This window comes from Neovison vison, chromosome 4 (assembly GCF_020171115.1).
Source record: "Neovison vison isolate M4711 chromosome 4, ASM_NN_V1, whole genome shotgun sequence".
Classification (NCBI taxonomy): domain Eukaryota; kingdom Metazoa; phylum Chordata; class Mammalia; order Carnivora; family Mustelidae; genus Neogale; species Neogale vison.
Window position 1 is genome coordinate 53468227 of NC_058094.1, and position 278726 is coordinate 53746952.

The 278726-nt window shown below is 41.6% G+C and overlaps 1 protein-coding gene across 1 annotated transcript; it reads left to right on the forward strand.

Annotated features, from left to right (window-relative positions):
- Positions 1-60180: 60180 nt before the first annotated feature.
- PAG1 (phosphoprotein membrane anchor with glycosphingolipid microdomains 1) lies at positions 60181-193789 on the forward strand. Its single transcript, XM_044245396.1, has 9 exons — positions 60181-60354; positions 106380-106449; positions 140424-140516; positions 173681-173887; positions 175400-175451; positions 178619-178715; positions 180365-180966; positions 185344-185403; positions 189928-193789. Exons 4-9 carry the CDS (start codon positions 173763-173765, stop codon positions 190294-190296), a joined length of 1305 nt encoding a protein of 434 aa, XP_044101331.1. The 5' UTR covers positions 60181-60354; positions 106380-106449; positions 140424-140516; positions 173681-173762; the 3' UTR covers positions 190297-193789.
- Positions 193790-278726: the final 84937 nt, after the last annotated feature.

Here is a 278726-nt window from a genome sequence, read left to right on the forward strand (position 1 = left end):
TAAAATCTCTTAAATGCTAGCCCTAAGGGCCAAGCCCATATAATGGTCTTTCTCTAATAGCACCAAAAAGAACATCTACCAAAGCCCAGAGGGCACTTCATAAAAGTAATTGATGATTTCTCCAACTCCAAAATACTGACAACAATATCATGGAACTTCTTCATGCTTTTGAGTCTCTTCTCCCTTCATAGATGGCTTGCCTCTGGATGTCAAAAACCAGGTTTGATAATTCATTCAATAAATGTTTATACAAAATTAGTTCATGAATGCCTCACTGAAAGACATGAAGCAAAAATCAGGAAGCATACAAAGTTCTGATTTGTAAGCAACCAAAATCAACCCGGGCCAATTTTAAGAGACCAAGAAAAAATATTGAAAAGCCTTACATGGAAGACTGGAGAACCAGGCTCAGAAACTAGGCAGCAATAGAAGAAACATAAAACTGTTTGGACAAAAACACTGATTCCCTACATCTGATGACTGGATACTGGAATGACCACCATTGCTCCCTCAGCCCCAGAATCTGGAGGCCACTCCTGGCACTGTTGCCCTGGAGACTGGATGTTGCTGCCACTTTTTGTTTTGGATTCAAAGTCTGCACTAGGCATGTCTGATTGGGCTGGCTGGGATGATGGTCATGCACCCCAGCAGCCAGCAGCTGGGAAAATAGTGATCATTCTTTCTAGTTTCCGTAGGAGGAGGTAAAACAAACCAAGCATAGGAAAGAGATTCAGAAGCCAGACAACAAAAATAACTTTATTTTTGGATATACATCTACTTTGATGCATTATGACCATTTTGCACTTCAGATAAATCACCCTAGCAGGGATATTGAGAGTAGATTACAGAGGCAAAATTGGACTTTGAGTTTGAAGGCACATATACAACTTGAAGCTAAAGTGATAAGGAAAGAAACAACGGATTTGAGAGAAAGTGATGTGATAAACTTGACAGAACCTAGAGAGCGATTGAACTTGATAAACAAAGAAGGGTTGTCAATAACTGCTCTTAGATTTCTGACCTGGGGGACCACGTGAATTCAAACAGAAAATTTAAGAGTATCAGAAAATTTAAGGAAGATGACAAATATCAGTTAGGGGAATGTTAGGTACCAGGTGTATGTAATAGTTTAAATATGGTTATAAATTCTTTGCAGGTCTCTTTAACAAGACATGGAGTCCATTTTCCCACTTTTGAAATATAGCTGGTCATATGATTTGCTTTGACCTAGAGAATGTGCCAGAAGTAACACATGACTGGCAACTCTTAGCCACAGTCGTCTTGTAGTTTCTATTCTCTTCTTTTTGGAGTGTTGTAATCACCTTGTGAAGAAGAAACTAGCTTCTGAGGACTAGAGAGAATGTGGAGCAAGAGAGTTCCAGTCATTCCAGCATTTTGAGCTGATTTCCCAAATACATGATGATGGGACCCTTGAGGACCAACCAATCCCCAACCAACTCATCAGTTGACTGCAGCCACCTACAAGACCCCAGGCCAGACCAACAGAAGAACTACCTGTCTAACAAAATTACCAGAATCATGAGTGAAGAAATTACTGGTTTTTTAAAGATACTATGTTTTAGGATAATTTACTATACGGCCTCGGAGGACTGATCTATTGCTAATAGAATATCTGAGGGGAAACATCCATTTGGGAGTTGGATATGAGTCTACAAGCCCATGGGAGAAGGAATATAACCATTATGATGATCAATACCAAGGACCACACGAGATCATCCCACGTGAGGTCATATTGTTTCAGTCATGGACAAAGGTGTTAAAAGTTTTAATTTAAACCAATGTTTAATACATGATTAGAGAAAAGAAATCAGTGAAAAAAATAGTAAAGAAGCATCCAGTAATGATTCAAGCAGATCCATTAGATTAAGCAACTAGGAAGTAAGTCATGGGTAACTTTGGTGGAAATAATTTGTGTTTTATGGCATGTTGGTGTAAAAGCCTATTGGTGATGGAAAGTACAGAAAAAAAGATAGTAAGTGAAGATACCTCTTTGAAAAGAAAAAGTAAAGCAAAAGAGATGGCAAGTGGAGATATCTCTGTGCAAATATATTCATGTGACTAAAAGCAAAAGATAAGGTAAAGTTAGAGTGGGTTTTTTTCCCCCCGAAAGATGGAAAAGATATCTGTATGTTTATAAAATGGCATGAAACTTAAAACATATATTTAAACAACTCAAAGATTTTAGTGATGATGGAAGTTTCTTGAGGAAAACATAGAATAGGGAACAGACCTAATGGTAAAGAGAGCAGGCTTTTTCAGGAAAACTTTTACATCTCTGATCCTGGAATTAAGAATAAAAAGATAACTATCAGAATGACTAATTCCTGGGAATGGGACCAAGGATAGGAGAGATAGGGAGATAGGGTGCAGGGGAGACACAATCTATACTGAATTCATTGCCAGGTAGAAGCAGGAAACATAAGTAATTTCTGCCTAAGATTCTCCATTTTCTTTATAAAGTTAGAGATCATGTACCTTCCAAAAGTGGGCATATATGAAGAGCTAGGAGACTCAAGGAGAGTGGTAAAGATGGGAGAGAACATCTGTGGTTGTTTACTTATGGCCACACAAATTTGTAGTTCCTAACAAGACCTGGAATCTGTTTCCCCAACCCTTGAAATCCAGTTGGTCTTATGACTTGCTTGGAGCAATAAGATGCAGCTGAAGTAAATGTGACTAGCAAGTCTAAGAGATCTGAGTTCAAATACTGGCTCTGCCACTTCTTAGCTGTGTGACCCATGGGAAGTGTATTTGCTCATTCATTCATTCTTTCATTGAGCAACTATTTGTTGAATAACACTCTCACATGGGGCAGGTATGATGCAAAATATTATACCCAGCTGTGAAAGACAAAAAGTAGCAATATAGCCACTTCCCACTATGGTTTGAATGTTTATGCCCCACCCCCCAATTTATATGTTGAAATCCTAATGCCCAATGTGATAGTATTAGGGGTAGGGCTCTGTGGGGAATGTTTAGGTCATGAAGATAGAACCCTCATGAGTGGAATTAGTACTGTTATGAAAGAAATTCCACAGAGCTCCCCAAACCCTTCTGCCATGTGAGGCGACATGTCTATAATCCAGAAGAGATCCTTCATCAGAATTTGTCCCTGTTGGCACACTTTTTTGGACTTGCAACCTCCAGAACTATGAGATAAATTTCTACTGTGTATGAGTTACCCAGTCTGTGGTATTTTGTTATAGCAGCCCAAGCAGACAGAGATACCACCTTTATGGAATTTATAGTCCTTGGAATATATTCTATGACTTAGTGTCTGTCTGAAAATGTGTCTTAAAACTGTGTGGCAATTATACCAACACTAGCTACCCCTTGGTGAGTGTAAACTATGTGTGTGACACCATTCTTATTCCTTAATCATATTATCTCATTTTACCCTCCCAATAGCACTAAGGGGTAGGTACTCTTATTTCCCCTGTTTTATAGATGAGAAAACTGAGATCAAGAGGTTGAAAAAAGTATCTAAGGTCATAGAGATGGTAAGTTAGGGAGCCAGATATCAAATACAAGCAAAATGACACCAAACTTCCTAAACAGAAGTTTGAAATAACTAATGAATTAATGTTAGTGATTGTTATCACCATAACTACTACTTGACTGAGACTAGGAACCATTTATCTGTGCGGGTAACATATCTCACTGGTTGTGTGATATTTGTTTTCTATCAGTACTCAATATTGGAGAAGAGAAGATGGACATTTAGACTGATTTGAGATTGGGCTTTTCTTGAGCAAGTATAGTAGATATAGTAGGTATAGTAGATGGTGACAGAAATCACATACTACCAAGAAATTGTTAATATGAACTTCATATGTGGACCTAGGCTGGGTACAGAAGGAAAGTGAGCTAAGAGCATGGTGATAAATCGGGAGAAAATTAAGAGTTATCAGCTAGGTGCAAGAACACTTGTAGTTGGAATATGAAGTGAAAGAGCTGGACAGACCAAAGGTTGGGATATGTGAGCAGATCACCCGAGTTAACGTGCCCTGAGTCGATCATATGGTCTCTGCACATAGTATTCATGTGGGCATAAAAGAGTGTCATCATGGAATCTTGCAAAGGAAACTCCTTTGATGCTTGAACAGAGACTATTTTCATTCAGGTAGAATCAAACATTTGTTGATGGCATTAATGAGGAAATTCACCATCACTTCTAGAGAAATGTAGGGTTTCCTTGTGAAACATAGTGACATTAAGTCAGCATTTACCTCTTCTCCTTTTGAAAATTATCCAAAAGGCAATAAGAAATACAGGAGAAGGAAAGCAAAGCACCACAAATTCTATTTCTGTGACACTTTTAGTAAAATTAGGAGAGGAGCTAAAACGTCAGGCTCCGTAGAAGTGGGAAGACTGCCCAAAGCAGGAGACTCTGGAGGAAGCAGCAGATTTAGAATACGAGGCAGAAGGAGCACGGTAGCAGCAGATCTCTCAAAGAGCCAGCAAAATAAGTGTCCTGAAGGTGGGGAGTTACTAGATGAAATACTGAATGTAAACCTTTTGCTGTAATGAGAATAGGTACAACCAAATGGCAGCATGAGCTTCCTGGACCTCCCTTAGAGCCAAGAGGCAGAGAACTTGAGATTAAATGGGGAATCATACATGCTAGCCACATTTGCAAGAAGTATTCCATATCTTTGTCAGCAGAAGGAAAGAAAGATCTTTCATGGAAAAGAAGAAATGAATGAATGAATGAGGAAGGGAGGAAGGGAAAGAGAAAGAGAAAAAGAAAAAGAAAAATGCCATAGTTGCTTATCTCCACAAGCTGGGGAGAAATAAGTCCTCATTGTATTAGATCACAAGAAAAATTCAAGGTAGCTGGATACACAAACTTGACTCATCCATATTATGAGACTCCCACAAATAACTTACCTGAGAAAATTTGCATACTTTATTGAACAGGAATTAAAATGGCACTAAAACAGGAACCATAACAAAGTCTTTTTTTTAGGAGTGTTTTTTTAAATTATTTTCTAATTTTTTTATTAACACATAATTTATTATCTGTCTCAGGTACACAGATCTGCGAATTATCAGTCTTACACAATTCACAGCACTCACCACAGCACATACCCTCCCCAATGTACTCACCCATCCACCTCATCCCTACCCCCTCCCCAGCAGCTCTCTGTTTCCTAAGATTAAGAGTCTCTTATGTTTGATCTCCCTCCCAGGTCCCATCTTGTTTCATTTTTCCCTCCCTTTCCCCATGAACCCCTGCCCTGCCTCTCAAATTCCTCATATCAGAGAGATCATATGATTATTATCTTTCTCTGATTGAGTTATTTTGCTTAGCATAATATCCTCTAGTTCCATCCACGTCATTGCAAATGGCAAGATTTCAGGGTTTTGTGGTTTTTGGTTTTTTTTTTTTTGATGCCTCATAGTATTCCATAGTATTCCATTGATGCCTCATAGTATTCCATTGATGCCTCCATAGTATTCCATATATATATATATATCACATCTTCTTTATCCAATCATCTGTTGATGGACATCTAGGTTCTTTCCATAGTTTGGCTATTGTGGACATTGCTACTATAAACATTCAGGTGCATGTGCCTCTTTAGATCATTATGTTTGTACCTATAGGGTAAATACCCAGTAGTGTGATTGCTGGGTCATAAGGTAGCTTTATTTTCAACTTTTCGAGGAACCTCTATACTGTTTTCCAGAGTGAGCTGCACCAGCTTGCATTCCCACCAACATCACCAAAGGCAAGGGAAGCAAGGGCAAAAATGAACTATTGGGACTTCATCAAGATCAAAAGTTTTTGCACAGCAAAGGAAATAGTCAACAAAACCAAAAGACAAGCAACAGAATGGGAAAAGATATTTGCAAATAACATATCAGACAAAGGGCTAGTATCCAAAATCTATAAAGAACTTATCAAACTCAACACCCAAAGAATAAATAATCCAATCAGGAAATGGGCAGAAGACATGAACAGACATTTCTGCAAAGAAGACATCCAAATGGCCAATAGACACATGAAAAAGTGCTCCACATCTCTCAGTATTAGGGAAATACAAATCAAAACCACAGTGAGATACTACCTCACACCAGTCAGAATGGCTAAAATTAACAAGTCAGGAAATGTCTTGGATGTGAAGAAAGGGGAACCCTCCTACATTGTTAAGATTATTATATATATTTATTTTTATTTTTATTATATTTACATTATATTATATTTATTTATTTACTTATTTATATAAATTTATTTTTGTGAGAGAGAGAAAGAGAGAATGCGAGAATGCATGAATAGGTGGAGGGGCAGAGGGAGAAGCAGGCTTGATTGCAGAACCCCAGGATCATGACCTGAGGTGAAGGCAGATACTTCACAGGCTAAGCCACCCAAGCACCCACCAAAATTATTCTGAGGAGAAAAAAATATAAGAAGCAGGAAAACAGATGAAAGATGAAAATCTCACCAGAAAGAAGTTGCTGTAGAACAGGAAAAAAAAAAAAAAAAAGACCAAATATTTTGCAACGAATTAAAAAGGAGGAAAGAAGGGGGGTGCAAGATGGAGGAGTGGGAGACTTAAATATCATCAGGTCCCAGGAATTCAACTAGATAGTTATCAAAACATTCTGAACACCTACAAACTCAACAGGTGATAAAAAAGAAGAAGAGCAGCAATTCTAGGAACAGAAAAGTGACCACTTTATAGAAGGTAGGATGCGCAGAGAAATGAATCTGAAGCGACAGGAAGATAAACTGCAGGGGGAAGGGCCGGCTCCTGGCAAGGGGTAGAGCAGCAGAGCACAAAATCAGAGATTTTAGAAGTCTGCTCCACTGAGGGACATTGCTCCAGAGGCTAATGTGGGGGGTGGAGCCCTCAGGGAGACCATGTGGTCTCAGGACCTGCGGTGTCACAGATAAACAGAAGGTGTCTGAGTGTGGCAGAGCTGCCAGGTATCGAAGTGGGGAAGCCAACTACAGAGATGGAACCGAGGAGTGAGCTCTCAGCTCAGGGTTTCCTTAAACTGTGATCTGAGGCACAGTTGGGCCACTGCTCTTCCAGCAGGGACCCTGCAGGTGGCAAAACCAGGGAGACCCCCTCCTTCCTCCTCCAACAGGAATCTGCTGGGGTGGAGACTCCAAACGGGGCTGTGCACCAAAGATAGAAACACTCAGTCACAGGCCAAGTGAGCTTGGAGGAGCCGGAGACCAGAGAGATGGGAGTCATTGACTGTTTTTCTCTGAGGGCGCACTGAGGAGTGGGGCCATAAGCTCTGGGCTCCTACCGGGATGGAGATTAGGAGACTGCCATTTTCATTCCTGTCCTCCAGAGCTCTACGGAAAGCATTCAGGGAACAAAAGCTCCCGAGAGCAAACCCAAGCAGATTACTTAGGCTGGCCCCCAGCATGAGCGGCACAATTACACCTTGAGCGGAAATTTGAGAATCACTGCAATAGGCCCCTCCTCCAGAAGATCAGCAAAAACATCCAGTCAAGACCAAGAAGTTCACCGACCAATGAGAACTGCAAAACTTCAGAGCTACAGGAATAAAGCACATAGAATTCATTGCTTTTCCCCCATGATTCTTTAGTCTTTCAAAGTTAAATTTTTAAAATTTTACTTTTTCTTATTCTTTATTTTTACTTTTTACTTTTTCCTACTTTAACTTTTTAAACCACTTTATCTTATCAGTACCTTTTTAAAAAAATCATTTTTAATTTTCATTGTTATGAATAACATATTTTTTCCTTTCATTGTATTTAAGCTTATTTTTTGTATACATATATGGTTTTTTTTCTTTAAAATTTTTGGACACAGTTTCTTCTACAAGGTCAAAATATACCCTAAATTTACCACATGGCTTTGGCTAATTTCCAGCCTGATCACATTCTTTCCTCCTTTTTTTTCGTTTTTCAACCAACTTCTTATCAATTCCTTTTATAGAATCTTTTTAAATTTTCATCTTTACATTTATATTACCCCCCCTTCATCATGTTTACCCTTATTTTTGTATATATATGTTTTTCTTTCTTTGAAATTTTGGGAGGTAGTTTCTCCTAGCAGACCAAAATACACCCAAAGTCAAGTGTGTGGCTCTGCTCTATTCAGCAAATAACATGTTTTTTTCTTTTTTTTTCCCTCCCTTTTTCTCTCCCCAGTTTCGGGTCTCTTCTGATTTGGGTACTGTATATTTTTCTGGGGCCGTTGCTATCCTTTTAGTATTTTGTTCTCTCACTTATCTATTCTTATCTGCATAAAATGATAAGGTGGAAAAACTCACCACAAAAAGGAACAAGAGGCAGTACCAATGACTAGGGACCTAATCAATATGGACATTAGTAATATGTCAGAATTAGAGTTCGGAACAATGATTATCAAGGTGCTAGCTGGACTTGAAAAAAGCATGGAAGAAACTAGAGAATCCCTTTCTGAGAAATAAAAGAACTAAAATCTACCCAAGTTGAAATTTTAAAAAAGCAATTAATGAGGTGCAATAAAAAATGGAGGCTCTTACTCCTAGGATAAATGAGGCAGAAGATAGAATTAGTGATACAGAAGACCAAATGATGGAGAATGGAGAATAAAGAGGCTGAGAAAAAAGGAGACAAACAACTACTGGACCACAAGAGGAGAATTAAAAAAAATAAGTGATACCATAAGACGAAACAGTATTAGAATAATTGGGATTCCAGAAGAAGAAAGGGGTGGGGGGCAGAAGGTATATTGCAGCATATTACAGCAGAGAATGTCCCTAATTGGGTGAAGGGAACAAGCATCCCAATCCAGGAGGCCCAGAGAACCCCCTAAATCAATAAATCAATAAAAAGTCCACACCCCTATAGTAAAACTTACAAGTTTCAGTGACAAAGAGAATATCCTGAAAGCAGCTTGGGACAAGAGATCTGTAACCTACTACGGTAGAAATATTAGATTGGCAGCAGACCTATCTACAGAGACCTGGCAGGCCAGAAAGGACTGGCATGATATATTCAGAGCACTAAATGAGAAAAATATGCAGCCAAGAATACTATATACAGCTAAGATGTCACTGAAAATAGAAGGAGATATAAAAAGCTTCCAGGATAAACAAAAACTAAAACAATTTGCAAACACCAAACCAGCACTACAGGAAATACTAAAAGGGGTCCTCTCTCTAAGCAAAGAGAGAGCCTAAAATAACAGACTGGAAAGAAACAGAGATAATATACAGTAACAGTCACCATATAGGCAATACAATGGCACCAAATTCATATCTTTCAATAATTATCCTAGATTTAAATGGGCTAAATGCTCCAATCAAAAGACACAAGCTATCAGAATGGATTAAAAAAAACAAGACCCATCAATATGCTGTCTGCAAGAAACTCCTTTTAGGGGCGCCTGGGTGACTCAGTAGGTTAAAGACTCTGCCTTTGGCTCAGGTCATGATCTCAGGGTCCTGGGATTGAGCCCCACATTGGGTTCTCTGCTCAGTGGGAAGCCTGCTTCCTCCTCTCTCTCTCTCTCTCTGCCTGCCTCTCTGCTTACTTGTGATCTCTCTCTGTCAAATAAATAAATAAAATCTTTTAAAAAAAAAGAAACTCCTTTTAGACCCAAAGACACCTCCAGAGTTAAAGTGAGGGGGTAAAACCAATTTATCATGCTAATGGACATCAAAAGAAAGCTGAGGTGGCAAAACCTCATGCCAGATAAATTAGATTTTAAGCCAAAGACCATAATAAGAGATGAGGAAGGACCCTATATCATACTTAAAGTGTCTACCCAACAAGAAGATGAAACAATTTTAAATACCTATGCCCCTAACATGGGAGCAGCCAATTATATAAATCAGTTAATAGCAAAAGCGAAGAAACACATCAACAATAATACAATAATAGTAGGGGACTTTAACACCCCCCTCACTGAAATGGGAAGATCATCTAAGCAAAAGATCAATAAGGAATAAAGGCTTTAAAGGACACACTGGACCAGATGGACATCACAGATATATTCAGAACAGTCCATCCCAAAGCAACAGAATACACATTCTTCTCTAGTGCACATGGAACATTCTCCAGAATAGATCACATTCTGGTCACAAATCAGGTCTCAACAACTACCAAAAGATTGGAATCGTTCCCTGCATATTTCCAGAATGCAGTGCTTTGAAACTAGAACTCAACCACAAGAGGAAAGGTAGAAAGAACTCCAATACATGGAGGCTAAAGAGTATCCTACTAAAGAATGAATGGGTCCACCAGGAAATTAAGAATTTTAAAAATCCATGGAAACATATGAAAATGAAAACACAACTGTTCAAAATCTTTGGGACACAACAAAGATGGTCCTGAGAGGAAAGTATATAGCAATACAAGCCTTTCTCAAGAAACAAGAAAGGTCAAGTACACAATCTAAGCCTACATCTAAAGGAGCTGGAGAAAGGACAGCAAAGAAAGCCTAAACCTAGCAGAAGAGAAATAATAAAGATCAGAGCAGAAATCAATGAAATAGAAACCAAAAAAACAGTAGAACAAATCAACAAATATAGGAGCTGGCTCTTTGAAAGAATTAATAAAATTGATAAACTCCTTGCCAGACGTATCAAAAAGAAAAGAGAAAGGACCCAAATTAATAAAATCATGAATGAAAGAGGAAAGATCACAACCAACACCAAAGAGACACAAACAATCATAAGATCATATTATGAGCAACTCTACGTCAGCAAATACGACAATCTGGAAGAAATGGATGCATTCCTAGAGACATATGAACTACAAAGACTGAACCAGGAAGAAATAGAAACCCTGAGCAGACCCATAACCAGTAAGGAGATTGAAGCAGTCATCAAAAATCTCGCAACAAACACGAGCCCAGGGCCAGTCAGCTTCCCAGGGGCATTCTACCAAACATTTAAAGAAGAATTAATACCTATTCTCCTGAAACTGTTCCAAAAAAAAAATAGAAATGGAAGGAAAATTCCAGACTCATTTTATGAGGCCATAATTACTATGAGGCCATTATTACCTTGATCCCAAAACCAGACAAAGACCCCATCAAAAAGGAGAATCAGAGACCAATATCCATGATGAACACAGGTGTAAAAATTTTAACCAAAATACTAGCCAATAGAATCCAACAGTACATTAAAAGGATTATTCACCACGACCAAATGGGATTTATTCCTGGACTGCAATTTAGTTCAACATCTGCAAATCAATCAATGTGATACAACACATTAATAAAAGAAAGAACAAGAACCATATGATAGCCAACAGATGCTGAAAAAGCATTTGACAAAGTATAGCATCTTTTCTTGATCAAGGTGTAGGTGTAGAAGATGTAGGAATAGAGGTATATACCTCAGTATCATCGAAGCCATCTATGAAAAACCCACTGCAAATATCATTCTCAATGAGGAGAGATTTCCCGCAAGATCAGGAACACAGTTGGCCTGTCCATTATCACCATTGCTATTCAACATAGTACTAGAAGCCCTGGTCTCAGCAGTCAGACAACAGGAAGAAATAAAAGGCATCCGAATCGACAAAGAAGAAGTCAAACTCTCATTCTTTGCAGATGATCTGATATGTTAACTGGAAAACCCAAAATATTCCACTCCAAAACTGCTAAAACTCATACAGGAGTTCAGTAAAGTGTCAAGACATAAAATCAATGCACAGAAACCAGTTGCATTTTTATACACCAACAGCAAGACAGAGGAAAGAGAAATTAAGGAGTCAATTTCATTTACAATTGCACCCAACGCCATAAGATACCTAGGAATAAACTGAGCCAAAAGGCAAAGAATCGGTACTCAGAAAACTATAAAGTACTCATGAAAGCAATTGAGGAAGGCACAAAGAAATGGAAAACTGTTCCATGCTCTTGGATTGGAAGAACAAATACGATGAAAACGTCTTTGCTACCTAAAGCAATCTACACATGTAATGCAATCTGTATCAAAACGCCATCAATGTTTTTTCAAAAAAATGGAACAAATAATCCTAAAATTTGTATGGAACCAGAAAAAACCCCAAATAGCCAGAGGAATGTTGACAAAGAAAACCAAAGTCGGTGTCATCACAATTCCAGACTTCAAGCTTTATTACAAAGTGGTAATCATCAAGACCATAAGGTACTGGCACAAAAACAGACACATAGATCAGTGGAACAGAATATAGAGCCCAGAAATGGACCCTCAACTCTATGGTCAACTAACATTTGACAAAGCAGGAAAGAATGTCCAGTGGAAAAAGACACTTTCTTCAACAAATGGTATTGGGAAAATTGGACAGCCACATGCAGAAGAATGAAACTGGGCCATTTCCTTATACCACACATAAAAATAGACTCAAAATGGATGAAATACCTCAATGTGAGACAGGAATCTATCCAAGTCCTTGAGGAGAACACAGGTAGTAACCTCTTCGATCTCAGCCAAAGCAGCTTCTTCCTAGAGTCATCGTCAAAGGCAAAGGAAACAAAGGCAAAAATGAACTATTGGGACTTTTCAAGATAAAAAGCTTTTGCACGGCAAAGGAAATAGTCAACAAAACCAAGGCAGTTGACAAAATGGGAGAAGATTTTTGTAAATGCCATATCAGATAAAGGGCTAGTATCCAAAATCTATAAAGCACTTACCAAACTCAACACCCAAAGAACAAATAATCCAATCAAGAAATGGGCAGAAGATATGAACAGACATTTCTTCCAAGAAGAAGGCATCCAAATGTGCTAACTGATTTTCAGGTATAAAGACAATAGACAAATTCTCTTTAGAATCTTCAAGAATTCAGGGAATATTGTTCCCAGAAATACTTCCTAAGGAATCCACTTGAGGAAAAACTTCGGCCAACTACTGACAGTGGGCATTGCATCTAAATAACTTTAAGACCAAGACTAAAATAATTACAGGCAATAGAGTGATGAATGGGAAATATTATAACCTCTGAAAAGTTATAAAAGATATGAGAAAAGAGTATAGGCAGGTAGAGGGAAGAAGAGGTTAGAGAAGAAGTGCCTTAACCTATATTCCCTAGAAAACAACTATAACAAAGTCTTTCATTCAAGTATGTTATTGAAGAGTGTGTCTAGAGGATGAGTGAGGGGTGGAGAAGGGAAGCAGGAGGGAGGGTTCATATGAAGATGTGCTATCAAGTTACACTTTGCTTAAGACCTCACCAATGGACCCAATATCATTCACTGAAAAATCTACCTTCATCCTCCTACTGATTTGGGATTCCACCTTTCTCAATATGCTAAATTCTCCTTTTATTTTTTTTTCTATTCAATTCCATTGATCTGTCATTCTATTCACGTACCCCACTGTTTTTATTATTAAAGATTTAAAATGTGTTCAAATATGAGAAAAAGCTAGTCTTCCTCACGATTGCTCCAGATTTTTCTTGACTATTCTTGTTTTTCATTTTTCTGTTTGACCTTACCACCTTGTCTGATTCCAAAATAATTCCAAAATGCTGCTGCTGTTACTATAGAATCACATCTTTATAATGTAGATTTTTTTCCTATTAAAGGAGTGCAATATCTTTCTATATATTCATCTTCTTTGCGTGTTTCAGTAGCATGTAAAAATGTTCTTTATGTAGGTCCTTATATAGATCTCACACTTATTCCTAAATATTTCATCTTAAATAAAGTGTTTTCCTCCTTTTTATCAAATATATGAAATTGACTGTGGCAGACTGTTTACTTAGAGCCTTATGAAGTTGTCTTACTTTGGTTGGTTTCTTTGAGTTTTTGTCATGGCATCTGACCCGTGCCTATAATGAATCTTAACTTCGATGGATTTAATGTGCCTTGAAGTCAGAAGTAAATCCTTTGCATTCAATAAGTGTTACTTGAACCCAGATCATATCTTCTATATGGAAAATTCCTAATTAAGGAATATGATGTAATGTTATGATTGCTTTGGATGTGTTTACTTTTCTTCAATATTGAAAACAATATTTAGCTGTTATTTTTTATTATCATCAAATTATCCATGGGTACCCTGGGAGCATATTTGCTATAATTTAGTAAATACATAAATATTTACTAAAGATATATTTTATAATATTGAAAGAAAAAAGATGTGGCTTTTATCTTTAAAAAGTTTGAATTATTCTGGGATATGTGTTCTCTCCTACCGTGAAACATCCAACTGATTTCCCACACATGCCTCAAGCTATAACAAATCCTTCCTGAACCACAGAGATCTGAAGCACGAGCTATTGGGAGCCAGGGATATAAATATCGAAGAAAAGCTAGAAGGATCAAGCAACTATCATTGATCAGAGCTAAAGCTGATCGGTGAACTGATGCTAGTACGCATATAAATCACAATAGTCAGAAACCTAGCAAATAGACAATAATCCATGGAGGAGGGGTTGAATGTAATAGAGGATAAGAAAAATCAATGACAAAAAGACCAGGCAGAAACATCAGATAAAAAGCATTAAAGATGAGAAACAAATTATCCAACATAAAAGGAAGGAACCATCAGTAAATGTGATGGGCTATAATGCAGCTATTAAAATGGTAACTGTGATAATCAGGTAGAAACATTAAAATATATTTACAAAATGATTCTCAGTGAATATACCTTCAATATTATTATTTCTAAGAAAAAATCAGGCACCTGGGTGGCTCAGTGGGTTAAAGCCTCTGCCTTTGGCTCAGGTCATGATCCGGGGGTCCTGGGATCGAGCCCCGCATTGGGAATCTCTGCTCAGCAGGGAGCCTGCTTCCCCTCTCTCTCTGCCTGCTTCTCTGCCTACTTGTGATCTCTGTCTGTCAAATAAATAAATAAAATCTTAAAAAAAAAAAAAGAAAAGAAAGAAAGAAAGAACATAAAAAATCAGCTCCACATGGACAAAATTTGTGAGAAGATATGAAGAAATAAATACTAAAGAGTTGAGATTACGTTAAGATTACAAAAAGATTAAGAAAATAAACTTCTTAAACTTTACAGTAATTTTTAAATCCTATTTTTAAGATATGAATTTAACAAAATAGGTGAAGTGGTGGCAGCTAGAAGACTTTTTAACTAAGGCATGTGTTTGTTTCAGTCAAGACACCTTAGATGCCTCCTGTTATTATCACTAATAAGAGCTAATATTTCCTTATCATCTCCTATATGCTAAATCCTTAGAGCAAAAGGCAGTCCTTAACCATGGTTAGGATCAGTTTGGCATAGATAATTCCTTGCACTCCAGTAAGAAATGGATAAAATGAGAGTATATACTGCATATGGGGAGAGCGAGAAGGAATCACAGAGACACAGAGAGGAAGACAGGAAGAGACAGAGAAAGAGAGACACCAAAATAAATAAAGGCATTGTATGCCATTCTTTCTAGGAGGATGTGACAGAAATACAGGGTATCACATTTTCCCTCAAGGCACTGCAAAGCTCGATTAGTGAGGAGGGAAGGGAATGGGCCTAATTGGCAGTAAAATACTCTTTTTCTGTTGCTTGAACTGCAGTAAGAGATTTTTAAAAATAAATAAATAAATAAACACAGAAAAGAAACTGCCTCAGTGTTTCTTTTCTTTTTTTTTTTTTAAGATTTTTATTTATTTATTTGACAGGGAGATATCCAAGTAGGCAGAGAGGCAGGCAGAGAGAGAGGGGAAGCAGGCTCCCTGCTGAGCAGAGAGCCCAATGTGGGGCTCAATCCCAGGACCCCCGGATCATGACCTGAGCCGAAGGCAGAGGCTTAACCCACTAAGCCACCCAGGTGCCCCTGCCTCAGTGTTTCTTAACAGCAAAGTTGGGATTCGTGGCAGAATAGTTCTTCAGTTATATAGAACTGCCCCATGCATTGCAAGATGGTTTAAATCCCTGGCCCCTGTCTTCTAAATGCCAGTTTTACCCAACTGTTGTGTCAAAAAAATTTACTTTAATTTAGTTTAAAATGTCCCCACACATTTTTTTTTTTACAAAGTGAGATTCATTAGACCAAATGTTTTCAATTTCCAGTGTTCCAAAGAGTCTTAGTTGCTTTGATTTGTGTTATACAACTTATTAATATTGAAAACTTCAGTAAGAAATAATACCATGAATTTCCAAAACCCTTCGGCATCTTTGACTCCTCTTTCTCTCACCTCCCACATGAGCACATTGTGCCTGCTCTCCCTTTAAAACTATATTCACTTCTATCCTCCACTACCACACTATGTCATACAAGCTCCCCACCATCTCTCACCGAGTTACTGCAGTAACCTCCTGTTAGGCACCGAGTGTTTGTTTCCCCCCCAACATTCATATTTTGAATCCTTAACCCCGTTGTGATGGTATGTTGTGATGGTACGTCTTTGGGAAGGGGGTGATTAGGATTGAGTAAGGTCATGATGGTAGAGCCCTAGGATGAGTCATGCCCTTGTAGGAAGTCGCAAGGAAGAGCCTACACTCCCTTTGTCAGTGTGCGCACACTGAGGAAAGGCCATGTGAGCACTCAGCAAGATGGCGGTCATCTACAAGCCAAGAGAAGAGGCCTCAGAATAAAAATCTTGCCAGCACTCTGATTTTGGATTTCCAGTCTCCAGAACTGTGAGAAATACATTTCTGTTGTTGAAGCCACCCAGCCCGTGGTATATTGTTACAGCAACATAGTAGGCTGAGATACATCCCAACTAACCTCCTTGGTGCCCTGTTTGCCCTTTCAGTCCATTCTCAGCACAGCAATGACAGTGAGTCCAATAAAAGTGTAAATCCATTATATCATTTCCTCTTCAGCACACTCTAAGGACTTCTTTTGTCATTAAAGTTAAAAACAAGGTCCTCACTTGGCCCTTCATGTCTTGGGCCCTGCAAATACTTTGGGCAGGCTTTTTAATACCCTTTCCCGACTTCTCTCCTACCACACTGGCTGGCCCTCCTCCAATATGCCAGGTTTGTTCATGCCTCAGGGCCTTTGCTGTTCCATTTACAGAGGGACATTCTCACTCACTCCCTCACTCAAGAAGGCCTTGACTCAAATGTTCTTGGCCACCTTTGCTCAAGTGTCAATATCCTTTCCTTCCATACATCTACTTCCTATCTCCTTCCTTTACTTTTTGCCTTGTTGCTTATTGCTTCTTTTTTTTTTTTTGCTGTATTATGCATTTTACTTATTTATGTTGTTTCCTATGTGTCCTCCTCCAGCATATAAGCTCCATAACTCAAGGGTTTCTTTTTCCTGTTTTTCAGTACTATTTACCCAGTATCTAGAACAGTGCTTCTCAACTTTTTTCCCCACTGTTGTTCCCCTAAACAGAATTTTTCAAATATTTGTCTTTATAGCTCAACTGCATTATTGAGTACTTAGAACATTAAGTATGTACCTGATAAAGACTGTTTGAATAAATAGAGGTTCTCTCTATTCAAGATGAGTTTATCAAGAATCTAGAACTTGAACAGAGACTGAAAGTACACATTGAATTTCACTGGGGAAATAATTCTCAGTTGGGAGAATATTAGGAAAAAAGATTATCTGGGTAACACAGAGAAACCCTGCTGAATATATTAAAAAGTTTGATTATGAAAAACCTTAAAAACAAATCTTGGGAGTTTGAACTAAAAGTTGAAAACAAAAAGGAATCATTACAGGAATTTACAGAATCGAAGTAACATGTTAAAAACTGTTTTGTAGGAAACCTGGCCTGGCAGCAATATGAAAGATGAATCAGAAAGAGGAGAGAATGAATGTATATAGATTCACTAGGACAATGCCAGTAATTGGATGTGCATGGAACAGATGACAATTATAATAGGGAAGAATGGACAGAGGTGAGGATACGTCTAAAGAGAACACAGAAGAACTATTTTCTCATTAAAAGCCTCTGGCTTCAAATAACAGAAACTGACTTATACAATCAGGAAAGGTATTGTCTCCCATTGCTGGATATCCAAAGGTAGTACACCCCTTGGGACAGACAGACTTAATCCAGTTTTCCGAGCTCCATTTTCTTGAGATTTATTTGACTTAGCACTCCTCAGTTTGTTGGCTTCATCCCCAACGGGGTATTAATATAATGACCTTCCTCCCAGATGTCCCAGCCACATGAGAATACATCCTGAGGAAAAGCAAGGGAAAAAGAATTGCTTCTAAAAGCTCAGGAAAAAGAATTGCTTCTAAAAGCTCTCTCAGAAGATAAAGGAAGAATTTTCCCAGAACCCCCAATAACTCTTTCCTTGAATCTCAGGGAACTGAACTGGTTTGCATGACAATTGCTGAACCAACTGGACAAGAGAAGGAGTTTCTCATTAGACTATTCTGGAACATTCCTGGATTTGGGAGAGGATTTAACCTCTTCTGAGCCATATGGGCTACCTAGGTGAAGATGAGCTGACAGATTAATCCAATGGACAGTGAGAAATGACCCTGGGACCTAGAGGGAAATATCAGAGCTGGAAACAACTATTTAGAAATCAGCCATCTAGAAGTGAATGAGCTCACCCAGAGAGTGAGTGTAGAAAAAAGGCAGACAGTAAATCTTATGTTCAGCTTGGAGGAAGGAGTGAGAAAAGAATCTAGTGGATTGAAAAAAGAGAGAGAGAGAGCTGTCAGAGAGATCCAAGGACTAGTAAACATAGTATAATAATAGCAGTTGAAAAAAAATTCAGGAAGAAGGTGTCAAACGGTACAAGAGCTCATGGACAAAGAGCTAACAAAAGTTAGGGCCTAGAAAGGAAGGAGAAGTTTGCAACAAAGTTATTAAAAGATTAATGAAAGATTTCCAAACAGTAGCAAAGGCCCACTGCAAATTCTCTGCATAAACCTGCAAACGATCAAGTCAACTGGCTTCCTCCCTCAAGGTAATATGACCTGTGCACAGACAACAATAACAACAAGATTGATTCTGTCACTGAGGACGTGTTACTGGGTTTGGGAAAAGATAAAGTACGGAGAAAATTTAGAGTCCTAGTTATGCAATATTCAGTCGCTGACTATGAAATTTAAAGTGAAGAGGGACTTGTAAGCCAAAGGCTGCTAACGGACCAATCTCCCTTGCTTCTCCGGGGACGGCCAGCTTTTGGCTCTGTTTTGAGTGATCTGCGATATAACATAGCAGACTCACTAGCTTTGTGTCTTAGTCTGAGCTCCCTTGAAAGCAGAGTTTAAAATAAGGACTGGGGGTATAGGTAGTTTATTGGAGGGTGAGGGCACATCTAGGAAGGAGAGCATGGGAAGTGAGAAAGGTAGGTGATAAAACCCATCACGTGTATGCTCTTGATTTCAGCCAGCTACGGCAAACAGTTCAGCGTCATTATCAGCGTTCCACTTCAGGCTCAGGTGGCGGTGTCTGTGTCCCCATGCCCCAGAGTTTTCTCCGCAGTTCAGCAACAGACACAGCCTGGAATTGTCAGCGGGGCTGACAACCCTGGAGCAACCCTCCACCAGCAGGAGATGGCACTAGGTCGGCAAGGGCCTGCTATACAAGGGGTTACCACTGCAGACAAGTTAAGACTGAGTCCATCTGGGGACATGCAGAGGAACTGTAGAAAAGGCCCCCAGAATTGTCCCGGCCGTGAACAGGGAGGTTGCACACTGATGGAGAGTTGTCACCAGCTGTCAATGCCTGAATAAGCCCCAGCAGCGCCTACACAGGTGTTTCAGAGAAAGCCCCGAGGCAGAAAAGCAACGAGCCACTACTTCACACAGTGGAGAGGTGCTGGCAGTCAAAGCGCAGTGTCCATCCCAGCTGTCCCGCACAGCTGCTTGGAAACCAGCCATTCGCATGGCTGTGACCTGGGCATCGCACGTCATCACACAGCTGCTAGCCCAGGGGTTCTCAGCCACAGCACTGTTGACATTTTGGACCAGACAATTGCTTGTCATGGCGGCTGCCGTGTGCTCTGTAGAATGTTCTCTACTATCCCTGGCTTTTTCTCGTGAAATGTGAGTTGCACCCCTGTCCAGTTGTGACAATAAAAAACACCTGCAGACATTGCCAAATATCCTCAGGAAGGCAAGCAACACCATCTTCAGTTGAGAACCAGTGTGCAACACTGCAAACTTGGGCAAGTTACTTCACTTTTCTAAATCTCAGTTTCTTATCTGTAAGTGGAGGATAATACAACCCTGGCCTCATGGGCTTTGGGGAGGAGGAAATGAGATGGGGAACCATGGCACGGAACAGAGTACCTGGCGTATCGTTTATGCTGAATAATAATAATAATGTAGAAAACCTCTGCACTGCAGAGTGGTATCTTTTTAAGGCTAGAATTCAAAGTTTATTTTCCCCTTCTTTGATGAAAAATAATAATATTAAGGTACTTATTCCAATATCTGTTTCAGCAAATGAATCAGAGGCTGAGTCTCGATGTGAATAAATCAGAGAAAAGGTCAGCATCAAACACTTTTGATCTTCTTCCATTACCAAACACCAATTAATGCTCTGAAGTTAAACATGACCATGTGTCATTTTGTTGTAGCTAAATGATCACGGGGTGTGAAGGAAATAAAAGAACTCAGCTTAGAAAGTGAAGAGAAAATGAGAATATTGTATTCAAGAATAATCCCGCAGAGTTTACACTTCATTATTCTACCAAATGCAGATTTAAAATGTACATTTACTAAAACAAATTTTTTCAACACAGTTTGCAATCTCAGACTTCAAGGCATGAATATTTTAGGTTTATTAGCATAAACTGAATACCAGCATGCAAACACTGAAATGAATTTAAGGAAATTGTTAATGATTCATTACACAGAGTTATTAGATTTTTGTGTGATCAGAGCAAACGCATCAGCAAAAACAATTATGCACAGATACAATGAAAGACCACTCTCAGGGAAGAAGTCATTAGTGTAATAAAAAGGACGTTTTGCAGGGGTTCCTCCTGTACTTTCTTTGACTCGATCACAAACAGCTGTTGCCATCTGCCAGGGAGAGCCCTTGGCAGAGATACTTAACAAGCCTCTGCCAAGCCCTCATGTGTTGAGAATGTCTACCCCCAGAACTCGCAGAGACTGAATATTGAGAAGTAGCAAACGAATCTCCAGGGAGACTGGTTTATCTCATTCTTAAGGGATTGTAGGAGAAAAATAAAACAAGATAAGCATGAAAATTATCTTCATGGGAAATTGCTTTTGTGCCTTCTGCTTCTGTCTCTTTGAAACTTGCAGAGGGTGTGTGCTTTCCTTCACAGTGGACTCATTGTTCAAACTTATTACATTGTATCATACCTGCTTTTTAATGTGTCTTTGAAGGGTTTCAAGGGCTTGTAGCAAGACATCATCATTTTTGTATCCTTAGGACCTGGCACAGAACACTCATAAATGATGAATGAGTGAATGAATGAATAAAAATGTCAGTTGGTCCAGCTCACTGTGACTGGTGTAACAAACCCTAAGATAGTTAAGAATTTAAAATTCACAGGGATGTCTTCATGAGAACTGTACCTCGGAACCACTGAACCTTTCTATCATGGCTTAGCCTTCCTAGAATAGATACGGTCTGAGGCAGCAGGAAATGAGGCAATCATGTGTAGACACTGAATGCTCGAGCCATGTGACATAGACCAGATCTACACCACCACCGCTACCACCCCCACCCAAAGAAGTTAGGCAATCTTCCAGATCAATGAAACAGAAAAAGATGTTTGCCAGGAATTTCCAGATAACTCAGGCAAAGTGTGTTCCTTTTTCTGCTTGAATTAGTAGTATAATTGCCTCAGTCCTCCGTTTGTCTATTCATGTTCAGACATAGCTTCAGATAAAATAATTTGAAGAAGAGAGTCCTAGGGGGATAAAAGAGGAGCCCAGAGACAAAGGAGGAACCTGCAAAATTAGCTCAACTGTGTCACAGAACAGCTTGAATGCATCCAGGTGGCAGTCTGGAAATTATGAATCGAAACTGGATCTACACAAATGATTAGGAAATGCTTATTTGAATTTTACAAGTAAGAATGATAGCTATTTTCACAATATGAAGCATTTGACTTTGCCTTCATGTATCCGTATTTCAAAAGCATCTCTCTCGATGATGACTACAAAGAGGCTTTCCTCTAAGAATTCAGTCTGGAAAGCTTAAAAGAAATAGTGGTGAAGATGAAATGTTTTTTAAAACTGAATGTAAGTAAGAATATGGTCTCCCAAGAAATGATTTTGAATAATAAAAAAATCAAATTAAGTATAGTAAAGTTTCACGATGACGTTATCTCTAAAGTCGTGACTCTGAGATCATGTTAGAGATGGAAGGGTGTATGGAACAAGTGCCTTCTGGGGCTCCTGTTACCAGTCTGTGTTGTATTTTATCCAAGACAATTCAACTGCTAACGAACTCCAGATTATGACTGATCACAGCAGAGTTCTAAAATCTGATAGAAAAATAAACAAGCACCACATAAACTAAAATAAAATAATCTGTGAAAAACCTTTGTAAACTGCAAAGCAACATGCAAATCTGAGCACAGAAGGCTCATTGGAGTTTTTTTTTTCTTTTAATAAAACAACATGACTAATTTTGAGAACAAAACCTCATTAAATCTTTTAACCTGATTTTCTTTTTTAATTATTGGAAGTGCATCTATTTTCTAGGACTAGATTTTTTTTTTTTTTTCCTGAAACTAGATTTCTCCCTGCTGGGATTGGATTTCCCAGAGACTACTGAGATGCATCAGCTCTGGAACTGAGTCAAAGGAAGATGGGATTAGTCTACCTGCAATAAAGGAATCTACTGTAGAGAACACAGAACGGGGGGGGGGGAGGTGAAATGAAAACAAATCAATATCACTGGGGACTTTTGAGTACTAGTAGTTAAAACTGTAGTTAAGGTCCCCCTTGCTTCCTTGGAATCTATTCTGGGAACTTGAAAAGAATGCACTGATTTCCTTTGAGTCATACTTGGGATAGAAAATGAAATTATTTTGTTGTAGTAAGCTAAGTGACCTGCAAAACATTTTTTCCCCATAGACTTACTCTTTATTCCCCAGACCTAATAGTTTTAAAATGATATGTAAAGCTGATACAAATTTTTAAAAAATACCTAAATTCTTGTGCATTTTAAAAATAGTCTCCAGGAGTCACAAGACTGTAGTAAATGACATTATAAACCAAATTTTCCCCAAAATATTTTTTGCTTTAATGGTCTTATTTGTTCTTTAGGAACTGCATTTTTTTTCTTTCAGAGTTTACTGCTCTGAGAGGAAAAAGTATGCTTTTAAATGTCTCATCAGTTTAAATAATTTTAATATTAAATTCTTTTGGAAAGTTTGCCTACAAATATTTTGTGTCTCCCATCAGTTTAAAAAAAAAGTGAGCATGTCCCCAGTTAATCTATATTAAAATATTTATTTAAAAAATAGATAATTTAAAGATGTTCTAATGAAAGTATTTGATCTTATGAAGAGTTAATTAACTCTGTATTGAGGATATTTTTTATAATTATCTTCGATGGACTTAAGAATAACACATCCCATTCAGCCATTGCTTTATTATTTGTTACTGTTTTCATTATGTCCTCGGGCTTTCGTCACTTCATAAATTGCTTTTAGATGCCTACGTTGCTACCCTGAGTCCCATCTGGGAGATTCTATACTTTGAACACATTATGATGCAGTTTGCAGCAATTTTGTCTCAGTAGAGATCAGTTTTTCCTACTACTATCTAGTCAAATTCAATTTGAATGAAATTTAGTGGGTTAATCAAATTCTCCTGATAAAAACTTTGTAGATTTTTTTTTTATAAAATGAGAGGTCTATTTTTATACACTTAAATTTCTTTATTCAGAAATTTGGGTCACAATATTGCTTTAGTAAGGTATACTTGGGAATATCTGTTTTCGTTCTTACCAGTTTCACTTTCTTTTAGATTTTTTTAAAGAAACAAAAAGATCAAAGGACTCACCAGGTTATTGATACTGGTGCTCTAGCTCCCAAAATACTCTTTAAGATGGGGATTAAGAATGACCAGAATTGGAAACCTCCTATCTTTTTGTTGTTGTTGTTGTTGTCGTTTAAAATACTTTAAACTATGCTTAATAAAATAAATTCACTGAAAAATGTTTAAATAAATAGATGTTATCTTGTTACCACAATAAGAAATGGTATGGGGAAAATTATATTTCAAAATGATTCTGAGTAATCTCAGACACACACACACACACACACAAAACACAACACACACACACACCCCTATATACACACACACATCACCCATGACTTTTTCCCCAAAGCCTAAGAGCCTGTAGTAGTTTGATGGTCCTACAGTTCAGAGTAATCTTGGGAAGTACAGAAGATTGAAATGAGATCTTCCAGTCTTATATGATTTAACCCAAAACGTGGTCCAACAATGTACTCTCTACTCCTGCAATGGAAATTTATATGAATATATTTAAAAATCAAATGAAAACTTTTAGAAACAGGGAGTCATTACAATGTGATTCACACATGAGATTTGCTTTGCTTTCTGTGTATAGCACAAAGCAGGGGGTGTATTCTATTTTTGACCATACTTCTGATTCAGTTTATTTGGTCATACTTCAGGACAATTCAATTAATATTTTTCAACGCTTAGCCCCTTTTATTCAACGGATTCTCTTCCCTCTCGAGTTTTAGCCACAGCCAAATGAGGATGAGGCCTTCCTTAGCTGCTCTCTCATAACGAGAGGAAGAAAGTACATTCTATCAAATGGTCAAGTGTGTCTATTCTTAGGTTTTATTCTAATTTAATAACATTAAAAATTAATCTTCTTCACTCTTAAGGAAAGTGAAAATTTTAGAGGAGGGATTGGCGAAAAGATTTATGTGGGTCCTTAATTGTTTGTTTATTGATGTCCATGGCCACTCCTAGGGCTCTAAATCAGAGTGGATAGGGCCTGGTGCTTTGTGACAGTGACCCAGCATTTGGAAATCTGGAATGGGTCACTTCAGAGCATAGGTGTTACCCAACTGCTTATGGTAAGCAACATGCCAGGGGGGGAAGGGAAACCATCTTTCTAAGGGTGGATGGTCTGTTTCATCAGACCCTTGCTACAGCTGATTTTCCTATTATTACACCAACTTCGTTTCTACAGGACAAAGCATCTCCCTCCCTTGTTGCTCAGTCATCTCTGCCGATTTAAGAAGAGATGATCAAGAGGGCGATCTCCGTTCCTGGGTTTCAGCTGATTCTTACCTTCCTGCTCACTTCCTGTTCGAAGACTGCCGGCTGCGGGCACCTCACTGCTGACCCGCAGGCGACCTCAGCCAACTGTCCCTGGCAAGGCCGAATGCACTTGGAGGTGCCGGTCCGAGGCCGCTGGGGTCTTGACCTTCCCCTACCGAGCTTCAAAAACACCTTCCTCTACACAGTGTTCGCAAAACTCAGACACGCAAGGATCCGCGGCACCGCGTTTTCCCTCCGAAAGTCTTTACAGAATTTGAGTACATTTCGCAGAGGGAAGTAAAGAAAGCTAGTTTGGAGCCACCAACTGGAGATCAGAAACCAAAAGCAGGTCTACACTGGGAAGATGTTAGCCACTGACAACAGCCGAACTCTGAACTCTCAACTGTTCTTGAGTAAATGGTGAAGAAAAAGGTCGTATAGTCATTTCTGACCATAAAGTAGGTGTTCATTTTATTGGCCGCCAGATACTTATATAATTCTTTCTCCTTCTTTCTTCCTCCACACTTCTGTTCAAGAGTCAAGGCACCAGAGAAAAGGAGACGGAGTGGGGAAGGGCAGAGGCCAGCGCTTTGGGTGAAAATGCTAGAGTTTCACATTGTCTGCCCCCGTCAGCTTCCTGTGCTTCTGTTGTCATCCCCTACAAACTTCCCTATTTTTACTGTCAGGCTGAATGAACTGGAACATTCTGTGGACGATCTTTGCCTACTTCACAGGCTCTCTCTTAATAGACAACGACTGCATCACCATTAAAAAAAAAAAAATGGCGGTAAAATGATCAGGCTTTTTACTATTCTCCTTCATTTAAACTATATATACTTTCCTTAATTTAAATTTCATCAGCGTAAGGGACTTCGTAACACCTCTTCCAGTTTCCTCCCCAGATTTCATCTGATTTTGTAGTAGTTGTTGTTTATCAAAACAGAGAAAGATCATCCTCCATGTTCATTATAAAAAATGGTGTCCTATTTATAGCCGAAAATTGTTGCCCTGTAGAAAAATGGGGAGAGGCTATCATCTTGTGCCAAGGCTTCGTGACCAGGCAGGAGATGATGTTGTGCCCAGTGATTCCAAGGACTACATGATGGGGTACATCTCTCCGTCTAATTATCCTGACTCATTAGCTGTTAATTCAGTCAGGAATTTTTGACAGAAGACCAACACATCAGAGATAAAACGGAATTCATTAATTCTGGTCCTTTAAGCCTAAAATATTAACATAGCAACCAATCTGATGGAGGGGGACCATACTTGGGGGAGGGGCTAGTATCACAGCTGCACAATTGCGTGTTGTAATCACGGCTGTTATCTTGTGTGCTTTATATTCAGTAGTTCTCTGATAGTCTCTGTGCTGAGCACTGCATATTGATTTGGAGAAAAGTAAATGAGTTTCTGAATACATGAGGCCTTTCTGGTATACTTAGAACAATTCACTTCCCTTTTTTTCTCCTCTGATTTATTTTCTCCCTGCCAAGGTCACGTGACTCGCTTATTTTTAACTTCTTTATTACATAATTTAACAGGCCGCCTATTTGATGGGCCTAACATGCAAAAAAATTAAGTTAAATTAGCAATAAATTTCTTCTTCATAGTAGCCTGATTCAAAACTCACATTCAAATATTCTGACGTGGTATATGGGATATTTATGTAAATCATCCTTCTCAGATATCTAAAAGGTACAGGGGAGCAGTGATTATGTTAGAAAAGCAGGACTTTGATTCAAACATGAAGCCTTTCAGTTGTTGGAAACCTCATTGTTCTCTGAGAAGAAGAGTTCAGGTTGTAGATAGCCCCAGAGACTCTGATGGTTACTGCTGCCTGCCATTCATGTCTCTGGGAGGGCTCTGTCCCCCTGAGGCTGGGTGGTGGGAAGTGTAGGCTTTCATGAGGGCAACTGGGCTGCTCACCCTTCATGAAGAGCCCTGGAGAGCAAGAGCACCTGTCTTCGGGACAGTCTTAGAGTCCCCTCCCTCCATCAGTGGGCTCCATTTGAGCCCCCGTCTCCAATCTGGGAGGACACAGTGAGCTGGTGAACATCATCCAGCTTAAAAAGAGCACCCTAAGGGCTAAATTCTCTCCTCCGATGTGATAGGTAACTGCCATTTATTGAGTTCCAACTTCTCCAGGCATGATTCTGGATACTAATCTTTCAACAAACCTACAAGATCATTTCATTACTATTCCCATGTTAGCCATCAGAAGACTGAGGCTTAGGAAGGTAAAGTCCCTGGCCCCGTCTTACATGTCTAGAAAAAAGTAACACGGACTTTATCTCATGTTCTAATTCAGGCATGCTCACCATCACTCTCCACTCCTCCCCAGGCTCCCTCCCAATCTGCCGTCATAACACTGAGCAGGCAGTTGATACCCCATCAGATGACCACAGAATCTGGCATCGGAAGACCTGTGATCCTAGGATGTTCTGCCTCTTTTTAGTACACGACCCGAGTGTCAGGCTGTTCCTTCGTCCCTGATTGATAAAATGGGGAAATTAGACTTACCGCAAAGGATAGAATCAAATCCATTTTCTAAGTGGAGTACTTGGTATATAATAGGTGCTCAGTTAAGGCTTGTTGAGTCTGACTCTCGTGTGACTTAATTCTGTCAGGAAAATATATGAGTCTATTTTATATAGCTTCTCATTAAGCAGCAGCTTGATAACATCTTAGTTCATCTTTAACTGCGACTTAATAAAGTCTTAGTATGTGTTAGAGAACATAATTTTCTACTTCACTCTTATCTCGCACATAGACACCAAAGCATCTGCTTCCACATTTAGACCTCACATTCTCAGCCAGAAGTGCATACATATGTTAGGAAGATGAAACACAGCCCCCACAGTGGGAACTCAGGGACATGTTGTCAGTGAGCCTCCCCGTAATTACATTTACCCATACTTATTTCCTGCTCCAGCCTCTTTGGTCACACAGGGTTCTTGTTCTTGGTTGCGTGGAGCTCCTTCCAGCGTCAAGCCCACAGCACTTCACTGTGCCCACTTCGAGAAGGAGATGGTGTTGCTGGCAGTGTAGCTGGAATGGGAAGATACATTGCACAGGGCGACAGAAAGAGAGACAATGGTCAAGGAGAGAGAGGAGGTACAGTGCACCGGGACAACCTTGGCTTTCCTGAGGTGAGGGTCTTTCTCTGAACACAATGGAGTGGGGTGCACCCACATGCCATGAGAACATGCCTAACCTTTGTGGCACTGGAAACAGCCCCACAGAACTGCACATCTCAGGACCTTTGCACATGCGTTTTTGAAATGTTCTCACTCCAGGCTAGGCAGCTGGTGTCTTCTCCTCCAAAGCCTCTCTGACTTTTCTATTTAAAGCAGTCATTACCGGGGATCCTGGGTGGCTCAGTCATTAAACATCTGCCTTCAGCTCAGGCCATGGACCCAGGGTCCTGGGATCAAGCCCTGCATCCAGCCCCACATCCAGCCCTGCATCGAGCCCTGCATTGGGCTCCCTGCTAAGCGGAAAGCCTGCTTCTCCCTTTCCCACTCCCCTGCTTATGTTTGCTCACTCACTGTGTCTCTCTCTGTCAAATAAATAATAAAATCTTTAAAACAAAAATAAAATAAAGCAGTTGTTACCACTTTCATGACATGGTGTCAACTTCATGACACCTTATCATGATCTGAAATTAAATTGTTTATTGAACTACTTGTTTTCTGATTTGTCATCCCCTTCTAGAGGGCAAGCTTCTTATTGCTATCTCCCCAATGCCCAGATTGGCTCAGTGTATAGTAATGAAATGAGTGACTATTATCAGTGACAGTTTATCCCCTTTTAGGCTCTTCATTTCCTCCTTATTCTAGGAGATCTCTGCTTCGATATCCCATTTTTATTCAAAACCGACTGTCAAAATTTGAGCTACAAACCCTCCTTTTGCTTCCTAAAAGAACCAAGATATAGCCTATCTCACAGCTTTTGCGTGGTGTTTCCTCTGTCTAGAACATTAGTCACCTCAATTCCCTCCTTCTCCCGCCACATTCTTTGCCATTAGGTTGGCTAGCTGCTCCTCATCCGAATGCGATGTCATTCCCCGGAAAGGATTCTCCTCATAACCCCAGTCAATCAATCCCTCATTATTTTCTACCAGAACAATATAGATTTTCTTTTCTTTTTTCATATAACAATTACAGATGCACAGCATAATGATTCAATATTTGCACATATTGTGAAATGAAAATGATGGTAAGTCTAGTTAACATTCATCACCCCATATTAGTTACAGATTTTTTTGTAACAAAAGACACCAACTTCCAGTTATAAAAGCAAGAAGTCCTTTTGATGTCATGTATAGTATGATGACTATAGTTAATACCACTGTATATTTATAATTGCATTGTATATTCATAAGTTGCAAAGAGAGTAGATCTTAGAAGTTTTCATCACAAGGAAAAAATTGGATTTCTTTTGCTTGTTTTTGTTTTTAATTCAATTACTAATTTGTTTCTTATCTATTCTAAGTCTCATTAAGGCATAGACTGTAACTATTTTATTTTCTAGTGCATGCTTAGGACATAACAAAATGCCTAAAACAGGGTGGGTACCAAGTGAATTGTTGAAGGAATGAATGAGTGATTTTAAGTCAGTCACTCACATTTGGATTAGGAGACAAATCTTCCATATAGATTTATTAATTGCTATAGCTCCTTACCTCTTTTAAGTTCTCTGTAAACTCTCCCTCTGCTAAAGGACAAGATAAAATTCTACTTTGTCCATGAGGCTCCTCTGAACAGTCCAACCGCGGTCACCTTTCCTTTTCCCAGTCTAATTCATTTAGCTCACCACCTGCTGCCAAGGGCTGTGAGAGATACAAAGACGCATCAGGTATGGCTCCTGACCTTAAAGGGGTTTGAATATTTATCACATGCTTTTGGATTTGACTGTAATTCATAAACGTCAAATGACTAAATGAATGGGTTTAATTATAGCTTTGTTGACCTCTCAACTCATTTTTCATATTTAACACAACACATAACTTCTTCCCATAATCTTCCTGGGAAGACCCAAGAAAGATCATCTTTCCAGAAGAGAGAGCAATCTATTCTCGGGGCAGAGCTGATACTGAGAAATGAAGTAGCTTCCCAGAATCTCCTGAGTCTGGTTTGCACTGCACTTACTTATTATATTTAAATTAACTTCCAGAAAACTGCACTTCTTGGCTTTAAATGCAAACAGAAAAACCTTTCCAAAGTCAAAGGTAAAAGTTTTTCATTAACTATTAGATGAAATGACATCCTTCCACTTTCTTTTTCTCTCCCAGGTTTCTCGTGGTCGTAAAAGGCAGCCCTGTATTTGTGTCCCCACTAATTTGACACCAAGTTTGAAATCAAATTCAGATTTTTTTTTTCCTTGCTTCATCCATTCCATCCAATCCTTTAAAAAAAGTTTATGTCTGAAGTATAAAAACAAGAAGCTAATGTGTGGAAATGCAGTCAGTCTGTTGGTTTTCTGTCTCTACGATACTCCGTCAGGTTCCAGGGATTTTTCTCTGCACTGATAAATGGAGCAGCTGTTTTGGAAGTGTCTTGACACAACTGGTGGGCTCCCAATTTCCTGTCACATCGCTCACCTTCATTCTTTCCAGAATCTTTCTATCACCCCCAAGCGCAAGGCTACTACCTTCTTGTTCTAGTTTCTCCTCCTCCTTTCTGCTCTGCCCATCTCAGCCTCATAATCAAATGCCAATCTCCTTTAGCTGTGTGACCTCCAGATCAGTCCTATTTCCTAGTTCACTGACTCAGCCTTCCAAAGAACAGACATCAGGAAGCTCACCATCCATCCTTATCTCCTATAATGTTCTGGTTATACCTTCTACTTAACTAAAACCAATCTGTTTGTCACCTTCTGCTGTCCACTCACTCACTCCATTGTTCAGTCTCCTCCTTAAACCCTTCAACCAGTTCCAACCCACCCCCTACTCCATCGTATAGCCCAGCGTCAACCACTTCTTGCCAACATCACTGCTACAACTTCGCCCTGGCTGCCATCACATCTTTCCTAGCCTTTGCAACAGACTCCTGGACCAGGCCTCCCTGAGCCTCCTGCACAGTGACCACAAACAACTTCTGCAGATGTTCTTTCGAAAACCCAAGTCACATCATGTCACTCCCCTGCTTAAAATGTTCAGGTGCCTTTTCATCTGAGACCATGACAAAACGCCAGCTTCCTACCTTGGCCTGCAGGGTCCTGAGTGAGCTGATACCTCCCACCCCTTCACCTCTTGCTCTGTCCATCCATTCTGGGCACACTGGTCTGTCTAGCTCTTGAGAAACGCCCAGCTCATTCCCTTCTCAGGGCCTGGGACCTGCTCTTCCCTGGCCTTTGCGGTTCTCTTTGCCTGCATCTTCTCCACTTGGCTTCCTGCTTCTCAGGATCTCACGATTGCCTCAGATGTCACCTCCGAAGGGCCTTCTCTGGCCTCTCTAGCAAGCACTTCCCTCCTCACTCTGTAGGATGGATCCAGAAATCTTGTACTTGGTATTTCTAATCTTCCTCCTTGGCACCCAGCCACACGCATCAGGGGTAAGTCCAACTTTTCTGCAGAAATACAGTGATGCATTGGAGGTCCCTCTCTTCAGGACATTACACTGCTTTCTTAGATCAGCAAAAGCAACACATCTTCCTTCTTCAGTGCTTCTAGTGGTTTTGTTTTGTTTTGTTTTTTCAATATGAGAAACAATAAAAGTCTTTAAGCCCTTCCTTATTTTTAAAGAATTGGTTACTGGGTGCCATTTTTGATATGGCTAAGGAAACTATAGATAAGGAAAATAACGAAATCTGACTCTATATTAATAAAAGGGATATTGAAAAGAAAATTAAGTTTTTCTCAAAGAACCTGAATGGTGGGAAAGTACATTGAGAAAGCACATACTTTAGGACCAGCCAAGCAGTTCATGTCTTCTAAAGATACCTTAAGTACCCCCACGGACTAGAGAAGAAACAAAGGGCCAATTTCTCTGGTAAAAGAATATAATGACTATTGTTATAGGATAGAGAGAGGAAGAGATGATTTTGTTGCATATTATACCGGATTTCAAAATACATGTGGTTTCCTGCTAGAAACTTAATTCCTAGTCTCATCTCAGAACAGCTTGGGCTGGGCTGTCATAGATTTCCTGTGCCCCTCTCTGATAGTATGTGTATAAAAATAGAAAACAAGAAGAAAACACTTCTCAGCCAAAAATATATCATATTGTGTTTCAAGTGTGAGGTAAGAGAAAAAAAGACTATACCCTTAGTTAAATCTCTATTACACATTCAGTTTTTATGCCCTTCAGAGTATCTCCATACCAGCTCTTGGTGCAGAATGCCAGAGATCTGCTGGACCAAACACCTATTTGGCAAGTATGATCCCGGCATCTGGGGAAGATCTGTCTTGCAAAAGCTGTAGGAAAAAATCCAATGCAATTCTGCAAGCTATATGGAAAGTAGTATGAAACCATTTTTGTCTGAGGCAATATAAGGACTACCATATCCTCAGGCCTGGAAATGGGGGTTTTTCTTGCCAGTCTGCCGCTAGTGTGGGAACCACTAATGGATCCAATGAATCATGCTTCGCTGTCTCATAAATGGGATCCTTTGGAATGCTCAGCAAATAGAGCTTCTATTATTCATCCATCTTTGACCAGCTACTGTACACAGTCCACATCTTGTTTGCTATGCCTATGAAAAGAAGTTCTTAATGATAAACCCTATTGTCAAGAATTTCCCATTTATTTAGAATTCTAATTATGATAGGTATTTGGAGAAAAAAAAAATTTCTCAGATGTGCTCAATTATTCCTGCTGTCCCGTAGGTTAGAGAAGGATGCATGTGGAATGAAATTGCATCAGATCAGATTGGAATGTTTTGACAGCAAGATATAGCAAAAGGTTACAGTGGTATTATAAAGCGGGAGAACATAACAAGTGATTTACGATGGTGGCAGAGGCACAACCTTGAATTACAATGAATAGAGTGAGCTGCCTATTAAAAATGGATAGCTGTTAATAAAACTACATTTGATTAGAGGAAGTTTTGAGGGATCGTGTCTAATGGATCATGGTTCTAATACAGCCAAGTGGGATTTTTTTATTTCAATTCATAATGCCCACTCTTTAGTGGGCCCTCCGGGCATATGTATAGCTGCCCAACAGAATACAAATAGGTCAAATTTTCAAGAGAGCCCGTGTCCATTTTCATCAGGAAAATCCTGATTTAACAGATGGGTTTTGCGTAATGGCCCAAAGGACAATAGGTTTAGGTTTTTTCTAAATCAAAAGAAAGCAAAATTCCGAGAGTCCTATATTTCTTCATAAAACTCTCCTGCTCTCATGCTTAACTAAAGGACAACTCAGATAATTCCATCTTGACTTTGGAATAAGACCTCCTTCTTTGAGCCTGAAAGACAATTGAATGGAAATCCAAGGAAATGGCAAAGATGTGTTATTTTCACTATTGTAAAAGTAAGTGTTTTTATAAGAAGGATAAAAAACTGTGTGGGTGGATTTGAAATGGCTTAGATCAGACTTGAGAGGATGTCATTGATAAAACAAAGGAAAATAAAGACAGTTATCATGCTATCGAGTACCAATTTCAAAGTGTTTTCATGTCTTCTTTTCCAATACTCAAAATATCCTTTCAAAAGGAAAGAGAATTTTATCCCCGTTTTACAAATTAGAAATTAGATATTGGTGTGAAAAAGCCAGCATAATAAGAGAGTAAAATGATCAAAGATCAGAAACAGTACTTTGAAACATTCTTTCATTACCTTCTGTCAAACCTTTCTGGGATAGCTATTTAAAATAGTCCTGTCTCAATGTCCACTTACCACTGTCCCAACCCCAATCAATATTCATTCTTTCTTGATACTGTCCATCCCTACTTGCCAGACTATATATTATGCCCATATGTAAAATTACAGATATACAGAACAGTTTGGTAGTTAAGAGAAAATATATCTACATTAATATATTTTAAAGAAACCTATTTATGTTATGGCCATTAAATATGTGAAAAATGTTCCTCTTGAATAAAAAATTTAAAAAAGCAGGGCACCTCGGTGGCTGAGATGGTTAAGCATCTGCCTTTGGTTCAGGTTATGATCCCAGGGTCCTGGGATCGAGTCTGCATCAGGCTCCCTGTGGGGAACCTGCTTCCCCTTCTGTCTCTCTCTCTCTCTCTCTCTGTTTCTCATGAAAAAATACATAAACTCTTGAAAACAAATTTTTTTTAAAAAGCTAAGACAAGTTATTTCTCCACTATTGGAATCATAAAAATTTTTAAAATTAATAACAACTAGTTTTCACAAAGATATAAGAAGAGGGGAGATCTTACATGGTACATGGGTAAAAATATAAATTGGTGCCACTTCTTATTGGCAGTACCAATGAAAAAATACACATAGACACACATATCGTATCTATACACATATATACACATATATGTACACGTACATATATACATACACACACATGTATATAGGAACCATATAAACTAAAACATTAACAGAACTGACTTTTGGGAATAGTGATGATCTGAAGAAATACATTCCATTATTTTTACATGGTAAAATTATCATGAATTTTAATTTCTTTGTATGTGCTTCTCTATTTTTCAAATTGAGTATATATCCCAAACCACATTACGTCTTTGGGAACTATATAGATCATGAGTGTTGGAGTCAGGCAGGGCATAGCCTGGGTCCTGGCTCCATCATTCAAGCATCTTGGATTTCCTAAATCTTTATTTTTTTGGCTATAACATAAGAATAAGCTTAGTTCTTATATCATGAAATAGAAAAGATTCGTAAGATAACGTAGAATGATTCATGAAAATGCATATTGTAGTAAAAAGAAAGCTCAGTTATTATTACTATTATTATTTTGGATTCAAAGTTCAAGTTTATCTGCCCTATCAGACAAAGTTTAATCCCAGTCCGTTCTTAAACCAGGGGGGATCCTTGCCCCCTTTGTTCTCTCGTAAGTTTGCATTTGCATTAGATTCCATTTACTTCTCCACCTGAAAAACTATGTTTTCTTTGGATTTACCTCTTCACTGAAAGACTTGTCTCTGGGTCCCTATTTTCCAACGTTTTTTGTTGTTGTTGTTGTTTTTGTTTGTTTGTTTTGTTTTCCAGATAGAGCTGACCCACCATCCTCTGTTCATCAACTACAGCTCATTTCACTGGAATTCTACCCGAGTCAGTCAAAGCACTCTGCTCCTTGTTATCTCTGACTGACCTTTGCTTCCTAACTGAAAGTGGAGTTTTGCTGTTGATTGTAGAAGGACCCAGGAGCCCCGGGATCTCTGAGAACTTTGTTTCCCCTCTGATATCTATAAATGAGAAAAGGACCACCTTATAAAATATGGCACAGGAAGCATCAATGCGACCACAAAAATATTAATGCTCAGGAATCATGATTGAGCTGATTATAGAGGACGAAGACAGTGATGGTCCTATTTTGGAAAATATTTTCATACTTCGAGTACGTTCCTTAAAAATCTTTAATGGAACAGTTTCATTCTTTCTTTCTTTCTTCTTTCCTTCCTTTCTTCTTTCTTTCTTTTTTTTTTTTTTTTTTTTTTGGAACAGTTTCACCGTTACTTAGAACACAAAACTAGTCTCCCAGTCTCTGCAATCAGCCCTTGCCCCATGAGGTGCTCACAGAAATTGCCGTTCTTCCTGACTTGGCGTGTAGACTCCCAGTGCTAATGAGAGAAGGAGTCAAGTGAGAATGTGAGGAACACGTGCTCTTTGAAATCAGCAGACTCTTAATTCTTTTTTCTTCTGAGTAACAATATACTATATGATCATTCATCTAAGATTCCTCTCAAAAATACATGGTTTTGTTAATCTTCTTAACGTTAATGACTGGGAGATAAACAGACAAAAAATGGGTTTGCCTCCTGACTGCAACAACAACAAAAATATTCTCCAGGTATAATGAAAGAGTCCATCTTACTGCAATAAAAAGCAAGGAAACCAGGGCAGGGAGACTTGATGCTTTCAGTAGTTTATGTCCCTTAAGACCTTTCGCGGTAATAATCATTTCACCTTTTATTTCGGGGACGCCTGATGGCTTGCAAAGTACTTTCACATATATTATTTCATTCAAGAAAAAGAAATGCGTATTCTATATGGGCCATTCCTGAGAGAAAATAAAATGCCAAGTAAACAGGAACTATTCCTAGATTGAATAATTAGGGAGCGGCTCTATCAAAATAGTAAACAACTTCATGAGAAACAGAGGAGCCAGAAAATAAAATAAAATCACCTTCACTAGTATAAATATGAAGTATATGAGACTTACTAAATCTTTTTCATTATGGTCATGATTCAGGGACTGTAATTTGTTCCATATTTGTTGCAATTGGAAATAAGATGATAAATAGACATTTTAACTCTCGTGTACCCTGTGGAATTCCAATGCTTTGCCACCTGAGGCAAAAATGCATATATACTATTTGACCGTGGGATGACTTTCCTTTGCCTTGTGTTTCCCTCCAAACCCCACTGCCTGATGTGATATCTGCCCCCATCTTTGCCTCTGTGTTGTACCTTCTGCTCCAGCCACGCTGGAGTCCTCCCTTCTACAAACATATGCACATCCTTTAAGTCTCTTCTCTCCACCCCATTCTTCATAGCTAAAATCATCTTTCTTCCTCCAAGAGCTACTCTGAGTACTTCTTCCTCCCAGGTACTCTGAGCTATAATCTCCTTTCTTTGTCTTTCAATAGTTCATACTTTTAATCCATTCATGAAACAACCACTTAATGAAAATTGACTACACACGAAGCATCACGGTAGGGCAATGAAGATAAAGAAATGAGAACGAAAAAAAACCAAACAAACCTCAAATTTCTGCATTCATTCCCTGGGGGAAGGACAGACAATAAACACAAACAAAATAGAAGATTACTTTGGAGGCTGCTAAGTGTTAGGAAGACCTATAAAAGGGTGATATCAGAAAGTGCTTGAAGAGGGAGATAGATAGCTTAGATTGGGGGGTGGAGAGGGCTTCATTGAGATGACATCTGAGCTGAGATCTACACGAAGAAAAGGAGCCAGTCCTACAAAGATGGAGTGCAAAATGTCCCAGGCAGAATGAGTAACAGCTGCAAACATTTTAAGGATGCACCAAGCAGGGGTGCCTGGGTGGCTCAGTGGGTTAAGGCCTCTGCCTTCGGCTCAGGTCATGATCCCAGGGTCCTGGGATCGAGCCCGGCATCAGGCTCTCTGCTCAACAGGGAGCCTGCTTCCTCCTCTCTTTCTTCCTGCCTACTTGTGATCTCTCTCTCTCTCTCTCTGTCAAATAAATAAGTGAAATCTTAAAAAAAAAAAAAAATCAAAAAGGATGCACCAATCGTGACAGTTTCCAGGAACAGAGAGAAGGGTGATATGGGATGGAGGTAGTGAGCAAGGGGAAGCTGGGTCTAGTTTGTTCGAGAGCAGGTGCTAGATCAGTAAGGACCTCAGCTTTGACTTTGAGTGTATCCAGGAGCCATGGCAAGGTTTTAGGCAGGAGAAGATAGCATATGGCATATAGTTTTTGGAAGATCTCTTTGCCTCCTGTGCAGAGAATGGGCCATGAGAGAGACCCAGGTCAGAGCAAGGGAAACCAGTCAGGAGGCTGTTGTTGGTCAGATGGCACAGGGAGGTTTCGACGGAGATGGTCTAGTGAAGATGGTGAAAGGCTGACAGATTTGGGATCTATTTTATAGGTTAAGCCCTCAGGACTTAGGGGCAAATTGAAGATAGAAGAGTAAGAAAACTCAAATGTGAATTCTCTCACGTCATAATTAAGCTATTTAATATGTGTTTGTATATGTGCTCCCAACAAGAGTACAATGACTTAGCATCCAGAAATTAATTATATCCTCCTTTTTTTCTGGTCTGAATCACAGAAATGAAGATGGCCTTTTGCAAAAATGAGCACATAACAGACTTATTAACTTGAATGCAGTTAATATTTTTATTTGTATTGGGGTCAGAAATAGTCCAATCCAACTGACCGTTGCAAAGCCAAGTGTCTCCCCTCCATTTCTTTGCTGCCTGCCGCCATCTGTCCTTTCCCCTCCTGCTGCTGTTGTAGTCTCTGTAATTCTCTCTGTGTGATTTCCTGGCAACCACTCTCTGCTGATTAGATCTCTCCTTCTGTAGGACAGCCTGCCTCTTCGCTTACCACACACCCCTCTTAGCATGGCTCACTGTGGTCGTTTATTCTGCACAAAATCTCTACCAGGTGCTCTCCTGGGTGATAGGGTCCCAAACATAAACACGAGAAGGCATGAGAAACCTCACTGTCTGGTCTTCACATAAGAAGTAGGCAGGAGAATCTTAGACCACTTGGATAACCGTTAAGTAAGAAAGGGAAGAGTTAGACAGGAAAACACAGATTTGCTTCTCTTCTTTAAGGCTGAGTCCTCTAAGGGCTGCATAAAAAGGGAGTTCCATCTGCTTCCTTGCTCTTTAGTTCTCAACTTTTCTAGACCCTATGTGCTTCAGGTTCCTGGAAAGGGGATCTTTTATCTCTCCATGAGAAGCAAAGAGAATTTAGCAAGCGTGCATTGCTTAGGTAATGCCCCCTTTCTTCCCCAGCCTCTCTTCTCACAAACATATGTCTTTTCCTGCATGTGGATTAATTTCTTTTCAATCAACACTTGTCAAATAGCCCCTCCTATGCATAAGACCCAGGAATGATCCTAGAGATATAGTCCCTGTCCACTAGCTCTTTGAAGAAAAGACATAAGACAAAGTAAAATGAAATCCATGCCAAATATACATCTGCACCATATGATGTTTGAGCACAAAAGAAAGGGGATGCATCCTGAAGAGATGGCTCGAGTAAGATGCCTCCGAGGAGAAGGAGCTTCTGGGGACATGGAAATGCGGTGGTATTTTGAAAGGCTGAGAAAGAGAGTGTGGAGGTACAGGAACAGCAAGAGCTCAGAGGCGTCACACTGCATTGGAGCTCTGGGGAATGGTGTTAAGTTGTTTGGCGGGAGAACAAGAATTGGGAAGAGATACATTTAAAGTAAAATGGATGGTGTAAATGAATCCAATGTCAAGGTTGCAGAAACCACCAGTGCATATCGGACATTGTTCTGTAGCCAACAGGAAACTGGCGCAGACTTTCCGATAGGGGAGCAACATGAGCTGATCCAGAATGAAAAAGATGATGCCGGCCTGATGGCGACAGGAATGCCCTACTCAGATTTCCCTTCAAGACAATCTCCTGGGGAGTTGAGATAACTGATAGTCTCCAGGAGTCACTCCTTTGGGCTCACCCCACTGGTGAATTCCCCAGTGTCACTCTTCCTGACCAGCAGGCAACCTCTTCGATGTGATCTTCACCTTGAGTATTTCCCATTAGTGTGGCTGAGATTGTCTCATCCCTGTTTGGGTTCTGGGTGCTCAACCTTTCCTCCTCTCTCCTGTCATAGGTGTCAGGTCCATAGGTCAGTCTGTAGCCTCCCCTTGTCTCCTCCTGTGCCCCATCTCTCTGTGCTTCTCACAGACAATGCCCCAGACAAGCGTTTTGCATATTTGTCATCCATCTCCTAGAAAACTTGGACTGACACAGTAGTGGTGCGAGAAGGATGAGCAGCCCCGACCCACATAAGGGGTATTCTCCAGAGTCCCACAGAGAGTCAGCACCAGCAGGGCAAAAGGGAGAATTATATGAGAAGGTAAAAAGAAGGGGACACTTTCTATGACAAAAAGCCATCTCCAATATCCTTCTGCTTATTACTCTGAAATCTTCCAATCATCAATACATTTTTCACATATGGGGGAGATGGATAAATATTGATCCTTTTGTCACTTCTGAGTCTTCACCTGTTGTTTTTGTGGGTTTTTCCCCCCCTTTTGGGTCCCTTAGTTCTGTTTATAGTAACTTGGAATGGAGTTGCCCTAGTAACTCAGGTCAAATAGGTGTTTGTTGTTGAGAGTTTGAAACATTTATGTCTTTTATTGAATATCAGTAACATGAAATAATACTTCATATGATCAAAATTTCCTAATTAAAGAATACTACAACCATTTATTTGTATGTCATGGGCATAACTCTGAAGACTGTCTAGGGAGAATACAGTTAGACTGTGATCTTTCTACTTCACATAAGAAATTATAGTTTTATAATAATGTTTTGTTTAAAAAGGCAATAACTTATTTAAAAAAATTATTCTCCTCTCTTATCCCAAAACACTTTTCGTGTTTAATAAGAGAACAGTAATTATAATACATAGTCCAATTCACTAATTTTTAAATGCTCTTTTAAAGTTTTTAACAGGTTACTTTTAATATTTAACTTATGTAAGATTCATGATGTATTTCCTATTCTCATTGTCTGTGTTCCCATTTTTTTCCTGTATTAAATATAAGCATATCAATAATCATAGTGAAAGAATATGAATTTATAGATAACCTAATGCTTAGTAATGGTTCTCAGCTACTATGGTTTGATGAGAAGAAAAACTGTTTTATATTTTGAGAAAACTATGTGGAACCATAAAAACAATGGCACATTTGAGCTATTTGACCACCTAATTAAAGATGTTTCGAAATTCAAAATAACTTGATAGTAATTATACATCTGTGTGTAAATATGGAATTTTTTAACCCAAAAGGGGTGTTTGTTTATGTCTTATGACTCTTCCTAAACTGTGCCATGTAAACTGGTTTCATAACTTGTTTTCATCTCCACATCCTGTGAAGTGTTTTGTTTACGATATTCTGTTTGAAGTCAGGAAAGCTTTGCCGATGAAAGAGATAGCACAATCTTGTCCTTTCATATTGTAAACTAAATAAAGGGAGTTGTTCATTTGATCAGTAGCTATCACTCTGAAATAATTTTCCACCAAGTTCAGAAGCTCTGAATTCTTTGGGAAAGAATAGTCACTACTAGAAACTTTTATGATCCATATGGAAAACGGAATGGTTGGTTGTCTTTGGCATACCATGAAGTTCACATTCCAGCAGAGGGCACAGGGCTTTCAAAATCAAACCCCACAAGGATAGCTTCATTATCTCCTGACATCTATTTCCTTCTTCTTCTGGGCCTGACATTTTGCTTGGGAATCTGTGGGCCCACTTCCCAGCAGTGTCGTAGTTGGCCTAAGCAAATTACGACATTCTATTCTCTACCCTTTCAGCTTCCCTTGTGGTGAGTGGTAGCCAGGAAAACAGCAACAGAAATCTGGGATGGGGGCGTGTTTTTGAAGAAGGTTTTGCTTTCTTTAGGCAGGGGACAGCTGTGCTGATGCCACCCTTTCCTTTCTCCTCCTAGCCTGAATGTAGATGTGAGATCAGAAACTGAGGCAGCCATTTTGGCACCATGGGACAAAGGCTGAGAGAACTAGTCACTGGCCCCAACCCCATTTAGTCACTGAACCCATTCCTTGGCCTCCTACATTTAGACTTTGAGAAAAAAATAAACCTATAATTGTTGAAGCCATGGCTGTTCCCTTCTTATCCCTTATAATAAATCCTCACTGAAACAGACTGAGATCACTTGCTTTTCTAGCCTCATTACCTCAAAACCCTTATTCCTCGAGGTACAAAATCTACTTTATTGTACAAACCCAAGGGCTATTTTGTGATGGGCACAAAAATACTTCCCCTCCAAAATCCTGCTCACCAAAATGACTCAGCCCAAACTGTCCCCAGCTCATCACCTCCCAAGTTCCTCTCATGCTTTTTTAATGCTTTCCACCAGCCATATGCATACTACCTAGACTAAGGGACGCCTGAGGAAAAGACTCAATTCCCATTCTTTGAATTGCCCCAGTACCATGACACTATTTCCAGAACCTAACATATAGTATCAGAAACACTGGGATGTGTTTTCTTCATTAAATCGGCATTTCCTAGACTTCTTGAAGAGATAAGCTTTGTCTTACCCCAGATTTTCCTTGAGAGGGTTTCCTTTGGTTCTACATGAACTTATACTCTCCTTCCGCCAGGCTAGGTGAAAGACGTGTACTGCAACAACTTTTTTGAAGGGTGCTTATTATGACAATTAAATTTTTAAATATATGTAATTTTTGATTCAGCAATTCCAATTCTAAAAAGTTATCCCAGGGATACATCGTACAAGTGGCCAAAGATACCTGCACCTAGATAGTGGTGCAAACATTGCTTATAACAGCAAAAAATGAAAACAGGCCACTAAATGGAAACAGATTATATAAATTATGGTACAGCTAGCTATTTAAAAAGATACTATGCCACTCTTAAAAAGAATCAGAAAAATCCACATATGGTGACAAATAAGGATTGCCAAGATACATCACTAAGAAAAATAATCCAGTTGTAGAACATATTTTTATTCCTTTTCTATTAAAAATATTTATATACATTCAAAAAACTCAAGATGAATAAACTAACTTATAAACAGTGGTTAGTTCTGAGGTTGGGGACTTTTATTCTCTTAGACTTGAATATGGGTATTAATGGATTTCTATAGTTCATACATATATGGGATTTTCAACCAGAAACAAATCACTAAAGAAACAGATCTTCTCTGGTGTATGTTTTCAATAATGGTAGGAGGCCAGGAGCATCTGCAGGCGTGCTGTCTCCAGGCGAAAATGAAGAAATGCAGGAACAGTTTGAAATGCAGGATAAAGAGAGGCTGGAAATTGGGCAGGAAGATGGAGGTTCAGGAAAGAAGAAGCATATGGAAACAGTCTCAAAATGGAACAAGTTGCATTGTGAGGTAGTGAGTTTCCCATTCATCCAATTGTGCAGGCCAGAAATCTGGGAGTGTGCCTTTACACCTTTCCGTCCCTCAGTCCCCAAGATTCTTCTAACACATACACTTTTTTTGCCAGCTTTACCAGCACTGATCTTGTCCAGAGAACAAAACTCTCCTGCCTGAACTATTAGAATAACTTTCTAATTGGTATCCCTATATCATGTGCAGTAGGCAGAGTTTTGGCTCCATGACTTTGCCCTTGATGTCACACCTATGAACAACTCGTGTTACATGTTACATGGTAAAGGAGCCTTTGCAAATGTAATAAAGATTATTCATAAGTTTGACTTTAAAATAGAGAGATTATCCTGGATAATCAAGGTGAGCCCAATGTCATCTCATGAATCCTTAGAAGCAGAGCTGTCTGTCGGCAGACGGTAGAAGAGGAAATAAGAGAGAGGCAGCAGAAGGTGAAGCTGGAGAGATTGGAAACATGAGAGCCTTACTGGCTTGAAGATGGGAGGGGCTACATCAAAAGCCAGAGAAGGAAATGAATTCTGTCAATAGCCTATGAGCTTGAGATGAGAACCTCAGCCCCAGCCCACATGTCATTTTCTACCTGCTGAGATCGTAAACAGAACACCCAGCTAAGCCATGCTGTGCCCAGATCTCTGACCCATGGAAACTGTGATATTGTTTTAAATTGTTTAATTTGTGTAATTTGTTTTGGCAGCAATAGAAAACTAATAACTTAACCCTGGCCCATCTCTGGTCTACTCTTACAAACAGTGTGAGAGATTTCCCCCCCCCCACAACACAGATCTTATCAAGACACACCTATTTACAACCCTAGTCAGTTTTCTATTCCTCTTTGGAAACATCGCAAACTCCTTAACATAGCAGTCAAGTCTTTCATGGTTTTCAGGTTCTCTGAGCCTCACCAACCTTGTCTTCTCAGCTTGCCTTTAATTCTGCATTCAGCAACTCTGGCTTCCTTTTGTTTATTCATACTACCATGCTCCCTGTTGCCTCAGACCTTTTGTGCAAGCCTTTCCTTCTGTCTGGAACATTCTTCTCTCCCATCTTCCTCTTCTAAGTACCACTAGACATCTTTCCTGACCTTACTGACTAAAGCAAACATAGAAACGATAGGTTCCTTTGGATTCACATATTTATCTCTTTTTTTAAAAAAAATATTTTTGTTTATTTACTTGAGAGAGAGAGAGAGAGATCATGAGCAGCGGGGGAGGGATGGAGGGAGAAGCAGACTCCCCGCTGAGCAGGGATTCCCAGGACCCTGGGATCATGATCTGAGCGGATGGCAAATGCTGAACCAACCCAGCCACCCAGACACTTGGAATCACATAGTTCTCCCTGCCACCAATTGTCATGGTTACAGCGGCTTCTGTGACCACTTGGTAATTATCTGCCCATATTCCATGCTGTCACCTCTGTAAGGATAGGGAATGTGAACACCTTTCCTTGCTATTGTTTCCATAGCTCTCAATAGCGTGTCTGAAACATGGTTAGTCCTCAAGTAGTCTTTCCTGGCTGAGGAACTGAATTCATGAGTCATACCGAAACAGTGAATTGGTGGTCCAGGAAAGAGTACATGGGAAAACACCGCCACCAATGAAAAGTTGAGTTAAGGGACCACACAGTACCCTATCAGTTCTAAAATTGCATGATGTTAAGAATTCTGTGCCCATGTAAAGTGTGATAACTATCTTTTAATTTTACATTACCTAGGGAACCTTGGCTTTTTTTGTGAAGATAGCTGCCAAAACATCACTTTATCACCAGTATGTGTCCTGTCTCCCCAAATAAACTTAATAAATATTTAATGGGTAATGACCAAGTGGAAGACACTGTATTCTGTGTCCCCAGGGATATGAATAAGGCTTTGATTATTAACATATCAAATTTATGTATTAAATTTCACACTTTTTAAATACATTTTTGCATATATTATCTCCTTTAATCTTCACAATAACTTTGCAAAGCACTTGCATATTTTTTACAGCTTTTTTCAATTCAGCACAGATCAAATCAGAGAGTCATTGCTCTGACATTAACTGACATGTTCAAGTTCAAAAATACTTGGCAATGACAGAATTCCACCCCAGGTCTTCCTGCTCCACCTGCAGGTTTTAACAGCCTCTATTTTCCAGTGACAAACTAAGCCTCCACTTTCCTGTGCATTTCCCTTCTCTCCAATGTCACTCCGTGGTGCCAGCCCCAGTACCTCCAAAGTGGTCTGGTAACCACCAACCACACAGGGTGTTATTTCTATACACGTCTGCCTTTATATTTCCCAAAGATGACGAGATGACCCATGGTGGGTTATCAATAGTGTTTGTCAAATGGATTGTCTCCTATACCCTCACACATTCATGCAAAAAAGCAATTATTCAAGCTTTAAGCTCCTCAGGTTTGAGAATATACATTTCTACATAAGAAACACCTAAGACACCTGGCTGGCTCTGTCCAGGAGCGCCTCACTCTTGGTTTTGGCTCAGGTCAGGACCTCATGGGTCATGGGTCGGGCTCTGCACTCAGTCGGGAATCTGTTGAAGGTTCTCTCCCTCTGCTCCTACCCCCACTCATGTGCACATGTGTACTCCCTCTCTCTCTAAAATAAATAGATTTTTTTTAAGTATCCTATTTATTTATTTGCTCCTTTTGGATGGCTTTCGAGGGTGCCTCTTTTTAAATAGTTAACAGCTAGAGGGGAAAGTGTTGTGTAATTTCTGAGAAGCATGCTTTTTTTCCTATGAGTGTACATCATGATAACTCAGATTAGAGGAGCTTGCGTCTTACCCAGAATGACTGGAACACCATTAGCTCGTAGAGATGAGCTCAAAGATAAGCTTCTGCATATCAATGATTCTGCTGAATACACTGGAAAATCCAAAACAAATTCCAAAAATGATTTTAAATAATCATTTTTAGAATAACGACATACTCTCCCTTATAATTACTTTAAAAGGAATTGTTCTCATTTGGATTCTTCTGGTATGTTCTATTTTCAGAGAGAAACTTAAGAGTAGAATTAGCAAGTCAGAGGGCAAAACCATCTTCCTTATAAGTTTTCTTTCTTTATGATTGTTACATTAATGCATGCTTCTGTAGAAAATACAGAAAGTACATAAGAGTGTCCAGAGGTTGGGACGCCTGGGTGGCTCAGTTGGTTAAGCAGCTGCCTTTGGCTCAGGTCATGATCCCAGCGTCCTGGGATCGAGTCCCACATCGGGCTCCTTGCTCGGCAGGTAGCCTGCTTCTCTCTCTGCCTGCCTCTCTGCCTGCCTGTGCTCACTCTCTCTCCCTCTCTCTCTGACAAATAAATAAACAAAATCTTTAAAAAAAAAAAAGAGTGTCCAGAGGGAGAGGAAAAAATTAACTTGTAATCATTATATACCTTGAGGCAAATATTGTCAACATTTTGACATTTTCATTCTCTAGCATACTCCTATTTGTTTTTCTTAGTTGAACTGTATTCTATTTTTTCTACTTAGCATTACTTTATTTTACCAATAAAGCATTTATTCCAATCCTCTAATTAAAGATACTACTTCCCTGTGTTACAGTTCAAACATTTTCCCAATTAATGTAATCACTGTTAAAAATTTCCTTACTTGTTCCTTTGCTAAACTAGCATATAATATACATATAAATATCATTGCTGCTATTGTTGTTTTACAAAAATGAAATCATACACATACCTCTTATCTTAACAATGAATCATTATGGTGTCTTAATCTCTTCATAGAGATTTATCTCATTCTATCAAACAAGTACATAATAGTCCATAGAACGGAAATACAATTATTTATGAAGCCATCTTCTATTGATAAACACTCAGGATATTTTCCTTATTTTTTCCTGTTATAAGAAACAAAGCAATAAAAATCATGATACATATATTGAAAATATGGCATTTTAATTAAAAAATATTTCTTTGTTCACAATTACAAATTTAACTAAGAAATACAATTAGGTTCTTTCCATTATTTCCCATGAGGGCACGGCTCATATTTGTCAGGTTCATTTGCCCAAACAGAACATAGAACATGGATAGCATATAGAAAATTTGAGTCAAATTAATATTTGTTGAATTGAATCGAACAGCTAACATTATTGTGAGAGCCCTGAATTTAAAAATGGGCCATATGTAATTTCTGCACTATGATGTTTAGGTAGGACACCTGAGTCAGGACTTAATCAGGACATTCACAAATCTATACTCATCTCCTTCCACTTCCTTTTTTCATTTATAAATTGGTTAAATGGCATGCTTATAGTGTTTCATTGATGTATCCCATTTTAATAAGCATTTTTTAAAGATTTTATTTATTTATTTGGCAGACAAAGATCACAAGTAGGCAGAGAGGCAAAGAGAGGAGGAAGCAGGCTTCCGGCCGAGCACAGAGCCCGATGCGGGACTTGATCCCAGGACCCTGGGATCGTGACCTGAGCTGAAGGCAGAGGCTTTAACCCACTGAACCAGCTAGGCACCCCATAAGCATTTTATTCTTATCAAGTGTCTGATAATAACATGTTCCTTTAGCATAAAATAATATATTAATATTATATGTTTGTATCTATGAGAGTATTCATTGACATATTTTTATAGCACATTTCACATGCAAAGGATGAAATGATTATTAAATAAAGTTCTTCCACTCATTGACTTAAGTTTAAAGTAGTTAAATTCTATGCAGAAATTATTCCATTCGTCCACAATCACCCTGAAAACTGCATGCACCATCAAGGGGTGACAGAAGAATGCCAAGGACTCGGTGTAAGCCACCTACTTGAGCAGGAAAACCTGAAGTCACCTGGGGTAGGGCAACAATTTCTTGAATGTCAGAGATCAAGAGTACTTGATAATTAACGCCACTGTTTCCCTCTCTTGAATTCCAAATAAATTAAGACATAGAGTAGTTACAGTAGATGGAGGCCACAATATAGCATTTATTACCAATAAAGATGTGACTTACACATTCATGGGCACAGCAGGGATCTCAGCGTGCCAGACCCCCCATTCTGCTGGACTTTGGGAACAGATCAATCTCTGGAACACAAAAAGAAGAGAAGGAGCAGAGCAAAGAATTCCCTTCCTTCTGGCAACTCATACCTAAAAGAGAAGAGGAGGGAGAGGGCTATGCACACGGTTTCTTCTCTCAACCTCACCAATTCAGATAAGTCACTCTCCCTCCCTGGCTGGGGAACTAGTAACAGGGAGAAAGGAGTCCAGATAGCTTAGGCTAATGGAATCCCTATAACATAGGAGAAGATAACAGGATAGGAAAGAACAGCTTCCCCCTCACTGTTCACTATTGAAAGCCAATTTTTTTTAACAAAATATGTCTTTTTCTTTATTATGTTCAGTTGGCCAGCATATAGTACATCATTAGTTTTTGGTGTAGTTTTCAATGATTAATTAGTTGTGTGTAATACCTAGGACCCATCACAACACATGCCCTCCTTAATACCAATCACCTGGTTACCCTATCCCCCCCACCCCTCCCTTCTGTAACCCTCAGTTTGTTTCACGGAGTCCAGAGTCTCTCATGCTTTGTCTCCCTCTCTGATTTCTTCCCATTCAGTGTTTCCTCCCAATTTTTTTTGATTGTACACACACTGCTGCCTTTCACAGGATTTTGCCTTTCACTCTGGCTACCTCCATGAAAAGTAACCACACCCACACCCACTTCCCCACCCTCACCCCCGACAGGTGAGCATGAACACAACTGCCAAAGCATATAGTGAGCATGTTTCTGGAGATCACAAGATAGAAGAGACTCTATTTGTAAAATTGTCTTGGTATCTAGACTTTAAATTCTTAACCAGTTTATCATGAATTTTGGCATAAAGCTTCCTTTTAATTTATTTTGAATACAGAGCATGGAAATCAAGCGAGTGCATGATTCCATCCATATTTTTAAATTTCCACGACATATATTTTTCCTGCTGACATCTCTATGTTCTTTCTCTTTAATAACATATTTATTCAAGGCATTTGTGGAATACTTTTAATAACATTTATGAGTACCAGCAATGATCCAATTCGTTCAAGAAAAGTATTATCAAACCCACTTTCTAAATGAGAACATTAAGGTCTAGATAGATAACTTTGTTAAAATTAAGCACAGATAGAAAAGAAAGATTGTGGGGCGCCTGGGTGGCTCAGTCAGTTAAGTGTCTGCCTTCAGCTCAGGTCATGATCCCAGGGTCCTGGGATGGGTCTTGCTTTGGGGTGGGGGGGGTGGTCCCTGCACAGTGGGGAGCCAGCTTCTCCCTCTGCCCTACTCCCCTGCTTGTGCTTTCTCACTCTCTCCCAAGTAAATAAATAAATAAATAAATAAAATCTTTTGGGGGGGGAGAAGGAAAGAAAAATTGTATTTGAGTCCAAGTCTTCCCAACTCACACAGTCTTTCTTTAGTTGCAATCACAGCTTCAATTTATTTGTTTTTTTCTATCATTTTTATTTCTACTAATTTTTTTTCATCCTAGCAAAGACCACAATGTTCTCATTTAGTAAAATATTTAGTAAATATTTCAGTTTAAGTAAGTAGCCTACTGTGAAATCCTAGATATGGAAGATATGTAAAAATATTCCAGTTTGAATCAGTCATTTTATAATTTAGGACAATAAGGCCCAGAGAAGATCTTTAAGCACCCTTGGCCAGTAGTGTCAAAATCCAAACAAGAATGTAACTCCTCATATACGGTCTTTCAGCTCTTCCTGCTACCGTTTCCCCTTCACAATGGGAACTGTGCAAGTGATAAGTAGCTTGTCGTGAATTGTGAGTGGCTTAGCAATAGGGGGAGGCAGCTGCTGGTCTCTTGGGACACAAGACCTGAGGGAACAAAGGTCACGTCTGTGCCACAAAGTTGGAAAGCCTTACAGGAAGGAAAACAACAATAATAAAACATCACTGGTATTGATCCGAGAAACGGCTAAATGCATGGATTCGGAGTTACATGGCCTGAGTTCAAAGGTGCAGAGGCCATCTGCTACTTACCAGCTTTATGCTCTTGGACAAACTATTTAGCCTGAATGTGCCTCAGTTTGCTCATCTGTCAAATGGGACTGTGGTATCTCATGCTGTGAAATTTAAAGGACTTACGTGTACATAATGTGCAGACTTCCCCAGGCACAGAGTAAGCACTATCCACTGAACACTTTCTAGGTTGGAGAGACTATGCCAATGGTTTAAAAACCATTCGTTTTGTTTGGTATCTTGTTAGTAAGTATTAAATAAGAAAAGCTGTTGCTACATTTCATAAAGGAGAGAATAAGTGATTCGACTAGGATTCTGTACCTGTCAGTGAAGGCCTCTAAACCTGGGTTACCTGCCCCCAGAGCCCACGCTGCTAACCACTGTGCTGCAGGCCAAATGTTGTTACCAGCTCTGTCTTACATAAAAGAACAACTGCTCTGGGCTCCCTGCTGTAGCAGATACAAACCTCTAACCAAAGCCACTTTTTCCTCCCACCAATTTGTTTGTGGTCCCAGGAAGGTGGGCCTATAGTAGACCTTATCATCCCTATTTCAGAAGAGTCTAGACTAGTAGAGACATTGCTCTGAAAATCTGAACATTTGAAATTATCCCAAGAGGTGGATCTTAAAAGAAAACTGACCTGCCCCCCCCCTGAAATTAAATACTGTTGAAATAACTAAAACAAGCCAACTCTGAGGCCTCTTTTGGACAAATCCTATCACTCAGGTGTCTCCCATTCAAGAGCTATGCATAAAAAGGCTTGTATGGAACAGAAGTCCAAGGTCAGAAGCATGTCACCATTTATGCAGGAGTATTCTAGAAGGGAGGGACCCTGAACTTTTCCTTTAACTACAAAATGACCCCCGGAATGATCCACTTTGTCTCTGAGAAAGGGTCACAAGTAGAGTCTTACGACTCCAGAAAACAATTATTTCTGTCAATGTTTGCCATTCAGATAAAGCTCCTAGGGAAGTGGTTGGAATCATAGCCTATCAACACATGTTTATTATTGAGCTTGTTGTATACTTAGCAGTGGGTTAAATAAACTTTGAAGTTTCCTACCACACGTTCGAAGAGAACGTAAAGCTCTTCATGGACATGATTGCATGTTGTCAAATCGAATGACAGTAATGGCAGTTCCCTGACTCCAGTTGCCATCATTTTTAGAGATTCTGTTAGTAATAAAGTAAAACTTTGTTGTGTTCGAAAAGCAAGTCATTACTTCTGAAGAGTAACAATAGATCAGATAAAATAAAATGAGATTTTTCTCTCTGTTCTCCAGTGTGAAATAAATTGTTGGCTGGTAGTCCCCATAGCCATTAAAAACTCTGCCTGCTAAAGTTACTGTTTCCATTCTGATTTATAACATGAAGACTCAAAAAAAGTGAGCTCAGCTATGACACGATAGAGCTAATTAAATTTTAACCTGCTAGATAAGCAATGCAATTATTTTTATACCTTTGAGATTTCTTTATTTAAGAAAGCACTGTATTTAATGGTTTCTGTTTTTGTCAATACTTGAGGTATATTTCTCATCATCTTTAATCATGTACATGTTAAATTGAGTTGGATTCCTAAACTTTTCTATCATTATAAGTGATTCATTGACTTGACTTGGGAAGAAGACATTGGATTTAATTACTAGCATAAACATAAGGCCAAAAAACCCTTCTAAAAATGAAAGACAAGCACACCATGCATAATAAAACCCGATTCTGAATTTTGATGGCTACTTCACTATCATTATCCATGTAGTGGTTGGAAGTAAAAATGACCAGTAGCTCTTACTACTTAAGGAGGGTGTGATAAGCTAAGTAATAGGCTTGGAAATTTAGGGGAGTTGGACTTTGAATTTCAATTCTGGTTCTGGCTTACTCTGAGATCCTAAGAAAGATGCTTTTCTATGGCTTAGCATTTCCTGTTCATGAAATAAGAAGAGAAAGAAGAGTATTAAAGCAATGTCCACAGGGAGAAGACTGTTAAATAAGCATGTAATGCAAGGCGAGTATTGTAATTAGTAAGGACCTATTTGTACATCATCATATAAACTGTAAAGCAGGTCATTGGTACTTAGGAATTTGAAGACAAAGCAGTAGGCATGGTTTGAGATATATAGATGTTGAAAATGTGAACTCAATTTTCCAGAAGCCTTCAGTCCAGCTGAAGGGATGGAGTGTACATACTCAAATTTGTTGATTACTTCCCTAACCATCAATCAACATTGCAGCTTGACTGATAAAGACATAAACACTTGATATAATTGCTCTCTTTTTCTTCTTGAGCTGGTGGTATCATTTCTGCCATATGATAATCAAAACTATAAATAAGGCAATGCAAAAACATGGTGTGTTTTTAAATGCACTATGAATATTGTGTTCTGACACCAAATGGGTGCCCCACAGTTCAATTAAATTCTGACACTATTTAACTGGAGTTAGCATCAGATCCCACAAATAAAAGGGGGGGGTTCCCGATGAGATTGCCCTTACATCACATGCTAGCTGCAAGTGGGGTTCCCGGGCTTCCTGTACTTGTCTGAGTTAGCTACAAATTCACAGATTCACACAACTTTCCTTCAGATTTGATAACTCAGTAGAACGACTCCCAGAACTCAGAATGTACTGTATTTAACGGTTACTGTTTTGTAATAAGGGATACAAATGAGGAGCCAGATGAGGCAGTACACAGCACAAGGTCTGGAAGCGTGCTGAGTGTAGGAGCTTCTGTCCCTGTGGAGTCAGGGTGCATGACTTTCCCAGCGCATCAACATGTTCACCAACCTGAGAGCTCCCCAAGCCTTGGTGTACTGAGTTTTTCATCAGGGTTTCACTCCATAGGGGTGATGTTCTAAATCATTGGGCATGCAATTAAATTCAATCCCCAGCTTCCCTGTCCCCCTGCCGAGGGTTAGGAGGTGAGGCTGAAGGTTCCAACCTTCTAAGTATTTGGTTGATTTTGCTCCACATTTCATCAGCAAAAACTCAGGTATGGTCCATGGGGGCTCATTATGTATATCATAACACACTCCTCTCACTCAGAAAATTCCAAGGGTTTTTTGGAAGGTCTGGGCCAGGAACCAGGAACAATTTTGGAGGAGTGCAATGTGGATTGATATAGTAGGTGTTTCAGAGGCTCCCAAGAGGAGAGACCCCTCAAGCAGAGCAGCTGAAATGACCAAGGTCAACTTCACGAATGTGGTGAAACATGAATTAGGTATTAGAGCATGGCTAGTATTTGGACAGAGATGCAGCTTAGAACTTCAGTTAAAAAACAACAAACACAAAAGCAAGAAAGACACAGGATAGTGAAGCAGTGAAGAGCAAACTAGTTAGACCAAAATAGAAGATTTAAGGTGGTGTATAGTAAAAGATAAAGTAGGTTGTAATCACTTCTGTAAACCCAATGCTCTTTTTTTTTTTTTTTTTAATTTGAGAGAGATAGAACAGGAGCAGGAGGTTGATTCTCTTGAGAGACTCTCAAGCAGACTACACGCTGAGATAGAGCCTGACCTGGGGCTTGATCTCACAACCCTGAGATCACAACCTGAGCTGAAACCAAGAGTTGGATGCTTAACCAACTACACTACCCAGGTGCCCTTACCCAAGGATCTTTTATTTTTTTTATTTTTAAAATATTTTATTTATTTATTTATCAGTGAGAGAGAGCACACGAGCAGGGGGAGCAAAGGCAGAGGGAGAAGCAAGTTCCCCGCTTAACAGGGAACCTGATGTGGGACTTAATCCTGAACCCTGGGATCATGGGTTCTTTGCCCTGAGGTAAAGGCAGACACTTAACTGACTGTCACCCAGGTGTCCCCCCCAAAGATCTTTTAATCAAGAAGTTCCGTCATGTATTTTCACAAAAAAAACTCTAATTATTCATATGGACAAAGCAAAACACTATCAGACTGGCTATACTTGGTTTTAAAATTTAATAGTCTAATATTTTCTAAAAACAAAAAGCAAAACAAAGAAACAGAAAAAAATAAAAAACAAACGACAAAACCCAGACAACAGCTATAGTTGGTTGGGTAGTGAACACTCCTCAAATAAGTGATTTGGACCAAGTATGTCAAAGGAATATAAATAATATTTTAAATTGCTCTTACTGGCTCTATAAACCAAAATAATGTCTCTTGGGTTCAGCTGTCCTTTTGTATATATAAACAAAACAGACTTTACACTTTGTTTCTTTTTTGGCCAAGAGAAATTAAGCTCCCATGGCTTCAGACAGCTGTCATGCATTTTCCTGACTGCCGCCACAGGAGCATTGGGCGCTGCGGGTCATTACCAACACCAACATCTGGCTCTGCTTGCTTGCTTTCAAACAGAGCTTTATTTTTTTTCTACGTTTCCAGAAACAGGAAATACCATGTGCACGTCAGTGGAATTTGGGATTAAATATTTCTAAAACCAACTGTTGTTTTTATAAGACATCTTGGAGTGATGGTTTACTTTATGGCTTTTTCCCCTGCAATTCTTCTCTCTATAGGAATTGCTGTGAAATCTCCAAGGTCCCTTGCCTTCCCTTCAGGCTACACAATTGTATTTTTATTCATTTCCCCAAAGAATGCATTTGAGACTCCACGGAGGGTCTGACCACCAACCACACAAGTAACATCTCAAATTCCAGCAGTTTTTGTTGCCTGTTCAGAACAGTAGTAGGTTTGACCACTGCCAAGTGTATAGAAACTTTAGGGAGCCCTCACTCTCCCTAGCATTCATTAGTATCGACCATCACTTCTCTCTAGAAGGGGTTCTTTCTTTGGGAGTAGGGAAGGGAAGAGAGTTTAGCAGAAACGGGATACTCTTTCTACATGGGGAAGTAGGAATAGGTAAATAGCTGAACAGAGATTAATAATAGCCATTATTATTATCCTAATTTTCAAGATAAGGAACCTTATCTAGACCAAGGAAGAAACCCATGTAAACAGTGCACATTCGTGCATTTCTAAATTGGCTACTGACTCAAGAAGAAAGCCACAGTATGCTGAATTTCCTCTCCCTGTCATCTTTTATCCTCTGTAGCAAGAGATGGTCTCTACTCCAGGGTCTGAGAGCAGGAAAGTCTATTTGCTGAAAAAATGTTGAGAGGGTGGGAGTGGAAAAGGAAAATCTACAAGAGGGCAAGAAATGAGAGACATGCTTTGGCCACTAAATACCTTTTACAACTTTCTGACTTTGAAGACTGTGCAACCAGCTTCTCTTAGAACTTAAACTCTAACTAATTTTATACATCTTCCTTTCCCAGTCTTGAAAGATCTGTTATTTGTGGACTGACAAATGGTTTATCACTAATGAAACACGGTATCCTCTGATGACTACTTAAAATGTAGGTGTGTAAGAATTACATTCTATGGAGATAGTAAAGGCAGAAAAATTAAAAAGTGAACCTAAGAAATGTCTGGCAATGTAGTGAGTATCCACTTAGTTTTATAGGCATAAATCGGGAGTGAAGATGGTGGGATAGAAATGTAAGGAATGTGTAGGGTCAGGATGCCAGAAGGTGATGGGAATATCCATTCTTTAATTGTAATGTGGAGACATTTCCTTAAGGCACCCTCTGTTTTCACTTCTGTTAAGTACTCTCTCTCTTCCCGCCATCATTTGTTTCTCCCAGTAGAGAGATGTACACGTCAAGTCCTAAGCCCTGCATTTTCCCTACAATACAGTGTGAGGCCACAGAGTAACATTAGCAGGCTTTGTCTTGATCTCCCCTGAAAGCCTTTTCTTCAGGATTCCCCTGTTCTCAGAAGAGCCCTGGAGTCACTCTTAAGTCTTCTGTCAGAAAAGGAAAGCACTCTATTAAAATCTAGTTAATCACTGCTTACATTAAAATGATAAATGGACATTAGGAGACAGCGAGTGGCAGATTTTAACTCTAGGAGAGAAAACAAAGCGGATACTAACAGCTAGCTTTTATTAAGAACCTACTATGTGCTTGAAGCTATCTGCACTCCATGTTAGGTAATTACAGATGGCAGCCATGTGATTTCAGCAGACAGAAGGAAATGAGAGCAGCTGGAGCTAGATGGTTCTGTGTAGTTGGTTCCAAGAGCGCATGTGGCTTCTCCACCAGCCACTTTCTTCTGTCCGTGGGCAATATGGGAGCAATTAGAGGGCATAGATATCATTCTTAGACATTAAAATTATACAGTACTTCTTTAAAGCAACTACCTATTTTTATCTATTTATAAGGGGTTTGTAATCTATTTATTAATCTCCTATCATTCTTTCCTATAGGGTAGGTCAAACATGGGACCCCTAAGATCTTTAAGTGGAAACAAAAGCACAAAGCTCCAGGTACAGTTTCGATGCTCTTTCTCTTTTTGGTCACAAGTACATACTTCTGCCAACTTGATCTCAGAGACTGCTGATGCCCAGTCTCCCCCAGCCTCTGCTCTTCAGCCACCAAAGTCCATAGCCGGTCTTCCTCTTCAGTCCCCAAATTCTCTCTACCCCAGTGCCAAACCCTACTCTTACCATGAGGCCAGAATCCGCACCCAGTGCTAATTTCCTTTCTAGGTTGGGGTTTGTTACATTAGCAGAATGTAACAAACCCCAACCTAGACGACAACAACAGAACTGTTCTAAGTTCTTTTTTTTTTTTTTTTTTAAGATTGTATTTATTTATTTATTTATTTGTCAGAAGGAGAGAAAGCACACAAGCAGGCAGAGAGGCAGGCAGAGGTGGAGAGAGAGGCAGGCTCCCCGCCGAGCAAGGAGCCCGATGCGGGACTCAATCCCAGGACCCCAGGATCATGACCTGAGCCGAAGGCAACGGCTTAACCCACTGAGCCACCCAGGCGTCTCGACTGTTCTAAGTTCGAACAATCAAGCTAGAAGTAAAAATTCAGGCACTTGGTAAATTCCCTAGGTTAGAGCAAGAGGAATTCTGCTTTCCAATAGTTTTTCAAAGTTTCCCAAGGGAAAAAGAAAGAATGCTAATCTCCTTATCCCCCCTACCTGCAACCCTCCACCAGGGATTCAGCTATGGTTTCCAGTGAAGTTACTAGCAGCTGCAAGCGTTCAAACAGAGCAAACTGTAATAAGCCATGTCCAAAAATCAAGCACAACTTGTATTAATCTTTATGGTAACCTTAGTTTTTGTCTAGTGAAATCTAATTCTATGTTCCCACTTCTGTCTCAGCTTTGCCAGCCACCTTGGACTTCAGGTCCAAGTTATGGACTACAAGTATGAAGTCGGCAGAGGTTGGAAGATTTTTCATGTCAGAGAAGCTCTTTGAGTAAAATGATTGAAGAAATGTAATTAACGAATTTGGGGGCCTAGACTTCTCAGTTCGGCTTTAGCCAAAAGAGTTTAATAAAAATCTATTTTAGGTACAGTTTCTCTAATGAGTTACTAGCATCTATGTAATTGAAGTCCTCACTGTTGGGACTTTTAGAGGCACTGAATGAAGAAATTCTCACCCAAAGAGCAAGCTTTGCTGACCCATAAAGAATTCAGACCTCAGAGAGGAAACAAAACAAAACAAAACCAATTAAGCTGCTATTCCTGCCAGATAACACTACCAACTAATGAGAAGCAAATTCTTAATCAGATATGGTTAATGCTAAGACGGTCAATATTAAACCAATATTACACAGTTCATGTGTTTAGTGCCAATAATTGTGGCTCAAAATACAATGGCATACTAATTAACTTTTTATATAATTAAATTCTGGATTTCTTAATGTCAATACACAAATGAATTCATATACTATACAGATAAATATTTTTACTGGAGTTTCTTACACCTAAGGAAACGGGATGACAATTCTGGGATCTTCTAAAGGTCCTAATATGACTAGTGTACTACCTCTGTTTTTTTTTTAATTTATTTAAAATATTTTCTTATTAAAAACTGAACTAACAAAAACTCTACAACCAGCTCCTTCATTTACAGAGAATTCTCTTTTAATCAGCCATTCATTTATTTTTTTTATTTCATAATCACACAGAAGAATAGCTGTAAGGAAAAGTTACATCAAAAGCAAAGATAAAGGTAGGTAGGATTCCAAGGCAAACATGTGCATTGAAAGATTGCGTATAAGTATCACATACTTCAGCCCAAAACTTTTACACTGACTGAGAATATAGTCTATAGAATTTTTCACAAACATAAGAATTGTTCCTCATATTTCTGGTTCTGTATCAAGGAGTGACTTTGAAATACATTTGGTTCTAATTTAATGATGGTAAATCTTGATATGAAAAATTTGGAAATGAAAAATAATCTTCAGTATGTCATTTGGTAAAAGGAGAGCAGAAAAGGACAGAGACTACATTGCCTGGATTTTGTCAAAATCACTTGACTTCTTTGGGCCTGGATAAAATGAAGATGGTAATTACACTTGCCACCAGAAAATATGAGCATTGCTCTTTGAACTTGTTGGTGAAGCCTGCATTATGTAACTGTGATGTCCCAGGACTGGGATGTTCTCTGAACAGAACATTTTGCATTCCATTTGTAGAGCTGCAAAAGTGGAGTGAGATTATAGAACGCAATTCCTCTCACAAAAACGAAATGCTTTCTAACTCAAAATTTAGGCTCAGCCTTTAAAGGATGTGAACAATAAACACAGAAACCATTTTCCTTGTGAGATCTGAACCACTGTTCTCCTTTGAATTATAGAAACCATGTCCCATTGATATCTCTACTTTAGTTCAAGTTCCACTGCTTGTGCAAGTCAACTAATGTCCAGAGCATCCTTTTTTATCTATAAAATGGGCCCATTATCTTTTTTATCCAACTTCCCAGACCATTTTGAGATTTCATTGAGGTAATATTTGTGACACACCATATATTCATAAGCTCTTGAACACCCGAGTTTCAATCTGTGCAATGAGACCAGAGGCCAAAGCTCATTCCTGGATCTTCTCCAAGATCCATTCCAGCCTCTAGGGTGAAGCTAAGGTTTGTTCCCTCCTACATACCCTTTCCTCTGCAGTGCACTATGGGACAGACCATCTAACATCCTTATTCCACCCCTCCCCTCCTAATAACCCTTCTCCCTCACCCAACTTTAAGCCACTTTAATATGTGTAAAGAATACAGGATGCGTTGTGTGCATGTGTATTTCATATGTTTTATATAGATTTCCTACTAAGTAAAGCGATGAGTAATCATTGCAGAAAATTTGGACTAGTTAGATAAAATACCATTAGGCTTGGACTCCGACTCTTGGCCCTTCTCACTGCGAAAGTGTATGCCCGACTCCAGGTTGGGGGCCTAATTCCTTTAGTTTGGGTCAAACAACACCCATTATCAGCCTTATGGGGATTGCTTTTTACAAATGGAATTAGCAGCGCTTCCGAGGCTGAACCACATGGGTAGGGCCTGGGAATGTGCTCTGCAATTAAAACAAAAACAACAAAACACTTCTCAGGAGATTCTCACACTCAGCATTTCAGAAGCTCTGCTCCAGATTCTTCTTTACTACACTTGGAGTAGTAAGGATAAGATGGTCTGGTCTCACGTAGCACCCGCATCATCTGGGATCTCGTTAGAAATGACGAATCTTCCCTTGGCGCCTAGGCCTATTGAATCAGAAACCTGCATTTTAACAAAATCCTCAGAAGATTCTGACACACACATTAGGGTTTGAAAACCTCTGCGGTGCGTCGGTATCATCTGGAAAGCTTTACAACCAACTGATACCTGCGCCTCGCCCAGGGATTGTCCTGTACGGAGTCCTGATTCCGGAGGTGCGGTCAGGGCAAAGGGCTCTTAAAAGCTTCCCAAGTTATTTTAATGTACAGCCAGGTAGAGGACCATTGTCCCCTAAATCGCAGTCCTCTACGCTTAAGCTATAACCTGAGTTATACTGGCTTTCCTGGGCTTGCCCAGCGCCCTAAAGACCGCTTAGAGTAAACAGTGGTTTTTAAGGGACAATGGGCTCTGGAGACAAGTTCAAATACGCAGCTTTTAGGTCCAGAAAACCCGAGGCGGGAGACTTCCTGCACCTTCCCGCGAGGGAGCAGGGCGCCGCGCCCGAGTGCGCCCCGGGGGCCCCCCACCCCGGCCCCGCCCAGCTCCCCTCCCTCCCCCGTGACGTGCCGCAGCGGGCCGGGATCATGCGCATTCGCGCCCCGCGCCCCGCACGGCTGCTCCGCCTCGGCGCTTGTCATTCTCCGCGGCGCGGCGGCGAGTGCGGACTGCGGTGCCCGCCCGCTAGCTCCCCCGCCGGCGCGCCGGCGATGTGACCGACCGCCTGGGAGCGGGCTGGAGGCTCTGCGGGTAACAGCGCTTCGGCTTGTCCCTTGCGGCGTTCCTCGCTGAGTCGCCATTCCCTCGGAGCCGCAGACACGCACCGGGGGCTAGGAGCGCCGCACTCCGGGGTCGGTGGCGTCTGCAGCTCTCGGTCCGCGCGGCCGGGTGCAGCCTCGGTCGCCGCTGCGGCCGCCGCCGGCGGGCCGTGCGCCCTGGCGAGTGCCGGGCTCTGGGCACGGCGGAGTGAGGCGGCTGGTGCGGAGCGACAGCGCCTAGCCTGGCACCCGCCGTCGCCCCGACAGTGCGGGGCCAGCGAGGTTGAGCGCCGCGGAGCGAGATCCCCTCGGAAGGCTCCCTGTCTCCTGCGTCCCGGTGAGTTGACTGTAGTTTCTGAAGTTGGAGGGGGCCATGGAAAGGGGAGGTGCGTTTTTAGTATCTTCGTGGGGGAAGCTGGAGCGGCCCCTCTTGTTAGGAGCGGGGCTCCGTCTCGAGGAGTTCAGGGTGCGAAGAAGCAGACCCGGCACGCGGGGAGAGGCAATCCAGGGCGGGCTGGCAGCAGCCTCTGACGAACGTGCCAGTTGGAAACGTGCTGTGAGAGGACAGGTGCTGCGAGGGCATTTCGCCTGCTGCTGATTGCAAGTTGCGAGCTCCTTGACGGTGTGTGTTTGGCAGTGGAGGGTGCGTGCAGGGTGTTGTTACCTCTATCCTAAGTCCTGCGGGGAGTGACTCCTGTAATATAACTGGATGCGATAGGTCTTTGGAGGTGGGAGCTAAGTCATTCCCTCCCAGCCCTTCCAGCTTCCCGCGCATCCCACTTGACTCTTCCCCTAGGCAGAAGTTGCCAGCGTTTCCTTAATTGGAGTCCAGTCCTTTGGGGAGAAAACAACTTGTAAGTCAATACAGCGTTTTGTGCCATAAGGCAAATAAAATGAGAAATGCGTTCATTGTATGTGATTTCATACATTTCAAGAATGTGGGCAAGTCTCAAAGAAATAGGATTCTGATGATGGCACTTGGGTTTCACCCTGCCTGTCCTGCACCTCTTATATAAGCCTCCCGGCGGGATAACTGTGTCTCTGCAGTGGCTGCAGCTGTGGCTCTCCGTTCCATTTGTTTAAGGTCCAGCTTGAACAGTATTTAATGAAAATGCTGACATGATATAGCGTTCTGTAGTGTGAAACAGAGTGCACTCTTCAAATTGGAGTGTCTTCTCCTAATAGGTAGCATGCGAGGAAAAACCCAGTGTATTTTTCAAGGCAGCTCCAGGAATTAGACACATAAATCATGTTTTAAAATAGCATGCATTGTGCAGAGAGCTTGCAGAGGGCCCTTTTTGAACACATCCCCTTTGTTGTAGAAAAAGTGGAAATTGTTCATCCCAGACATTTGTTGAGTCTGAAAGTTAAGTGTGCTGATGGGCTTAATTATCTTAATAAATAAAGGGTACGATTTATAGGTAGCTATCCTGTTCTACTTTGAAGGATAGAATTCTACAACCTTTCTTTTTCATCCATCCCCTAGAGATTCCTTTTAAGTAGAGCAATAGATTATCATCATTGATGTTTAATATTTGAGTCAGTTAAATTTGTAAAAGGAATACTTTGAATTACATATAGTACCGCTATTACTGTTAAGACCGAACATTAGAAGCAAGGAGAATTTTCAGATTATTTGATATCAAAGTCATTAGTTTAACAAAACAGCATTAAGACTTTATATATAAATATATGTATATATAATACATATACATATATAAACACACTTATACATATATATATATTTAAATTTGGACTTGTAATAAATGTTTCAACCAAAACTCAGGGGTGTGTTATAATGTAAGATTTATCTAGGCAGTCTTTAGAAAGAGAAGTGCTTTTATTTATGGTATTCTAGCACATGAAACAAGATGAGCTAGTTATAGGCACCACATTTAAAAACATACCATAGGTTTTTAAAGAATCCTAGGAAAATATAAAAATAGTTATTTCAGAAGTTGAAAAGTTAGGCAACACATTGTGTTTTGTGAGAGCATCCGTTGCTTATGTCTAGAAGAGAACATATCCCAGCATGGACTCTGAAACAGACTCACCCCTATCAGCACTGTTGCACTGTGGTAAAGAGGGTAGACTAGGCAGCTGAGCTCTTGGCTCTCCTACCACTTGAATCTGGGCAAGTTACCTAAACTCTGTGTCTCAGTACCTTCACCTGTAAACTGGGGATAACAGCAGTACCTACTTTAGGGGATTATGATGAGGATTAAATGAGTTCATAGATGTAAAGCCATTGAGCCAGTGTCTGGCATTATTTTTTTTTAAAGATTTCATTTATTTATTCAAGAGAGATCACAAGCAGGCAGAGAGGCAGGGAGGGAGGTGGGGGAAGGAAAGCAGGCTCCCCACCAAGCAGAGAAGAGAGCCCAATGCGGGGCTTGATCCCAGAACTCTGGGATCATGACCTGAGCCAAAGGCAGAGGCTTTAACGCACTGAGCCACCCAGGCACCCCACCAGTGTCTGGCATTATTAAGCTGATAAAATTATCATTGCTGGGCACCTGGGTGGCTCAGTTGGTTGGGCGACTGCCTTCAGCTTGGGTCATGATCCCAGAGTCCCAGGATCCAGTCCCACATCTAGCTCCCAGCTCTGCTGGGAGTCTCCTCCCTCTGATCTTCTTCCCTCTCACGCTCTCTCTTACTCGCTCTTCCTTTCAAATAATAGATAAAATCTTTTTTAAAAAATTATCATTGCTATGATAGGAAACACATCTTTGGATACCAGGGACTGAATAGCTGCTGATGGAGGTTAATGGAAGCAGGTCACAGGTATAACAGGAGAGAGGATATAAACATTTATTGAACACTTTCTAGTGATGCAGCTGGTGTTTAATTTACTGTCTCCCTCCTCACTGAGGTGGGTGCTTTCGTCTCCACTTGGGAGATGAGGAAACTGAAGCTCAGTGAGATCAAACCAGCGTTGGGATTTTAACTTATGTCTGTTTATTTCAAATCCTGTTCTTTTTGACCTTGCCGCCTTAACTTCCTTTTGATCTTGCTTTTTCCATCTATTCTCCTTTAATCCTCATAATAATAAAATAGGTGCATTATTATCTTCAATTTACGCATGAGGAAATTCAAGTTAAGCATTAAAGTATGCAAAGTGTTTAACAGCACTCACAACATAGTTCTCCAAGATTGGGAGTTATTATTATTACCATAATTATTATTAAATAACTTGCTTAGCATAGCACATGGTAGATGTGCCAGCAGGTGAAGTGTGTTTTCTCCTTCGCTTTCAGGTGGATTCCATTGCTTCTTACTTCCCCATTCATATAGTCAGAGAATTATTGGGGAAAAAATGGTATGTGACAGTTCACACTGGAGGACGGTGCTCTCTGGTTTGTTTCTGCCTGCAGATGTGGCTGCAATGATCCACACAGCCTGGCAAAGCAGCCCAGGCAGCTGTCATCCATCCACAAAGAGCATCATACCTCAGCATGAATTCAGTCCTTGCTAGAGAACAGCCGTGGGGCAGAGAGAGCAAGAGAGAGCCCTTATACTTTCCTGCACATTTTACCGTATATTCAGAAATGGAAATCATTTATACTTTACATTAACTAAGCATGCTTCTTCTAGGCCTTAATGCCAGTGTCAAGCGAAGCAGTTCCCGGGGTCCTTTGTGAGCAGTACTTTGTTAAAAGTCTGGTCCATAGCCTGCTGAACTTCTCACCTGACTTCAGAGGTTGAGAATGATTGAGAGGCCGTGTGTGTGTTTGTGTGTGTGTGTGTGTGTGTGTGTGTGTAGCTTTCTTAGGTTATCATCCAGATACTACATAGTGTTCTGACTCTGGAAAATATTTATTCTGATTTCTAGATGTTAAAATCTAATTGTTCTATAAGGCACATAAGCAATAGACAGCTTGACTGTAGACTGGTGTATCTTCCTAGTGAACGTATTCTACCTATTCTACCGCCGATAGTACTTGGAGACACATGTTCTAAGTTGGCTTTCTTTTTTTTGAAATCAAGACTCTCTGTACAGCATGGTGACTATAGTTAATAATACCATATTGCATATTTGATAGTTGCTAAGAGAGTAAATTTCGGAAGTTCTCATTACAAGTTGTAACTGTGTGGTAGCAGATGCTATCTAGTCTTACTGAGATTATTTTGCAATATGTACATATATACCAGATCATTAAGTTGTATACCTGCAACTGGTAGAGTTTTCTATGTCCGTTACTTGTCAGTTTAAAAAAAACTTTCTGGGAATGAGCTTTCAGGAGAGTGCCTCATTTTGCCTGGGGACACAATTCCACAGATACCATGCACCAAAAAGAGAACCCTTGCGATCAACAGCCCCTTCACATCTTTGAAATAGCCTCTACTTCAATTTTAACCCTCTTTGTCAGAGTACAGATATTCCCTTCTACTCAATCAATATTTACATTTCAAATGCTCCTTCGTTCTGGGTTATTGTATAATTGAAGTCTTCCTTGGTCACTTCCGTGACTTAAGCTGGGTCCATAATTTAGTTTTAACTACTTCTTTAGAATTTACATAGCTCTGTTTTATTTCTCATCTGTGTGAACTATTTAACGGCTTATCTGTGGTCACCTCTGTTTTCCCAAATAACTTCTCGGACATCGGCTTTTTCCTGCTGTCAGAAAATATATGTACAGGAAACAGGTAATTTTAATATGGATAAAGTGAATGAAGATCATTTACTCTCCTTAGTCATATCTACTCTTTTGAATTATGTTTACTTCTGGCTTGGGGAGTTGGGAGCTGATTCTGTTTCTAGACCTCTTGCTTCATACATCCGTGAGAGATGTGTTGGGAAGTTACACATGCTTCTGGTTATACGAGCAGGCAGTTCGTATTCATCGTGACAGAGACAGTCCCTCAAGGCTGGGGCATGGCTGAATTTGAGGACAAGGGGCAGAGGTAGGGGGAGACAGCTCTGAGAATTTTTTATCTGCCACCTTTCTAGTCCTTATTGGTCGTGCCTTCTAGATAAGAACTGGGGAGAATAGTTAACACACAGCACTTACCATGTGCTAGCTGCCATGCTAAGAAGTTTACCTACAGTATTTAATCCTCATGGCAAACTTATGTGGTAGTTACTTTATTATTCTGTTTTTCAAAAGTGGAAACTGAGGCCTAGAAAGGTCAGGACACCTGACTAGGGTCACTTTATTAAGTTTTGGAGCCAAGAATGGAATCCACAGCTATCTGACAAGGCCTGGGTTCCATGCAGTACATTCTGCATCTAATTTTGGAGCCTTCATGATCATTCGGCTATGCTGCCTAGGTGTCCTATATTGTGCTTCTCAAAATAATCCTGTACTATCTGTCTTGGTTCCCACAATAACACCGGAAGAGAGCTAAAGAGATGTGAGGGAAGCCCATTGCCCACCTTCTCACCCATAGCCAGCATCTGGCATTGACTACATAGTGTCATCTCCATGTCTTTGTGGAGAAAGAACTAAAGCCTAGTTCCTACATCAAACTCAGAAAAGAAAAACCACATGTTAGCCTTGTGCAATAGGAAGTGGAAAGCCTTCGACTGATAATGGGACCCAATGGAGAGGTCTGTTAACTTTGTGTTTGGGTCACATACTTTGTGTCCCTCTCATTAAAGAAAGGGGAAGTATAGACCCCTGAGATTTCCTCTGGAGATTAAAAAGTAAATGTTTATTAAAAAGTATTAGGGGGCACCTGGGTGGCTCAGTGGGTTAAGCCTCTGCTTTCGGCTCAGGTCATGATTCCAGGATCCTGGGATGGAGCCCCACATGGGGCTCTCTGCTCAGCAGGGAGCCTGCTTCCTCCTCTCCCTCTGCCTGCTTCTCTGCCTGCCTCTCTGCCTACTTGTGATCTCTCTCTGTCAAATAAATTAAAAAAAAAAAAGTATCAGTAATGTAGATTACTACAACAGTGTCATATGCTATTCCCAATGAGACTATGGTTTGTAAATTCAGTGAATACATAAGTCCAACAAGTATGGGTCAAGTGTGTTGTCTCAGAATAGTAACATTGCATCACATCTTCTATGCCTGTATTGTAGTCTAATTCCAGTACAAATACACAGTACAAAGACAGAATTTATGGCCAACTTGTAATATTTTTAAAACCCTTCCTCAGAGCCTCCCTTCCCCCATGTTTCTCTTGATTTCACATTGGAGCCAGCATTTCTTCAATAAGTTCTTCATATTCCTTGGGTTTTGAGTTATTATTTTATGTTGTTATAACATTTTGGCATATTGTGTTGATGTTTCATCTACTCCCCCTCCTTAATTTTATACAACTGTACAATTTTCAAACCTGTGAGTGACTCAAAACTTAGGAAAAATTCAATTTTCTAAATAGAGACACTATTGCAAAGGAGAGGGAAATTTGGCTTGACTGGAGAGTCTTTACTTAAAATACAGAGCACTAGAAACCTTATGAACCTTATGGAGTAGGCAAGTTAAAAAAATGTTTTTGCAGTTGATCAGCAACAGCTTTATATCTTCTCTATGATTTCATAGGACCCAATATCTACACACCATATCCTGTATTCATTTGCAAGTAATCAGCTTCAGTTAATTTTGTAAAAGTACCAAAAGGTGTGAGACATTCTAGTCTTCACAGGGCTCCTAGTGTTGCATATGTAAGCTTTTCTGTGGATACTCTCTCTTTGATGAAGCGTAATCAGGCAAGTCTTTGGGCATCTGGTCTCACTGCATTTGTGACAGGATCATTACTGTTGCTTCTGCTCAGTCTGGCCCTTCACCTCCCTGACTGTACCCATTCCTCTCTCATTCCCATTATGGTTGAACACTCTGAAGCTATTGGGAAACTTTCATGTTGAGGCAGCTCATGTTATAAGTTAGAGACAATATATCAACCTTTTGTCTGTACTATCATTTGCAAATATCTTCTCCCATTCCGTGGGTTGCCTCTTTGTTTTTTTGACCGTTTCCTTTGCTGTGCAGAAGCTTTTGATTTTGATGAAGTCCCAGAAGTTTATTTTCGCTTTTGTTTCCTTTGCCTTTGGAGACGTATCTTGAAAGAAGTTGCTGTGGCTGATATCAAAGAGATTACTGCCTATGTTCTCCTCTAAGATTCTGATAGATTCCTGTCTCACGTTGAGGTCTTTTATCCATTTTGAGTTGATCTTTGTGTACGGTGTAAGAGAATGGTCGAGTTTCATTCTTCTACACAAACTCAATCCACACGAAACAGACAAACACATCAAAAAATGGGCAGAAGATATGAACAGACACTTCTCCAATCAAGACATACAAATGGCTATCAGACACATGAAAAAATGCTCATCATCATTAGCCCTCAGGGAGATTCAAATTAAAACCACATTGAGATATCACCTTACACCAGTTAGAATGGCCAAAATTAACAAAACAGGAAACAACATGTGTTGGAGAGGATGTGGAGAAAGGGGAACCCTCTTACACTGTTGGTGGGAATGCAAGTTGGTGCAGCCTCTTTGGAGAACAGTGTGGAGATTCCTCAAGAAATTAAAAATAGAGCTTCCCTACGACCCTGCAATTGCACTCCTGGGTATTTACCCCAAAGATACAGATGTCGTGAAAAGAAGGGCCATCTGTACCCCAATGTTTATAGCAGCAATGGCCACAGTCGCCAAACTATGGAAAGAACCAAGATGCCCTTCAACAGATGAATGGATAAGGAAGATGTGGTCCATATACACTATGGAGTATTATGCCTCCATCAGAAAGGACGAATACCCAACTTTTGTAGCAACATGGACGGGACTGGAAGAGATTATGCTGAATGAAATAAGTCAAGCAGAGAGAGTCAATTATCATATGGTTTCACTTATTTGTGGAGCATAACCAATAGCATGGAGGACAAGGGGCGTTAGAGAGGAGTAGGGAATTTGGGTAAATTGGAAGGGGAGGTGAACTATGAGAGACTATGGACTCTGAAAAACAGTCTGAGGGGTTTGAAGTGGCGGGGGCGGGTGGGAGGTTGGGGTACCAGGTGGTGGGTATTATAGAGGGCACGGCTTGCATGGAGCACTGGGTGTGGTGAAAAAATAATGAATACTGTTTTTCTGAAAATAAATAAATTGAAAAAAAATAAGTTAGAGACAATAAAACAACATAACACAGTGATTTTATTTATTTATTTGTTTGTTTGTTTTATTTTTTTTTAAAGATTTTTATTTATTTATTTGACAGACAGAGATCACAAGTAGGCAGACAGGCAGGCACAGAGAGAGAGAGAGAGAGAGAGAGAGAGAGAAGCAGACTTCCTATTGAGCAGAGAGCCTGATGTGGGGCTCGATCCTAGGACCCTGGGATCATGACCTGAGCTGAAGGCGGAGGCTTAACCCACTGAGCCACCCAGGCGCCCCTGATTTTTTTTTTTTTTTTTTTAATTAGAAAAAGCCAAGCTGTAACACAGTTGTGTACAAGAATACTGCAACCTCTGCACTCAGCACTGGGGAGTTGCAACCACTGTGGCCTTACTCTTTTCCCCCTGACACCTTCTAAGGAGAGCTGTGAACCTGTAATTCACATGCAATCAATCACTAACAGCTTGGCCCTGTTTGAGTCAGATTGAGTTGGAATGATATTTACTCATTTATGCATTTAGCAGATATGTATTGATAGGATACCAGGCGTGTTGTTGGATGTTGAAACCTCAAACAGAGGAATCCTTGCGCTGCCTTCCAGAATCTCAGCAGAACGAAGGGAAAAAGATGCAGTTGTAAGCAGTGCACAAAAGATGCTGGGCTCTGTCGGGGTACCTGCTCCAAGGGGATGACTTTCCCTTCGGAAGTGTAGGGCTGAACCTGAGTCTGGCCGGTGAGTCAGAGGAGGCCAGGCAGCTGAGGATGGGAGTGGGCTGACAGAAATCATTCTGAGCAGAGGGCCCAGAGAGAACAGTGCAGTGCAAGTACTGAACAGGGCAGGTGGCATGTCTGTAAGACAGCTGGTTGTCCCCATAGGCTGGTGCACATCAAGGGCTGTGGACGAGGTCAGAGATGGACAGTGGAGGCTGGGGCCACTTTAGGAAGTGTCTTGTGGACCATGCTTGGTCCAGATGAATTTGCGTACTTTTGGGGGTTCTTTTAGAATGAGTACTCTGGGTGTTTTGTAGAGAATGGGGGTGTGGGGTGGGGGCAGACACAGAAGCCCTATGAACAACAACAAACTGTTGAATGAATCCTAGTGCAGGTTTAAGGTCTGAACTTGGACAGGTAAGAGTGGGGAAAGGAGGAGGAGGGGAGAAGCAGGGAGGGGATGGTGACTTTAAGGATGACTTCCAGATCTCTGGCTTGGGTGCCTGAATGGAAAGAGGTGGCATTGGTCCTGATCGTGAATACAGAGGGTTGTGCAGTCTGCAAGGCAAGCTGACAAGTTTGTTGGCAAAGTTATGTGACATGAGGCACCAGAGGCTCCTCCAGGGCTTGAGAGTCAATGGTCTGTTGTACCAGCTGTGGTTCTAGAATTCAGGGCAGAGGCTGAGCTGAAAATAAAAGCTTACAAGCCTTCTGTGTGTTTCACGTTGTTGTGGAGGTGGTGATCTGCCTGGGAGAACACGTGGAGTGGGAAAACAAAAAAAAAAGATTATGGTCAAGACTGCAGGTGGAAGCAAAGGAGATGGGCTAGTGAGATTCAGTGAGGGAAGTTTTTGACAAGTGCCTGGATGGCAGAAACCAGAGGCAAAGCAAAATGAGGGGCTTGATGGTAACAAAAGGAATGAAATAGAAGAAAGCAGCAAGCAGAGGGATGGGTCTGCCTGTTAACTTGCTTGTGTCTACACACATGACAGTGGCTGTTCCTCAGGCAGCTTTCTGTTCTGTCAATAAACATGAATTCCTGCATCTGGGAGGTGGGTGCAGTGGATAAGGGTAAAGAAAAAAGAAATAAAATCATGAAAAAACATGATCCTGGGTCTGAAGCTGCATGGCGGATTGAGTTGCCATTTCTTATTTTTCTTTTCCACTCATTTATCTCCTTCACTGGCCACAGGTCATGGGCACTTGGGAAAGTGGGAAGGATAAAAGAGTGACTTTCTCGGTGGATAAAGTGCTCGCTTCTTCTAACAGACATGTCTCATTGTATCCATGAATGGGCACGCTGGGGGGAAAAGTGATAAATGGTGTATTATTTGGCAGTTTAAGGAAACTGAGCTTTTATCGTGGTCATAGCATCTTAAGAGGGTTTGGACCTTTGAACAAATCCTTTTATAGTTATAAATGAATCTTTGGGCTCACTGGTGTATTTGAGACATAGTTGAGTATAGTTTCCTGTAATTTTCACTTGCCATCAAAACAGGACTTGTTGGGGCGCCTGGGTGGTTCAGTGGGTTAAGGCCTCTGCTTTCGTCTCAAGTCATGATCCCAGGGTCCTGGGATCGAGCCCTGCATCTGGCTCTCTGCTCAGCAGGGAGCCTGCTTCCTCTTCTCTCTCTGCCTGCTTCTCTGCCTAGTTGTGATCTCTGTCAAATGAATAAATAAAATCTTTAAAAAAAAAAAAAAAACAGGCCTTGTTATAGACCAATTAAAGTGTTTGGGGATGATGGAAATCATGACCAGGTATTTTTGTTTATATCATACATGTTAGTCCTCAGCCTTTTTGGCTTTAATTTTGACCTAAAGACAGAATTACTCCAATTATAGAGATGAAAGAACTAAGATTCAGGGTTGGGAAAACTGGGCGGAGATAACACAGCTCATAAATGGCTCAGCTCCCAGGACCCAACCTGAAGCCTTCTGACCTCGATTCCATGTTCTTGCCACTCATCATGTTGCCTCTGTCTTCGTGAAAAGCTACTAAAGGAGGATTAGCAGGTAGAACATTTCAGAGATTGTTTTTATTAGTCTGCTCAAGGCAACAATAATAGAAACTGTGTTGGCTAGTCTGTATTTGATGGACCACAGGTTATTTATGCAAATATATGTAATTAAGTTAGACGGGGTGGGGGGGGATCTTTCTTCACAAAATGAGCGTCTTTCTCTTTCCTTATCTTAGAAGCTTAAAAAAAAAAGCCTCTGAGTTATAAAATATATAAAAAAAAGCCTCTGAGTTATAAAATATAATGGTGAATATTTTAAACTGCAAAATTATGGTACTTGTGAGGCAGTGTAAATTTGTTGTTGCAACAAATTCAGTTCAGTTGTTGCAATGGCTGTTGTAGGTGGGGAATTCTGTGTGTACATGTGTGTGTGCATGTGAAATAAAAATTAACCAAATTAGTTTAAGCTATTGGTTTTCCCTTCTAATATTATTCTTGTATATTCCAAATACATTAAATGACGTAGCTTGCTTTATCTCGCCAAAGCAGCTGTCACGTTATCCGTTTAATGCCAAAGGAATAAAACATTTGTCTTGAGCATTTTGCATGTGAGCTGTGTAAAATGATGCAGGGTTTATTTTAGTTTTACAGCTTCTTTTTTAGCTCCTGGTATTCTAAAATTATGATTTACCTAGTTTTGCTACTTTAAATCAATTATTAGCTATTAAGACACAGGAATGTTAGACTCATAAGAACATGGAATTTTATGACAGTTTGTAAAGTTTATGGTGCTGTATTTTTTTTTATTTTACAAAAAAAACTATGAACCTTGCTAAATGGCAGTTTCCAGATGAAAGCAATTTCTAGCAAGTAGCAAAATGCAGGTACCAGTGCTTATCCTTAAATCTCAATTTCAAGCTTCACGGTACCAATTTTACATGTTAGCTTCAGTAGGAAAAGTAGAATCTAAAGGGGCTTATGTTTTGTGACATTTGGTGCATTGATCTCTTGTGACTGGTGCTGGTTTTTTAAAATATAGTACATTTATATATTTTAAAAAGTCTTTTTTTTTTAAAGATTTTATTTATTTATTTGACAGAGAGACATCACAAGTAGACGGAGAGGCAGGCAGAGAGAGAGAGATAGAGGAAAGCAGACTCCTGCTGAGCAGAGAGCCCGATGCGGGATTCAATCCCAGGACCCTGAGATCATGACCCGAGCTGAAGGCAGCGGCTTAACCCACTGAGCCACCCAGATACCCTATATTTTAAAAAGTCTTATGAAAATGGTAGGCACCTGTCTTAATTCTAGTAATTACTATTACACTTGGCGTATTATAGTGGCCTTAGTGCAGTGTAATTGGTACAGTAGAGGCATATGAAAATTTAGATAATATAAGTAATATGGTATTTTATATACGATTTTATTGCATTTTAGAGTCATAATAATATGTGAGGAAACACAAATGAAGTAAAATGAAATTAATTTGGCCATTTCATGCCTCATGTGTCCCAATTTCATCCAAATGCAAATATGATAATCCAGGGCTTGGAGTTAGTATTCTATTGAGGTAATTTGACAGTACTGTATTTATTACCCACCACCTAGATAAAAAATTAAGCTGCATTTCCTGCTAATCTTCCCATGAGTATACATTTTAACATTCTGTACCAGGAGTTTTCATTTGCTAAAAAGAATAACTGAATTTTCTTTACCACTTTTTATTTCCTACTGAATTTTGTTCAGAGATTTTTATGCAAGTGTATACTTGACATGATAGAGCATGTCTAAATTAATAATCTAATTTGAATACCATAATTATGTGTATAGTTAGGGCTTGATTGAATAGAGTGGTTTTGCATATCGTGTATATTCTTTCTCTTAGTGGATTTAGGAATTACATGTTTAATATTCAAAGTCCTAAACCTGCTTGCATATACCAATAGACACAGAGAGAAAAATGTAAACATTTTTACAAATAGAATTTTAAAGATGCACTTCCTTTTCAGATATTAGGAATTGACATGAAACTGTCTCCTGTAGCTTTTTCTTATATATAACAGATTGATAAATGCAGAAGTGGTTGAAAACTAGAATAGTGTCATATGTAGTGCCAAATTTTCGGTGTTGAGGTCAGAAGTGTACACCTTTATTTTTCTAAATAACAAAGATGCTTTCAAGTAAAATAATATGAATCTCCGTAAATATTTAAATGTATTTAGATGATACTAAGAATATTTTTTCCTTTGCTTCATTATGTAATAGTCACTTTGCCTAAAATCTGTGTCTTAAAGTTTACCATCAATGTGAAATGCTCAGTATCTCCAAAATAGAATTAAAACTAAAAACTCTGGAGTCTCATTAAAAGCATACAGTATGGGGGCACGTGGGTGGCTCAGTAGATTAAGTGGCTGCCTTGGGCTCAGGTCATGGTCACAGGGTCCTGGGATCCAGCCCCACGTGAGGCTCTCTGCTTATGCCCCTCTCTGTGCTCCTTCTCTCTTTCATTCTCTCTCTCTCTCTCAAATAAATAAAATCTTAAAAAAAAAAAAAAAGCAGCATGCAATATGGATAACAGCTTTTCAGGCTTTGTGCGGGATAGTTGGAACAAGATTATGAAACACTATGGTTGTTGAGAAAAATAAAATAACAAAGTGTTAAACTTAATACTTAATTTAATGGTTTTTGCCACCATGGCTCTTAACCTTTCCCACTGGGTGATTTGCTAATAGTGGCATGTTGGGACCCGAACTATTATAGATCTTTTCTTTTAATAAATATTCAATAGCATTTTCAAAATTGTTCTCCTAGATGCAGTTCATAATAAACAGCCCAGTGCTGCCGATGAACATGCTTTTATACCATTTATAGCCATGGGCCACTTGGCATTTGGACCCCTCTCTTATGTATTTTCACAGCTCCACATATCCTGAAAATTGTCAGCCTTGGATTAGAATAAGCCTCTCGCATCTCCACAGTTACAGGAAGAATAAAAAGAATGTTCTCCTTTTCTTCTCCCTATAATATGCCAAGACCTGTGGTCAGAAAATCATTATTTCCTAGTTACAGGCTTTTTCTCTTGATGTTCTCACTCACTGCAGAAAGTGGTAACACAAAAGGCGTTGTTGAAATGTGAACGCGTTAGTGGGTTGATCTGTCTCAGTCTCTTTCTAGCGAGAGCTGTGGTTCTCAGCTGGGGGTGGAGAGACATCTGACAATGTCTGGAGACAGTTTGGGTTGTCATGACCGGGGAGAGGGATGTTACTGGCACAAGTGGGTTGAGACCAGGAATGCCCTCCTCCATTCTGCAGTGCACAGAATAGCCCTCTTTAGGGAAAAATTCTCTGACCCAAAATGTCAATAGTGCTGAAGTGGAGAAACCCTGATCTAGAAAGTAGGGAATGTCTGTTTAATATGCATTCTTTTGTTCAAGCAAATGAATATGTGATAGATGGGCCTTAGAAAGAAATCGTTGCAATCAATATAATCATTTATCGAGCACTTAAGAGGTCCTGAAAACAGGGCAAACCTCGACATCTGTCCCAGCCCTCAGGAGTTTATACTCTCTTTAAAGATGACTGGCAAATAAAATACTATTATTCAATGTGACGTATGCTGTAATTAGAGGAATATATGACATGTTAAAAAATAATTTTGATTTTATTTGCTAAATATAAAGGACTATCCAGAAAAAATTTATGTTCTCTGGCTAGATGTGAATTAGTCATTCATGGGTAAAATTTCTCTTTTTCCCTTGATGAAGAATAGGTTCCCTTTATTGCCTTTCTCTCTCTCCATTTCAACTGGTATTAATTTGAAACATCAGGAAGGAAGAGGAGATATTGACATAAAAAATGTTACTTTAGAAATTTAGGATATTAGTTTTTAACATCTTCATTCAGTTGCAATTTACATGTCATGAAAATCTCCTGTTTTAAGTGTGCAACTAACTGGTCTTTAGCAAATGTAGAGAATTATGGAACTACCATCACATTCCAGGTTTAGGACTTTTCCATCACCCCAAAAAGATCCCTTGTGTGCATTTGTGGTCACTGTATTCCCATGGCCAACCCTAGGCAACCACTGCTGATCTTTCTGTCTCTTGGTCTTTTCTCACTTTCTTTCTCTATAGATTTGTCTTTTAGGAAATCTCTGGACATTTCATTTGGGATATAATTTTTTTTCAAGTAAAAATGTAGTTTTGTGTCTTCTTTTTGAAGGTTATCATGTTTATATTTTTCTTTTTATTGTTGCCACACCCAGCTATAGTGCAGGTTTGAGTGTACTTTGTTATCAGAATTCTCAGAATAATCAGGTGGAAAATGTGGCAAAGCGGAAGATAAGCATGTATGTTTAATGCAGCATATGTGCTACATCAAACAGTCCATGGTATGCCTGTTTTTCAGCTTTGACCAGTTTTGTTCCCTGTGAATCTGTCTACTAAAATAATGTCATTGAAATCACTGATAAGCTGACTGAGGTCAGATGAATACTTCATGTTGTGGGAAAACTACAAAAGGATTAAATCCAGAGAATTCCCCTGTTTGGAGAGTTGTGTAGGGGGACAGCACTCCTTTTGGGGACACATGTCTTTCGGAATTCAGCTTTTAGAAAGGTAATACAGTTTATATACTGTATGTTATGTAATAGTCCCACGTGATCCCAGGAAACAGTAGTCTCTTTTCTTTTCTTTTCTTTCTTTTTTTTTTTTTTTTCTTTTTTGGAAACAGTAATTTCTGTTGCAAAGTGTATAATATTAACATTTAAGAAGACAGAAGATGACCAAAAAACTTGATGTCAGCTCAGGTCAGTTTTTAGAGTATATTCATTTGGTAGCAATGGAACAAAGTTTCCGAAATTTTTTCAGAAAATTTGCATTTCAAAATTGTGGATAAATGTTTGTGAACTTGCGGTATATCCCAGGATATTACATCTCAAATAATTGCTCCTTCCTCTTATCTACTCCCAGCCTCCCATCGCCCCTGCCACATACACATTTCATACCATTTAGCCCTGAGTATACTTGTCTTGCTTTCACATCATTAGCTTCTCATCAGATTTGATAAAATGCCAAGTTAGCTGTTCAATTTTGGTGGAAGAAGGCCAGGTACAGATGTGTTACGGCGGCCAGATCTACATCCTCTTGTGGTTTGTGGTTTTGCCTCCCTGTTATAGCCTTGGATTGTAGCCATGTTCATTTACTCCAGAACCCCTGGGGCCCAGGGGCCCAGAAGATGAAGTTAGTTTTGTGAGGTCAAAATGATATCCTTCAAGGGGGTATAGCTCAGTGGTAGAGCATTTGACTGCAAAATGATATCCTTCAAGAAAAGTCCAAAAGGAACAATGGCAGCTGTCCCTCCAGGTAGCCCCAGACTCATGCTAAGTAATCCTCACACCCATCCCAAAATCTCTGGGCAGTGAGATAGGAGATAAAGACATGAAGAATACAACATGTGGTATCTAGTGCATTCTCACATCAAAAGTAAGATGCTAGTACAAAGTGAGATACTTCAGGCTTGTTCCAGTTTCTTAAAAATTCTGCATAATCTTATATAATTTGCTTAATGGTACTTAGCAAGCCTCGTTAGTTTCTTTTCACATGTGTTTCTTTTCACATATATTTATTCACATAAATTTCATGTCTTTATTAATTTCCAGACTCCAGTGGTGGTACTCAGGAAACTGTAACTCTATGACACCGGGGTTTAACTGATATTCCATGGTATTCCTAAGTGGCTATGAATGTGAATGGATTTTTCAATCGGTGTGTAAAATTTGCCCTTGTTGCACGTGAGTATGTGTGAAGGCATAGAAGTATTACTTAGGCAGGACATACTGTAGGTTGGGGGACCCATTTACCACCAAGGGTGACCGAATTTCTGTAAATTAGGGGAAAGAACATAGTGCAGTATTATACAAGCCTTGGGGGAAAACTGCATGTTTTTAGGGACATCCAAGAGTTTTGCCTTTTGGGAACTCAAGAACATCATCAAGTAATAAGCTCCTGAAGATCAATGTGAGCTAATAGTCAGCTGAGTGACTAAAGTAACTGGAGCATATAGTAGGGGTTACATTGCTACTGTTACTTTTTTTTTGAAGTTCTTCATCACTTCAGTGTAATATCAACATTTCCTCTGAAGGTGAACCATCAATAGGAAAAGACGTCGCATCATTGCCCCTTGGTAGTGGAAGTGGGCTCCTCGCCTCTCCCATCTGCAGTTTCATTCTTGGGTGTCTTGGTTCATGCCCACCTCTTACTCCAGCTGCAGCGTGCTCGCATATCATTTTCTCTCCTGTCTCCCAACTTCAAAGAGCTAAACTTGTCCCGCCTTGGTTTTGCACCTGTCTTTTCTTGCCAAGCATCTTTCTGAGTCTGCAAGCATTTCTTCTTATTACCACATTTCCTGTTGTAAAGGAGCCGACAGCCCACATTGTCACTGCTGCATTCCCTTCCTCCTAAGGGACGCCCCCCTGTCCTACGTACACCCCCCCATTTGTGTTCTGGTGATGCTTTCCCCCTCTTTGGGGGCAGGTCATCTGATCTGTCTCACCTTTGTCTTTCTCCCTCTGTCAGTCTAGCTGCCTTTAGAGCAGTGGTTCACCATATTGACCACATAAGAGCATTATTAGTGATGTCCAGAGCCTCCCCCAGTAATTCTGATTCACGGGCCCTAGGGGGCCTTGACCTTGGTGTTTTGTTTTGTTTTTTAAAGTGGGGTCCACACCCAGGGTGGAGCCCAGTGCGGGCTTGAACTCACAACCCTGAGATCCAGACCTGAGCTGAGATAAAAGTCAACTGCCTGAGCCACCCAGGTGCCCCAAACCTTGGTGGTTTTTGACAGGCGCCTCCTCTCCGAAGCCCCACCTCAAGTAATGCAGCCATCACGGACAATCACCCATTCAGAGGACATGACACCTGTCAGGTGCTGTGGGTCACAGGCCACTGTGGAAGGAGGAGGAGGGAAGTTGCAAAGATGAGAAGAGATTAAACAATGGCAACACTCCCTTGTCCCTTTGTGTACTTTCAGTTTTAGCTCAGAGGGAATGGGTTTCTCTGAGTGCCACCTACCCCAGCCCAGTGTAGCAGCTTCTCCCCCTCGGACTGCTTTCCCATCTGTAAATCCCTGGCAGCCATGTACCCTCAGCAGGACCGAAACCACTGGAGGTGAAGTGTGCACTTATCTCCTCATGAGGCTGGCCACAAGGGGCCTTATTTTCCTTTCATAACTATGGCCTCCTGCCTTGCGACCCACTATTTCCATTTTTCCTTTCTGTCACTCTCTCTAAACCAAAGCCGCGTGCCCTCCTCCCTCATTTGTTGTTAGTTTGAAACTCACAGCCATAAAGACACACACAGGAGACCCAATTAAAGTTCCGAGGCGGAGGTTTTCACTTTGCTTTTTCCCTTGTGAGAAAGATGGGTGCCACGGTCTTTGCTGGGAAACGATTGTAGAGAATATAATTTTTTCTGAATTAGTGGGAGAAGGGAAGACCACTACTAAAATTGAACTGCCATCTATTCACAGTTTCCTTTTATTTTTAATATACCTGTGGGTCTCTGAAATCCTTCCTTACACAATAAGGAATTCAGAAGTTGGACAGAAATGCGTCCGGATAGCCTTCTTTAAAAAGCCTCTTCTCTAGGCTTTCTGTGGTCAGAATGCCTGTCCGTTTTCCAGAGAGCAGCACACAAGAGCCTTTGGATGGGCTCCATTGTTCCACAGTTTCTAAAGGGGCTGAGAACGGTTATAACATGAATAGATTTATAATGCTGTCTGAACCTGTTTTGTTGTTAAGGGATATTTTGTTCTAAAGACAGTAATTTTATTTTTTTCAGTAAGTAGGAAAATTTAAGTGAGGTGATTTTTGTATTCATGAAAAGTATACACGACTAACTCTTTCAGGGACATCCCATGTGAAATTTGTAGAAAATCCAGTTGTGTGGGGAAAAAAGAAAAAGAAAAAAATGCCTCACTTCACTTCATAAACAACTAGGAAGATATAAAAGATTTAAATGCCAGTTTTCTTTACTATAATGGGGTCAGTTTACATAAATTACATTTAAGACTTTCCTCTGAGCCACGGATATTGCACAAAGAAAATTCTGCTCCTCAGTCATCCTATTGTGTGGTAAGAAATGGAACTTTTCATTCAGCCTCACGCATCCAGTGTGAGAACCTGGCCAAGGCTGGCCTTGGTGCAGGCCAGTTATTCATTAACGTGTTCATCTATTCAGCATACACTGAGTTCCTACTGTGTGCTGGGCACCGTTATAGGTAGTGGATAGAGCAGCCAACGAGCTACCTCTTCTGATGTTCTGGTGGGAGGAGATAAGATCAGCAGGTATTATGTTCTGAGCAGAGAAGTAAAATGTATTTATGTTATTAGGAATGACTGGGCAGTTGGGGCAAGCCCCCTTGAGGGGGTGAAATTTAACCAGGGCTGGTGGGAATTCATAGACCAACTTTGACAGAGCAGACCCAGGCAGCTGGAAGAGATGGGGAGGGCAGAGAGTTGAGGCTGGGTGCACGGTGGCAGGGAGCAGCCTGGTCAGGTTTGTATTTGAGGAAGGTCACTTTTGGAGCAGGAGGAAAGGTGAACTGGAATCCAGCTCCCCAGGCTGGAGCCCAGATCCTGGAACTAGGGTACCTGCTGGGAACAGAGTAGGCAGCATGCCAGCTGGATGATAAGAGGCTGATCTGGGGATCCTCCTCTGTTTCTTGTCCAGACCCAGATTGAATCTTTCAGCCTGTTGAGGACATGAGCCTTAATTCATTTGCTAAAATGCTTATTAAAAATGCCAATTTCCAGAAGCACCTGGTTGGCTCTGTTGGTTAAGCATCTGCCTTCGGCTAAGATCATGATCCCACGGTTCTGGGATTGAGCCCCACGTTGGGCTCCCTGCTCAGTGGGAAGCCTGCTTTTCCCTCTGCCCCTCCCCCTTCTTGTATTTTCGTGTGTGTTCTCTCTCTCCCATAAATCAACGAAATCTTTTTTTAAAAAATGTCTATTTCCACAACCTATCCCAGTCTAGTGATATGGAGTGGGACCCAGGATTTCATTAAGTTCCAGGTGTCTGATGTTGTGGAGACTGTGGACCAATTTTTGAGAAATATTGTGTTTACAGACTGTGCTGTTACTTGAGTATCCAATTTAATTCTCTCAACAACTCTGTAAGAGAAGTGTGTTTTCTGTAGATTACAGATTAGGAAACAGGGTCAGTGTGATTAAGCATCAGGCCCAAGGTGACACCACTGGTGCGTGTCATGACTGACAAAGCGATCTGCCCTTTGTGTCGCTAGCCCTGTCTGTGTGAAAATGGGAATTGTGGCCCCTGCAAAATTCAAAACCTTTGCAGGTTAATATGTCTTATGAATGAACAGGATCCTTCTCTCAAATCCAAGACTCAATACATCCCATCTTCGGATAGAACCAGAAAGTTTCCTTTTTTTAACTAGCTTTTCTTTTCTAAAGGAAAAGTTTAATTTTCTTTCTTTTTATTTTTTTTTATTTTTTAAGTGGGCATGGAGTCCAACCCAGGCCTTGAACTCACGACCCTGAGATCAAGACCAGAGCTGAGATCGAGAGTCAGAGGCTCAACTGACTGATTCACCCAGGCACCCCTTAATTTTATCTCTCAAAGATAGAATATTTTTTTAAGATTTTATTTATTTATTTGACAGAGAGAGATCACAAGTAGGCAGAGAGGCAGGCAGAGAGAGAGGGGGAAGCAGGCTCCCTGCTGAGCAGAGAGCCTGATGCGGGACTCAATCCCAGGACCCTGAGATCATGACCTGAGCCGAAGGCAGAGGCCTTAACCCACTGAGCCACCCAAGCGCCCCTCAAAGGTAGAATTTTAAGCCCTTAAAGTCCTCAAATGTGTATCTTAAGAAATATATATTGCAAAGGAGAGATTTGATCTTAATAGATCTTTCTGGGGGTCCTTTTGCCTTTCTTTCCAGAAAAGAAGTTAAGAGGGTTAAGGCGTAGCCTTTTTTTTTTTTTTTAATTATTACCCATAGACCTATAAACCCAACCATTATGCCTCACAGAAAATTATCATGCTTTCAGTTGCCATGAATCATTTATTTCTTAAGTGGCTCTTGAACTGAGAGTTGTAAAAATGATGTTGAAGAGGTAGAGGAGGATGGCTGAGTGACAGTCTGCTGATGATGAGGACTCTTGTTTAAAAGCTAGCTTCGAAGCACGTTGACTTAAATGAATTACCTGCCTGCCCTCGTCTGAAAGTGTGAGGAAGTTTCCAGCTTTATTTTCTTCTGTTAAGAAATTGAATGTATTTATCGGGGAGATTTAATTTCATAACAACGTGTATGTTGCCCCGATTTTTAAGCAGCATTCTGTAGCGGTTTGTTTGAGCTCCCCTAACAAATACCACAGACGTGGGGGTTTTAACGACAGAAATTTGTTTTTGACCAATTCTGAAGACTGGAGGTCCGAGACGAGTGGGTCTGCGGGTTCTGTTTCTCCCTAGGCCCCTCTGCTCCCTCTCTCCTTGGTTTGCAGATGGCCGTCCTTTTGCTGCCTCTTCACATCATCGTCCCTCTGTGCGTGCGTGCCCCTGGTGTCTCTCTGCATGTCCTAATGTCCTCCTCTTATAAGGACACCTGTCATACTGGATTAGCGCCCACCCTAATGACTTCATTTTTAACTTCATTATCTCTTTAAAGGTCCTAGCTCACAATCTAAGGTACTGGGTGTTAGAACTTCTGTGTATGAATTTGGGGGAAACACAATTCAACTCATAAAAGCCCCCCTCCCAGGGGAATACATAGAGAAGAAGAGCATGAAAAAACAGACCAGAAACCATTTTCCCAGAGCAAGGTTCCGCCCCTATCCCCTAACCCCCCCTACCCCCCACCACCCGGCCCGATGTCCTACCCTGCCCTGTTCCCCCTGCATCAGGCCGAGGGGAGAACCACTGCCAGCCATCAGCCATAAGGTAATGTCCTCTCCACTAGACTCCAGTGTGAACTGCCTGGCTCTGGCTGAGCCGATTGGAATGAGTTTCCTGGAATTGCCTGCTAGGTCGTGTACTTGGCAGGGGAGAGGCAGGCCTTTTTGTTTATAGACCCGGTCATGATTATCACAGCACAGATCACTGCTTTGATGATGAACATTAGATGAACGCTCCTTCCTGAGGTTATTTTTATCAGCAGCCATCAGCTTCATTTGCTTCTGCTTGGGGCACACTGTCCAGAGGGGCTCATTTCTTACGTACAGGTTTTCCCAGGGGCACGTTTTTTGGCTTGGAGTTGGTGGTCAGTCTCATTCCCATCACTAATGGTGTCAGGTGGGCTCAGAGCCACCTCTGGGGATAGAGCATGCAAGACAAGCCATCCTGTCGTGAAGGCAGAATGGCCCCCATCTGTGCCTGCATTTGTGTGTAAGGGAAAGAGGTGCTTCCGTGGCAAGCTTGAAAGGGAAAGAAAAGTAAGGTTTAACGGCAGTTTAAAGAACAGTGTATTTGTAAGTGGGAGAGACTTTGGCTTTTTGATCTTCCTTAAAGCATTGATGTGTTGATTACATAGATTGTAAAGTCCGGAAACAGATATTTATGTCCTAGAACATACTACGGCTTATAAAGTAATAACATGCTATTTGTTATGCGTACTCACTGATTTCTAGACGTATGACTACCCTCAAGCTTTTTAAAAATTGATTTTACTAGTTTGTCCCCCTAAGCCCCAGTGGCGCCCTTGATTCCTGGTTTGCCCACTGACGGAAGGAGGAGTTACCCAGGGCAGCCTTAGGGTGTGGATCTGGTCTCTTCTGTTTCTGTATAGCTAGTTTTGGGGGTGCCAAAAGACTGCATATTGTTAGCATATTATCTTCTTGGTTTGATATTTGGTTCTGTTCAGTGTATGTTTTGGAGTCCTTATTAATCAAACATTTTTTGAAAACTAAGTATTTTTCAAACACGCTAATGTATATTATCAAAGTCCTGCAGTTCTTACTTTGAAGGGAAGAAATCTCGTCGAAGCCGTGACATGACTTGCCTGTAAGCTAGAAAATCTCTGAGTTGGTACTTAACAGGAGGTCTGATGGAAGTCATGTTCTGTGCTCACTCCCTCTTTTCCTGTGATTTTCCTTTTAAATCTCACCGTCACAAGAAATAGATACTAGTTTTGAAATCAGAGGTTAAAGAATGAATTATTAAATCAGATCACATGCCCTTCTGACTTAATTAAAATTGTATACACCCCACACTTGACTTGAGAAATAGTTTTCTTTATTGTTGTTGTTTTGTTTTTATTTTTTGTATGATGTTAGGGAAAGCATCCTGCTAAAGGATAGACTTAATTTATAAACTTGTAACACTATTGCAGTTGTCTAATCAGTTCTGTGATCAGGTAAAATTTGGACTAAGCTAAGATTGCTGAATCTGGAGAGGGACATCAACATCTGATGGTTATATATGTCCAAACTTACAGGGGTTTTTTTGTTTCATTTTGTTTTGTTTTTGCTTCACTTTGTGCTGCAACTTTTGTGGTACAACTTATTGATAAAATTTCCCATTCACTGTTGGTAGTTTCATTGACCCTAGCATTTGTCAGGTCCCGCTGTGAATAGTTTATCAATATGTGTATATTCTCAACCAGATCATGGAGGAGAAGAATTGTGTTTAATGCCTTTTTTCAGAGTCCCTCCCCCCACCCTTCTGCCACGTCTTATCTTTTCCTGTAATCTTTGCCTTACTTAATGTCACCCATTCAGTAGACTAGGCCAAATAACACAGGAAGTCACTCATTTTTTTAATTAAGTTTTTAATTTTAATTCCAGTTAACATATGGTGTTATATTAGTTTCATGTGTACAATATAGTGATTCAACAATTCTGTACACTACTTAGTGCTCATAATGATAAGCGTAATCTTTATTCCCCATCATCTATTTCACCCATCCCCCTACCCACCTCCCCTCTGGTGACCACCCATTTGTTCTCTATAGTTAAGAGTCTGTTTCTTGGTTTGTCTGTCTTCCCCCTACCTCTGTTCATTTGTTTTCTTAAATTGCACACATAGGTGAAATCCTTTGGTATTTGTCTTTCTCTGACTTACTTTACTATCACACTCCCTAGATCCATGTTGTTGCAAATGGCAAGATTTCATTCTTTTTATGGCTGAATAATACTGCTCTGTGTGTGTGTGTGTGTGTGTGTGTACCACTTCTTTCTCCATTCACCATTGATGGACACTTGGGCGACCTCCGTAATCTGGCTACTATAAATAATGCTGCAGTAAACATAGAAGTGCATGTATCTCTTTGAATTTGTGTTTTTGTATTTTGGAGGTAAATACCCAGTAGTATGATTGCTGGATCATAAGGTAGTTCTATTTTTGAGGCACCCCTCTACCATTTTCTGCAGTGGCTGCACCAGTTTGCATTCCCACCAGCAGTGCATGAGGGTTCCTTTTTCTCTACATCCTCACCAACACTTATTTCTTGTGCTTTTGATTTTAGTCACTCTGACAGGTGTGAGGTGATATCTCATTATAGCTTTGATTTGCATTTCCCTGATGATGAGTGATGTTGAGCATCTATTCATGTGTCTGTTGGCATCTGTATTTCTTCTTTGGAGTGGCGGCTCATGTCTTCTGCCGATTTTTAAATTGGGTTTTTGAGTGTTGAGTTGTATCAGTCCTTTGGATATTTTAGATATTGACCTGTTATTGGATATGTCATTTGCAAATATCTTCTCCCATTCAGTAGGTTGCCTTTTAGTTTTGCTGATTGTTTCCTTCGCTGTGCAAAAGCTGTTTATTTTGATGAAATCCCAATAGTTTATTTTTGTTTTTATTTCCCTTGCCTCAGAAACATATCGAGAAAAATGTTGCTACCGCTGGTGTCAGACATTACTGCCTCTGCTTTCTTCTAGGATTTTTATGCTTTCAGGTTCAATTAAGGTCTTGATACCTCTTTTTTCTTCATAGTCCTTGGCCAACTAGGTTTGTACACCATCTCTCTTAAATATTGAATCAGTCGCTCAATTTCAAATCCCTCTGCCATTCTCTTAGTTTAGAATGTTATCATCTGGGTGACATATGCCCCAATATTATTTTTGAAGTCCTCTAAATTGGTCTCTGTTATGCCAAACATAGCCAGAACTATAATGTTTTCTACCCTAGTATCAGGGAAGATGACCTAATATGCATATTTGTTCAATTTGTTTATGTCATCCTTTAAAATTCTCCATTGATTTTTCTGAATATGGCCTCCTGGAAAGCATGGTATACAAAATCTTTAGTGATCTGAGTCTCTGAAGGGTGATCCAGCCTCATTTCTTACACTCACCTGTGTGTTCTAGTTATACAGCAAGTCAGAGTCTCCCAAATGTGGCCTGAGACTTTGCATAAACTCCCTAAATCCCTTAACGGACTCCTTCATCTTTAGGTGTCCCCTTCTCTGAGCAGCTGACCCTGCTTGTACAACCACCCTAACCTAACCTCATTTAGATATCTCTTATGGCATTCCCATAATGCTCTATTATATCCCTTCTAATGAGTGACTCACATTCTTGTAATTGCCTCGTTAGTGGTTTCTCTTTCTCCCATTGGACTATGAGTTCCTTGAAGGCAGACATCACATCTTATTAATGTTTGTTTCCCCAGTGTCTAGCATTGAATCTACTCTCTAGTAACCAATCAAGTAATTGCTAAATTGATCTGAAATGAACTGAAGATAAAAGTAGGATGGGCGGATGTTATTATATAGACACTGCTAAAATAGTAGAGTAGGGATCAGTGCCTGCCAGTTATGACAGTTTACATGCATTTTATGACATTTTACACAATTTGTTATCATTTTCTCACTTGTTTCTCCTGCTAAATCTGAAATTCATAGAACAATTAGCATTTTCTTTGTGGCATTGAAAGTGAAGACTTAACGCTAGTACATTACTTGCCTGTATAAATCAAAAAGCTTAGGAGTTTTTAGGGCAGGACTCCAACCTAAGTCTCTGATCATGAGGTCCATAGTGACATTTCAATCAATCCCAGAAACACCCTACTGGAGAGTAAAGTCACTATATATATTATATATTTTCACACATCTATAAATATTAAGGCTAGACTGGAAATTCCTTGAGGGCATTTAACGTCTTCTTCTGCCTGCCAGTGTGTTATCTGGGGCAAGTGGCATACCCTATCTGTTTCATTGTCCTCATACAAATAACAGAATTTATCTCATAGAGTGTTTTTGAGAAATAAAACAGCTACTACATACAAAACATCAGTATACTACCTGGCACATAATAAAAGCTACATAATGCTTAACTGTTTTTATAGTCACTCCAAGGACATATGCTAAAGGTACTGAATATTGGTGGGATGTTATGGATTAATAAATCAGAGTGGGAGTTCGAGAAGTTTCATGGGAAGAAGTTCACAAAGATTGTGAGATAGATCATCATTGTGTTCCTATACATGAAGGGAATTAGACAATTGCTTTGGATTATTTTACATAATATTAAAAAATACTATTTAAATTAGCAACAGAGAGTACAAGAGATCTGAGAATGGAAAAATCTTATCTTTATGAAGAGAAGTATAAAACTTTATTAAAACAGATAAAAGACCAGGAAATGGAAAGACCTACACTGTTCATGGATTGAACAGTACAGGAAAGATGCAGTCATTCTCCAAATTAATCTATAATTGTAATGCAGTTTTCATCAAAGTCTTTACAGGTTTCATTGTTTGTTTTTTTATTTCTTGAGCTTTGAGGGGTCATCTCTCATATTTCTACATGTCTTGCAAGCAGAAGTAAATGCCTTTTTGTTCTGAACTATTTTTTCAAGGATGATGTTTGTAATATGAACAGCCTTAGAAGTTAGTGTCTGTGTTCAGACCAAAGGGTAGGGTTATTTATTGTTCATTACAGTAAAGATAATGTCTTCCTTCACTGTAGGGCTCCGTTACGAACAATTCTTATTGTCTAAACTCAGTCTTCTCTAGGTGTAATGCAAGCCCACTGTAAACACAGCATCACACTTGAACACCAAGCAGAAGTGACTAACCATAAAACTCATGCTGCTTGTTATGCTGCAAATAATAAAATCCTTTGTCTCTGACCCAGGAGTTTTGTGTCTTCTTACAGTATCTGTGAATACTGGCAAGCCAGCTCGTTAGCTTACAAGTTGGATAAAATCTCAGAACCTTTACAGTTCTTGACAGAGTTGTGATAAATCTGCTCTTATAAACATAATTTAGCATAATGAATTTCAAGAGGAGCAGTTAAGAATTTGATACAATGATTTCTCCAAATGCTGAGAACGAATAGACTAGCTATTGCCTAGAAAGAGACTCCAGTTGTTTGCTGATTTAACTCCCCCTCCCTTCCAGGGATGACTGATGAGCTTCCTCAGTTTGTCCAAAGTCTTTTGTTTTGGTGTTTTTGGTAATAATTTTTTCAAGCCCTTCCTAGAACTTTGCATCTCTGGTTTTTTCTAATGGCATGGTAAGCTAGCTTTTCTCTGAATGTGTGTGTGGTAGTTTTGTTTTGTTTAAATGTTTGTTTGACAAGGCAGATTTAGTTGATTTCTTTCAAGTCTTAGCACTTCACAACAATTTTTCCAGGTCTCCTTACCAATTTTTCTGTGATTGCAACCAAAGGTATTGTCGTCATTTTGCAATTTCTGCCTAATAGGGAGAAACACATTAGCATTATATGCATTAGAGGAAGAAACAGGTCAAAAAAGTCCCCCATTAAAAATGATTTCATTTTATATAATTTTATGTATATATGTAACAGACGATAGCTTATATATTTTTGTGTCCTTAGAAAGTTGTTCTGATCCTGAGGTTGTAGGAAGGCTTCCATGGTCTTCTCTATGTTCTATGATTTTATGTTTAATTTATCTGAGATTGATGTTTATATAAGGTTGTGTGGTGGGATCTAATAATAACGTGACTAACTAGTTGCTCTAGGATTTTTAATAATAATAATATGCAAGCATTTTAAAGGAAGACATTGGTGATTTATTCTCAGATTAGGAGACATGGAAACTTGGAAATGGTTTAAGTTAGAGCATATGATTTCTAGGTTAAAGATATTAAATAAATAAACTCATGAAAAATAAACACATTCACACATTCTCCTTCCCTATAAGTGAGAATAAGAACTACTGATATTGGGCCTGAACTACTTTAATGTAGTCTTGCCTGAAGATAGAAAATGAACTGACTTTTTATAGTGCTCCCAGGTACAAATTCGAATTTATAGTATGTAATAGCTATTAAATAGAGTACAATCCTCTTTTTTAAATAACCCATATATCCTGGCCAGACTAAAAATTATGACTGCTTACCTGTAGAACTAGAATTGTATGTGCAGAAAAAAAAATCATAAAACATAGTTGACCACAAATAAGTGAAACCATATGATAATTGACTCACTTATTTGTGGAGCATAACAAATAGCATGGAGGACAAGGGGCATTAGAGAGGAGTAGGGAATTTGGGTAAATTGGAAGGGGAGGTGAACCATGAGAGACTATGGACTCTGAAAAACAATCTGAGGGGTTTGAAGTGGCGGGGGGGTGGGAGGTTGGGGTACCAGGTGGTGGGTATTATAGAGGGCACGGCTTGCATGGAGCACTGGGTGTGGTGAAAAAATAATGAATAATGTTTTTCTGAAAATAAATAAATTGAAAAAAAAAGTTTAGGTGAAAAAAAAAAAACAAAACAACAACAACAACAAAAAAACATAGTTGACCAAATGCATCCTTTCATTTTCAGACTTTCAAAAACTTTGACTATTGCCAGTTTACTTAAGTTTACCAGACTGTATTAACAGTTCTATTTTTTGTATGAAAGACATATTCAGACTACAGAGACCCCAAATTTATTCAGTCTTTTAGGTCCCAGGCAGTCAATAATGGCTTTGCCACACCTCAGCTCTATAGGGAGGTCTTCTGTGTCCTTTTCACCTAAAGGGAAAATAGGTCTCTGTATCGTATTATACATTCCTCTCCGTTGACTAGTTCTCTTCTTTGGCGATAGGTAGGGGAATGTACTATTTGCTTCATAAGCAGATTTTACAGTGGGCTAGTTTTGGACTTGCATATTGAGTACAGAGTGGACTCTTATTAGTCTAGTAATGGACTTGGTTGCTCACAAAATACAGTGCACCTTTTCATGATTTTAATGCTTCTGTGAGTTACTTAAATTTTTTGTGCTACATGTCACTTCACTGTTAGTTTTCTTTCTAGGATGCTTTTTGCCAGATTGGCTGTGAGTCAAGCTGGTTGATGAAGCTTAATTTTGCTAAATCTCCAGAATGGCTTGTTAATCCTTATTTTACATTTCATTGAGTGCTGTACCATGCAGTTTCCTTCTGTTCATCCAAGGAAGAGAAAGTCTACGTGAAGTAATAACGCGATGAATTTGGAGACTACCCTAAGGAATCGCCATTTGCTTCTAATTGGCAAGTGAAGCACAAAATCCAAACCCTGATTCTTCCAGAACTATTCCAAGTAAATGCCCAGCTGTCTTAACTCAGAGCTGCTCTTAAATTGTCTAAAGTGCTTTATCAAGTTGAAGGTTATTCTAATTTACACATTTCTTGGGACTTTCTATAGTTTATGTGATTCTGACACTTTAATTAAATTTCTTAAAAGTAACCTTTTATATTGAACTATAAAAAAGAATTTCTGTCAAAAACAGACTTCATCTCAGTGTATTTTAGGCAGACCTTTACTTACTTTTAGTAGTGTTTTTGCCACTCTGCCCATTTTGTCTAACATAAAGGGTTCTAAAGGGTTGATTAAGGGGTAATAGATGTAATGTTAGGACCCTGTCTGCTCTCTTGTGATGACTGCCATCCTTTAGCATACATCTGGTTCTCTTAAACTCTCTAAAGAGGCTGTTTGGGAGAAGAGTTTTCAGATAATATAAATATAAGACCTGTGCAGCTACTTCCTACAGATGGGTTAGGAAAGATACACACCTTCAAATAATGACCGAAGTAGGAAAAAAAAAAAAAAAGCTAAAAACCTCAATATTCTACCTAATCAATTGCAAAACATCAGCCACAGGGATAAAGTCCCTTTCTTATTTTTGAAAACTTTTGAGATTAAAAGGTAATCATAGAAGTTGAGTATTTTTGGAGAGCACTTAAAACATACTCTTCGTAAATTGGTTTTCTTATTTGTTAAATGCCATGGCACAGTTTTAAAGTTTCTCTTAAGGTTTTTTGATAAGTATTCTAAATTAATTTCATGTAAATTTCTGCTACTGCTTGATGTGACTTCTTCAACATAGTAAATGCAATTTCCTTACTTGATAAGGTTGCTCATTTTAACCTCAAAATGAAAGGAAGGATGATTTCTGTTTCTGGGAAGATGGAGTGAACATACTTTCTAATTTTTTCTTGTTATTCCTGCAATATACAACTGAAAACCCAGGACATCATGTCAAACAAACATAAGAAGATGTGAAAGATGGAGATAAGAAGCAGAACATCAGTGAACCTCAAGACCCAAGGAATGACACAGTGATTAGTACATGGGCTTTCTTTTGGCTTCATATATCCCAGATTTGGAGCTAGAGAAGCCAGCAGTCAAGAAACACCAATGGGAACAAACAAAGCGACAACAACAAAAGTCTGCCCTCTCTAGCCCAGGGACCAGAAAAGGGACACCCCATCAAGGTAGAAAACTTTTAGATCACGACTGCTGTACTGTAGCCAAACATCCTGATTCTCTCTCTCAGTCTCTCTCTCATACACACCACACACACACACACACACACACAACCAACTGTGGCCCCACCTTCCCAGCAAAGGCTGATTGGGAAGCTGAGATTTCCACACTTGCCAGATTCTAAGGAGGCACGCAAGCCCCCTGCACTGGGCGGTGTCACAGACGGCTGAGTAGTAGGAAGCCAAGACTTTGATTTCTGCTGGGCCTTTACAAAACCTGCCACCTCCTCATCTATGAATAAGTGGAAACCACAAGAGGAATCTAGATCCCACACACACACACCCGCCCCCGAGTCCCCACCCCTGGAGTGGTGTCAGCGGCATCTGTGTTGGAAGCAGTAACACTACTCCTCCCAGCCAGGAAGGTGTCAGCAGGGGCCCAGGGGAGAGCCCAAAGTGCTCCCTGGCCAGCAGCAAGGAGAAACCCCTCTCTCAGGTGTCAATGGAGGTCTAGGAGGCATGTGATTCTACCCCAACCCGGCAGTGATAACATAGTCTCCCTCCTCCGTTGTCTCCATGGTATCAGAGGAAGGCAGACAAAACAGAAGGTTTACATAAGATCCAGAGCATCACCATACCCCAAACGTCCAGGTTTTAGTAAAAATCACATGTCATGCTAACAGATGAGAAGACCCCAAACTGAATGAAAAGAAAGACAATCACTAGAGGCCAACACTGAGGTGACAGAAGTGTTGAACCAGTCATCATGAAAAGACGTTGTTGAGCAATTATGCTCAACAGGATACACATGAAAAATTGAAAGTTTCATCAAAGAAATAAGAAATTTGGGACACTTGGGTGACTCAGTCAGTTAAGCATCTGCCTTCCACTTAAGTCATGATCCCAGGGTCCTGGGATCTGCTTCCACATCGGGCTCCTTGCTCAGTGGGAAGCCTGCTTCTCCCTCTGCCTGCTGCTCCCCCTGCTTGTGCTCTATCTCTCTCTGACAAGTAAATAAAGGAAATCTTTAAAAAAAAATGGGAAATTTAATGAAGAACCTAGTGGGCATCTTAAACTGGAAAAAAGATGACAACCAAGGTAAAAATCTTCGTCGATGGGTTCAACAGCACAATGGCAATGATGGAGGAAAGAGTCACTGCCGTGAAGAGAGAATAATAGAAATTATGCAATCTGAAGAAAGAGGGATAATGGATTTAAAGTGTAAAGAATGAAAGTATAAATCTCCTGGGAAGATTTGGAATAGAACTTTAAGATCTAGAGCTAGGTGTAAAGGTCTCAGACTTGACACCAGAAAGTAGGATCTTAGAAAAGGAAAATTTGATAAATTGGATGTAGTCAAAATGAAACACTTTTGCTCTCCAGAGGATTCTATTAAATGAAGAAAAAAACTACTGAGTGAGGAAGAATATTTGCAAACCATGTGTTTAATAAAGGACTAATGAAACTCAACAATACAAAGAAAACGAACAATGAAATAAGAACATGAAAGAACTAGACCTTTCACTGAAGAAGGTATGCAGATGGCAAATAAACACATGAAAAGATGTTCAGGGGGCACCTTGGTGGCTCCATGGGTTAGTCATCTGCCTTCAGTCATGAGCCCGGGGTCCTGGGATTGAGTCCTGCATCAGGCTCCCAGCTCAGTGGGGAATCCACTTCTCCCTCTCCCTCTGCTCCTCCCCTCTGCTTGTGTTCTCTCTCTCTCTGGCTCACTCTTTCTCAAATAAATAAATAAAATCTTTTTAAAAAAGAAAAGAGATTCAACATCATTAGCATTCTTTCTCAGTGATTGACTCTTCTGCCTCTTTGTGTAGGCTATTAACTTCATCTCCAAGTATGTTTCTGGAGCAAGGTGCTGACCTCAGAAAATTTAAGCATTTTCCTCAGGCCACAGGGGAGTCAATCTGGGAATGAAAGTCCAAGGCTTTGCTATCCAAATCCATCTTACTCCCACCTCCTCAGAAGCCTTCAAACCTCATCCTCAAGCATGTTGTGTTGACCTACTTAGTGTTGGGTGGCAAAGTATTCTTTTAAAATTTATGTTAGCATTCATTAAAACATTGTGAGGTATATAAAAATCCAAATTTCTAGCTTCTCTGAGAAAAACACAGAAAATCTGCCCACCTTGGGTTCACATGCCTATATTCATTCCCCCAGAAAGTTTGGACACCTATGGTTGGTGACTGGCTCTTTAAAAGAAGGATGTTTGCCACAGGCCTCCCCACTCCTTATTGCCCCTGGGAAATGCAGCCAGTCAGCAGCTTTTTATCATCATGCAGCACTGTTGTTTTTCTTAGAGTAGAGGAAGGTCACATTTTAACCCCCCCTCTCTACCAAATCATACACCTAAGAAGGCTTTGGGTTCCTCTGGTACATTTCACTGATGTGGTACCTGCCTGACAAGAGTCAGCACTTGAATTTATGACTCTTGCCCTTCCTGATGCTGTAATGCTGTTACCTCTGCTAGGACCATGTTCTACCTCCCTCACCTCACCTGCCCAGATGGCACTTATTCTGCCAAGTTTATGCAGCCTTTCTGATCTCTTCAGTAAGAAATCTATTGCTGTCTTTCTGTCTGTCTTTCTCTATCTCTCTCTCTCTCTCTCTCCCCCTCCCTCCCTCTCCCCTCCTTTTCCTTTCTTCCTTTCTTCCCTTTCTTTTTTTCTTTCTCTCTCTCTCTTTCCCCTCCATTTGTTTGTTTGTTTCTTTCTTTCTTCCCATACAAGCCACATTTCTTCATCGCGACTTTAATGTTCTACCTTTTATTTTAGCAGTTTGTATAGTTGTATCTTCCCTAATTATAAAGTCAAGTCCTATCTCTGAAAACCTCTGTTATATGAGAATTGGCAGTTCTAACACTTCAGTATAGTTGGAGGAGTGGATACCATTGGACCATCTATGAAAGTTATTCACTAAAATGAAATCGATATACATGGAAGAGAATATGGCTCATTTGGCATTTCTTAAATCAGCAAGAATGAGTGTTACGCAGTTACCATCTTCATTGTTGTAGATCCTTTAACTGTCCTCACTAAGGACCTTCTGGTAGTTCTATCTGGAGTTTCAATGAGGTGCTTATAATTTGGTTGGATGGTATATATTATGCATAGTAAGAGCTAAAATTTCTTCTGCATCTAGTTTTCCGAGAAAATATTAAAGCTGTTTTCCGTTTTATAACTCAGAGACTCCAACTGCTTCCTGTGGGGCCCAGCCCTGAGTGTCTCCCCTGATTCTCAGATATTCAATCTGGAGTGGTTGACCTAGTAGGAAATAGGAGTAAAGAATTTCACAGAAGGGAAATTAACCAATGAGGAAAGGACTCATAAATTATTCATATTGATATACTTTGTTGTACTTAGCACATTTTTGTTACAGAGCAAACATTGAGAAGTGAACTGATTATGCTCAATATTGAACTCCTGTGTAATTCGATATTGTCTCAGGATAATGGTATTGCAAATGATATTACGATTAGAAGTTTGTTTTGTTTGCTTCCTGATCAAAGAGCAGGGGACAGGAGGTGGCCTTGTTTGTACAAATCGTGTTAGGACTGAGGGATGATTGAAGATCCCGAGGAGGACAGCCTGCCAGGCTGTGCATGTGACTGGTGCTGATAGAAAAGGGTCGGGGCGGGGGAGGGGGGCTGGGCAGGTTTCAGGAATGGAGAGTCTGCTGGGCTCTAATCTGTGGACTCCTGCCCATTTCACAGCTCGCTGCTAATCCGCCTTATCTTTATTCAAAGGGAAGGTCTGAGAAGGCAGAAACCTGGCTGGGGTTTCACCAGACCAGGGGGATCAGCAACTGCTTAGCTTACAATGCCTCTGTGGGTGAACTGGAACATTTGCAGGAGGGAAGGAAGATAATGGAGAAGTGAGCAATAGAGCGTCAAATAGAGTAAGGGTTGAGAGGGTGAGATCTTGTGGTCTGGAGCCAGACTTCTGCTGTATGTCTACTTCCCACCCGCTTCCCATAATTGCTCTGTGACCTTGAGCAAATAATGAATCTCTCACTACTTCAGTTTCCTCATCTGTAAAAGGGGATAATAATCATATTTCCCTCATTGGATTGTTGGCATATGAAAAGTGCATAGAACAGTGCCTGCTATGTGTTGTCAGTCCACTGGCAGTGTTGGCTCTTCTAGGAGGGAGGGCTCACAGGGCAAAGGCAGAAGACAGGCCTGCTCTCTCCTGCACCAGTCAATGTTTCCTTTCATAAGTAGCAACATCTCTGCACTGGACATTTTTTTTTTTTTTTTGGTCAATTGCTCTTTTTATTCTCTACCTGCAAGGTCATCTGAAACAGCTTGTCTTTTAATGGAGCCTAGGAACTAACTTAGATACAAATAAGGAAGGATAAAGAATGCCAGTCAAAACTACACATGCTTTTGGTACCCTTATCAATGTTCTCAATGTGTGAGTGTTCTCAGACATCTCTTTGCAGGCTGGCTTCCAACCTTAGCTGTTTGTTCAGGGTCAGTCTTTGCACTAAACCCAGATATCTACTCATTTCCAAAATACAGCCATTCACGAATGGCTTTATAAACATTATAAAATGTTAGGAAGATCTTTGCCCCTGTTGGAAAACACCTTAGTTTTTATCTCCACTTTCCTAAGGACTAGAAGAGAAATACCTTCGTATTAATTGTGAAATTGACCTCAGTTCTTTTCAAGATATCTATCTATCTATCTATCTGTTTATTTTTTAGAGAGAGAGCATGAGCAGAGGGGAGGGGCACAGAGAGAAGTAGACTCCCTGCTGACCAGGGAGCCTGATGATGCAGGACTTGATCCCAGGACCCTGGCTGGGATCATGACCTGAGCTGAAGGCAGACACCTAACTGACTGAGCCACCCAGGTGCCCACAGATATTTGTGTTTAAAGTATTTTTAGTAATAGATTGAAATATTTTTGCATGTAATCTTATTATACAGATGAAAAACTTGTCACCTTATCTCAAGAAACAAGTACATGAGAAATAATATGGAACTGAGTAATTTGAACCCAGAAACTCTAGCATTAAATGAAATACCCTAGCATGGCTGCCTGGGTGGCTCAGTTGCTTAAGCATCCAACTCTTGATTTCGACTCAGGTCATGATATCAGCGTCATGAGACCCACCCTCGTGTTGGCTCAATGCTGGGCATGGAGCCTGCCTCAGATTCTGCCTCTCCCTCTCTCTCTGCCCCTCTCCCTACTTGCAGGCATGCACACACACACACATGCACACACACACGCACGCGCGTGCACACACACACACACACACACACACTGTCTCTCTAAAGAAAAAAAAGAAAGAAATACCATAGCAGACAGTTTCTATATTTTCCCTAATTCTATATGTCAAGAGGCTTCCTAAGTACATTTGTAACAATGATCCTGTAAGGAAAAGTATTTTTGAGTTCAGGAGTTTCCATTGACCCAGTTGCATTCACGTGGCCTGGATTCCTGGGCCAGGCAGGCAATGCTAGGCATGGTTATCCACCAGCTGAACAAGATGAGAGAGTCCTGTCTTCAAGGAGCTGCTCTTCCAGCCCCAGGTGTGGCTCCCTGGAGTGGATTTGGGATGGAGGAACAAGAGCAGACTGAGCCGTGAGAAGAGGCATTCATGTTGCCGGGGAGAGATTGGGCCTGAGAAGCAGATGTAGGAGTGAAGGAGGTTTAAAGGCTCTTGAGATGGCAGGCAAGGTTGCTGTGAGGAGATCTGACTGCCCCAGATTCTCTGATCCCCTCTCTCTTTCCTGTTCTTCCAGCAGCTGCAGACTTTATCTCTGAGGTGGGGGAAAATGGAGAGTGGGTAAGGAACTCACGAGGAGCAAAAGTGGGGATGTTTCTCTCTCTTGTCTCTTGCCCCCGCCACCTCTTTCTCCTCCTCCTCACTCTTGATCCTACCTTGTTGCATAGATCTGACTTTGCAGAGTGGAAGCTGGCAAGGGGAGTTCTAGAAGTACTGGGAGAAAACGGAGCAACTTTTTTCCTTCATCTTTTCCAGTTTCCTCTATCACTCTACTGTGTTTCTTTAGGTCCTGTGGGGATAAGAGATCCCAATCGGGAAAGCATATACATGCCTACTTTGTCCTTTTTACCTTCCCCCTTCCTCCCAAACTCTTTTCCAGCAGAGTGCCCCCCCAACACACACACACACACACACACACTCTTCAGGTCCATGCTGAGGTCTGTATGTATGTGCAGATGGTGATGATGATGGCTCCAATAGAAAGGTTGAGAAGCTGCAGCTGGATGTTGTGAGCAATGAAAACTTCAAGTTAAGGAAGAAGAAGATCCAACCATTGGCCTAAAATGATTCATAGTCCAGAGGACTCATTCTAAAATTTTAATACACATAATAATGAAGCAGTAGATTCTAACTGATGAGATCAGAAAGATGGCAAAAGCCTTGAAGAAATGAATTCTAACTGGGGATGGGAAAGGGGAGAAGAGAATGGTGCTGGCAGAAGCAGCTGCTTGAAAGTGTTTTTCAGGGTATGAGTCACAAGCTTGTGTGGGTACATAAAATGAGTTAAGGGAGCCAGATTTCAAAGCCCTCCCAGGACCCCGCCAGTGATTTGGTAGAGAGGTGGGTAAAGCTACATCCCTTTTTGTTAACTCCAAGAACAACAGCAGTGACCTGCAACGATCAGAAGCTGCAGGTTGGTTGTAGTATCTGGGAGATGTTAGGGAATGGTGAAGACTGTGGCAAATGGGGGGTATTCTTTATCTAAAAGGCAACAGTTAAATAGTTTCATTCAGTTGCTGCTATACAGGAATTTGGGAATGTGGGTCTAATGCTGGTAGATTTTACATTCCACTGACTGTAAGCTAGGCCCTGTTCGTAGTGCTTAATAGACTGATTTAACACAACCTCAAAGATGCAATGAATGTTTCTTAAAACCTGGTACTTCAGCTAGTGTGTGATAGGCTTCTTGTATTTCAGCAAGCAGTATCTTCTCTTGGTATTTTTTCTTCTTCATCTTTTCTGGTCTTTTCTGGGGGTACTTTGTATCCTCAAATGATGGAATGTTCTCTTATGAAGGATGTTGCCTTGAGACAGAGAACACTGCTTCAAAGGTAAGCCTGGCTGTCTTTCATAATAAGGTAGTCTCTCTGAGGGTTTATTTAGGAAGTGGTACCTACAACATAGGTCAGTCTGCTCTTGTCTCCAGCTGATCTAAATGTTTTGCTTTCAGTAAAATTTTCACATTTTTCCCCAAACCTTTAGTCTGAACTTCCAGTTATTGATTCAATTAATCTTTTGTGTTTTTAAAACATGCCTTCTTCAGCTTTCCTTTTTATGTTCAGTAAATCATTTTCTGATTTCTAAACGTGCAGAGAAAGCTCCCAAGTTGTTGAAAAAATATAGCCAATCTTTTCATAGATAGAGAAATTAATGTTTTTTCCAGAAATTATTATTATCACCATAGTTTGGAGGATGCCATTTGGTCTTCACATGTGAGTCAAGACAGATATCTGCCATTTACCGATCTGATTAAAGTGTGCCTCAGTCCTTTTCAACCTTTTGGGAAGTATTAGTTGCACAACAGTGATGGAATTTGAATAGCGAATACTCTTTACTAACTAGTTTTTGTGGCTGAGGTCGAAGGGGAAACCCATAATAAAATTCCCCTAATTTAGTTAGAAATGAATGGCTCCTGATCTGATGTAGGAAATGCATAGTATGGCTGATGGTGAAGGTGTAGAGGGAACTGGCTTAAAAGTGACAAACCCGTGGATCAACGGCAACTCAAAGAGCTGATTGAAAATTTTCCAATTTTTTTTTTTTTTTTGAAATTCATATCCCTGTGGGTTTGAATTCTGTTCATTTAATTGAACTTCAAGGCAGAGTCATGGAGCAGCCAAGCCTTGGGAGCATTTAGTGAAGTAGGGAGTAAAGGGCAAAGATGATTGGCAGCCTGGGCTGCATCCCTAGACCTGAAATGTGCAGAAACCTGGGATCTGGATTTTGACCAAGAAGCACGCTGTCCGGTTTCACGCACCATTATGGTGTGGTCTCTCACTGCGGCAGTGTGCCGTAAGCCAACACAGTACTAGGAGATGGTTTTCTAGAGCTCGGTTTCCAGCATCTTATGAGTGTATTCAGAATGTTGAAAGAGGGCGCCTGGGTGGCTCAGTCCATTATGCATCTGCCTTTGGCTCAGGTCATGATCACCGGGTCCTGGGATCGAGCCTCCACATCGGGCTCTCTGCTTAGTGGGGAGTCTGCTTCTCTCTCTGCCTGCCACCCGATCCCCACCAGGCTCATGCTCTCTCTCTCTCTCACTCTCTCAAAGAAATAAATAAGATCTTTAAAAAAATGTTGAAAGAAGCAGGGACTCCATGTCAAACAGAAACATGTGTTCTCAGGAAGCTGTAGATGGTCACATATTCGTAGATGTACAGAAGAGTGATTTTAGGAGGAATAGGCCTGAAGGAGCAAGAGGTGGTAGAATGTTGAGCTGGGAAGTTACCAAGCCCAGTTCAGGATCTGTCACTCAGCCTTTCTGGGTGTCTTACTTCCCCATCTGTGAAATGAAGTATGTTGAACTGTATGTATGGTTCTCTGGTCTGTGCTTCTCAGACTTTAATGTGCTTACATGGTCCCTGGGCATCCTGTTAAATTGCAGCTTCTCATTTATTAGGTCTGGGGTGGGGCTCGAGCTTTGGCTTTCTCATGAGCTTCCAGCGGTGATGCTGCTGCTGCTGGGCCACAAACCACATGTTGTTTCGCTAGCTCTGTGCTGTCCCCGAGCCCATTAGCTCTGTGAGTCTATGGGCGTGATCATCTGACATTTCAGAACGACAGGAGGGTTTCCGGAAGCATGCCTGCCATGGTATTAACTGTTCTCAGTCTTCATAATCATCTTCATCAAAAACCCTTTAAGTGCCTAATTATGCATAACAATTTTACATGCTTTACAAAAAGAACTAAATAGGTTTGGCCCTTGCCTTATCAGACATGACAACCTAAGACAGATGGAGAACTATGCAGAGGCAGTTATAAATATTGAGTGATAAATATTCATCCAGCTATAGGATATATTAAAATAAAAAGGTTATATATTCAGCATGGGCCTTGGGATATTTATTTTCTTATAGCTCTTTGTTCCTTTTAATATCTGGGAAACTAGAAAGGGGTTCTGTGATTTTTTTTTTCACTTATTTGTGGAGCATAACAAATAGCATGGAGGACAAGGGGTGTTAGAGAGGAGAAGGGTTCTGTGATTTTTACTTGAAGAGGTTTCTGTTTTACCGATGGGGATTTGGGAATGGAAAGGTCAGTTTCTGAGGCTTCCTTTGTTGTTATTGTTGTTTATTTTGGCTGTGCTAACTTCAGAAGAAATATTTAGAGGTTCCTGGGTGGCTCAGGTCATGATCCCGGGGTCTGGGATCAAGCCCAGCAAGGTGCTTCCTGCTCAGTGGTGAGCCTGCTTCTCCCTCCCTCTGCTGCTCCCCCTGCTTGTGCTCTCTCTCTCTCATCTTCTCTGTCAAATAAATAAATAAAAACTTTAAAAAATATATTTTATTGGCCTCACTTGCCTAACTCTGATTACCTCGTGTAGGTGTCCTGGCCTGATTTCGTATTGCTTAATGTAGTGTGTGGACACAGTTTCATTAATCTCAGCTCTTCCCGTCCAAAGCCTTGGGACCATCAGGTCATCCTCACGCTATCCTCGGGAAGCAGGGCAGGCAGGACCAGTCATTAGTACCTCTGAATTATGGGCAGTTAAGGGATTCAGGGAAGGAAGCAGGTGTGTCCCAAGTCTCTTGCTAGTTAATTCACACAGGAAGGTTTGGATTCGGGTCTCTTTTTTCCTGTATGCTTGTTAAACAGATCTGAGGTCTCTGCTGCCTTGGTGGAGGAAGGGGTCAGATGAGAGGCCATTGCCAGCATTTTCCCCTGCTAGCGGAACAGATTCTGTTCCTCGAGGCCAGGCCACCCACCCACCAGAGATTGCATTCAGGTACCCATAGTGATGAGCAGGTTTGTTATAACCACGTCAAAATTTATCAGAATGATGTTAGATTGGCTCAGTTTGTTCATTTCTTCTAGCTTAGAAACAGCTGAAAGAATTATCACAGATCTAGAAAAGGCCCCAACTAACCAAGAGGGTCTGTATCAAATATTTATGGATAATGAGATTAAAGAGCATTGGTTTATACCTTCTTGACTTGTGTAGGCACATGTAATATTTAGCGGTGACTGTGCATATGCTTTGGGACACAGTGACACAAGGGCCACACTCTGGGGTGACAGCTGTAAGTGAATCCAATCTGAAATGGTATGTTTCAGTGAGGCTCCACTTTCGATCAAACTTGGGTTTGACACTTCGCTCAGCCACTCACCGACTGTGTTACTTATCCTTTCCAAGGCTCAGTTTTCCCCTCTGTGGAACCAGAATAACAGTAGTACAGAGCCCATGGAATTCTCCTGAGCGTTACATGAGATGAGGTTGTACGGGATCTGCAAGTAGTAGGACTCGTAAGCGGTCATTTTTACTCACCAAAATAAAACTGCTGCAAGTGACAGCATCTGGGATCATTGGGGACTGAAAGAGAAGAGTGAGAGATTCTAAATTTGGAATTTTTATATTATTTCACCTCTGAGTGTTTGTACGGGAGTTTGTATCTGGGCTAATGAAAATGTCACACTCTGTTTATCAGGAATAAAGCTGTTATTGAAGCAGAGCCTACATTAATTAGGCTCAACCTCATCTTTCATCCTGTAGTGTCGTGTACAGCTGTTGTTTTCTTTGTTTTATGAAATTAACTATAAAGAGTGAAGGCAGTCTGCTCATATTTAAAGGAGACACAAAATCCTGAGTAATTACAATAGCAGGAAGCTGCAGCTTTAAAAAGCCATATTATGTTTTGCCAGTACGTATATTTTGCATCAGTGCCTAGTAATGGGTCTGCGTAGACATGTGGAATTGTTCAGGCTGGATGGAGGGCGCTAAGTATCAGTTTACTACCTCGAAGGCCAGTGAGAGCAGAGGGGGCTAGCTGGAACTTGGTCTCAGGCAGCAGGGGGATGTCATTTGCTTACACAGCAAGGGCGGGAATGTGAATGAGGCGCTTGGAGGGGCTGCCTTCTTTGGTAAATGGAATCTAAAGCCTGCCAGCAATATTGTAAGGCTGCAGGGCAGGACGGAGCAAGGGCACGAGGCAGCTGGATGGAAACCCAGGAAGCCAAAATGAGCCGTTTAAAGCGGAGGAGGGGGAGCAGAACCCCAGGGAAGTCCCTAACCTCAGAAACTGATTCAGTAGCTTCTTTTTATCTGGTGCCCGTTCTTCTGGTCAGGCTCAGATGTAAGCCAGTTCTCCCTCAAATTTAATGTGCACATGAGTCACCTGGTAAATGTAGATTCAGATTCAGTAGATCTGAAAGTCTGCATTTCACCCAGGTCCCCAGATGCTGATGCTGCTACGGGTCCCGGGACCACACTTCGAATAGTGAGGGTTTAGCCCACTCTCCCTCCAAGCTTCTGTTCTCCATGCACCACCTCTGTGTTCAACTATACCCCACACCTTACTTTCAGGCATTTTGGGGCTCTGCCAGGACCTACAATCCATTGATCCTGCTAATTTCCACTGTCACTCTCGCAGGTTCTCCTTTTGCTGTTACCCCGCTTAGATGCCATTCTCTCTCCATTCCCTCCAAACATTCCTTTGCTATACCTTCAGGTTCTTTGCTTCTTTCTCTCTTTCCTCATTTTACTCACCTGCTTACACTATCTCTCTACCCGCCCACATCTGCGCTGCTGATATGGCCAGAGGGACACTCACCCCTGCACTAATAGGTCTTATTTTTACCCAGTGGACCCCTAAGACTGCTGGTTTCCTTGTCCATTCATTCACACTTTCCCTCTTCCAGAGGACTCAGCCCTACTTTCTGCTCTTCTGTGAAACCTTCACCATTTTCTTTCCCCTCTTTACTTTCCGCTGATAAAATTGCTTCTCACATTCATCTGTTGGGTTCACCCCCATGTCTGCATGTGGGCCCATGTTTGTGGTCTCCTCTGCAGGAGCCATGGGAGCACTGGGCATTCTCTGAGTCTCCCAGTTGTGCCACCATGATGGTCACGTTGAAGGGCATGCATGACTGTACCCATGCCCCAGACTAGCTTCAGTTTAGTAATTCTCATAACTGTTTTGCCATATGGCTGATTTGTCTCCCATCCCCTATCAGGACACTCCATGAGGGCTGGGAATTTTGTCTGCTTTGGTCAGTATGGAAACACCGCGAGGAATAGTGTCCAGCACATGGAAACTATCCTTAAATAAAGCATTTGAACAGATATTAGGTGTATTAGAGTAGAAGATATGATTATATTTGAAGAGAATCTGAAAAAGCCAATTATAACAAAAACAACATATCAACATAGATTTTTTTTAATTTTTTTATTTATTATTATTACTTTTTATAAACATATAATGTATTTTTATCCCCAGGGGCACAGGTCTGTGAATCGCCAGGTTTACACACTTCACAGCACTCACCATAGCACATACCCTCCCCAATGTCCATAACCCCACCCCCCTCTCCCGACCCCCCTCCCCCCAGCAACCCTCAGTTTGTTTTGTGAGATTAAGAGTCACTTATGGTTTGTCTCCCTCCCGATCCCATCTTGTTTCATTTATTCTTCTCCTACCCCCTAACCCCCCATGTTGCATCTCCACTTCCTCATATCAGGGAGATCATGTGATAGTTGTCTTTCTCCGATTGACTTATTTCACTAAGCATGATACCCTGTAGTTCCATCCACGTCATCACAAATGGCAAGATTTCATTTCTTTTGATGGCTGCATAGTATTCCATTCAACATAGATATTTTAAAAACCACTGTCATCCTTTCTGAACAGACAAGGCTATGGGAGACCCTTGTTTGGGGACCCCTTTGGACCTGACACTGATGAATGTCCTAGAGGTTGTTGAGCCTGCCAGGCTTTTCCGGGATCAGGAGGGAAAATGACCAACATCCAGTTCTGTCCAAGAATTCCTGTCCTTTCTCAGTAAACACTCTCAAGGAGGTCGATAGTCACGTGAGCCTCTAACCAACCCTCCCGTTTTGGGCTACAGAGCATGCTGTCTTTACTTGGGACCTGACAGAGAGCTGTAATGAAAGCATTTGACAATTCCACAGGCTAACTATGCCTACTTTGTCGTGCATTTAGGAAAGAGGATATTTGCCATGCATATGACGCTGTTTGGGCCTATGCTTATGAAAACAACCACATACGTGGCTTTAAGTTGGTAGAGGAAATGTCCTATGAAGCCACAAATGGAGGCACTCTCCATGGGACTGGGTAGTGCTGCCCATTCTCAAGGATGAGAAATGCAGGCAGTTGGTCCATTGCAAGTGAAGGAAAGGGCGTATCAGTGTGGAAAGTTCTAGAAATATTTATTTTAATTTCATTCTGAAGAGTTTTGCTTTTAATAACATTGACAGCATAGATCCTTGCCTCCCAAACTTTTGAGCAAGCTTTGGTTGAGGAATCCAAAGCAGAGTGTGTTTTGTATTAGGGCCGAGAATACAGAGGGTGCTCAATATATGTGCTTTCCTCCCTCTCTTTTCCCTCACCTGTGCCCTTTCTGCTGGTCCTTATCCAATTTGTTGTCTTTCTGCAAAGTATGGAAGTTAAGATAAAAATATTACTATGCTTTAATAAGTCATCATTCGTTGAGACCAGTGATTCTCAGCTAGGAAGTGATTTTGCCATTAAGGGGACAGTTGCCAAAGTCCAGAGACCTTTTTGGTCATCACAGTTGAGGGGTGAAGGAACACCAGCCCTTCAGAACAAAGAATTTCCCAGACCTGCTCTTTGTAGTTTACTTCTCTACTGGACTCTAAATAAGAGACGGGCAAGTGTCTGGGTGGCTCAGTCGTTAAGCGTCTGCCTTCAGCACAGGTCATGATCCCAAGGTTCTGGGATCGAGCCCCACATTGGACTCCCTGCTCAGGGAAACCTGCTTCTCCCTCTCCCAGCCCCCCACTTTTCTTCCCTCTTTCGCCGTGTCTCTATCAAATAAAATCTTAAAAAAAAAAAAAAAAGGAGAGAGAGAGAGACAGGCAAGATTGAGAAGGATGTGACGACAGGCTGTGGGTCTAGGTTGGTGGACCACCCCTGCCGGGGACCAGCATCCACCTACTCTGAATAAGCACATTACAGATCGTTTCCAGCTGAAAAACAAGTGCTTTACTCGATATTCATTTCGAGAGGAGTTGTTCGACCTCTTAGAAAGGCAGTAAACCGACAGTGTGGCAGAGGCAGGGAGAATTGTGGGTGGGAGCTTAGGGAGATGAGGCGGAGGCTCCGCTAGGGTGCTGGGCATGGTGGCAAGTGTGTGATGGGGAGCTTGTCACTCCGTGCCACGTGGCTTGGGTTTTATCCAAAGAGCTTTGGAGAGTCCTATGCACAGAGCCCTCACTCTCTTTTCTGTGGTCTCTTCACAACCTGGACATAGGTCTGTTGTTACCTGTGTCTCTGTATCATGTATATTGGTAACTTGGTCTCTGGAACTGGGCCTTCTCCTCTTCGCTTTGAGAGAGCACAGAGGTTTATCAGTAAGGCTTGTTAGACAGAGGTAGCAGTCTCAGAATAGTTCTCCACTTCTAAACAGGGGCTACTCTCAACACTTGCTTCTGACGCAGTTGATTAGAGCTTGAAATGCACCTTCCTGGCTCTATAAATGATAAGTTTTCAGGAAACCTACCAAAACACATGATATGGCTGAACTGTAACGCTTAGTGGTTCAGAATGGGGAATTTCCCAGCAAAAGGCAAAGAGGAAAGAATTTCCGTTGCCTTTCTTTGTTGAAATTTGGTAAATGTGATCTTTACCCTTTCCCTGCCTCCCCGATGTGCGACTCTCCCTTGCCATTTACTGCCCTTTTTCTCTTGGAGCTTGTATTCAGGCTCTTAGACTATGTGGGTGTAGGCTCCATGAGGTGCAGTAGGGGTTGGGGAGGGGAGCTCTTGGTGGCCCCTGGAGAGTCTGATAGACAGCTCACAGAGCAAACACCACTTTGCTTATTGTCAATTTTACTATTTCTTGTTCTTTCTAGCATTCACTTGCATTTCATTTTTTTCATAAGAAATGGCTTTCTTTTCTCTTTTACATTACCAAAAAGAAAAAAAATTTGCATCAGTTTATATCGGTGGATACTGTTTCTGATAATAATCAGTCTAGTTATTGGGTCATTCTTTCATGACCCCTGCCTTTTACTTCCATTTAACATATTTTAAGTTGCCTTCCTAGATCCATAGTCAACAAAAACAAAATTTCAGATTTGAGATTACATTCCTCAAAATAGCATCACCCTTCCTCTTAGAGGAAATGATCTTTATAAGTAATAGGGTTTTTATTTTAAGGTAAGAAATGATGCTATCAAAAAATATAGCACATTTCAAGATGAAAATAAAATAATATGCCTAAATATATTATAATAATTATCACACTGTTCTGTACCACTTTATTCCACCTATCTTTGTCTTGAAAAGGCCATCATCATCTGGGACATGCAGCCCTTTTTGTTTTAACCCATGGTATCTTGCAGAACTCAGAAGGTCTCTGTGTGAGGTGTGCAGTACTAACCCACAGTCACTGTCCGTGTCTGTGGAGAGAAAGGCAGAATGCAGCAATGTGTCTAAAACCTCCGGGGCATAATTATTCATTGTTGGGAACACATGTAATGTCATTTACACTTTTCCGCATATATAAATTTCAGATAAATATATAGGTCTGTGAATATTTTAAGTGAAAGGTTTAACCTTTGTTTTTCAACATTCTTTTTTTATAGTATTAAAATACTAAAGGTTAATTAAAGAGTTGTTGGTTGCTTTTCTTATTGTTCAGAACCTTAATAGGTAAATGAAAAGATGATCATTTTACCCTTAGCTATTGTAATGTTCCTTCAGTTCAGAGTTTTGAAATTGTTTCTTCTTGTGTTTCCTTTCCAGAAAACACGAGGCTATTCTCTTATTTCAGCAGTTGGGTATAACTTCAGAGCCGGAAAAGAGTGATTTCAAGGTATTCACGTATCTGATGTATTCTATGTTCTCGCTTATTCAAGCTTACTTTTAGCTTAAGTTTGTATGGGAATCGATAGATTATTTGGGGACCCTGCACCGTAGAACTTAGACACAGCTTTGAAGCTGAAAAATCTCAAGAGTATTAGCCTGTACAGTTCCAAATTCAGCACCAGGGATTTTTGCCATAGGGATTGTGAGACATCAGTGGTTACACTTCCTATAGTGTGGCATTTCCTATTGGTGATGGGCACAACCCTGGCTCTGCCTTCTAATACCAGTGAGAGACTGGGCAAAATGCCTACCCTCTCGGTCTCTCTACTCAACTTCGAGATAAGGATAATCACTGTTACTGTCTTAAGGGTTTGTTGGAGAGATTAATAGGATGCTGTGGTGTTCCCCACTGTCACTGCCACCACAATCAAAATTGTGAGGCTGTGTTCACTGTTCTCAGTGGTGCAAGGAATCTCATATATGCTAATGATAAAGTTGTATCAAATTTCCTTAATGACTTTGGGTCATTTTCGAATAGAACCGAATCCAGAAAAAAAAATCATCCAACCTAAGTGAAGGACAAGTTAACACAAAGATATTTTAGATTTAATTATAGCAGTTAGCTTACTACTTGATTCTCAATTTTTATAATGAATCCTGGGCTGCAAAGTGCTATGTTCACCCATTTAAAAGATTTACAAACCTCAAACACTGTGACCTGACTGACCTCTATCCATTATACATCATTATGCAATTCCTCTGCGGGGCTAGAAAGAAAGGCGTACATCTGTCTTGAATGTTCCCGATCTCTTTACAGAATGAATCCAGTAAAATAGGCCACTGTCTTTTAATTAAATCTTTCTTTTAAGTTGCTGAGAATTTCTTTCTCTTTCAGAGTAACCCTTTCCTCTTACAAGAACAGGGAGTGATTTCGGGGTCATTTTGATTACCTTCTGAGGTCTTTCTAAATATGACTACAGATTCTGGAAAACAGCCTGCCTTTTGTTAGTTAACTTAGCCTAAAGAATCAGTGCATTAAGAGCTTTGATTATCCACACTCCAAAAATGCTTCACTCTGATCACCCAACATTTGACAAAAATCTCAATTTGGGGATTAAATATTTTCTCTAATGCACTTCCATTTCCACTAGCTGCTTGCCTTACTCATCGTATTTGTGGGCCCAAAATGAAACATTTTCCAGTTAGGGGAGCATTAAGGTTTAACTCAGAAATCTATATATTATAGAATAGGTCTCAGATGTTTCTGTAGTGGAATCAAGGTCTTGAGTTTTTGGAAAGCATTGTACTGTGTGCTCCTTTTTTTGTTCATGGCCGATTGCTTAAATTTAACCGAGGATTTTTTTTTTCCCCCGGCCAAATTTCCAGTGTGCTCTCTGCCAAATTCCTGACCCCAATGTTTTGGTTATCTTCACTTTTGTAGCAGCTCTCAAAATTAATATTGGATTCAGTGAAACATTTTTCCCTTGCCCACCTGCTCGCCTTCTGCTTCTAACGGATTCCTTCTCCTGGAATCAATATTTCACTTAAAGGCATCACTGTCGACCCTGTGACTTAAGCCAGAAATCTCCAGCCTGACATTGCTTCACCCTCTGCATCCAGACCAGATTCTGAATTGAAGATCATATATGAAAATTCCAAGAACAGTGACTGGGGCTTGGTGAGGCCAAATATTAACTGCCAGCTGCTACAAATGTTCGCTGTAAATATCTTCCCAGTCTCTCCTCTGTCTGCTACCATCACTACATTAGTTCTGGCCCTCATGACTGGGCTTCAGTCTGTTGCTAGAACTAACGTAAGTCTCTTCCAAAACTCTACCGATTTTAGGTCCCTTGCTCCCCGATTTAGAACGTGGTTTCCTACTCAGTGACTTCCGTGTACACTTTAACCTTGAGAATAGATCCAGACACTTTGGTGTGGACTCCCTGACTGGCTCTGTGGGCCCTCTCGTGCACTACTTGCCTCTCCCCACTTCAGCATCGCTGCTTCATTTAGACTGAATTTCTCAAGATATTCCAACACACAGTGGGCTTTCAGGCACATGTGCCTTTGTGCGTGCTGTTCTTACTTCTGAGAACACCCTTGCCCTTTTTTCCTTGATAAATTCCAGCTTACCCTTCCAGATCCACCTCAGTTTTCATGTCCTGCGAGAAGCCCTCCTGATCCCCCGATATAACTGGGCTTCCACAGTTCTTAAGTTGTGTCTCTGATTGTGCTGTATTTAATTATCCACTTATATGTCTGACCCTCCTATAGATACTTTTGGAATTTTAATTGTGTGTCATTTCCAACTTAGAAGTAGATTCAGCCAATATCCTCACCAGCTTTGATGATGACAGTAGTTACTTTTCACTGTGCTTAAATTTGAGGTTCAAAATTTAGATTACCCCGACCTATTTCCAGGCCTCTAATCGCCTTTGACTTGGAAAAAGTGCTTTAAATTTCCAGACTTGTTCTTCCCACATATCAGAAAGACAAGCAATGAGAAGGAACAGCATCAGTAACTGTTTGGTGAGACATGAGCCCTAATCCAAATCAACACATGAGTGTTTCTTGAGAGACCGCAGTTAACACAATTAGCAATAGACTGGATCTTTGAGAAGTCAGAGAAAAAGAATGGAATTCATTTTTAATTCCAACCAATTGTGAGCAGGAAGACAAAAGCCTTGGTTTTGTAATCAGAGGTTACCACAGGCCTGTCAGGACTTTGAACAACTGTCTCCACTGTGAAAATAGGTTTAGCTTGTCGGATGAGAGCCGGGCTGAGGAAATAGTGACTTTAGCCAGCTTTTATCTCTTGTTTCATCTTTGGCTCACAAAGATGAGGTTAATTGCAGCAGAAGCTATTAGCTTTATTTTTAAAACCAGTCAATTTTAATAGCAACCTGCTTCTGCCCTGAAAAATGTCCAAGACCAGTAAGAAAGAGCTGAATATAAAAGTATGTGTTACGTCGTGAATCTTGGCTTTCTCTGGGCCAGTAGTCAACCAAATCCTTGGCAGTCTCTCTAATCTTTTTCTCTTTTTTTTTGCTGTCCTTAGCTACATTTATTGTGTGTGTGTCTTCTGAGTTATTAAAGCAAGATACATATTCACTACAGAAAACTGGAAAATGCAGAACTCCCTAGGAAGGAGAAAAGCTTCCACGGGAGGCTCGTAGCCAAAGAGAACCATTAACAGCATCGTGGCTGCTGTCAGCTTTGTAGAGTTTTCTCCAAGCAAACATAAATACGTTTCATGTTCTTATGCGAAATCTTGTGTACATAAGACAATTAATAATAGAGTGAATTCTCATATATTCACAGTCCATATTCACACACTATCAAGATTTTGGTACCATTGGTTTATCCATTTCTTTTTTCTTCTTCCCTACCTCCTCCTTTTGGAAGTATCTGCTAACTACTTTGTAAAGAAAAATCCTGATATGCTAGGCCAATTTCCCCTACCCTCGCTTACCTTTTATTAGGGTGCAAAAGGTATGGTTTTACACTCAGTTATTGCATTGTACTTGGGGGATAAGTAGCCTTAAAGCTCAAGTCGATCACGTGCTAGATGGATATTGATTTTTCCTCTTAAATCAATGTTTCCCCAGAGCATAGTTTTATTTATTCATAAAGCTAAGATGATGTCTGACAGGAGTTATAGCAGCGTAAGGCTGTGGTGAAGGCACAATACGGAGAGCTTTTGTAAGACTCGAAAATCAATGATGCTGGAGGGTTACTTCATAAGCCTGAAAAAGTGCATTTGCTGTGTTCCCAAGTGTGAAAGGAAAATTTCAGCATATGGTTAACATCCATCCTCTGGGTTTTTGGTTTTTTGTTTGTTTGTTTGGTTGGTTGGTTGGTTTTTTGTTTTGTTTTGTTTTTGTTTTTTGGTGCCACTTTGCAAACGAACCTAAAGGAAGTGTAACTAAAATTGAAACATCAGGCTGGATAGAATCAAAGCTTCAACGACAACCCCTTGTTGACACCAAGTCTGTTAGCTCACTCCTGAAAGACGTGCTGGGCCTGTTGATTGCAACCCTGTAAAGTTGCCCCATAGTGCAGGGATCCCACGGCATGGGTATTTCTCCCCAAAGGGCAGGTAACGCAAGTGTGTTCCCTTTTGGGGATACGTCCTTCACTTTGGAATACTTTTGTCTACTTAGTGGTATTTTAAGAAGACAGATCCTCTGTGGGGCACCTGGGTAGCTCAGATGGTTAAGCATATGCCTTTGGCTCCGGGGCTCAGGTCATGATCCCAGGATCCTGGGATTGAGCCCTCCATCAGGCTCCCTGCTCAGCATGCACATGTGGGTGAGGGGAGGGACAGAGGGAGAGGGACAGAGAGAATCTCAAGCAGACTCCCCGCTGAGTGCCAAGCCCGCCAGAGGGCTCGATCTCATGACCTATGAGATCATGACCTGAGCCGAAAGACAAGTCAGATTCTTTTTTTTTTTTTTAAAGATTTTATTTATTTATTTGAGAGAGAGAGACAGTGAGAGAGAGCATGAGCGAGGAGAAGGTCAGAGAGCGAAGCAGACTCCCCATGGAGCTGGGAGCCTGATGTGGGACTCGATCCCGGGACTCCAGGATCACGCCCTGAGCCGAAGGCAGTCGTCCAACCAACTGCGCCACCCAGGCGTCCCAACAAGTCAGATTCTTAACTGACTGAGCCACCAAGGTGCTCCTGGAATTTTATCTGTCAGTTCTCTGATCTTTACATGGTAGAACTGGCTGAAGAGTCAGATGACCTGGATGCTGCCCTAGCAGCTGGGTGACCCAAGGTTGAGTTCTTGAGCTTCTCAAGGACTGAAGTTTTGTTTATAGTATCATTGTGTTTGTTCATTAAAATAAAGGTAAGTGAGAGTTATTCACTTGACTTCCATCATCTTCTATATATCAAGATTTTTTTTTCTTTTAAAAGTAACTTGTTGATATTTTTTAAAGAGTATGGAAAGAGAAAACAAAAGAAAAAATGGGTAGTTGAAATGAGGAATATTTTTGCATGAAAAACAAAGCTCCTTCCAGTTTAAGTGGTCCACAATTTTCTGTGAAAAGATTTCCAGTGATTAACTCAGCTACCAATAGCCACAATTTCCTTAGAAAGTTCAGAACCATTGAGGACACACCTTGAGTTTAGGAACTGGAAACTTAACTACATGCTTCGGAGGGCAGCTGGGTGCTCCTGTTGGGTCTGTAGCTCCCAGGGGGCCCCAGTACCCCTCCAGAGCTTTGGGACAAATCTCTAAGACACTGCCCCTTTGGCTCTTCCCTGTTTGATCTCTCCTGGTAGCAACAGTGTGAGAGCCTCTTCAGAGGAGGGTTCTAGGAACTAGAAAGGAAAGGACGTAAAGCTGTTCACTGTGGTTACTGTTCACTGCTGGTCACATTTGTTTCTCTTTGTCTCACTGTGTTAGGCATTGATAGAGTGGGGTGGCATGTCCATGTTCAAGGGTTTCTCCCATTAAGCCCCAAGAAAGTTGCTGTTCTTTTTATGAGCAGATGACTCACTTGGCAAAAGTAAGAAGATTCCAAGAGTTATTTTTGGAGTGTTGAGGTTGAGATTTTTTTCAATTCAGTTAACCAACATATAGTACATCATTAGTTTTTGATGTAGTATTCAGTTATTCATTAGTTGTATATAATACCCAGTGCCCATCATAACACCTGCCCTCCTTAATACCCATCACCTGGTTACCCTATCTCCCCACCCCCTTCAGTTTGTTTCCCGGAGTCCAGAGTCACTCATGCTTTGTCTCCCTCTCTTATTTCTTCCCATTCAGTTTTCCCTCCCTTCCCTTGTGGTCCTCCATGCTATTCCTCATGTTTCACATATGAGAGAAACCATATGATAATTGTCTTTCTCTGCTTGACTTATTTCACTCAGCATAATTCCTTCCAGTTCCAACCATGTCAGTGCAAACAGTGGTTATTCATCCTTTCTGATGGCTGAGAAATATTCCATTGTATATATGAACCACATCTTCTTTATCCATCATCTGTTGAAGGACATCTCGGCTCCTACCATAGTTTGACTCTTGTGGACATTGCTGCTGTGAGGTTGAAATCTTATCTTCAGCAGAAACTCAAACTGCCTGGCATGAGAAGCACACTACAGGGCCTGTTGGAAGAGGAAGGGGTTGGCTCTTGGACTCTAACCATTAGGTTAAGGTTATTTGTTATGTTTTCTAAACAGCTTTAACAAAGTCCTCCAAAGTCTTTCTGACATTCCTCCAGTATAATCAGCTTCATATTCTTTAATCCTACCCTTCTTCCCTATCTTTGAAAATTAACTTTGCACCTCTCCAGGAAGCTGTTTAGAAAGTCATTCTTCTTTAGCCCTCTGGGTTTAGCAAGTCAACACTCATCATCAGTGGAATGATAGGTGTCACTGCTAGCTAGCTGACCCTATATCCAAATTGGTAACACAAGACAGTTCTGAGTGGTGGACCTCTGGGAACAACCATAGTTTCTCCAGATGTTGACATGTTGCTCGGTCCATGCCAGAGCCCACCCTTCTTCGTGTGCCTCATGCAGACACCCGAAAGTGTCTGTCTCTGCAGACATCAGACAGGTTATGCTGATAGCCTGTCTCTGCTGGAGGTTTTTAACAATGAAGAATCAGAAAACAGGGGAAAAGACAAGAAATTAGAGTTCTTTCCAAAACTTCATGTAGGGAAATGACCACAAGGTTGAGAATTCTATAAAGCTGAGTATTTCCTAGTGGGACAGCCAGGAAATATAGAAACTCAGGAGTGATAAACCAGGGTTTGCTATTTCATTTATGCCATGCTTTGCCATTGCTCTGTAAATGCCCCATAGCGCCAGGGCACACTGCCAGACATGAATGTGGGAAATTTGTTTTCCCACATTTTGAATGTATTTAGGCCATCAAATGTGTACATACAATTTCAGGTATTGTTAGGCAATTATTAAGCCAAACAAGCTATGTTTGCAGAAGACGAGGGAAGTTTAATTTTTAGTGGAGCATGTTCTTGAGCCTCTGCTAAAGAAAAACTCCTGTTTACTTTAACTGGAGACATCTGCCTCTTGAGTGTCTAAGTGTGGTATAGACTGCAGGTAGCCACTCAGACTCGAAGCCAGCTGGTGGCACTGGGGATGGGCGTGGGTATTGTTACAGAGCACAGAGACACTGTCAGTTAAATTGTCAGGAGTGGCAGGATCAAATTATTTTATTGTTGACTGATTTCAAATTGCTTTGTCTTACAGTCTTTTTATGTAATCTGACCAGTATTCTACTGTTTAAAAATTATGTATGCTTCAAATACAAAAACAGGAGAAAAATGCAGGATTATGAGACTAAATCACATCTCTCCAATTTTTCCCAGCAAAGATAGTTCTTCCAAGTTGAAAGCATAGAGGATGGCTTCTTCTTGACAAGTGGATTGCAACTTAAATGTTACCTGCTCAAAGAGGACCTCCCAAGCATCCATGGCTCAGGAACTCCTCAAGACATTTTCACTTCTTAATCCTTGACCTTCTTAATTTACTTCCCCACTGATACTTTGGTGTTAGTCTTTTGTCATTCTTCACCTACCAGGAAGAGAGCTGAGACTTTGTTTTTTTCACCATGTATGCTCAGTGCCCAGAGCAGTGCCTGGCCGTTAGAGAGCACCCAAATGTTCTGGATCTGCTTTGTTCTCTGGATCTTCCCCTCATTTTCATCTTTGAGACCATTTCATCATTACTGCCTGGAAGCAGACCTGACTGTCACCTTCCCTTGCTGTAGAATCCATGGTATTTTGAACTTTGTATTTTTTGTAATTAGCCAGTGTTCGCTCCCTGGCTGTAGCATCTGGCTGGCATGGTGATAACACATCTCCTGTGTGTTAATGTGATAGGTAGTTGAGGCAGGTGAGTCCTGTCAAGTTTTCCAACCATAAGATGGAGCTTACAAAAGATTCTGAGAGAGAAACACATTTAAGAGTTACCCGTACATTGAAGGGTCGGTTGGATAGATTGTTCTGCTGTGATGGTAGACCCAAGCAATGACTTGTTCTGGCATCCTTTTTTGGTGGTGTTATTTAATTTACCCCTGGGACTAACTCTTGCCAAAGAAAAGCTTTCTTTTTTTGGAAACGGTCTACCTCTTAACTCCCAGGTCCAGCCCAGATTCCAGAGTCTGATCTTGTTATATCTGGGAATATTGCTTTTCCACTAATGGCTGTATTTTACATGCTAATGAATCCAGTCTTTTCTACAGGTCTGCTTCGTTCATGCAAAACAGATAAAAATGGGAACATGTATGAATCAATGTCTTCTTTCAGGTAGCAAAGAAGCTACTAAGGAGCCTGCATATAATTTTATGGTCCCTCATGTCAGGCGAACCAAGGAAGTGTGGGTTCTGTGGTCATCAAAGATAATGTTTGTTGGATAGCATTAGGTAGACAGAAAACAGATTTGAAATTCAGGGCCTTTGCCACTTCCTGTCTTAGAAAAGTCTACTTGATTTGGACCATCTTTTACACTTTGAAGGAGTCACATTTTGTACCATAGTGGCCTGAAAGCATTAACCACACTCTTGATTTTCAATAATATGGAAAAGTCATTCCAAATTGGTCTTAACTATTAACAGAGGAAAGGCAGAAAATTAAATTAGCAAGGAGGTGTGCTCAATGCTATAGAGTCTCTGAAAAATCTAACTCTTGAGAGAAATGTATTCTGTTCTGGAAAGAATATGTTACTTTTCCAAGAGATGCTAAAATGGAATAATAGCAGGATTTTCGATTCTTACCTTAATTTTGCCATCAAATTGCTGTAATTTGCCTTTTTTAAAAAATCAGCCTGTAAGAAAAACATTCTGGTACTGCTCTGTTATACCTATTATATAGAATTAACTCTGCAGATTAATTTAAAGATAAGGTATACTAATAGTCCAGCATTTCAGAAGTGCTCAGATCTTGGGGTATTTATTGATTTCTGTCTTTGAGCTTGATTAAAAAGGTGCCTCAGATCCCTGGAAACAATGAGCTATTTAAAAATTCTAGGTTAAGAGTAAGTTTCTCTGGGTGAATAGTGGGAATGAAACTTGGCTTCTTACTAATGGACACAATTTTGAGTTTGGATCTAATGCCAGTGGTCTGGGGCAGAAGCACAAATAATACTAATTTGGACTAGTAATCAAGTCTTTTATTCTTTCTAAAAATAGGAAGTGGGAAAAAAACATTAAGGCTTTTTTAAGTAAGATAAATGTGTTTTAAAGAAACCTGTTTACAGATCCCGGTGTAGCTCTGGAGAGGTAATAGACTCCTTCAGGAATTTAATGACCATTCTGGACTGTCTCTGAAGAAGGACACATGCACAGAAAGCTTTGTATGTAATTGCAGGCAGTCTAGAGACTCCCCAAAGTTGGCCAAGGACCCTTTGGCACCCATCTATAGGGCCCCAAATAAGCAAACCCCAACTGGCCATGCTAAGTAGGAGCTACACTTAAATTTTTGTGCAGTAAATACTGGTCGTTTAATCCCTGGCATTAATGTAGCATCCAACGTGTATTTGAATGTTTGGATGAGTTTTAGTTAAGCAGAAAGACATTTATTTAGTCCTTTAACAATGGAGTATATGTTTAAGATTTTGATGACTATTAAAGAAGTAGTTATAAAGCTATTTATAGTTTTATGGAATAACTATAGAAATAAGCAAAAACATTTAAGTGTTATGAATGCTGTTTGCCCTTATATAGCCTAATCATTTTCTTTTCTCTTGCTCTACCTTCCTGGCCTTTCTCTAATATCAAAATACTAAATCATTTCATGCGTAGGAATAATTCATCCCAGTGTTCCTATTCTTTTGGAAAAATTAAAACTGACTTTAACTCCATTTTAGCAATGATTGATAATTAAATACATTTAATCATTCAGCATATTTCATGTGATTATTGAGCTTTTAAAAAATGTTTGGAAAAATAGTATTACTGGCAAGATAAAATATAAGAGTTCATTATTTTTACTTATTCCTTAGATTCCCTTTTCTTTTTAGGTTAGTAGCTTTTCTTGTACTTCTTACTGCTATATAGGTATATCCCTAGGCTAGCCATTATTTCACATATCAAGGAAAAAAGCAAAAATATATCTTTACTGAACTGAATACAAATTGAGAATTACATGTTTTCAAATTCATATCATACTAATTGGCCTTACATCTCTATGTTCTTCCTGCGTGATCACATCCAGTCCCAGGGCTTCACTGTCCTCTAACTCCGGTTGGCAGACTGTGACCTACCATCCAAATGAATACATTCTGGCACCTGTTTTTTGTAAATAAAGTTTTATTAGAACAGAAACCCTCATTCGACAGCTGTTGTTTATGGCTGTGTTGATGCTGCAAAGGCAGAGTTGAGTAGTTGTGATAGATCATACGGTCTGCAAAGCCTGAAGTATTTACTGTCTCGGCCCTTGCAGAAAATGATCGCATACCCCTATCTTGCTTATGACTTTCAACCTTCTTCCTAAGATCTTAATTCCTAAATTTAGCCACCTACCGGATTTCTTGCCCCACACCCACCCTAAAATCAAATTTTCCAAACTGAGTTCTTAGGTTTATTTCCCACCCTTATGTTTATTTCTTCCGTCTGAGTTTCCCATCTCAGGTAATGGCACCACCAGAGGCCCAAGGTGCTCCTCTCCTTTATATTGTTCATGCCTGACCTGTCACCAAGGCCAGTCCACTGACTATCCAAAATAAAACGCATGCCTGACAGACAGTAACCTAGGCTTTTAAGTAACCAGTGCTTATCGTTCTTATATTCTCAGGCCCCACCTGCAGTTACACCAGAAATTCCTTCTTTGGCCTTTTAGAAGTTGCCATTAACCATAGTGAGAAATAATTATTGGCATGTTTCCATTAAATAAGCCATGGATAGATGTGTCCATTTCTCAACTTTAGTTACTGCTTCACAAGTAAGAATTTAGGAGTGCTGGGAAGTCAGAATATTGTGAAATTGTACTTTTAGCATTTGAATACACTGAAGAGAACATGACCGTTTGATTTACTGAGTTGTCCCTTTAAAAGCACTCACTGATGTTTTATTTTTTTATTTTTTTAAATTTATTTATTTTCAGCATAACAGTATTCATTATTTTTTCACCACACCCAGTGCTCCATGCAATCCATGCCCTCTATAATACCCACCACCTGGTACCTCATTGATATTTTAAAATTAAATCTTTGTTCTTTGTGCATGGCCTCATTGGCTGGGGCATGACAAGTTAAAAACTCTAACATTAGATTACCATTTTTTTTTTTTGGTTCATCCAAAGAACATATTCAGATAACAAATGCATTTCTAACCTCATCAGTATTACTTGAATATTGTTTTAAGGCTTGCGATATTATTAACTCTACATTCTCTTTTATGAATTTAAAATTATGACATAATAACTAGTGACAAGCATAGAAGAGCATAGTAAAAATAAATAAACTTTGAAATGCAAAAGGATTAGTGGGGATAATAAATATCCACTCAGAGTTTTAGCGGTTTTGATCTTGGCATTTGTTTTATCCAGCAAATATTACCATGGTACTTTAATTTCAGTTTTTCTATCTGAAAAATGATGCAGGAGCAGTCTTTGTTTTCAAGAACAACAGCAATGTTTACAGCATTTAAGTCCAAAGCAGAGGTCATTAATTAATTCTAATCCTCTGAGCAAAGACATTATTAGCTTTTGTGTAACATTAGGATTTGGTGTTGTTCACACAAAATAATCCAAAGAACAATAGTTCTCCATGCTCAACGGTGATCTTAAAGATTCCTATTTTTCTCTGGTGAATGATTATGTAATACATTAATAGGCTTCTCCAAACACTTCCTGAAATTTTAATTATCTGTAGACTCTCAAAGCTATATTTTGATCAGACATGGAAAGACGCGATGGAGCTCAATTACTGTCAAATTTAGAATGATTTTACATTCTGATGTAGAGAAAGATGCCTCCCGCCAGCAGACTTCAAAATAGCTGAAATGCTTAGAGAAAAAAAGGAGGTGGTTGAGGACATTAAGCTATAATATTGTCTCCTTGTCCCATGGGTCAGGCGGTCGGGTGCATCGAGGTGGCTGCTGGCTCCAAGACTTTCACTGGTCCCTTGGTCAGTGGTGGTGGCGGCCTTGGGACCTCCCCCCGAAGATGCAGGACGCCATGCACAAGTCTCCCTATACAGTCTCACATAAAAGTCACTTTCAGGTCTTTAGTGAATAGGCTTTCCAGTTTTTTTCTAAGAACGAGGCAGTTTGGGGCAGAACAAAGAGATGGAGGCTTCTGTCACCAGTGTGGCCCCAATGGAGATTATGTCACCTCAGATGAGCCCCTTAACTCTTTTCCTCCTTGAAATGGGAAGATGACTCCTTCCCTACTTTATGAAAATTTGCAAGGATGGGAATGATGTTTGCAGAGCCCCTGCCATGTGATAGATGCTTCGGAAATGGTGGTGGCCATGGTTGTTGATGTTATAATGACAACAAGAACAAACACAACTGTGCTGAGGCATTACACTTGTTAATTATATAACATCTCTGTTGGGTTTTCTCATGTCGGCTCTGTCACTCACAGGTGCTCTCGTTAGCTGAGGGAAGGACGAGTGAGCTCAGTCTTATAAATAGATCTTCTCTGGTGATATATTTTCTATGATATGAGATCATGACTTTATGTGATTGAGAAAAATGTGTAAAATCTTTGTAGATATTCATAACAGCACTTTTTTTTAAATGAAGAGGTTGGAAGCACCTACCTCAATAAGGAGGACATGACTAAGGATATAAAAATAGGTAATATTTTATAATTTTTAATGGTGTATGCAGGCTGTTTTGAAACATGGAAATGTATATCTGAGATAACCACAAATGGTCATTCTGGTGCTTCTTCACTGATGGCAACTTCATAAATATTTCTGTAAAATTAGAGAGCAAAGGAAACTTCAGAAGACAACATATAGGGTTTTAATGTTCACTGGTTTCTTTATTTCCCACAAAGTTGCTTAACTTAAGAAAGTATGACCTGTCTTAAGCATGTAATAATCCTCATTTACTCATTCTAATAAGAATGTGCATTCCGTGTTCCTAATGACAGGTTTGAAGAGGAACTCTTGGAGTGAAATTATTTTGTAAATGAGTCTTCTTTTTCAGGGTTGCCAAAATCTGGTATGTGTATGATAAGCCAAAGAAGTTGAGAAGGTTGAACAGAAGATTTAGATTTTTTATTAATCCAGCACAAATAGAGAAATACATAAGTAGAGAGATCATTCTGTAGCAATTCTGTGCAATTTCTGTGGCAGTTTGGGACCTCATGGTTTAGAAAACTGCATAGTCTTTAAAGGGCAGCTGACAGTGATGTATATAAATTAAGACTTGTGTGTGTTCTCATTTCTCCTATCCTTTATCACATCTAACAGGGCTTGTAGCGCAGCAGCGTTCATTTTCCAGAAGAGAGCCATGCCCTCAGGCACTGTGCGGGATCCTTCAACTTGGGCTTGTGATAACATTGGCATCACTGTGATCTACCCTGGCGTTCAGACATTATCAGAGACAACTTAGAGGTGGACAGGGAAATATGCACTACTAAGATATAATGCTGCAATTTTTAGGAGGTTTTTTTTTTGCACTTTGTCTCAAGACAAGAAAGGTATAAGGTGAGTATAGAGTTAAAATCCTCCAGAGGAAGAAGGTGGTGGAAGAGGATGGACCCATAAAACACACTTGGGCCCACCCCCCCTCTACTTGTTCAATTCCGGAAGATTGATAACCCCTGGAGGGGCGAGGTGGGGGGTTGTGTTTCATTTGTAGTGAGCACATGGTCTACTGTCTTCTTCCGGCTTATCAGCAAGAGAGGATACGACTGTGGGTCACGTCCCCGGCTGAGTGACTCAGTCACCTGCTTTCATTTTACTTTGCTTCGTTGGCTTTCTCTACATCATGATGGCTTGTCTTTCTTGCAAGGAAAGATTCTAGAAGGAAACCTACCTGAAATCCAAATGTTTTTATGACTCATTTATGATTCATTTATAGGCAGAGATAGATAAAAAGCAACAGAGGTGCTAGTCCTTTTCCTTTCAGGACAAATCATGGGTCTTCTCTCTCATATTTTGACATTTTATGACAACTGCACTTACGAAGAGGCAACCTCCCATTAAAATTGTGGCTGGAGAGCTACAGTGGGGTGCTGGTGCCTGTCTGGGACCTTACATATGTAAAACCCTAGACCTGAGCTTCAGAAAGGGTCTTCTTCAGCGACATTCTCATCACTGTGCCTATGTATGACTGCATAAATCTCAGCTTGTGTCATTAGATACATTTTGACATTTTGGTACATGAATGAGGTAGGCTGATTGATGTGATTAGATTCTCATTCATTAGATAGAAGATTAAATGCTTTATTTAAAAATGCCAAAGGATATTTTTAATTTGGCATCTCAATTTTAATTGAAACACTATCATTTGAATTTGAGCATTGAGGAGTAACAAACATTTTTAATTTCTAAAGTAAATGATTAAGCTGTATTAAGTTTAAAGCAGTCTTTCCTTCCTTTGCTCTTACAGGCGAAATATTTGCAGAGTTATTTTTGTTTTTATCTGTAGGTAAAATTAAGAGTGCATTGAACCTTCCATATGCATGTCCTGTGTCAATTAGGATGACGGGTGGGTGGCGGGGAGAGACGAGGAACCATCTCTAACCCAGCATCATTGTGGGGTTTAGTACATGGTAGGTGCCCAATAACTATTGAATCTCTGAATGGGAATTGGCAATCCAAAATGGAGTACTAGCCTGCCAGTCCTTAGGAATACACTGAAGCTCTCTGAGCCTCAGTTTTCCCATTTGTAAAGTGGGTATGATGACATCTATTCTGTTGTTTTAAGGGGAAACTGTGCGAGTCAAAGGAAAAATGTGTGACACATCTTTGAAAACTGGAGAGGCCTTTCTCCGAGTAATTATTACCAGAATTATTATTGTGTTTTAAGACTGCTGGTTAGTACCATATGTTTGTTAGTTCTGGCATCCAGCTAGCATTCCATAAAGGCATATTTCAGTTAAAAAACAGATTGTGTGCCAAAAATAAAATTTAAGAGAAATTAGTAATTTATCACATTAATTGACCTCTAAAGTTTTATTGAAATACTGTGTCTATTTTGACAAAATTATAATTACTAATGTATTAAATTTATAATTAATAATTCAATTTTTTAGGTTTTTTTCATGGTGGGTCACTCAAAAACATACACTTAGACAACCAAATCATTATTTCCCAAAAAACACAGCACATTGATAGATTTTTGTATGTATGCAAGGCTTTTTATGTAAGAGTGAGATAATGTAATGTATAACATGAAAGTGTCAATTGTAGGTAAATGAAAGTTTGGCTTATGGGTGGATTGCCATTACTGCTTTGGAAATTAGATTTGGATATATATCACATAAAATTCACTCTTGGCTGTTCTGTAAATTGAATGATAGGGTTTGGTTGAAATAAGATCTTACAGGTTTTGATGAAGAAAATCAGTGTACGCCTTATCTTTTATTCTCTCGCTCAGTGTGCAATTAAATTTACTCTGTAGGATCATAGTGTTAAGCATATAAGAATGTTATATTCACCCTGCCTATATTAACTTTATACTTAACACTGCTAAGTGATACCAAAAGTGCATTAATAAAGTCATAAACATTAGCTGGACTCACAAGTATTATAGTCCTAAATTTTGTTTTTAATCTTCTCTATATCCTTAATTGGATGTTGCAATCATGTTTGAACCCATCTGTGCATATTTTTACTGTACATCGGGCATTGTGATGAAGCCCTCAAGGGTAAAGACTTATGAGACATGACCCAAAATTATGTCCAGGCAGGGATATGGGACACAATCTCATGTCACTTGTTTAAGCTATCTAATAGTTTGCATACTTACATATATGAATATATACTTACATATATCAGTGATGTCAGAGCCTTTGATTAAAAACCACAATAGTGGTACCTCTCAGACACTCCCAAGGTCTGGGGGGAAAAAAAGTAAGAGATAGGCTGCAATAATTGACAGGTAAGACTTAAAGATCACCTTTGCTAGAAAAGGTCGGGTTGGAGTGCAGGGTTTTTGCTAATCCCGAAGCCCAGGAGTAAGTAGAGGCCACACTGGCAGGACAGGCCTCTCCGTGGGCCTGAAGGAGCCGCTCACATTATGGCATGAAGATCAGAGGAAACCACATCTACTCAGAGGGCAGCCCACTCCCTCGAGGAAGAAGGGAGTTGCTAAACCTGGAGTACCTCGTTCGTGCTTCCTCTGGTCACCCATCAGAGAAGTCACTCCCCCTCCCGCTCATGAAGTAAATGGAGAGGTAGCAAGCTCCAGGAGAGACCCGGCAGTGTTATCTGCTTGAACTGTGTGGAAAAAGTGTTTTCTCCCAGTGGAGGAGAGGTAATACTTGAAGCCGAAGGAACTGGGCAGAATCAAAGGACAGAAGAAAAAGAGCATGTGTGCCTTACACAGAAAGACCCTTGGGACTTGGAGCTAAGCAGTCGGGAAGAAGGGTGTAGAATATTTTGGGATGGCATGGGCAGGGGCCAGTGGGCTTATTTGGAAAGGAGATGACAGAGGGCTGGGAAGTCACTGAGGAGCCTCCCTCCTTACTTAAGGAACCTTCAGAAGTGGCGCAGAGTCTTTCTCTGTGAATGTGTATGAGAGATTTTTTTTTCTCGATTGCTTCTAGCACATTGAACTCAGAGAATGTTTTTTCATGTATCTGCCTGGTTCTCTTCTTAACTTATCTTAGCTAATTACATGTAACCTTATGGATTGTACTTAGTGACTAATCATCAGATTTCAGTCGCTTGGAGTCTCATTTTTGGAGTGTATGACCTATAGAAGGACATGTTGCAGAGCAAAATGATTCCCTCACTTTCCAAGATTAACATCTTTGTGGTTACATGAAAAGCTCCCTCTAAAATAGATGTGGTTCCAAGTAAGTTTTCAAAGCTGGACTTGTCGTATGTGTCAGTCTGGGTGGGTCTAGTGAAATTCCCACTCATCGAGTCATGCCCAGATACGTTCACGAGCCAACGGCCTGTTGATTTTGAAGGCTTTTTTATAGTATACATTTCTGCAAGATAAAGACCTTAGACATGGGGCTTCAAAAAATGGTAACAATCCATTATAGAATCATTTATTACACAGACTTTGTTGTTCCATGTGGTAAACCATGTTTGCTCCAGAACGGTGTTACTAAAAAGGAAAAAAAAAAATCTCTTCCGTACAGTGAGTTTCGGAGATGACTGTATCCTGTACGCTGGAAACAATTGTTAACTCTTGGCTGAATGCTCCAGGTGTGGAAAGGTGGGAGTCGAGAGCACCTGGTAGCCACCTTCTCTGTCTTCAAGGGGTTTGAAATTTCACTGGGGAAATGTGACAGGCATTTACATGACAGGCATTACATTATAAGTGGCAAATACAAACAGTACTTTTTGTACCAGGATGTCTGCTCTTTGTCATTCTTCGCCTTGTTTATTTAGAAAACTTATTGAGTGGTCTGGTAAGTGTTAAAGATATTGTGTCTTTTGCCTAACACTGTGACAAATGCTACTGTCTTGATGTACCCCAGAGGTAATTGGATTCCCCATATAACTGATTTTCCCTTCCCTATCTGAAACTTGGTAGATTTTAGTAATTCCCTTCTTGGCTATCATTTATCATTTTACCTTAGTTCCCTTCTTGCTGTTGTATTTATTGAACTAAATACATTTCCAATGTGGCAAAGAGAGAAAGAAGAGAGAATTGGATACCTGAAGACAAAGGAAAAGTTCCAAGGTCTAGTCAGTTGCTACATCTCAGCCAGAAGATGGTCCGAGTGCAGAGAGTACAGAGGCCTGATATGTAACATCCTGGTGGCCGTTGTGTTTTCTTTAGGATGATAAAAGCATTATAGGATATGGTTTTTGTTTGTTTTCTTTTTCATTAGTGCAGAGGGTTTATTTCTTTATTTTCTTTTATCTCTGTGGATGTTTGGCGACGGAAGAGTTGACTTGTTTTAATGGCACTGGACTGAATTAAGTGTATTAGGCCTTTTTTTTTTTTTTTTGTAAACAGCTTTATTGAGTTAAAACTCGCATGTCCTACAGTTCACTCTGAACTCTATGGTTCAGTGGCTTTCAGTGTATTCGGAGTTTTGCAGCCGTCATCGTCATCAACTGTAGAGCATTCTTATAACTCTGAAAGGAAACCCCTCATTCCTTAGCTGTAGTACAATCTCCCCGTCTTCCACAGTCCCCCCAGCCCTCGGCAGCCACTGATCTACTTTCTGTCTCTAATGAAGGAAGCAGTCAGCTGAAATTTCTAAATGTGACTGATTAGAAGGATGAATCTCATCAAAAATAATAACAAGCTAGAAAGCAGATACATCGACAGTATGTGGGAAAGGACTCCTCAGCCCTTATCATTGTGTGAATCAACCATACGCAGTCAGCCCTGACTGGCTCTACTCCACTTCTTTACACAAGACATGTTTATTAGAGTAAAGTCAAGGACACATTGCTTAAGAGTTCATGGCAGTGTGCACTGTTTGCCCAGAAAAATCCTGTGTTGGACATTCTGTGTGGGGACTTCGCTAAGGTAATGGGTCTACCCCAAGGAACTCAAGGATAGAAGAGAGGGATGGAGGTGTATAAACAAGTAGGTATGAAATAATGTCAGAATCCTCTAAATATAGCACAGAGGGTACTTCCAGGACAGTCATTTATGCTGGGGAACCAACCTGGTGGGGAACAAGATGTCTGAAACACCCCCTGAAGGAGGTGGCTCTGGGAGGTCAGCGAAGGCATGTGTGCAGTGCGTGCAAGCTTGGGGAAGGGCATGTGGGTTGAGGGAACAGTGTGTTCAGAAGCAAGGAGGTAGGAAGCATCCTGGAGCCTTTGGACATGAGCACGTGTGGCAATAGGGTATTGTCCCCAGGAACATTGGGGAGGAAGATCCTGAGGGCAGTGAGCCACTGCGTGAAAGGTGCTGAGTGAGAGCCAAAGAGGTCGGCCTTCACCCAAGGTATCAGTTTCCTGTAGCTGCTATAACAAAGCACCACCATATGGAGGGCGTAGAACCAAAACAATCTATTATCTCACATTTCTGGAGGCTAGAATTCTAAATCAGGGTGTTGGCAGGTTCATACTCCCTCTGAAACCTGTAGGGGAAAGGTCTTGCCTCACCTGTTCTCATTCTGGTTGCCCTGGACATTCTTTGGTTTGGGTCAGGATGGTTTCCCCTTGCCAGTGCCTTCACATGGTGGATTTCCTGTGCTTCTTTGTGACATCTTACCCCTCCCCGACCATGCATGTCTGTCTCTGTGTTCAGATTTCCCCTTCACATAAGGACACTGGTCATATTGAAATAGGGCCCCCCTTCATGACCTCATTGTAACTTGATTACCTCTGTAAAGGCCCTATTTCCAAATGAAGTCACATTCTGAGATACTAGAGGTTAGGACACCTAAATACATTTTTTTTAGGAGAGAAAATGCAGCCTGTAATACCTGCCAAGCATTCGCATGTGACTGAAAGAATTTAAGCAAAGGAGTTGAGCAATATTTGCATCTGAGTAAGTCACTTGGCCAGCTGTGGAAGATGAATACAGAGGAGTCAAGAAACGTGAGGTACCTGTTGGCCTTGTCCAGACAAGAAATCTTATGGACCTTGTATGCCTGACCAAAGAAATAAGGTATTACTGTATTCTTCACTCATCAAATTAAAAAAGAAAGAGAGAGATCCACAAATTCACGGCATCACTGGAAAGCCTGGCCAGACATAGTAGCATCAGCAGACAGAGATACTCAAGAACCCCAGGAGGTATTAAGATTGGTGGTGAAACCCAACAGAATAGAGAAGGGCATTCTCCTTTACAGCCTTGTAGATGATATATGGATGTGACATTGACTTTAGGTTGGTGCGGAGAGGGGGAATGAGGTGACAAATGCACGTGCCGACCCATCCATTCTGTGTCTGGGAATCTATCCAAATCAATATCCTCACCACAGCCAAAGATACATATGCAAGAGCTATCATATTACATTGTTTCTAATTGAGGAGTACCAAAAACATCTAAATATCCATTGACCCAAAGACAGCCAAATACCTGTCAATGCTCTGTAGTCATTAAAAGGAGTGAGATAATTCTGTATGTGCTAACATGGAAAGTTCTCGAACAACCAGTGAATGAGTGCAATGAAACTGTTGAACAGTTCCCAAAATAGGGATGCTTGGTATTACCAAGTATATGACAATAAAGAAAAACCCCTTAGATTTTTGTATCTTCCCATGTCTTTCAAGTGTTTTACTCAACTCTAAGTGTGCTTACCTTAGGCAAGGAAATGGGATCTGGGGTAATAAGGTGAAAAGGAACTTTCATTTTGCATATAGATCTTTCTGTATTCTGCAAACATTCTCAATAAGTATGCATTATAACAAAACTGAAAATTTACTGTAACAAACATTCAGGGATATAGAACCTGTGAGATTTGGCCTGTAGGTGAATGTGCTGACCAGCAGGTTGGAAGGGAAAGGAGCAAGTGAGGACTAGAATGGAACGGAATGGACTAAATGGGGAAGATACATTCAAAATCCCTGAGAAACAAAGGGGCAACACTTTGTTTTTATATTTTTTAAGATTTTTCATTTATTTGAGAGAGATAAAGAGCACAAGTGGGGTTGGGGGAGCAGCAGAGGGAGTGGAAGAAACAGGCTCCACATAGAGCAGGGAGCAACATGTAGGACTCCATCCCAGGACCCTGGGACCATGACCGGAGCTAAAAGCAGACAGTAAAGCAACTGGGCCGCCCAGGCGCCCCAAGGGCAACATTTTAAAGAGAGTGCTCTTTTTTTTTTCTTTTTAATAAAACAAGCAAACAAAAAAGAAAGTATGTAGGGGGCCCCTATGAGGCTCAATTGGCTAAGCATCTGACTCTTGATTTCGGCTCAGGTCATGATCTGAGGGTCATGGGATCAAGCCCCATGTCAGGCTCTGCACTGGGCATAGAGCCTGCTTAAGATTCTATCTCTCCCTCTGCCTTTCCCCCGCTCTTAAAAAACAAGAAAAAGAAAAAGAAAAAAGAAGGTCTGTATCTTACTGTAAAAAAGATCTGGGGGTTATACTTTGAGAGGTAGGATTTCTGCATTTTCAACTACAGTTGGCAAAGCACTTCACCACGAGCATGGAGAAGCAGAGCACCATGAGGTGAGAGTTGGTTGCAGAAGTTAGTGTCCTCCCCAGAATTGCTTCTGGGTATAAATAGTGTATAAAGCTGCCAGTAACTTAGTGCTAGCCTTCTACAGATTGCAAATAAAATAACACTCTGAGGGATGGGTGCCTATCTGTGGAATGGGAGGGTGAACTTTCCCCTTTAACTCAAACGTTCCTCTCACTTTTCCTCCCGTTCTCTCTTCCCTCCTTTACCCCTTCCTGTCTTGCACATGCACGCGCCCCACACATCCACCCATGTCTGTGATACAAATCTGCCAGGCTGAAAACAAGGTGAAAAGAAAAGAAACTAATAGAAGACAGTAACATCCAAATCAGATAAGCACCTGCAGATGATGATAAGGAAGGAGATCCTCTGCCAAAAACATGATACAAAAATTTTGTTGCCTACTGAGCATCCAAAATGTGGTAGGTAATATTAACACAGCAAAAAACTTGAAAATCAAGTGACAACAGAATTTCCAGCATCCACTCTTATTTACTGTTTATGAACAAAACACTGTCATCTACATTGGTTCATGAAAGCCTCATAACAACGCTTTGAAGAAGGAAATGATTCCATCTCTTTATGGGAAGGAACACTGAGTCTTAGAAATGGGTAGGAGAGGTAGTTAGATCTCAGAGTATATCTGCTAACATCTCAACTGTCTCTTTTGTACAACACTCTCATGTCTGACGTCCCTGGTACCACACTGGTTTGTCTCTCAAGCTACGCATTGCAGACATTATTTTTCAAAAACATGTGCTGTCAGCTCTCCTAATTTTGAAGAATCACAGAAGTTAGCAAAATATATTAATTCATGTCATTTATTGAGTGGAGTGGTCCTTTGGACAACAACAAAAAGCTTGGTAAGAAAAAGGGGATAGCTTGTGCCCTTTTGTGGGGGCTAACCAACAATAGCTTACAAAATAAAAATGTAGAATTTAATTCCAGAAATAATTGTTACATCATTCATGATACTAAACACATGGGGAACAATCCTAAACTGTGAGCAGTGAAAGAAGGACCATAGAAATGGGTTCTGTTTTAGCCAGGCTCTGAGGTATTTCCTGGTACTAGAAGCATAGGTATTGGTGATACTTGTTCAGATGAAGAAATAGCTGTTAACTGTTTCACTAATTTATAACATGCAAACCCAGCTTCTCCATCGGAAGGGAGAAAGCAGAAATTATCACTATACAGATTACTTCAAGAGGGAGAAGTCTAGTAAGAAAGTCATTCACTAATAGATGTTCACTTTTTAGAAGTTTCCAGACATGACATTACTCAGCTGCTGTCTTCCCCTTAAAGTCATCAAAAAGCTACAATGTACACATGGGAGTAGAAATGTAAATTAGCACCTAAAATAAGTTGATGGCCACAACAGCCCCCCACTGAGAGTTTCCTGGCTCCCCCAAGGACCACGCTCCTGGGCTGAGTCCTCCAGATGCAGAATGCCTTTCAAACATAAAGATCTGACAAAAAGCAGAGCAAGTCTCTGGTTCCTCATTCTATTAGGTCTGAAGTTAGTTCTGCTACAGCATACCTTTCTTATTCTTTCCTCCGTGGTGGTTTTGTATAGATTTCTTTACCTCTACTATTTCTTAACTACAGGGTAGTTACCATGGCAACACCTGTTGATGGCAGACCAGGAAAAAAAAAAAAAAAGTAATTCTGCAGTGAGGAAGCTGCTTCTGTATTTCTTGCTTCTGGCTCTCACAGTTAGATTTAGGGGATGTTTTTGTTCCTTTCTAGGCTCCTAGGTGACACCATTTTCTCCGTTTGGGCAGATTGATATGGAAATTGCTCTTAGCTCTTTTTGTGTTAAATGCTAAGATGCAGCCTCCAGGAATATTTGTTTTCTGGTGATTTTTACCAACTACAATAGAAATTGTGTCTTTGTCCAAGGCAGTTCACGTCTTTAAAGCGTGGGGTTTTTTTCCTCCTTTTCTTTCATTTTTTTTTCTTCCCTTTTCCCTTCTCTTTTCACTTGATCAGTTAGAAGGGCTTGTGTTCCTTCTTCGACCAGACAGACAAAGGGTCTAAATAGCAGAGCCCAGATCCTGCGGCTCATGTAAAATGCCATTAGTCTAGAAATCAAAGCAGAGAAGAAAATAAAACTGGGGTTATATATCATGCCAGTCAGTTATATGGGCAGGTTCATGGAACTATGTCCTAGATGTTAAATGAAGAGACTTAAAAAAAATAACAGTATCCTCAAGGACAGTCATGTACTATGAGTTGATAGTATATTCTTATAGAAACTTGGCTACATCATCAATAGTATGTATTTAAACAGGCATTTTGGTATGCCTATTCTGGATAAGGCAGCGTGGCAGAATCTTTGGATGAGATTTTTTAAAAAGGAAAAAAAAAAAAAGGCACTAGCTCTGAAGCCAGATCAGCGGATTAGGGAGAACCCACACAGGTGGCTGGTAGGGAAGCCACCACTTCAGAGCAGAAGGTAGTGAATGAAAAGTGGCCTGGGTTCTGTTCGCTGCTCAGACCCTGAAGAGCTGGGTGATTACTGAAAATGGCGTTTAAAAATACAGATTCCTTCTTTGGGATTGTATCATGAATTCCGTGAATTATGTGAACCTCCTTGTTATTTCAATGTTATTTGAATTTATATAATTAAGAAGCAACTCCAGGATAGCAGCTGGTTGATGTGTAAACCTTCTCTCTTGATAGGAGAAATGCAGAGTAATGCTCTTGCCTTGCTCACCCTCCCCTATGTGCCTTTAAGTCAGGTCTCCAATGTTAGAGAACTTGACCATGTTTCCATGCCCTGGCCCTATAATTGGCGTCCTAGGGTTGCCATAACGAAGCACCACCATTTGTAAAGGTGCTTTATATATGCGTGGATTAGATGTCAGAAATTTATCATCTCACAGTTCTGGAGGCTGAAAGTATGAGATTGAGGTGTTAGCAAGGTGTTCTCCTTCTGAAGGTGCAAGGAAAGATCTGTCTGTTCCAGACCTCTCTTTTAGCTGCTAGTATGTCCTTGGACTGTGGCTGCATAAATTTCTACCTTCACTGGCATTTTCCCTATATACATTTCTCTGTATCCAAATTTCCCCCTTTTATAAGGGCATTAATCTTATTAGATCAGGGGCCAATTGTTCTCCATTCTGACTTGATTGCAACTAATATCTGTAATGATCCCATTTCCAGATAAAGTTACATTCATTAGGACTTTGACATAGGAATTTTGGGGAAGACACAATTCAACCTGTAAGAGGCCTAAAAAACCATAGTCCTGTCCTCACGCATGCAAAGTACAGCATCCCAGATGCAGCCACTCTGTAGAGAAGACGCAGTCCAGTAGGCCAGAGTTCATCATGATGCCTTCTGTTCTGCTGAACACACCATGTCTTACAAATCATCATAGAACTAATATTTGCTGAGTGTGGACACTCCATTATCAGGTTGTGCATTATTTCCATTCAAATGAATCTCCTTGACTTTCTCGAGGATACTGAGCATTAAATCTCACTGAGTGTCTCACTGAATTTCCCTGAAGTTCACCTTTGGTCATTTAGTAGTTGTTTTCCATCAGAGAAATGATTGAAATGTCATACATATGATAGCATTTCCTAAAACTAGTCTCAGGTCCTAGAAGAATGGCCACAAGAATATGATATCGCTGGCGGGGCTCTGGTGTGATACCCACAGGCGGTGTTGAAAGTCCAGGTTGAAGAGGTCAAATGTGTATGAGTATGTATATTCTCTCTAACTACATATATACAATTTATTCCATTTATATACATGTAGAGATGGATATAGATACACAGTCTGTAATACACATGCATATATACACATATATACAGAGAAGAAGGTACTATGAAACCACTTGGGCCATAAGATCCATATACAAAATGCCAGCCTACCCACCCCCAGAGCACGTGTACACACACACACACACACGCACACACACACACCCCTACGCATTCTTCCAAAACTCACTCACTTTATAGACAATAATCTTTAATAATGTGGAAAGCTACCAGGAAAAAAAAAACAGAGCTTGAATGTATCCCCCTTTTTTGACCCCATAGGCACAGCCATTGCCTCAGGCCAGCCCAAACAACAAAGCCAGTTCTTTAGAACCTCAAGTGGGAGGGGTTGGGGTCCGGAGGGGGGTTCTCTTTTTATCCTGTGCTTCCACTGCAGTCTGTACTGGGACTTCTAACAGTGATCAGATTTCTATGAATTTGGGGGTTTCTCAAAAACATACTTGGGGAACCTTCAAGCTAGTATTTGACCCCACACCTTCCTCAGCTTCCTGGGAGAGGTGCCCCTACCCCCACCCCATATGTCCACACCCATTGAGACAGCTCCCGGGAAAGCTCAGTGATCAGGGACCCTCCAGCCCCACTATCCCTTGGTGATCCCAAGGCTAGAGAAAGCAGAAACTGTTGCTCACTGGGAAATGTCTAAAGGCTCATCTGAGGCTCTGAGAGACAGGGAGGAGTGCCTAGTGGCTGCCCAGTTAGGTACCCACCAGGAGACACAAGCCAAAGCTATAGGCTTTATGAGTGGTAGCTTAAGTTCCATTCCGAAAGACAGATAAATTCCCAGATAAAATAGATGAAAGAGACTGGCGTAGTGTTTACTTTTTGTTTTTAGCAAGAAAATAACACTGAAAGGTGAATAAGGGAATGAGTGAACGAATGAACGACCTCTTTAATAGCCTGGTTTGTTTGTTTGTTTAAAGATTTATTTATCTACTTAGAGCAAGTGTGGGTGGGAGGGGAAGAGGGAGAGAGAGAATCTCAAGCAGACTCCGCACTGAGCAGGGAGCCTGAAACGGGCTCCATCTCATGACCCTGAGATCATGAACCTGAGCAGATACCAAGAGTCAGAAGCTTACCAACTGAGCCACCCAAGTGCCCCTAATTGTCTTGTTTGTTATTCCATGTTTATCTACATTGCCTAAAGGAGGATGTTTTTCAATATTTATTTTACTACCAATTCATTAACTAGTAAGTAGAGGAGTCAAGTTATATATTTTCTGTTCACTAAAGCAACATGTAAGTTCCAAAGCTAATCTTTTTATTGTTAGTGTTTGTGCTACCTTGCTTTATGTTTAGATGTTGGAGAACCATGCAACTTTCCCTCAAATATATTGAGTTTGTGAATTGTAAACTACTCTGTCTTTTACCAGGAAGAAAAGATTTTTTTTTCCCTGTTGTGCACTTTCGTCATTTGATTTTTTTCTCTGTTAATATTGAAACTCCAAGGAATTCAAGTCCAAGCCTTGCTTGGGATGCATCTTACAGATAAGGCTTATAAGAAATAGTGTCATTTTAAGCCTCTTTCCAGGCAATGGTCTTACAAAAAGAAGGTTTTTGCTAGTAAAATGTCATTTGTTAATAACTCAGTGTATCGTAACTGTATCTATGCTTACCTGGAACCTGTATATTGTAGATAGTATGAGGATACATCCTTAAAAGATTTTTATCATTAGGTCCCCAGAATTCAAGAAAAATATGTTCTCCTTGGAAAGGGGATTATTTTTATTAAACCACACCATTTATGAGGATTTTCAGAAAGAATTATTTTCCCAGTGTCATACTTATCTCTTTTTGATGCCTAAAAATTTTTGATTTTTTTTTTTCTTTTTTGTGCTTTCATCTTATCTTCATAGTGGCCTCTCTCTGGCACCTCTGAACTTTCTTTCCCTGCCTCTTCCATTTTTCTGTACTCCACCAAGAAAATTAACTCCCTGAAAATACTCTTTTCTTAATGGACTGTTGCTCCACATACCTCAAGGATTTCAGCTGTTAGAACGTGTGAGAAATGGGGCAGGAGACATCAGATAGCATGAGAACTAGAGCCATTCACACCGAGAATCCCAGGAAGGCTGCAAGTGTGAGCTGAAGCAGCTGGGGGGTGGGAGAGATGGGAGGCACAGCTGGGAAAGCTGGCAAGAAAAAATGGCCAGAAAACACAAGGGAGCTTAGCGAGGGAAAAAGTGCAGCCTGGGAAGTTGAGAATACTGGGATGAGGGCGGGAGAAGTATCTGTTGTAAATTACAGTTTTCCCGGATTGTTCAGGATATCACAGCCCAGATACGTTGGCTTTAGCTACCGTTTTAATTGCTATACCATTGGGCATATTCAGTATTATTTTCTTGCATGATTATGGTGAAGGACTGAATATTGAAATTTTCATGGGAGGAAATATCTGTGCTTTGAGATTGATCTCTGTTATATTGACAATTTACTAAACCTATCCTAGAATTCAGCTGGATTAATAAGAAATCACAGGCATTAGTTTATAGATATATTTGTGGTTTTTAATACCCAAAGTATATCAAATCGCTAACATTTATCATTTGGACAAATAAGGGGTAGATGTAATTAGCTAGATTAATAACTGGCTTGGTGTGTATATCCAGAGGGAACTGATGAATAAATTGCTTGTTTCCTAGAGAAAGGTTTCTGGTATTTGAACCCAATCCTGTCCTAGTCGACATTAGGCCTCAGTTGGATATAACTGTGCAAATGCATGGCCCAAAGCTGAGAGAGATGGCCCTATAATAACAAAGGAGAGAAACAAAATTCAAGAATAACTTGACATTTAACTCAATGACCCAGATCTAAGAGGCAGAAATGGCATGGGGAGGACGTAAGCACCTCACCATCACCATCACCAATTAAAGTGCAAAAGGACAGGAGGAGAGATCTGTCTTAGCAGCATGATATATGAAAGAAAGTTAGATTTTGCTTTAGTCCAGTACAAGATTCATATATGGCAAGAGTCTGATTAGTGTAGCTGCTGAAAAAAGCTTCTGTGATCACAGGTTTTCTGAATATCTATAGTTGAATCTGCACTAACACGAGTAAGTGTCCTGTTCTCTTCCTCACCAGCCAAGTGCTATGTCATCCGGAGACTTGCCTTTGAGCTTGGTCTTTTGGAAGAAAACCAAAAAAGCGGAAGTGTTGGCCCCCAGCATGTCTCCTCCTGCCTCCCCTGTTTCTTTCTCACTTGTTCCTCTCACATGCATCATCTTGCCCTCCCCGGGGCTGAGCTTGTTCTCACTGAAGCAGGAAACATCGCTGAAGATGTTTAAACCTAGTCCCCAGGGCAGTGGAACACAGTACAGTCTTGCTCAGTGCTGGCTGAGTTGTGGGCTGAATCGTAATCTCCCATGCTGGGAATGGTATTGCCCTAGTGCTGACCACTGGGATGACCAGTGCTGTGTCCCAAGTGGCCTTTATTGCCACCAGGTGTTAGATCTCATATCCCAGGAATGACTTCCAGATTCCCATGATACTCACGCCTTGACCTTGCAAGTTTCAGCTCTTTTTCTTCCTTTTAAATGTCTGGGACAGAGTGTGTATTTTGGGTACCATGGTCTGTCTTGATCTTGTCGGGAGATCTCAAGAAATTGTGGCTCTTACCCTGAATCACTGCCCAGTAGCCAGATTCTGCAGCCATGATTGGACCCCAGAATGATCACAGACACCCTCTTCTGAGTTAACCAGCCTATCAGGGCTCCCTGTTGATAGTTTTGCCTCCCTGTGATATCTGGTCCGCAACAATTCCCCTAGCACCATCATCAAAACCCACATAAGGACTGTTTCCTAAATCAGATCACTGTCCCCTGAACATTGTGCTTGGTTACTGAGCCGCTCCGTTAAGTTGGGCTTTGTAGCTGGACCAGGCTGTCAGCCCACTTTGCTGTCATGAGCAGGCCTGGCCAGAGCCTAGCTCACTTCTTCCAGCCCGGGTGCTTTTTTAAGTTAGGGTGGCTAGTACCCAGAACTATATGCTTTAAAATGAAGAAGGGAAAGCTCAAGGGCAGGAGAAGAGGAACTTCTTTAAATAGGTGTCTTTGAGTATTTGAAAGATTGCCATGTAGGAAAATTATTGGACTTGTTCCGTATGGCCCTAGAAGTTAGAACCAAGACTCTAACAAGGTTGAGGCCACTAAGTCACTAGGTGAAAAAGAACCTTCCTTACCCCAACTCATATTGAATAGCATTTGCCAAAGACAAAAACGAATTTCTTCTGGGAGCCCTTCATTATGGAAGGGATTCTGGCATTGGCTTGGTGAGCAGATCTAAGTTTTGTTGGTTTGTTTCCATTGCATCATGAATAAAAGATAGTATTTACTTGGGCGGCATTTGCATGTGTGGTATGTTGATGCGGTCACTTGCCAATCACAAGTGACCTGCGATCCAGCTCCTTTCCTTGTCTCCAGGGACTGTCAGGGAGAGCAGCTTTATTATGTCAATATGCTCAAATCTACTCTGATTTTTTAAAAGTTAACTCACTCAATCACTGAGTAGACCTTCAATGATTATTATATATTAGACACTGTGAATTTTCTATGCTCAGTACTTTTAACGGTTACATTTAACCAAGTCCTTTCATTATACTTATGACCTGGAAGTCACAGACATTGTAGAAAGGGTTCAAGTATCAACTGAGTTTGATTTATAGATCATCTTTGTTTCTTTTAAATTTGAGAATCCTTAAGTGAGGGTGATTCTAGTCTCACAGTGAGTGGATAGCCTGTCTCCAAGTATAGTTTTTGAAAGTCAAACATGAATTTGGAGTTGGGTTACTCAAGTCAGGGCTACCTAGTCTCTGTGTTTATCTACCCAGATAGCAGGCAGCTTTGCTGTCAACCTCCTTGCTGCTTCCCTAGGAGGGGCTCTAAAGGTATAACTTTAAAAAATAAAATAAGATAAAAATAAATAAACAAACAAAATACCAACCCAGGGGGAAAAAAAAAAAAAACACTCCTCTTCCTACACCTCTTCTCAGCAATGCCAGCTGGGGGTTGGGTCAGGCCATCTGTCAGGTGCATAACCCAACCCTCAGGGCCCCAGTGGCCCAGAAATTGAACTGTGCGTCAGTTTCTCTGAGTGGCTGTAGCTAGAACAAGGCTTCATGTGAGCAGGGCAAACGCATCATGAATTATCAGAGTTCACTTGTTTGAGCCTTCCTCTGAATGTCATCATCTATGTTAAGAACCTGCTAACAGTCCTAATGAAAACTCTGTCAGTGAACTAGGTACGAAAGACACAGTGCTGAATTTGCCGTTCCACTAACATAGTATGTGCGGGGAGGGGGGCGTATTGGAGTAGACACCACACTTCCCACGTCCTGCAGTTCCATTCAATGGAAGAAGAAAGCAACATGGACAGCATAGGATTTCTGTTTGATTGGGTCAGTCATCGTTTGCAGTGACTAACTGCTGTCCACCCTCCACCGGTGTGAAAGGAGGTCTGAAAAGGCACTTGGTCCATGCAGAATGACTCTCCAGTTGTCTTCAGTTCAAACACGATGGCTGGCAGCGGATGGAGCCCAGTGATCATGCTTCACGGCAATGACTGCTGTGATTCCAGCTAGACTCACCCTGGGGTTTGCCATATTTCTTTCAGATTGCTCTGGAAAATGACAGACATTACAATGGGCACATTTCTTGGAGTTTCTTTTTGGTAGCAGCTTTATTGAGATAGAATTCACATGCTGCCCTACAGTTCACCAATTTAAAGTGGACAGTTTAATGGACAGAGTTGTGCAGCTGTCCCACAGTCCATACTTCCGATAGCAGCTCTGCCCCTCCCCACTAGCTCTCATCCCTGTCTCCTGCCCCTCCCCCCCCCCCCCGAGGCAACCACTAATCCACTTTCTATCTGCCTGCCCATTTTGGACATTTCACATCAATGGACTCAGAGAGTATTTGGCCTTTTGTGTGACTAGCTTTTTTTCACTCCGCGTGTTTTCAAGGTTCATCCCCATTGTAACGTGAGTCAGTGCTTCATTCCATCTAATTGGCCACATACTATTCTTTGATATGGATATACCCCCATGTTGTATGTTTATCCACCAGTTGATGGATATATGTACTGTATCCACTTTGGGGCCAATATGAATCATGCCACATTGAGCATCCATACACAAGTTTCTGTGTGAACATATGTTTTCATTTCCCTTGGTACATACCGAGGAGTGGAATATATACCCATATAGACATATCCCAGTACCTACCTGGGACCAATGGTAACTCCTCTGTTTAACTTTTGGAAGAAGAACAGGCTGTTTTCAAAGTGACTCCCATTTTACATTCCCCTCAGGAGATATGGGGGGTTCTGATTTTCTTCCACGTCCTCACCAACACTTGTTACCATGTAGACTTCTGATTATGGCCATTCTATGGGGGATGAAGTGGTATTTCATCTCATTGTGGGTTTGGTTTGCTTTTCCTTGATTAATAATAATGCTGAGCATCTTTTCATGTGTTCATTGGCCATTGTGTATTTATTTTGAGAAATGTCTGCTCAGATCTTTTGCCTGCTTTTGATTGGGTTGTCTTTTTATTATTGAGTTATGAAAGTACTTCATATATTATACATAGAAGTCCTCTATCAGTTACGATTTGCTTGGATTTTTTTCCCATTCTTTGGATTGTCTTTTAATAGCGTCCTTTAAAGCACGAATGTGTTTAATTTTGATCAAGTCCAATTGATTTATTTTTTCTTTTGTTGCTTGTACTTTTGGTGTCATATATATAACCCCATGGCCAAATTTGAGCTCATGAAGGTTTATCCCTGTCGTTTCTTCTAAGGGAATTGTTGTTTTAGCTTTTAAATGGAGGTTTTTATTCATTCTGAGTCAGTTTTTATATGGTCTGAGTTGAGGATGCAACTTCATTCTTTTGCATGTGGCTGTCAGTTGTCCTAGATTTTGTTGTTGGAAAGGCTATTTTTCCTCACTGAACAGTTTTGACATCCTTGTTGAAAATTAATTAGCCATTGATATACAGGTTTATTTCTAGATAGTGCTTCTAGTCCATTTATCTCTATGTCTATCCTACTCTAGTACCACAGTGTCCTGATTACCTTGTTTCTTTGAAATATTTTTGTCATGAAATGCATATTCCAGAAATGCAAAATTATGTATGACTTTTATGTTATTAAAATAACTGTCAAGTTATATGCTCAATTTTCAAATTAGACTCTTTACTCCCACCTAGTAATAGAGCTAAGGCAAACATTATTTCTAATGCATATTAATAAGATTTGGCATTTTAAGAAAAATATTCTTTTCATGTCTTTTTATTTTTTTTTTCCTGCAGCAGTTTGATTTAGATAATCCAATCTTGCTTCTATTTCTAACAAATTCAGGAGCGTTCTATGGGACCAACCATGATGACATGGGGAAGTGGAGATGTTTACAGTTGGAATCCACATCTAAATATATCTGCAGGGCAGGGTTTCAGGAGGAGGTTTGTTGAAAATCTAATGAAAGAGCGAAAGGTGGTTTGGGAAGGGCCCTTGTCTGTCAAGCCCTCACCCAGTGAAGGCGCCCTGCCCTTTTAGTTTGCATAATTGACAGCGGAAAGACCTGGAGTCAGGTCAGAAGAAGACAGCCCATGATTTTGTGTCTTATTCTGGTCTTTTTAGACTTATTCAAGAATAGAAAATAATAATAGCTGAATGCAGTGGCAAACAAAAGTCCGCCGTTTCTCCCTTGGTAACTGTCAGGGAAACAATAGATGTACCTTGAGACAGTGTAAATAATCTGCTGACTGTGCTGTGGAAGAAAGCTACATACGGTCTGCGAGGATCCTATGTGACCCTAATAGAGCCTCACTAGATGCAGGTCTAGAAGGCTCGTGTTGCACTCAGTTCTTCATGTTCAAATCTGGGAATCGTAGCTCAGTCCGTTTGAGAGGTTCTGAATCTTAGTTAGCAGCTAGGATGTTCCCCTCAGGGTGTAAGCTCATTCATTCATTCATCCCATCGCCCTCCCCTAGTCCCTCCCATGCTGCACGAACTATGGTGCCTTACATGAAACCGAGGTTCAGTTCGGGAGATATTTGTGAGGAGATGGGGAGAGACGTGGAGAGGGAAGGGGGATGGAGGAAAGGCTGGGCACCAAAACTAGACCAAAATCTTGGATGGGATGGGACCCGGGGCGCACGCAGATGAATCAGGAGGGAAAAGAAGGGGAGACGTCCCCTTCATCCCCTCCATTTCTGCACGTCGTCTTCGTTCCCACAGTGAAGTGAGTAAAGGAACAATGTGGGATCAGGAGATCTATATGTCATGTAGGTCACATGGTTCATGCTGTACTGAAGATGCTTCTTTTTTTTTTTTTTAAAGATTTATTTGAGAGCACACGCGCCCATGGGGGTTAGGATGGGGGTGTATGATGCAGAGGGAGAGGGAGAGGAACAATCTCGAGCAGTCTGTATACCCAGTGCGGAGCCTGATGTTGGCTCGATCTCAGATCTCCCCCTGAGACCATGACCTGAGCTGAAATCATGTATCAGGTGCTTAATCCACTGAGCCACCCAGGCACCCTGAAGGTGTTCCTTTTTGAGTAAGACGTTCTCATAATTAAATCATAGCTTACTTTATTTAAAAGCATCAATCTTAAATACATCCCTCGTTTTATCCCAAATTTATGTAACAGATATTTGAATTTTATTATTAGCTGCAATAAGACACAGATTTATTTATCGTAATATTAGGAAAAATATGGAAAGAGCAAGTAAATTGGTGAGTGTTTGATCAGACATGAACTGTTACGTTGGAGATCATATTTTTATTTATTTACTACTATTTGTAGTTTTCCTCGACTTTGCAGCTTGCTTTGCTTGGGAAGGAATGAAAAGCTCAATGTTTGGCCCAAATTTACTCATGTTTTTACAACGAACTGGACAAGTATCTTTGACAGTCTGTATCCATCTGCCTTTTTTTTTTTTTTTTTTTACCCTAGTTTTCTTTCTCTTTGGTTACAGGCCAAGCAGAAGAAGAGGACTCTTGCCACCACATTTCAAAAGGAGTCCACCACCAGAACTTTGGTTCCTTATTGGGACAAACATTTCTCCAAGGTAAATACTACCATTGTTCAATAAGGGGGCCCCTCATTAGAATTTTCAGGGCGCATTGGTGCCGCACACAGGCTTGATTGTTGCATCTGACAAGCCTCAAGTGCCACGAGGGAGGGAGGGAGGGGAGAAGTGAGCGGAGCCGAGGGGATATCCCGGAGAACGGAGAACGCCCTCAGAATCCGGGAGCTCGCGAAGTCACACTACACATGTGTGGGAGGAGGGGAGGCAAGGGAAGGCGGTGCTTTTTTCTTCATGTTAATCTCTCTCTCTGGCGTTCATGAAAACAGCAGCCAGTGTGGTTTGATGATAAAAATAGCATTTTTGTCTTCTGTGGGAAAAGCATGGTGCAGTCCTTCCTAGAAGTTACAATCCAATATGTACTATATTCATGTCACAAAGGGAAAGAAAACAGAGTCATAATATTTTACACCAACTAAGACTTACAGATGTGGAAGATTTTAAAGAAATCCATGTGCTCCTTTCATGAAAATTACCTACTAAGTAAGGCTGTGGGTGGTCCGTGACAGGGACTTCCCATCCTTAATGCCTCTTCTTGGGGGAGGAGAAGGCATCCATGTGGAAGAGAGAATGGGAATATGAGAGAGAGAAGGAGAGAGAGACGTCAAAGAGGAGTCTGTCAGCACATACTCTATGTTTCAGAGGAGTAACTCCGGGCGCTTTCTTTCTGAATCATGAGCTTAGCGGGAGTAAAGGCTTAACAGAAGCAGCTGAATTCATCGTAGGCTTTAGCATTCATGAATTGGCTGCCACTATTTTAACACAAATTGCTGTGTCATTTCTGTGAAGTTCCCCTGTGGCTGCTCAGTCTGTAACCAAAAGCTGTTTTTGCTAAGCCCCGAAATTCAATCTGATAAAACTCTCCTTCCTTCCTGATAAAGATACCCATGTTCACCACCCACAGAAATGCAAAAATATACGATCCAATTTAAAAGAAAATAAACTTGTCAGCTTTCTCTGTTTAGCAGTTAATATATGGCCGACATTACTCGGTCCTTAGCTCGCCAGAATGTGCTTTCAGATTGGCAAGGGGCGAGTAGTGGGTTCCTCGTCGTCAGTCCTCGTCCTGGTGGTTCTTTTCGGAAGGGGCTGGGTGGGGAGAATGGAAGCTGTACATTAGAGGAGAATTCTGTGATACTATTCATTGTCTGTTCTGACAGAGAAGACATTGTTTGTTCACTGTAATAGGCTTGGCAGGAATCTGTGCTGTGCATACAGAATGGGGGAAACAGCACTGGAGAATATCAAAATCCAAAGCAATAGATTCGCTTAGAGATTTTTTAAAAAATATATTTTAATAGCTTCTCATGACTGAAGGTGCAAGTCATGATTTAAGGAAATAGTTTTCCTGCAAGTGACAGTTTCCTTCTTCACCTTTCATTATGCGTGTATTACATAAAAAAGGCTTTAAGACAGCAGTGTGCCTATTTAAATACCGTGGTAACAAGAATTACAATCATGAAGTTTATAAACACACCAGACCTGCTTGGAGATGGTTCCCTGTGCCTTAGCATTCACGTCAGTGTAAGTGAAAAACAACCTCGGCACCCGCTCTGGTGATGCACAGAAGCCAGTGTGAGCTGCCTAAGGTGAGAGAGAAAAGGCGCATTAAGTGATGTGTTTGGAGGTAAGAAGTCCACTGCCAGGGACAGTGTGAGAGCGTGCCATGACGTCCACAACCTTAAAGTCAACGACTGTCAAAGTGAAGGTGGAAAGCAGTGTGCAAACCCTGCCTTGGAAACTGAGAGCGAAAAGAGATCTTGTCAGGCTGCGGTCTGCTGTGTTCACAGAGCACATGAGCTAGACCAGGGGAGCTCCAAGAGCAGGTGTGCAGGGGCCATTCCCAGCCAAGTTCAAGGGCCCCTTGTCCTTGTGCTCCAAGAGAGATTTCTCTTATTCCTCAGGCTTAGCTTGTATTTATCAGAACTCTGTGTATAATTTTATAAGAACAATATCCTGTAAATTACAACATTTCTAAAATTACAGTTGTGATGATGTCGGTGCGCAGTCAGTCACTAAATGATTGCAAACTCTGCTTGGATTTTTATGTAACCTATAGAAGGATCTGTCTTAGATGCCTAAAGCAAATCTTTTCCTCTGCTACTTATAACATCGTTCAGGTACATTATCCGCTTGGTTTTTAAATTTCTTAGTCTTTTAAAATGTGTTTGGCAATCTTTTTAAAAATGTGTTTGTAGAACTCTTAAAAATATGTAAATATACAGGATGGTATTTTCAAGGAAATACCATAGGAACCAAGTAAAATTAACCAAGATGTTACAAAACTGTTTCCCTTTATTGCTTCAATATATTGGCACATTTATTTTTGTCTATTTTAAAAGTAGTTTTTATTTTATCATTTTTAACAACCACATTAAGGGCTAGTAAGGGAGATTAGGCCGGTCCCGACTGCTCCTGCAGGTGTCCCTTGGAGGCGCTGCGGTGGGAGGGCAGGGGACCGAGGAGCCTCAGAAGACAGTTTGCTGCATTACTGCTAGTCTGTCTGTGACCCAGCGGCCACATCTACTGCCCTGTCTTCCTGTCATTCTGCTGCTAGAGCCCCCGGTAACCACCGTTTTGGAGCCCTGATCATTAGCTTGTACCAGAGACCTGGTGGCCCTCAGCCTGCCGCAAAGCTGTGGGAGCTCACAGGCTTTCGAAGCCCGTGTGTGCGGCCTCTAGAGGCAGGATCATAGCCCGGTCTGGCTTCCTTCACATCCTCGTCACTAGGGGACAAGGAGTATCCTGGTCTAAAATGAGGAGTGGCAAAGGGCTTGTTTCACCTGTGACAGCTCATCCTTGTCTGTTGGGAAAGGAAGCATATACCAGTGGGGGACATTGGAGTACAGGCTTAACAACACTATTTTCTTCAGCAGACACTTAAACTACACTTACTGTGGGGCAAGCAGGCGTCTAAGCACTTTGCAAATACTAACTCATTTAATCCTCTGCTTTCATTATTATTATTCACATTTTACTGAAGAGGAAACGGCAGCTCAGAGAGGGTGAGTGACTTGCCCGGGATCCACAGGTAATGAGGGCGGATGGCATGTGCCTGGGGTGGGGGAGGGAGGGTCTGCGCCAGAGTCCAGGCATGAGGGCTTTGCGCTCCCCAGTCGCAGGCACCTCCTATACCAACAGCAGAGTTTGCTCCAAGGTCCTGGCCCTTTGGGGTCTGCCATCCCTGCAGAAGCACACACAGTGTGTTACATTGCTGGGTTTTGAACTGTACACCTCTTGCCTCTTGGCCTTTACAACGGGGAAGAAGAATTTTTAATTTCTGTCCTTGTAGATTCAGAGTGGGTACAGGTTCGTGTTGTATGGTCAAGCCAGGGTTCCAGGCACTGCAGCCCCTGGCTGTCAGGGGGAGCTGTACCCCACAGCAGGCCTGTGGACGACCTCCCCAGCTGCGCTGGGAGAAAGGCCAAGGGCCATGCTCTCCCTCTTCCTCAACACCTCTTTCACCGAGTGAGTCCTAAACCTTTTGATGTGCTCCAGCCCCAAGGCCAGCAGTGCTGGACTTGCCATTATTAAGAGCAGCCACTGTTCAAGCCGATATTTCAATAAGATGGATGTTTGACCATTCTCCTCTCTGACCTGCTGTGAGGATTTAGCTGCCTTTAGGAGGTCTTGCCTGACCCCAGTACTTCCCAGAGAGTGGTGTTAATGGGTGCAGCTCCCTTCCACCACTCTGGAAAGAGAAATGAAAGAGGGTTTCATTAATGATCAGCCATGTTTGAGAGATGTGGATTAAATGAAATTAAATTGATGTACGTATTGCAGGTTTCTCCAAATTCTCTTGTGACTCTCCACAGCAAGATATAGAGTGCAGAATTTCCTAAATGTTTTATTCTGCCAGATGGGGAGAAACGTCTGGCAACACCCCTTTGAGCAGAGCTGCTTTGAGAAAAGGAGAGACAACAGAACAGATCATAGAAGGTAGTCAGGTATTGAGGAAAGATCAGTCAGCTACATTTGGGATTCCTAACTTTCACTCCGTCTTAAAACCAGTAGTCACTGGGACCTCAGCGCGTCAGATTTCTTATCCGTAAAATATGGAGGATAGAACTGGATTATCTCTAAGCTATTTTCATCTTTGTGAAAAGCTGGCAATCATTTGTTTGTGTCCTACCTGGCTCCAGAAGGACTTTTAAGAATAAGGCACAATATAGAATGCATTAAGACAGAGTAAATTAAAAACAGGTGGGGGTAAAATGAGGCATAGGGAATAGAAGGTAGGAAAGACAGGAAGGAAGGAGGTTAGTATGCAGAATGAATTCTGTGACATCCTTCATGGTGGATATGAACGTGCCTTGGGGGGTCTGCGCCAGAGTCCAGGCTTTTTTTTTTTTTAAGCTTTTATTTATTTATTTGACAAACAGAGAACACAAGTAGGCAGAGAGGCAGGCAGAGAGAGAGAGAGAGGAGGAAGCAGGCTCCCTGCTGAGCAGAGAGCCCAATTCGGGACTCGATCCTAGGACCCTCAGGATCATGTCCTGAGCCGAAGGCAGAGGCTTTAACCCACAGAGCCACCCAGGTGCTCCTTGTTCAGTGCTTTTTGATGAACAGGTTGAAGAGAGAGGAACTAGAATCATAGTTTCAGGATTAACGTTTCCTAAGCTAAAAACAAATGTTTGCTGCAGAAACGGTTCCCAGTTTTGAGACCAGTTTTTTCTCACGGTTTTTAAATTCTGTGGCCTTTTGGTCTTTCAGGTCGAAATTTTGGCTCTGTGTCAGGCTGGTGCCCAAGAGATGGGCTGTCCATAAAAGTGCTTCATAGGTAGCTGTGCATACATCGTCCTCATTGATGAAACCAGTACACACTGTGGAGCCACTCTGCCTGGGCACATGTGCAGGCATCTGAGTCTCGCTCAATTCCCCGGACTCTGGAGTGTTCCCCAGAACCTGGAGGGCTGTGTGATGGGAGGCCAGCGGGCTGAGTGGGACGGTGTCTCGGGCAGAGACCATTTGTGTGACCTTCCTTGTAGAGCATCGTTACTTCAATTCTGTTTTCAGGATGCCCATCCCCTTGCCCCCCACCCACATCTGACTTCCAACCCTTTGTCTTCGCCTGGATTGGGATCTACCTGCAGCCTCTTAATAAGGTCAGAGATGTCTCCGGATCTTTCATTGTTAGGGTACTAAAGGTTCAAATCCAAGTCTTCTTTTAAAAGTCTTAGTAAATAGAATGAATACTGAAATATTTTTAAAGAATATGATACTGTTGGAGGACCTCATAGAGTATAGAAAGCCCTTAGTGACAGTCAGAGAAACAAGCATGTCACTCAAATGCTGCAAGCCCATGGCAGCTTTCATTAGTTTTGATATTTAATCACATATTATTACTTTATGTAGTGGCTAGCTGACTGGTGAGACAAGAAACATAAGAATTATCAATGTCATTCTAAGCTGCAGTCCTCTGGACAAAATTCTTATATACTTAGCATAGTTTTTTTTTCCTAAACTGGGTAGTAGTTACATGGGTGTTTATTGTATCATACTTTCTGTAAATCTTAAATATCTGAATATATTTGGTAAGTTTCATATCTGCTTTTTGGAATATTGTATAAAATTCTACGTTAGAAAAAGTAGTAGTAACAATCATACAATTCAGCTTTTTATTTATTAGAAATAAGTATCAGCCATACCCTTAATATATGTGTCCTCATACACCCGTTGGCAAGCGGACAACACAGTCAGAATGGACAAAATAGAGATATTTATTGCAGAGAAATGCTTGCAAACAGCAGCCTAAACCTTTCTGTCTTGTCTTATTGTTTTATAAGGAAACACAAAAATTATCGTAGGTCAATTATGTTTGTCCAAAATGGTAGCTACCCGAACATTAGTTAATGAAAGCAATTATTATCTGTTTTGATATTGTAACATATTAAATATAATTTGGAACTTATGTATTTGAAACATATATGAAAATATTTATATATTTGATATATATGTCATATGCCTGTATGTCTTTTCAAAAACTAATCTGCAAATCATGCATTTTATTCTATAATTAATTTAGAGTAAATTGAATAGTACATCACTTGTTAAATAGGAAACACTCAAGGGGCTCCTGCGTAGCTCAGTTAAGCATCCCAGTCTTGGTTTCAGTTCCGGTCATGATCCCCGGATCGCAAGATCAAGCCCCATATTGGGCTCTGTGCTGGTTGTGGAGCCTGCTTAAGATTCTCTCTCACCCTCTGCCCCTCCTTCCCTTAAAAAAAAAGAAACACTCAAAATAGAATTATTAAAGTTTATATGTGAGCATGATAATACAAACTTTAATAATAGTATCTTGTCTAAAATCAAAGAATTGTACTTAAGTCACCTCTTCCTTATATACCATAAAATTTTTAATCCAAACACTTCCACCGGAGGCTTGCAAATACATACTTATGCAAGTCAAAGCAGGAGAAGACTTGTGTGAAGCCTGGACAGGATGTTGCAGTAAGTATCTGTAGTCAGTTTAAAGAGAATGTTGCTGTTCTGGAGTAAGTGGTTGGTAATGAGATAATATGAGGTATGGAGGTGCATAAAGAAGATCAAAGGCCGACAGTAGAGTCAGTTGATTGGAAGAAAATGTTATGAAACCACTGTTGCCCTGCCTCCTTTCCCCCCCCACCTCCACTACATCACAGGTGCATCTGCTGCCATTTCCTGTTCCATCTCTCTGGGAAAGTCAGCCTTTGCCTCTGCGAGTGGGTGCTGACCTCAGATGTGTTACACAAGCCCCTGTCCTGTTGATGTTCTCTTGACTTATTGTAAGATATACATTACGTATGTATACTATGTTGAAATACCAATCATAAATGAATGGCATGTCCCCTATTTATTGTTCATTTTACACCAAAGAGTGACTTCTTCCTAAGAAGCCCTATTTTTCTTAATCGGGTTGCATTTCTTAGAGTTGCATATCCTTGTGTTCTTGGATGTTGGAGCATAATTTGTACTGTCTTGTTAGATAGCGTCTTAGTTTTCATGTTCTGACTTCACTATTTTTTTATTACAGTAAATTTTACATCTATTACATTCAAATGCAGCTAGTGAGTTTCAAAATTATTTCAATCAGCGTTATCATTTTCCAACAATCTTAATGTTGCTTGACTCTTCTAATTGTTAATTTAAAAATCCAACTGTCATCGGAGTAACTACTCTTTAATAAAACCTCGATAAAAGTCTAATGAAACATTTCTGTGGATTTGACCTAAGGAAAAAGAAATATACATAAGCAAAGTATCTTTTGTATTTAATTAATTGGTATAAGCTACAACATTTCTGTGTGTTGTAACTTGCTTTCATTTTCAAACTTTGGAAGAATGAGTCATTTGTACTAGGAAGTAGATGTTAAAGAACTATGTTTGGCAACTTGGAGAACATTTTTAGCATTTGAATTTCCCTATTTATAGTACAGCATCAGGCAGAGTAAAATGTTTGGCATTTCTATAAGGGATGCAAACTCTTTAACATTCTCTGTTGTGATCTAACAATTCATTTCAGAGTAAGATGAATCAGTCTTGTTTGGAAAATGTTTTACACAAATATTGGCAAGGAAACTGTAACTGCATTTCTGTGGATTTTAAAAATGCAAACTCCCCTAAAGTAAATGATGACAAATTTCACAATATTATTGCTTTCTTCTACATTACTGTAGTTCTATGTGAATTGCCTTTTATTACTTTAAATCCCACACTACTCTGTCCCATTCCTTACTTTTTAGATTTTTGCTAACCCATGTTGAAATCAGAGACCATGTTTCTAGGTCCCTCCAAATGTCAAGTTCTTTTTAATCTAACCTTCTACTCTCCATGGTGTTTTCGCATAATTTAAACTCTAGATTACTTTATTAACTTATGGCCTTTTCTCTTCCATTAGACAGTATTAGAACAGTAATTTATAGGGTTTTGCACCTTAAGTGGCCAAATAGAGACATTCATATTCTCTCTCTCATTCTCTCTTTTACATATACCCCCCACACACAAAGTGTTGAACTAATAAAAAATAGTGCAAACTAAATGTAATGTGCTATCCTTGATGGGATAACAAAAAAGGGACATTAGTGAAAACGAAGAAAATCTGAATAATACATGGACATTACTTAATAATAATGTACCGGGATTGGTTCATTAACTATACAAATGCACCATGTTAATGTACAAAGTTAATAGTAGATTAGAAAAATTACAATAACTATATTTATGGCTAATGTATTAAACAGTAGAGTTGACTGCAATCTGCTTTGTGGTAAGAATAATTAGGGTACAAAGGGATAACTGTTCCCTTTTTGCCAAGGTCCTTTTTGAATATAACCCTCTGTAGCAGACTTTGGCAAAATCTGGGGCCAGATCCCGCCAACCACCATTTGTGTGGGCCTTGAACACACTCCGCTATGATCTTGCCTGTGCCCCTTTCCAGAAAGCTGAGAGGGTGCAGGCTCAGGCTTCCTGGGCTGGATTCCCAGCCATTTGGTTAGGGGTTTTACTTGACTTGTTTAACCTCTCTGGACTTCATTTTCCATTTCTAGAAAATCAGGAGGTCACATCAGATTTTTCTCTTGGGGAATCTGTGACTTAGAGCATTTCTACTCTGAATGTGCACTGGAAGTCTGTGATTGTAGCTATGGAATTCATTGAAGATGAAATTTTGGCACTGAGCCAATTTGCATGCGTTATTATACTTTATAGCATAAGATTAATATTCATCATTTTTCAGCACTTTTGAATTCTGCCAAAAAGGAAATAGTCCCTGAAAATAATACTGTTGCCACATGAGGGTCACTTATCCATTAAAAAGACAAGACCACAATGTCTTAAAATACCCACATTAGATCTGAACTAAAAATCATATTAAAATATTAAATTTTACTCTGATTTGTGATGGAGTACACAAAAGTACATATAAGGTACATTTTCAAACAAAAATTTTAGGTTAATGTGCTTTTGGATCATATACTTAAATGATTAAGTTTGAATTTATTATTTAATATAATTTATAGTGTTATGTGGCATTCTAGTTAATGATAATAAAATTTTGAATACCTAATTATTCTCAAGCCATTTACAGACGTTTAAGATCCTGCCAAGTGTCCATATTATGCTTGTTGAGTTAATCATTAGGAAGTTACTCATTCGACAATTATTTCTTAATTCCTTTCGAGCCAGTCATTGTCCATAAGAAGAAATTAGTTTCTAGCTCTAGTATTTCAGTGCTACATTTTGATTAGGGGCATATAAAAAAAGAAAGTTTATTTAGGTCTGCCTTGAAAGTTAAATCGAATAATAACCACTTGATTGGTGGAGGCACTCTCAGGAATGGCTGAATAGTGATTCTCAGCTTTGACTGTTCAATAAAATCACTCAAGGGGCTTTTAAAAGTCCCTCTGTGCAACTTTTACCCCAAACTAATCAAGCCAATCTCTGGAGTCATTGTTTTAAAATTTCCCAAGTGCCTCCAATACACAGCGCAAGTCAAGAACTCTTAGCCTTAAGGAAGAGTGAGGGAGGGGCACCTGGGTGGCTCAGTGGGTTAAGCCTCTGCCTTCTGCTCAGGTCATGATCTCAGGGTCCTGGGATCGAGGCTCACATTGGGCTGTCTGCTCAGCAAGGAGCCTGCTTCCCCCCCTCTCTCTGCCTGCCTCTCTGCCTACTTGTGACTTCTCTCTCTCTCTCTCTCTGTCAAATAAATAAAATCTTTAAAAAAATTTTTTTTTCATTAAAAACAACAAAAATGGAGGAGTGAGGGATGCCTCTTACTATGATCTTTATACAGCAGAACTCACCCACCCTTGGAAATTGGGTGACTTCAGTAGCTATGAGTCATTTAAAGAGTGAACAGTAGTCCTCTCATGTCCATAGGGGACATATTCCAAGCCCCCCATGGATGTCTGAACCCGCAGATAGTACAGAACCCTGTCTGTACTATGTCTTTCCTACACATACCCCCTGTGATAAAGCTTAATTTAGCAATTAGGCACAGTAGGAGATTAAAAACAATTACTAAGAATAAATAGAATGATTAAAACAGCATGTTATAATAAAAGTTATCTGAATGTGGTCTCTCTCAGAATACTTTAATGGACTGTACTTGTCCTTCTGGTCATGATGGGATAGAATGCCCGCGGGATGAGCTGACACGACAGAATGCATTCTGACAATGACAGAAGCATCATGATGTAACGTTAGGCTACTACTGACTGTGTGACAACACATCAGGGGGCCATGCGCTTCTGGACCACAGATGGCTGCGGATAACTGAGACCACAAAGGCCATACTGTGGATAAAGGGGAGAACTACTGTAAACATCCAAAGAGAAAGAAGCTTGCCTGATTAAAGAACAAAAGCATGTCCCTTGCCCTAAATCTTCACCTTGCAGATACCAGGAGAGTCTGCCCTAATTTTGAAATTGCATGCCCTGGCACTACAGTGTTTGCTTTGGCTCTTGTTTTGTGTGGCACTGTAGTTCACATGCAAGACCAGTGAGAACTAGCATTTAGTGAGTACATCTGGTGAGTTTCAGGCCCTGTGCTAAACACCATTCTGTCTCACAGCCAGGACCAAAAGAAGCTACTCACTTCAAAATAAAATAAAAAGTCAGAGTTTTGTTTTGTCAGAGAAGTTGTATCTCAGTGTAATTGGATATTTGGTCATTTATTTGTCTGTTCAGACAACATTTATTGAATTTATGGGCTGTTCCAAAGTAAGTTTTTAAAGTACTTTCAAAGGTTTAAAGCATAAAGGATCTGTGTGTGTTACCTTTTGCTTCATTATAAGATTAGTGGCTTAAATATGACCATTTATGACTTCTGCTGTTTGCAGTTCAAGCTGGACTTAGTTGGGCAGTTCCTCTGGTCTCAACCAGTCTCCCACACACAACAATACTCTGCTGTGGTTTCGCTTTGCTCATCTCAGCTGGCTCTCACGTGTCTGGGGTGTGGGCTGGACAACGGCTGGTCAAACTGTGGTCTCTGTGACCTTTCATCCTTCAGCAGGGCTCGCCTGTTCCTCCTCACATGAGGGACTTAGGGTTACCTAGAGAATGAATGCAGGTGTATAAGGTACCCTAGGCCTGATCTGAGAACTGTCACTGTCATGTCTGCCATGCTTCTTGGCCAAAGCTAGTCACAAGTCCAGTCTAGATCCAGGGCTCCGGAAATAGACTTGATCTCTTGGTGGATGATACCAAGAAGTCCTATTATGAAGGGTGAGGATAAAAGAAAGAGGGAGAGTAATTGTGGTTATTTTTGCAATCAAGTCACAGGTGAAAACCCTAATTCTGTCTTGGGATGTTAAGGGAGATGTCTGGGAGATGGTTTGAGCAGGTTCAAACCAGGAAAACAAACAGAGCACTGGAGGTGAAAGCAATAGCAGAGCAGGCCTGCCAAACTGCAGCTTCCTTAGTGAAAAACAAAGTAGAGATTGTAAAATTTCCCAGATGGAGGAAATATATCCAGTCCAACAAGAGCATGTAGAAAGCACTCACTCAAGATGTACTTCTTCATTTACATTTACATCATTTACATTAAAAAAATCAGTACAGTGTGGGTAGGCCCATAAGACAGATGTAATAATGTGAGAGCTTTACAGCTTTCCATCAGAGCGACCTTAGACAAGTTACCAACTTCCATAGCTCTCTTTAGTACAGTGAAGAGAGTAATGCTTTTTGTATGTTAGTTTTTGCTATGTAACAAACCATGCCACAGTTTACTGTCTACTTGGCTCTGGTCTACTTGGCTCCTGTTTCTGTGGGCTGGACCATTATGGCAGTTCTTCTGACTTCACTTGGGCTCGTATATATGTCTACAGTCAACTGTCAGTCAGCTAGGTGTCTGCTCCTAGCTGGGGTGCAGTGAGGGTGTCTGGTCCACATGGCGCTCATCTAGCCAGCTAGTCTGGGCTTACTCTCACAGAGGATCTCAAGAGTGAGAGCAGAAGCATGCAAACCTTATGGTCTAGGTTCACAATTGACACGCTGTTGCTTCTTGATGCATTTCATTAGACATGGCAAGTTACAAGGGAAAGCAAGAATTAAGAGTAGAGACATAGGCAACATTTTTTACTGGAAGGACCTATGAAGTCAAATTGCAAGCAGTGAAGACACAGGGAAGAGAAGAATTGTAACCATTTGTACAGTCTTCTAAACCTACCTATCACAAAAAGCCTATGAAGAATAAGTTAAATGTAACTTGATTTTTCTAGGTGAGGCTCTGAGTTTAAAAAGCATCTGGCAAATGGTAGATGCTCCATAAAAAGAAGCTATTAACTTTTTCTTACATATATTAGAAATCAGATTTTCAGCCAGATTTCTTTTAGTTGCCTATTTTAAAGAGTATTAGGTGAACCTCCAAATGGTATTCACAAAGGTTAAATAAATGTTATGCTTTCTTGCTGTGTTGCACAAAGATGATACAAGTAGGGAAAAGCTCATTGCCCATGAGTGCATGCGTATCTTGGCTTAAAATTCAGGTTGTGGTCACCTGATGAGGGTGACAAACCAGCAGTGGAGCTAGGCATTTTCACAGCTGCCCAGGAGAGAGACATGCTTAATAAGGGTCAACTCAAGAAAAAAGTTAGAGACAGTAAAGCATTATATTTCAACTCAAAAAATATTAAAGTCCTTTTTAATGGGTTAGAACTCATTTTTAAACCTATGCAAAAAAACAAAAAACCAGCCTTAATAAATCTTTATTGATTTTTTCACTGTTGTGTTTTAAGTATTTTCACAAAACCATCTAACCCCCATATTGTTCCAGATTGATCCATAAACTGCTCTTGGATCCTGTGAATTCGATTCAATGGAGATTTATCTATCTGACAGCTAGAATATCTCTAATCAGTGATGTGAACTGGGTCCCCCAAAAAAGACTGTCTTCTTTAAAATGAATAGAACATCAAAGGTTATTTAAGAACGTGTAGTATAGAAAAATGGCACATGATCACTGAGGCTAGTCTGCTTTTTTTTTTTTGAAAAAAAAAAAAAAAATTTGAAGCTCCTCAAAGGGATCTCAGATGACCCCTGGATTCTGCATCCCAAATCCAGCCTGCGTTCCCAGCCCTCCATCTCCAGAAGCCCCACAGCCCACAAAGGGCTATGTCCACCTGCTAACACTGGTTTCCAGGGGCTCCCCTTCCATCATATTGTAGCTCCTTTTATGATTTTAGGAAGTCCTTGAGGTGGAGAGATTAAGACTTATGGCTGTCCTCCTCTCTCTCACTTTCCTCCTCTCTGAGCGACGGGGGTGAAACTCCATAAGCCTCAGTTCCTTATTTTGCCAATAATGATTGCCCAGACATTTATGTTTACATGGTAGTTCCATCATATGGCTATTAACAGAAATGTCTAATCCCAGAAATTTAGGTCATCAGAAAGAAAAAGAGAATGTAAATTAAAATGTCCAAGACGTCCCAACACAACCAGGTTTGCTCATGGCCTTGCTTCTGCCTTTAAAGCCTGTGGGTCACAGCCATAATCACCATCCGGTCTCACTCTGAAACACGGGCGCACAGGCCATGCTTTCCATAAAAGCTTCAGTGCCCTCACCATCAGAGTAAACTGTTTATTTGAACACTTGGTGTTTGTTTTTCAAGTATTGTTTTATGGGCCATGTAATAACGTCCCTTACCTGGTCCCGAGCATATGGTAATAAGTATTCATGGATGTGACTGTGTCTGTCTCTGCATGCCTGGGAATGATTTCTGCTTTATGAAATTCATGCTGGCAAGGACAGTGGTTTTTGTTGATACTAATAGACCATCTGGGGCTTGCTATTCTAAATGTGATGGCTCTGTTTATACATAATGTCTTTAAGGGAAATTCCATATTTTTTGACATTTGCTTGCCAAACTAGAAGTTGTATTTGGGTTTCTGAACCCAGATGAGAGAATTTTACCCTTGCAGACCCAGCAAATCTCTTAAAATACAGCAATGGTTTTTTATAAGTAAAAATTAAATGCAAATGTGCTGTCCTCAATCTCAAAATCCCTGGACATCGTAAGGTTTTTAGTTTGTTACTATAAAGGAATGTACTGTATACTACACATTTTACATTGAGCACACGCCTTGAATGCTATTGGAAACCCTAGTCACCCGAAAACCTTCGACAGATTTAGTAAACGTTATTGATTTCATTCTTCAGATTTTAGATGATTAGGAAATGTAAATATTAGTTCGACCTCATACCTTTATAGTATTCATGCAAGTTCTCACAGGCTGACACAGTGAAGGACCACCCTTCTTCTTCCGGTTAAGACCATGGAACTTTATCCCTTTTAGAGGATGCCATACCTTTCAGAAGGATGGCAACCAACACCCAACATGGAGGGTGGGGAGTCATCATTGGCCGCAGTCCCTACTGTTATTCCCCGCCCATCAGGTTGAATGTTAATCACCACTAATTAATAGTTTTGTGCTGTGGTTTTCTTAAGGTAGGGTTAAAAAGAAAGCAAAAGATAGAATGAACAGGTTCTGTCTTTAAAGAAAAACGAGAAACATGTTTCTTTGGGAAAGAGAAACTTACTTCCTCGTGGTTAATATCCACCTGGCCTGCCTCAGTGTTTGCCGTACATGCCAGGCCCCTGCGGCACTGGAGCTGGTGGCTGGTGGCAGCTGTGTGCTCTTTGCTTTGCTGGCTCGTTGATGAGAACTTCACTTCATATGAGACCACAATTTTTTAATACCACGTATAGTGAGGAAAGACTATAGGATCTAGAGTGGAAGGCAGTGGAAGGGGATGGCTCCATTCTTTCCTAGTTAGGGTGGATCCTAGTTGGGGTCTTGGCCATTGGCCAGCCTCTTAATCTCTCTGGTCTGTTGTTTCCTCAGCTTAAAACAACAATAATGATATTTTTAAAAGAAAGAAAAATAAACCCTGCCCTAAATTTCTCACAGGATTGTTAAGCTACTCAAAAAGTAAAATCTGTGAAAATGTTTGATAAACTGAGGTATTACACAGAAATAATGTGATAATAATAGCTACTCTGAACCTGAGGGCTGAGGGAAAATGAAGGCTTCCGGGTCTTTTTAGATGAGGAAAGGACTCAGGTTGAGAAGCTCCACCCGGAGCATGGGGTGACTTACCACAGAAGTAGGAATTCGTCTGTGTCTGTCAGACACCTGACCCCATGTCCATTCCGTGTGTTATGAATAATATTGTGTTTCTTGCCTTGTTCCTGCCGTTGCCATAACAAGTGCTAAGGCAGACTGACATCATAGGACTTTGGGTGCATAAGATGCCAGGAAGAAAGTAAGATCAAAGTACAGGAAAGGGCCTAAGACTGAACCTCAGAGAAGAATCACAGTATCACACAACCGGGGAGAGGAGTGAGGCTCTGGCTCTGGGAATGTCCTCTCAGCGTGCGGTTGGCACCACGGTTTGTCATTTTCATTTCCATACACATGAGCCCGTGGCACTTCAGTTGACACACTGATGACAGTCATTATGAAGAGTTCTATGAGGTGCCCACATGAAATGGGTTCTTCCTTTTTTACACAGACAGACATATAGAAACTTAATCACAGACCTCACCGTCTCATGAGTGTGAGTTAACTGACCCGGGCAGACAAAATCCTTGATTGTTATTGGATCGTTTCAGTGACAGAAGTGAAAAAAAAAAAAGATGAATAGAGGCCTGATGGTTGCATCTAGAGGCTTAATCAGTTCGATTCATATTTTGGCAAGAAGACTTCCTAGTTAGTGCCTTGTCTTGCACCACAATACCCAGTGTCTGATTACACCTCTTTTCGTGACATTAAGATTAATCACTGGGTTCAGGTGTAATCATCCTGACTCACTCACTACAGAGTTTCCCTTCAGCCCCAACCCTATAGTTCGAACCGTCTTTGGATGTGCATTGCTGAGGAACGATGGTTAGTTCTGAGTTGGCTTTGTGACTGTCTCCGTTACTAGGTTCCTATATGTTTCCATAAAAGTCTATTTGAGGTGAACCATGAGAGACTATGGACTCTGAAAAACAGTCTGAGGGGTTTGAAGTGGCGGGGAGGTGGGAGGTTGGGGTACCAGGTGGTGGGTATTATAGAGGGCACGGCTTGCATGGAGCACTGGGTGTGGTGAAAAAATAATGAATACTGTTTTTCTGAAAATAAATAAATTGGGAAAAAAAAGTCTATTTGAAATTGAATTATATTTTAAACAAATTTGAATTGGTCATCGTTTAAAATAGTATTTTTTTGTGAAACATTCATATCATTTCATAATACCACTATCTTACAAATGCAAATTTGTGTATATTAGATTTGGTTAAGGCAAGCTCTACCGTCTCTTCGAATTTTGTAGTGTGATCAACCATCCTGCAGCCGGTTCTGATGTTGATAACGATTGAAGTTCACCCTGTGCATTCAGTATAGCTCTATTTAACTAAAAAGAGAATCAGATACCAACTGTACATTTAAATAATTTATATACTTTGAGTTTTTAAAAGATGCAGATTCCTTAAATATATTTTTGAATAAAATACATTTTTGTTAAAATAGCAAGGAAAGCAGAAGGAGGAACTAATATTTATCAAGTGCCTTTTCTGGGCGAGGGCACTAAACTGCATGTTTCACAGGCTACAAACATAGCTTATTTTGCTAGTGATATCAAATATACTTTTCTGTACTGAATGGGAAACTGAAATACTGAAGATTCTGAATGAAGCTGACATGCAAACATAGCACATATTTGGAAGGCTGGCAGAGTGTGTTATCAATATGGCTTAAAGTGCTAATCTAGACCCAACAGAAGCGCCTCAGAATAGAGGTAGTGTCCAACTGTCGATTCCATATGTCAGTAGGATTTGTCCTGAAGATACTACAGCTGACTTCCTGGCCACGTCTATTAGTATCATGTGGTAATAATGGAAGGGTAAGATTACTGACAAAAGATCCCAGGCCATAATAAATCCCCCAACATGAAGTGGATGCTTTTTGCAGTGTAACTCCTGACCCAAGCCAGACCTGGATGGGAAAGGCCAATTACAAGAGATGCAAAAACTTCTCCTTGGTTCCCTGAGGATCCAATGCCAAAGAAGCATGGTGTTTACCGCCCCACCCCCATAAACTGGTCTAAAGAAACCTGAACAAAAGATCGGGAGTGCTGTTTCAACCATTAATGTCTAGCTGCTTTCTGCTGGGAAGTGAAAGAAACAGCCAAGACTGCAAGATGTGTGCACAGAGAAGCCCTCTGGCAGAAGCGTAGAGCCAGCAAGGCACAGGGTGCAAATCGCCTTCTCTGCAAACGCAGCTGGCCCCGTGGGTCTCATTAAAATGCCAGCACGTGCATATCGCCTGGGGAACTAAAGGTTAAAATTGCCACTGGACACACTCTCATTTATTATCTATTTTACCAGTAGTTTCACCCTTCAAGGGGACACGACTGTCCTCAGCACAGTCTGGGTCAGCCTGTACACGTATGCAGCCACACGCCCTGTCGCAGTTTCCAGAGCCCCTGCTGCTCTTGTAGGTGCTGGAGTTAGAGCTGTGAGGACAGAGGGTCCTCATGGGGCTTATACACTGAAGAGGATCCTGCAAGCATACACGCAAAGTCTAACACAGATGATGCTTTCAGCTGGGACACCTGGAAAGGAAGAAAGGACAATGGGATAAAGGCTGAGGTGGGGATGGGCAAGGAGGGCTTTGGAAGTCTTCCTGAAAACATGGTGCTTGAACCAGATAGAAAAAAACGAAGAGGAAGTGGCTAGGACTTGAAGGATGAACATTCCAGCAGACAAAGACTTAGGATAGAGGACCCAGGGTGACGACCAAGAGCTGGAAGGAAAAGGCCACAGCAGCCTTGCAGTAACTGTCTGAGGTGAAAAAAATGCCTTGTGCAACGATGCTTTTAAGCAACGTTGCATTTAAGCAATGATGCTCAAGAGAAAGGCTAAAGTAGCCTAAAGTATAATGCAAAGTATCGCCATCCTATTGTGTTCATTTCCAGGACACTCTCTACCTGTAAGAATTGTGGGTCACTTTGTAAGTGTGAGATAACGAACATCCTTGTGCTCAGCCTTGACAAGCTACCGAAAACCAGGGCTATGTGAGAACCAGTAAACAATCAGGAGATTTTTTTTTGTTATTTCTTCTTGTTTATATTTGAATATACTTTAAAAATAGAATGATTTTAATTATTAAAGTTAAAATTAATTATTTTAATTATTTTTTATTTAGCCAGTCAACTGTGTTTAGCTATACGACTTCTAGATTAGTGTTTTGAGGAATGCAGAGAAACATATGTAGACAACACAGCAGAGAGAGAACGTGCCTCAGTGCCAATGTCTTCTGGGTCTGGGTCTTTATGTTGCAAGCTCAGATACCACCTTCCGGAATAGACTCTACACATGCTGTCTTTGGGCCCAAGCTCTGAGGATATATGTGTGCAAAACACTTGGTTGATGTGGTTACCAGTGTGGACTTGTGTGGGAAGAGGAACGATGAGCTTTTTTTTTTCACGTGGTCACACCCTGACTATGCAGGTTTCAATACCGTAAGAAATAAGATGAAGTAGCATTTAGAAACAGGAATGAATAATCCAGCTAAATGATTCTCGGTCCTAACTTCTATGTATTCAGATGCTCTGGAGACACACTTACAAATGTCAATGTCCAGACCCATTCCCTACTGATGCCCATTTCTAGGGTTAGGCTTGGGCATTTCATATACCATAAAAAGTTTCCCAAGTGACTCTAATCTATAGCCAGGGCTGAAAACCCTAATCTAATTCAAAGGAACGTACTAATTCTGTTTAACCTTTAGGATAAAGTTGGTTTGATTTCAGTTATCTTAGTCTTTGTATCTTGTATATCATCTGGATACTTCTTTCATTATTTCCTTAAAGTAAAGGTCAGAACTTATAATCCAGAAGACACTTAGTGGGAACATCCCTTTCCCTCCTTCCTTCCTCTCTCCCTCCCTTCCCTCCTTCCTTCCTTCCTTCCTTTTTCCTTCCTTCCTTTTTCCTTCCTTTTATCCTTTGCTTTAAAAAAAAAAAGTCTCTTCTTATAAAACCTATTCTAGACATTGAAAACTTTAAAAATCCATAAGCAGTTCATGATAATTAAATTTAAAACTTCATGTGTGCAATATTTAGAAATTAAGATTTACTTCTAAGAAATATTGAGGTTGTTATAATAAAGACATTCATATATAAGGCTCTTCAAAATGTTTGAAATAAAAAACTTGCAGTTGCAGTCGGTGTCGAGAGAGGAAAGAAAGAGCTAGACTAAGGTAATTGCCATAATTGAGGATAATTACATCTTTGAGTTTCCAGCCAGCTATATGAGAGGGGAAGAGAAAAGGGAAATATGATTTTCGTACATACAGTTGAGTTGTTATTAAGAAAAGGCAAACTAATGTAGCACGGTAAAAAGCCTTTTTCCAGGCACTACAATCTCTGAGTTTATCACACAGACACACAAAGCTTTATGTACTACAGAACAGAACAGTGTCATTAATAGTTTTACCAAAAAATGCAGATAAACAAATCCTGACAGTTTCTTATATTATGATTTTATAACAGCCGCCTCATTAAGACATTAGTCCATAGGCTTAGCTGCTACCTAGTGGAGCCCTCGCTCATGGCAGTAGGACCCCATCAGCTATGATATGGAGGATATTAATATTCCAGTCAGCCGGGGTAGCACTCCGTCCTTCAGTCCATCCGAAAGCCATATCCAGTAATAGACTGGGGAAAAGGCATCGGACACAACTCTGTTAGGAAATATGAGAGATTGGAATTTGAGTGATCCGACACAGTCTTGGGGAGAGTATTAGTAGTTTGGGGACTCTATTGAAATCATACACCTTGGTGACTTGGATGGACCCTGGATCCTTCCATTCCAGAATCAGACTTACGACAGATGAGTGAATGTCGCAGAATGTCTCCGATGGTTCTTAATCATGTTGTCAGGAAGATGAAACCGCGTACACAGGTGACTGCTAGCACACCAGCTGTCCCTAAAACTTGCTTATTCCTGATAATACACCAACGAAATAAAGTGAAATGAAATTTCAAAGACTTTGAAGAAGTCTTTGAACTTTGAACTTTGAACTACTGAGGAATCTCATCACCATTATAAATAATTGCTTACCAAAAGAACTGGAATGAAGCCACTTGGCTTAGATCATTTAATCCAATGAATTAAAATGATAAATACTAATTTCTTTTCCCAATGGCAATAACGAGATGTCAGTCACTATTTTGATTTTTTTTATGAGTTTTCTTTTCTGTCTCAAAACATACCTTCTTGTTCCTTATGTAAGTATATTTTTCCTGGAAGTCTTCCTGTAATAGAGGTATGAGAAATAATTAAGCAGGGCCCCTCTCAGGATCAAATCCCACTGTTACCTCCCCCACGGGATGCGTTTACGGAGCTGCCAGCACAGCTCTGCGGTGGCGCTGCACACCTCTAGGAGGCTCCAGTCACCTGTTACAGTGTGTGCTGTTAGCACAGGCAGAACCTCTCAGTGTCAATGGCCGAGAAGAGTGAACTCAAATTCTTGACTCCGTGTGCAAAATTTGAGTTCCCATGTTCCATTTTTTAAGTTGTAAATAGCTTTACCTTATACTCCTTAAATATCTGTGTTTCGTTTCTTAATACAGTTAAAATTGGGTCCCTCGGACCCTCAGGAGATGTGGCTGATCCCTTTCTCCCAAGCTTACGCCAGCACGTCTCTAAGATGTGTCTGTCCCAGCCTGTGAAGCTTGCCACCATAGGCCTCTCCCCTACCTCTCAATTTAATGCCTTTGAAACATTCCTTCCCCCGCAAATGGGTGAAAACCTAGCATAGAGAAGTGAAGGGTGGGGGGATGTCAAAGCTACACTCCGCTAATAGCTTTTAGTGTGCAATCGAAAGACTTTTCTTGTTCTCCACTTTCCACGGAAAATGGAAATTGGGACAGAGTGACAACACTAACTGTTTGACATACGGAGTGCTTTGAAGTCAGCAGGGGGAAAAGGCCTGTCTCTAAAATGTCAGTGTCCTGAATCTCTATTCTAGGTCTCTTCCACCATTCCGTAGCACTGTGGCATTGAATCTACGTTCCAAATGTGACCCTTCAACTTGGAGCCACTGTGACACTCAAAATACCGAACTCTCCAAATTATATTAAGACTTTCCATAAATATAGCCTCAACCCATAACTTCCATTTTATTCAGGGCTTACAAACAGAGAAAATGGGAAATCTGGAGGGAGAAGATGTGATTTTCATTAGCTATGAAGATTTTCAAAATTGCATTAGTTTCAGTTCATTAGGTCTCATAATCACATTAGCTGTGTGACATTGTAAAGGAGGGGGCTGCCCTGCGGAGATCCCCCGGTGGGTTCCCCCAGAGTCTCACTACCTCTTGCACGTGGGGACCGAATACGGGATTCGATTTTTCCTTTCACAGGGTGAATCAACAGAAACAGTACAGCACATGCAAACCGTGTTTACAAAGACGTTTCCTCTCATCCTTCCCTAATTCTTCCCACAGTGACTCCCCTGGCCAAATGCTGTGTCTATTCTGAGGATTCCAGAACTCTTGAAAGCTTGTCGAGTAACTCCCACCTCACTGGGATTCCCACTGGGCTCCTAAAAAAGTTGGAGCTGGTGGGCTTCAGTGAACTAGTCACTTCAGAATCACTTAGGACATGTGAGAGATGGATTCTTGGGCCCCACTCCAGTTCTCTCATATCAGAGTATCTGAGGCTCAGGCCTGGGCATCAGCAGCCTACCTAACAAGTGCCCCAGGTGTTGTGAAGCAGGATGTGGGGGGGTCCTCAGGGACACAGGTGCAATGGCTGGTGCTCTCCTGTGCCTGGGAAGGAAGGCGCAGGCAGCTGATGAGGCCGATGGACAGAGGCGACTGGCCGCCATTGAACTGAGGCACTTGACTATATCAGGACTGGTGATTCAGCAGACCACAAACTACTCCTCCTTTAAACTGAGGAAACATTCTCTTGCTCAGAAGTATGATCCTGTTGTGTCCTGCTATGTCTTTCCTCAGAACCTAGAGTTCGCGCCATCTGTCTTTCCTGTCTGGTACAGAGTCTTCTGGCTCCCTGGCACGTGAATGGCTCTGTAGCGAACAGGGACCTCCCTGAAGGAGGTGACTACTTCTGGTTGTCGAGTTCCGTCTGGTCGTGCCGGATGGAGTTGTGTAAGAACCTGTCTCCAAGGTGTCACCACTCTGTTACACCTACTTCCCTACCCCATCAGTGTGGTTTTATCTTCCCTAAATTGTGCAAAAGAAGAGAGGAAAAGATCTTTCTTAAATTCACAAAGTAACCACAGATTAAGGCCAGCTATAGGTAAAGTGGCAAAGCAGGATAAAAATGACAGGAATCTCTTCCCTCCGCCTACCTCACACGCACGGTGCCTGCATTCCGGCCTCAACCCTCTCACCCTTCACCTTTGCCTCCCTGTTCCTTACCGGGTGACTTGGTCTGTTCCATGTATGCCTTCGTACGACTTTGAACACGCATGCCAACGCTTACACGAATATTTGGTTTTCTAAGCCTTTAACCACCTTTAACCACAAGGTGAAAGCAGTTTTCTCCCACTTAGTTAGGAGGTGATGGAGCTCTACAGGTACCTTCCCTGGTCCTTGCACCCTGACCTGTCCCTGGACGCTGGCTGACCCTGACTGTGACTGAGTGCATGCAGGGGAAGTGGTCCTTCCTACCCTGTGCCCATGCAGAGGCTGTCAGTGGAATCTACCAGACACTGAGGACAGTTCCCAGCCTGAAACAACATCAGTCCAAGGGCACTGTGGCTGTGTCAATGCCACGGCGCCTCTTCCACCAAGCTGAATGGAATCAAGCTGCAATTATTGTGACCGATGCAACATGGTAGAAGTGAAAAGGCTTGCGGCTTTTTGTTTCTTTCTGATTTCACATGCCTGGAACTCAACAATGGGCTTTTTACAATCTTTGATCAAAATATAGCTCTGTATTAGGAACTTGATTCGAGACATTTTTCTCCTCCTGCATATTGAATTTTGCAATTAAATTGCCTCAGACCTGTGTCATCTCATTTTCAAGAAGATGAAACCGTGCTGGGGACATAGTAGGTATTGAACAATTTTTTTTTTTGATGAATTACAGAGGGTCAAAGAGTAGAATACACTTAGTGCCTTTGTGTTAAAGAGTAAGAAATATCAGAGATATTAGCCTAGAAACTAATGAAACCAGCCCAAAGAGCTGACTGTCTTTAATAATAGAAACAGAGAACTTCTCCAGAATGTTTTATTACATTTGGAACCTCTTCAGGCTTATCAAATACTGAGGTTAGAAATTAGATAGATCCCTCCCAGACTTGCTTTCTCTGTAAGATCTTCCGAAGTTTGAGCATATGCCTTTAAAAAGCCTCAGAAGCTTCCAGCAGCAGCATTTTCTCTCTCTGTGACAGGTGTGTGCCCATCTGCATATTTTTTGTTTTGTCTTTGCGTTTTACTTAAAGGCTGTTATAAATATGAATTATAAATGGGTAAATATGCCAGCTAGATGTTGATGAAAAAAACAGACTCGTAAGTCAGCCGCGCTGCCCGTGTTCAGCAGTGGGCTCACTGGAAGTGGAGTTGACGGCAGAAGCCATTGGGACTGGTTCCTGGCTGGGGCACTGACTGAAAAGGCTGCCTGTGATTTTTCTTCCTGATGTTCCTGTAACTACTGCGGCCTTGTCAGGTTTTCCTGGGAATTACTAAGACTGTGCTTTCTGGGGAGTTGACACTATTGATCACACTGAGAATTTCATGTTCTTGCTGGGTCTACATTTCCCATTGGGTGGAAAGCCCTGAGTTTTTATTTTAGACCCAAGGGATTTCTGGCTACTTTCATAAAATGACAGAGTCTCGGAGCTGGAAAGAAACCTTATAAATGACTTCATTTTTCAGGAGAAACTGAGGCGCAGAAGTTTGGGCTTGGTTGAACATGTTATGTTAAAGAACACAGTGACGTCTGCTCACTGGCATTTCATGGGTCTCTGGATAGGTACAGAGCTGCCTTTCCCTGGAGTACTTCTATGGGAATCAAGAAAGTCCTGTGACACAGGGCTCTGGCCTCGTCTTCACATAACCTTGAATGAAATGAAGACCAAGCTGCCCCAGGGATCTGGATGACCCTTCAGCCCCATTTGGAAGGAAGGTGATCATGTATCCTAGTACTACTCCAAATGCTGTCCTCAGGCCAGCAGCCTAGACCTCACCTGGGAACCAGTGAGAAACACAGAATTCAGAATCTGCACCGTAACAAGATCCCCAGATGATCTGTAGATATATTAAAGTATGTTTTAGAGCAGTCATTGAGCATTTGACTCTTGATTTTGGCTTGGATCAAGATTTCAGGGTCATGAGATCAAGCCCCACATGGGCTCTGTGCTCAGTGCAGAGACTGCTTGTCCCTCTCCCTCCCCCACTTGTGTTCTCTCTCTCTAAAATAAAATCTTAAAAAAGAGAGAGAGATTGTGGGCCCCACCCTGACTGATTCACAGGCCTCAGGCAAGCCCGGATTTCTACATTTTTAACGAGTTCCCGGAAGACGATGAGGCTTCTGGTCCAGGCTCCGACTGTGAGAAGTTCCGCTCTGCAGAAACCCTTGCCCTGCCACTTCTCTGCAAGGCACTTGGGAATCTTCTAGAGCCCTTGAGTACCCCGTTCCTGGCAGAAGGCCCTGAGGATGAACCCGGAGAACCTGTGCTTTCAAATACAAGTTCGGACTTATTCTACTCTAACTAGTCCCAGCCCCGAGGGGTTCCCAGTAACAGCAACAAGTAACTCGTAGGCATGTTTTTTGAAGATTTGGATTGTGTTTTTTCGGAGTCAATCAAAAGGATTTTGTCTGCTGATTCTATGACATAAATAATTCATAGTGTTTTAAAAACAGTCAAGAAGAGAACGAAGATGGCCGTGGCATACCAGGCCCCGGAGGCCAAGCGGAGCCACGTTCTCGCCGGCACCCGGGGGAACACGAACTCTGACGCCCACCGCCCTCGCGTGAGGGTGTAGAACCACATGGGGAGGTGTGGCAGCGGTGCCAGACTGCTTGCCCGAACTCTGCCCCAGCTCTCCGTGAAACCAGTGCTCCAGTGGGATTCCTCCGGCACGGCACTCAGATTGCCATCGCCTTCGATTCTGCCTCTCCCATCCTGAGAGTTGACCTTTCCCAGAAGAAGCGCCCTTTGATGTGCAGTCTCGATGAGATAGCGCCTTTCGGGGGAGGGCTTGGTAGAAGCTAATTGGCATGTGAAGGATACTGGAGCATTTGTAATTAGCTGTCCACCCCCAGTCCGGCCAGCTGTTAAAACATACCTGATCATTTAGATACCATCAGCCATGAATGGAGGATTTGAGAGGCATTTAGGTCAAGCAGTAAATTTCGGAACCGGCCAGCAAAGAAACGTAAGTTGTTATTGGTCACACCTTTTACTATTATGGAAAAGAAACTGGGTGAATCACTGTACCTGAGAAGCCAAATAAAAACAGGGAAAACAGTGCTTAAGAAAGCGGGGCTGTCAAGACCTGGTCTCAGGAGGCTGACCCTTGAGTAAACACCACGCCCTCATGGGGTTCTCTAGGTCCCCTGGAAGGAGAGCACGCGCTGATGCATGGCTGGGAATGAGCAGGGAGCAAGCCAGAAGAGACTGAGCATTCTAACCTCTGGAGCAAGTCATGATAGAGGGAAGTTAAAAGGGCCAGGAAGAAGGATGAGGCTCCCACATCCCAAACAGGCAGACGGCTGGGGATGGTGAAGGCTGGGGATGGTGAACAGCGTGGGGCTGGCCACTGCCCGCCCCCTGAGGACACGCCACTGGGTGTCATGCTACAGTGCAAAGTGCCGGGGACACCGAGTCAGGAAACCTTGAGCTGTGTGACCCTTGACACGGTACTTAACCTCCGAGCCTCAGTCTCCTTGCCTCCACCAGAGCAGAGTAAGGAGGAAGAAAGGTAACATGCGGGGGAGTGACTGCACCCGTCACTCTCCTGCATGTTAGTCCAGTCCAGTGTACTCACTGGAGAGTGAGCACACACTCACTTGGGCTTTTTCAGTCTTTCTGATTTGAAGCCTTTGAGGCAAAGCTGGCACGTGGTAGGGCTCTTCAGGGCCTGGGTAGAGCAAGATGATCACAGGAGGGAGGCTGGCAGTACCGTGGAAATCTATCAGGGAGGCTGACAAGCAGACTTTCGGAATTCCTTGAGTCCCTGCGGAATTTCAACACCATCTGAAAAGACTAAGAAAGAGCAGCTTCTTCTCATCCTTCCCATCTCTGAAGGCCTGGTCATCATTCACCTCCTCTTTTTCTCCTCTGCTCTTTTAGTTCATTCGACTGTTAATTCATTCAGATTATTTATTCAGAGCCTACTGTGTGCCGCTCACTAGGGCGATAGCTGTGAACCAGATAGGTCTGTTCTCAGCGCCCACTTTTGACCTTTGGTCAATGGAGGAGACAGCAAAGAGCTTCATCATTTCAGTTTTGAGTAATGCCAATGAAGCAAAAAGCTTTATAAGCTTTGACAAAACAGGCCTAAACTGGCATGTGCCTGCGTGTGTGTGTGTGTGTGTGTGTGTGTGTGTGTGTAGAGTGGGGGCTGAATTGCAGCGTCCAGAAAGTGGCTCCAAGGAAGTGACACTTCAACTGAGATCTGAAGCGTGGTTAGGCTTTCATCAGATGAAAAAACGTGAGGCGAGCCAAGAATAGTTTAGGCTCCTCTTTCCCTTGAGACATGGAAGCCCCAGTGCCTTTTGAGGGAGGGAAGACAGAGGAAGGCATGAAAGGCCCTTGCTGAGAAGGGGTCAGAGGAACGCCAAGCTCAGGGGCGTAGTGGGGCCAGGAGTGCTGAGAGGCGGCGAGGATCCATGTGCACAGGCACCGATGTGTCCCCTGCTGTGCCTTTTCCTGAGAGACGTTCAGCTGCTTCAGCGACAGTGCAGAGAAGCCGGGAGGTGGTGTTTAAGGTTTGGTTTGTGTTAAGGTTTAGCCTTAAGATGTACTTGGCTTATTTTTTAATTATTTGCTTGATGTGTGCATCTCTGTTCTTCTTCTCTTCCTTATAAATCATTAAACGTTCATTTTTAGAGTTTGCTTGAGAATTTCACTCCTCATCTTTCCTACAGAAATAAGCATTCCGTAAAAAAAAATTTCTTGATTGGTTCCTATTTTCCAGTTTATGTTGATGCTGAGGAGAGGGGGGAAATGAGGTGGACACATCGTGCCCGATCCCAGGGAACTTTGAATTTAGTGCAGAAGAGCAAGGGCATAGGAGATAGACCGTAAAGCCCAGGTGCACACTTCCCGTTTAGACTCACACAAAATGAAGCCCTTTTACTATGTACCTCACCTGGTCTCCAAGAATCTATTAGTAGCTCCCTCTTCCCCTCTCCCCCTGTCTCTTGAGATTTACCATTAAAAATAAAAAATGAGGGGGCCTGGGTGGCTCAGTCCATTGAGCATCTGTTGATTACAGCTCAGGTCATGGTCTTGGGCTGTGTGATAGAGCCCCTCGTTGGGCCTTGCACTCAGTGTGGAGTCTGCTTGACTCTTCTCCCTCTTCCCCACTCGCCTGCTCTAAATAAATAAATAAATTCATATATATATATATATATATATATTTATATATATATATATCTTTAAAAATTACATGAACCTTAAGAATTGGTCTTCAGGTCAGGATATGAGCAAAAGCAACCTTAGAAGTTACTCCTTACCCATCAGCCTCTTACCCCTTGGCTTTACTAAAGACAAAAAACCAAAAATGGTGATGAGGCTTTCATAAGCAATAAACTATATTACTTCTGTCACGTGAGTTTAACGTTTTGAAGACAAGCGAGAGCCACACAGACCCCTCCCCTGGAAAGGATCAGCTTTCACGTTTCCTATGTGGATCAATACATTTGGTACTACGAAAAGTAATCAGGTTACACTGACAGATGGCCTTCAGGATTTATAACTTGCTCTGAGAATGAATGCCCGGCTTGTTCTGCCTTCAGCAGCAACCCTTGATAACAGGGTCAGTTTGCGACCTTCTGGATTTCCAGCTTCCTTTGTGTTATGCGCACAGGTGCTGTGCTTCTCTTGAGGTGCAGAGGAAGAAATGTCAAGTCATTGCTCCATGGTGATGCTTTAAAATTTATAGTTCGAGAAACTATCAACAAGAAAACTGTTCCCTTGGAGTCCTTCACCAAGGATATATTTTCCCCAACTCAGGAAAAAAGAGAAATAGGGACATCTTTGTGACGACCTTTTTTGGCAGAGAACCTTTGTGCCTTAGCAAGATGGACGACCAATACTGGTTTGGCTCCCCGTGCTCACCGCAGACCCGGCTCACGGGCATCTGGAGCACAGCAGCTTGCCTAGATCAGAGTCTCTCCAATCTGAACAGAAATCTGAGTTTAAATACATGCGCTTGAAACTCTTTCAGGGGACTCGAGAACCGTATCGAGGGGTTAATTTAGCCTTAGCCTGGGCATCTGCCCATACACCTCACAGGACAGGAGCCCAGCAGAGAATTTGGCTCCTCAGCTGTTGTTAAATTTGTCTGGCTAATCTGTGACTCATAATGTGTCATTTTACCTCATGGTTCCCACACCTGGTCATGACCAGGAAGGAGGAATTCCCATGGGGTTGTGTCCTGACTTCCCTCATTTTGTCTATCAGTGAGGGGTCATGAGCGGAGGTGGTTTCTATTGTGCTTAATTATGAGTTGACTAGGACAGCTATAAAATGGTAATAATGACTATCATTACCAACCTCGCCTGCTTCAGAGGAATCCAAGTGTCTGCTTCTATCGCTGATCTCACTGGCCATCCCGACTCCACCAAACTGTTACACGGTCTGCTGTGATCGGAGCACCTGCCTGTTAAGAGAGTCAGAAAACCAAACCAAGTAGCTGTCATTTGGTCGTCCCCTTTCACTAATTTCATCTGGATTTGTTGTTGTTGTTTTCTTTCCTGTTGGAATCGATTTAGGTGGCTGATAGTCTAGGCTAATGAAGACGAAACACCTAGCACAAGGCGCAAACAGCAGTCTTTCCTTGAAGGGGCTGATGACTGGGCTGAGACTAGGATTATACCGCCACCTTGTGGTTGACGGTGGCACCTGCTTTTAAAGTGAAAGGCCATGGTTTTTTCCTGATGGTATCACAGGTTAAGAACATGAAAGGATATAAGAGGATGAGAGATGATGGAGCAAAATAGCTTTCCGGATCTTTTCAGAGAAGCCCCAACAGAAGTTCTGTAACCTCAAGTAGTGACCTTTCTCGGAGTGAAATGACAAGTCCTCACGGTAGTCTGAATTAGATAAAATTGGGGTGGGAGGATCGTACCATTGCCTATTTTACAATATCACACATTTGCATTAAGTGACACTCTCAGCTGTGAGTGTACATCAGTGCAGCAGTAATGAGGTCTATTCTAAAACAAAAATAAATGCTATGCAACTACTAGTCTTTCATGAATATGATATCTTCAGCTCATCTCAGTAGGGCGTATGGGTGCTGTCATGAATGGTAGCTGGGGTACAATGAATGGTGTTCCCTTTCCCTATGTGGAGTAACTCACAGAATACTTAGAATGTTTACCCATGTGGTCTAACAAACATTTTTCAAACTTCCAAGAACTTATATTCCACAGTTGAATGCAATCTTACTGAGTCAGGTAAGAACAGGACTGAAAGAAAGAGGCTTAAATGACTCCATGAAAACCTGAGAGAGATTGCTCCAAATTGTTCATGGGGTCCAAATTGTCCTACTGCTACAGATTAATTCTGGATACTCAGAATACCATCCCTGATATACCCATTAGAGGAAAATACCATGGTCCTCAGGAACATATCACAGACTTTGGAGCCTTTGATTCTCTTTTCCACAAGGAACTTGTCTGGGAAAAAGGCACAGTGTATAAGCTGGCAAACGTCATCATTGCGGCAGGGGCCCTTCCTTTTCAGGGTGACTTTTTACTTCCCAAACACTGGGCCTCTTGTCCTCTTATTCTATCCCGCTATTGCTAATCCTGATCGAAGCCTTCCAGGCAGAGGGAACGTCACAAATTCCCCCTCCCACCCCCCAATTTAAAGCACACTAAATTGGCTCCTGAGCAGTGCTTTTAACCTCCATGAAACCAGCGCCTGAATCTAGTCTTGGGAGGAGAGGCGACTACACTGTCTGGACCATCCACACTAGGCCTGTACTCTCATCCCCAGCAAGAAAAAGAACATGGAAGTGATGTGAGCATCCGGACACATGGTGGGGTTCCATCTGCACAGACAGTCCTGGCTTAATTGTAGATAAGACCCCAATATGGAAGGCAATGACCAGAGAGGGAATGGGTGAGAGAATTCGGAAACTGAAGTCCAGACAAAGGAAGAGACCAAGAGAGAATAACAGCAGCCAACACAGCCTTGCTGTCCAATAGGAAACACCCCTACACACCCCAGGTCTGCTGCAAGGGTCCAGAGGTCAGGTGTGTGCAAACCCCTGCTCTGCCGCCAGGCCCCTAAAAGGGGGGCCGCCCTTGCTGCGCTGCCACCACTGCTGTGACCTGGTCCTCCCGTGTCGTCCTGTGGAGTTTCACTCTGAGGCTTCTAACAGGCAGAAGCTGCCCAAACCACAGGAACCCTTGTCCTTCGGGAATACAGCTCAGAAACGCACTGAGGGTCATGCTTTTCCTTGTGAGATCCTTGTCCAGGAACAAAGTAACTCTTTTAGTAGCTTTTCAACAAATTTTAGTTGAAGGGGAGTGAGCCAGGAGCCTTGACACATTTTCTCAGAGTTACATCTTTTATGCAGTAACTCGTAATAATGCGCTCTCCTCGTCTCCCTACACCGTTCTGATAGGCTGGGCACCCCACATAACTTCATTGTATTCTCCCCACCTTTCCTGTTGAGAGAGAGAGACAACGTGTGCAGAAAGGGAGAAAGGTCCTACAGATTCCACACTGGCTTGCTGGATAGATATCTGGCTTTTGAATAATTCACACAGCAAAATATTTTCTAGGAATCTGGCACTTTATAAATAGACATTGATTAAATCTGTTGTATGAGCGAATGAGTGAACGGAGGAGGGAACGCGCAAACGCCTGCCTGCACAACAGATCTCTTTTGTTTGTGTTTCCTAAAATGTGTTGTGCTTTGGGCCTGTATATAAAAATTTATTTCATATATATTCATAGGTCACCATGATTTATGTGCTTGCTTGAATATATTTTAGTAACTGGTTGTGGTGCCAATTTGTAGTCTAAATTTAAAGTGAATTATTCATTGCTTCAACAAACCAGAAGAAAAGCGGTGGTTATTTTCATTCAGTTATAGCTGTCCAGGGGCAAACATACAGAAGCAATTTGACCATCCATTACTGTATGCGTGTATTGTTTACAGGCATAATATATAACCGGCACAGGAAGAAAGACGCTCTGTATTACGCAGGAAGTTGTACGTTTATATATTTACAGAGCATTAGGAAGTGTTCATGTTGATTCAGGACCCCAAGGAAAACATGGACTTTATCTAAAATACTCTCTGCATACATTGTAGATAAAAGTTTCTTTTTCTCCAGCTTTTTATTATTCTCTGATCTTGAATATTCAAATAAATGTATGTGTTCACTTGGTGAAAATTTGGGCCAATTGAACTGCCTTTGCCAAAATGGCTTTTATTCTCCAAGCCCTTTCAAGGGGCATTCCTGCTTGGCCCTGAGCCAGCCAAGTGCTGACTTGAGGCACATGGCACGGCGCTCCCGGAATGTACTCCCAGCTCTTTCAGTGAAGCAAACGACAATGTAAATATGGGTCGTCTTTTGCAAGGAAGAATAATTTTTTCAGTTCTGATTAAGATAATTTGTTTATTCGTGAAATTTGAGATTATATTGAAGGTGGTTCCTTTTAAGTTAGAATATTCTAGAATTGAGCCAAAGCAAATGTTCTTTAAGCAAGGCCTTTCTGACTAGAGATGACTATGAATTTTTTAAAAATTTCTGAGTCTAGTTGACAGCCAATGTTACATGAGTTTCAGGTTTATAAGATAGTGATTCAGTTCTCTATGGGTCATGCTCTCCTCACACAAGTGTAGCTCCCAGCTAGCAGCAGACAACGCTGTTACAGTACCAGACTGTATTCCCTATGCTGTGGCTTTTATTCCTGTGATTTATTCATTCCATAACTGGAAGCCTGTATCTCCCAGGATAATCATTAGTTTTTAAAATACCGCTCTATTTTTCAAAATCTGTAACTGAAAATATTCCACAATACTCATGTGACCATTTTCATTTAGAAGATTCACAGCTGGAACAGGGAGCACGCAGTCGCCCCCGCTGAGAGGGCGCTTCCTCTAGGGGCTAAGACAACAGTTCTAGAGTCCGAAATGGCTGGACTCCCATCCTTACCCTGCCACTCCGCATCTGTGCCGTCCTGTGAGAACTTACTCAATGTCTCTGCCATTCAACTTTCTTGCCTGAAAAATGGGGATGAGCAGGGCGTTCTTCACAGGCCAGTAGCAATAAACAAGGAAAGTGTTTAGCACAAATTCCAAGACAGGCCAGGTATTAAAACGTACTAGGTACAGCTTTTGTGCTTAATTTGTAGTTTTTTATAAAGAGGTCTTATTTACTTCTGGTGATGTGTTCTTAGCACATGCTTTCATCTGTTCTTTGGAAAATGTGCTTATGAAGCGTTCGGAGCAGCGCAGTGAAAGCTGGCCCTGAAGACAGTCAGAGTCACAACAGATAACTGTTCTGGGGTCAATATAAAGACATTCTCCTTCATTAACTGCACCGGCCTTCAACCTTCTCCAAGAGTGGTAGCTTTGAGAACTAGGGAGATAGGTGGGGAAGGTGTGAACTGTGTTTTTTGAAAGCTGTAATAAATGCTTTCCACTGCTCTGGGAGAAAAAAATCCAAATAAGCATTTATTTGCTATGGAATTCATGTGATCTCATTTGATTTGAAGACCTTAAGAATCTGTCCCCCAACATATTCAAAATAGTAACCTATCCATTGTACTAGTCGCTTGTGCATTCCCACTGTACATTTTTAGGTGAGGGAAACAAAGGCCTAGACACCAGAGACCCAGCACGTCCCGCACATCCCCTCCCTAACTCTGCTCAAAGACTCCCTCCTGACACGCATACATTACAAGACTGTCACTTCAGTGAGAAGTTGTTTCAGAACACACCATTCTCTCTGCAGGAAGACGAAGCCCCCCATGCCTATGTTCCCCGTCTGAAGGACTTACAGACTCCATCAGCGTGTGCCACTTCGCGCGCCCACCATGGGCCCCCCGGGGAGCGTGCTGAGCAGTGGGCAAGTGCAGGTCGTCCTGTGGGGCAGTTTGGCCGCTGTTGCTGCTTTCTTCCTCATCGGCTTCCTGATTTTTCTGTGCTCCAGTTGTGACAGGTGAGAGCCGAGGGGGTATCCAGTGGACCCCTAAAATAACCCATTCCCTGTATCCAGAAGATTCTTCACCTGAAAAGCATGCGGGAATCCTACTCCACAAGCATTCACAGAAACCCCTGTGTTAAAATTGACTTCTCTGCTGCAGAGCATCCCGGGACGTTTTTTTGAGGTTGAATGAAAATCTGTATCTGATTTTGCTGAGGAGCAACTGGAAGAAGCCTCATGTACGAAACTTCCTAGAATGAAATTCTTGCCCCTCTTCTGAGCACATCCTTGTTAAACTGTATGCTGTCTTTTGCCATCTATGCGCATTTGAAAATCTTAAGTCTGATGTGTCTTAAAGGTACTTTTTTTGCTGCCCCTTGAGAGTTACTGAGAATTATTGCTGTTACATGATTTGAAAGGATCATTTTATTAAAGATTGGTAATCTAGAACTACTGTTTCTTAAGAAACAGATTAATTTTCCTATGGGAGAGATGAACTGTATGAGAAATAATCATCTTGTCTTTTTTTTTTTAGAGTTAAGCTTCTTCTCCTCCACCTCTCCATGTCTCCCTCATATAAAATGTCTGTACTCTCCCAAAAGAGATCTTTGTTTAGGAGTAAAGTTCTTAATGGGGAGTGATTTCCCAGACACTGTTAGGACGTTGACAACCTCCGCGTGGATAGGTATAGACCAGTCAGCCCTCTGCCAAACCCTCCTCCCAGTGACTTCAGGAGAGACCCTGAGGTCTCTGTCAAGAGGGGGGACGTCTGATTCTCTGAACCAAGTAGCCTCCTAATCCCTGCCCAGTTTGGACCTGGGGCCCTACAGCTTGGTCTGAGTCCGATCAGGAACGTGGCCTGCAGAAGAGTTTGCTCCCCTGGACGTGGGAGGACCTGTCTGTAATTATTTACACTCCCACTAGGTGTCACTGTTGCCTTGTACATATGGGGGGAATGTAGTCTCGAGTACTGACGGCTTTCTTTAAACTGTCCTGAGTAAAAATAAATTCTATTTTTATTCGATGGACTTTTCCATAGACTGGAAGTACATATGACTCATCCCGAGAGCATGTATCCTTCCCGACGTGCCAAAATTTGTATTTTCTTTCATTATTTTTCCAGTCCCATGGCAGTGTGCAGTCAACTTAGCAAAGATCCTGAGTTAAGACAAATGAAGAGTAGAGAACTGTCTGGATTTTGTTTAAAAAAGAAAAACAAAAAAAACCCACAATCATTTCTAGTATTCTAGATATGAACGTGTTGTAAACTTGTATTTTCTAATCTGGGAGAAGAGGGAGACCCAGAGAGATGACCAGTCTCGTGCTGAGACTTGACCCCCCTCAGACCCTGATGCCTCCAAAGGAGTGATGGAGTCACTGTCCAGCTTTTGCTTCCTTGGCAAAAGAAACCAGGATCTTAAAGAGAGATTTAAATGTTGATAAATGTTAGGATAGAAAGGGGAGTGTATGTTTGATGTTAGATGGCATGTTTGACGATACAGCAATGTGTGATTTTTTCCATTTCAGAGAGAAGAAGCCGAGGCAGCAGAGTGGGGACCATGAGAACCTGATGAACGTGGTGAGCCCATGTGCACATGTCTGTGTGTGCTTTCATACCTCAGCCGCTTATCTGAGCACTGTGCCCACGAGCTGCCAAGCTGAAGGAAACCGAGGGAGAGAACCCAGCCAGAGTGTGCTGGCTGCCTAGGCGGTGCCCTCTCTCTGTAGGATTCTTACTCGGCGTGGCTAGAGGCCTGTGCAATTAGCCAGATTGGCTGGGAGAGTTTCTAAAATGGATGCACTCGTGCTGCTGCCAGAGAGAGCCTTCGAGAGCTCCAGCTTACCTGCGACCGCAGGGCTTGCCTCTGCCTAGCTCCAGCCTCGTACCCGTTTGCTACGTCTGTTTAACAAAGGACCACAGCCTCTCGGGCTTAAGTAACACATGGACTGTCTTGGAGTCCTGGAGGCTAAAACTGGTGATCAGGTGTCCACGGGGCTGGTTCTTCAGAGAGCTTGGAGGGTGAACGTGTTCCAGGCCGTTCTGTAGCTTGGGCGGTTTGCTGGCGGTCTTTGCCACTCCTCGGTGCTGGCGCTGCCATGTGCTGTTCTCCCTGTGTCTCTCCATGTGGTCTCTCCGCTCTGCATGTTTCTGTGCAAGCTTCCCCATTAGGAGGACTCCAGCATGACCTCATCCTGTATATGGCCCAGATGGGTTTCCGCCATCCTCCTTTCTTATGGGGCCTGGTCAAGCCCCTCAGATCCCCCCTGGTGAGGAGCAGCGTGAGCCTCCTGGTCCTGCCATGTTCTCTCCACTCAGGGTCATGCCCTCACCTGACTGAGCCACTCCAGCAGCTGGGGACCGGGCCACCCCCATACTGGCAGGGCTGATGGCATCCGTCTTGCTTGAGCCCATGGTAGTGTGAAAACAGAAGTGTTTCCAGTCCCTGGATTTCTCAAGATCAAGGAAAAACTGCTTTGGGGGAGAGGGTGTGAACATGGAGCGGGCAGACGGGCAGAGCTTCCCCAGGAGGGGTCTCACTACTGGTCTCCCTGTCCTACAGAGGGGCAGGACTCTTGTATCCCCAGCAGCTGGGAGCCCCTGCGGGTTTCCTAGCCTCCTTCTCTGGGCACACACACCACGCCCACTGCTGTCCTGGGTTCTCAGCACCCAGGACCCTGTACCCTTTTCCCATCTGTCAACCCGCTTCTCAGCTGCACCCCATGCCTCTGTTCCCACAGACTGCTGCTATGGCGGTGTTGGAGGAGGGCGGGCTCTACTATAGCTCCTCCCACATGCAGGTTCCAGGAGCCGAGCTTCTCCACCACCCCCCATGCTCCTCAGTGCCAGGTGCCAGGTGAGGTTAGGGCAGGAGTCCCTATGCCTCAGGACTATTTGAGGCTAGGATTTAGTGGTGGCTCTTCTGGGGCTCAGCGGGGAGGGCCTGTCCATCCTGTGTCCTTCCCGAGCAGCGGTTCTCAGGGAGTGGCCTGTGCTGCTGGCACGGGGCCCAGGGAACTGTTAGCAAGCCCCCCACCATGTGGTTCTGCTGGATGCTCCCTCCTGAGCGCCCCTGTGGTAGACCCCCAGCGCCTGCTCATCCATGCCAGGTCAGCAGCAGCCCTGGGTGTGAGGGAAGATGGTGGCAGGCAGGTGAAAGGAAGACGGAGATGCTCACGTCCCACAGCCTTCACAACCCCACAGCCTCTTCTTACACGGGTGTGCATGAGAGAAAGAGCTCAGGAGTGCACATGTGCACAGGGGCAGTGGTGTGCGAGCTCACGCATACAACCTGTCCACCCAGCTCCCTGTAAGAGCTTCTCTCTCAGCTTCTAAATCTTGTTCAACTTGCAGACTCGCCATTTAGCCCAAAGAAGCCCCTGCGGTTAGCCTCACCACCACCACCCACCCCGCCCCCAATCCCAGCTCTTCTACATCCCAGCTTCCCCCACCGCCCCCCCGGGCCCTAGAGCAGCCGCAGCTAAATCCTAGCTTCAAACAGTCCCAGGCACAGGGTGCCCTGGAGTCTGCACCTGGGGCTACCGAGAGAGAGGGAGGCTCACTCCGGGCTCCCCTGCAGGACGTCTGTCATGGAAGCTGAGATTAGACGTGGTGGCTAGAACCCATTATGCTACTTCAGCAGAGATGGGTTGGGATGCTGTTAGGAGCCAGAATGGGGGCCTTCCCCCTCCACCACCCCTCTGACTCCTGTCCAGGCGGGACCCTTCTGTGCTATGAGAGTCTGCTATGAGAACCTAAGTTCAGGGCAGTCTTCATTCAGGAGCAGCAGACTCGCAGGAAGGGTCCATGACACAGTGTGAGCTGTTTGCTATTATTATTATTATTATTATTATTATTATTATTATTTGGTTCCCAGTAAGAAGTCAGAGAATTTATGAAGCCAACTGGCCAAGCTTCTGGGGCTGCTTATATAAGAAGTTTCCATGTGGACTCCTGGAACATGACCCAGCTGTGGCCTCCTGGGTCACACATGCTGTGTCTTCTGCGAGTAGGACATGGGAACAGGTCCCATTAGCAGTGATTCCGGCTGCTGCATCTCATTCCATGTAATATCCCCACATTCGAGCCCGGCAGGAAAACGGTCAGTGCCGTTCTTCCCTCCAGGCATCCTGACTCCGTGACAATAAGAAAGATTTGCAGACCTGCTCTTTAACATACGGAGTTCTTGTGAACCCTGATGCACAGACCTGGCAGACATCAGCGACGCTATCCCCTTCCGCCAGGCTGCAGTCCCTTCCCGTCTTTCCTTCAGAGGGCACGTTTCTGCTAAGAACAGCATCTCGCAGCCCCTGTGGCACAGCGATGAGCCTGCTGTCTGCAGAGTCCCTGCTGACCAGCACAGGAGTTCTTGGTCCCCTTTTCACCTTGAGCTAAAGGGACTGATCCCTATGTCCCACCTGTAGCCCACTTGTAGAGCACTGGGCAGAAAGCTCTGCAGATGGTCTTGGAAGATTCCCAGGGTGCTGAAGAGTCCAGGACCACTCTGTCTAGTAGAGCTCACACCCCGCTGGACGTGGCCCGTGCCTGAGCTGGTGGGATAGCCACGAGCGCCTGATAGCTGTGGAGCATTCCCGGTGTGGCGAGTTCAGCTGAGCAGCTCAGATCTGCTAGGGAGCACTTAAGTTTGGGTGGATCTGGGTTTCTGTTGTTGCTGTTTTAATTTGGAGAAAAAGCCATGGCGACTGTCCTCTGCCTACGGTCTGACCCATGTGGCGTTTGCTCTGCAGCCTTCGGATAAGGAGATGTTCAGCCGTTCGGTTACCAGCCTGGCCACAGACGCGCCTGCCAGCAGCGAGCAGAACGGGATACTCACCAATGGCGACAGTAAGTTCCGCAGATACCGGCTTTCCACGCAGGCCTCGTCTCCTGAGAAATGAGTCATTTCAGAATATGCAGCTCAAAAACTAGGCAGTGGGTTCTTGCTCACTCTTAGTATTCCTACTGGTTTCAGCACAAATAAGCTCATTTGGATGAAAAGCTAATATTGATTCATTGGTTTCTCTGTGCCATTGCTCTAAGATTTGTATACTAACTCATCCCGGTAAGATTACTGTTATTAATAGTATTATTACTCCCTGTAAGATAACCCTTGTTACAGCTTATGCATGAAGAAACAGTGGCATGTGGCTGCTTCAACCAATTACCACAAACTCAGAGCCTTAGAACAACAGAAATCTATTAACTCAGAGCCCAAAGTCAGGGTACCAGCAGAGCTCCATTTCCTCCTGAAGGCTCTGGGGTGAATCCATTTCCTTACCTATTTCAGCTTCTTGAGGCCGTCAGCATTTCTTGATTCCTAGCCTTTCCCTCCATCTCCCCGTCTCCCTCCAACTCTCCTGCCTCCTGTCACTTCAAAGGACCCTCATCATTACACTGGGCCCCCCTGGGTAACTCGGGCTGCTCTCCCATCTCGGGCTCAGCGGGTCGTTCATCTGCACCTCTGTGATGCTGAGGCACACACACCACATTGTCTACCACTATACTAGACACGGGCCCGGGCTCCAGGGCCCTTACAGAACCCCGGTCTAGTCAGTAAAAACAAAGATTAAAACTCATAAACACACACATACATACAAGGACTATACGTAATATGTAAGGACCGTATGTTATATAAAAAGTATATAAGAAATATATGCATAAATATAGATATTTAAGTACACATTTATACATATGTACTTATACTTTTTAAACGTCTATATAAAAACTATAAAATGGAGCGACAGTCATTTAAGAACTTGTTCGCTGCCATGTTAAGTGTCAGAAGAGCGGGGCTAGGCTTTGTTGATGTATGACGTATGATGGTGATGCGCTTTAACAGTCTCTGGCAGGTCGTAGGCACTCAAAAGCATTTGACAGAGGGATGACTGAATGGTTTCACACAGTGCATATCTATGGAAATCTAAGAATTTCACATTTGATTTTCTAATTTGGGGTGGAAATGGTAGGGAAAGAGGCAGCAAGACAGAAGGAAGACCTTTAAAGAGCCATGGGTGTACCGTCCCTTTGTACTTGCCATAGAGGGTACCTTTTACCCCAGTGTTTCCACCATGTCTGCCAAACAAAAGTGACCACTGAAAAGCGGATGGCTACCAATTATTCCCTCCAAATGGAAGGCGGCCACCATGTGTGCCCCCCACCTTTGGTGCCCAGCCTCTCACAGAGTCAGACCTCTGGTCACATTAGACACACTGCCTACAAGAATCCCACCAAGGCCCACCAAGGAGCAATGAAAGTGTGAACCCAATTTATAGCTAAGATAGTTTATTAAACATTGTATTGGAAAGATGTAAAATAGCTGGCCCTAGTTTCAGCTGTGGTTGAAAAATCAACCATCATATGGTCTGCAGTTTGCAGTGTAGAGTCCAATAAAAAACAAGCACCTTGATTTAACTTGACTTTGCATTACCCCAGTTCACTGCAATAATTATTTAAGGGATAGTCTTTTTCCGTTTTTAATACTTCTGCCGCTTCAGTCCTTTCAGAAGACAGTACTCTGACCTGCATGCAACATTACGAGGAGGTCCAGACCTCAGCTTCGGATCTGCTGGACTCCCAGGACAGCACGGGGAAGCCAAAGTGTCACCAGAGCCGGGAACTGCCCAGAATTCCTCCGGACAGCGCAGTGGACACGATGCTCAACGTGAGGAGCGTGGACGGGGACCCGGGCCTGGGGACGGAAGGGCCGTATGAAGTGCTCAAGGATAGTTCCTCCCAAGAGAATATGGTGGAGGACTGCTTGTATGAAACTGTGAAAGAAATAAAGGAGGTGGCAGCAGCCGTGAACCCAGGGAAAGGCCACAGCAGCAGGTCAAAGTCGACTTCCGCTTTGAAAGAGCTTCCGGGGCCCCAGGCCCCCGAGGCGGACTTTGCTGAGTACGCCTCCGTGGACAGAAACAAAAAGTGTCGACAGAGCATTAATGCAGAGACTGTTCTCAGAAATTCATGCGACTTGGAAGAGGAGGCCCCACCACCTGTCCCCGTTAAACTTCTGGATGAGAATGAAAACCTTCAGGAGAAGGAAGAGAGCAAGACAGCGGAGGAGGGAGCCGCAGAGGGGACCAGCGAAACCAACAAGGTGAGCTCCCGTGGTTTTCTTTCTTGTGCTATTGTCATGATTAGGCATCGAGCTACTCCTGGGGCTTTTACTGGCACATCGTTCTGGGAAATGTATACAAACACTTTCAGGTTCGCTGAATGATGAAAGCTGTTTTAGCGTAAGCTGTGTTTGACTTATTCCCCCCTCCAAATAGTAAAATACTGAAAACTCATGCTTGTAAAATATTTCTCTGTTGGCACCTAACTTGGATATTTTCCAGTTTTTACATCATGTTTAACTGGGACCAAATATTATTTTCTTCATTTTGAAGATCAGGAATTAAATGGAGACTAGACTCTTGGCCACAAAGTTACCCCTTCTGCTCGTTGCTGCCTCAAGCAGCAGGATGATCTTTACCCTCCGGGACCCCAGAAGTTAGAGCACAGGAATACACATGGAGAGGACAGACTCACAGGGGCCACTGGTGGTACCTGCTTCTATGCACTCTTTTTTTTTTTTTTTAAAGATTTTATTTTATTTATTTGTCAGAGAGAGAGGGAGAGAGAGCGAGCACAGGCAGACAGAGAGGCAGGCAGAGGCAGAGGGAGAAGCAGGCTCCCTGCTGAGCAAGGAGCCCGATGTGGGACTCGATCCCAGGACGCTGGGATCATGACCTGAGCCGAAGGCAGCTGCTCAACCAACTGAGCCACCCAGGCGTTCTATGCACTCTTATATGAATCAAGTAGATTTTATCTTGGGACAGTTTCAAAACAGTAGCCTACTTTTTTTTTCTTTTTTAAGAAAAATATGTTTATTTTCTTGTTTTTTCCCCTTCATCCACCATTCCCAATCTCACTACCCTCCTCCCCTAGGCATCCATTCAAATTTTTTTTTTATTAACATATAATGCATTATTTGTTTCAGGGGTACAGGTCTGTGAATCATCAGTCTTACACACTTCACAGCACTCACCATAGCACATGCCCTCCCCAATGTCTATAACCCAGCCACCCTCTCCATACCCCCTTCACCCCCCAGCAACCCTCAGTTTGTTCCCTGAGATTAAGAGTCTCTTACAGTTTGTCTCCCTCCCCAGTCCCATTTTGTTTCATTTTTTCCCTCCTTACCTCCCACAACCTCCCGCCTCACCTCTCAAATTCCTCATATCAGGGAGATCATATGATAATTGTCCTTCTCTGACTGACTTCCTTCACTTAGCATAATATCCTCTAGTTCCATCCACATCATTGCAAATGGCAGGATTTCGGTTTTTTGATGGCTGCATAGTATTCCATTTTGTGTGTGTGTGTGTGTGTGTGTGTGTGTACACACACCACATCTTTATCCACTCATCTGTTAATGGACATCTAGGTTCTTTCCATAGTAGCCTTAACTCTTAAGTTTAGATATTCAACAAAGCTCTGAAATGTATTAACAATGGCTGAGCCAGGGCACCTGGGTGGCTCAGTGGGTTAAAGCCTCTGCCTTCAGCTCAGTTCATGATCTCAGGGTTCTGGGATCAAGCCCCACATCGGGCTCTCTCTGTTCAGCAGGGAGCCTGCTTCCTCCTCTCTCTACCTGCCTCTCTGCCTACTTGTGATCTCTGTCTGTCAAATAAATGAATAAAATCTTTTAAAAAAAAATTTTTTTTTTATAAAATATAAATAAATAAATAAATAAAACAATGGCCGAGCCTTCTCTTTCTGCGAACCAGGCCACAACAGCCTGAAATTCACATCTTCTGTTGTAAATATCTCCTTGGAATTTAACTAGGCCCGGTCTTCTTAGCCAATTACAATATAATTTCTATTCTAGATACACAGGAAAAAGCAAGGTTCTCTCATCTCAGGTTTTGGTAGGAAGGACAGGTAGGTCAGTCAATAGTAGCCTTAAAAAGGATCTGGAGTTCATGATCAAAATGTGAATCCTGGCTATGGTTATAGAGGTTATACCACGGAACTCATTCTTCTCAGTATTCTCTGAATGCATTTCGACTTTCATATTACCCACGAAATCAGCTGCTGAGAGCCTCAATATAGGTGTTTATGAGCCTAGTCATGAAATGCAAAAATGCAGCCTAACATTTTGACCTTCATATAAATTGTGCCTGAAGCAATTAAGGCTTTTTTACTTAAAAGCACTTGAAAGATAAGAAGGTCAATTATCTAACCACTACCGGTAAACAATTCTCCAGATATCACATTAGAATCTGAAACTATCCATCTGGGAATCAGATTACTTTTCTACAGTAATACAAGAATGAATAACCCATCATCTCCATTATAAACAATCCTAATTTTAAGCGATTCAGGGAACTTGAAATATTTAATATTCATTCATTTTTTCATTCATGCACAAGAAGATTTTAGTGAGCACCAACTATGTGCCACACAACCTTCCAGGTGCTGAGAATACAGTGGTCACCAAAACATACAAATGAACAAAAATTCCTGCCCCTGTGGAGCTTACACTTGAGTGGGGAGAGAGAGACATAAATAGACACATAAGTAAAGTATATGGTATTTTAGAAGGTTTTAAGGTTTACAGGGAAAAATTAGAATAAGGAGGACGAGGAAAATAGAGTGGGAGTACAGTTGTGAGTAGGTCGTCAGTGCATGCCTACTGTGAAAGTGGCATCTGAATGAAATGTTCAAGGAGACGGGAAAGTCGGGGAAGAGCAGGTGGAGCAGGGAAGGGGCAGTGCGAGGCGCTGAGGCTGGAGCTTGCCCAGCCCACCCAGGGAAGAGGAGGGCACAGGTGTAGCCGGAAAGGAGTGATAGAGAGAAAGGTAACCAAGGGCCCAATCCTGTGTGGCCTGTGTTCAAAATCTGAATAAAAAGGGGGTCATTAGAAAATCTTGAGCAGAAGAACGGATTATTCTTAGGTTTGGAAAAGATCGCCCCGACTGTAGTGTCAAATTCAAGTGTCAAGGGTAGGAGAAAGGAGACCAATCAGGTGGAGATTCTCACAAACCAGACGAGAAAGGATGATGGCTTGGGACAGGGCAGTAATGGGAGACGCTAAGCAAGAGCCAGGAGTTCTGCTGGTGGACCAGATGTATAATGAAAGAAAGAAAAAATCATGATGAGTCCCAGGTTCGGCCTGAGCCTTTGGAAAGATGGAATCACCCTTAACTGGAATGAAGAGGAAGACTATAGGCAGGCAAGTTCTGGGAGAAGACTGGGTATTCAATGCTAGACATGTTCTGTTTTGGACACGTGCTGGATGCCTGAGTGGAAGCAGCGGAGAGCAGCTGGACAAATGAGCAGCCTGATGAGAAAGGGCCTGGGCTGCATTTGTACACTTGGAAGTCCTCAGCAGAAAGTTTTTCCTAAAGCTATGACACTGAATGTGGTCATCGAATGAGTGTCAATGGCATCTAGAAGAGTTCCCGGGGCACAGGTCTGGGAAGGAAAAAGAACCAGCAGAGGACACCAAAATAGGAAAGAAAAACAGGGAAGTTCAATGTCCCTGGAAGCCAAGTGAAGAAGGTGCAGGGACAGAGGAGTGGCCACTATGGGAAACACAGCAGTGGATCAGAAAGTACGGGCTAGGATTAACCATCCCATTGGTTACACGGTGGATATTGGTGTCCTTGGAGTGTCAGAGGGAGAAACTTGACTGAAATGGGTTTAGAGAGAGAATAGGAAGAGAAAAATTATTTGAGGAATTTCTTCAGACAACTCTTTTAGGAGGTTTTGCTATAAAGGGACGAGGCAATAGATGGAACTGGAAGAAGGGTTGTTTTGTTTTTAGAAACAGAAAGATCAGCATGGTTTCAGGTGGTGGGAACGATTTCACAGCGAGGGAAAAGCTGACGGTATAAACAAAATGGGAGACCTGCTGGAGCACGTATTCCTGAGTAGATGGGGAGGGCCAGGATCTCCTGCATGAGAGGAGGGGGTCACCTTAAAGAGGGGCTTGGAGACTTCTTTGGTGACGGGGAGGAAGGAAAACTCACGAATGCAGCGATGGGGGCAGGTGAGTACAAGTTCTTGGACGTGTCTTCTGATGTCTTCAGTTTTCTCAGGGTCACCAGCTAAGACTAAGGATGGGTGAGAAGGTGTTGGAGTTTGGGGAGAGAGGAAAAAGTGGGAAGTGGACAGCTAGGAGGGCAGGGACTGGGTGTACGAGCAGGTGTGGTATGACAGGGAGCAGCATTAAGGCCTCACGGGAGGGCTGAATTCACCAGTGATCAGGAAGAGCACGGGGTATTTAATACTGCTGGGGATTGAACAACATCACACAGACTTTTTATTAAGTGTTTATCTTCAGTTGCTCGGCATATTTCTTTGTAGAAAAATTTCTCCCCTAAAAAACATTTTTATAGATAGATGTGTCTCAACATATGTGAAAGAAAGGATGGATTGTTGACCTCAAACTATACCTTCCCTTGGCTTGTGTTTATTTTAACAGAGATTTAGCTCATTGTCGTACAAGTCCCGGGAAGAGGACCCAACTCTCACAGAAGAAGAGGTGAGTTTTGTTGCTTTTTTTAAATAACCACAAGAGCTCTAAAGAGTTTCTCTCCTTGCATAAATGACTGTCATGTTACCTTCTCCAAAAAAGCTAAAATACTCTCTTCAGCATATGTCTGGAGATCAGGGTTTGGGGATGTTGGCTTTATAATGATTCAGAGAGTGAGTGGCAGAGGGTAAGACATGAAGGAAGAGAGGATAAACAGGTCACCTAAGTAAAAGAAACTGAGTAGGAAAGAAGCATCAGAAAAAAATAGAGGAGGAGAGAAAGTAGGAGGAGAAGAGAGAAATTTATGACTGAGAGCGTTAGTGAGCAAATCAAGAAGGCCACCTTTGAAGGAAATTAATCATGGGCTGGAAAATACAGGAAATTGAACAGGTGGGTATAGGGAATTTAATCCAGTCTAGGAGATGGAGGAGGAAGGTTTTAATGAGGAATTTTGGAGGCCCAGAGCAGGTAATTCCAGGAAGTCCAATTCCAGGCTGGCTGGACAGTCAGACATAGCAGCCAACAGGAGAGGACTCTCTGTTCTCCCAAGTACCGGGGCTAAATATTCCCTGGTTAAACTTTTCAGTGAACCATTAAACTTACACAACCCAGTACACACACACACACACACACACACAGAGTCAAGCTAGGCTCAGAGAGCTGAACACCTTAATTTATCTGGCTATATATAGCTTCTGCCTAGAATTCCTAGTACGGTAAATTTGGTACATGTAGAAAAATGATATGCGTATACAGGTACATCCCCTCTTACCATCACACTTAGCAGAGAGTATTAAAATAGGAAATAGACACTGGGTGTGGTGAAAAAATAATGAATACTGTTTTTCTAAAAATAAAGAAATTGGGGAAAAAAAATAGGAAATAGACTATGATCCCACATTGGAAGTTCAAAGATCAGACGAGCTGTCCACAGGCAATGCTGCCCACTTGCTTCTGTGTTTCCGGCCCCCGGGAATGGATCTGCCATCTAGCCACCTGGCCTTATAAGCCAGAACCCTGGACATCGTCCTTCCCACACCATTTCCTCACTGTCCTCAAACTCAGTCAGTAGCCAGCGCCCCTGGTTTCTTTCCCACACCGCTCTCTCTGTGCACACAGTGCCCGCCCCTCCCCTCACTAAGGCAGTGCATCCTCCTGCCAGCCTGTGGCGGCTCCTTTGCCTTCTTCCAGCCTTCTCTAGACCACACTGTTCCACAGCCCTCCCCCCTGGACAAGGAAGTAGAATATATGAGAGCTCCGGAAACCAGGCCTCTAAGATACGTTGAGGCTAAGTAAAACTTTAAATTACTTTTCTTCTAATCTTACATTGTTTGTGGTTTTAGAAAATAGGACCTAGATACACTGATGAATTTTTAACATAGATTAAAGAACTATGACTCACATACAGTCATTTTTGGAAGATGTTTTAGAAAAAATAATTATGGAAGTCACTTATTTCTGTATTAATGTAATAGAATGTTAGTCCAGACTGAAACTGAGATCTGAGTTTTCAGTACTATTATCCCAGTTTAACAGAATGATGGGGAAAGGGCTGCTTATAGAAAGAGAAATGGGGAAAGGGTAGAGAGTAATTTAGGAGAACATAATAACAATTTACAGCCAGAATAATAAAGATGAAAGATTTAAGAGAGAAAAGTTATGAAGCCAAATAGCAAAGGGGCTTGAAAGGAACAAAATTTACTCCTGACAAAACAGAAGTTAATAGTCCTTAAAGGCAAATACTCAAACAGAACATTAGAAGACTTGAGAATCTTTCATAAGCATTAAAATTTACGACATCCTCTGCAGAGTAGGTTCCTGTCCAGAAATAATATGGGTTCCAAATTAATGAAAGAGCCTTTAACTTTCTAAAAAGAATATAAAGACCAAGAAGACCCAAGTAATTTCAAAGAGTAGGGGCATGTATGGCACGCATTGTGGGGAAGAGCATTGAGGAGAGAAGCTCAGAGGCCAGTCCCAGTGTTATAGCACAGGTGCATGTGTGGTTCAGCCTTGATACTCCCCACAAGGTGAAGAGGCCTGCTAGTACGCTGCCTCCCCTCTTCATCCTCATCTATGATGTACGCTTGATAATCTAGCCACATTTTCAGCTCAGACCACCTTTTAGATATTAAGATATTTGTACCTTGCTAGGAAAAGCAGATGATGTACCTTAATTCTTCCTAATTTCAAAGAAATTATAAATCTTCATTTCAAGAGTAATTTTTCCCACTAAAATCTCTAAGATTTTGAGTTTGTCAGTGAGATTTTGAGTGAGAATGTCAATTTAATATTCATTAGAAGGGTCAGAGCAACATGGCAAGCGCTTCCCAAAGATGATTTCTCTGGCTCCAAATGTTTGGATTGTCAAGGCCTGGCAAAACACAGCCCCCAGACTGCAGTGAAAAGTTCTCATGCAAATGACCAGTTAGCATTCGGCAGGCCTGTCTTGAGAAGCTTTTGAGGCCAGCTGGAAACTTCATCCACAGTATGTGAGATATGTGAAAGCAAGAAAATCTCTCTCCGCACTTGGGAAGCCAAGCATCTGTCAACAGGCATGTTCATTTATTTCCTGGGTGTTTGAATTAATCAATCATTATGGCCAAGATAAATATAGGTAATGAAGGATATTTCCACTTATTTCCAAGCATGATTTCTAACAGTAAAATAACAACCCTCAAAAAAACTCTTTAAAAATCTCTTAATCAGTATGTTTAATCTATGATTACCAACAAAAATTAAATCCCTCTTGATAGTAGAGATTATATGGGGTATATTAGGGAGACTGAGTAGGTATGCCTGGAAAGTAGCCCAATCTTCCCACAAGAAAGAATGCCCTTTACGTTAACTGTCTCCAAATTTCATTTCTGAGTTGGCTGGTTGCAAATAAGAATGAATTTTTCCCACTGAAGAAAACTTAGCCCCATCTGTAAATGTCTATTTAACCAGTAATATGCAATGAAGTTGAAAATTAATGGAAAATGAAGCTTTTATAGATATATGTATATTGCCAACCAGAATCCAGGACCTACTTTTCAGACTACTTTCATGCAGAAAGAGTGGGTCAGATAGTCTTAACTCAGTGGTTCTCACACTTTAGTGGGCCTGTGGGGCCCCTGCCCCAGCATTTCTGATTCATTGCTTTCTGGGATGGAGCCCTTAGCTTTCTAATAAAGTCCCAGATTCTGGTGCTGCCAGTTTGAAGCCCACATTTTTTTTTTTAAAGATTTTATTTACTTATTTGACAGAGAGAGAGATCACAAGCAGGCAGGGAGGCAGGCAGAGAGAGGAGGAAGCAGGCTTTCCGCAGAGCAGAGAGCCCGATGAGGGGCTCGATCCCAGGACGCTGGGATCATGACCTGAGCCGAAGGCAGAGGATTAACCCACTGAGCCACCCAGGTGCCCCTGAAGCCCACATTTTGAGGACCATTTATCTAATATGTTTTCTGCCCTTTTTTCTAAAGCAGTAGAGCCTTTTTTTTTTTTCACATGAAATAGCATTCTGATAATAGAAATCAAAAAAACATGATACTGTAGTGAGGTCCCAAGGACCTCTTGAACTTCTTGTTCGTCCTGCTCTCCTCATGCCTGCCCCTCAGAAGACCCAGAGAACCTGGTGTTCATGGAGTTACGCCAATATGGCTGGTCTACTTGCCAAGTTGAAGATATAATATATAATTGTTCTCTAGATGTATACTCAAGGATCAGTACAGGTAACAAAGAATCCACTTCGGGGTTTATATCTGAATGAAATGAAAACTGTCTTGAAGACGTATTTTCACCCTCGTGTTTTTGCAGCATTATTCACCATAGCCAAGACATGGAAACAACCTAAGTGTTCATCAGTCAGTGAATGAATAAAGAAAATGTGAGGTGTACACACACACACACACACACACACACACAGAGGAATATTATTCAGTCATGGAAAAGAAGGAAATTCTGCCTTTTGTGACAACTTGGAGAGACCTTGAGAGCATTAATCCAAGTAAAAAAAAGTCAGACAGAGAAACCCAAATACTGTATGTTCTCACCTACATGTGGAATCTTAAAAAGCCAAACCATAGAAATAGCAAATAGAATGGTGGTTGCCAGGGGTTGGGGAGTAGGGGAAATAGGGATACCTTCGAGGGTACAAACTCCCAGCTGTAGCCTGAATAAGTTCCGAGGCTCTAATATAGAGCACGGTACCTATAATTAAAAGGAGTATACTATTGTACTTGAAAGCTGAAAGAGTGACTCTTACATGTTATCACCACACACACAAAAAAATGGTAATTATGGCAATGAGGGTGTTAACTAACCTTTGTGGTAATCATTTGACAGTATCTATCAAGTTATCATGTTGTACGCCTTAAACATACATAAGTTATAGGTCAGTGATATCTCACTAAAGCTGGAGGGGAAAACTGGCCAAAGAAAAAAAACAAAAAGCAGCCTTCAAGGGACACACACATGCCTATAGTGCTAAATATCTAGCTTGCAGGGAGAAGTCAGACTTGAAGCTTATTTCATTTACCCTTTGTTTTCTAGATCTCAGCCATGTATTCCTCAGTAAATAAACCCGGACAGTCAGGGAATAAATCAGGACAGACTCTCAAAGCACCAGAGTCCAGCCACACCTCCATCCAAGGAGCTACTCAGAGATCCCCCTCTTCCTGTAATGATCTCTATGCTACTGTTAAAGACTTCGAGAAAACTCCAAACAGCATCAGCACGCTTCCACCAGCAGCGAGACCCAGTGAGGATCTGGAGCCTGATTACGAAGCAATACAAACGCTAAACAGAGAGGAAGACAAGTCCACCCCAGAGACCCATGGCCAGCGTGGCCTTTTCCCCAAAGAGAATGACTATGAGAGCATTGGGGACTTGCAGCAATGCCGCGACATCACCAGGCTCTAGCGAGCGGGAAGACAAGCCCGCACGACGTCTGCCGGCCGGCCGGGGGCATTTCTTCTGCGGAGGACAAGAAGCGAAAGCAACCCCTTCTCTGCGTGCTGCTCCAGTAACCTGACGACAACTGGACACATGGAGACTGTTTCCCGGGGCTGGAAACAGTGAGGTACGTACCGGGACTGCCCCCGAGCGGGCCCCAGGGCCCACCCAAGCACATCTCCCTCATGTACCCTCACCTTCTGGAAAGACCCCAGCGGTCTGTGGTTTCACCCGGTGAGTGAGGAAAGCCGAGCTGCAAGGAAGAACTGCGTCCATCAAGAACCACGATTCCAACTGCCCAAGATACTGCCATTCCCAAGAGCCAGGTTTTTCTTCCTTTCTTCCCTTTTTTGCGGTCTGCTCCTCACATTTAAATGTATGGCTTTCTTCCCCCTTGAAATCGTCTGACTTCTAATGGTTCATTCCAAGAAAATTCTCCCACAAGGCTTGGCCTTTGCCTTCAACTTTGGGGTTTCAAGATGTAAGAAACTGTGGTCGCTGGTTACTGTCAGGGGCCTGGTGCTCTTCTGAGAGCCGCACCTGGGAGAACAAGAACCCCCACAGTGGGCAGGACCGGGGCTGCCCGCGGAGCTCCTCACACCTTCCTGCCTCCTGATTTGGGCACTCTACATCAGCAGCCTCTCTCGAAGTACTTGAAGTCATTTTTAGATGCTTTATTTTATTTTTCTAGTCAAAGCGGTTCCCCTCCTTCACCCCCTACACACCCAGTATTTGAAACTCTTCAGAGCCTTTTCAGTATTTTCAATGAATATTGTGGTACTTCTATACTTGTTTCAGCCCAGAGCTCATTCCTCTGAAACAGAGAGCCTTAATCTCTATGTTGGGACACAGACCACATATCTGGACGGCAGCCATGGCGTCCGTCTCTGAAGGGCTGTGGACTTGAATGTGTATTTCTGATGACCCCTGCTGCCACACCAACAGTGTGAGATTTCATAAGTTAACTGCTACCCTAAGGTAATCTATCGAAAATTAAAATGTAAACATTTATTTTTGTTATATAAATTTATGAGATGTTTTATGTTTAATGCCTAATTTCTAGAAAGTGCCAGAAAAAAATGTATATTAACTATTTTGATTTTATGTACAATGATTTATACTCTCATTCTGAAAAAAACACCATAAAGCACATAAGCTAGATAATTACATGTAGTTGTTATCTGTTTTCTAATCAAGGGTTTAAAATATTGAAGGTTTTTAAAGACTTGACTTTTCAAATGGTACTTGGAGCCCTGGTCAAAGTCATCTGGCTCACTACAGAAATAAGTGGCATGGACATAAATGACCATTTTCTGTGATTTGTGGTGGGCAATACTGAAATATTTGAAATGGTTAAAAAAAATGGAAGAATGAAATATGACTAGGGATGGCTGTATTAACCTCATGAAGGTATTATAATTCCAGTAAGATTTAGTTACATTTTTGAGAAAATTTACAGTGGTGGATTTTCCAATCCAGTGCTTGCAAATGCAAATTGCCTATTGGGATTTTTTTTCTTCCCCTTCATTTTACAAAAATCAGTGGCTGAGATAACTCCGATTAAGAGCTCAGCCTGGTTTGAATTTAGTCATCTCTGTAGATTTTATAAGGCCAACATTGGAAAACTTGTTCACTTTTCATTTGAGAAAGGACCCTGCTATTATGCGGAGTGGCTACAGCAAGGGGCCCTTGCTTACGCTGATTTAAAAAAGAGGCAGATGTCACTGCTGTGACATCTCTGGCTTTTCAGACTGAATAACCTCACTGTTTTCACTCCTATGACAAAGGATGCAGCTGGAGGGTGAAGCATCTGGCGGACAGTAGGGACCACTGGCGTGTCCTTCCTGTCCCCTGCATTCAAGGCTTGGTTCTGTAACTGCCTGCAATTCATTTCTGCAATCGTGAAGTGAACTTTGCCAGGGTAAACTGCTCGGTTGTCATTATTTTGCAGTCAGCCTGGTCTCTCCCATGAAGACCTCACGAGCCTAAGCACAGTCATCACGGACTAGAAGGAAATGGCAGAATATGCTTGAATTTGGAGAAAGGTTATCAGTAAGGTGCCAAGGTCCTCACTCTCTAAATTCGTATCTTTCATAAGCACTGTGTTTGCCTGGTGATTTTCTTTGCTTACTTAGTATTGATGAGTTTAACCCCACAATCTCTAAACCATGGTGTTTCTTTAGCTCCTGGTGATGGCCGTGTCTCATGGCATACCTAGTATTGTGCTTGCTGCACTGATGTCCTTTATGAGCGCCTGACCACTCAAAGGTTTTCCTGTATTTCATAATGTCTTTACTTATTGCCAGGGAAGTGGATATGATCTCTAAAGTGTAAAATCATTTCTAGAGAGAAAAGTTCTGTATAAATAGTCATATCCTCTTGAAACTTCATTATCAGAATTTCCCCCAGAAGTTCTGAAATAAAGGCTATGCAATATAGCCATAAAATATGCACTGAAATCTCTCTCTTGAGTTGAGGATCTGTGCTAAGAATAAGTTGCGATTTAAAGTATGATAAGTGTATTTTAGAAGAACCTAGAAGGCCCTACAGTACAAATCCTAAAAGAAAAAGTAATAGCACAATCCATGAGGGTTGAGGGAGGGGGAAGCAGAGGAAACTTCAGGAGCAGGCCCTGCTCTCGGGACTGCTGGGTACCTTACTGAAGCATTTCCACTGATGGATCATCGTGGTTTTGACCGGATAGTACAGCATTTCATAAATTTCATCACTTTTTACTTTATTCATTGAAAATCTGTGCTAGTCTTTGGGTTGGACAAAAGCCTGTGGCTTCTTGAAAAAAAGTTTCATGTTTGGCTAAATGTTACAGTTTTTAAATGTATGAAAGGTAATTTTAATTTTTTTTTTTTTTTTACTATTCAATTTGACATCTATATTATTTGTAGTTATCATTTAGGTTATGTGAAATCTCACAAATAAAATAAGCTTTAGGAAATTTTTTTTGTTTGTTTATAAGTCAGAATTATAAACTCACCTTGCCTAAAAGTAGAATCTTTGCTATTTAGTCAGGTATTTTGAAGTTTTAGAAGAATTTTTTATGCTGCTTTTACGGTTTCTCAAATGCAGTCAGCAGGAAAGTATGACCTGTTTTATGTGAAATGTTTGAGGAAATTTTAAATTCTAGAAGAAAGCAATTTTTGCTAATATGTGGGCCACATAAATTTTTTTTCTGGCCCTGAACTAAATTACAACATTAGGTCTATTAAAGCTTTTGAAAGTACTGCTGTCCTTTGTGGTGAAAAGGCTAATTACAGATTTATCTGCCCTCAAAATCTAAGAGTTAATTTTAATTGAGTGCTAACAATAGGTAGTCCACACAAAAAACTAACATTTAATCTCGGGATGTCACTAGATCTAGTTCTTGTATTAGAATTTCATTTTTCTAATTTGAGCATTTATTTACTTTAATCAGTAACAAACTGTGTATGTGTGTGTATGTACACTATATATATATATTTACATATACACACATATACATATATAAAGTTCTGGTGCCTGACTAGTGAGGATACATCCTAATATGTATTTGGAATAGCCTATTAATGTGATGACTATTGTCATAAAAGCAGAAGAGAAAAAAAGTTATCCAATAGTTTTCATTTAGTAATTACAAGAAAACCTTCCTAAGTTACCTCATATCATGTTTCTAGTTAATAGATTCAGATTCTAAATTGCATCCATAATTCTCTCAGCTGAAGAACAGTGGTATTTTAAAATAGTTTTCTTATATGTGTGGCTTATTACATATTCCACATGACAGGAGGAAATGTAAACAGGCATCCTTCTCAGAGATCATGTGGAGAAGAGATCTGGCAGAAAGCACCAAGAGCCACGTGAGGCAGGATGGAGCCCAGCAAGGTGACCCCGACTGGGTGGCAGAAGCAGAGCCTGTTCTCACAAGGCTGCGTTTTCTTTCGCTCTCGGGAGAGTTTAGCAAGAGGTTAGCGCAGAGCCAACAAGCCCTGAGGTAGTGTTATGGACGGAGCCCAGCTCGGAGGTGGGAACGGGATCATCACAGAGCCGCAGCTCAAGAACTCAAGTAGGATTTTGTAAATGAGTAAATGACATTTTTTTGTTCAGTGCTCCTTGTACTAGTTCCTATAAGCCCGTGTGATCGAGTGATGCCATTCTTCTTTCTGCAAGTGTTGGCTTCTGGTCCCCCGCCAGCTTCCTCTGGGCTGCTGGAGGCACCGTCTTGACAGGCTTATTGTACTGTGTAATTGAGGAAAGTTAAAGTGTAATGTTTGCTGTTAATAAGTGACTGATGTGAAAAATAGGAACATGTGTCTAAATATCAAATATGGCTTTTTTTTTTTTTTTGCAGTGAAATCTATATTCCTGTCCTGTGGTAGTATTTTCTTGCTCTGTGTTGTATCTTTTCTTAACATCATTCTTGACAGTGCCATTGGACAAGCTGAACACACATAGAAAGTGTCTGACTTAAAGAGATCAGTACAGAAAACAAGCTAAATTAATCTTCATCTGAAATTATGAAAGTAAATTTTTAAAAGCCGTGGTCCAGAAGAGAACAAATATTTGTGTTTTTTTTCCCCTACTTCTCATTTCTAAGTCTGTTTACAGCCAGTCTCTGCTAGTTATAAAGTATTCACTGTTTTCCTAGGTGGTTCTTTATTGAACTAAGAAATAGTAGTTCAGATTTCTCTTAATGCCATGATTTTTATTAAAAAGGCAATCTTTAAGCATTCAGTTTGGTAATCACTTATCTTAATGCATTTAAATCAGATTTTTCTTTGCTCACCACTTATGCTATGGGTATTTTTTAAAAATGTGTTGTACTCTGGTTGTCTCAGATCACCTTATGTAATGGATTATAAAGGCTGATAAATGATCATTCTGCAAACTTCTGTGTGTTAGATTGGCAACAGTTTAATGTTACCTTGTAAACATCATGTATTATTGATGCACCTCATGTTTTCAGGGAAAGTCTGAAATATAGATAAACAAATAGGAATTTGCATTTCATTGTTCATGCATTTTTTCCTCATAAAAATAGTTTCTCAAAAAGTGACCTATTACCTCTTAGGTGGTCCTGATCAGTTTCAAAGTGCTCCTTTTGCTCAAAAATCATTCAAGACTGTGGCATTTTGACACATTGTCTCAAACGGTTTTTGTCATGGTCTAACTGTCCAATTCACAAAAGAGTGGGGAAATTGTTTCCAATACTGGGAATTTTTAAACGTCTTGGAATGTTCTCCCCTGCCTTACTCTGGTCCTTTTAAGGAGCAGGTCTGCAGCACAGGGACACAAAGCCACTCCTTCCTCCGATCTCACTTTGGTTTCTCCTGCCACGTGGTGCAGCACCAGCCCTGTTCCTCTCCCCTACCCCAGCCGCTTTCTGGTATTGGTAGGACTTCCCAACACAGCTTTTCCCATAGGGACACAATCTTCAGATCACAGATCCTCCTGCCTTCCAGCATAGAACCATGCCCCCCCCCAACCATCCAGGAAGCAAACCGCTCTGCCCAACTCATGTTTTCCTGTGTCGCAGGCTGTTGAGACAAGGCCACAGGTCCACCTAGGGAAGCAGATGCTGGGTGTTGTTTGTTATGGGCTTTGCTAAACCATCCCCATTCTTAATCCACCTCCTTCATGAGGACGGTTAGCACTAGGGGACCATGGAACAGAACTTAGAAAGTTCTAATGAGGACTCAAACTCACGGTTGCAGGGAAATCAGCACCACACTCCAATGGGGTAAGCTCACTGTCCCCCACGATGTATTGAGACTGCCTTGTGTCTCCTAAGTTCCAGTGAAGTTAAATCCTGGTAATAACAGACCCATACTTAACTGTAAAGTAGGAGGATTTTTTTTTTTGAGGAAAAACACCGCTTCCTTGTAAAAATTCATCACTTATAAACGGTGTAACATTTTTTAGCCATTTGGCCACTATATCCTCTCCCCCTCCGGAAAGAGTGCTTCTGAATTATGTTAGTTGTAACCAGTTTGATCTACTTCCCCAGGTGTCAAGGAAACAAAACATATTCGAGCATTTAGCGGTGGAGTTACCAAATATTGAGAATAATTTGGCCATTTGTAGGGAAACTGATGTTTGAAGTGAGAAACCAGATCCCTTTTAAGCACTCACCTAGGTGGAAGGGTGATACAGAGGTGGGGGAGGGGGAGGCTGTCACTTTTATATAGCTAAGGATCCAGGATATGTTTAGTTCTTTTAAACGTCACTCTAAGTCATAGTTAATTATTTGGATGGGTATTCTAGAGTGTAATTCCACCCCCCACCCCGCCAGTTAACAGAACTCATATTTGCTCATTCTTTTTACAGATTTAATTTTTAAATTTTTAAAAGTTCACCTAGTGTACCAGTTAGACACCCTTACTAGGAAATTCAGGCTAAAAGAGAGACCAGTGTTGGCCCCTGGAGCCTACAGTTCAGAACTGTTTTACTGTAAAGTCTGGCTTGGTTTTGTTTTGCTTAACTCAACAAGCTGGAAACTATGAGTTTAAAACAAACTTTCTTTTTCCCTTGTTAAGCTGAAGGAGAAAAAAAAATTAATTTTGGATGCCATTTAGGTAGTAAAGACTTTCCTGAAAGACAGCCATGTCCTTCTCTAGGTTAAGGGGCTAAAACTAAGAGCCACACTGTCTCTGAATATTCCTTTGACACATTTTTATGTTTTGGTTTTTTTGGTTTTTTGGGTTTTTTAAAGATTTTATTTATTTATTTGTCAGAGAGAGAGAGGAGCGAGAGAGAGCACAAGCAGACAGAGTGGCAGGCAGAGGCAGAGGGAGAAGCAGGCTCCCTGCTGAGCAAGGAGCCCGATGCAGGACTCGATCCCAGGACGCTGGGATCATGACCTGAGCCGAAGGCAGCTGCTTAACCAACTGAGCCACCCAGGCATCCCGACACATTTTTATGTTTTTAATGGAAAGCCCATAATGAATCTGAGATGATGTTCGTGACCTATCTTGTAAGCTTGGTTTTTTTTTTTTTTTTCTTTTTGCACTTACTTTTTGAATATATGGGTTGTTTTGTTTTGTTTTGTTTTGTTTTCTCCGGAGCCATGCTAGAAACCATTCCAAAGGGCTTCTCCACGACCACCTCCTGGCATCCTAGCAATGTGGCAGCACCGTTATCTGGGCTGGCCTCTTAGGGAGAAACTTGTGGGAAATGCCAGACAAGCTGAATTTTATGTACAAGTCCACAAGCATTTGAGAAGTCCTTTATGTCTCAGATTTCAACATTTAAAACATTTTTTCTGAGTACCAACTACATAAAATTGTAACTAAGTGACATGGGCTGGACTTCCCACCCCTTATGTCTCGGTTTGTGTGTGTCTCTGGGAAATGTATTTTCCCAGCCCCCTGTCTCCCACTCTGAGTTTGCTTAAGGCGCACACTCTAAATGTATATGTAGAAATGAAAAAGATGACCTCAGTGATTTAAATTACTTTTAGATATCTTCTTTGTAAACTCAGGAACAAGCCTGGTTTGTAAATAGCATAATATTACCAGAGCTGTAATTTGCAGGTAACTAGATACATCCTTTCAGATAGGTTTCATCTAAGACCTAATTGTTGTAATTGGGAATAGAAACTCCTCATTTTTAAAAAAAAAAGCCAACAAAAAGACTTCAGTAAAAGAATATGGCATCAGCCTATCATCTGCCCCAGAGAGCTTGTTTCTTGCCTATAGTATAGTTTTTCAACAATTTTTATGGGAGAAAAAAATGCATTTTTTTTCTTGGAAAAGTGAATTGAGGTATTGAATTAAATTCTCAGAGAGGACATATTAAAGAGAAGCATTGGATTTAGAGATGAGCTCACAGCTCTGTGGTCCCTGTTCCAGCATCAACTTTACTGTGTGACCTTGAACAAATAATTTAACTACTCTGTGCCTCGGTTTCTCCATGTACAAAATGGGGATAATGATACCAACCATTGCCTACCTCATGGATGTTATGGGGACAAATAAGATAATATAAATACAAATGCTTTGATCTCTGGAAGAAAGGTGCTATATAAATTAAAGTTGTGTTGTTTTTTAATGATCCAGTTATTACGTTTAGGGTTTAAATAATAGCAATACTGTTAGTCATGTTAAGAATAAGTTTAAAAAAATTTAATTAAATAAGTTTAATAAGTTTAATTCAACACACAATTACAATTCTCTTCTGTGGCCAAATCTTGATCATTCACCTAGTAATGGTACGTAAAGAACTAAATTTTGTTATTTGTTTTCTGTGTGCTTCTGCCCATAGTATTTCTATTCTGAATGTTCCCCAAAAGCTGGAGTTTAACTTGTAATATCTTATAGTTTACATGTAATGAACCTTATTCAAGCTATGTATAAAAGTATAATTACATGTAAATAGCAGGTACATTGTAATTAAAGGCACTTATCAAATTGTCTTTGTTCTTTTTTAAATTGCAATAAAAGTCAGTTTTATATAAAAGCTTGTTAAAATTCATCTGGCATTTGGGAATGTCAAGTATGCCCATGTAAATGCCTTTGTGCATAACCCTGGTTGTGGGATTTCAGCAGCCAGCTCACCGTGGGCCAGGAAAGACGATGTGCCTGATGACCAGGGGTGCAGGTTAGACTAGCAAACAGCAGGAAAGGCCCCGAGTTTGACTCCCAGCTCCACGATGACTTTGAGGAAGCTGTTGGACTTTTCCATACCCATTTCCACATAAAAGTGAGGGCTAACAGTATAGTACCTACTAACGGGGATGTGTTGGGGATTAAATGAGGCATTGAGCATGGTACCCAGCAAATAAAGGCTAAATGCTCTGTAAACGCAAGCAAACCCCACCATATTGATGATGATGTCTACCCACACTGCCAGCTACTCTTGTGAAGAAATGCAACCTGAGAGCAAATAAGGTCCCAGCCTGTGAGGAAAACCGCTTGATGGCTAAGGGAGATGTAACCCCAGCAGGGATCTCAGAGCAAAGAGCTTGAAATCTATGACCCTGGCTGTGCCCTTCCCTAATAACTGGAGAATGGCCTTGGGGCCAAAACGGGAAGCAAATGTTTTCTTTGGCAAGCTCCTGACTCCTTTACCTCTGGCCCTTTAACTCCTGGATACCCCAAACCCACACCTTTCCTGTTATTAGACCTCCCCCCAACACACACAACTCTGCCCTCCTCTCCGGGTCCCTTCCCTGCTCCCTCCTGCTCCACCCCTTCTGCACAAGGATACACACCCCCGTCCCAGCTTCCGCAGAACTGATCTATTTCTTTTTAAGGAACTAACTCCTCGCTGTAGTAGGTTCCTGTGCCCACTACTCCTAGGATTGTTTATGATTTAAAGACCTTGCTGCCCTGCATAGTCTTGAGCCACAACCACCTTTAATTGTCACTGTGGGCCCTGCAAACCATGGGGGGCGCGGGGCAAAGGAGGAAACAAAGGCATCCTGCAGACCATACCTCTCCAGCATATGTTTGTGGTGCCTTCACAGAGGCCCTGCCTCCTTCCCTCCATCCCCCACCCTGCCCCATGGCTCTCAACTCCCTCTCCACCTTCTCTGCCCCGAAGCAGGGCAGTGATGACAACCTTGAGGCAAAGGCAGGAAGGCCATCTGGGTTTCAAAGCCCTGCTTCATTTCTCTCCATGTGGGGAGAACTTCCTCTCCCAACTCCATTCTGTGTGCAAAGGGTTAGAGCTAAAAGCAGTGACCGGGTGGCTCGGCTGATTAAGGGTCTGACTCTGGATTTCAGCTCAGGTTTCAGGGCCTTGAGCTCAAGCCCCACATGGGGCTTATGTGCTGGGCAGGACACCTGCTGCAAATTCGGTCTCTCCCTCATCCCCACGTGCACTTGCGCGCTCCATCTTGAGCTCGCTCGCTTGCTCGCTCTCTCACAACCAAGTCTGTTGTGAGTGTCTGTTTCACAGAACCAGGTTTCCCACCAGGGCTACCCGAGGAAACTGAAGTTCTAGAGCTTGGCGAGTTGGTAGATTTTCTGTCACCCATGGAATACACTGGTCTTTTCAATTCTTTCAGAGGCACCCTGCCAGTTCTAGGACATATTCATAGGACATATTTAACAAGTACTCATTACAGGGAGTGGAGAATTCTGAGACCCAAGGTAAGGTGAGCCTGACATACTCCACCCTTTCTTGTCATTGTTTTAAAAAAAAAAAAAAAAAGTTGTTCCTTGGTCCATCTTTCTACTTCTATAAATACAGTCTGCACTATGATTCTTTTTTTTTTTTAATTTTTTTTTTGTTATTAATGATTCAGGACCCAATTGTACCTTTAAGGTCAGCATTATGAATATTTGCTCTCATCCTAGATGATTCTTAAAAATCTCAAGGCTGGCCTTCGGGTGCTCCCAAGCCAACTGTCTACCAGGCATCACATCTGTTTCCAAGATTTCTCCATCTGTATGTCCTGATGTCATCTCGAAATGTGATCATCCTGGAGTGGAGTGCATCTTTCCCAGCTGCCTCATTTGCCCTTAGGGGCACACTTTAGCTTTGAAGTGTCCCCCGTGGCATATACCAGTTTCCCACACACAGCAAGCACTAAATACATGTTTGATCTGACTCGACCTCTCACATTTCTCTATCAACCACAGTCCAATGAGCCTGTCTGGGACTAGCATGTCTAAACCCTTAGGATTACCCTTGAGCTCTTCCCCAGCCCTCTCTGTGACTGTGAATTTCTGAAGAGATGGCAGAGTAACCAAGTAGAGGTGGCCTCCAAGTGAGACCAGCCCAGAAAGCGGCAGCCAGGGAAGGAAGGGAAACACCTCACATGCAGATAAGCAGCATTATAACCTGGCAGAATGGTCTTCTAAAGCAGACAAGTCATTCAGACCAAACAGCTTTAAATGCTCAGGTCCAAGATACAAAAATAAATAAGTGTGCAACCTCAAAGTAGAAAACAAGCTAACAGGAAAACAAAAGAAACCATAGAAAAATCATTTTCTATGATTTGTTCAGAAAACATTTACTGAGCACTTACTATGTGCCACTGCAGAAACACAGTGATGATCGAAGAAAAACTCCTGCCTCGTTGGAGCTCACCTCAATGGCCTGCCTCAATGCTTACCTTGAAACGCTTGACGTGCACATTTAAATTCTCAAGGTGCTCATAAGTCAATACCTTAGCCAATGGTACCAAGTCTCCAGAGATCCACTCTGGATACAGGGATCCAGAAAGGCCTCTGTGAATAGAGTAACCTCTGTGAATAGGTTACTAGTGAATAATTCAGAAGAGACCAAAATGATAAGCCAGAGAAAAAGCATGCCAGGCATCAAACACAGCCAACACCAAGACTCCAAGCTAAGCAAACCAAGCTCTTTCCCCACCAGTAGACATAAATCAGCACAACCTGCCAGAATCCCCAGATTTCTCTTTCTCCATCATTCTTGCCCTTGTGCAGCCAGTTCCCACCCTAAGTGTCTCTGTGATACCTCGAATCAAACTTCCATACACTCAGCAGGATAATCTCAAAAGCAAGCCTGTTTTGGTCAGAAGAAAAGGACAGACGACCCGATAGAGTAATTATTAAATACCCACTATTTCCTAGGCACTATTCTAGATTCTGAGGGTATAGCAGAATACAAAACAGGCAAGGCCTTCTGTTCCAATGAAGCTTACATTTCAGTGGGAGAAGAAATTATTTATCCAAATTTCACATCACATATGTGATGAAGAAAATAAATACGATGTAATAAAGTAAAATGTTGATGAAATCTGGCCTAGGTTTGGGAGGGGAGAGTGGGAGGGGATGGTATGTTTTCTACTGGGTGGGCAGGGAAGACCTGAATAACCCGGAGTAGCCATATAAAACATTCCAAGAGCAAGGGGAGGAAAACATTCCAAGAGCAAGGGCCTTTCCCTGGGGAGGAAAAGAGGCTGGTACATTCCAGGACCACAAAGAAGGCAAGCACGGCAAAAGCACAGCAGTGGAGAGTAGTGAAAAGGGATGTCTGGAAAGCAGGTGGGGACCAGATTCTCTACAGCAAAGTAGATTAAGGTAAGGAATTGCACTGTGACTCTAGGGGCAAAGAGAAACCACTGCAAAACTCTAACTGAGGACTCAGTGATGATAGCTTTCCATATGAAAAATAAGAGATCACTGGATTCCCAACTTATACCATAAATGAAAATAAATTTCAGGTTAGAGATATAAAGAACAGAGTAATAGTACAAACTTGTAACTTATCAGATATAATTCTATATGCATTTAATTGTATTAGCTTATTTAAAATCTCCAAAACCACCCCATGAGTTAAATACCCTTAAATACTCTTATCTGTGCAAATGATCAAACTAAAGCTCAGAAGAGTAAACTAAGTTGCCCAGCTTCTAGCAGGCAAGATGGAATTTGAATTCAGGTCACTGCACTCTAGGCCTGGGTTCTTAATCATCATTGTGCCATGGGAGATTTTTATTATGCTTTAGAACCAAACGATGTCTTGAGCAATGCACAAAAAGCATAAAACAAAGAAATAGGGATATGTTTGACTCCATGCATTTACAAAACCCCTTTATAAAAGTTTAAATATATGCATCAGGGTAAGAAGCAACATATGTAAGGACAACAGTATCTGTTTTGTTCACTGCCATGGTCTCATTCACCATGAGTGTATCTGCACATAGTAGGAGATCAGTAAACAGATGTGGAAAGGATGGATGATGGATGAGTGGAGGTTTCTGTGGAGCTGATGTGCCAGGCTTATATGCTGGCAACACAAATGTATGTCACACATGATTCCCTCTGTCTCCTTAAGTGCCCAACCTTCTGGGTGATGCAGGTGACATCTGCAGATCCAATGGCAAGTCACTGAGAGGCTTCAGTCTGACTCTAAGTCAAACCTGGAGTTTGAACTTGAGGCTGCTAAGTAAGACCAGAGGCTGGAGACCAGTCTGGATGTGATGAGGGCTTGACCAGGGCAGAGGGAATAGAAAAAACAGATGCTAATTCTGCCTAAGAAGATAGTAGAACAGAAGGGATCTGGCAACTGATAAGACATAGGCGCTTAGAGGCCCAGAGATGAAAAGATAACTCCTGGGTTTCTAGGTAGATGATAATATTGGTGAACTACAAATATAGAATGAGAAGGTATAAAGCAAGGTAAATAAGGACTTTGGTTTGAGCTTAGAATATCCACCTCTCCATTTCCACAACTGATAATATAATATTCACCTATTTCCTATTGGTATCGTAATTATGCAAAATATTGCTTTGAGCTTCTAGATGAGAGATACTATATAATCTCATGTACCAAGTTGGGGGGTAGGAGCATAAGGGATCAAGGAGTTGCAAACTCTTCAATTATACTAAATTGGAAAACTATGGCATTTCCACTGAACCATGATTAATCAGACATGAGCCAAATAAGTGGGTCCTGCCACATGAGAGTTGGCTGAAAATTCATGGTTATCTTCATTAACTTAGTTTACATTAACCCTAGTCTCAGTGAATAAGTGTTATGTTATATTGTGATCATAGCCAATGCTGGATGAAAACTCTACAAACACTTGAATGGAGACTAGCATAGTAACGGACGAGAGACTCAATGAAGTAGAGCCAGCCAGCAGTTAGAGGGAAGAAAGAATGCACAGGGAATTAAATTATCTCTACCGACCAGTCCAGTAACACACAATTAAAAAATTTTTAATTGAGGTAAAAATAATTTTCCCACAAAATAATCACATTCCTTACTCTCTTTAATTCATTACTCATTAATTACTGGGAAGCTTTTGAAAATGACACGTTTTTGGGTTCTAAGATTCTTGTTGTCAATTACAATTATTATTAGCATTTTTTTCCTCCATGGCATTCAATCCCCTGATGCTTCTCACTTCATTCTTTTTCATAACTAGTTGGATCCAGTGACCTTCAATTGTCCCCAGTGTCTTTCACTTGCTTATCATCTACATCTTGTTAAATGGGGAAGGATAAAACTAACAGATTGACTGTTTCCTTGAGAAAATGTTAAATATTCATATCCCTTGGCACCAGTGGTTTCCCACTGAGTCCTGGAATAAAGCAGCCATGTGTATTGTGGGCCCTGCTTTCACTCTGCTTTCGCAACCAAATGCCCCTCTCTCTTTGCCTTTGCGATGCCCCACACACTCAAGACCTCATAACCACACTGTGGAGACTTCAACTAAGGCCATGCTCTCTTAAATTTAAACAAAATGCACCCATATATATTAGAAAGTCCAAGTTTGTCCCAAGATCTCCGGAGAGAGCCAGGAGCCTTCGGCATGAATGGCTCTTGGTCCTTGAACCATTCACCTTGCTGTCTTCTTAGCTCTTACAATTTTTCTCTTTCCTATTCTAAGGTGACCCAGACCCCACCCATAGAATGTCCCTTGAAATCACTCCCACAAAGCATTTACACAGGTAACAGATGTTGCCGTAGGTCAGAGTCAGAACTGAATATTAAGCATCTTGATTGAACTGCAGGCACCCACCCCCAATGTTCTTCCTCTGAACACACACACTTTCCAAGCTCCTCATTCGAACAAGCTGTACAATTCTGTTCTCCACTCCCAGCTGAGCCCCAGAGCCTCCACTGCATATTCTAATACTAATTAACTGCCTCCAAGATGCAAAAGATCATCTACTCAGTAGCTTTAATATAGGCAGTAGCTTTAAAGTTTCACTTCTTTTCCACAAAACAGTCTCTGCTGAATTGTATGTCTAGGTCTACAAAGCAGCCACATCAAAGTCAGTCATCTAACTAACCCACTGAAACCAGATCTTTCTTTGCTTTAAAAAAAAAAAAAATCTCGACTTCACCACACGATCCCGATAGTAAATATTTGAGAGTCTCTTACGTACCTATGTGTCTCTATGTTCTTCTGCACAGTTCCTTCCCTTCCCCCCACACCTACAGCACTCGGCCACGTGAGCACCTGATTCCACACACGCTTCCATGCACCCACCACACGGTAACTCATCTTTTAATGGGCAAGGCACTGTATTTCCCTCTATAAACAGGAGGCCTGCAGTCGAAGAGAGTGGGGATTAATGTCTGATTCCAAGTCAGTTTTGAGAAATTAAATACCATGATGTGTGTCTGGAACGGCTGATGAGGTAAGATTTCCACCATGACCAGCTTAGCCTAGAGTGTGGGTCACCCTTCCGCCTCCCCTGAAATCCCTCAGGCTTCACGAACAGAGTCAGAAGGAATCGGAGCTCACCGAGTTCATCCACCTCCTTTTACAGATGAAGACATGAGGCAAAGTGATTTCTCTTCTGAGTCCCACTCAGCAAATCTCCAGGATGCACACTGCTTGGAAAGAAGTGCAGGAAGAGGCCGCTGGAGAGGCAGCATGGGGGGCGGGATGGCTACAGGCTTGCTTGGTGTCAAACACCAGACCTCAGGACCTCACATCCCAGTGACTCCACTGGCCCACCATTTCACCGTTGTCAGGTCAACGGCACTCCAGCTGCCTCAGTCTGCTCATTGGGAAAATGGGACCGTGCTCACCTCAAAGGATCACGAGAAAGAACATGGATGAAACTGCCTGACTTACTATCCTCCTGGCCATGTTTAGTTTTCTTTGTTCCTTCCTTCAGAGACCCTGTCCCTTTACACTGGGGAAAAGAAAAGGTGCCCATTTATCCTTGTCATGACTCTCTTAATGTCCTCTTCTTTCCCTTGTGCAAGTCCTATGCAAGCACGCGCGCACGCCCGCACACACACACACACACACACACACACACACGTACGCACGCGCACGCACACCCCTGACACCCTCTCTCTGGCTAAGGCCACCCAGCCCGCCCACCGGCGCCGACAGTGTGCCAGGACGGATCCCACACGCGGTCCTCCGCTAACCCCAAGGTCTGGCTTCCGTTCCCAGCGGCCACCTGCCACACGGCGCCCCCCCACCCCACTGTTAGAGCCCGCAGGCCCCGGAGAGGGGACAACGCCAGACGCCGCACCGAAGACGCTTCCTGTCTGGCTTTAATTAATTTCTTTGTTTCACTTGAAAAGACATCTTTAGTTGTCTAATCCACGCTGAGTTTTGGCTGCGGTACAAGACTCTAATTCAGCTGTAGGAAGGGGCTGACTTCTCGTTGGGCAACAGAGAGGTGAGCGGCCAGGCCCCCCTCCCAGGGCCCCGGCAGCACAGTGGCAGGGCAGCTTGTCCTTCGGACCGGATCGGCGAGAGCTGGAGGGCTTACAGTTTCACGACTTCTGGGGACTTGAGATGTTCAGAAATACTAAGAAAATAAACTGGCAGAGTCCAGTAATAAGATCCTCCCTCCTCAATAGAGAATCACTCAGACGATCTACGGTGTGTGCATCTCTGATTAGACAACATGGGTAACGACGAGAAAGAGCACAGTCCTGTTTCAGTAAGACAGGGCTTTCTGAAAACCACTCCGGGAAGCTTAGAAATAGCTACAGAAACCACAAAGGAGCCGCCACCTTCTCAGTGCTCGGGACAGAAAGATCAGGTCTGGAGACATGGCCACCACCAAATACTGGTGAAACAAGTCCATCAGTGAATGAATGGAAAAGGCCCTACCACATTTAGCCATTCTCATGTGTGATCCCCCCTTATAAAGACTGTTTAAAAACATGAGTTCGATTCCTAGTCACTCTAACGTGGGCTGCTATTTCCTAATGTGTGGGTCAACGAGGAACAAATTCCCTCCCAAACTCCCTCGCAGCCCCTCTCCTGATGGTAGCTCTCTGCCGGGCTCAGCAGCGACAGAAGCGGGGAGTCCATTCTTTCTCTCTTCCTTACCCCACACCTGCTTCTCTTGCTCTCCCCTCAGCTTGCTACTTCAGGCTCCTCCAAGGGTTGGGGAAAGGGAAAGCATAGCAAGGGGGTGGGGGCAAAAAGGAAAGAAGGAAAACAGTCTTTAACCCAGCTGTCCCATGGCCCTGTCATGGCAGGCATCCAGACGGTGGCTCTTCGAAGGGGATGATCAGTGGGACCTCCACAGAGAGCACTGGTGCAGTGGCAGCCTCTTGTCCCGGCCTCGGGGCCTCAGTTCCTGCCCCTGGGAACTACCCCACAGCCTCACCTCGGCTGTAGTAGTCAGGGCCTAATCTGGAAAACAGAAACCATCTAAGTATTTTTATAAGATGGAATTTAAAGGACTTGATTATGTTAATGGATTTGCACCAGGGGCTGGTGGGAAACTCAATAGCAGGAAAAGCACTACCAAGCAGCGGGGTGGGGGGTGGGTAGTATGGAGAGGCAGAATGATTAGAGTCCAGAGGCTGGGCACCTGCTGGAAGCAAGAGCCCGGGCAGAGCTGGGGGTGCAAGTACTTTACAGAGCCGCCACAGAAGGGTGGTAACTGTTACATAGTATGACATCCAAAGTGAGAGACATGTTCTAGCTCCTAGCTCCTTCCTCCTGCCCTCCAAGCTCCTACCAGTGGGTCTCACTGGCTGAACCCGGCTAGAAACCAACAGACAAAGGAGTCTAGGAAGAGGAGAAAGTGGTTGTTCTGTCTGCTGCTCGGTATCCCCACATGGGGACAAGGACAGTGCTGGAGTCATCAGCCTGGCCTTCTGGCTCTCCTCCTCCCAGTATGCCTGGGCTTGTTCCAGCCCCTCAACCACACACACACACACACACACACATACACACACACACGGAGTGGCCCCTAAAAAGCCAGACCTTTGCTTCCCAGGGGGCTGGATTGCATCTCTTTTCTCACTGTGGATATATGATGGTGACATTTAGTACACAGGCTATCCCTTTCCTATTAACAGCTAACACACACATCTAGAAAACAAAGCAGCACATTTGGCTTATCTCTGCCGCTGAGCACCAACGAGAACAATCACTACATATACACAAGAATCATACGGAACCCAGGGACATCGCCGGTCTGCGGTCAGATGTCACTCCTGCGAAGGCGCCGTCCGCCCCGAGCAATGGTCCTTCCACGCTATTCTCCACGCCTGTTCTGTCTTTCCACGCAGCCTTGCCTTCTCTGGCAAGCAGTCAGAAGCTGTCTGCACTACAAAGACAAATCAGAAACTGGCTAAAAATTCAACCGTGGTTGGGGTACAAATTTGCAGCATCGAGGATGTTACAGCTGGACGGCACTCACGAAAAATCAAAGTGACTCCTAAAAATCTCATTTTCTAACTGGCTCTGTAAGTCGGGATCCTACTTTGATCACCGGTCTAAACTGATGTGGCATACTTCTCGTAGAGTGAGTTCACAAATCAAAAAGTAGCCCAGAAGAGGCAAAGGGGCCAGAGGGAAAAGCCGAGACAGCTGGATTAGAAGACATCTGTCTTCTTTTTTTTTTTTTTTTTTTTGCTATCTAGCAGCCATCCATCCTCCCTGCCCTGCCACCACCACCAACATACACACATAACACCCCTGCCACAGACACACGCTTACTGGAATCTGTTCCACTTCACAGGAGATTTCTCAGTGTGAACAGTGGGCTATACACAAGGCCAAGCCATGGGGGCCCAGACTTCCTCTCCAGCTAAGGGAATGGGTACATGGCCAGCCAGATGTTCCCCCCAGAGCTCTGGCTCTCTGGCTAGTAACACAAAGACTGGGGTCACGTGCTCTGTAGAAGCAGGTGCGCACAACGTCCCAAACATTTCTGTAGCATGCCCTTGTCTGTGGCTCCTCCCTCGGAGGCCCCAGGGTTCCCTTGCTCCCTGATGGTCCTCCCAGCCCAGACGTTAGCCCACAGCCAATGTGCATCCTCAAGATCCTCCCTCGAAAGGCCAAATCTGCTCCTCAGTTGCCACCAGGAGTCCTGATGGACACAGTAGGGATCCCCTCCTCAGTCCGTTTTTGCCCCCAGCAAGGTTAAAAAGGTGTTTCTTTTGAAAACACACCCCAGGAGCATCCGAATCTCCCAGTTCTTGGGATTCACAGAGTTGTTCACTGAAGCATTTGCTCTAGCCCTCAGTGGTTTGCTGTAAGGATGGCACTTAGCATTAGCTCTATTACCCTCACAAAGGTCTTTTCAGTCCTGTGGTTAATTTACCTAATAGTCGCAATTTAAATAAACAGGTTACAACTCCCATCTCCTTTTCACAGAGTCAGAGAGGTGGTAGAGAGGACTTTACAGGTGCCCTAATCCAAGCGCCCCATTTTACAAACTCAGAAAACATTCCTTTTGGGAAAACGTAAGGAAATTCTGCATGAAGACACAGTCTTTGTTCCAAAGTTATTCATGCCTTAAACCAGGCATGAATCAATTTCCTTTTCTCTACACTGTGGGGGTGTGTCTCGAGCTTAATTAGATTAATTTTTTCTAAGAATTCTAGGGATAAATTACCTAAAGTATGTGCATACAGATGCTCACCCTTTGTCACTCGCCTGGGCTTTTTATTTATAGCGGCTGCCCTGTGCCCCCCCCCTCCCCAAATCCGCCCACCCCAGCTCAAGCTCCACACAACCTTCAGGACAACTCCGCCAAATGCATTTCCTCTACACCCGGGCCCTAGGGGTCCTCTGCTTGTGTCCTTCAGGAGCTCCCCAGTTGTGGTAGACAGAACAGCAGCCCCCCAAAAAGGAAAATGTTCACACCTGAATCCCCCAAACCTGTAACTGTGGAATTTTAGACATCAAGGGGGGTGGGGAGTTAAAACAGCAGATCATTTGAAAGCTGCTCACCAGCCGACCCTGAAATGAGATTATCTGGGATTACTCCCATGGGACCAATCCAGTCAGAAGTGTCCTTAAAAGTGGGAGAAGCAAGCATAAGGCACAGAGACGTGGGGAAAATGCTGTGCTGGCTGCTCTGAAGACAAGGAACCACAAACAAAAGAATGCACGTGGCTTCTGGAAGCTGGAAAAGGCTGGAGGCAAGGGGGGGGGGCTGTTTCTCATCTAGAACCTCCAGGAAGGAGCACAGGCAGCTCTGTAGACACTTTGATTTTTGCCCAGTGAGACCCTCTCAGACTTCTGACCACCAGCACTATGAGATGATAAACGCGAGCATTGGCAGTATGTTATGGCAGCAGTAAGACGCTCTGACGCCGTCATCCCCCAGGCCTTCAGTGCTGAAACTCTGCTTACCATTCCAGCCTCACAGCCCCCACTACCCCCAACCATGCTCCAGAGTCTTCCCAGGGTGGTTCCCCAGGCCATAAGCACAAACCCTTATCCTCTGCTCTGCAGGGAATGCCAGTTCCCGTTGTCTGATCCAGATAGTTCCTAGTTGGAGAAGTTCAAGACATCCCACCCCAAAATATGCCACTTGGGTAAATTATTTTTTGAGTTAAATTTCCCTTAAAAAACAAAACAAAACAAAAAAAACCAGCAGGGGCGCCTGGGTGGCTCTGGGTGGGTTAAGCCGCTGGCTTCGGCTCAGGTCATGATCTCAGGGTCCTGGGATCGAGTCCCGCATCGGGTTCTCTGCTCAGCGGGGAGCCTGCTTCCTCCTCTCTCTCTCTGCCTGCCTCTCTGCCTGCCTCTCTGCCTACTTGTGATCTCTCTCTGTCAAATAAATAAATAAAATCTTTAAAAAAAAAAAAAAACAGCAGGTGCGAGAAGGGCACTCTGGCTTTCCTTTTTCTTCTTAAAAGTAGGAGATAAAATTCCCATGTGAATGGTGCCCTGCCCGTGGAAGGAGAAAGAAACGTTCTTTTTGTCAGAGAAAGGGTGTTTGGGCTAACAGAAATCTTTACATACAGACCTGATTAAAATAACTCTTCTCCGGGTGCCTGGGTGGCTCCATGGGTTAAAGCCTCTACCTTTGGGTTGGGTCATGATCCCAGGACCCTGGGATCAAGCCCCGCTTTGGGCTCTCTGCTCAGCAGGGAGCCTCCTTCCTCCTCTCTCTCTGCCTATGTCTTTGCCTACTTGTGATGTTTGTCTGTCGAATAAATAAATAAAATCTTAAAAAAATAAAATTAAATTAAAAACTCTTCTCTTCCATTAGTGGTCCCCCTCCTTTTGAGTATTCTAGTGACTTTTCCACAATTGCTAAGCTTTGTTCAACCTAGTACAGAAGGACTTAGGCCGGACTACTACTGGAGTCTTTAGTTTTCTTGTGAGGCTCCTGTGAATATGTAAATAAAATGCATATGCTTTTCTCCAGTTAACCCCTCTTAAATTAGTCCCAGCTGGAGCCCCTAGGAGAGTGGAGGAAAATTCTGCCTGCCTTCTATACTCATCCCACCCAGGTCCGACATCGCCTGTGGGAAGCCCTCCCTGATTTCACAGGATAGGTTCATTAAGTCCATAGAACCCTGTGCTCACCTCAGTTTTGGCATTTCTCACCCTGTATGGTACATAGTTATCTTCTCCTTCCCCTAGTGAAACTGAAACCAGACCCAAGTCCTAGTACAACCAATGGGTGTTGAAGTAATAGTTTAATGTATAATATATATAGTGTATATAAACCTCATGAAGACAGATCATCTTGTCTGCTTTATTTGCTCCTGAACCCCCAGCACAACCCCCTGCTCCATAAAACAATGCCTACAATGTAGTGGGCTTTCAGTATTTTTTTTTTAATTAAAAATTTAAAAAAAATTTTTAAATTAAAAAGTGAATAAATGACGCAAAGAACAGAAAATCAGGGCAGAGTCTCAGATTACATAACATTAAAATGACCAGAGGGTGGGGCCCCTGGGTGGCGCTGCTGATCAGTGGGTTAAGCAGCGGACTCAGCTTCTGTCCTGGCGCTGATCTCAGGGTGGTGGGACCCAGCCCCACGTTGGGCCCTGTGCTCACTGCGAAGTCGGACTGGGTTCTGTGCTCACTGCGAAGTCGGACTGGGTTCTGTGCTCACTGCGAAGTCGGACTGGGTTTCTCTCTCCCTTTGCCCCTTCCCCCTGTTTGCTCTCCCACTCTAACAAATAAATCTTTAAAAAAAAAAAAAAAATTTAAATACTCAGAGGGAACAGGGCGCCTGGGCGGCTCAGTTGGTTAAGCAACTGCCTTCAGCTCAGGTCATGATCCCAGAGTCCTGGGATCAAGTCCCACATCGGGCTCCCAGCTCTGCAGGGAGTCCACGTTTCCCTCTGACCTTCTTCCCTCTCATGCTCTCTCTCTCACTCTCTCTCTCAAATAAATAAATTTTTAAAATCTTAAAAAAAAAAAGAAATGAACAGAGGGAACAGGGAGTTTCCCTACAGAACACTCCGAGAGCAGCTCTTCCCCTAGCAGGTGGAAAATGGACCAGTAAACCCAAGGCTCTGTAACTGTGGACCAGCCATACATCTGACACTGACGAACCATCTCCAAAATTGGAACCGTGTGCATTTTCCAACACAGCTATGAAGATAAAAGGTGAGATAGGAAGAGGCAGCCCGTGCTGCTACCCATGAATGCCAAATATGAGCTGGAGTTGCCAGGCCCAGGAGGTACAGATGAGGTCAGCTTGACCCTTTCTTCCATACCCCGAAGAAATCTAAAGTCTGCCAAACTTCTTTTATTTTCACGACCACTGCAGCTCTAACTCATGCCGCTGCAGTCAACTATGACGTGTTACTATCCAAACAACTACAACAGAAGTCTGTATTTCAAGTTTTATTTTTCAGGTAGTCTCTACACCCCAAATGGGGCTCAAATTCACAACCCTGAGATCAAGAATTGCATATTTTCTGACTGAGCCAACCAGGCTCCCCCGTATTTTTTAATATAATGGACTTCATTTAAGCCTTTGTAGCGTATGTGTGTGTGGCGGGCAGATCCTTGCAGACAGGGGTGAGAAAGGGAGAAGAGAGGTGTGGAATTTCTGCCAGCTACTTCACCTCAATTTGTTCTTAGTCCTTCCATCTCATTAAAGTCTTATTAAGTTAAATTTCCCCTCTCTATCTCATTTGGGCGCTCTCTCTCTCTCTCTCTCTGTCACATACACACACACATACACACACATTACCACAAAAACAAAATGAAATCTCCATTTTTGTCTCTTTAGTTGCGTTTACTTTTTATTCCAAATGGTTTAACAAGGATTATCTGTCTTAAAAGGTTTTCAGTGAAAAAGCTCTTTGAGTTTTTATGGCTGATAAGAATCTTGCCTCTTATCAGTGTCTCCTTTCCAAAAACTCATAATCCTTGACCCATCAGTTGGCTCCTTGGTTGACAACTTTCCCAGGAGGCTTTGTGGGTTGATACGAACCCAGCCCCACTATAGGACCTCTATAGGCCTCCAGATGTGCAGAACCTTGAACGTCACAGCCTGCCTCTCACCCAAAGCCTCAATTACAAACATGTAAGGCTGAGCATTCAACTAACACATTTTCTAATCTATTTCAAACAAATTAAACCTATCACAACAAATAAGTAAACTTAGAAAGGTTGTAGGATAGGGGTGCCTGGGAGGCTCAGTCCGTTAAGCAACTGACTTTTGATGTCAGCTCAGGTCTTAATCTCAAGATTGTGAGTTTAAGGCCCATGTTGGGCTCCACACCACAAAAATAGGTTATAGAATACTAGATCAGATACTCAAAGTCAATGTATTGCTATATACAACCAATGAAAAATAGGAAAATAAACTTATAGGGAATGTCACTTACAGTAGCATAAATAACATGAAATGTTTAGGAACAAATTTAACAAAACATATGTGAGACATATAAGCCAAAAACTTCAAAAGACTGATCAGCAAAACTAAAGATTCAAATAAATGGACAAATATTTGGTGTTCCTGCACCAAAAGACTCAATATCACTAAGACAGAAGTTCTCTACAAATTGATTTATAGATTTAATCCAACCCCCAACAAAACCCCTGCAGGACTTTTTGTAGAAACTGATAAGCTGATTTTAAAATTTATACCAAAAATCAAAAAACCTCAAATAGGGGCACCTGGGTGGCTCAGTGGGTTAAGCTTCTGTCTTCGGCTCAGGTCATGATCCCAGGGTCCTGGGATCGAGCCCCTCATCAGGCTCTCTGCGCAGTGGATGCCTGCTTCTCCCTCTCTCTCTCTCTGCCTGCCTCTCTGCCTACTTGTGATCTCTGTCTGTCAAATAAATAAATAAAGTCTTTTTAAAAAAAACCAACAAAACCACAAATAGCCAATTTTATTATAAAGAGAATAAAATTGGAGGATTTACATTCTCTGATTTCAAGAACGATTATAAAACTACAGTAGTCAAGACTGGCACTAGTGCAAGAATAAATCTAAAGATCAATGGTTCAAAATAGAAAGAGACACATGAGTAGGATCAACTGATTTTTACCAAAGATGCCAAGATAATTTAATGGAGAAAGGGTGGTCTTTTCAGCAACCAATGCTAGGACAGTGAGGTAACCTTATGGGAAAAAATGAACATTTACCTTTACCTCAAACTAAACACAAGAATTACCTCAAAGTAGACCATAGATACAAGGATAAAAGCCAAACTATAAAACTCTTGAAAAGAAACCAGAGAAAATCCATGAGATCTTGGAGTAAGCAAAAATCAACGCTTACGTCAGAATTCACTGAACGTCATTCTTAAACTACATGCATTTGATTTTATGTAAATTACACTTTAATAAACTTGACCAAAAAATGCATCCAAATTTGGTACTTAATGGGTAAGTTCTGTCTTCTTTTTCCTTCTGCTTTAGTCTCACTTGCCTTTATTTGAGTCTTGACTTCAGAGTGTTTGATCTTGCACCCAAAATGTTCTGCTGCTACCCTGAGCAGGTCAGGCCATTTCTTATCATTCAGTTTCAGCTCAGGTGTGATCTCCAGAGAAGTTTCCCCTAGCTATCCTAGGAAGTCCTTACCCTGTCTATACCTCACTCCCACCATTATTAGTCATGTTCTATCCTGTTCTGTATATTTTCTTAATAAAATAAGAACTGCTGCAAATAAGGGAAAAACATGGTTTATTTAGTTTATATGAATCGTCTACCACTGGAATGTGAACCATGCAAGGGCAGGGACTCTATTTCTAGCATCTACAATAGTGTCTGGTAGGAATTTCACATTTTTAAAAAATGAATGAATAAATGAATGTTAGCTAGGCATTTTACCAGGGTGAAATTTCACTTTTTTCTTAGGAAAATGGGATTGATTTCAGATCAATGGGGGTGTTACTCTAGACCTGCTTTGCTATAGATTTCCCTTGGATCCCACCAATGACTTGCTTTCTCATGTACAACATGTTAATATCCTACTTGATCCAACCTTGGTCTGGAAAGCTTCTGTGTTGGTGATCTGTCCTCTCTGTTTCCCTGTCCACATCCAAGTCAGAACCAAGTCTTTCCTTGTGCCCTAATACAAATGCATGAAGGGTAAGTTTCTCTGAGACCTTTAAAAAAATCCAAAATGACAGCTGTGTCTGTTTTCTGTTTACCCTGGCACTAAAGCCTTCCAAGATTTTCAGACATTTATAAAACCATGGTCTTCTCTTCCTAAACCCCTGGGAGTTTTATTGATACAAGTTATGCTTTTCTAACACCCTCCCCATTACAATTTCTACCACTCCCAGGAGGAAAACAGAACTATTCAATTGGATTGAGGACTCATTTACATTTCCTTTGCATTTTACTTTGGGAAAAAGGACCTTTCCTAAGGGATTAGTAGAGTGCTATTCCTGCTACTTTATTAATGCAGTAGCGTCTGAATTAAAGAAAAAAATATGACACTCATCTAAAAATACATATGATTTTGAAAAAGCTTGTCTCCCACAAGTGAGAGAATTTAAATATACAGTGAAGTCGGGATCATGTTACACTTGTAAAAAGAAAGAGGACTATCTTGGCACTGAAGTTCTTCAGACAGAGTTTATCTTCTTACCTGAGCTCCAAGCCATACTACAGGCACAGACAACAAGAATGTAAGAATTTCTTCAGTTTTTGTTTTTGTTTTTTTTAATCCAGGAAGGAGGGAAGAATTAGTTTTACCCTAGACCTGAAAGAGATACATGAGCTTCAAAAGAAAGATCAAATAAATATTTGAAAGCACACTAAGGGTTGCAAACAGAGAACTTTAATCCTAAAAAAAGGGCAAAAGCAAATTTCTGTGAGTGGAATACCAAGATAATATTATTTTTCTCACAGAGTAATAGTAAGGCTGCCAGAGTGCCATCTGATCCAAATTTATGGCTAATTCCTAAAGAAGCCAGAAAGAAAAAAACTATGTGATTAATATTCAAAGGGAATAAAAGAGTCGGGTAGGCTCTGGTTGCACCCCTATAATTGCTTACATTGCAGAGAAACAGCTTAGCAATTCTATAACTGATGGAAGAGATATTTTATGCTACATCTAGTCATTTCGTTCACTTTGTTTTTAGTTCCAGTAATGTGACATGTACTGCATAGGGTCTATAGGAAGGGTCTTGTAAAAAGAAAAAAGGCTTTGCTCCCTAAGACAAAAACCTTCACAAGAGGAATACATGAGTCACTGGGTAGCAAAAGAATTTATAAGCAGAAGAGCAACTTAGTTGCTCTTAGAGAGATGCGTTGTTCTCCCATACAGGGATAAAATGGCTCTTGCATACTTAAGTACCCACAACAAGTTTCAGGAGATTATTCCTAAAAGAAAAATCAGGATATTCTACCAGAAGGGGAAATGGACGCTGGACATGCAAAAACCATGGTTAGACCCCCTAGCTCCTGAGCTTAGACCCATCCTTAGACCCCTAGCCCCTGAGCTCTGCTCATCTGACTGGATCTGCTCATCTATCCAATGACTGATCACTGAGAAATGGGATTGATTGATACTCTGGTGTCTGTCAAACTTTGTATCAGGGAAGTAACAATGGATCTCAGCTTTTTCTATTCCTGGAATCCTTTCAAAAGAGATTAAAGTTAAACACACACACACACACTAAACAAGTTAGCAATAATGATAACATGGTCACTAATCCAGTTTAACAATGTTTCACAGGATCCCTAAAACAACCCTCTACTAACAGGATCCCTAGTAGGTGGAAGTCTAACTACACTGTCCTTCCTACTCAAAGTAGCATTTTATGTCTTTCAGTAAACATTCAGTCTGTGGCTCTCCTTTTACCTCCTGCTAGCAGAGCTGAACCCTGTTCTATCATGCCCTGCTCTGTCGGTGCCCGAGCGGTTTGTGGCGCATGCGCTGCAGGTTGGGCTGTGTGCAGGGCCAGCGCGGAGCCGGAGCAGCCGCGGTGATGCTTCTGGGCTCCGCTGAGACCACCGTGCCCGCTCGTTGCCTCAGCCGCCGCTGCCTCAAGCCGTCGCCGCCGCCGGGTGAGCGGCTGCCTATTGTTCTTCTCGGTGGCGACGGTGCGGAGCTGCTCCGGCTGGGCCCGCGGGGGGGGCCCCAGGTGCCGCACGACTTTGTCGGTGCCCGAAAGTAAACACTCCATTAAGATGCGAGCCAGTAGGCGGAACTGAGGATTTTGTATCTATGTGGCTGCAAGTGATTGGTTGTGCAACTTTGGTATATATACACATGTGCGGGGGTGGAGAGGAAGATCCCAACAGCTACCCAGAAATAAAGCTTGCTTCGCTGAGGTCTCCTGGTCGTTCTTGCTGGCGAGAGCGACAAGTGGTGCCGAAACCCGGGACACCTCGGAAACTGAGGAGTTCTCAGTGAACGCAACGATCCGGTAAGTGCGCACAAAATTTCAGATAAGAAAGTTCCTAAGTATAGGACAAGAAGTGAGAAAGTTCCTAAGTATAGGATGAGAAGTGAGAAAGTTCCTAAGTATAGGACGAGAAGTGAGAAAGTTCCTAAGTATAGGACGAGAAGTAAAAGGGTTCCTAGGCACAGGACGAGAAATAAAGGGATCAAAGTTTACTAAGATGGGAGGATTACTGACGGAAGTGCTTAAGGCTAACGGCACTCCGCTAGACTCTAACCATAAAACGGTTAAAAATGTTATCGAGGAGCAGGTCAGAGAAGCCTCTAAGGCAGGATCTAGCAGAGGGGGAGAAAGTTCAGAGGAGAGCTCCTCTGAAGATGAGCTTGGGGAAACCATGACACACTTAAAATTAAAAGAGGAAGTCCCTAACGAACCTTTAAAGGGAAGGACATACAAAGAAGCCGGGGAAAAAATATGACTCCCTAGCGCCCTCTGTCAGAAGGTCAAGAATTCCTACCCCTGAATGTAGGCCTATAGCGCCACCTGCAGAATGGCCGCCACCATGTAACACTTCATGCTCCCGAGGGCCATGCGGTTGTCCAGAATGTAGAAATGCAGGATGGAGGGACATTACGGACTTTACTAAACCCTCCCCTCTTGCATACCCAGTGTTAGATCAAAATCAACAGAGGTTTCATCAACCACTAGACTTCAAACTTATTAAACAGTTTAAGGAAGCAGTCACTACTTATGGGCCACAGGCTGCTTATACACTTTCACTCTTGGAAGCAGTCGGTAGCATGAACCTTACCCCAGACGATTGGACTAACATGGCAAAAGCAACTCTGTCTGGTGGACAATACTTGATATGGAAAACTGCTTGGCAAGAGTGTAGCTCAGAAACTGCCCGGCGTAACGCCGCGTCAGGGAATCCCCATTGGAATATTGACATGCTCATGGGAGGAGGTCAATTTGTGGGACAAAACAATCAGATTGGGTACCCCCCAGGGGTGTATGTACAGATAGCAGCTGCAGCCACTAGGGCTTGGAAGACCATACAGGGTTCTGGCGATTTGCAGGGATAACTTTCCAAGGTGTTGCAGGGGCCTAATGAACCCTATGCTGACTTTGTAGATCGTCTGCTCCAAGTAGCAAGGCGCATATTTGGGGATGTGGACCAAGCAATGCCCCTTGTTAAACAATTAGCCTATGAACAAGCAAATAAATGGTGTAGAGAGGCTATCCGCCCCTGGAAGTCTAAGGACCTGACTACGTATATCAAAGTGTGTTGAGACATCACTGATACAGTTGTTCAGGGCCAAGTTGTGGCAGCAGCAGTAGCCCAAGGGATAAGAAGTTTCAATGGAGGAACCAGCAGTTCTTCCAAGGCTTGTTTCCTTTGTGGAAGGGACGGTCATCTTAAGAGGGATTGTCCAAAGGGTAAAGGACCTCCTAGACCAGTCAAGCCCGCACCTGGGTTGTGCCCTCGTTGCCGTAAAGGGAATCATTGGGCTAATGAATGTAGATCCCAGAAAGATATTCAAGGAAATCCCCTGCCGCCAAATAACTGGATTCAATCCAATGACTCAAAAAACGGGAAGCAGGACCCCGCGCCCTGGGGCCCAACACAAATTTATGGGGCACTAACACAAATGCCCAGGACATGGTATCCTCCCTCGGAGAAAGGTGCGCAACCTCTGGATCAGCAGGGCTCGATATCAGAGCATCCGCCCGAATGGTCCTAACTCCAGAGATGGGCATTCAAACATTGGCCTCCGATCTAAAAGGGGGCCCCCCTCATGGTACTGTAGGTTTATTACTTGGCCGAAGCTCCACTTATCTCAAAGGTCTGATAGTTCACCCTGGGATAATAGATTCAGATTATGAGGGAGAGATCAAGATACTGGGGTCTTCACCAAGGGGAGTTACTGCAATTAGCCCAGGAGATTGGATAGCTCAACTTCTCATACTCCCTAGCCATCATGAAGCCTTTCCCAGTAAAGGAAAAGAAAAAAGTACGAGAGATTTGGGGTCTACAGGAGTTGACCTAACATGCCTGACCCTGGATATGACTGATAGGCCCATAATTACCCTCAAGGTGCAAGGAAGAAAATTTTTAGGGTTACTGGATACGGGTGCCGATAAGAGCATCATCAGCCAACAAGAGTGGCCTCCAAGATGGCCCCTAACACAAGCAAAACAAACACTCAGGGGTTTAGGAATCGCTCAAAGTCCTGATCAAAGCGCAGCTACCCTTGAGTGGGAGGATGACGAAGGCCATAGGGGAACTTTTCAGCCCTATGTCTGCAATATTCCTATTTCCCTCCGGGGACGAGACGTTTTGGAACAGATGAGCGTCCGCCTGACAACTGAAACTATATACAGCCCCCGATCAATAGCTATGATGCAGAAAATGGGATACACACCAGGAAAAGGGTTAGGGAAACAGGAGCAAGGTAAAATAGACACCATCCCTTTCACCTCAGAATATAAGGGGCAAGGCCTGGGTTTTTGGTAAGGGCCACTGAGGCAATGAAAATAACGTGGAAGACAGATACGCCCTGCTGGGTGTCTCAGTGGCCCCTTACTAACGAAAAACTATCAGCTGCTAAAGCCCTGGTACAGGAACAGTTAGAGGCGGGCCATATGAAACCTTCTACCTCACCTTGGAATACACCTATCTTTGTTATTAAAAAGAAATCTGGCAAATGAAGACTTTTACATGATCTTAGAGAAATTAATAGGCAAATGCAGAACATGGGACCAATACAGCTGGGATTACCCATGATAACCGCCTTACCGAGAAACTGGCCATCAATAGTGGTTGACATAAAAGATTGCTTTTTCTCTATCCCTCTGCATCCTGAGGATACAATTAAATTTGCCTTCACCCTACCTTCTATTAATCATGCAGAGCCTGACCAAAGATATGAGTGGACTGTCCTCCCTCAGGGCATGGCTAATAGCCCCACTATGTGTCAATTATATGTTTCTAAAACCATACAGCCTATTAGAGAGACTTACTCTGATTTAATGTGCTACCATTACATGGATGACATATTGTTGTGTGGATCTGACTCTACTACAGTTTCGGAAGCCTTAGTAATGTTACAAAAGGAGCTAAATTCATGGGGGTTAATTATAGCCCCCGAAAAGATACAGGCTTCCAACATCAAAGACTATTTAGGCATGAAACTATACAATACCATGGTAAAACCTTCAAAAGCCTCCATTAGAACTGACAAATTACAAACACTCAATGATTTCCAAAAGTTATTGGGGGACATAAATTGGATCCGACCCTACCTGAAAATAACTACAGGAGAATTACAACCATTGTTTGATATTCTGAAGGGTGATGCCCGTCTAGACTCTCCTAGGAGCCTTACTCTGGAGGTGAAACAGGCTTTGAAAATCGTGGAGGACAGGCTTGCCTTGACTTCAGCAGATAGATGTGATCCTAGCCAGATAGTCCAAGCCATAGTGATTCCATCCCCTTCTTCACCTACTGGAGTGCTATGGCAAGGTGGGCCCTTACAATGGCTGTACCTCCCAAACACTCTTCCTCGGATAATCACAACATATCCAGTTGCACTAGCCATGCTAGCTAACAAATTGATCACTGTTTGTATTTCTACTCTTGGAATCATACCTGACAATTGCATCGTGCCGTATACTAAGGAATAGATTCGCCTACTATGTGCTACCCTAGATGATTGGGCGATACTGACCACCTCTTACTCAATAGAATTTGATAATCATTATCCTTACTCAATAGAATTTGATAATCATTATCCTTCATTATCCTTTGTGAATTATAGAATTCACAAAGGGTGTTGAATTCATACTACCGAAAATTAGTAGATCGACACCACTAAAAGAAGCCTCTACAGATGGAAGTAAAGAGGGCACAGGAGCTTATATCATAAATGGAATCATGACCCAGTCATAGTTCCTGCCAGGTCGGCTCAACAAGTAGAGCTACTAGTAGTGCTCCTAGTGCTCCAAAGATTTTCAGACACTACCCTAAATATTATTTCTGATAGTCAATACGTGGTAAATGCAACAAAAAATATTGAAACAGCCATCCTCTCCTTAAGTGATTCACCTATTCCATGGATCTTAAGGCAACTACAAGAGGTTGTGCAACTGCGCACTGCACCATTTTTTATAGATCACATCAGAGCCCATATGAGCCTACCGGGACCATTATCCGAGGGCAATGCTCTAGCAGACCACAATAGTCGTTTCCAACTTATTTGCCCTACCTTAGAACAGGCGAAGCTGTTCCATAGCAAATGGCATGTGAATTCTAATACCTTAAGATATAAATTCCATATCACCAAAGAACAGGCAAGAGATATAGTAAGGACCTGTGGGAATTGTGCCACATTACTCCCTCAGCCTTCCTTGGGGGTAAATCCCAAAGGCCTTCAAGCTAATCACCTGTGGCAAATGGATGTCACACATGTACCTGAATTCGGGCAACAAAAGTATGTACATATATCAGTGGACACTTATTCGGGTATCATAATGGCTACTCCCCTCATGGGGGAGAATTCAAAACAAGTCATCACACACTGCCTACGATGCTTCGCAGATTGGGGTATCCCAAAACAAATAAAGACAGATAATGGACCTGCATATACATCAAAATCTAACCATCAATTCCTGGGTCAATTTGGTATAGTCCATACTACAGGTATACCCTACAATCCACAAGGTCAAGGAATAATTGAACGCGCCAATGGCACCTTCAAACGATGCTTACAAAAAATAAGAAAAGGGAGAATAGGGGATGATTACAAGTCACTCCGTGACCTTACATCTCTCACCCTTTACATTTTAAATTTTTTGTCCTTGGACCATAATGGTACATCTGCAGCGGACAGGCATGCGGCGGTTACCGAACACACTCTAGCCCAGGCAAAGCGGAAGGATATACTCACGGGCCAATGGAGAGGCCCTGACCCGGTCCTAAGATGGCACCAAGGTTCTGTTTGCCTTTTTCCACAGGATGCCCAACTGCCTATCTGGGTCCCGGAGCGACTGATTAGAAGAATCGATCAACATGGCCCGCCCTGTCCTGATGCTTGGCCTGATAGCGATCCTGGCGACACCAGCATCTCTTCAACAGATGCACCAATGGGCAATAGTGAAAGCCTGGCCGTTCGCCATGCCACTGACGAATGAGTCCGCCATCCTCCCTCCTGTATACCTACTTTCATTCCCATGCCCGTTTCTGTAAATCCTAACGATTTGCCTGTATTGCTCTCAAGACATAAAAGAGACTTTGGGATCACTGCAGCCATTATTGCGGCTGTAGCGGCCTCTGCAGCTGCAGCAACTGCAGCGGCTGTAGCTCTCACCACATCTGTAACAAGTGGACATTCTCCAGAAACTATTGACGACCAGATGCATCCAATCACTTTCTGGACTTTGCATAACCTCCGTGGCCTATAATGACCTTTCTATTGCCGCTAATCTGTCAAAAGTGTTAAGCAGATAAGATTGAGATAGCTCCGTTACGGGATTGGGTATCTGTTGTAAATCCTTATGTTCCGCCGTTTTGCATCATTACGTAAACAACAATGTAGGCAACAGTTGGCGCTAGTACAAGCTTGCATGGCCCTGGAAGCTGGTACATTTCCCCAAATCTGGCTGGCAGTGCTAGATCGGTAGTCAATGATGGGTAAGATAGGCTGCATGTACATAGCAACCTAAGCCAGGAGTTCTCCAACCAGGGGGAATTATCCGATGACGGGTAAGCATGTTCATGGCAGCTGACAACCTAAGACAGGCACGATCTCCTGCCTTGCATGCCTAATATAAAGGAAAAGGGGGAGATGTCAGTGCCCAAGCGGCTTGTGGTGCATGCGCGGCGGGTTGGGCTGTGTGCAGGGCCAGCGCGGAGCCGGAGCAGCTGCGGTGATGCTTCTGGGCTCCGCTGAGACCGCCGTACCCGCTCGTTGCCTCGGCTGCTGCTGCCTCAAGCCATCGCCGCTCCGGCTGGGCCCGTGGGGGGGCCCCAGGCGCCGCACGACTTTGTCGGTGCCCGAAAGTAAACACGCCATTAAGATGGCAGCTGGATGCGAGCCATTAGGTGGAACTGAGGATTTTGTATCTATGTGGCTGCAAGTGATTGGTTGTGCAACTTTGGTATATATAGACATGCACAGGCGGGAGAGGGGGAGATCCCAAGAGCTACCCAGAAATAAAGCTTGCTTCGCTGAGGTCTCCTGGTCGTTCTTGCTGGCGAGAGCGACACTGCTCAGCTCAGTGTTCCATCTGAAAGACATATTGTAATACCAAATATACTCATTAATAATATGATTTTACACCTTGATCCTAATGACAGCAAAACCATGAAAACCATCTCTAATCCATAGCCCAATATAGCTTTTGCCAAACTCTTATCTACTTCAGGATGTCAATATGTGTGATATGTTATATGGGGGGAAAGGAATTTTATTCGTCAAATGTATTTAAGAAATTCTGTATTGAGCAAAATGAAACTAATTTCTATTCTACAGAGACTTTGATATGCCAACGAGCATACAAATCTCCAAAATTTAATTATCAGTGTTTACCAACATTATTTGGCCATGAAATCCTTTGACTTAGAAAAATATCTTAGAGCCAGTATAACATAGAATATACTTTGCCTTCTCACTCCTTCCAGTCCCTATGCTGCAATGATGCTCAGACTTCCAGCCACTTATCTCTCTCTTCCATCTTCTTTCCTACCACCTTCCCCACTTTGGTTATATTGCCTGTCTGGTCTTCCATACTCCAAACACAATAAGCCTGCCTTCCCTAAAACATCTATGTACATTTTTGGGGTGGGGAAAGCTTCCACTTGGAAAATGCTGTACTTACATTTCTGCCTTGGGAACCTTACTAGCTCTCCTGGGGGAAGAAAAATTAATCACTGACTCCTCTGTATTCCTTCTGCAATTAAAGTGTACATTTATTACTATAATTATGTTTTGTTGTAATTATTTATTTGTGTATCTTTTTCTCCACTGTATTTAGAACTACCCATAGGCAGATAATATATTACTACATATGTATTCTCTGTGCCTAGTACAGTGCTGGCTATAGGAGAAGAAACATTCTGAACTTAATTCATTTGAGACAGTCATGCAAATATCCATCTGCAGAAAAAAATAATCTAGAAGATAATGCTATTAAGCATGCCTGATATGGGTGTATTCAATACAATATAATGGTTGGTTTTTGACTCATCAATTCATCAGAAGATTATTATTCACTGAACCTATGTTTTGCGTGCGGTGGTCTGGAGGCATGCAAAGTGTAATCAAGCATAATTATAATCTCAAAGCTTTGAGCAAGTCAGAAAAGTAGGTATCATCTTGACACTTGGTTGCTTATATCCAATTCATTGTTAGGGGTCATCCCTCTTAAGTATTTCTCAACTCTGACACTTCTCCATTACCACTGCTACCTCTCTTGTTCAAAGACTCAGCCTCTCTCAGCTGGACTACTATAATCACCCCATGACCACACTAACCCCATCCAATCCCTTTTCCACACATTAGCAGAGAGATCTTTCCACAATGCCAATCCACAACTGTCACCCCACTGTTCAAAACCTTTCAGTGGCTCCCCATTGTTCTTAGCATAAAGACCAAAGTCATTCATATACCTGTAAGGTCTGGAATGGTCTGCCCCTGTAGATGGCCAATTTCATCCTGTAGCATTGGCCCCTTGATGTTCACATGCTAGCCAAACTGACTTTCTTTATATCCACCAAACCTGTGTTTATTCTACCTGGAATGACTTTCGTTCTCACTATAGGCTTACATAACTCCTTATCTTTTAGCATTAATCCCCAGTATTTCTTACTTGGGGAAGACTCCCAATCTCTACCTCTGGTCTAGGTCAGTTTCTTTTATTAATTTGCCCTCAATAGAGCAATGTTTCTTTCTTTCACAGCAGATAATTCAGTTTGTAATTATACATTTAGATGATTATATAGTTAGTATCTGTCTGTTCCATTTAATTGTAAGCTTCATGAAAGTTATTTTGGTGGGGGGGGATGTTTGTCTTTATATACTCAGCATCTACATTATGACAACAAAATAAATAATATAAAAATAAAATATATTTAATATAAAACCTAAATAGTAATGAGATTTACACTATATATTATATTATAATATATCAATAATATTTCATATGTTAACATTTACTATATTAATATTTAATATAATATTTAAATAAATGATAATATAAAATAAGTGGGCACTATAAGAAAAGTTCAGTAAAACGCTGGCTGAGATCAGAAGAGGAAGAAGTGGGGCACCTGGGTTAGGCATCTTACTCTTGGTTTCAGCTCAGGTCATGATCACGGGATCATGACATTGGGCCCTGCACTGGCCTCTATGCTCAGCATGGAGTCTGAGTTTCTCTCTCTCTTCCCTTACCCCTCCTGCTCATGCTTGCTCTCTCTCTCTCTCTGAATAAAAACCTTAAAAAAAAAAAAGGAGAGGAAGAGTTACATTTAGCTGAAGGAATCAGGCAAGGCTCTATGTCAATGGGAATCAACTTGGCTGCACACTGGAGTCACCTGGTCAAAATTAAAACATACTGATGCCGGTGCTCAAGAAATTAAACAGAATTACCATATAATCCACCAATTTTATTTATGGGTATATACATAGAAAAATTTAAAGCAGGGACTCAAATATTTGTACACTAATGTTTGTGGCAGCATATTCACAACAGCTAAAGGTGAAAATAACCCAAGCATCCATCCACAGATGACTAAACAAAAAAAGGTGTATACACACAATGGAATATTGTTCATCCTTAAAAAGGAAGGAAATTGACACATATTACAACATAGATGAAACTTAAAGATATTATATTAGATGAAATAAGGCAGCCATGAATGAACAAATATTTTATGATTCTAATTATACAGGGTACCTAGAAGAGGCAATGTGAAAGTGCCCGGTAGTTTGGTGCTACCATGGCTCTAGCAAACACTGGCCTGACTCACTGGTCCCAGACTGGCCTACCCAACACAGGAACCAAACCCTGCCAACAACAGGAAAAGAGAACCATTGCAGATTACTGGACTAAAGAAAAAATCAGCTCAGCCACAACAGTAGGATATATACAACACACACAGGAGACACCCCTGAAAAACCAGGTTCTGATGAACAGAAGCCATTGTACTACAGGACACTACTAGACCTCTTCTTCAAAAGAACACTACTTTCAAGATCAGGAGACTTAACTGACTCTCCTAACACATGGAAGCAGACACAGAAAGTTAGACAAAATGAGAGGACAGAAGAATATGTCTCAAATAATAGAACAGGACAAAATCACAGCAAGACAGCTAAATGAAACAGAGATGACTCATTTGCCTGATAGAGAATTTAATGTAATGGTCATAAAGATATTCACTGGACTCGAGAGTGGAGGACCTCAGTGAGACCCTTAACAAAAAGATAGAAAACATAAAAAAGAGCCAATCAGAGATGACAAATTCAATGACTAAAATTAAAAATACACTAGAGGGAGCGGCACCTGAGTGGCTCAGTCGGTTAAGCAATCAGCTCTTGGTTTCAGCTCAGGTCATGATCTCACAATTGTAGGATCCAGCCCCAATGTGGGCTCCATCCTGAGTGAAGAGTCTGCTTCAGATCTTCTCTCCCTCACTCTGCTCCTTCCCCAACTCTCTCTCTTTTCTCTCTCTCACTCTCAAATAAATAAATAAACTTTTAAAAATACACTAGTGGGAATAAATAGTATACCAGAGGAAGCAGAAGAATGGATCAGCAACCTGGATGACAGAGTAATGGAAAACAAGAAGCTGAACAACAGAATGAAAAAAATAATAATAATAAATGAAAATAAATTAAGGGAATTCAGCAACACCATCAAGTGTAATGACATTCGCATTATAGGGATCCCAGAAGGAGAAGAAAGAGAAATGAAGGCAGAAATTTATTTGAAGAAATGATAGTTGAAAAATTTCCAAATCTGGGGAAGGAAACAGAAATCCAGATCCAGGAGGTCACAAAAAGCACCCAACAAAATCAATCCAAGGAGGTCCACACCAAAATACATAGTAATTAAGATGGTAAAAAAGTAGTGATAAAGAGAGAACAGCAAGTGGGGTGGGGGCAGGGAGGGTAACAATTACATACAAGGGAAGCTTATCAGTGGGTTTTTCTGCTGAAATTTTGCAGACCACTATTCTGAGTGCTAGGGGAGGAAAAAACCTGCAGCCAGGAATATACTACCCAGCAAGACTATCTTTCAGAAGAGAAGAAGAAATAGTTTTCCAGACAAAAACTAAAGGAATTCATGACCACTAAACCAACTCCGCAAGAAATGTTAAAGGAGACTTTCTCAGAGAAACAGATAATATTAGTAGAGATATTATATAGTGAAATAGAAATATATCCATAAGCAGGATTAAGAAAAGTAGAAAGCACAAAAGCAGTAAAGTTAAGTATATTTATAAAAATTGATCAAAGAACTCATAAAATAAAAGGATATAAAGTATGACAACATATACCTAAAATGCTAGAGGAAAAGGAGTAAAAATTTAGTGCTTTTAGAATGAATTCAAACTTAAGCAACCATCAATTTATACAGATTGCTATATACTTAAGATGTTACATATAAACCTAATGGTAACTTCAAATCAAAAATTAGTACATACCTAACAATAATTACTTTCAGGGATGCCTAGGTGATTCAGTCATTAAATATCTGCCTTCAGCTCAGGTCATGATCCCAGGGTCCTTGAATCAAACCCTGCATTGGGCTCCCTGCTCAGCAGGAAACTTGCTTTTTCCCTCTCCAACTCCCCCTGCTTGTGTTCCCTCTCTTGCTATGTCTCTTTCTGTCAAATAAATAAGATCTTTTAAAAATAATGGTAATTATTTTGAATGTAAATGGGCTAAACACTCCAAGAGACATAAGGTGACAGAATGCATTAATAATAAGACCCATCTATATGCTGCCTACAAGAGACTCATTTCAGACTAAAGACACATGCAGACTGAAAGTAAAGGGATGGTAAAACATTTATCATGCAAATGGATGTATAAAGAAAGCCATGGTAGCAATACTTATATGGGACAAAAGATTTCAAAACAAAGACTGTAATAAGAAACAAAAAAGGACACTATATAATAATAATATAGGGGAAAATCCAACAAGAAGACATACAATTATAAATATTATGTACCCAACATGGAAGCAGTGTTCTTTTGAAGCAGCCAATTTCATAAACCAGTGAACAGCAAACAGAAAGGAACTAATCAGTATTAATTCTATAATAGCGGGGGTTTAACACCCCACTACATCAATCGACAGATCATTCAAACAGAAAATCAACAAGGAAACAGTGGCTATGAGTAACACATTGAACCAGAGGATTTAACAAATATATTCAGAATATTACACCCTAAAACAGCACAATACACATTCTTTCCAAGTGCACATGGAACATTCTTCAGAATAGATCACATATTGGACCACAAAACAAGTTTCAACAAATTCAAAAGTTGGAAGTACTACCATGCATCTTCTCTGACTATAATGCAACAAAACTAAAAATCAACCACAAGAAAAAAATTTGGAAAAATCATAAATACATGGAGGCTAAATAACATGCTACTAAACAATGAATGGGTTAACCAAGAAATCAAAGAGGAAATAAAAAACACAAGGAGACAAACAAAATGAAAACACAATCGTCCAAAATCTTTGGGATGCAGCAAAAGCTGTTTTAAGAGGGAAGTTTATAGCAGTACAGCCTACCTCAAGAAGCAGAAAAATCTCAAATAACATAACCTTACATCTAAAGGAGCTAGAACATCAAACTGGTAGAAGGAAGGAAATAATAAAGATTAGATTAAAAATAAACAAAATAGAAACTAAAAAAATAATAGAACAGATCAATGAAACCAGGAGCTGGTTCCTCAGGTCAACCAAACTGAAACCTTTGGCCAGATTCATCACAAAGAGAGAGAGAGAGAGAGAGAACTCATCAAAATCAGAAATGACAGAAGAGAAATAATAACCAACACCACAGAAATACAAAGGATTATAAGAGAATATTATGAAAAATTATATGCCAACAAATTGGACAACATAGAAGAAATGAATAAATACCTAGAAACATGTAACTTCCCAAAATTAAGTCAAGAAGAAATAGAAAATTTGAACCTACTGATTACCAGCAATGAAACTGAATCAGTAATCAAAAAACTGCCAACAAATAAAAAGTCCAGGAATAGATGGCTCCACAGGGAAACTCTACCAAACATTACCAAACATTTAAAAAAGAGTTAACATCTATTCTACTCAAACTAGTCCAAAAAAAAAAAAAAAAAAAAGAAAGAAAGAAAAAGAAAAGAAAAAGGAAGGAAAGCTTCCAAATTCATTCTATGAGGGCTGCATTACCCTCATTCCAAACCAGATAAAGATACTACAAAAAAAGAAAACTAAAGGCCAATATCTCTAATGAACACAGATGCAAAAATCCCCCAAAGAATATTAGCAAACCAAACCCAACAATACATTTTAAAAAATCCACCACAGTCAGGTTAGATTTATTCTTGGGTTGTGAGGGTGTTTCAATATTCATAAATCAATCAAAGTGATACATCACATCAATGACAGAAAGGATGAAAACCACATTTCAATAGATACAGAAAAAGTATTTGACAAAGTACAACATTTATTCATAATGAAAACCCTCAACAGGGGCACCTGGGTGGCTCAGTGGGTTAAGCCACTGCCTCCAGCTCAGGTCATGATCTCAGGGTCCTGGGATCAAGCCCCACATCGGGCTCCTTGCTCAGTGGGAAGCCTGCTTCTCTCTCTGCCTCTGCCTGCCTCTCTGCCTGCTTATGCTCTCTCTCTATCAAATAAATAAATAAAATCTTTAAAAAAACAAAAACAAAAACAACCCTCAACAAAGTAGGTTGAGAGCGAAAGTACCTCAACATAATATAGGCCATATATGAAAAATCCACAGCTAAAATCATACTCCATAGTGAAGAGCAAACCTTTTCCCATAAGATCAGGAACAAGACAAGGATGTCCACTCGCACCACTTTCTTAACTATAGTAGTGGAAGGGCTAGCTATAGCAATCAGACAACAAAAAGAAATAAAATGCATCCAAATTGGTAAGGAAGAAGTAAAACTTACTATTTGCACATGACATGATATGATATATAAAAACCCCTAAGGATTAAACAAAAAAAACTACTAGAACTGATATGAGAATTCAGTAAGATTGCAGGATACAAATCAATATACAGAAATCCATTGCATTTCAATACATTAATCATGAAATAATGGGAAAAGAAATGAAGAAAACAGTCCCATTTATAATGTACCAAAATTAGTAAAATACCTAGCAATAAACTTAACCAAAGGCATGAAAGACCTGTACTCTGAAAACTGTAAAACCCTGATGAAAGAAATTGAAGATGACACAAATAAATGGAAAGACATTCCATGCTTATGAACTGAGAAACACATATTGTTAAATGTCCAATATCAATCCATAGATTTAATGCAATCCCTATCAAAATACCAATAGCATTTTGACAGAACTAGAACAAATAATCCTAAAATTTGTATAAAAGACCCCACATAGCCCCCACAATCTTGAAAAAGAACAAAACTGGATGTATCACAATCCCAGATTTCTAGATACACTATAAAAATGTAGTCATCAAAACAATATGGCACTGGCACAAAAGAGACATATAGACCAATGGAACAGAACAGAGTGCCCAGAAGTAAGCCCCCAGTAAAATGGCCAATTCATTGGGTCTTCAACAAAAGACCCAAGAATCCGCAATGAGAAAAAGACAGTCTCTTCAACAAATTGTGTTGGGAATACCAGTCAGCTACATGCAAAAGAATGAAAATGGACCACTTTATTACATCATACACAAAACAAACTTAAAATGGACTAAAGACCTAAATAGAGACATGAAACCATAAAAATCTTAGAAAAGAGCATAGGCAATAATATCTCTGGCACTGGCCTTAGCACCATTTTTCTAGATATGTATCCTTAGGCAAGGAAAGCAAAGGTAAAAATATACTATTGGGGCTACATCAAAATTAAAAGCTTCTCCACAGTGAAGGAAACAATCATGAAAACTAAAAGAAAACTTCCTAAAGGTGAGAAGATATTTGTAATGACATATCTGATAAAGGGTTAGTATCCAAAATATATAAAGAATGATACAACTCAGTATCAGAAAAACAACCCAATTTTAAAATGGGCAGAAGACATGAACAGACATTTCTCCAAAGAAGATATATGGATGGCCAACAGACACATGAAAAGATGCTCAACATCCATCATCATCAGAGAAATGCAAATCTAAACCACAAGATACTGTGTCACACCTATCAGAATGGCTAAAATCAAAACACAAGAAACAGTAAGTGCAGGCAAGAATGTGGAGAAAAGGAACCCTCTTGCACTGTTGGTGGGAATAAAACCTATTGCAGCCACTGCAAGAGTATGAAAAGAGTATGGAGATTCCTTAAAAAATTAAAAATAGAATTACCATATAACCCAGTAATTCCACTATGGGGTAATTACCCAAAAAATACCAAAACACTTATTCAAGAAGATATAGACACCTTTATTTATTGCAGCATTATTTATAGCAGACAAATTAAGGAAGCAGCTCAAGTGTCCATCAATAGATAAATGGATAAAGAAGATGTGCTATACACACACACACACACACACGTGCATGTGCGGGGAAATATTATTCAGCCATAAAAAAGAATGAAATATTATTCAGCCATAAAAAAAAGAATGAAATCTTGCCATTTGTAACAACATGAATAGATATGCAGGGCATAATACTAAATGAAATAAGTCAGTCAGAGAAAGACAAATGCCATATGATATTATGCATGTGGAATTTAAGAAAAAAAGAGACAAATGAAAAACAGGTTCTCAACTATAAAGAACAAACTGACAGTTACTAGAGGGGCAGTTGGTAGAGGGATGGAATAAATACTTGAAGGGGATTAAGAGTACATGTATCAGGGGTGCCTGGGTGGCTCAGTAGGTTAAAGCCTCTGCCTTTGGCTCAGGTCATGGTCTCGGGGTCCTGGGATTGAACCCCACATCAGGCTCTCTGCTCAGCAGGGAGTCGGCTTCCTCCTCTCTCTATGCCTGCCTCTCTGCCTGCTTGTGATCTCTGTCTGTCAAATAAATAAATAAAATCTTAAAAAAAAAAAAAGAGTACATGTATCAGGATAAGCACTGAGGAATATACAGAATTACTGAATCACTGTATTGTACACCTGAAACTAATATGTTAGTTATGTTATGTTAATTATACTAGAATTAATTTTTTTTTCAAAATGCAAAAAAAGGCAATAAAAAGTAGATAATAATGAGTTCTTGTGAAAATGTGGAGGTGTTAGATGCCTTGAACATTTCTGGTGAGGATGTAAATTGGTGCAGCCACTTTGGAACACAGTCTGGCCGTTCTTTAAACGGTTACACATACAGCTACCATATGACCCAACAATTCCACTCTTAGGAATATACCCAAGATGAATGAAAACATGGGTCCACACAAAAACTCGTACATAAATGTACATGGCAATATTATTCATAATAGTCGAGAAGGAGAAACAACCCAAATGTCCCATCAACTGATAAATGAATTCATAAAATGTGGTATATTAGTAAAATGGATTGTTATTCAGCAATAAAAAGAAATAAAGTAATGATAAATGCTAAAATACAGACAAACTTTGAAACATTAATGGAAAAAACAAGCCACAAAGAATCACATATTGTATGATTCTATCTATATGAAATATCCAAAATGGGTAAATTATGGTTATAAAGGACAACCCAGGGGTCTGTGTAGTAATGTAACTGGGTACTAAATAAACGTATCTGGAATGCCTGCTGCCTTCGGCTCGGGTCATGATCCCAGGGTCCTGGGATCAAGTCCTGCATTGGACTCCTTGTCCAGCAGGGAGCCTGCTTCTCTCTCTGCCTCTGCCTGCCACTCTGCCTGCTTGTGTTCTCTCTCTGACAAATAAATAAATAAAATATTTTAAACCAAACTACATGTGATAAAACTGCATAGAATTAAATACATATACACATACACACATACACACATGCAAATTCAAGTAAAACTGGGGAAATCTATATCAATGTCAGTAGCCTACTTGTGACATTGTACTATAGTTTATAATCTGTTATCACAGAGGGAAACTGAAAAGGATATATCAAATCTCTCTGTATTATTTTTTATTAATATATTTTTAAAAGATTTTATTTGTTTATTTGACAGAGATCACAAGTAGGTAGAGAGGCAGGCAGAGAGAGAGAGAGGAAGGGAAGCAGGCTCTCTGCTGAGCAGACCGCCCAATGCAGGGCTCAATTCCAGAACCCTGGGAACATGACCTGAGCCGAAGGTAGAGGCTTTAACCCACTGAGCTACCCAAGTGCCCCTCTCTGTATTATTTCTTATAATGCATGTGCATCTACGATTATCTCAAAATAAAAATCTTAATTAAAAAAATAATATGCTACCAAAATATATATATATATATATAATACAATAAAATAAAAATGCTGACTTAAAAAAAAACTGAATAACGCAAATAAAGGGGAAAAAGAGATCATAACACACAAAAGCCAAAAAGCCAAAAAAAACTTAGGTAAAACTTTGACTCGCAACAGCAGCACTCCCTTCTCACTATAGCACAACTGACTAAAGAACAACAAATCAGGAAGATAGCAAGGCAATGAAATAAAAAAGATAATTTCTAAATGAAAACATATCAAAAGACAAAACAGCAACATTTTAGAACTAATAAACTCAAAATAGAATAAATACCGCTGAAAATTAAATTACTAACCCGGTGATGCAAATGAAAGAAGAAAAGCAATTATATACAAGACAATATATGGTAGATAAACATAACCCAATGTAAGAACAATTGGTACATCTGAGTTGAAAAACCTCAAAATAGAAGATATATTCCAAGATATAATACAAGAGAATTATCTAAGATATTACAATAACTGTAGATGAAAGTGAAAACTATGTTCTAAGAATGTTTAAATTAGAATACCAATATCAAAGTTTATCCTAAGTATGTCATGGAATTTGAAGAAAATCTACAGGCATCTATCAGGCAAAATATACCACACAAAAGAAGGAAAATCAAGTTGGTCTCAGAATTGCCTCAATATCATCCATTGCCAAAAATAATGGAGTATGAAATCAGGCTTACTCACTATAAAATATTGCTCTGTATACATCTTCTCCCAAACAAGTATAAGCAGCAGAAACAATAATGAGAACACTGAAGCCATAAATTCATGTCATAGCAATACAGGAAAGAAAGGAGTCTAAGACTAATTACATGAGCTCATTTTCTGAAACTGTAGGTGGTAAAAAATTAATAATGAGCCATGATCAGTAGTATAAGAAATAAAATACTGGTATTATCAATCAGCGATTTATTTTGTGTCCAAAACTTTACCACAGCCCTCCAACACCCCTATAGGATAGGTGTCTTGCTAAGAAAATCAGTGTTTAGCAAGGTGAACTTGCTCTGAGTCATACTGTTAGGCCCATAATTTAAATTCTGTTCTACCCAAGTCAAAGCCAATTCTTGCCTAACAAAAGAGTGAAAGCTTATATCTAGATGATGAGATTATACAGGACTTTAATTTTCTTCTTTTTGCTTATATTTTTTCTAAAATATCAACAATGACATATGATGCTTTCCTATTAACAAAATAGTAGGATTTGTTAAATATTCAGACAAAGGCTCTTTGTTGTAACAACAATATATAATTTCTAGTCCTTAGAATATGAACTCTATTGATGCCCTCAAAGTAGTTGAAACTGGCTGGTCATTTGAGAGCTTAGTGCATATACATAGTTTTTCTCACTTGTTAACTCTGTGTGGTGGGGGGGGGGGAGTTAAATACAAAAGAAATGCAGAAATAATAATCACAAATTCAGAAATTAAATTGGCTGGGTTTTACTAGTCTAGACTAACACAGCCTGTTTCCTGGAACTCTGTCGAAGCCTTCTGTCTTTTTTTTTTTTTAACTGTTTACCGTTTAACTGTCAAACACACACACTCTCTCTCTCTCTCTCACTGCCACTACTACTGTAGGGCACTGTGAGGCGGTATGGATTGGATACCAGAGGGATCCAGGGTTCATCCCAATCGCAAGACCAATGCCACCGCTGGTGGGCAGTCTTCCCACAGAGCCACTGTGAACCTGGTCAGAAACTAGGCTTCCCCAGAAGAAGACAGAATGTGCTGGCACGAGATGGCAGGCTCAACCTGGCCCATTCACATCTTTCACCAGACAAGCAGCCTCTGTCTGTCAAGTTCCTTGAACTTGGAGTAACTGGCTGGGGTGCCAAGCAAAGAGCTCAGCCAAGTCCCAGGCAGAATTCCACCCCACCCCCATCCCACAAAGAGCCGGTGAGGAATCAATGAGGAGGAACTTGCCAATTTTCTGTCACTTGGAGCACTTCCAAACTCAGGATCATACCCAGGGAACCAAAGTCCAAGAAGCCTGTGTGTGGAAGCAAACAGGACTTTTTCCTGTTTCAAAATATTGCCACAACTATGTCAGAAACCTGGGAGGAAATAACGTATTTTTGTCAGATCAGCAAAAGCAGGCAGTTAGTAGAGAACAGTGATCTCATGAGCTGGCGAGTTTTTCCTCTTTGCCTCTCCCTTCACATTTATTTGTGTTGTGGTAAATCACTGTAAACAATTTCATCTGACTTGAAAGTTTTGAAAGATACTAGAATTCAAAGCACAGTTTTTGGTTTGATTTGGTCCTGTACAGTTTGGCTCAGCTTGGTTTGGATTGGTTACAGCTCTTCAGAGTTCATAGAAGGAGGAGAAAGTGGGAAGTTGAGAGATGTAATGTTCCAGGCCGATTTTAAAACCAAGGTGTAAGATATGTTACCTCATACGTACACAGAATTTTCTGTTATACTTCTGCAAGTCTGTTATACTGGGGCCTTAAAAACAGTCCATGGAATAAGGCTGTCTGCTGTTCCCTCATCCCACCTCAGGTTTAAAGGGGGACTTCACAAGCAATCCCTCTCATCACACAATAGATGAGACAACAGCTAGAAATAATCTTCAAAGAAGTGATGATTTCACTGGAACAGGGGCTCAGATGACCTCACTGTAACATTTCAAAAGATTGAAAGCAGTAATTGCAGGGTTATTTTCTAAGGGGCTTTATTTTCTTAGATGAGAAAACATTTATTTTTGAAAACAAGGGGAAAAGAATTGGGTACTTCAAAATGGCCAGGACCTTTTGTAACTTTGGTCTTGGTGAAAGGATTAAATGAAACTCTTACCTAGTTTATAATAAGACTTAAACGTCCCTGACATTTCATGGTTAAGACAAGGAGGAAGTAACCAGTTGAATGAATGTAATTTTCCTAAATCACTTGGTCTCAAGATCTTTTTAAGGGTTCTCTCAGCTTTTGAGCTCCTCAGGATTTTACTGCTTCGATAGCTATGGATCTGTTTTAACTCATATTCTCTGTAGGGGAGGAGAGATTTCTCTGAAAGAATCCTAGGATTTTCAGGGATATAGCTCCATCTGATAAAACCAAAGAGAAATGGTACCACTCAGAGATGCACAAAACTTTCAGCATCTGGGTCTAGATCATACACAACCAGCTACCAGTGTCTCATAGAGCAGTTTAGCTTCAGAAAACTATTGGCTTCTCATCAATCTTTGTCTTTGTCATCATTCGGGTTTCTTTCTTAGATCAAGGGGACAATTTATACCAGAGGATATTTCAAGTTTCTACCTTAAGTGTGTTACCCAGCTATAAGCTGATCTCCTATGCTCTCATCTTTATATTCAAAGAACACCAGTCCAGCTGTCAAAAAGTAATTTGAGAGGATCTGAACTTATTTTCATCTCCCGCAGCAGTTCTAATTAAGAGGACCAAAAGATGGGGCATCTGGGTGGCTCAGTGGGTTAAAGCCTCTGCCTTCGGCTCAGGTCATGATCCCAGGGTCCTGGGATCGAGTCCCGCATCGGGCTCTCTGCTCAGCGGGGAGCCTGCTTCCACCTCTCTCTCTCTGCCTGCCTCTCAGCCTACTTGTGATCTCTGTCTGTCAAATAAATAAATAAAATCTTTAAAAAAAAAAAGAGGACCAAAAGCCCCTTCTTTCCCACCCACAAGTCTCATACACTCCTGCACAACCTCTCACATGCAAAAATCCACAATTCCCTCCTCAGCACGGCCCATTAGGTTTTTCTCTCCCCCATTCCACCTCCTCTCCCCTTTTTCCCATTCTGTGGGCTGTCATTGGAACTCCAAGCAATCTGCCCCACCCCATTCCCTTTCTTCTAAACTTTCCATTTCAATCCTGACTTTTCTGGCCCCTTTCCATTTAGACTACCTTCTTCCATTCTCTCAATTTTTTCCTCAAAACCATTCAGGAACCCAACTGGATTCCCAGTTAGTAGGTGGAAAGGGCAGGGAGGAGAAATCTGTGAATGAGGTGAGGGACTGGGAGAAAGGAAACTGGAAACATAAACAAGTAGATCCACCATACCTGAAAGACAAAAGCACAGACTGCCAACAAAGCTGGTATCACACTTTCCTGGGATTCTAGAGCACCCATCAAGAACTCCTGAACCTTAGCCTGCTACAAGTTTGCATCTTATTCCCACTTTCAAGGGAGTGCCTGCCAGAGAGATGTGTCTAAGCACCAAAGAGCAAGGAGTAAGATAACTGAGTTGCAGAGATAAGAGTTCATAACTTACTCTCTTTCCCTTTCTCTTCTAGATTTTGATCCTAAGAAGTATGTGTTACCATGATCTCTTTTTTATCGTGGCAAAACGCACATTAACATTACATTTGCCATTTTAAATTACACAATCCAGTGGCACTTAATATATGCACGTGTTGTGCCGCTGTCACCACTACCTACTTTCAGAACGTTTCCATCACCCCCAGGAGACCCTACACCCAGTCAGCAGTCATTCCCTGGTCCCCCTTCCCCCTCTTCCCCCCAGCTGCCCCTGGGGAAGCGTCCTGTCTCTTGGGATTTGCCTACCCTGGATTTCTCATACAAACTGAATCATACAATATGTGGCTTTTGGGGTTTGGCTTCTTTCATTTAGCAAAATGTTTTAAAGATTCATCCATGTTGTGGGATTTATCAGTATTCTGTTCTCTTTTAGGACTGAACAGTGTCCCATTGTATGGATATACCACATCGTTTATCCATTCACTGTTTTGCTAGATGTTTGGTTTGTTCCCATCTTTGGGCTATTATAACTCAGGCTGCTCTAAATGAAGTGTATAGGCTTTATTTAAATATCTGTTTTTAATTCTTTGGGACCTATTCCTAGGAGTGGACTTGCTGGAATTAAAAATGGTAATTCCTATGTCTAACTTTTCAAGAAATGATCAAACTTTTCCAGAAGCTGCACCATCCTACACTCCCACCAACAAGGCACAGGCATTCCAATTTCTCCATGGCCTTGCCAACACTAACCATTTTGCCTGATGCCTAATGTTTGAGCATCTTTTCATGTGCTTTTTGGCCACGTGTAAATATCCTTTGAAGAAATTTTGGCCACGTGTAAATATCCTTTGAAGAAATAGCTACAGGGACACCTGGGTGGCTCAGTGGGTTAAAGCCTCTGCCTTCGGCTCGGGTCATGATCCCGGGGTCCTGGGATCGAGCCCCGCGTCGGGCTCTCTGCTCAGCGGGGAGCCTGCTTCCTCCTCTCTCTCTGCCTGCCTCTCTGCCTACTTGTGATCTCTGTCTATCAAATAAATAAATAAAATCTTTAAAAAAAAAAAAAAAGAAACAGCTACAGTTTGCCTGCATTTTCATTGGATTGTTTGGGGTTTTGCTAGCGTAATCTCATTTTAAAACAAGAAAAATGAGGCCCAGAAAAGTCAGGTTACACAGGGAGCAAACAGTCAGCTGAGATCAAAGCCAAGATCTGGCCCTTGAGCTCTTTGCTCCTGCACTAGAGCTCTATGGTATCCAAATGCCATCTTCTTCAAAATGGCTAAAAGGGGGTCGACACTGGTGCTCTTTTACCACAAACTGTCTGTCCAGGAGGACTAGTCCCCAGGATTTTAAAAATCACCATTAGAGATTAAAAGTGATTCCTTTAGGTTAGTCCAGGCATCTCCCTGAAGGAAGGGAAGCAACTGATATTTGCGGTCTTTATTACCACTCGAGGCATTTTCATTGATGATGCAGTATTTCAGTTCAGTCTTACAGCAACTCCTGTTTTTATTACCGTTAGACCGGACAAGAAATTAAAATAGAAAACTCAACTTCCATGCCCAAGCTAGAAAGCAGGTGTAGCTGAACCAGAACCTGGACCTATACGATGTGTAGATGCTCTCTTTCAACATGTACATGCTGCTGAAAGTGCTGGGCCATTTGACTTCTGAGTGAATCAGTCAAGGCCACATGGGACAATGTTTCCAGCTCTTGCTCCAGAGTCAAATTTCCGTTTTCAGGCTTGAATTTCTGTTTAGCAGTGTGGCCCGGGGCAGGTTTCTTAACCTCTACAAAACAGTGTTCTCATTTATAAAACATTTCATGTGAGAATGAGAAGCATCCGTGCAAATGTCCTAGACTGCCCCCCATAAATGCAAGAGATGCAGACGATAAGGAAGACCCAGGAGGACTGATGGTTGCCAGAGGCCCCTTCTCCTGCCCCACATTCCTGCACAGGCTGTTCCCACCCATGGGCTGACATGTGCCTCCTCTGTGCAGAGCAAGAGGAAACACAGCTCTGTTCATCTGGAGAAAGACCATCAGAGGTTTCCAAAGAGTCACAGAGCACCTTGAAAATAAAGATCAAAACAGCAACTTTGTGTCTATTCTCAAATAAATCCAGGTCTCTCTGACCTCATTGCTAAATTTGGGTAAAGTAAGAAATGAGACTCTGAGTCAAGGCAGCAAATTTCATAGGGAAATTAAGCAAATGGGTACAGAGCCAGCGACCTTACCCCACGGAGCTCTCCTGAGGGATGGCTGCACTGGCGCGTTATATGGACCAGCTGTTTTGTTTGTTTTGACCATCGCACATTTCACACTTCCAAACCAGGGCTTTCTGAGCGGCACTGACCTCCAGGTGTGCCATTGCACAGGAGGGAGAGAGGGCCAGAAATGAGGAACTGGGTATGCAAAGACCTGAGTCCATTCAACTGCTTCAGCCTTGCTAGGTCTCAGTTTTATCTATAAAATTAGCCGGCTGTATTGAATGACCCACTTGATTTCTCCAGAGCTGCTGATCTGTGATTCCTAGGGGTTAAGGACTACATTGCTGTTTGCTAATAATATGAATCACTCAACGTGATGCATTGTATTTTGACGGCTTTGCAAAGTAAGTAGCGAGGGGCGGACATGAGTAAAGCGAAGGCAGAAGGTTTGCAGAGGTTTGGCAGTTGTGGGTGAAGATTAATACACTCAAAATCCTGCCCTCACAGAGGAAGACAATGCTACAAAATGATCATTTATTTGCTTATAATAGAGAGCCAGATTAGCACAAATTGGGAATGCATTAGCTGTTTAGGTTGTGAGTATGATTGTTGAGGAAAAAAGCTTTAAAATGCTTTGGGGGGGGATCTAATTTGAAAGAAACAAATGGATTACATTTGCCTAATTTAGCAGTCAGTTAACTGTGACTCATCCTCCTCTCCCCACTCATGTGACCAGGATAGTAAATACAATATTGACAAGAAAATCTAGCCCTCACGTGGGCAGATGCCAGCCCTCCTCAGACTGAAGGCGCACTGGAAATGCGCTTGTTTCCTGTTTTCTTTGCATAACCAAATTGCAGGGCCTGTGCCAGTGTTTATTATAGTGTCCTACGTGAAAAGGGGCTGATTGCTAATTTCTAAGTTACGAACTGCAAATATTGTGGCCAACACTTGTGCCTTCTACTTCCTGATTTTAGGAAGGCCTGAGTCTAAATGAATAGAGATAAACAGGCCCTGCTCTGCCTCCAATTCCTGAGGTGACCTGCCCACGCGCTGGAAAACATCCTTTGCCTTCCAGATTCCTTACAGTGATAAGAACTTCGAGAAAGATGGACACGGGCTCGCATCCCAGGTAGGCCTCTTATTATCTATGTGACTTTGGGAAAGTTATGGACACTCTCGTTGCCCAGCTGCTTCATCTAAAATGCAAATAAAAATCTACTTCTCGGGGTGCCTGGATGGTTCAGTGGGTTAAAGCCTCTGCCTTGGGCTCAGGTCATGATCCCAGGGTCCTGGGATCGAGCCCCGCATCGGGCTCTCTGCTCAGCGGGAAGTGTGCTTCCTCCTCTCTCTCTGCCTGCCTCTCTGCCTACTTGTGATCTCTGTCAAATAAATAAATAAAATCTTAAAAAAAAATAATCTACTTCTCTAATACAATTGTTAAAACAAATGGTAATATTTTTAAATTATTTGCAAACATTGTACACACCGGGTAAATCCTGAAGAGACAGTAACTACACTTCAGGCATGTCAGCTAACATTCATTAGTACGAGCTGTAATTGAGAAAACAAGACAAAACATCCCCATCGGGGCAAGGGACCCGAAATACAAAGTCACGGACCCACATACAGAAAAACCGGCCTGCTCTGAGCAAGGTGGCAAGCAGGGATTTTTGTTTACTCAAGGAGAAAATGTGGATCCACTTACTGTGTTTTGAACAAAAGAACTCCGAGGGGAGTTGATGTTGCTGAATTTGAGCAAGAATGGGTAATGAACACAAGCACCAGGTAAGCATCTGTCTTGTGTTCCAGCCAAATGTGGAGGCACAGCAGTGAGCCCCTTCCTACCTCGCCAGGGTGGTGGTGAGACTCTGGGTCTAATGAGGGACGCGGCTAGCAGCAGAGTGCAATGGCCGGGAAGTCTGACCGAGACGTGAGGTACTTCACGGCTCCTCTTGTCTCCTTCCCTGCTCTCCCACCCCCACCCCAGCAAACCAAAAACACTTCACCTTCTAGCCTCTTACAAAGTCTGATGTCCGGATAGTGGTGATCTGTTTGAAGCTCAAAAGTATGAAATCTTCAAGCGTCTTCTGTTAAAATGCAAATACCAACACCACATCATTGTATGGAAAGGCGCGTAAAGACTAAGGTAATGCCCTTCTTTTTCCAAACTCAGAAAGTGAAACCCAAAAGGGCTCAGTGGCTTGTTTAAAGCTCCACAATGAGGTGGTGGCAGCAATGGGAGACGATCCTATATCAACTTGGGCCCAGTCAAATACTCTTTGGGCTGCCTTTCCCTTAGCATCATCAGCCTAGGATACTCTTGGAGGAAGGGAGTGCGGATTGGCTTATCACACCGGCTTTCACACTCACTGCAGGCCAGAGCAGCTGCTCTTTTCCCTGATAGATAAATTATTCCCCAAAGGCTCTCATCAAGAGCGTTCTAGGATTTAAAATGTATGCTTTTATGGAAACCCCTTACAACCATGAAGACCTGGGGGACGGTGGTCCTTGCTGAAGAAAGCACAGAAGACGTTGCTATGTGGGTTGTGGTAAAAGGTGGAGAAAGAAATCCAGACCTCTTGGCTCTGGGGAGGGCAAGAGTAGGGCCCTTAGCTCCACAAGAGGGCCTGAGCAGGGGGCCGACACTAGGTCCATGAGGATTTGGAAGCAGAGGAGAGCAAGGAGGGGCATGAAAAGGAGAGAAAAGAGGTCCAGGAAGATGGGTTTTTTTGGTACACTTACATTACACATTTCTCTGTAGTTCTGTCTGTCCTCGTCATAGTATGCAACAGAAAGGTACCGTGGCTGCTACAGGAGGGGTCATTTATTTTAAGGACAGCTGGAGCTCAGACAATTGGCTAGAGGTTTGGAAACTGCAAACGTTAGGGGCAGCATGAGCGCCGGGTCTTGGGACTCCTAGCAGGAGCTGCCTGGTCCCTGGACAGCATTTCTACAGGGACACCAACTGCAACCCACCCCTCTCCTCTTTGCGTCCCTTCCGCCCCAAAGACACAAAGGAGAGCACCGATTGGTCAAATGAGGACCCAAACTCACTCCCTGGCTGCTTGAGGGGAGACTCTGGTCCCTAGGCTTCCCCCAGGAGGAGGCATGAATTCCACCCAGGCCACACAATTGATGGAAAAGGCATTTTCCCAAAAGGAAATGGGGGTTATAGGGTAGAAAGGCTGGGTGCTGCACAAAAAAAGAGCCAGCACAGATTCTCCACGCTTGAGTCTGAATGAGAGATTTCATGTATAGAACATGTTTCGAAAATTGATGATGTGGACCCTGACGCTCCTGGGAGGAGTCAACGAAAGAGAAAGATCAGAGTTCAGCGGCCTCCACCAGGGAGCAGGCCTATATCTTAATCAGGGGACAGGAGGAGGATTCTGAACACAGAATGGCTCTGTCCTGTGAATCTGATCCCAAGCCTGGTCCCCCCACACTCAAAATGGGGTCTTACGGACAGCAGCGGGGCTGGAAATGAAAAGTGAAAGAGTTTTTTCTGAGCTTTTAGGAAAGCACTAGAACAACAGCTCTAGCCACCAGGGGACCTGGACAGTTGAGGCCGTGTGAGCTTCTCCCTCAATTGCCACAGACCACTGTACCAGATGAGCCCTTGAGGGAGGGGGGTCTCATGGCGACAGCAGTGCAGCACGAAGCAGGACCGGGTCCCAGCTCAAGGGGAAACCCTGCTGGTGCAGGTAAGAGCATCCGCCATTGACATCTGAGTTATCACTAAAGTTAGATTCCTCATTTGATTCTGCAGCCCGAGGAAGAGAAACATGTTCTCCAAAGCAAACCCCCAAGAGGGATGAAAAGGGGGAACTCACTGGAGTGTTCAGGACCTCCCTCTTCCCAGCTGAGTAAGCTTGGGCAAGTTACGGAAAGTCTTTGAGATTTGGTTTCCTTGATTACAAAATGGAAAGCATAACTCCATGGGGGTACTGTGATTAAATTCAATCAGACAAAAGGGTCATACAGAAGATAAACATCTGAATAATAATTGCCACAAAATACTAACAATTCATTGGACACTTCCTCTGGGTAGGTACAGTCTACACTGAGCTTGGCAATCAGACATCCTGAGTTCAAATCCCACACCTTCTGCGAGTGTGCTAGCTGTGGGGCCTGAGGCATGTTCCCCGACCTCTCTGAGCTATCAGAATCCAGACCCAATGGTCTTATTTACCTCATAAGATTCTTAAGAAGAGGGGCGCCTGAGTGGCTCATGGGTTAAGCCTCTGCCTTAGGCTCAGGTCATGATCTCAGGGTCCTGGGATCAAGCCCTGCACCAGACTCTGCTCAGTGGGAAGCCTGCTTCCCCTCCTTCTCTCTCTGCCTGCCTCTCTGCCTACTTGTGATCTCTCTCTCTCTCTCTCTCTCTGTCAAATAAATACATAAAATCTTTAAAAATTATTTTTAAAAAAAGATTCTTAATAAGACTAACTGAGATAAAAACACATGAAGCAGACAGAACAATGCCTGATAAACTCTTGATTAGTAGGAGACATTATTGTTGCTATTAGTATCCTCATTTTCCACAATGCTATATGCCCAATATGAAAAAAAAAGGGCTGCTCTACCCTCACCTCCACATATTCCTTCCAATTATCTGGCCCAACAGAGTTAAAGCAACAAGGGGTGACCAGAGATGCTGAGATGTCAGAGGAGATATATAAGAAAAGAGCAGAGGAAATGAGGGAAAAGAGTAGGAAGAGAAGAATGTTGTATCTGATCGTGGAGCGTGGGCTCCCAAGTCACAGTCACGCACGAGCATTTTCCAGCAAACCCTAGAAGAGTTCTCAATGTGATTTCTTCTAAATATGACTGATCTTAGGAAGGAAATATTTAATTAGCACTCTCTAAGCATAAGGACTGCTACGTGAGTGTTATATTGGGTGGACATCCAGGCAATATTTAAAGAAGGGGAGCCTGATTGGAGGAAAAGTGATTCCAGCGCAACAACTAATGTATGAATTAGAAATGTATAGTGCTCAAAGAAGGCCATCTCTGTATTCCAGATGCCCCAAAGTTCCGGGTATCAAGACTGTTTACAAAATTTTGTAAAACCTTTAGAGAAGTATGTATGAGGAAAAAGGAAAACTGAAATATTAAAAGAGAAAGAAGCTTAAAAATAGCAAGATTACCAAATCCAACTGCATGTATATTTTCAAGCCTTTAAGTAATGCACCGAGACATTTAGAATCAGACAATTGAAAGAAGAGAAGAAAGTTCCAGACGATGGTAAAATTACTAAACATATAACAAATTCAAAAGGGAGAACACACAAAAAACATGTCATTTAGGAATACTTGGGTGTCTGCTGTCTTGAACATCTTTGAGATCAGCGAAGCAGAGAGATTCAAGGAGACAGCAGAGCTCAAAATGAACTCATCTCCATGAGCAGACTGATATTCAAAGAGGAAGGGAGCAGAAGTCTTTGTTAATCATAATAAAGAATTTGCTGTATTCAAATGAAATAACAGCAAAGTGGAAATATGCCAGGGCAACACCAGTTTTCCAAGCAGGAATAAAGGGAACGCTAGGAAATTACAGAGCCTTCATCTCAATGTCTGTAATTTGCAAAATAATGGAAACAATAGCAGGGTAAGTTTGCCAAATGCATTTACAAATGAGTATCATTCCCTTTAATCAAGCTAGAGATAACCAACAAGGCTGGATAGAGAATTGGGGGTTTATGAATCTTTCTCTCTGCTCTCTCTCCCTCTCTCTGCTCTCTCTTCCTCTCTCTCTCTCTCTCTCTGATGGGGCTATGACACAATTAGTAATTACATATGACTTATTCCACTTTAATGTCCAGATTATTTTTACATAGCAGCTACTTCTAATGTGCCCATGATGAGAATAAAATAAACTGTAAAGCAAACAAAAAGTATTATGTGCTGTTCCCATTTTATGCTGTGTGTGTGCTACTTCTATATATCCTTTTTACTTACTATCAAACCGTGGCACAGACCTAAAAGGGAATGTAAGAAACCTAAATAAATCATCTCCTAGGACTGCAGTAAAACCACCTGAGACTATTTGTTCCTAAGGATCACCTCTGCAGGTTATTGTCTGTCCTCTCAGAGCCCACCCTGCTTAGAATATCCTTCTTTCTTGACATTTTGCAGCAATTTAAGTGCATTTCCTATTGTCCTGTCTTCAACAAAGATCTAATAGCTTGAAGCGGTCTCCTAATGCCAGAAAACCTGCCTTCAGTAACCACTGGCAGAATCCACAAATTCAGTGATTTTAGCAGACTCTTTTTGCATTGGCTTTATATTCATCTAACTTAAGTACTTAGCTCACAAGGAAAAAGCCCAGAGCTTCTAGGAATTAAAGCATCAGATTCAAGTTGTATTAGACCTGGGTTTAGTAGTTTGACATGGACAAGAAGACACTTGAGTCTCTGGACTGCCAATGGGCACTCCCACTAATTTATGATCTCTCAATGTGGTATCAATGCCAGGGAGTTCCACTTTGTAAGTTTCATTCTTCTCCTCTCCACAGCATATGTTAAAAAGTATGGCCTCTCAGGCCTGTCTCTTTTCTTGATTCTTCACCCTTAAAAATGGCCTCCTTCGGGGCACCTGGGTGGCTCAGTGGGTTAAGCCTCTGCCTTCGGCTCAGGTCATGATCTCAGGGTCCTGGGATTGAGTCCCGCATCGGGCTCTCTGCTCAGCAGGGAGCCTGTTTCCTCCTCTCTCTCTCTGCCTGCCTCTCTGCCTACTTGTGATCTCTCTCTGTCAAATAAATAAATAAAATCTTCAAAAAAAAAAAAATGGCCTCCTTCATATTTGCGTAATGGTAGCCATCAGGCTTAAAATTCCTAAATTTTCCTTACAGCAACCAACTGATAAACAAAAAACCTTTTCATACCCATTGCCATTCTTAAAATTTTAGGGGAAGATATGTTCTTCCGTTCACTGAAGATTAATGTCTCCAATTGTGCATTAGAACCCATTGCCTTCTGTCTCCCTAGGGAGGTTTCACTCTTCAGCTGCCCCACCTTTTTTTGTTTGTTTGTTTTTTTGTTTATATGTCAGAGAGAGGGAGAGATCATGCACAAGCAGGGGGAGAACCACGGAAGAGGGAGAAGTAGGCTCCCCGCTAAGCAAGGAGGCCGATGCAGGTCTCAATCCCAGGACTCCAGGATCATGGCCTGAGCCAAAGGCCATGTCGAGCCAGTCGACTTAATCCACTGAGCCACCCAGGTGTACCTTCAACTTCCCTTCCAACAGGCACCTTCCCCTCAATCTACAAACATGTTCAAGACCCTAACACACAAAACCCTTCCCCAAACCTTGTGCCCCCTTCTAGCTACTGACCTTTTCTCTCCATGCCTTCAAAGTCAAGTTTATTGATGGGATAATCTCTAATCTCTATTCGCAATGCCACTTCTTCACCAACCCTGAAATTGGTCTCCCATTCCCAACAATGCAGGGAAAGGTACCCAAGCAAAGGTCTCTGACAATTTCCTAGCTACCAAATCCTTACTGAGTCTTTCCTGACCACTCTGTAGCAACTGATACTTTTACCCACTTTTCTCCTTTTGATTTTGAGAAGCCTACTTTCTTTCTCCTACTTGACGTCTTTCCTTTAATCATTTAACCCTACCAAACCTCTGAGGGACTCACAGCTCATCTTTCGGGTTCTCCTATCTTGTTTATTTAGGAGATTTCAACCTCTCCCTTGGTTCTGACTCCTAAATTCCAGAAGATTGCATATTTCACTTCTGTTCATTTCTGTCCTGCTTTCTCCTCCTGCACCAGACGTATATACTCAACTTTCTTCCGAAAACCTTCGTGTAAATGCTTCCTAACCTCCTCCAACTTCAATGATTCCCCTCTCTGTCCTGTTCTTCCCACTGTCCCTATTCCTTCTATATTCTCTCTTGGCCTGAGGCAGAAACCTAAGATCCATTTTGGATTTTTTTCTGTGACATCCCCATCCCCCTCAACCCAACATACACACACGCATCCAACTTAGTCACCAAACATTCTAATTCTTTCCTAAACCCTTCTCACATCAAGCCTCTCCCCTTCATCCCCATGGACTTGCCTGACTTAGATCCTCATCATCTCTTATCTAGATTTTCATCATCATCTTCCAAATGGTCTCTCCACCTGCATGCACCATTCATATTTCTCTGCTCCCTATCGTCTTGTATAGCTACACATCAGCTACATACCTTTTTTTTTTTAAGATTTTATTTATTTATTTATTTATTTATTTATTTGAGGAAGAAAGGGAGAGTGAGCACCAGTCAGAGGAGAGGGAGAGAGAGAGTGGGAGAAGCAGTCTCCCTGCTGATCAGGGAGTCCGACACAAGGCTCCATCCCAGGACCCTGAGATCATGACCTGAGCCAAAGGCAGACACTCAACAGACTGAGCCACCCAGGTGCCCCTGCCTAACTCCTGATCAGAGTACACAAAGGCCTTCACAATCTCACCATTGGTACCTTCCCACCTGCTCACCACTGACATCACTTCACCTTCCAGCTGTATCATTCTACAGTCTTTGCGCCCCAACCCCACTGCCTGGAATGGCATCCAAAGCCCAGAGCAGGTGTCCCCTCTTCCAGGAAGATGTCTATGTGTGTGTGTGCTCTTGGGGAGTGGAGGGATATAATCATTCCCTTCTCTCTTCTGCCTGTGAATCTTTCACATACTGTGTTGACTTGAAACTCCGCACCGTTAATATTTGTTGATATATGTCTCCCTTCCTGGACTCTGAACTCCTTGGGGTAGAGTCCAAGCATTTATCTTTGTGTTCCCTCTCATGGTACCCATAGTTTGGTAACTGAATTGAGCTAAGTTGAACTGAAGACAAGAAATATTCTGCAAAGTACACAGCAATGTGAAGGGTTTCGGTACTGTGCCTGCCTCCCGCAGAAGGTATGAGCAGTTTGAGGTCTGGGGCTGCTTTTGTTTCTCCAACACCTATCACAGTGCTCAGTACACAAGTAATATGTTTGCCAATGAATGGTGGCTGTTCTGCCTTAGGGTAATAGACTGGACCCCCGCCCCAGCCCTGTGTGGCTGTTTTAAAAATCTATGTATCTGGGGATGCCTGGGTTCTCAATTGATTAAGCATCTGCCATCAGCTCAGGTCATGATCCCAGGGTCCTGAGATGGAGTCCAGCATCAGGTTCCCTGCTCAACAGGGAACCTGCTTCTCCTTCTGCCTGCTGCTTCCCAATGCTTGTGCACATGCTCTCTATCTTTCTATCTTTAAAAAAAAAATTAAAAATTAAAAATCTATGCATTCGATCAGTGTATAGAACATGGGGAAGGACAATCAGGTATTAGTAAGAAATACATGGTGGGGGGTCTGGCCAGCCAACCCCCTCCCTCAGAACTCTGGTGGTGAGTCACTAAAATCATGCATGATGCCTCCACACATTCTTCCCCCCAAGTGGTAAGTCTCTGCTAACCCAGCAAGGAATTAACATGGGTGGGGTGGGGAATACAGAGAGATTCTGGGCAATCTCCTCTTTCTTCTGGGTCTTTAAAGTAGAAGATTAGGTAAAGTCTAATCTGAGTGCTGAGAGAACCAAGGCTAATGCAGGTATGTGAAGAAGGCAGAGAAAAAATATGAGAAAACCGAGGGAGAGAAGACAAACCGATAGGGGAATAGGGAAAGAGGGAGGAGGAGAGAGAGAGAGAAAAGAAAGGGAGAGGGGCAGAGACAGAAGAGAGAGGGAGACCAGTCAAAGAGACAGAGTGAGGCAGAGAAACAGAAGCTTTCAGGGCTAGGTCCAGGGTCTCCTGAGGCCAACTGAGTTTTCCAGACTTCCAGTTCTATAAGCTACCACATGCCCTCCTAAAGAATTCTCCTCATCCACTTTGGCTCTTGTCTACAGAGCAGCCAGAGTGACTTTTTTATTTTTTAATCAAATCTGTAAAGGCCACACTGACCTTTTTTTTTTTTTAAAGATTTTATTTATTTATTTGAGAGAGAGAGAGAGCACGAGCAAGGAGAAGGTCAGAGAGCGAAGCAGACTCCCCATGGAGCTGGGAGCCCGATGCGGGACTCGATCCCGGGACTCCAGGATCACGCCCCGAGCCGAAGGCAGTCGTCCAACCAACTGAGCCACCCAGGCGTCCCCACACTGACCTTTTAATCTCTCTGACTGGCTAGGTTACAGGGCCTTAAGCCTGATGTCCTCTCTCTCTAGAAGTGTCCCCACTCACACCAGCATGGCCCTAAACTCTCTTTTCTAACACACAGAGGCAACTTTACATTTATTTATAGGATTTCATGGATGGTGTAGCTCCTCCAAAAGATCCTATAGTAGTTACCCGTCAATGTCATTCCAATGTTTGGCACCCGCAGTGCCAAACACATAGTACGCATTCGGCAGTTTGTTGAAGGAAGGAAGAAACCAAGAATCAGTCACTGGTTTTGCTGAGGTTTGCGATTTTCTGTTAAATCCCCCAAATACCTCCCATGGCACATCTCATGATTTTCGTTCTCCCACTGGAGATTCCTTCTTCCAGGTTCATGAGCATCTAGTTTTCAATGTTCATGCTCTCAGGCAAAGGCAAATCCTCCCAAACGATCTCTGTGGTGCTTAGGAAGTCAGGCACCAGGTTTGGGGACATGAGAAGCAAGAAATAAGGGAAAAGGCATCAAAGCAAAACTTCCCAAACCGTGCGTGTATGTGTGTGTTTGTGTGTGTGTGTGTGTGTGTGTGTGTGAGAGAGAGAGAGAGAGAGAGAGAGGAAGAAAACTAGAAAACACTAGATTAAAATCTGCATAATAAACTAACCACATGCTTCCCCAAGGAGCTTATAAATCTCTTTTCCATCAGCATACCAAAAGAGAGATGATTCCCCCCTCTTCCTCTCACATACAAAATACAGTGTGACTTGTGGTTCTGTTTTGTCTCTCATGGTCTGGGAATTCTAGTCTAGCAAAATAAAATGAGAAAAGTGTCTTCTACCTTCTACGAATCCACCAATGAGTCCCTGGCATAGCATGGTCTGCCACCTCTTCCTGGGAAGCCCTCAGAGTGCTGAGCGAATGAGGAAGACCAAGGAAGAGAGGAAAGCAAAGTCTGCTTTTGTTCAGGTTCCATAAATTGACTCCGTGTACCTAACTGGGTCCCTATTCCCTTCTTCCTCACAAAATGGGATTCGGGGTTTCGCGGGAAGCTTTCACTGGAGTAGGAAAAATTCTCAGACTACCATGCATGTCTTTTAATCTCAGTACAAGAAGATAGTACATCCAAAGAAAACACTAAATTACTTGAGGGCCTCCCACTGGGATCAAAGAATTCCCTTGTCTCCGCATGAAAATGTTAAAATTCTCTCCCCACATCCAAAGAGCCTTCAAGTTCTTTCCTTCCCAAAGAGAACACTTTGCCTCCTTACCCTGAACCAACGCCCTTCACCTGAATCCATTTACTACCTCTCAACTCCAATAAGCTTGTCTTTGATCAGCTTTAACCCACTTGTGATGATGATGATACAATCCACTGCGCTGTAAGCCATCAGTGCTCATTTTATTGTTCTGCAGTATGCCACTTGACATTTATTTATAATATTAACATTCTTAATTGTTCTCATGTGCTTATTTCTTTATTCAGTGCCTAAAGTCCTTAAGGGAAAGAATGTTGATACACACACATATATATTCTTCCAATTCAATTAAATTCAGAAAGCATTTACTCTATTGTATCAATGCCTGCACATGGGTAAATGCATAGTATTTACAGAAAACAGAGTAAGTACAGAGAAAAACCTTTCTTAAATAGATGTGACACTGTCCCTGTTTGTAGATACCTACTCCTTTAGGAAACAAATTTTTTAAGTATATATGTATATGTTAAACATGTGTGTATATGAGAAAACACACATATATAGGTTTTCCATATACATTTTTCCATATACATTTTATTTTTTTATATATTTTACATATACATTTTATACATTTACATTTTTCATATGCACAGGAAAATAGTTCAAATTATTTCAGTTGATTTGTAAACATATATGTAAACGTAGCGAATGCACAATATGGGATTGCAAGGGCTCCAGAGGGAGCTGGGAAACTTTCAGAGGCAACACTTGAGCACAAAGAAAAGAACTCCCCTAGAGGAGCACATGGAGGAAGGTCATCATACCTAAGGGAAAAAGGATAACAGGAGATATATTTAAAAAACAAAATAACAGGGGAGCCTGGGTGGCTCAGTGGGTTAAAGCCTCTGCCTTCAGCTCAGGTCATGATCTCAGGGTCCTGGGATGGACCCTGCATCCCTGCATCGGGCTCTCTGCTCAGCAGGGAGCCTGCCTCCCTCTCTCCTACTTGTGATCTTTGTCTGTCAAATAAATAAATAAGATTTAAAAAAAAAAAAAAAGGAAGGTTTAAAAACAAGAACAAAAACAAAACAAAACAAAAAACTAAGCTTCTGGAGAACAGAGGAGAGTTGGATAGGACTTCTGATGCAGAGATACAATTTGGGGAGAGAAAGACTAAAAGATGGATCTGGAAAGACAGGTTGGGCTCAGTTAAGAAATTTGCCCCTTATCCTACGGGCAAACCTAGGAAAACCTTGGACGGTTTCTCAGCAGAAATGAAAAGGGAGAAAAGACACTAGTCCCCTTTTATCGATAAGGGACACGTCCCATGACCCCCAGAGGAACCTTAAATTCCAGAGAATACCAAACCCTATAAATACCACGTTTTTTCCGCTATGCATACCGATTATAAAGTTTAACACATAAACTAAGCACAGTAAGAAATAAGCAACAATAATAGAACAATTATAAGAACATACCGTAACAAAGTTGTGTAACTGCCCTCTCTTCTTGCTCTCAAAGTATCTCATACCACACTCACTTTCCCTATTCTGTTGCTGTGAGAGGAGGCAATGCCTACCCTGAGGGTAGGGGAGAGGAAAGAGAAAGCGCCGCAAGGAAGGGCCAGGCTCCTGCACGCCTTCTGATTGGCCAGAGGAGGATCATCTGCTTCCAACCCTGCTGACCCCACAGACCTAAACTATGGAAAGCCAAAGGGCACCGCGGCTGAGGGAGCGACTATATGCATTTCCACATGCGTCTCCGTGAGATTTTCCGAGATTTTTTCTGGCATCAGTTTGGAGGCTGGTGGGAGGTAGAGGCTTGGGAAACCCTAGAGCAGTTAGGCAATTGCCTGACTGTGTGGGGCGGATAGAAACCTTAAAAAGGCAGCGGCCCTGGAAGAAGTGGGACTAGAAGGGCAACAACGGAGGAGAGTGAGTGTTTGAGCACCCTATCCGGAAAAAAAAAAAATACAAAGGAAGTACAAAAGTGATTGCTTATTGAAGAAATCACAACAAATTACAAGTAATAAAAGTGGAAATGCACCTCAAAATTCAGAAAAAGTGACAATAATTTGGCCATCACCTTAATTGATTCACTGCAGGCATGACCCTACAACACTTTTTTCCTATATCTTTCCTCTGAATATTTTTTCCTTTTTTGAAATAAAATTCACATAACATAACGTTCACTGTTTCAAAACATAGAACTTAGTGGCTTTTAATATATTCCCTAGGTCATGAAACAATCATCACTAATTGCAAAAATATTTCTATCAGCCCCCAAAGATTCTATTTGGGATGAACAGTCAGTCCCAAGTACCACCACCATCTCTATCCCTTGTGAACACTAATCTGTTTTCTGTCTCTATAGATTGGCTCTAGAGCTTGTAACAGTACTTTATTCCTTTAAAAAAAAAAGTCATTGATGTGAAAGTCACATAAGATAAAAATAATCATTTAAAATGGTTCAATGGTATTTAGTACTTTCTCGGTGTTACATAATACCACCTCTAGTTCCAGAACACTTTTACTACCTCATACCCATTAAGCAGTTATTCCCCATTTCCTCTTCCCCCAGCCCCTGGTAACTTCCAGCCTACTCTCTGAGTTTACATTTTTCTCGATATTTCCCACAAATGGAATCATGCAGTATGTGACCTGTGTTTGGCTTCTGTCACTTTACATAATGTTTATGAGGTTGTTGCATATATTGGTCCTTCACTGCTTTTTATGGATGACTAATAGCTCATTGTCTGGGGGCGCCTGGGTGGCTCAGTCGGTTAAGCGTCTGCCTTTGTCTCAGGCCATGATCTTGAGCCCCACATCCGGCTTCTCAGCTCAGCAGAAAGTCTGCTTCTCCCTCTCCCTCTCCCCTCCCCCTTGTGCTCCCTCACTTATGCTCTCTCGTATAAATAAACAAAATCTTTTAAAAAAATATTCCATTGTCTGGACGTTCCACAATTTGCTGTCCCTTTAAATGTTGATAGGAACATGTTTGGTTTTTTTTTCCTGCCTTTTGATTATTGTAAATAGTACTTCTATGTGTGTGTGTATATGGGTTTGTTTGAGCACCCAGTTTCATTTATTTGGGGAATATACCTAGAAGTGGAATGGCTGGGTCATATGACAATTCTGTTTAACTTTTTGAAGAACTGCCAAACTGTTTCCAAAGCAGCTGCATCATTTTATGTTCCTACCAGAATGTAAGAGAGTTCTAATATCTCACATCCTCAGGAACACTTATGGCTTTTTTTTTTTCTTCTATAATGAAAGTCCTAATGGGTGTGAAGTGTTACCTCATTATCGTTTTGACTTTCGTTTTCCTAATAACTAATAATCTTGGGCAACCTTATATATGCTTTTCAGTCATTTGTATATCTTCTCTGGAGAAATATCTATTCAAATCCTTTACCTATTTAAAATTGGGGTGTTTGTCTTTTTGCTGTTGGGTTATAAGACTTCTTAATATAGTCTGGATACTAGACACTTCTTAGATTTAAGATTCGTAGATATTTTCTCCCATTCTGTGGGTTGTGTTTTCAATTTCTTGATAATGTCCTTTGACGCTATCAATTCTTCTATTTCTTTGCTGAATGAATTCTTTCAGCAAAGAAATAGAAGAATCGACAGTGTCAAGCAAATTATTTGCTTACAATATGTGTTCTGTCTAGTTCTAGCAGTAACTGAGAGTGGAACATTAAAGTCTTCCACAATAACTACTCAATTGTCTATTCCTTCCTTCAGTTCTGTTAGTTTTTGTTTCAGTATTTTGGAGCTCTGTTATTAGGTGTATGCATGTTTATAATTCCTATACCCTCTTGATGGACTGACCCTTTCATTATTTTGAAAATCCTTTGCCCCTAGTAGCAATTAAAGTATATTTTTGTCTGATGTTAATATAGCTACTCAGCTCTCTTTTAGTAACCATTTGCACAGAATATATTTTTTCATCCTTTTACTTTCAATTTATTTGTAATTTTTGAATCGAAAGTGAGTCTCTTACAGAGAACATGTAGTTGGATCAGTTTTTATCCATTTTGCCAATTTCTGCCTTTTCATTTAAAAGTTTGATTCATTAACATTTAATGTAATTACTGTTAAGGGGGAAAACAACTGCCGTTTTGCTATTTGTTTACTATATGTCTTATATATTTGTTGTTCCTCCACTACTGCCTTCTTTTATGTTATTTTCTCCTGTGCCATATTAAGTACCTTGTAGTTTCTTTTACTATATATTTCTGAATTCTTTTTCTAGTGGTTGCCCCCGGGGATTACAATTAACCTCTAAATTTATGACAATTTAGTTCAGATTAATATCAATTTAAGTTTAGTGTTCTAAATCTTTGCTCCTGCATAACTCAATTCTCCCACCTTGCCTGCTCTGTGCTGTTATTATTTCAAATTATATCTTTATACATTATGTACCCATCACTGTAGGTTGATAAATATTGCATTGTGCAGTTATCTTTAAATCTGGTAGAGAAAAAAAGTAGTTACAAACAAAGAATCCATTCATACTGTCTTTTATATTTACTCACGTAGTTTCCTGTATCAGGGATTTTTATTTCTTTATATGGCTTCTAGTAACCATGCAATGACCTTTTCTTTCAGCTTGAATGACTTTCTTTAGCATTTCTTATAGGGTGCATTGCTAGCATACACTTGCATTTTTTAAAATCTGGGAATATCTTAATTTGTCTTCATTTGTGAAGGAAATATTTTGCCAGATATAGAATTCTTGGTTGACCTTTTTTCCCCCCCTCTTTGGGCACTTTGAGTGCATTATCCTACTGCTTCATGGCCTCTGTGGTTTCTGATAAGAAATCAGTTGTTAATCTTATGGAGGCTCCCTTATAGGTAATGAGTCATTTTTCTCCTGTTGTACATAAGAGTCTTTGCCTTTTGATAATTTGATTATGATATATCTGTGTGGATCTCCTTGTGTTTATTCTACTTGGGAGTTTATGAAGGTTCTTGGATATGTAGGTAATGTTTTTCATCAAATTTTCATTTTCTGATATTATTTTCTGAAATATTTTTTCTGTTCCCTTCTCTTTTTTCTCTCCTTCTAGGATCTGCATGATACATATGATGTGTCCCACAGGCTTTTAAGACTCTATTAACTTCTTGCTTCGTTTTTTTTCCCTCTTTTGTTCCTCAGACTGGATAATTTCAATTGACCTGTCTTCGTGCTGCTAATTCTTCTGCTTGGTTAAATCTACTTATTGAACTCCTCTAAAAAAATCTTATTTTTTAAAAATATTTTATTTATTTGCAAGAAAGAGTGAGAGAAAGAAAGAGAGTGCACAGGCTGGGGGAGGGAGAAGCAGCCTTCCCTGCTGAGTTGGGAACCCGACAGGAGTCTCCATCCAAGGATCCCCAGATCATGGCCCGAGCCGAAGGCAGATGCTTAACCCACTGAGCCACCCAGGTGCCCTGTGGACTTTTAATTCATTTGTACTTCTCAACACTAAAATTTCTATTTGATTCTTTTAAGTATATAATTCCTATTTTTTATTGTTATTTTCTATTTGGTTAGACATCATTCTGATTCTTTCCTTTAGCTTTTTGGATATGTTTTGTTTTGTTTCTTTTAGGTTTTGGAATCTATTTCATTTAAAGTCTTTTTCTAGTAAGTTCAATGTCTGTACCGCCTCAGGAAAAACTTTTATTAAATTCTTTTTTTTTTTTTTTCCTGTGCTTGGGCCATATATTCTTTTTTCTTTGTATGCTTTATAACTTTTGGTTGAAAAATGGATTTTGAATATCATAATGTGGCAAATCTGAAAATCAGATTCTCTCCTCTTTCTAGGGTTTGTTGCTTATTGCTTATTTTATTTATTATTGTTTGTTTCCTGACTTTTATGAACTACTCTATAAAGTCTCATTCTTTGTGGCCTTTTAAGTCACTGTTCTGTTAGATTAGTGGTCAGCTAATGATTGAACATATATTTCCTTTCCAAACTTACCAAAACTTTCAAAACCTACCAAACATAGCTTTCTACCAAAGGGGTTCTGTGTGTATGTGTTGGTGTGTTTTCAACAAGCAGCCCAGCAGTTTATAACTCTGCTTACACGTTCATTTTCTTTTTGTGCAGAATCTCAAGGTCAGCCAAAGATCAGACCCTATGGCCACCTCATGTCATTCCTGAGATGCATGGCATTCTAGATTGCCAGGAATATGTGTCAACTTTTCAACGTCTTTATAAATATCTAATTTCCCAGCCTTTTCTCCTCATTTTTTGATTTACAGTAACTGTTATCTATAGCCTCAGACAGCAGCAACAAGAAATAACCCCTCCTTCCCAGTAGCTTTTGAACTGGGCCAGTTCTAAATCAAAGCAAATGAAGGCAAACCTTTTGAACTGGTCTTCTACGAAGCCACCAGATAAAAAAATAATAAAATTACAATTCTTTGCATAGTACTGTCCCTTCAGTACTGGGAGTGTGACCTGTTCTTTTTCAAGGTTACCTCTAAGCTAGGTGTGGGCCTGGGCCTGGGCTAAGTTAAAATGCCACAAACCTCACTATCTTATGGAGATTCATCATTTTCCTTAAGTAAGTACTCCCTGGATGTAGCAAGCCTTTGGTTAATTTCCAGGTTTCTGAAAAATTTCATTCAGACAGTCTTCGCCAGCTTTTTCTTTGCTTCCATGGAAGGAAGACTATTGGAGATCCTTACTCTAGCTTTCTCACTGACATCACTCCTCTCCAAATACTCTTTTATCATCTCCTCATATGACAATTTCGTAATATAATTTTCCATTGAAAAAGTGGGATGATCCAGTCTTTCCTTTAGCATAAGTGACTAAACTTTTTAAAAAATGGATTATTTTAGAGAAATTTCATACAGCTTATGAGCAACATTTATAACTTCCTTTAATTTTGTGCGCAGGCAGGGCCTCCTGCTAGATAGAGGAAGCCCACCGAGAACTCTAGCTCATTGATCAGAGCTGGCGTGGCTCCTGCAACCAGTATGCCAGCATCTGGTTAGGCCTGGTCAGGTCCTGGCCTTTCTTCCTCTCCTCCATACTCCCACCTACATTGGGCTGGTCCTGGGTTGAGGGGAGACACCTGGAAGCCTCAATCAGGACGCCGGGAAGCAAGGCCGGAAGTTGGTCACAGGGCAGCTTCCGCTTCAAATCCCTCTCCAGGGATCCAAGATAGGGTCCCAATGCTCCCTGACAACTGTCAAGGGCAAGTTGGGAAGGCCCAGTGGATATAAAGATAGCGCTGGCAGTCTGTTCACCCTGCCCACTACTCTCTGAGACTACCAGCAGGGTATATACAAAGTAGGTACAAAATTGAATGTACAACAACACACATGCTCATCAACTGCCGACGAGACAGGTAAAATGTGGTGTATTCATACCATGGACTATTTATTATTTCACGGTACAAAGAAAGTTCTGGTACAGGCTATAATGTGGGTGAACCTTGTAAACATGATACTAAATGAAAGAAGTCAGTCACAAAAAGCACATATTCTGTGATTTCATTTATATGAAATGTCCAGAACGGGTATGAAAAACAAAAAGTAGATTCATGGTTGCCTGGGTTTCAGGAGATGGGAGCAGGAATGGGGAGAAACTGTGAATGGGCCCCGGGGTTTCTTCAGGAGTGATGAAAGTGTAGTAAAAGTAGATTATGGTGATGTTTGCACAACTCTGTGAATATATTTAAAACACTGAATTGTACAGTTTTTTTCTGAATTTTGTACAGTTTAAATGGGTATCTTTTATGTGTATTTTATCTCAATAAAGCTGTTGATAGGACTATACAGGGGACCCCAGGTTAGGGCGGTGCTTCTGGCCTCAGGCACATGCTAGAGTTGCTGCTTCTTTTCCTTCTCTTTGGAGGGGAACATTCATTCTAAGAAGGGGCAAACGAGGAGCCGGAAGCCCGAGCTCCACCAGCAACTCAGAGACCTACCTTTGGATATGCAATCTTTTCTTGTTTTCTTTCTTTCTTTCTTTCTTTCTTTCTTTCTTTCTTTTCCTTCTCTCTCACTCCCTTTCTCTTTCACCCCCCCCCTTCCTTCCTCCCTAGGTTGTGTGACTAGTTCAGGGTGCCAAAGACTTTTTCAAAGTAATGTTGACAGATACATACTAAGTGAAATTAACCTCTCCATCTTCACTGACTCATTTGTTGGCAATAAGCTCACAGTTTAAGGCGAAGAGAGGTGGGCGGAGGGGCCCAGGGAGATGAAAGGGGGAGTGGCATTTTAAAAATGTATATATGAGCAGCAGCGCCTCAATTTAAAACAACAGAATCAAGCAAACCAATCTTCTTTTTCTTTCCTTTATCTATAGACCCCAAGACTGATGGTAACATTGAGGGGAGTGCTCAGAAAATGAGAGTTGGCCTCAGAAGCAATGATAGATTCGACACCTTTTGAAATCCTATCTGAAGGATTTCTCAGCTCACAAAATCCCATTTTGGATCCCACCTTGTAGTTCAGAAGTCCCCCTTGAACACGCACAGGCATCTTTTCCCATTCTTCCATGGTCATTTTCAGAATGTGCCCCTGCTTTTCTCTAAACAATTTTGGTTTGATTAAATGTGGGTGGATTATGGACTAGATTATAGGACTAGAATGTTCTGACAGTTTAGGTGAATTCTTAGCTTGAACTGGGGAGTGTAGTCAGTCTGCCATTCTGTCATCACCCTCACTGTTATCTGTGAAAAGATCCTTGTCTGCATGATCCTGGGGTTGGGCAAAGCATGAAAAGGCCAGTTTTGACCAAGGAGCTTACCACCCAAAAGGATACTGAATTACGGCAAAACCTGCCAGCTGATCCCTGAATCTGCTTCTCCTCAATCCTGGGCATACAAACTATGTCTCCCAGTCTGACTTACAGCTAAGTAGGATCATTTGACTGAGGTCTGGCAGCGGAACACGGGCAGAAATGATACATACCATCTCTACGTCTGTTCCGCTACCCAAACACCTCATCCCCAGGATCCATCCACTCTGCAATTTTCAACTTCTAACTGGCTGGAATGGAAATGGCTTCCAGGGCAAAGTGAGCAACCATAAGTTAAAGATGGCCAAGTTGAAAAGAAAGAGGTTAACTCCCCTTTCCAGGTGAATCTCCATCAAAAGAATGCCTGCATTGGACTGTTAAAAGAACGAACATTTTATTGTATTAGCCACTGATATTTGGATCTCTTAATGCCCTAACTAGTACAAATGTATTTCAAATGAGCCTAACCATATTAAAATCTTTTGCTATATAACAAACTGCCTGAAAATGTAGTGATGTAAAGCAACACATAATTATCATCTCACATTTTTTGTGAGTCAGAAATTCAGGCAAGGCTTAGTTGGGGGTCTCTAGTTCTGGGACTCACAAGGGTGCAAAGAAGGTGTGAGCCAGGACTGTAGTCATAAAGAGGCTCTCCTGGGAGAGAATCCACTCCCAAGCTCGCTCTTGTGGCCATTGGCAGCATTTAATTCATTCTCTGAGGGTTGTTGGCTGGAGATACCCATTTCTTGTAAAAGGATCTGTCTATAGGGCAGCTGGCTTCCCTCCAAACAAAAGAAAGAGCCAAAGAAGGTGCTCAAGACAGCACAGTCTCCTTGCAACCTCATCTTGGAAGTGATAGCCCATCGCTTTTGCCATATTCTATTGCTAGAAGCAATGGGGTAGGTCTAGCTTGTGCTATAAGGAGGAGATCTTACTCAGGAGTATGAATTCCTAGAGGTGGGATTCCTAGGGACTGGCTTAGAGGCTGCCTAACACACTAACTTCACTCAATTTTTTACTTCTGAGGAGTTGTGAACAAATTCCACTTTTAAAGTGCTCTAAAGGTATACTGTCCAGGATTGAAGCCATCAGCCACGTGTAGCTATTAAAATGAAATAAAATGTAAAATTCAACTCCTCAGTTGCACTAACTACAGGTCAAGTGCTCCATAACCACTTGTGGCATGCGGCTACTCTATTAGTCAATGAAAATACATGATAATTTCATGTCATAGAAAGTTCTACTACTGCTGTAAAACAAAACAAAACAAAAGCCCCTCTTTAAAATGTTGACTCTTCCCAGAATTGGAAGAGTTTTCGAAGGCACCCAAACTATCGTTTTCTGTCTTCATTGCCACTCATGTTGTTCCTATCTCTTTTCAAGAACTCAGTTGCAACCTAGTCTCTTCCTGTCTTGAAAACCTGCTCTCAGGAAGTAATTAAGCTCGGGGTGCCTGGGTGGTTCAGTGGGTTAAAGCCTCTGCCTTCAGCTCAGGTCATGATCCCAGGATCCTGGGATCGACCCTGCATCCCTACATCGGGCTCTCTGCTCAGCAGGGAGCCTTCTTCTCTCTCTCTCTCTCTCTCTCTCTCTGCCTGCCTCTCTCCCTACTTGTGATCTCTGTCAGATAAGTAAATAAAATCCTTAAAAAAAAGTTATTAAGCTCATTCACACTGAAATGTAAATGACTATCTTTCAACCTTATAATTTCCTCAATAGAATTTTCCTTCCAACAAGACTGGGTCTAAAACCCAAGAAATACATTTTTATCTGTGGCACTTTCGACATCAACACCACTGATGGAGGGGGATTTTGTTTGTTTTTTCTGGAAGAGGGGTGGTGTTCAAGTCTTCCAAATACTTCTGAAATTTGAAGAATCCTTTCTGAAATGAGAATCCTCACCCGTATTCTCTCTGGCTTCTGATTCAGGTTTTCACATATGAATTTTCTCGAAGTAGGTAACAACCTGGACCTGGATGTGTTCTAACTTAGTAAAAATCAGTCAGATCGTGTAGCAGAAGCTTATCTATTGCAAGGGACCCCAAATCGGGTGTACTGCATTATGACATTTAATGCATTACTTTTCTTCCCGAAATAAATGAATCCATCATTTCACTTGTTTCAAGCAGAAGGACAGCCTTTCAGCAGCAGAGGGAAAACAGAAGTTCTTTGACAGAGGAGGCAAAAAGCGCTGGAAACGACTCGGTTGGTTACCAACGATGTGCATTTCCACCTGAGCTAACAGGCCCATTATTAGAGCCTAGTGCATAATATTCACCTCCTCTGCGTGAGCGGGGTCGCGGCTGTACAAACATAATTTGCCACATTGTCTCCATGTGATCATTTGGAAGCAGAGGGAGCTGTCTCTAATGACAGGTCACAAACATTCACCAGGCAGGCTCCTTTATGCCTGCCTCGCCGGGCTGGGCGCTGGCAGCCCTGCCATTCAGGCGCTTGTTTTTGTTATGGAACAAAAGCCTCACTCCCAGCTGTGGCGCCAAAATCTAGCTCACACTGTACAAGTAACTGACAGCTCCAAAGCTTGGCGTAGGGGAGGCCAGGCTCGGCTCCTCCAATAGCGGTCGCCCCTGTCTGGGAGCCCCGCGTGTTTACAGGCAGCCTGCAGCCGGCAGGGAGGGGAGCGAGGGCGAAAACCAGGACGTGGAGTAGGCTCGGAGTGGGCGTGCGTGCGTGCGCCCCCCGAGAGAGAAAAGTGAAAACCTCTGTGGCGACCCTCCCCTGCAGCCTGCGACGAAGCCCCCAGCCTGAGACGAACCCCCCTCCCCCCAGAGCCCAGAGCCTACGGCCAGATTATGTCTGATGCTGTGCATTTCTTTGGTTCACCCCTGCAAGAAATTTCCATGCCAAGTTCCCTCTGACTTCCTGTCTACAGTCTTTGGGATTATAGGGAGAGAAAGTAACAGAGAATGTCACCTCTTCACTCAGGGGGACTGAGAGAAAACCACTGCATTTCTCAGTCCCCTATCAGCAGCTCTGAAGTGACAACATGGGAGAGAAACTGAAGGAGTAGATGGCTTCTGTGATAGAAATGTTGATTGCTTCCTGCAAGCCTTCAAAGCACAATGTCATTGCCACCATCATTAAAGAGGGCTTGTTAAACACTGAATTGTGCATGTGGATGTTGTGTGTTGAGCCATGGAAGTAGAAAGAGCTTGTCTGGGCCTTGAGTTGTGAATGCATTAACATGACAAGGAAAGTTCCCGGGGTGTTTTTGCAAAGTGAATATGCAAGATCTGTATCTGTTGCATACCAGGCAAAATAAAACAGGTTCATGCCTGGTCAGTGGCTGGCCACCAGGAGATGAAAAAGCATCCAGCCTTCAGGGAAAATGGAATGATTTTGAGTTGGTCGTTTCTGGGTTGGAGGCAGAGCTCAGAGGTTGAATGGTAACTCTGGGGTCTGCCCACCTGGTTCTGCCAGTGTTGGTTGTGTGCTTTTGGATAAGGAGTCTGGGCCTCCATTTTCTCACCATTAAAGATAATACACCCAGACTTACTGTGAAAAATTAATGGGATAGTTAATGTAAAATGGCTGGCACTTAGTAAGCAGACAATAAACACATGTGGTTATTTGATGCCATCACATGATGGAGAATTTTCCAGGCCCCTGCCCCCCGCCAAAATGATAGGCATCTCGTTCCTTGTGACAGGAAGGCATTTAGGACAATATACCTGGCACCTAGTGAGTCCCAATTAGTGTTGGAGATGCTCCTGCTGAAACCAGACAAATCCTCATATGGCCAGTTACCAGGTATGTCTCTCCATCTCTCTGCACCTCTGCATCCCCATCTCCACGGTGCACATAGAACAGTACCTACCTCATAGGACTCTTGAAAGAATCAAATGACATAACTCATGTAAAAAAAAACTGACGTCTGGCCTTACTCAGTGTCAGCTATTGTTACTATTGCTTTCAGCAACTGAAGGATGATCATTTCAGAAATCATGGCTTGGTGATACAGACTGTCTCCTCTTGCAGTACAACCTAAGGGGAGGGGAAGTGTGAGGTTTTCATTAGGAACGTGCTCTGTCTTCCGTTCTGTGTCTCTTCTCCCTTTAGATCTGGGGTCTTCTCCTTTGTCTGGGCTCCTAAAATCCTTTCGATGCACTGGCTGTCCAGGATTCTGCATTCTGAATTAATCTTATAACTCCCTTTTTAGGATTTTTATTTCGAGATCACTGTATATTCACACGCAGTTGTATGAAAGAACGCAGAGGTCCCCTCTGTACTTTTCATCCAGTCTCCCTCAGTGGTTAATATCTGGCATAACAATAGCATTAGTAGTGGCAGGGTAGCGACATCGACACACCCATCTTATTCCCCTTCCACTGGTTTTACATGCAATCATTTATGTGTGTGTATTTAGTTTTGTGCAATGCTATCACACATGTAGACTTGGGTGATCACCACCGTAGTCAAGATAAAGAACAGTTACAATCACAAGGGTCCCTTGTCTACCACTCCCTCTACCCCAGACCTTCCCCGATCCTATCTCTTCAGCATTTTCCTACAAAATTTCTGTCTCTGGAGTTCCTGCTTCACCCAATGCCAATTCTGACGCAGGTATTGGTGGACAATAGCTGCCGAATGGGTCCTACCACCAAGATCACTGTATTCTCAGGAAGAACTTTAATGATTTTACTCTGGAGAATGAGCGGAAGACTCTCAGGGAGCAAGCAGAAGAAAAATAGAATTATCACTCAAAATTGAACGTGTGTGAAAAAGGTTGGTGGCACTAATTGCACTTACAAGACATCTGCCCCCATGAGGACTCTGCCCTTGTGACCTTCCAGAGGCCATCATTTCTAATGCCATCACATCAGGGGTTAAGATTTCAACATATGATCTTTCGGGGGGGACCCAAAAGTTCAGACCAGAGCACACACACCTTTAAAACGAGCAACTTTTCAGGAACTTCTCCTCGTCCCCCACATCCCACCCCCCTCTCATGACCTCCTGGAATAGATAAGAACTCTCTTTGTTGCAGCTCAAGAACTGGATCTCATTCCTGTTCCCTTTGAACAGCACAGAACAGAAGTTAATCAATCAATCAATGCCCACACTTGCAACCGCTATCACAGAGCCCCATGTTACTATCTGTGGCCAACCACAACCCTGAGCGCTGATGACCCTGACATGTTCTGGAAGGCGCAGAAAGCATTGGCTTAATGCCTGGCGGGGCCCAAGAATGAAAAGCATTCCTTTGCCACTTTTGACATAATTAGAATGCATAATATTCCACAAACATTTCACCTCATTTTAAGAGAGCCTGACAACCAGAGCACACCATCCTGGGAGAAGAAAGTGGAAGGCTTCCTCCTTGAGGGCTTCATCTCACATGATTGCCCTTCTAAAGGCGAGCAAAGCCAGTCCTGCTGGCTTTCAGGGATGCTGGTGGCCATTGCAAAAAGAGTAATGGGGTCAGGATGAGAAAGGTGTGGAATGACATGGTTGGAAGGACAATTGACGCAGATATTTCTCATGTTCCAAAAGTCCAGTACCTGGATTATGACGCCAACAGCGCCCTACACCTTGTTAGGGTGCAAAATTTCCAGCCCCACCCCATATCTTCTGAATCAGAGACTGTGATTGCGTGCCATCGACCTATGTTTTAATAACTACCCCTGCCACACATACACACCCCAGGTGATTCTGAGGTATGGTAAATTTGAGAAGCACTAGAGCTTCTGACAAAAAGATGCAAAAAATAAATCTGTTGGCCCGCTAGAATGGTGATTCATTCCTAGAGAGATATTGATGGGATAGTCAGGTACTACTTTAAATTCAGGATAGAAATGTTGGAGAGCATCTCCAAATTCTAGGTACTGTTCTAGGAACAGAGGGATGAGCAACAGTTGATCTCTCAGCTTCCTGGAGCTTAGGTTCTAGCTGCTTGGGTAAAATAAAACAGGTTCATGCCTGGTCTAAAGAAAGTGCTCTAAAGAAAAAAACAAAAACAACACCAAAAAACCATGCATCAGATGTGGAGTGCAGTTTTAAGGGGTGGGGGTGTGGTGGTGAGAAAAGGTGGTAATATTTGAGTAGAACCTGCATAAAGCACAAGAGCCAGCAGACCATGCATGTCTGAGGAAGAACATTCTGGCAGAGAGGACTGAATGTGTGACAGCCTGACATGAACATGAGTTGTTGTGACCAAGGAAGACTGAAAGGTGGTGTAGATAGAAGGGACAGAGGAGCTAAGGTTAGTGAGAGGTGGGGCGGGTTGAGATTATTCGGGGTCTTCTAGGACTGGCGAGGAGATTTAGATGACGTCTGAGTGTGATGAGAAATCATTGGAGGCTGTCGGTTGGAAAGAGGCCTACTTTGTTTCGTGCATTTAAGACCATTTCGTTGTTGTGTGATGGTTTGCTTATAGGAAGACAAAAATGAGAGCCATGGGACTAATTAGGAGACTAGCACAGTAGTCCAACTCAGAGATGATGGGTGCTAGATAAATATGGCATGGTGGAGATGGTAGGTTTAGTTGAATTCAGGATGTATTTTCAAGATAAAGCTGGGATGCGGGAGAAAAAAAAGTCAAGAATGATGTCTTGGTTTTTGTCGTAAGGCACTGGGTAAATTGCAGTTGCCATTTGCTGCAAGGAGCAAAACTGTAGAAAGGACCAACGTGTAGAGAAAACCAAGAATTCCGTTTCGGTCATGTTATGTTTGAAATGCCTATTATAGCATCCAAGTAGAGCGGGGCATCAAATATAGGAGCCATTTACTCCATGGGTAGATGGAATTGGATTTTAGAGTATGTGTAACTAAGTAAAACCCCTATTCCTAACCTAAATTGTAGGCAAATATTTTAAAGTAAGCATTGGACGAAATAATCATTTGTTAAAAAAAAAAAAAAAAAAAGGCTTCCTCCATTCTTGCACTCCTTGAATCTATTTTATCCGAACTTTCCACGTGGATCGTCTATAGCAGTGTCATTTCTATGACTGGAACCGCATTTCCAGTCTTCTAACAGCTTTCCAGAGCCCATGATGCTCACGATAGCTGAGCTGCATAGATCTGTGCATGACGCTGCCTCTGGACACTTTATCCCAACCACAGAAATGCGTCTGCTGCTTGTGAGTTACACACCAGAATCACACGGTCTTGCTTTGTAAGGTGATGTCTAGAACTGTTTTTTTGCTTAAATTTTTAAATAATATCCAGCGCTGGTGACCCCAGGCAAAACTGCCCCATCCAAGATCCATTTCTTTGCCTCCATTGTTCAAAATGCAGTGTTTGAGTGAGCACCCTGGAAAAATGAGAGATGATGTCAAGTCCAAATATAAGCTCTCTGCCTCTCTCTTCAGGGATGATTTAGGAGAGGAAGCATCAGCATGTCAGCAGAAGTACGTAAAGGCTAAAGAACAGCAGGCGGAATATGTCGTAGCCATTCTCTGCCATGGGAGAAGAGCTAAAGTACCTGGGGCATAATTCTCAGGTGTCGAGCTTAGTGTATTCTAGCACAAGTACAGCAGGTGACCCTATAAGCCAGGGGCTGCAGAGCGGAAGCTCGTATTGCTGGCTTGGGTCCACTTTAGGGCGCCCTGAGGCATGTTGGTTTGAGTGGAGAAATGAGATCGTCAGATGCTTCCAGCATGAGTATTCACGTTTCTCTGTGCCATTGATCCCCTCGTCCCACGAGCCTTCCCCGACCCACTCTGGCCATCCGGCTTGTTCCTCCATGACCTGCCTGTGGATCAAGGTCATATGCTCCCCAGAGGCATGGTAATAATATGTCTCTGTGTCTGTGTCCTCTGGGAGCTGTTGTGTGAAGAGACTGGGTGATGATCTGGGCATCTCAGAGTCCAGCAAAGACCTCCCCGTAGACACTCAACAACCTTTACTGAAGGACTGGCCTTCAGGGCTGTATTTGGTTTGGTTTGGTTTTGTATTTTTCAGTTTGATCTCTCATATAATCCATAGAAGGAGAGAGAATACAAAGCTATATGGTGTCTTCCGAGATGGGCAGCTACATGATAATAGAAGGGATTTGTAGCTTCCAAATGTGATATATCCCCTGCCATCTCAATTGAACCTGAAATTGCTCCCCTAAAAGTTACCATACAGTTTAGGCCTTCACGAATCCACTGGCTGATTCATAAATATCCAAATATCCTTCCTGAGAATAAACTGCTAAGATCAGTGCTTCTTAACTAAATGTACATACAAACCACCCAGGGATCCTGTTAAAACCCAGGTTCTGATCTAGGGGTGCAGGGGGTGAGAGGATACATTTCAAATTAGCTGCTTGTCTGCAGACCACACCTTGGGTGGCCACAGTCTGCACAGTTGTTCTCAAACTTGAGTGAGTTTCAGAATTCCCTGGAGAGCTTCTTAAAACACAGATTGCTGAACTTACCCCAAAATTTACTGCTTCAGTAGGTCTAGGGTTTAAGATTTTGTACATCTAGTAGGTTTCCAGGTGATTCTGCTGGTACATGGAGAACCACAACTACACATCAAATATGTCTGCCTTCTTCACTCCTACAAGAGCTCCAAGAGAAACTGGAGAACATCACACAGTCCTGCAGTAAACTGGCCTTGACCTGTATCTGCTATTTCTCCCATTGCCCTTAGAGGCCAGCACCAATATCTGCCACTCTGTGTAAACCCACCAGGACAACCTCTGCTCTTTCACAAACAAAACAGAACCCTTTGGCTTTAAACCAAATCAAACTTTTATCTGGGCCCCTACCTACATTTTGGAGACAAAAATGTCTCCATCTACATCATTCTCAAGGCCCTTTCTCTTGTAAGAGACAAGTAAACAATCTTGTAAGAGACAAGTAAGTCAATCCATCTACTGAGCTCTGGATCTTATGCCCACTACCATTAGGATTTTTCTTCTTCATTTACCTCTCTTAATTCCTATTTCTTCTCTTTTACATTAATCATACCTAGGTCTTTGTCATCTTCAACAATTCTCTTTATATGGTTTCCTTCATTCCTCCCTTTAGTAGTTACCTTTCTAGAAAAGAAATTAAAACATGAAATGTGTACTCAATACCTTCTTAAATTCTCAGACATTTTAAAAATCCACGGTGACCTGGCTTCCAACCTCATGAGTCCCCTGAACACGCTCTTGTTAATATCACCGGCTTGTTACCAAATTCACTCAATTTTCAGTCCTCATCTACAGTCTCAAAACACATTCAATTACTTTAGCAAACATCTATGTATGTTAATGAGTCCTGTATCAGTCAGGAAAAGAGAAAACATTCTAAATTTAAACATACAAGAATTTCATCCCCACAGGTGCTGAAGAGCTGAGAAAACAAACAAGGGGTATTGAGACAACCTAGAAATCAGTGACAGGAAGCTGCTACTTCCTGGCTGGAGGGATGAAAGGGAAAGGTGTGGCTATCCCACTACGCTAGTGTCAATGGCTCTAGTGCTCTGGTGGAAACCAGAGCCATAGAGGAGATGAGCCCACGGGAAGGACACACTAGAGCAGAGAAGGTGGGGAATTTCCTGGCTTCTGCCTCATTCTCTCCCACCAGTACCTCTCTTCAGCCAAACCCAGCCAGCAGCCCCTGAGAAGAGAGCCTGAGACAAAGCCTATAGAGGTCAACACCTGCTATAAAGGGCAGAGCAGAGAACGCACGATGGCAATTGGCCAAGGACCAGCACAGCTTCTAAATCAGTATACCCTTTCCAGTTCTGTCTCTTAAATGTCACAAAACTTTTGTACAGCTTGATCCAGATGCCCAACGGCACCTCAAATTTAACATTTCCCAAAATCGTGCTATCTTTCCCACCAAGTCTGCTTCCCTCCTGCTTCTCCTTCCTCTGCGACCATCACTAAGATCAACCTACTTCCATGAGTCTGAACCAGAAAATTGTCCTTGGCTCCTTCTCTTGTGCTGTCCAGTCCTCCTGGTCACGCAGGTTTTGGTAATTTCTGCTTTGTGTGAATTTATCGTAAATACCTACTGATTGTATGACCATTCCCGTATCTTCTAGATAGATGAGAACTAGAAAGAAGTCTATTTTCTGTGCTACTGCCAAAAGAACCTTCCTAGCATGCACATTGTATCACATCCCTCTGTTGCTCAAAATTCTTTGGTTTCTCCAACAAGATCCCAAGTTCTCGCAGAACAGGTTAAGTTCTGAATCCCTACAGGTCCAAGCACAAGATAACTCTCAATTCTGAACACTGGACTATCCTTCTCTAAGGAAAGAGACAAATCTAGATAAAAGCAAGTGGAAGACACCCTAAGACATGGAGTTTTGCCACTAGTGATTGTACACACGCTTCCCAGTGTCATAGGACAAAGCTGGAAATAGCGCTCACTTCCCGGCAAGCAAGCTGTCACTCGGGGCCCCATGCGTGCAAGAGCCCACTTGGGTGTAAAGCTCCACTGTCTCTGTTTTGAAATTTGTGTTAATTTTGAGCAAGGAGCCCCACATATTCATATTACATCGGGCCCCACAAATTATATAACAAATCCTGGCCAGGAATATCAATGAGCCCGATTAAGGTGAACTAAGAGACGGTAGCTCCAAAAGATGGTAGCTCATCTCCTCAGAGAGACATCAGATTTCAGAGACTAGATTGTATAAATATCCCGGGTAGGGACTGATGGATGATCTGCCAGGTATATTAAAGGAGTAGACAGGTCACTGAGGACAACACACTGCACATGGGGTGAGAATGGGAGAAAGGCGTCTAAAGCTAATAGGAAAATATCACTAATAGTACAATCATGTGGAAACAGTACCAAAAAAACCCCTCATAAAACAACATGGGCGAAATGACCATGACCTGGTGGCTGAAACTCTGTATTGAAAACCTATTGGGGAAGACTTAGAAAAAAATAATAAAGATCTTTATTTTTATATCCAAAATCACAACTAGCCATTTTTTTTCTCTTCTCTGAGAATTGCGTAAAGCGGAGGAGAGGAGGATCCCCTAAGTTTCTGGAGGACGCACTTTGGCTAAAAAGCAGAAAACCTTTCGTGTGTGGATTCTTCCATAAACAGTAAATCATGGAAGAGCCAAGACTATTCTTATATTTTCTTGTGGCTCACCTTTCTTGTCTCCTCCTCTTCCTTCTCCTTCCTTTTCGGTTGTTCTTCAGGTTTTTTTCTCTTCCCTCTTCTCAACCTCAGGAAAGCAGTGAGAAACAACAGTATTTGCACTAGGTTTTGTTTGAAATTTCAGTTTAAGCCAACGGTCTTGGAAGTCCGCTTTGCCTGCCGTGTGGCAAGAGGAAGCAAGACATGAAGTGTCAGGAGTGGCAGTGACTAGGTAAACAGATGGCACTACCAGGGGATAGCGGGGATAGTGGGGTTTGTGAATAGGAGGTGGTGGGACAGACAGCTCCACCATTGCTTCCACAGAGATGAGAAGAAAATTGCGAGTAACCTCTCTATCCAGAGTGAAAGGTGTGGAAGATGGCGAGGCTGCTCTTCCGCACCCCCTACCCTCCCCGCTCCATCCCTGCATGCGGGCCAGATGGACAGTTCTCACACCTACGGCGGTTTCCGGAAAATTCTATGCCCTCGTACTATGTGGTGGGCACTGAGGAATTTTTAGACGCTTTATAAAATTCTGTCTCTCATTTTCTTCCCCCACATTAACAGACATAACAATAACAACATGGAAAAGAAATTTACAATGAGTATTTCCGAAATCCAAGGGGCATTTATTTATATCAGCAGGTGCTGACGTCTCCATTATATTTTACAGCTTTCCAGACTCTTACTATAGGTTGCTGGGGTTAACTCAGGTCCTCCTTCCCCTGGAATATTTTGAGCATAAAATAACAAACACTGGAACCAAATTGGTGTAGATAAAAATAGTACTGGAGGCAGAGGGGACGAAGTAGGAGCTTTTGACATGCCACTACCCTCAAACCTGAAAATAGCCTAATTGGAAGCCCGATGAAGGTCATAAATGAGAATTGCTAAATTAAAGCTAATGATTCAAAAATATTGGGTCTTTGAAATTAGGTAGGTAGATGAGAAAACATGGTAGTATTGATTTTGGATTTGCAGTGAAGTATCCTGAGTTTGATTTCCGTGTCCTTAATTAGCTCAGGCAGGTTCACCTAAAAATGAACATGAAAAGTAGAAAACAACTCTTAAAAGGGGGGAGCCTGCCAGGCAGTTAAGTGCCTGCTCAGGTCATGATCATGGGGTCCTAGAATGGAGCCCCACCTCAGGCTCCTTGCTCAGTGGGGAGTCTGCTTCTCCATCTCCGTCTGCCCCACCCCCATTTGTTCTCGCTCTCAAATAAATAAATAAATAAATAAATGTATGTCTGAGCCTGCAATGTCCAGTAACATAGCCACTAGCTACATGTAGTTACTAAACTTAATTAAAACTTAATACAGTTAAAAGTCTAGTTCCTTGTTCATACTAGCCACATTTCAAGTGTTTCATCACTACCTGTGGCGAGTGGCTGCCCTATTGTACATGGCAAGTAGAGACCACTTCTGTTACTGCAGAATGCGCTAGCAGATGAAACATTTTGTGCTTACACTTGTGTTAATGTTAAAAATGTTAAAGAGGTAGCATTTAAGACTTTGAAAAGCATTTTTTATTAGAGATATTATTGTGGTGATGATGCTGATTTAAACTTAGGAATATTTCAATTAAGAGGAAAGATCAAGCAAGACATTTTAATTAAAGTACAGGCGGGAGAGCATGTAATCAATAAGTCCGTAAATGATAATCAAATCTGAAAATTTAATTTTAAGAATTCATCCCAGCAATAGCACATCCTCTAGCATAAGGAAATTATTATGTTGGAGAAGCATATAAACAAAATTAAAATGAAAATTTGTTGCAAAAAATTTTTTAAAAAGAAAATACAACTTGAAGGAACATGATAAGGGATGAAGTCTAACAGAGGCTATGAGTTCAAAATTTGGGAGGAAACAGTGATAAGAATTTGTAAATAAAATCAGCGAAAAAAGGGAAGGAAGAACTCGTGAATAAATCTAAAGCCTTGGGAAAGATAACAGGAAGAAATTTAGAGAAACATTTGCAAAAAATATGACAAATATTTGCAAAATACTAGAGAAGTATTTGCAAAAAATATGACAATAGGATATTGAATATGGAGAGTTCATACAAGTGGGAAGGAATATCCAGACTCTTGCAGGCATATGGGCAAAGGATAAGAAAAGAATTCGCAGAAGGGGAAATAGAATTTGAACACATGGGGAAATACTTTTGTTCGTTAATGATCAAAGAAATAAATTAAAACAAAATGAGGTTTGATGGAACATTTATCAAAGTAACAAAGAGAAAGAAAGATGGAAAGAGTATGGTATGATCAAAGCAAGGGCCAGTGCAGGAAACCAGCCACTTCCTCATGGTTGTCAGAATGGAACTCAGGGCAACTCGTCAGAAAGCCATCTAGTAAAATGTAGCAAGAAAATGCGCACGCGCTTTGACCACTAATTTCACTTCTGGCTCTGCTTCTTAAGAGAGAACCCAAAAGATGTATCATACTTTCTGTACCAACATTGATGGCACCCTATCTCAGATACCAAGACATGGTGAAATCATGGCACAGTGGCTTGACAGAAAATTCCGTAGTAAAAATTATGCTATGAACAGTTTTTACTCATTATTTGAAAGTGAGCTATGTGATATTCAAATACATTTTCAAGTCATTTGAATACATTTAAGCCAAAAATACAGAAAGTGGGAGACCCCTTTTGCCTTTTCCCTCCATCCAGTTCACCTCCTAGAGGTTGGAAGATATCCTTCGGACACTCATATCCATCTACCCACTTTTCCATCTGAAATCATACTATCTGTAGGAGCAGATAGCATACTTATGTGGTTTTGCTTTACACACAAATGAGATCACATTTAAATATTATTTTATGACTTGCCCTTTTCAGTTTGAAATTTGAGCGCCTGCCCTTTAGGGCAGAGACTTCCCTCTCTCTTTTTGGCGGCTGCATAGTGGTTCACACATTGTCAAAGGCTTCTTTTTAAACAATTCTCCTATGGCTGAATATTTATGTGTTTTCAATATTTTGCTATTAAAACCGGTGCTGCAACAAGTCTCTCTGTGCTCCTTTGTGCTCATGTACCACTGTTTCTTCAGGATACATAGCAAGAAGTGGATCGCTGGCTTTCAGTGTGTTTTGGAATTCCGGTCCATACTGCAACAGTATGCACAAGTACCTGTTTCTCCATATTCTTGGTAACACTGCGTATTATCAAAGCTTTAACGTTTCTACCTGTCTGATAGGTGAATAGTATATCTAATTGTTTTAATGATATAGTTAGTTGTATTTTACTAGATACTAATTCCTGGTTTTACATTAAAAATGTTTTCTAACCATCTTTCACTTATTTTAAAACTTTTTCTTTTTTATTTTATTTATTTGACAGAGAGAAATCCAAGTAGGCAGAGAGGCAGGCAGAGAGAGAGAGGAGGATGCAGGCTCCCTGCGGAGCAGAGAGCCCGACGTGAGGCTCGATCCCAGGACCCTGGGATCATGACCCGAGCCGAAGGTAGAGGTCCTAACCCACTGAGCCACCCAGGCGCCCCAGTTTTAAAACTTTTTAATAGGGACTTTGTCATAAAGTTTACGTTATTTTTTGTGGTTAAATTTATCAGCTTTTTGCTATGGTTCTGACTTGGTATCTTTTTTACAATGCCTGTCATTTTCCAGAGATCATTAAAATATTTATGCACATTTTCTTGTAATATTATCATGATTTATTTTTTCCTACCAGCTCATAATCCATCTACAAGTTATACTGCAATGTGTGAGGAAAAATCTCACATTATAAAACCAGGTAGGAAAACAATATGAAACAAACAAACAAAATGATGCATAGAAAAAAATTATATTAAAACAGTAACAGAGTAGTCTTTGGATTGGGAGATTAGATGTGATTTTTCTTCCATGTAATCGTTTCTATGTTTCAGATTTTAGATAGTGTTGGTTATATTTGTTAACACATGATGGCTTTTATGTTTTTCTTTCTGCCCAGGACAGTAACCATCCTTTTCCACCTCTCCTGGTGTCTGATGAAGGCCTTCAATCACAACATTCCACCATTGGCCACGTATGTGGGCTCAGGAAATCCCTTCCCTGGGATTTCCCTAACCACTGCATATGGCAAAGAGCTTCCCTGGCCAAGGTCACAAGGCTGACAGGTATGTGGCCAGAGCTGCCGATAGACCCGGTTCTAGCTGACCAGATAATGAAACAAATGACACACACTCAGGGAAAGATAGAGGCAGAGAGACAGGACCACACATCATGTAAGCCCGCGATCTAATTTTCCCCAAGCTCAGACTCATTCGCAGTTGAGTTACCTGGACTGATAAATCCCTTCCCCCCGGCTACTTTTTTGTTTTTCGTTTTTTTCTTTACGGTAACTAGGATTTCAGTTACTAGTACCAGAAGGGGCCTGGGTGAAAATTTTTTAAAAAACTGTAGGAAAAAAGAAGATGAGAGAAAAGCTTCAGAGATATGAAAATATCATTAGCAGGAAGTAAACACGCATTTAGACTAAAGCAATCCTTACTTTGTAGAAAGGGACACAGATACGAATAATATAAAAGAGAAACTACTTGGTTTATAGCCATTAGAGCCTCTTATTACCAAAGAGAGAGCTAGTGACAGAAGACGGTAGCAAGTATATGCACAATTTCATAATTTTTGCATTTCCAGAAAAGCAGGAATGGGCTCTGAAATTAAGGGTGATGTTGATAGAAACAGGTTGTGGTCCCAAGATACAGCACCACAAACGAGCTTTGAAGAGATGTCTATAAATAAACAAACATATATACATGTAAGAATAAATATGTACATACCTTTGTAGGCATATATATATCAGACTCCATTTGTGGATTTTAATAATGGGCACTTGCCTTAATTATAAAATGGACTCTACGTCAATATCACATCATAGAACTCAAGAGTCAGAAGACCTGAAAGAATATAATTCATTCATCTTAGAGTTGTGAACCCTGCAGAGATTAGGGGATTTAATTTGTGTCCCATAGTAGGAATCCCCAGAACAGGATTTGGACTCAAGCCTCTGGGACACCAGCCCTGTGTCCTTTCCATGGTTTAAAGTGCCCATATGAGATGACAATATGAGATCACACACACACACACACACACACACACACACACCACAAACACCCCAAAATAGCAAATATATGTTACATTAAAAAGACAGTTATTCTATCATTTTTGTGCTTGCTTAAAAGAATTCAAGACTCTGGGAGGTATTTTAAAGAACCATGTTGAAAGTACATTGTGTTGTTAAAGAGAGCTTAACTTAATTGCTCATGGAAGAAACATTTCTCTGGGTGGAGGTTTATGCTTGACTTACACAGGCTTTCAGCCTGAAGGTTGTAATAAATGAGTTATTCTTTTAGCCTTAATCTGTTTTTCATATGGCGGGATGACAGTCATCATCTGAAATCATTTTTAAGTTTCCCAGAAGTGTGGAAAAACTAACCTAATCTTACTTTTATAAACTGTTTAAAATTTTTTCTAAGGTTTTATTTATTTGACAGAAAGAGACACAGAGATAGAGGGAGCACAAGCAGGGGAAGCAGGAGAGGGAGAAGCAGCCTTCCTGCCAAGCAGGGAGCCTGTATAAACTGTTGAAAGGGCAAAATTTTACTTTTAGTTTTAAAATAACTTTTTAGAAGGAGTTACCATTCACAAGGAATCCCATGATTGAAGGTTGACAAAGACACGAAAGAGCTGCTGCTGCTGAGTAAAAGTCTGTTGCATTTCTGCCGTGGTTATGGGTCTGCCTCAATGGATAACCAAATTTGATTTGGGGAGCATGATTATTGTATTTTTGAAGACTGAATTATAAAAAATTGAACAGAATGTCAAATAGCCCGATTTTTTTCCCCCTATGGTTTTAAGGATACCTTTTTTTTTTTTTTAAATGCTCTGGGTATCATTGGGGCTCAGAACTCAAAGGTTTAAGAATTATAAGAAATCAGGCATGAGGCAGCAAGTTGTTCTGTGGTTATGGAATGTTTTTTACTGCAAAGCCCATTCTCAGTGCTCCTCATCAATGCTTCTCACGCTGTTTGACTGACGCACCCCGGATACAGAGAATGGATCCCAACCAAGGTTAAGAAGACGGAGTTCAGTGTAATGCTTGAGACAGCTACTGCTACAATTTCTCATTCAAATTTTACATTGTTCTCCATGTTATTCTTATGTTGGTTTTAATACACTCGTTTATGTTCAATATATATGAAATATTATGTATAGTGAATACATAAAATAAACCATAATAAATACAATTATATATGATTATAAATATAATTATCATTTAATAAGAAATTAAACATATTAAATATTATTTATATCTTTATGTCAAACTTTTAGCACTCTTTACCCCCTCCTCTGCTTAATTTTTCTTTATAGCATTATTGGATCTGTGAAACTATATAATTCATTTGTTTTCTTTGGTTATTGTCTACTTTCCTCCCCACTGATGGTTATTTTTTTCACTGCGGCACACCAATGCCTGGAACAGAGCCGGGCACTCAGCAGGGCTCAATAAATACATATTGAAAGAATGATGGAATGTTTCATCTGATAATATGTTAAATCAGATTGTCTGGAAGACGTGTCTTCTTTTCCTATGACTGAGAGATGCGCCTCATCCTCAGTGAGAAGCAGTCCTAGTTTCGGAAAGTAAAAATGTGTTATGTTTAAAGAACATGGGGGACAAAGCAGCAATGACTCCTCCCCATTTGCTTGGCACGGTGAGATATGCTTTGACTTCTGAGTCCACGAGCACAGGGCGTCATGGGCTTACATCATGAGATATTTCTTGATTCCTGATGAATTAGGTAATTTG

Coding starts and splice junctions, on each gene's coding strand:
- PAG1 (XM_044245396.1), top strand. CDS start 173,763: ATGGGCCCCCCGGGGAGCGTGCTGAGCAGTGGGCAAGTGCAGGTCGTC. Junction 180,967..185,343: donor GGACCAGCGAAACCAACAAG/GTGAGCTCCCGT, acceptor TTATTTTAACAG/AGATTTAGCTCATTGTCGTA. Junction 185,404..189,927: donor CAACTCTCACAGAAGAAGAG/GTGAGTTTTGTT, acceptor TTTGTTTTCTAG/ATCTCAGCCATGTATTCCTC.